The 243,793-nt window shown below is 38.1% G+C and overlaps 3 protein-coding genes and 1 long non-coding RNA gene across 7 annotated transcripts; 2 read left to right on the forward strand and 2 right to left on the reverse strand.

The window, feature by feature from the left end:
* Positions 1-8,007: 8,007 nt before the first annotated feature.
* On the reverse strand, positions 8,008-172,396 carry LOC134531895 (uncharacterized). The gene is made up of 5 exons (XM_063367916.1): positions 172,260-172,396; positions 171,987-172,082; positions 166,753-166,905; positions 57,095-57,273; positions 8,008-8,165 (listed from the first exon to the last, which is right to left on the reverse strand). Exons 3-5 carry the CDS (start codon positions 166,871-166,873, stop codon positions 8,127-8,129), a joined length of 339 nt encoding a protein of 112 aa, XP_063223986.1. The 5' UTR covers positions 166,874-166,905; positions 171,987-172,082; positions 172,260-172,396; the 3' UTR covers positions 8,008-8,126.
* Positions 172,397-175,361: 2,965 nt separating this feature from the next.
* LOC134531897 (uncharacterized) lies at positions 175,362-179,514 on the forward strand. The gene is made up of 2 exons (XR_010075094.1): positions 175,362-175,447; positions 178,861-179,514. It is a non-coding gene; the product is annotated as an uncharacterized LOC134531897 (long non-coding RNA).
* A 1,952-nt stretch (positions 179,515-181,466) lies between these two features.
* On the reverse strand, positions 181,467-207,704 carry LOC134531896 (probable tyrosyl-DNA phosphodiesterase). 3 transcript variants are annotated; one of them, XM_063367917.1, is made up of 11 exons: positions 207,442-207,704; positions 205,721-205,834; positions 202,429-202,557; positions 200,749-201,406; positions 198,935-199,057; positions 196,650-196,745; positions 193,867-194,037; positions 191,459-191,717; positions 187,116-187,231; positions 183,349-183,577; positions 181,467-181,857 (listed from the first exon to the last, which is right to left on the reverse strand). In XM_063367917.1, exons 1-11 carry the CDS (start codon positions 207,473-207,475, stop codon positions 181,723-181,725), a joined length of 2,064 nt encoding a protein of 687 aa, XP_063223987.1. In that variant the 5' UTR covers positions 207,476-207,704; the 3' UTR covers positions 181,467-181,722. The 3 variants fall into 3 exon arrangements, with proteins under 3 accessions (XP_063223987.1, XP_063223988.1, XP_063223990.1); XM_063367918.1 differs by having other exon boundaries at positions 181,497-181,857; positions 207,421-207,704; XM_063367920.1 differs by having other exon boundaries at positions 181,497-181,857; positions 207,597-207,698.
* Positions 207,705-207,817: 113 nt separating this feature from the next.
* Positions 207,818-240,281, forward strand: LOC134531900 (zinc finger protein ztf-16). 2 transcript variants are annotated; one of them, XM_063367921.1, is made up of 7 exons: positions 207,883-207,979; positions 208,362-209,056; positions 211,781-212,006; positions 215,446-215,790; positions 218,190-218,565; positions 239,469-239,695; positions 240,004-240,281. In XM_063367921.1, the coding sequence occupies exons 2-6, from the start codon at positions 208,389-208,391 to the stop codon at positions 239,507-239,509; spliced, it is 1,656 nt and encodes a 551-aa protein (XP_063223991.1). In that variant the 5' UTR covers positions 207,883-207,979; positions 208,362-208,388; the 3' UTR covers positions 239,510-239,695; positions 240,004-240,281. The 2 variants fall into 2 exon arrangements, with proteins under 2 accessions (XP_063223992.1, XP_063223991.1); XM_063367922.1 differs by lacking the exons at positions 239,469-239,695; positions 240,004-240,281 and having other exon boundaries at positions 207,818-207,979; positions 218,190-238,920.
* The last annotated feature ends 3,512 nt before the right edge of the window (positions 240,282-243,793 follow it).

Here is a 243,793-nt window from a genome sequence, read left to right on the forward strand (position 1 = left end):
TTGGACAAGAATTTCGTAAAGTTTTATTCTCTTACCAAAAACTAATTATACTTTAATTTTTTTAATTTTTATAAAATGTAACTGAATACATTTTTGTAATTGTATCACACTTATTATTGGTTGCACTGTTGTTTAAACATTTCGTTGAGAATTTATTTGTTGGTTTTTAAATATTTTATATGTTGAGATTTCTATGTTAATATGTATGAAAATTAAATTTTTCCTTTAATACGATAAGTAGGATATAGTTCTGACTTCTTATTCTTAAATCACTAGTTTTATCTAGTTTATTATTTAGGTTGGTTGAAACCTTCGTTCAATACCAGCAGAATTGATGTCTTCAAATAAAACATTAATTATTTTTTTATATCGGAATTGGAACATATAGAACTGAAAAACGGGGTTCTACGGGTTCTCTTACAAATATTGAATTGTAATTCATAGTTCAAAATCTCAATTAATAGAAAAATTAATCATCATAACAATTTTTTCGTGAATAACATTTAAATAAATGAAGTTTTTGGAGCGAAATTTATGTTTTAATTCAGTTAAAAAATATATTTTTTTTGTATGTATACACAAATTCTGATAAGTGGTTTAATCAAAAAAAAACTTTTACGGAAATTATAACATTGAGGTATTTAGTAACGATGAAGCGAAGTCAAATGTAAATGGAGCAGCAGCGGGATTATAGAGGGAAGAAAACGGAAGAACCCCGAGAATCGACTCCGTATCACCTTAGCAATGACCACTGGTTCGACTACACGACTACCAGGAACCCTGTCTTGTTGAAACATTTATACTGATTTTGCTAGTCCTGCAGTTAACTGTAAAACTTAACAGTCCTCGGATAAAGCGCCAGACACACTTTGTGTGAAGGTCCTCAGTCTGACAGGTCCTCTGATATGCTTGCTAAAGTAATAGTCCTCGGAAGCTACGTTAGTGTTTGTGTATTCCCGTCCTCTATTTAAGGGTAAAAAATGGGGTCCTCGAATAGGGGCCTAAACACGTATAGGTGTGTGTGTGTGTGTGTGTGTGTGTGTGTGTGTGTGTGTGTGTGTGTGTGTGTGTGTGTGTGTGTGTGTGTGTGTGTGTGTGTGTGTGTGTGTGTGTGTGTGTGTGTGTGTGTGTGTGTGCCCGGGCAGGCGGGGGACCTCTGGGATAGGCCGTCAGTCAGCCCCTGCGAGAGGGATTTTCACCTCGCCCCATCGATCCTACCATGTTCGCTGAGAAGAGATCCTCCAACCTTCAAGATGATACTGTTTTCGAGCACCGTCCAACCCCTGCCCCCTACCACGCCCCCCCCCCCCCCCACAAGCCGGGGGCATCGGCACTTCGGCACGGCCAAACCATCGAACCATCATCGACCTGCGACACTATTATTTATAAGTTGGAGATCTCTCTGCTTTATTAGGTTTTTTTTATAGTGTCCTATTGTAGATTGATTTAAGGGGGATAGACAGAGGAACAGCAATACGCCATATCTGTTTTAACAGTTCTTAGGCCTCAATTTGGCTTAGTTAAAATATCACTGCATAAATTAATGGAATAGCCAAAGTTTGATAGCTAGGAATAGTTTCCCTTGACAAGCACTTGACAGTTAGTACTCATTCATTTTATTTGTGAATGACTACAACTTAAGTAATACTGTTAGTATACATAACGTCGTGGTATTTTAAAATATCTTAATGTATGACCTCTACGTCAAAGAGAGCAAATTTTCAATATTAAAAGAATACAAATATGTTATAGCTTAAAAAAAAACCTTTTGAAATCAATATAGCATTTTTATGTCTCTGTTTCCGTAATAAATAAATAATACTCCGTCATTTCGTGACTTGACGTCTAAATCAGTAATAATTACGGAAAATCAGCAATACTTGTCAGCAAAGCTATCCTTCCCTCGTAAGAGGTATTTGGCCACGCCATTTTGGTTTTTTTAATACTAACCCACAGCTTGCAGCAAAGCTTGTGTATGATATTTTATGACCTGTCTTGTTCTAACAATAAGCTTTGGACGCTCGCTGATGTCAAAATTCTTAGGTCAGGTAAGTCGCTGCCGGAAATGTATCAATTATTCTTCCCTGGTGGTTTCACACTGTAACCTGTTAGACATAAGGCTATAACAATGTATGAAAGCTTGTAAATATATTTATTTATGACCTTATTTAAAATAATTTCTTGGACATATTCCATTGCTTTTTCAAGAAATTGTATTAAATCAATCTTTTTCATTGCAAAAATCATTCGGATAATGTATTTATGCCCTGGTCATGCCTGATATTTGGATAAGTAACTCGTGATTGTAATAGAAATAAAAATAAAATAATCTCAGATTACGAGTCGTTAAGAGAAATTATTACAATTTAAATCTCATAGTGACATACGGAGTCCTTTATCGGGTTTACTGACAATAGTGCACACTGATTAGCAGAAATTATCGTATGAGCGTTCGCTATAAATATAATTGGACAGAATAAATCATTGATCCATTCAAAATGGACACAAATTGGTGTCCATGAATATCGGCATGTTTTACCTATAAATGAAAATAAATTTAAAAAATGTTACATTCTGTGACCATGAACACATTATAGGTGGAGTCAGGCGTAAAGCTTTTTGCAAATAAATCGAAACTATTACTACACTCATTTTCTCACATAGCAGCCTGCATTAATACTCAGTCACAGGTTATCGCGACATTACCTGGGCACACATACGGTGTGCAGAGCTTCAGGAAAAACAACGCGATTTCAAAACTACTCAAGATATCCGAGTGGGGCCTATTTACGAATAGCATTTAAGAGTTCGCTGAGGGCCGAAAAGTACTTTTAATTTTGGATTAAGTTTTTAAACTGAATTTTTAGAAGCGTTAAAATGCCTAAAACGCGTGTTTTCATAGTAATTTTTAGGCATAAAACAATCAGTACAGATTCTTGAAAGCACTTAAGGGGCTTGCATAACACCTTTATCTTCATTTCTCCGCCATATAATGTTACGGTCACCGCTCAAAATTCACAGTTATCCTGTGGCGACGAGACGAATGCGCGCCAGTTCAGAGACTTGCGCTTAGAGGCTATACCGCGCTGGAAGCACCAGCGAGCGTCGCGCTTATCATCCCGCCTCACTAACACACACACACCCCTGACGAGGCGGGCCCCTTAACAGCTAAACATGCGTAAGTAAAAATTACTTTATACGATTTGTTACAGGTCTCCGAGTGAAGATCAACACGATCACAATGTCTAAAATGCCCCGTACTGTATATCGACAAAAAAAACCGAAAACACCACAGTGTTGAAAACGTTTACTTTAAATTTACGAGGAACATAAATCACAAATTATCGAGGTATATTCGTAAGTTTTCGGGTTCCAAGTTCAATTTTTTTTAGCATTAACTCACAACGATATTTTCTGAGCATTAAGAAAACACTTAAAAACCTGTAAATTCCATAGCAAACACTCTTTTCTACCTTCTGGGTGCGTGTTTACATTGTTTATAACGGAACATATAACTAGGAAGTAGGAATACGGCGTAGTTTTGGGAAGATACAGTTATCCGTAACTACGTAGAAAACCCTTCCTTCGTTTATTTGAAAGGCAATATTTGTTCAAAAGTCCGTAAATTTACTCTGATCTTACTTTTTCTAACAGTGGAGCTATAAAACTATGCCCAACAATACAGTAACAATTATACTTATAGATACGTTCATTACAATTTAAAGATAAAACAAAAAAAATAATTCCACTTACCTCAGAGTCCATCCGCGAAACGATTCGATAACCAATCATCTTCTGGACGAACACGGCGTCTCTTCTTCCACACAAACCAAATCAGAATTGCGAGCACCGACGTGTTTTCGGGAATATGCCTACATAAAAGGCAGCAGGGCGAAATTCCCAAGGATTCGCGGGGAATCTGCGGTCCGAGGAGGGGGGAGGGAGTAACCTACACAAGTCATCTCACTAGGCGGTCTTTGCCCGTATGCATGTACGCAATAAGCGGGAAACATATTATAACACTCCAAAAACCGTTTTCCTTAAAACACTGTTCTGATGTTATTGCGTCTATCATCCCCGTTTCACAGTTACGATTGCCTCCGCGGGGAAGGGTTTTCAAGGATTTTTTTTTTAAATTCAAGTGAGGGGGAGACCCCCAGGCACCTGAAACCCTATACCCTTCCCCATTTTTTTCCAATGGGATCTACCCCCATGGAATGCAGCAACACTCAAACGCCACTGCGGCTCGAACAAACACAACGCCTAGACGGTAAATACCTCCTGAAATCACGTCGCAACTAGTACCGCTTAACAACGCGTGTATCTCAGCCCTTTTCGTCACGCTTTGTCGATTTCTAAGGTAATTATTCTTGATTCTAACAAAAATGAAATTTCAAATATTTTATGTAGTAATACTATTAAGCTATAATTGTAATATTATATAGTTATTACATTATAATACATAAAAATATAGTAAAATTTATTTATTTCATAGCCATCAGGTATTATGTAACTAGAATGTACAACATGACACACCCATTCAAAGTTTGAAAACAGCAATGTATTATTGAGAGATAAACTGTCCACTTCAGTGTACGAATGGACTGAAAGTGTTAACAAACAAAATCTCAGAAAAACATCTCGTCCAATCTCATTCAACATTCGAAATCCATCTACATTAATCTGTATAGCATGGGTGTAAAGGAGGTGAAGATAGGTTTCCATGACGCACGGTTAAGAGAAGTAATGAGACGAGATCTCTCAGATTATAGAACCATGTAGAGCTCAGAACCTCATAGAGACCACACAGGAGCTCATTATTTAAGTAATATAATCCTATATGAGAAAATAGAATTGGAAAACTTTTCTTACACTTCTAAATGGCACTTGTCCTGTCAGAGATAAGATACGCGTCAGATAAAATATTAATACTCTGTTGTAACGGAAAAGGTAAGATTAAATTTTGTTCCTTATTTATCCTTACACTTTCATTCAATGAAGCATACATTATGCTACTTAGTTGGGGAAAAAACAATTATGTCTGCAAATAATCTTGAAGTTTTTGTTTTCTATAATAAAATCACACAAGTAGATTTTTTTTTCGATAAATTCAATACAAGTTCCAAAAAAAATGTTTGCGTGGTTGCGGTCAATATTAGCATAATGTTAAGAGTTAGGTGCCTGTTATAAGAAAAAAGCTGAAATAAAGTACGGTAGGTACATGCCAAAATCAGAAACACAAACCAAGTGCACAATCAAGACAAACGTAAGTTTTAATAGCCACGCCAATCTCAGCAATGCAAACGATGGAAATTCTCGACAAAATAAAACAGCATATTTAATTTATTCAGAGAATATCAACGTACTGACTACCAGACTACTCCAACAAACATACATCCTGCCAAGTCAAAACATCAGTTTATACAAGTCCTTGTCAGAATTGTAACGGGAGAGGAAAATAATTGATGGTCCGAAAAATGAAAATTAATTAAAAATAATAAAAATAATTATAGTAAAAGAAAAAACAAATTAAACACAGAGAGAGGAAAAAAACAATAGTTTAGGTTTGCGATTTAAAGTGATAAAAAGTATTTAAATACTAATTGAACTCTTATGAGGGTACTGATTGATTCGTTGTTAATATCACACGGGTGTTTTTTACTTGTATGGGAAAATTAAGAATGATAAGGCATCTAGTGCGTGGCAACAATGTTAATAGGCAAAAGGAAATAAACTTCTAGCGACTGCGGCATTGTCAACACACACTTCGTACGTGTACTGTATGTTGTATCTAACCCCCTCCAACGCATTTGATTCTAAATTGGACTTTTAGTAAGGATCCCTAATGGTATTGATAATATAATATAGCCCATAGCCTTCCTCGATAAATGTACTATCCAACACTGAAATAATTTTTCAAATCGGACCAGTGGTTCCTGAGATTAGCGCGTTCAAACAAACAAACAAACTCTTCAGCTTTATAATATTAAGTATGGATTAACCAGTATATTTTTTTGTTCTAATTGTCTTCCGTACAGCTTAACTACAGTCGTTAATAAAAGCATACCGCTAAACGTCCGCCATATTGGTATGTGAAAATCAGAAGAAAAAAAATTGTGGCAAGGAGGAAGACTTCACGTCTGACGGCGAATGGGCGCGCGTGGTCGTGTTAGTCGAAGCGCATGCCGGAGGGAGGACGAGAGGGGGGCAGGCGGGAAGACTGACCGCCGCGTCGACCACGGACTGGCGCCTGGAGCTCGCCGGCCGGCAACCCGCCAGCCACGCGGGCTTGGGCGGCCTCGGCGGAGGGACGTCGACGTCGACCTCGCCCGGCCTGGGGCTCGACGCCCTCGCGAAGGCGGTGGGCCGGCCGTCGTCCGGGAAGCTCGCCCTCTGGGGTCGGCACGCGAACATCGGCTGCGTCTGCGGGCGGCGGGTCCGGCACTTTTAGCCACAGGACTGCTCGCCGAGCGCGTATAACTAACACAACATTTAACGAAAACCCATATCCAAAGAAATAATGTTCGCAGGCTTTCACGGCCGTTGTCTTAAGTAGCTTGGCTTCTGGGTTGTAGCCGCGTCCTTGGCGAATAATTCACCGAAGTTTCGGTCGCCATCACCAGGGACCAGTTACCTACTGATGATGGCGACTGCGATGTCGACCGAAACGTCGGTGAATTATTCGCCAAGGACGCGGCTACAACCCAGAAGCCAAGCTACTATATAATTTATACAAGAAAATTAAAACAACTTACTAATACAATTCACCACTAGTAAGTGTAAATAATTATAAATTGGAACACAAAATATGAAACATTATTTAACATATAAAATATGAACATGAATTCAAAGAAAAAAAACTGTTATTGTTACAGATAAAATACATAATGGGGGAAAAGTTTTAGAAATCTACCTAAAGGTATAATTTTAATTACAATGAAATTTGTCCCATAACCTGTACATTTTTGTGGTACACTTTACGAAAAAAAAACTATTACACGTCCAGCTTTGAAATTTAAGACGATAATTTAAAGTCATGGTTGTATGTGTTATCTATCATAATTTTTGTATCTGTACACGGAGAAGATAGTGGTTGATTTCAGAAAACTGGATAAACTGAGCTTCTTCTAGATTACTCATTTTGATTGGTCTGACCATCGTCCGATCATGGCCGCCAAAAAAGGGACCAATTACAGCTCGACTGTTAATGACCCTTCACAAATAATGTGCCAGAACAGCAGACCTGACCTGGACGTACAGCAGAGTTTCGATGAACCGAGCTAATGTGGACCGTGGCCACCTAGGATAAGCTAAATCACGGATAACACGGATGGACTATAAAATAAAACTTTCTTGGTTTTCAGTTGGCCCGGTGGTTATCATTTATCGGGGTGATGTTTTTTCCAGCTTTTCTTCGGTCCACGTCACTCCAACCAGTAAATTACATATTTGAGAGTTTTTTTTTATGAGGGTTTCGACAACCGTTAGATGATTTTGTAAGTCGTGGACCAAATGTTTGAACGGTGTTTGCCGGGAATGGCACTTGAGTGGAAGCTCGGTTGATCGAGACTCTACTGGGACCAGTTGCCCCCGGGCACTCACCTGGTACTCGAGGCAGGGCGGCGGCGGCTCCCAGGCGTACTGCGGCACGGGGTGGGCCCAGGCGCGCGGCGGCGCGGCCAGCACCTCGGCCGGGGGCGGCGCGCTCGGGGACGGCGCGCCGCGGTGCTGCTCGATCACCACGTCCCAGCCGCCGGCCGACAGGGGCCGCGCCGCCCCCAGGCTCGTCTTGCGGCGGCGCGCCGGCGGCGAGGGCGACGGCCGCAGCCGCAGCAGGAAGGTCACCTCCTCCTCGTCGTCCTCCATCGCCGCGGCGTCAGAGGCAGTATCACCGTGCGCGCCGTCAGAGGCACTTGGTGTGGCGTCAGAGCACTGGAGGCGGCGTCAGAAGCACTCGGGGCGGATTAAAATGCACTGGAGGCGGCGTCAGAACAATTGGAGGCAGAGTCAAGTGCACTACAGGCTGCGTCAGAGTCAGAGGATGCGGAGGCAGCATCAGAGGTTTTGGAGGGAGGCGGACTCAGAGACGGCAAGAGCGGTGGCTGGAGCGGTGTTCGACAGGCACATCAGAGGCGAAGGGTGTCTTCAGAGAGCCGTCGGAATATCTGTAAATAGTGCCAATAGAAAAAGTAGTCGAAAGGTCTGCGAAAAGGTTTCGGAAGTTCTTCCGTCAAAGGTAGAAGAAACGGGTGTTCCAAAAAGTCGTTGCATGTAAAAAAAAGGGGGGGGGGGGGGGGGAGGATAATCACAAGTAGCTGTGATAACGGGAATACGTTATGAAAATGACTCCGAACACATGGAGGCATCGGACATGCGCGTTGCGGCGGCCAGCATCCACGAGACGAGTGTCAACGACCGTTGTCGGAGCAAACGTCGGCTTCGTCAGAAGGACGTCGCCGGCGGTGACTCACGCTCCGAGATTCGCTCCGAGAGCCTCGCCTCATCTTCTGGCACTGCGCCACCGGCCAGCCTCGACTCCTCTTCCTGGATCTTGTACACCCGCGACCACGCGCTCTTCACTTCGCATGGATCACAGATCACACCACGCATCCGTCGCAAGCCTGCACGCCGGGTCACCAACCTAGTCCCCGGTTCACACCGCGCGACAATCCCTTCAACATTCACACGCGCAATGATGAAATAACGAACCTAAGCTTCTCAATGTTTATTTGCACTGTATTTTCGCTAGATTCATGTTCAATCGAAACTTTGAACAACACTACAACTTTTATTTCCCTTTGAAGATGATTCGTCAGTAATTCATTATCTTCCATTGACGCTGGTGTTGGACAATAAATACTTTAAAAGAATAAAATTTGGTTTTTTTTTCAGTAGATAGCCGAGAAAAATACGGAAAATTATTAAAGTATTAGTAATCTCCGAACATTATTTTCATATTCCATGGTGGTGTTAAACTTCAAAAACTAAAAAAAAAATATCATACTATTGGCATATACTAAAAACACTTTAAGGCAAAATTTTATCAGGTATTCCAAAAAGTTCAACACAACGCGAAGACGTTGAAATGAAGAAACAGACAAGATGGAATTCCACTAACACTATCGCAACGAACTCGCCGCGTCGAGGAATAATTATTGTTGAACAGTCACCTTACGAACGCCTGAAGGAACCCATAAACTAATTTCGCATGAACTAAGCCTTACTAAGGCGGATCTGAAATGAAGAAGGCTTGGGCTGGAACCCCGACCTTTTTGGCTCGACTTCCGAAACAATTCAACCTAGTTTTTTTTTTCTTCTTATCGTGGCCCCTAACCCCAAAACTATCGATAACTGAAAAAAAAAAACACATATGTACAACTTTCCATGCAAATGTTACAGTATAACTGCCACAATTTTGCAAAACTTACTTCCAGGTTGATATATAAAATGCAGGGATGGGAATTCTCGGTCGAATACGTTAATACGAAAATGCGGAGAGTATAGAGATTTAGTAGATATAGAGGTTTCTCTGATAAATATTACCCCTGGATACAAAAAATTCTGGGGAAAACACATTTTCTGGGGGGGAAATGTTTCTGAACACAAGCACTCTCCATTACCCGAGCGCGTTTGGTTGTGCCAGTGAGGATATACAAAGGTGGGACATCGTCTCGCACGGTAATGCAGAGGAAAGTTTCAGACGACGTGGCTTCCAGATTAAGCGTGAGCCCCGAAACCACGTGCTTAGAGACTTGGTGGTTCATATATGTTAATATGCGAGTCGTGCAAGGAACCTTCCAAACGAACGTGATCGACGCCTTAACAACCACGACCTCTGTCACTCGCTCTTGCATCGACAACACAAGGTCAATAACCATTAACATTGACCAAGACTTTCTAACGTGAAACCTCGATTAGGTCAAGAGAGCAATATTTTTAGTTTGTGATTCCTTTAACTCATGACAACTCCAAACTATAGACCGAGAAATGGGCTCGAAGGGAAATGAAATTCCGAGGTCATTCGCGCTTTGTCGGTAACAAAGAGTTACATTAAACCCCACACACAGCAGTACCCCACGACAGCCCGGCAAGTTCAAGAAGTGTTGCTAAGTTTCAAAAAACCGAACCCTCCAAGACAATTCGAAAATACCTATAGACCTAAACAAAAACAAAATCCCGTCACAAATCACAAATTTACTTAAAACCTACCCAAAGTGTGAACGAAGTAATTATAAAGACAGAAAAAATCTTCAAGATCACTGCCAAACCAATTTACTTGAGTGAAATTTTCCAATAAGGCTCCATATTTTTTTATTTCTTTTTTACGTACAAGATTAGAAAATAAAGATCATTCTTCAAAAATCCCTAGTTTTTTTTAAATATTTTGTGCTAAAATACGTAGATACATTTTTGATTGAAAAATTCCCTAAACCAAGGGCTTTAATCCCTCAGACCGGCAACTGAGCGCTACTAGGCTCTAACCCAAGGCGTGGTGTTGGGGGGGGGGGGGGGGAGGGGGAAGCGAGAGAGAGAGAGCGAGAGAGAGAGAGAGAGAGAGAGCAATGACTCCATTCTCCGTGTAAGCCTTGTCGGTCCAAAATCCGGAAGAACTGAGGAGGGTTTGTGAGGAAGCATACACCTTCCCCCTCCCTCTTTTCCTACGTTAAATACCTCAGTGACCGAACAGGGTCCGCAGAAACAATGTGATTCAACTAAACGATTCTGGACTAAAAAGTCACACTTTGAACATGTTCTGGTTGCGTTCCTAAACATGTAATGGAAGTAACTGAAGTACCTAACTGAACGGAAATTTCCAAAGCATAACATGGTATCTCTCTTAACATTTTGAACAAAAAATTGTAACTATACAGATTAACAGAGGATATATCACTTGTTTACGAACATTCAAAAAATTGTATTACAGTACAACTAACCGATAAACACGAGAACAAGCAAGTGGCCGACCATCGTAACGTAACGTAACTAAAAACAGCAGCAATACAGTCTGTTTCATTTAACTTGTCAATGGTCTGCGTGCACCCTTCTGCCACTGTTGTTGTGTCAACAGTGTTCCCGTGGCTGCCACTGCTCGGGAACAAACATCACGTGTTGCTCTGCAGGTGACAGTTAGGGATCTGTGTACCACGGGGTAACACTTTCAAGAACTATCACATTGCAGACACGTTACGCCATGGCTAGGGTGAAGAATCAATCAGCGATCACGGACACACCGTCTCCGGTGAGAGATAGTTGGGCATGTTGTGGTCGGAGGAGGAAGAGGGAAGGGGGAAGTGGGAAAGAGTGAGAAAAAGAGATAGACATAGAGAGAGAATAAAGAGAAAGACAGAGAAAAACGAAAGAGAGAAAAGACAGTGAGACAAACATCAGAAAGAGAGAGAGGCATAGAAAAAGAGTGAAAGAGAGACATAAACAAATAGTGAAAAAGAGACGGATAAAGAGCAAGAGTGAAAGAGACAGACCGTGAGTGACAAAGGAGAGAGGAAAAGGCAGTCCGAGATACAGTGAACGAGAGCGAAGGAGATGAAAGAGAGATAGCGAGACAACACATACAGAGAGAAAGGTGTAGTGAAAGAGAGACATAGACAAATAGTAAGAGAGAGACGGAGCAGGAGTGAAAGAAAGACAATAGATAAGAAAAGAGGGACCGCAATACAGTGAAAGAGAGCGAAGAGACATGAAATAGAGAGAGAGAGAGCGAGACAAACACAGAGAGAGAGAAACACTTAAAGAAAGACCGAGAGACCGCATGAAGAGAGCGACAGAGAGTGAACGAGAGACAGGGAGAAACACACAGAGAGGGAGAGAGAGGGATAGGGAGAGAGACAGAGAGGGAGAGAGACAGAGAGTCAGGCGCCTCACCCGCGGCGACGATGACCGGGCTCCAGGCAGCAGTGTCGTGTGTCGTCAAGAGCCCGCCCGGCGAGCGAAACCCAATCGCCAGAAGACCGGTGCACACGATGCACACGCGGCGCGCGTGAAAATAGCCGGCTCTCGCGGCGACCGCGCTGAGAGTCTCTCGCTCCACAAACCCACGTCTCACTGACTCCCGAGTCGCACGCCCGAACACGCCGCGTTCGTTCGTGAATCTTCCTTTTAGTTTCCCCTGACGTATGTTGTGTACGTGGACCCTTTTCAGTCTCTCCGTCCACTGAAGTGGACGATTCATACCTCGATGATGCATGGAGTTTATCAAACCTTGAACGTGCGGGTTAAGGTGTACCGACATTCTAGTGGACATCACACTTTATGGCTATGAAACAAATAAATTTTATTTTGCTTTTATTAATTATTGTAAAATAATTATGCATCAATGTTATAATTACAGCGTAATATTATTACCACACCAAAATAATAGTTTAGTTAGAATAAAAAAATAAAAATTAGGTATATCTTAGGAATTGACAAAGTGTGACAAAGATTTAATAAAATTATCGCCTAAATTATTTATTCATTCCCTTCCCTTATTTTCCCCGGTGGGTAGGTCTTTCGCACGGCAAGGTGATATTGAACAAAATGAAAGTTTGTTAGGGTTACATCAGCGACATTTATGAACTAAAATGGTGTAAATTCATGAAAAATGTACGAAATGTCTCACTAACCGGGGTGGATTCTTTTTATTATTATTATTTTTCATCCGCAAAGTTACGCGAACGAGCTGCGAACTTCGGATACGTTCGGGATCTATCGGGGGTCAGTGAAATCTTTGGCTTCCCGAGCTCATCCGAGGCCAGGCTTTTGGCACTGGTCCGGGTGAGCCGGCGAGAATCGAAAGGAAGGGGGGGGGGGGGTGAGTATAAGAAGTTGGGGGGAAAATGGGGGGGGGGGGTTGAAAAGGGGGCGCGGATCAAGGACCACTTGGCCTGTACAGGCCGCGACTCATGCTGGGTTCACAATTGAAAAAATAACAGTAACAGTAACAGTAGGTCGTGTGCATAGGATATGAACGCCATGTTTCCTAACCTAACGATTCACAATAGCAGAAAGTTGGTCGTGTGCATGGGAGCGAGGTCGTGCGCATACGAGTGAAATGAATATATTTTATTTCGGTCGCGTACGCATGGCACAACAGCCAATGAGAGAAGAGCAGGGTGATTTTTTGGCGGGACTAGAAATATGTTTATATTTATTAACCATATTGTGGTAAGAAAATGTCGAGATAATAAAAGTATTAACGTTATTTTGAAAGTTAATATGTTTATTTACTAACACTGCTAACAGATGTCGCTTAGTTCGCGAAATTTCATTGGCTGAAATTAACAGTAAGAATTCAATTGTGAACCGATTTCGCAGTTCGCACAGGTCGTGTGCACAGGTCGTGTGCATGGCTTGCTATGCACTCGCTTAATTTTTTTAATTGTGAACCCAGCCTTAGAGCGCGTACACAGTCTAAGAATTCGAACGACAAACGTCAGCTGCTGGTTCATTACGACAAAAGAAGTTGAGAATCCCCATACGCTCATGGTCTAGAATGCTTCCCAACACTCTGGTATACGTCTGTGAAGTTGGAGCTGAACAAATTTTTATCGTAAAATAACGTAAATAATAAAATATTTAAGGTTGAACACTGAGCGTCTGGATTATGTTTAATTAAATAAAGTTATACAACCCCAGCAAATTTTGTCGCTGTCACAAAACTGATTCATTGAAATAAATGGGGCAGTATCACATCACTAAATTATGTGAAAAATATAGATGTTACCCCCAATTATTTACATGAATTAATTTTGTGACAGCATACAAATTCGCTGTGGTTGTAGAACTTAATTCAATTAAACATAATGTAGACGCTCTGTGGTCCATATTTATTATCAATATAAATAAAAAATGTAAATATTCGTTTAAAATATTAAATCAAAGAAAGTTTTTCGCCGATTGCTTTAAAATTTTGGCACAACGTTGCATTCGAATACGCGCGTGTTTTTATATACCTATGTCACACCTGTGACAGGTAAAAAGATAAGGTAAAAAAAATAGATAGTAAAAATATATAAATGAATGTTTGTGTGTTCGTTTTCTATTTTGTAAATACAAAGGAATAAATAGACATAGAGAAATAGAGGTATACAGATATTGAGAGAGGGAGTTACACAGGTATATAGAGAAATAGAGCCAGAAATATATATAAAGAGATATATATGTAAATATACTGAAATATAGATAGAAACATACATACATAAATATATAGAGAGTGATATAGAGAGTTAAAGACAGATATATATATATAAAAAGAGCGAAATATAGAGTTAGAAATATAGAGGGAATTATATATACATATAGTGAGAATCATAGAGGGACATATATAGAGCAATAGAGAGATAGAGAGATATGCTTTCTATCAGTGTATCTACTTGAAACAAATTACAAAAAAAATAAAAATTGAAAGAGGCATAGTAACGCATGCCTGACATTCGCTAGTTTACAATAAAAATGTTGTACAGTTCCAACATCAAAGACTTATATCAGTCTTCAGGAGCTCTTCAGACTATAAGTCTTGTATGCATGTTTTCAACTCATTTTGTCGTAATGAACCTGCAGTTTTGTTGGTCGAATTCAGATTCACGCTGTGTAGAGAAGTAAAGCGCAGAAGAGGCAGCGCAGTGCCGACTTTTCGTGTCCTACGTCTAATCGTGCATACAAAGACGCGACGCGATCGCTTGACCAATCAGCACCAAGGGTGTGTGCCGAAAAAAACAAACCGACGAGAAACTGGCTATTTTTTTTTGATAGGAGTACGTGTTATGAACCGTGATATATCACTTTGAAAAGTTTAGTGAAACGAAAATAGGATAGATTTTTAAAAGTTGTAAAATATAAACCGCGCCATTATAATCAGTTCCTGTATATTTACAGGTCACTAAGAGTAAATAGTCCAGATTCTCGAACGTTCGATTCCGGGCCATCAATCTACTGTTAGAGCAGATATTGGACACGCGCGTAAACAAGAATAAAATTAAGTTCATTCTGCGCATTAAAATAGTGAACTATTTAAAACACGTTTGGAAAGTTTTATATTACGAAGAATAGTGCGGAAAAAAATTACAATGTAGAGGCATATGGCGAATTCATACAATCGTAGTTGCAATAAATGATGATTGGAAGAAAAGTAATTACTGACCGGTGCCGAACGGACAAGTGTCTGCAGGAAGAGGAAGAAAGCTTAGATGGCGGAAGTCGCACTTCCCATTTATACGACGTATTCGCATTTTAAAATTTGCAGCCGTGTCCCGACACAGCTTGACCAATTTTTTTTTTAATGTAAACATGACCACCTGGACATTAATACAACTACCTTAACACGCAATATGCATATTTCGTATTATATTTTAATCTAATCACCAGGACACGGGGCATCAATAAAACAAGTTATACAAAACTAGAAAATAACTAAACTGGTCTTACTTTGACTTGCGATTCCCCACCACGACTAAACAAAATTAAAGGCATGTTACGCCTGCACAGTTGAGTTACACATATTTCGTCCCTGTATAGTGGCCACACCCGAGACGAGAAGACGTCGTAAGTCGCGAGACGTGATTCAAGATCTTGCAGAGGGAAAAGTCCCGTGTCTATACTCTCTGTCGGCACTTGGCAACAAAATTAAGTGCCGGTCTCTTCGCTCAAAGGGAGTAATTCACTTAGCGAGGGAGAACTACAACCCCCCCCCCCCCCCCAAATCCCTTTTACCATTTTCTAACTGTCACCTCAAACTATACCCGAGATGCCGTGCGGCGGCAGCAACCACTACCCCCCCCCCCCTCCCCCGTCACTCGGTGTGACGCCAATCTAATTTCGACGTCCGTCCAAGACTCGTCTCCACGTCTCGCCGGGCGCGCTGGCTTGTCTCGTCGTCTTCCCAGGCCAGCCCCTTGGTTCGCAGCGCGCGCAAGGGCAAGAAGTCGTAAATGGGTTACGCCCCTGGTTGTAACAGTGGGGAAATAAAAGCCGCCCCGAAGATGGTTAAGAGGGGGGGAATAGGGCGATGGAAATTTCATTTCGCGCTCTCGTGCCTGCAGAACACGCTGGAGCAAGCACGGGCGTAAAGAGGAGGTGGAAGAGGAAGGGAATAAGAGGGATATGGGAGGTAAACTGAATTCTTTTCCCACCGCCCGACTCCCGCTTTTGCGCTTTCACGGGTTCCCGATGTAAAAAAAAAAAATCCTGGAAGCATTCCATTCCCCCTCCCAGAGGGAAGGGGAAGCGTCCGGAGAACAAGCAAATAAAATAAAATAGGGCGTAAAAAAGGCGTGAACCATATCACATTCCACATCTGGCCAGAGACAGCAAAAATGTTTGGTTCGATAACGCCCAACCACTCGAGTGCTTTTTTCTGAATAGTAAGGACTGTCCGTTACCGATGCAGCCTTATGGATATGACCCATTCCAGGGCATTATTTTATTTTCACGTTCAACACAGCAAAACTTGTACCTTTTGAGTGGCAGAACTTCAACAATATTATATATATAGTGCATACGTTTTGCGTAATTAGCAGTAAAAGTAGCACTTTAAACATTTTAGTGCAGTATGGATAAGGAAAACCAAATGGAATATTAACTGAAAATATTTGGATTTAAAGACAATTCTGGTGGCTACTGCGTGGTATGGTTTAAAACTATTTCAGAAACAAATTAATTTTATTCAGCCTTTTAAAATCATAAAAATTCTAATGATTTTAAAAAGCCAGGTAAAAATTTAAAAAAAAATTGTTCTGAAAGAAAATTAACCATATCACATAGTAGCCAGTAAAATAGTCTTTACACCTTAGAAGTTCCAGTTTTATATTCCATTTCATTCTCCTTAATCGTACTACGCAAAAACGTTAAAAATGCAACTTTGCCAGCTAATTATGCAAAATATATGCGATTAATACATATTTTCATTTTGTGACAGTTCATCTACTTAAAAGGTTGGCAAGTTTAACCGTGTGGAACGTAAATATAAAATAATGACCAGGAACGGGACATACACCCTTAACCTGAGGATAATTTCATGTCAAGGGTGAATTCAGTGGAAAAAATATCCGTAAAATGATATCCTAAATCTTTCAAAGTTAACACAACCAGGTATCAACAGAGAAATACTATCTCGACAGTCATTTGTTTGCGTTCGCACATTTTTCACTCTCAGTCAATTTTCAATTTAACAAGTTCAAGTGAATCATCGTACAGTAATAGATAAACATAAAAGAGTTCAGACAGCTATTGGATGGCTAAGCAACAGACTATCGTTACATTTTTACTGAAAGATAACTCCGAAAGCTCTTTAAAGGACATAAGAATGCATGAAGGGATGCAACCGACTCGACCTTCATTGAAATTTTGAATCGGCTGTTCTGCAAGGATACCTTCAACTATTCGGAAGGCCAATAATAAAAATAGCTAACATCTTTATAAGACGCAATTCACAAAGGATCATTTAGGCTATAGGTTTCTTTAAGGAGATCCTAAAACAGTAAAAAAAAATGTCTAATGGCCTTATAAAGACAGAGACTGGGAATTCAAGGTATTATAAGGACTGTATGATTTATGTTCTCTCAAAACTTTAAATCTATTCCTATAAAACAGTGCCGTAACTGACTGACGAGCAGACAAAGGCACAGCTTGTACATGTGGACCAAGAGATTTGAAATTTTGGAGGAAATATTCCTGAGTACCCTAGGGGTGCACTAGAGGGATTTTTTGAAGTTCCGTCCTTAAAAGGATGAGAGAGAAATAGGGCAAGGGTAAAGTTTATAAGAAGAAACTTTTTTTTAGTTATAATGATGAAATTGTGTAAATTACCTCAACACGTGCTTCATTTTTTTGAAAATTCATCTACTCGGGGGCGATCAAAATTCCCGTTTTCCGGTCGAAAATCCCTACAGCAACAAATGTTGCATTGTTGATGCTTCCTTCGTTTCCAAGGCAACGGCTATTGCATTTTTGATGCACTCTCTTCGTCTCCGTTAAAATTTTGCGGGGGCGTTATAAATGAAAATGTCCAGTTTTTTATTTTAAATAAATATCATATAGATTATAAATTAAGCACGTGATGTTCCTTACATTACACAGCCATCAGCTGAGAAAGAGATTTTCCGGAAATCAGGGCGACGCCGGGTAACTTCCAGGCTGGTTTAAAGTAATTGACGTTTAAACGAGGAGCTAATGTGACAGAGAGCCTGCCTGGGGTTGCAAATCAATCGCCGTCCGCGCGCCAGAAGGTTTGCGGCGGGCTTTAATAAAGGTAGGGGATAAAATATCCAACGCTAACAACCCCCCCCCCCCCAGGGGCAGTTTCACGTCGTCATAAAGCCGTTCATTGGCAGCGCGCAGTCGAATCGCCACGGGATTAAGACCGAGCGTGGGAGTGAAAACAGCAACAAAAGGTAGCCGATGAATTTTGTGCCTGTGCTGCCACTTAAAAAACACCACAAATCACTTTCACAAACCAAGAGTAAGTTTACGCAACACAATCACGCGCTGAATGGTTCATTTTTACACACGCTGTTATAAATTACCGTGCATTAACTGACTTTAAAAACGCTGAAAGAAAAGAAAAAAAGGAGAATAATACACAGGACGTTAAATTCTAAATTCTAAATTCTAAATTCTAACCAAAACAACACACATAACCAGTTACACATATTGCACGAACCTACAACCCACCACATGATTCCGACTATATCAACACTCTACAGTGCATTTCAGTTCATATGCACACTTTCAAATTCTTGCTACTTGTTCACTAAAAATATTAATAGTTTTTGGCACCAAAAAATAATGATTCTAAATTATCCCATAAAATACTTATTACTAACCGAAAAATCTTGCCGTCACTGTAAAGTGCATGATTTTATTTAGACTACAAAATAATTTTTGTACAGCAAAAAAAAAAAATGTTAAGGTCTAAACTGACAAAAACATTATGTCACATCCGAAAAAAAAAATTCTTTCAATCAAAAATACGGTTATACATATGCAAAAATTTTCTATAAGACGCCGTCAGTTGGAGCAAGGAAGGAACGCTAGGATTGAGCAGGAATGACCGTCAGGCGTCGATTACAAAATGCTCAGCTTGCCTGGGCAACTATACAGATTGGGGCAAAAGGTATGTATAGGTTTTGAAGGGCTATTAAAAAAATCCCTTTCGGCACAGTTTTACAGGCGGAGGTAGATTTCGATGTAACTATTTATCGTGGAAATATTTTGTAAACTTCTAAAAACTAACAGAACATTTTTAAAAATCTTAATATACATAACATATTTATGTTACCCAATATTACAAAATGATCGATTAAATATTTGCATATTTTCCATACAGCGGAAACATTACAAATATATATTTTAACTCAATGTATTCAGCATTGCATAGATCACAACGCAGCACTGAATAGCTTAGAACGAATTTCATATTATATGCCAACAAAGGTCTTTATTTAATTTTTTTGACATTCAAACACTATTTTTCATCCTTTGCGCTAATAAGAGGTGGTATAAAAATTATCTTTCAACCACGATTTAAGATAAAATTAAGATGGTTTAAAATAATTTCAAACGAAATCGAAACAAAGAAAGTTATTTTTTTATATCTAAACACGTGTTTTTACTGAAATAATTCGTTTCATCAAAAACTGTCTCAGTCAAAGTTTTATATGACGTTTTGGATTCATACAATAAAATATAACGGATATAATAATACATCTATTTTAAAAGTTAATGATTTTTTTATACTTTCAAACCTTGTAATTTACATTCCTTACAATAATGGCTGGGTAAACAAAAATTATTTTAAGAATAGTTTTAATCAATATTTAGACAGTTAAACAAAAATAAAAATGGATTCGATAGTGTACCGGGTAGAGAAGTTCTATTTAGCTTCTCATTCCAACCCTGAGTTTTTTCAAACCCTTGCAATAATGGTTTGTATCATCAAAATTGTTTCAGACAAAAGTATTAGATAAAAATTATAAGATTTGCAAACAATTTGAACGGATTCGATAGTGTCCTTACTAAGGGAGTTAAATTATTTTTTCTTTACTTCCAACCCTTGTTTCTTCTACCACTTTCGGTTATGGTTGGTCGTATGGAAAATTATTTCAGCAGAAAGTTTTAGATAATACTTAATACGCTTTACAAACAGTTCGAACGGATTTAATAGTGTGCATATTAAAGGAGTTATGAGTATTTTTGTCTTTCAACCCCTGTTAATGGTACGTCATGTAAAAAATAATTTCGGATGAAAGTTGTAGATAACATTCTTAGATTGTACAATAAAAAGGAATGGATTTAATAGTGTAAAAAGAACAAATATTATGATTTTTTTTATTTCCACCCTAATTTTTAAAACCCTTGCAGCAATAGTTATTCTTATCAAAAATTGTTTAAACCTAAGTTTTAGATTAAAATTATAATATTTCCAAACAATTCCAACGGATTTGATAGAGTACGTAATAAGGATATATGATATTTTTTTTTTTAATTTTTCTCTCATTTTTCAACCCTTTCCGGCGATGGTTTGAGTGAACAAAAAATGTTTCAGACAAATGGTTTGGATTTAAATTATAAGATTAATACAAAATGTGTACCACTTCCATGTTGTGCCTACGAAGGGAGTTATGATTTTATTTTGTCCTCCAACCCTTGTTTATTCTACCCCTTTCAGTAATGGTTGGTCGTATTAAAAATTATTTCAAATGAAAGTTGTAGATACCAATTTAAGGTTTTACAATAAAACACGACGGATTTTACTGTGTACATGGTAAGTGAATTATATATATTAATTCTACGCCTTTATTTTTTCAACCCTCTGCAATAATGGTTCGTATTATCAAAAATTGTTTCACCCAAAAGTTTTAGATAAAAATGATAAGATTACTAAAAAATTTGCACGAATTCGATGTTGTTCCTATGAAGGGAGTTATGATTTTTTTTTGTCCGCCAATCTTTGTTTTTTTTCCAACCCCTTGCAGTTATAGATGGTCGTATAAAAAACTTATTGAGACAAAATATTTTGGTGTTACTCCTACAAGTTATAAAACGTTCAAACGGATGTAATATTTTCCATATTATGGGAGTTAAAGCAATTTTTCCGTTTTTCAAAAAACCTTCCCGTATTTAAAATCCGGTGAGCGCGCGGGTCACTCAGTGTGTTTGTGACTTTCGCTAGTGGGGTTACCGCAAGAAAAAGGTTTTCAAACATCGTCCTCACACCTTGGAAGAATGAAGATGCGAATTCAGGAGGAAATCACCGCTTTACCCCTAGAAATGTGAAAGCTGTCAAAGAGTTCCGAAGTCGCCTTCATCAATACATCGCTGTTGATGGTAACCATCTTCCTGGTGTGATTTTCACAACTTTATATTAAAAAAAATGGGGAAGTAAGTATACTGATTCCATTAAGATAAAAATCATTTCTCTAGGTTGCTCCGTTTTTTTTTAATAGCCTTTCAAAACAGATACATACCTTCTGCTCCATCCTGTATGCAATTTCTAAAGACAACCATAAACTCACGGATTAAAGTGGCACTTTGGTAAAGCAGTGAACTCGCATTCAAAATGAACTCCAAGATTCTAATAGCGGCTCTGGCCATATTAAGATCAAGTTTCACATTTTTGAAGTAATGCTTATTTAAGCGCGTTAAAAAAAAAAGAGATAGTGAATGTTTACAATGCGCGCGCACCAGCAACGAAATTTTCACAAAATGGAAAAAAAAGCTACATACAAAAAAATTTTTATATATTGCTTTCAAGTCATAATTTGGTGATTTATATTGAATACAGGTTCGTATAATGTAAAAAAATTATTGGTTACAATTATTGGTGAAATAAATTGTGTTTATATTATTTTCAAGTGTATTTATGTAAGTGAGGTTATTTTTCCGTATGTGTAATTTATTTGCAATACAAATTATTAATTATTACATTATTATTTAACAAATAAATAAAATTAATAAATTAGAAAAATATTCAGCATATTTATTGATTTTCATTACAAATTAAAATGTATCTCAATTATTTTACTAAACTAAATGATTAAATGTATACACATGTTTGTATTAATATTAAATAGTGAGTACTTATAATTTTTTAGTTTGATTGAATTAATACTTAACCAAACGTATTTATAATACCATTCGTCATTTTATTAATTTATTTCGATTAATCATTTGCATGCAAAATTAGAGTTAATTTTTTATTACGCCAAGTAAGTATAACTTCTAACGGGCGTGCATAAGTACACGCACCCATTTGTTTGCAGCGACGAGCTTTTGAACCAAATCAAATCTCACTCCTAGAAAACCACAACCGCGCGCCATACCACTACGCTACCGAGACTCACATTCTTTGGGGTGGAGACTAAGAGTTATCAATACTGTAAAACATTTTTAATGTGTATTATTTTAAAACTTGCAACTACTTCTTCCAACGATTATTTTAGTTTAGTTTACCGAATATATTGCACTGCAGTTTTACTATCAGAAAGTTTCATTCGGCATACCATTACATTTGTTACGTCCCCTGTGTTTACGAAACGGACTATGCAAGGGTTTATATTGCTACACTTTGGTACGCCATCTTGAAGACTTCCGATCGTGGGTAGAGAAGTAAAATAGAACACGTTCTGTTACGGTTTTGGCTAAGACTTCGGGTATGAAAACTGTTATGCCCAGAGTCAGATCCCTTGGAAGGACGCTGATATGTTTGTTACCTACACGAGAGCAGGCGAGCTAACAGAAAGCAGGTATGAAAACTGCCAAGGAAATGGTATCGTGTGGGGGGCGCCTCTATGAGACTTCAAAAGTTCACCCTATAATTTTATGCTGGAATATTAAGACGAAGGTTTCTAGCACTTTTCTACACCACTTACAATACAGTGTTTACAATTTTTCATGCCCAAAAACCGTACGCGAAAACACCCTTTTTAGTCTTTTTCCGCTGTTCAAAAAAAAAAAAAACTTTAAGAACGAGATCGTGAATCTAAACTTGTACAGACAAGTGCAATGGCTCTTAAATTGTATTCGTAACCAGACACTTTCAAGAAATCTAGAGCGGCTTGTAAACGGCGGGATCTCTGTAAGCCACCTTAAAGTTGCAACTGTTTAAAGTAAGAACAAAAAAATTAAATAAATAACTGTCCGGGGCCGGCAGTCACGCCCAGAGGAGAGGAGCAATCCGGACTGGATCCGACACACGGACGACGCTGTCCGTGGGCGCCGCATGCGCGCGTCCGGCTTCGTTTAGCCCCGAGTCGAGAGTCCATCCGCCCACCGGGGTCCATTAGGGAGGCGTACAGTCCGTGTCGCGTTAACTTGGCTCAGCTACGGCGGCGGTTCTCTAGCAACCAGTGCCACCCAAACCAATGCGCACAGCAATGTGCAAGCCCCCAACCCCCCGCATGGTAGACTCTTTTCTACTCTGTCCAACTCTTCTTCCGGAACCATCCTTCTGTTTCCTGTAATCAACCTGCTTGCCAATAATGCATAAAATTTTGCATTCCCTCGTGTAAGTGCCCAGGGTTTTACCTGTGTCTATGCAGGTTTTACCTGGGCCCAACTTATCTAGTTTATAGTCTAGAATAGTCAGTGAGGGGAGTTAGTCATGGCAACAATCGCTGTCATGGCTGGCCAATCCCCCTCCTAGCACATGATGCATGCTCCCTCTCCCGCATGGCTTAAACCCTGCATGATTAGAGCGTATAGGCTTCGGCCTGAGACGCACTTACGGTCTTTCCCTAACCCAGATCCCTCCCAAATACACTTAGTTTTAATTTAGGTTAGGAAAAAAAATCAGTTCTCTAGCTTGGTACCGGCGGGTACCCTTCTACCACAGCATCACACGACGTTCGTTTACAAACACTGTTGTCGGAACAAAGATGAGCAGACACCGTAGATACTACTTCCTGAAACTGTCAAATCTGGAGAGAATTTATATTACGCAGGCTATATTCTGCAGAGCCACCTCGTGTGTCGGCTCCACGGCTCGGGGAAAAAAATTGAGGGAGAAAACAAATAAACCCCCAACAGCCAACTATAAAACCTGCGTGATCTCTTCTTCGTTACGAGATTTTGTGTGGTGTGTGTGGTGTGTGAGGTGTGTGAGGTGTGTGTGGTGTGTGTGGTGTGTTGTGGTGTGTTGTGGTGTGTGTGGTGTGTTGTGGTGTTTTGTGGTGTGTGGTGGTGTGTGGTGGTGTGTGGTGTGTGTGGGTGTGTGTGGTGGTGTGTGTTGGTGTGTGGTGTTTTTGTGTGTGTTTTTGTGTGTGTTTTTTGTGTGTGTTTATGTGTGTGTGTGTGTGCGTGCGTGTTATTTTAATGATTTTTGCAATAATGAAGATTGATTTAAAACATTTTTATAGGCGCACGCCTTTGCTGGTTACACACACACAGAAAACAAGCTAAAAAAAACAAACATGTTACAAGTGCATAGATAGCACAGAGAATTTCGTGGAAGGATTAAGTCGGAAAACAATTCACAGCTCGGACGAGCACAGTGAGCTGACAAAGAAGAGACAGTTGCAACAACCAACAAGTACCTTAAATAAAGACCAAAACCGGACTTTAGGAACACAACGACGACAGCACATTCTAACAGTCCCAAGACAGAACGGTAGCGACGTTTCGGAAACAGACATATGTTGCCGTCATCACGTACAAACAGACTGATGTGTGTGTGAGATAGAATAAAATATACGAACATAATATTCTATCAGGACCCATCCCCCTTCTACCAAAAATTTTCTTTTCACACCCGCTCCGGTGCTTCGAGGAAATTACTCGGAGGAAGATAAAAGGAGGGGGGGAGGGGAAATTCAACAGGTCCGTGGCAAACTTCGCCGTCAACAAGTGGGCCATTTGAAACAGGTGGTTGTTGGGAGGGGGGTAGGGGGACAACCACTGACGAGGGAACCAGAAGAGGCATGAGCAACCGCGACCTCGCTTGGGACCAAAACGTTAAGCGACTCCAAGGGTTAAATTTGCAAAAGCGTGACTCAGGTTCCACTCACGGGTCAAAAAACGTACGCAAATGCAGTTTTTTTTTTCACGTGTTACGTTTTGGTTACAGGTTATTCCTAGACCTTTTTTTTCCGCAAATACCCTAAATCAACTTAGCTATCACGTTTCGTGACCCATGTGTATGTTCTGGTGGTAATCATTGCCAAAGTAGTAAGTAATAATTATTATTTGGTATGAATTATTTTATAAATTTTTCTTGAGGATTTACATACATATTTTCTGGTGAACAATTTTCAAAATGTAAACCGAATAATTATAGCGGGAAGGAGTGGGTAATAATAGTATAACTATGGCCGTAAAATCTTATATTTTTCTTGTTTTTTGTTTTTTTTTTTTGAATGATACGAAGGTCCAGAGGTGATACAATAAAAAATCTTATTTATACTGCTGGAAAAACTTAGCTAAAAGAATAAATTCCAAAAAATCCGAAACTCGTCACCCAAAATATGTTGATCATAATAAAATGCAAAATTAATTCACAATAATGTAAACGAGGTTAGGTGGGGGAGTCGATAGAAAATCCACTTGTTTTGTTTTAAGTATCCTTTAAAATAGCTAGGTTATTAAAACAACAACAGGTGAAACCTTACACGAAAATAAGACGTCAACACAACTTTCTACCCTAAGTTACTCAATGCCACAAAATAATATGAAGAAGAAAATAAAGGCTGACAACCCCCATGTTAATAATAATAGGGATATTGTTGGACATGCTCTCACAGGCATAAAATCTCTGTTATAAGAAATACCATTCGCCGATATGTTTTGCAGCTGTAAATAGTTTTAGGTATTCGACCAAAAATACATACATTTAAAAGTCTTTAATCCAGCATGTTCGCGACCACAACCACGCCGGATTAGAGCTTTCGACGGATTACAGAACGTCGACGTAGTTTTTACGAAATGTAACCCTGCTAGAAAACAGGAAAACGCTGAAACTGAAACGAAAACCGGAAGTAAAGATGGACTCTTGAGCGAATTATAAACGCCGGCAGCGCAGTCATGGCGGCCAAATTCAACGCCGAGAACACTCCGCGGGTGGCGCGATCGGTGTCGGATTACAGATTGTGCCGAACCACATAATGCCGAATTAAAGAACTTTCACCAGAATGTTCTAAAGAAAATTTTAATGGGCAGGGAGAATGTAAAATATGTTTTCGTCTTATTTTCACGCGAGGAATCATCCACCGGACGTGTCGGGGTTGTTTCTGAAAAAACCGGGATCACAAGTAACGTAATAGTGTTCGCAGGCTTTCACGGCCATTGTCTAAAGTAGCTTGGCTTCTGGGATGCAGCCGTGTTCTTGGCAAATAATTCACCGAATAATTCATTCACGCAGTTACTTACAAAGACGCGGCTACAACCCAGAAGCCGAGCTACTTTACAAGAAGTAACGTAATTACCGATTGTAGTAGCACACGTATTGCGTGTTAGCGTTGAACCAACGCTGTAAAAAGGTTACATACTGCTCCCTGATGATGGCGACTGCAATGTCGACCGAAACGTCGGTGAATTATTCAAGTAACGTAATTAACGATTGTAGTAGCACACGTATTGTATGTTAGCGTTGAACCAACGCTGTGAAAAAAAAAAGTCACCGACACTTCACAACACAAAAAAAAAGCACGGTCATCGCGATGGTCTTCACAGCAACCACGCCACTCGCAGGGGGCAACAGCTGACGGCGCGTGTCAGCCAATCAGCGCGAGCGGACAGGACGCCGCGCGACACCCGAAGGACGAACCCGCTCCGCCGGCGACGACGAGACCGCCACTGGACCGCGAAGAGCCGGCTGCTGCCGAGGACACTGCCTCCGTCCCCCTCGTGCGGGGAGAAGGGGGCACGCAAGAGGGAATGAAAAAGGGGGGGGGGGGGGGGAGTGCACAAAAACAATTATTACATCATCTGCCCTCTGTGCATCTGCCGTCTGGCGGCTCGCTGTGCCATCCCTGCTCGCCTGGAACCCGATGTTCGCTCACTACATCCACCACGAAGAAGACGGTACTTCACTACCAAAACAGGGTGGCTAGAAAACCTGCAATGAAAAAATTTCTCTGACTTTCCCAGGTTTGGGAAAAATTTATATTTTCTCCTGATCAATAAATTGTATTTACGCCAATAACTGTCGAAAATTCAAAATCGCAACTCGTATGGCATAACACGCATCAGGCGTTGCGACAGGCAACCATCAATTATTTTATCGTCGGACTATTGTCGATACACTGTTGAAAATATTTTTTACCTTAAAATTTGGTTACAAGTTAGTCCAGATATTATCGTAAATTGACGGGTACTGAGTTCACTCATGTTGAACATGAATACACAAAAATATTCTTGGTACATCAGCAAAACATTCAATAAACTAAAACTTTTGCAAAAAGAATTGTGCGCGTTGAGTCCACGCATGCACTTTTAAGGGATAGATACAGATAAATTATTTTCCTTTTCAATCAAACTATCCACATAAATATGAGTGATAATTATAAACCCAATTGCACAAATAAATAACTCATTTCCACATGAATAATTAAATTGTTGTTTCTTTAAATAAAATAAATATGGTAGCGTCAATCGTCAGCCGTTACGAAAACTGAGGAGTAGAAACTGCGTTATTTCTACCTCTCCCCTGCCGTCTCCCCTTCCGGCCGTTACAACTGGCATATAGCATGCTAAGCTACCTACGTATCCCCCACCCCCTCCTTTTGCCGTCTTCCCATTCGACCGCTAGTGCATACGTTGAAGTGGCTTCGCCGCTGACGCACTCTCCTGATCTAACGGTTCCCCCACCATGTACCTAACTATTCCCCTCATGCGATCGGAATTTTCGTTACGCTCAAAAATTGTAGCCTCCTCAGTAAAGACGTTTCACTTAAAAAAAGAAAACTCTGATTTATTTTACGCGTGTGTCTGCCTTAATAAACTGAATTAGGCAATCGAAATACGATGTAGTTTTTTTTTTTACAAAGATCCAGTTATCTGAAATAACAAAGAAATCATCGTCTATTTTGGGTGGATTATTCGTTGAAAATCCGTAAATTTAGTGTAATTTCTAGCAGTGTAACACTGAAGTCAATGCGCGTGGTCGAAGTGCTGATATACTTACGGCCCAAAACGAATCGAAGAAAAACATTATGTTGTAACAGATACGTATTGGAAAGGAGGAAGAAGGTATGCGTAAGTGGAAATTTTACAAATCAAAATAAATCTCCGCAATAACTTTAATTTTTCAGTAACCTCAAGATTAAAAAAAAAATCCCTGTATACCTAAGGAATTTCCCGATATTTCCCTGTTGCTGAAAATTCTCTGACTTTTTCAGGTTTTTCCTGTTGCTAGACACCTTGAAGAAGAGTTTAACATATTTTATTTTACTTTTCAGGAGACAGTAAAACATTATTTAAAAAATAACTTTAAAAAATACCTTTGCATCAATGTATGTTTCATTTTTATTTATTTTGGATTTATGCTTACACACAATTAATTTCCCCTGCCAGCAGAGCTTGGATTAAACACCTGAGAATGCTACAGCACACAGAACTATGCTACGAGTGCTCTTCCAAGGCTAAATCTGTGCATCATTAATAAATACGTCAAAGGTACTGCATTGCCAGAAGGGTCAGTAACATTTCATTACTTTTCAGGAAACAATAAAAAATTATTTTTAATAAAACTTTAAAAAATACCATTGCTCCAACGGATGTTTCATTTCTATTTATCTTAGAATTTGAAGTTTTAACAAAATTCGTTTCTTCTTTTGACAGAACATGAATTAAACACCACAAAAATGTCACAGTACACAGAACTCGGTTTAGCTTTAAAAAAAAGAAGAAAATACCAATGATGTCATTCAAGGTCATCTCAGAGGGAAGTAAGTACTCACAGGCCCAATCATCACTTTCGTATAAAGACAATCAAATCAAAAACTCATCATGTTGGTCAAACAGAATAAGAATTTACTTTGCCTCGAGGCACGATGGTGCAACCCGACTTAATGATTTAAGTCCGGAAAATTTTGGTAGACGATTTTGGGGAAGGGGCCACAGCATGTATTTTGACAAAGTACGTACGTATACATTATGTGAAAAAGAACGAATAGCTGATGCATGGGCAGATAAACGACCATGATTATTATGATAGTAAATACCAGAGGACTTAAGTTTAATCTCCAAGTACGGCATAGCAAACGCGAAGAAACCATTGCTAATTATTTATTCGTTGGTTAGCCAACATTTATTTGTTCTGTAGTATGACGATGAAAGGAGAGTAGACCGTCAACAAACACTCAGTCCAGGAACAGAAATGGAATGTTTGTCAAGTTTCAAAACCTCCCCGGCCCGGAATCGAAACTAGGACCAGACGTGAGACGTGAGACGTCATAACAAATAGAGCAACGGTCGAAATTTGTAAAGAAATTATATAAGTCCTCGGAGTCCTTCGATAAATTTATCTGTCTAATATTTTTGTGTCTTTGGGTCAATTTATCAATGGTCGTGTATTTACTATAAAAAATTACACATACGTATTCTTAAGAAAGGACGACCAATAAATTATATAAATCACTGGATAACCGTAACTGATAATTCCCATGTGAGTAAAAGGGCGAATCTAAGAATGTTCGATAATTTAATGTGGAAAAAAAATAATGATTTAATGAAGTCGAAACCGAGACGAGTGTCAGGTGTAGATACATGTAAATGTTAATACTATTGTAAAACACATGTCTCAGTCTATTCATCGCGATTTACTTTTTCATACAAGTGAACGCGACTTTGGAGGATTCGAGCACCTCGAGATGCCACATCTTCTTTAAGACCTCAACGTTCCCAAGGCTTTATGTGAAAGGCCTGGGGGGTCGCATTTCCCTCCACCAGTTACACTCCCCTCCTTTTAAACAGAGATCCCACTGTTATCTGCTGGCTTCATTAAGGGATGTAAAAGCATTTCCGCAGCCAACTTCGGACACAATGGCGCAAGTCTGGCATGCCAGGGGTGGTAGCACGGACGCCTGCCAGGAGTTCCCTTTTCACCACGTAGTTCCTCACTTCAACTAGACCCTGCCCTTCCTTTTCCCCCCTCTTCGTCTCCTCTTGGTACCGCCTCTCCCGTTCCTTCGTACCGAGGCCGAGGCTGGCTGGAATTGCGCCGTGACGTCATTCTCGAGCGAGGAAGGGGGGAAGGGGGGGGGGAGGCTGGCTCGAAACGCCCGGTCATAATTGAAAGTTCTCCCACCACCTTCCCAACCCAGCCTCCCCGTTGTTTTGCAGTGCCAACACCCCACCCGCCACGGCAGCTTCCAGACGAGCCCCAGTTCTCCAAGCACCTATCTCATCTTCCCCAGCGCTCGGGGCGAAAACTCCCTCCTCGCGCAGATGTCATCGTGCCGTGGTTGGGTCGGTGGACCGGCGCAGAAGAGGAGGGAGCGATCGATGATCCGTCGCCACTAGGCCATCGCCCCTTTCAGCCTCCCCTGCTGTTCCACCGACGAAATCTCTAAACCCCCGCTGCCTTTTGGAATACCCTTGTCCACAGCGGGGTGCCTCGCCTCACGGATGCAGGACAAATCGCTGAGCTGTTCCAACGCGAAGAAACATCCTCCCGAAAGACTGCACCTACATCACGACGCGGCTGCCTCCACGAAGAGATTGATATCCAAATTCCAACCGAACCAAACAGAACATGCATACATCCATAAACGTTACAGGACTATGTTCGGTCGCGCCTATACTTCATTATTAGCTTGTTTAGACGTGGGCCAAAATAGTCCCGCTAGATCCCACAGGCACACATTGTCCATTTCAGTGAGAACAAGCAAGGCGTTCAGAATGCCTGGTTGTTCGGCCAAAGGACCCGGATTCGATTTGTGGCTGTGTAACGGATATATTTTCCAAGTTAAAAAAAAGTTATCTCCTTCCGGGATTCCAGAGTGATTGGGTGTAAAACCAGGTTAATTTGCGGCATCATTGAACTTTTTTACTTTGGGGTATATTTCCTCCTCGAGTTCAAAACCGCGTGTTGCTCTAATACCTTCCCGATCAAACAATAGGGAGTGATCCCTAACAGTTCTGTTTCAATTATGCTCTGGAATGTAAATAAAATGAACTGGAAATGTCTCCCACCTTACCCTAATAGGGAGCATATGTGGGAGGGGAACTTGAGAATGCCGGCCGTAGGTCGGAACAATCTGCCTATACTGCAACGATCACCCATGGCCATCTCCCAACGACGGTGACTGGATATTACCAACCAAACATACTCTACGCTAATCGACACATAATCATTATTAATACCAGAGGAAAAATTACTTAAAAAATGAGTGGTTCCTGGCTAGCATTTCTCAATGTTTTTAATGATTTGGATAACTGTTCCACCGTTCCTCCAGCTGGAGTATGCTGCGAATTTAATTAAGGATGGGCATGCGATAAATTACTGTCAGCGGCTCTCATATTAAGTGGCAGTAAAACCACGCCGGATAGGTATTTTTTTAAAATCCGGGCGACGTTTTAACGACACCTCTGGGGGTACTAAACGATCCCCTTGCTGGTCGAAGGGAATCTCGACTGTCCGGGCGAGAAAGAGATGGAGAAGGAGCGACCGCGTCGTCCATTTTTTCGCGGGTGCTCGAACGCCCCGGTCATCGTTACGACAAACTAAGATGACCCGACATTTTGATGGCACACTAATAAAAATGAATTTTACCCATTGTATCTACGAGAATGGCACAGCAGCAAACGTTCCCCTACCTAAAATTTCAGGTCAAACTTAGTGTAAACGAGCAGTATAGCTAGCCTTGGTCTCACCCCTTCTACAAATAGCACACGCCAATAAGGTAAACAGTATTATGTCTCACAGTTACATGATCATCTAATATTTACAGTTAAGGAGGGTGGAAAACTTTGCACATTCCATCCATCTTGATACCAGATTCGACAGTTCTCTACAGCACTGAGCAGCCATGTTTGTTCCTTGACCATGACAACTAGTATTTATTTTGTAGCATATAATCTGGTCTTTTTTTTCTGCAACAGGTTCTGCTATTGGCTCAAAGCCCGCAGGCATAAGGGCGTGTCGGACCACCTCTGGTGGAATTGTTTTAAAATTGAAATGACCCCTCTTCGTACAGGATGATAAAAATATTTAACATCCTGAGATTTGTGTGGTTCATATCTTAACATAATAAATGTATTCATTAAAATAAAATAAAAAGTCGTTACATAATAGATGTATGAACTAAGATCAGCTAACTTTCTGTCTCACAGACACGAATTCGGTTTGATGGTACCTAAGGTAGTTGCGTCTCCCAAGTGTCGTTCGGATTTTTGATATGCAATATTTAAGATCCAAAAAAATCTACTAAAACGTTACGCAACCCAATATTATAACCAGCATTGTTGTGCAGGTGATTTCTCGATTAGGTGATGACCTTCAAACTTCATTTCACCAAATCCATTCGAAAAATAATTAAGAGGAATTTCGACAGTATGTCAAGAACTTTATTTAAATAGAACGGCAGATCAGGAAATACCATTTATTTCCAAGTCTTATTTGAAGTGTGGTGTAAAAAAAAAATTGAGCGAGTCCTTCAGTACTCGCCAGAAAATGTGTGCAAATTCACGTGTTCTCGTGTAGCAAATAAACTTATAATACGAAACTCGGACATGGAATTTAACTTTTTTTTTTTATATAATGTCCAGCGTTTTAAATATAAGCAAATTGTATTTTCAATTACATTTCGAAACGCGAATTACGCGTAGTTTCCGCATCCGCCGCTAGACTTCGTTGTCGAATCATTAAAGAAATTTCACACTATATAATGAACCGGCTCCGATAAAAGCGAAAAAGATTTGAAAAAAAAAATACTAAATCACGTCCTTCAAAAATTTTCGCTTGTAAAACTAGAGTTTAGCATGAAATTCATTTTTGTAAATGACTACCCTGTAACACTACTATTAAAAGACATGTTAAAGTCCTTAATAAAAATACTTTATTATGTTATATCTGCCCTAACAAAGACAAGTTTCCAATTATAAACGATAAAAATATTGTTACTAACAGAAAACTGTTGAAACTAATCATGCGTATTTCGTTTCCCCTCTTCCCCCTTTAAACAATAACAGTAGAAATAAAAAGCCAGTCAAAGTATTGGCAGCCGTGCAAATATTTCTTATGTTTTAAGGCGGAGATTTCTGTTTGGATTGGGGAATCAAAAAATTAAAAATTTTGTAGTCTACTTAAAACTCACGAGACAAGCAAAACGCTTATTTCATAGTACTTCAAGCACGGAGCACACACTTTAATACTTCCTCCTGGAAACTTTCCTTTCAGTCACTTTTAATATTAAAGTTTATTTGAATAATTATTTGGAAATTCCTTGAAAACTTAACGCTAAAAGAATAAAAAAACACGGGATTTCACGAGTAGCATTTTTATTACGTTACTAGCTTTATTATTTTTTTTTTAAGCTTCCAGAAACCCAAGATGCGTTTGTTTTATGAATACGTAGGAGAATTTAATAATTAAACATTAATATCGTCAACTCACACACGAACCTCATTTTTTTTAACAATAAAGTGCATACTTTCTTATACACCTCGAGTAGCGGCAAAACTGTTCCGTATGAATAGTTGACAAGTATGCTAGCTAGTTAATAAAGGGAGGTTCCATGTTTCACGTTCTTCGACAATTCTAACGGTACAAATAGAAAATTATTCATGTAGGCGATAAACGGTGTTAAAAAAAATTATATATTTTTTGGCTGTTGCATATTAATTCTAGCACCAATGATACATTAACTAGTGCTGTGTTTAGTTTCTACAATCTTTCTCGCACACTAGCTGAACCTGGAGTAAGTGTTCACTTCCTTGTACACCAATTATGTTCAATTTCGTGCACAGAAAGATTCCCGCGTGAACTGGTCTTGGAGAATAATTGCGAGTAATGTCGGTTAACTTCCTGCACTCATCATTTTGGAGAAATTACAAAACGATATCGCAATACCAATATATTAATGTGCTCTATGTATCTCTTAGCGGCTGCTACGTGGTATAAATTCGTATTTTTCGAAATATTTATGTTGTTTCATGGCAATTCTTCGATCTCAATATTTTTTTTTGTAAACTAACCATTTTTTTTAATCATTTTGATTTGCTCCATCACATACCAAATATAGAATACGTTGGTTATTTGATTGGTTACTAAGACATTAAACAAATTGTGTAGTATATTTAATACCTATTAATCCATTTACGTGTGTCTGGTCCCCATGTCGGTTTCAAGAATGAAAGAGTCGAGTCAAACACCACCAGGTTCATACGACCCTCAAGTCAGGCAAGATGGCGCGGGCAATGCGCACAATTCGCAAGCAAGTCACACGCGTGGGTGCTGCGGGGGAGGATAGAGGGAGGATTTAACACACGATCCGAACTCGCCCCACAAAATCCGAGTCCCTCCCACCCTCAGGCCTGCCATGGAGCGGCGGACAGATTTAGGCCGGCGCAGAGCCAATGTTTGCACGGCGTCATGACTCAACCGGCCGTCGCGGTGCTCGCAAAACGCGAATTTCCCAGCCCATACATTTCACAAGCGTCAAACACACCAGCCAATCTTACAAAAATGAATAAATAAAACCCTACGTAAACTCCCTGTTACTTACCCCAAAATAAATACTTTATATCAAATAAAATAAGTACTGCAAGCCTGACGAGTAAATAGAACTTCATCACATTACGTTCGCATGCACTACTGATACTATTTTTTTTTCTGCGATAAAAACTAACGAACACCGCTACAAATAATCATTCCTGCAACCACTTTCTCAGTGGATTGGAAAAAAAAACTCATTTGGAAATGGAAAATACATCAGAATACACAATGAGTTATTTATATTTAAACATAACTTAAATTTTTGTTTCAGTAACTAAGCGTTTGCGTACTTGGCAATGTGAATGGAACAATTACGAAATGTGAGGTTGTAACACTGACCGAATAAGTGGTTGTGTGGAAACGTTCTTTCCGGCCGAGAAAATACACCTGCTGCTGTCGAAAGTCCACCACGTTTTCAAAATGTGTGTGTGTGTGTGTATGTATATGTATATATATATATGTATGTGTGTGTGTGTGTGTGTGTGTGTGTATCCGGGTTTGATCCAGCCCTTGGTGGGAGGGCGAGAAATCTGACCAAACGACACCCCTGAATAAACAACCTCCCTCCTTTTTTTCCTCTCTCCAGCGATCGTAGTTCAACGCCTTAGATGCTGACTGCCCCATCTCCACCAGAGATACCATCCCTGGAAAAAAAAACATCGGGATTCCTTTTCTCAAATCACTTTTCACCCACAACGGGAAGATATCGGAGATGCTTCAGTCGCACACGTGACCAAACTCATGTCCACCTCCCCCTTCCACCTACTATGACCTGTCCTGTCTCATGTCACCTGTCTCCAATTCTACAGTTATAAACATAAGTACCAGCTCATGTTTCTCTCACTCTTACTCTAATCAATTTCCATCATTTCCGCCTTTTTTCCCTGCCCAATCAAACTATCTTGCAAGATAACATAAATAACATATTCAAATACAAAAACTCATCGAAACACTTTTAACCAAACTGACAGTAAAATACACAGTTTGCACTATTATCATTGTCATCCATGCTATGTAACCAACGCTTTCAGCCAGTACTATAAGTCCATTTTATTTTATCAACATTACGTTATTGATTGTGGCCATGTTAATGATTACCGAGAATTGGTGGTGGTTTAATGAATTAAGCTACACAAATGATTTATTGTTTTGTTCTCTTTTTTTGATGAAGAAAGCAGATGAGCAGATAACACAAAGTTTTAAGAAATTGAAGGAAAACACTTTCGTTGGAATTTTATTAATACAGTTCTTTCAAATTCCCTATTTTTTTTTTCCTGTCCGCGGGAGTTGTACCCATTTCCCAACTGTCAGTCGCGAGGCGTTGCATGATGTTACGCTCACAATCACCGACGACCACACAAACAGGTTTAACCTAAAACTGCTTTGACAGCACAGCGCACAGCAGTGTAAGGACACGTGAGACCGATGATGCTACTATCGAGAACTGTCAAATCTCAAGACAAGTCACGCGACACGGGCTGTGCCTTCCAGAGCAATCTCCCCTAGGGCATGGCCCGTGCGTCGGTCCAACGACTCGGAACACCTCCCCGTAGGGACCAACCTACTGTTGTGCCGGAGCTGCGTATGTGCCTAGCTGATGGAGGGGGGGAAGTATTCTTTTCCTCTCATCTCCTCTCTCTCTCTCTTTCGCCGCGCCTGTGGTCTTGTGCCGTACACACAGCAGCAAGATTCTTGCGAAAAGGAACGAAGAGGGGGGGAAGAGGGAGCAGGGAAAATTGGGCGGGGAGATATTGCTCCGCGGCAAACAAGCTCACCCTGGGGGTTGTTGGTTCAGCTGCCTTGTTGGGGCCTTATTCCGCCCTCCTCAGTTTTCCCCGGCAGCATCAACCCTCAGCCTCATGCCTCCTTCGCCCTTCTTCCTCCTCACGCATCCTTTGAACCCACTTCACCCAGCCACGTGTTAAATATTGCGTGTAAATATCCAGGCTCTCCCCCCATCGTCGCACCCCCTCCCCCTCAATACCCTCCACAGCTCTCTGCCGCCAAGGGCAAGCCGGCGTGTTGAAACCAAAACTTTCCCCGAAAAAAAAAGTCAAGAGCGCCGCAGAACAATTACCAAAACAAACCATGTCGGGTCCGTTCTGAGTTCAGTTTCGGCGGCAACTTTGAAACTTCAAAACATTCGCTTGTAATGTCATTCGTTTATTTTTTTCCCTCCTAATCAACATTGATAGCCAAAACACTGTTCGTTAATACGAGAATAAAGACCCTGACATGCATACAAATCAGATTTTATATAATTTTTTTAATTCAATCCATTTTACCTTTTTGCGAGTTCTTTTTTCCCTACACATAATAGCATCAGACACGTCACAATCAGTAATTTGTTTAAAAAAAAAAAAAAAAGTTCTATACAAATGGTACAAATAAGCACGGAATTACACAAGAAAATTTTGGCGAGGTTGAGAACTAGATGACTCGCACCTCCCTACAAGCCGATTTGGGTTCGATTAGGGGCGGGGGTTAATCCGGATCATTTCGAGTCAGGGTGTTTTCTCGGGGTACTCTCCGGTTTACCCCCACCTATTAATTCATACAATTTTCCATTTAAATTCTCATCGCCCCACGTCCCCTCTGGTTATTTCGATGTCACAAGCTCGGGGTTTAACTGGTCCCTCAAAAATTATATTGTACTTTTAAGTAATGAAATATTCCAATAATGTAAACGTAATGAATATGTGAAAGTTGTTATGTCTTCCCTATGAGTTAATATGTGAAATTTCTGACGCCCCAATTCTAACATATTCGCATGAACAATTTTGAAATCCAACTACAGAAAACTGAAATCTTCAGCAAGTAAGGAAAATTTATGTACTTTTTTTTTCAAAAGCAACGTTTGATTTTAGATATTTTGCGGCACGACAAATTAAGCTTAACATGGTACTTTCTAAAGTGCATATGCAAATCTTGCAAAAAAATGTTCAGCAAAATTCACGCGATGCTATATGCACAAAATACTACACTACAGGAAAACAAGTTGATACTTTTTACAAGGTAATTCCTTGGCAACTCAGTTGCCAACGATATCACTTGTATAGAACTGCAAGGCTGAGATTTGCATTTTTGCACCAAATTAAATGGCACAAATATCTGTCTTGCGGTTTTTACAAGTGATATTTATGGCAACTGAGTTTCCAAGCAAAGCATTTTCCCTTGTAAAAATACAATGTATTTTTAGTGATAAGACCTGGAAAGCGAGCTAACATCCATCCATGTACATGCTGTTATGTTGACAGCGAGATGGGTAAAGTACGTCCCATGTCTTGGCGCGTTATTGAACGTGAAATATTTGAATTGGCGGCCAATGATAGTTATTATTTTATCCTTAATACATTTATGTAAATCATAACCAAAATACCCTTGGTTACGATTGGAAAGTAAAAAAAAAAAATGTTATTTCAATAATTTTGTATTTTTTACATCGATACACATAGGCACATAACCTGCAAGAAGGAGCTAATGATTAGTTTATTTGAAATGGGGGACTTTTTACAAACAGCCACAAGTACATAAAATTGTTAACTTGTTTTATGTTTGTCTGACTCTGCTAAATGTTTGGACCTTAACTCTTAAAATTCACGCCAACTGCTTTAGAAAAATATTTTGAGTGAATTACAATGTTGATGTTCGATAGAAAATGAACTTTTTAAGACATGATCTGCAATAAAACAGAAGTCACGAGGGTTGGACTTAAAACGAAAATCTTCGTAGTAGGTGCATAATTATGAGATAAACATTTTTCAAGTTTTACGTGATAGACGCAAAACTGTATGACTTTCGACATAACGCGGAAGCCTGAACAATTACGCGGAAGCAAATCTTGAAAATGCTGGTTCATTTACACGCGAAACACATAATGTAGGCTTATGAGTTTTTTGTAACCCGTTCGAATTCATTCGTCACCGAACAGTTTCGAAACGAAGTAAATACCCTACCAAGGAATACTATGATTCTTAGTTATCTTAGTTTTACCTCAGTGCAACTTCGTGCATCTTCGTGTTTTCTTTCTATTTCAAATTTCAGAATGCTAATCTAGCCACAAAGTGGCAACACTAAAAATATCAACAATAACATAAATAGTGAGGTTTATTTTAAATAATAATTCAGTATTGTGGAATTAATCAGAATCTTTTAATCAGAATTTAAAAAGCTTTACGAGCAGTATTAATGTATGCTTATCAATATCGTAGTAACCTAAGAGAGAGATGTTTTATTCGAAAATCCTCGTGCATTACCTCTTGTCAACATTTTTCAGAAAAGTTATTGGCGATGCTATCATTTTTTACAAAAAGACCTATGTTTTATGGTCAATCAAATCTAAATATAATAGTCTTAAAAAAAATATTGATCGTTTTAGGATACGTTAAAGATGGAAACAGCAGGTTCGACCGTCGGTTAAATAACCAAACTTGGTCCAGATAAGAGTTTCCATAGCCATTTCAGTAATTTGAATGGCATTAAAAGTAATACTTACTAACAAAACACTACTAAATTTAAGGCGTTGAATATTGTTACAGATATGTACAATTAATTTTATATTTCTAATAGTTTTTTTTCTTTCAGGTTTTAAAATGTCTACACGTAAGCTGAAAAAGGGGGGGGGGAGGTAACGGGGAGGGGAGAGGCAGTGCCCATATCACTCACACTAGGACGTAAGTGAGACTCCGGTGGAAGTAGAAACATTCAGTTGAAGCCGTAAGGCTCTGTATCACATTTCACGTAGGTTGTTCCATTTTCTCGTCATTACATTTATGCAGGGGCTGTTTCTGCACAATTTATCAAACATTACTCTTGCAATTTCCGCCTTGTTTAAAATTTTGTCACCAAACACTGAATTTTAATTTCCAAGCTGTACAATTTTACGGAATTTAACATAATTATGAAAACTTGCATGACTTTATCCCACAATAAGCTACACATTTATATACTATCCTAAAAATTTGATTGTTTGTTTGTTCGAGTATCACGCATGAAATACTGGAACGATTTTGACGAAACTCTTTGCTAATGATTAGACTTAAAAACTGGTACATATTTTATCTCGTCACGATGACGGAAGATGGAGATGTAACAATAAAACACTTTTTTTTTCTTTCACAACCAAGTGTAACCAATATAAGGTGAGCGTCCATTTCAAGTTCATTCATCACTAGATACTACACGGCCGGAGCTTTAATATACCGTTAAGATTACAAGATTAAAAATTAAACAAAAAAAGATTACAAAGAATTCCTAAAATGTTTTTTGAGTTTCCGTTTCTTGTTTCTTATACAAATCGACAGTTTCACTCCGATCTCGATGCAATTTTGAACACCGCTGCCTGGGCGAGATTTAGAGAATCCACCCTTAAAGCAGAATCTAATTATTCTTCGTGAAATTTCGTACTTTCATTGTTGATGCCTTTTCTGCGTATCCATGGCAACGGCTTCTGCAGCGGCAGTGGCACGCCCACGAGGAGGGGCAGCGCGAGTGTGTTCCGAAACCAAGTGCGGGTACTGCGTCTTGTAGTAAATGTTTGGTGAAAACATTCGGAGCGACAATACGAGAGAGCTATCACGAATAATTTGCATTAATGGCCCTGCGTGAGGGACCCGAGCGGGTCGTTACCACAACGCCGAAATGCCATAACGCCGAATGTCAAAATTGACCACAACGCCGACAGCTAGAAAACTGATGTGTACCACAACGCCGAAATAACAACTGAATGAATTTGTGTGTGTTTCTTAAATGTACCTTAACGCCGAAATACCACAATCAAACCTAACCTTACCTAACCTAACCTAGCGTAATATAACCTAAAATAACATAACCTAAAATAACATAACCTAGCCTAGCCTATCCTATCCTATCCTATCCTAACCTAGCCTAACCTAGCCTAGCCTAACCTAACCTAACCTAACCTAGTCTAACCTTACCTATTCTAACCAAACCTAACCTTTGTGGCAGTCCTGCAATGAAATTTTTCGGCGTTAATGTATTTCGGCGTTGTGGTAATTCGGCGTTGTGGTACACAGCAGTTTTCTAGCTGTCGGCGTTGTGGTTAATTTGGCATTTCGGCGTTGTGGTATTTCGGCGTTGTGGTGCGTCCCCGACCCCAACCCGAGCCTTATGCGGTTATGTAAATTTCACAGTATTCTACCGTAGAATATATTTCTGTCGTATATTGTTTGGAACGGCGGTTGTCAAAATACTCGTTTTCCTCAATTTGATTGTCTGCCAGTGCATACAGGAAGGCGGAGTGATATTCGGCCAGTACATGATGTGGGTTATAAAAGCTGCTTGTACCAGTCATCTATCCGATTATTCACGGCGATTAGTTTCTGTGAAATGGTCTGTGGCGAAAAAAATAATGTTCCAGCTATTTTTTTCTCCCCACATCTCCCTCGGTTGTTCACATGACGTGACCAATTTGCGTAAGGGTACAGGAGGAGGGGGGGGTGAGATAAAAAAAAAGGGTGTGTGTGGCAAATGACGAGTTAATTCCATTACGTCAGGAACATAAATTCAGTTTCGAAGTTATTACCTGGTTCGTTACATATATTCCCCCCAAACCCACCACAAATAAGCTTGTTGACGACCCTAAGAGTCTTTTGACCTTCACCAAAAACATTGCTGTGTACAAATATAAGGGGATATTTGCACCAATCACGTGTGTTGATTCACAGCAACTCAAAAACTCAAATCCAAACAAGTTGACCTACTTGATAAAATTTGACTACAAAGTTTCCTTTTTTTTTTTTTTGGAGGTTAGTTAGTTTGTGTCTTATAGAAATCTACGATTTTACTCACATGTTGGTCACTGTCTAAATGAGATTTAGGAATTCCCCTTCCACAATTTCCCGTGCCTCTTAAAACGGAATTTCGGTACAACTTGAATATGAAATCTTGCTATTAGATTGTCGTGGTTTCCATCGTCTCCTGGTCAGGGCTATTACATTGTTGACGCTCGCATTTCGCTGATACTCCAGAGATTCGAATGCGCCATTCAATTTCAAGCGAGCGGAAATTCCCATCTTACTTGCATTCGCAGGGGCACTCACACTGCGTGGCAAACATTAACTTGGAAACGCCATGTTTTTTTTTTTTTTTCACACGGAACAACTGTACGTGGCTTTCTCGAGTGTCAGCACGCCAGGTGGTTAGTTGTGCTTTTTTTCGCTCGGGATAGACAATTGAAAAACATTGTGTACCCTCAAACTTTGCAGTATACGGTTATATATATACACACACACACATACACACATGAATATTTGTTTGGTTGTTTGTTTTTCTATCAAAATAAAATCTACTCTCTGCATGAGATATCGAAGAAAAAATAAACCATCTTTAAACTAAGAGATACCTCTTCAAGAAGCGTAAAAACCGTGCAACGCCGGGTACTTCAGCTAGCATCAAATAAATTTCAAAAGTAATCTTGAAATCATGTGTTCCGAGTGGGGTACCCCGGGGTATGTTCGTAGCTAACACGGCAAGAGGGCGAAAATCATTAAGCGCGAGATGGCATGGCGCAGCGTTAAGACAATGTACCTACTCTCACTCCGGAGGGGACTCGGGTCCGAATCCCGGTCAACGGGCAGTTCTGATTTAATTGCCACTGTGTTCTCTTCCCCTGCCCTCAAGGAAAATTATTGGACTGTTCCACACAATTCGACACTGCCGACTGCTTTCACGATATCAATGGTCTGCGCAGGGCTCTAATGTTGCGATGGCCAACTTCTCTCTTTCTGAAGGCCAGATATAATTCCTTAAACTAATCTGAGAGTGAAGAACACATGAATAACACTACATCATTTCTAAAATATATATATTGTATTGTTATGTAGAGTAATAAATTACATAAATTAATAAATACACAAAATACAAAAAGTAACAAATAAATAAACGGCATGTCAATAATCAAGAAGCAAAAACGAAAATGTATAATTTCAAACATAGTATTTACAAAAAAGTATTTTAAAAAAACTTCAAAGCTAAGAAATACTGAACGCACGATAATTATGGAGATAGTTGTGGTACGCGTACCATAGTGGTGGTACGAAATTAGATGAAATTATCGTATGAAGACGGTGCTTCGGGGAGAAATATTTCTGTGAGAACGCCATAACTTTATAACAGTGTGTGCTGTCCACTTATCTTACATATACGCACACAAATATGGCGAATACAGGAGAGTATACCTAAAGATATTTTATTGGAAGATTCTTTAGGCAGGTCGTGCAAAGCGATGTCGCGGCCCACCAATTGGCCATCACTGGCCCAATGAGCTGTCGACGAGAAGTTACTCACTAATGAAATAAAAAATAAATAAAACAAAGGACGAAAATCTTTTAGGTTTGTGTCACTGAACGCTAGGGCTGAAGAGAAAAAAAAAGTAACAGGGTTCTAAGATAGCAACAAGCTTTATTGCCCGGCCTTGGAAGGAAGGAGAGGGATGATGTATGTATAACGAACGGCCCGAGCTAAGCACATTTTATCCGGACAGCAGCGTACTGCTGCATGGAGAACGGAAGCAGCTGAAGAACGAAGCGCAGCAATATAACGTCGAAGAAGGGAAATGAAACATTCCTTCCAAGGATTCCTGGAACAGGAAGTCTTGAGATTCCGCAACAGCTTCTGCTCATCTGTTCATAAATTAAAAAAAAAAAAAAAACACCGACGCCTTGGCTACAACAGGGGAGAAAATTTTCGTGTCGTGGAAATGTCTAAAGAACATAATTAAATTAACTAAATACTGAAACAAAACTGGTATACTGTTCTACAAGTTCTACGTCTTTGGAGTAAAAAAAACAGGACATGCAGAAAAAACCCACAAACATAATTTTCCTGCTTTTTACCTGACTTCTAAAGGTCTCTTATAGTTTTCCCACTGATCAAAACATGTAATATATGCATCGTAAATACACCAGTATAAATTTTCGCGCTACTTCCTAAAAACTTCCAGTCACAAAAAACTCAAAGCGCCATTTACAAACCGCTCAAGATTTCTTAGAAGTTTCCGATTACTGACAGAATTTGAAAGCCATTCTACTTTGCTACATAAGTTTCGTCTTTGACGTGAAATTTTTGGGCAGTGAAAAGGCTACAAAGGATGTTTTGCGGACATATTTAGGTATGAATTAATTCCAAATCCAGTATTTTTGGCCATAAGGGGAAGTGAAAGCCACCATTATCTATAAATTTCCTCTATAAAATGATAGGGTCACCGCTACACGTCCCATGAAGGCGTGTTACCAAAGAGAATACTGCACGCCAGTTCGGTGTCTGGCGCGTAGAGGCGAAGAGACATGTGAAAAATGAGTTGGTATCGCCCTTAAGCGCCGTCACGCTTTTAAACTTCGTGCGACCAGCCGGATGGCCTCCTTAAAGATTCTTTAATGGTATGTAAAACAAAACCAAAAAAAAACTTTAACACAATCGCAAAAATCCTGGAACATATGCACAATTTAATGTTTATTGAGTCGCACACCCACACTGTTAGAAAACAGAGTAAATTTACCGCCTTTTCGGATAACTGTATATTCGTAAAAAACTATGCCATATTTCGATTTTCTAGTTCCGAGCTCCAATGTAAACAAGGCAAACAGGCAAGTTCAAGGAAGAAGGGTGGTAGACTAAACAAGTGTTTGAATGTTTTTGTTTGGTATACTAAGATTACCGTTGTGCATTCATGTTCAGTGCGAATGAAATCACTACCCGTAAACTTACGAAGATAAGATAACCGTGAAGATTAACGAAGATCCCTGGATAATTTGTTACCAGTGTTCTTTGTAAATTCAAGGTGAACCTTTTTAACAGTGCAGGTACCTCACAGATGGGACTCAATTTCATGTGCCAAAAAAAATACAACTTAAAAAATAATTCGCACACCAGCATTGCAACACAAATAATAGACCTAAAATACAATATGTATGACGGTTAATGTGTTGTGATACAGGATTAGCATCTGTCTGACGATTTCATTTAAATTCAATGTCCTAACACAGGCTATAGAATTCCAGGTTCATCCTGAAACTGGTGCTTGGCACCCTGGAAATCCACATCCTAACTTTAGAACTATCAGGAGTACTGAAAACATCGATTTAATACGCTCAAATTGACACGCGAACTATTGCCCGTGATTTAATCCTAACGTACTCCAAAAAATCCTACGATTATGAGTTTTGAAGTATAAGATTCTTACGCCTCTTTGTGGAGAACCTGTGTCCATAACCGCCGAGTCTTCTATGAACTGACATACAAGGACTTGTAAACCAAGCTAGTGCAAACTAGGGGCGGTCCTATTTTTCACTATCTTCCTCACACAACTCCAGTGGAAACAAACAAATAAATATCATTCTTAACAGCTTTAGACAATAAAACTTAACATTTGTTTATACGTGCACATTTATTCCAGTCCATTTCAGTACGTCATTAATGTATAAATTATATACCTATGTAAATACGCTTATCTCTGACCTACTGACTGACTCTGTCATGGTGTATGAATTCTGTTTTAATGCGCTTACAGTGTAACATTTTCATTGCTCTTTGCTAACCTGTTCCTCTTAACCGAGTCCGTGGCGCAAAGATATTATGCCTAAGGGCATAGCGTCACATTTTGACGAGGCCGATAGTTTCAGCATTTTTCAGTAATAAAGTAGCGAGCCGCGGCTTAGTTTGCCATGTTTTGGCCACGTATTATCTGTTTAATATAATTCAAGTTGTTGGCCTCCACTTGCAAATATGAATCTACCAACCACAGTTGTGACAATGTTCCAGCGCTAAAGATAGGATTAAACTGATCACGAATAGATGTTAAGGCACATTTGAATAGTAGCATGCAGGGCCGGTGCAAGGTAAATTGGCGCCCTAGGCGAAAAACCTTAATCCCCCCCCCCCCGGCCGACACCCCAAAAAAACATTTTCCTTGCCTCAAAATACATCACGTAAGCCTAATATTTTGTCAACAATCAAATGTAAGCAGGCTTGTGTTTTTTTTTCTATTTTACTTATTACAAATCATAAACAGGTCACCGTGGACTTTAAATAATTACTTATATCAATATAAACATTCCAAACTGTTACAAAAATCCATTTTCATCTAGTTTCAATAATCGTTAAACATATTATATGAGCTGTTGTGTGTCGTGCTGCGCCGCCCCCAGCTACTTGGTGCTCTAGGCGGTTGCCTAGTTCGCCTATATGGACGCGCCGTCCCTGGTAGCATGCTAATTTTGTTGCGAACTCTATTCAATTGACTACCTTCATATGAATCGCACTGCCAATATGGTTGCCATCCTGCTGTATGTTGAATCGAATCCACAGCAAGGAAGATCATTGAATGACCAGAGTTAATTAACACGCAATGTAGTTTTTCAAGAGGTCCATCATTAAAAACATTTTTTAATAATATTTTTTAACATTTCATATACATCTAAAATAATTTTCATTCGCGAAAAATATTAAAATAAATTGAATTTTTAATAAATATTTCGTGTGTATTAAATTTGTGTTATATTCATCATTTTTCAACGGACGCCTTAAGCGCATTACAACTGACTAGTATACCAATAAAAGCATCATTTTACTTTAGGACAAAAAATAAAGCACATAAAATTGTACCATGTGTATGGTCCACTATATTTCTTGAATTGTATAGCTAGAATTGTAATCAGTGTTCACATTTTTTGCGCCTTTTTATGATCACGTTAGTGCTCAAGAAAGAGGCTCGTGTGAACAAGGCTTAAAAAAACTGACGAAAACACGATCACTAGAACCAAATACCGAAATTCACGTGAAGATCAAAAACCTGGTACGTGAATAGTGGACAATTTTAAGAGATTCCGTAGATTCCCAAGTTAATATTCACGTCCCTGTAAAATTCTTTATTCTCTCAAAAAAAAAAAAGTTATTTAAAAAGTTTATGCCATACATTTTGATTAGCGAAAAAAACGGACTTAAGTTAGCAAGAGCGTATACAGCTAAAACAGGGAAAGGAGAGTGGTCCATGTTGCCAAATAATAATAATAGTAATAATAAATTACACAAAAACATAATTTACTAGAAAAAATATTTTTAACGTAAGTTTGTGAGGATTAATTAAAAAAAATTAAAAAAAAACAGCTCTTTACTCCTAGTTTACGAAAATCATTTTGACTGTGGCCTGTTTTCACCATCTTTTAATATATATCTTACTAGTATTAACGAAAGAAAGAACCAACAACCAAACCAACACAAAACTCTCCAACACTTTTTTTATTTGTTGTCCGTTAGTGGCTGTCTACCTGTCTACGTCTAAACATCGCCTTTTTTTTTTTTGTACTTGGTAATCCTTACTACATCGCAAAAAGCATTCACGTCACCGTAAAAGCTATAGGAAAGTATACACTTCAGGAAGAACGCATCTTTTTTTTCCCCCTGAGCACGAATAACGAAGTATCATTCACTCATAAATGGTTCCACGCACTCGTGCAAAGGAAAAAAAAAAGGGGGGGGGGGAGAGCGTTACAATGCAAGCGCCACTCAGTTGTTCGAAAAATGAAAGAAGAAAAAAAATTTCACATGCACAAGGTTGTAATACAAACTTCTGAGGATGGGAAGAATAAATATGTATGAACTGTTCCACCGGCGAACCACCGTCGAGGGAATAAATTTGCATTGAAAGTTTATCGCGCGCGAAGCAGATGGCGCGCGTGCCGTCGACTTGCAGCCGAAACAGCTCGTTTTACAGTCACGAATAAAGCTATGCGAGAGGGAAATACAGTTGGGGAGAGAGAGAGAGAGAGAGAGAGAGAGAGAGAGAGAGAGAGAGAGAGAGAGAGAGAGAGAGAGAGAGAGAGAGAGGAGGAAGAAAGGGAGAGAGTTGAGGGAGAGAGAAAGAGAGAAGTGGGTTATTGCTGCCCCAGAAAACATCTGCCGCCTGCATTTACGCCCGTAATTAAGACGCTCCTTATACTTGTTGCTTGCGCCCTCCGTAGAAGATGCCACAGGGGAAGAGGGAGAGAAAGTACAGAAATGTTGGCGAGAAAAAACAAAGAATAAAGGGGGGGGGGGGGGGAATGTACTAAAGTCTGTGCCAAGTAAATTTGTCTCGAACTGACACTTCTGAAAAAAAAAAAAAAAACTAAAACGTTTACAACAAATCAGCAAATAATGTAAATTTAACGTCATTGTAACGTTTTACAAACGATTAAAAATGGTTATAATTAGAATTTTGTTATTAAATCATGTGCAAAAACATTAAATAATAAAAGCACAATAATTAAGAAAACCACCCCCTTAAATGTCCTGCCAGTTGCGTCTGTCTGATGTGTCGGATATGATGGTGCCTATGCGGATACCACAATTGATTGGTTCACGTAACCTACGTCGTCAGGAGCCGACGATGCAGCTGCGCGGAGCTGACCGGAGCCGTAGAACTTAGAACTTGGAACTTGCGAGGTCAGGCACGTCATACAGCATCATGTGCATCTGACGTCATGAACAACAGTCGCCAACGAGAAGCACGATGAGTCCAAACTGTAAAATCGCGAGAAAATAATTATTCCGAAACAAAATTTTTAGCTGTGGGTTTATATCATTCCGTCTTGGGCACTACCTTTGGGTATTTGTTTTCCGTTAAGTTGCTTTGAAACTGATAACGAAGTATCTGAAAATTTAAATAAAAAAATAAGCGTTTGTGGGCAAGAAAATAACGGTTTGGCACAAATTAGTCCATTAGAGTTTTGCTTATTAAATAATTTCTACATTACTTCCTAGATTAAAATAATATGACTGTCTGTCCACTAGCTAATCACACTTCCATAAGCTCGGTTCGACAGTGGTTCTCCCCACTGCTCGTCTCTTACAGCGCACTTCGGTCCCAACGTACTGCTCATCACTACTCACGTTCCCCGCAACTCGTTAGACCTCAATACCGTCCCAGAATCTCGGGAAATTTTTTTCACACTAATCCCGTCTTTCGCCGCCCGCTATCGCTCGCAAAGGGGTCACAGACCCTCTTTATTTCCTTCTGATCGCAGGCCGACCTTGCCTTTTATACCTCTAGTTAGCCCCATGGAAAGGTTTCGTAGCCCTTAGCATAAAGCGTCCCACTCTTAGATTGCAGTGTGGAAGAAAATCAGCACTTTCTCTCTCTTACTAGTACATGCCGTTAAAAATGTCCTTGTTTCTGCGCGCTCTGTTGCCAAATATAATAAATATTTAAAATTTAAGTTATTTTAAATTATTTATTAATTTATAAAGTGCACATTACAATTTTCGTATGAATTCTTATCAATGAATGTGTGGAATTTTTTATTTTAAGTTAAAAAGAGGTGACTTATTAGATTTATGAGCGTGTTAGTATGTATAGGGCTAAAACATTATAAATTACTAAAATTGGTTCTTAAAATGGTTCTCATGCACTAAGAATGCCAAATGAAGTACATGCCCCTGAACTTCTTCGTAACGTGTTACTGTACGCGGCTTATGGCGCCGTGTACTGTTATTTAAGAGTGGACTGTCTATAGTGTCGCGTCATCAAAGCCTCCGACTTTAACACCCGAAGCTGCAAGAACAATGACGTCCTGGTTACGCCACTACACGTGACGATGATCTCAGAACCCGCAGAATGTTCCAGACAGCGAGGCGCCCCCAAGAGTCCGCAGGACGGGTGTGGTCGTCAGAAAGCAGCCCGCTAATGGAAGGTCCTTGTAGTTGTACAGCTGGAAGGGGAAGATACAGGCTCTATCTAACCTGCGTCGTGTCCCAAAATGAAGAATACTCGTAACACTGTACTAAACCCTTGGTAAAATAAATAAAAATATCGAAATTACGTTAATGCACATTTACATTAATCTCTATTGTGGATAGAACTCTTCAACAAAGTCAAGATAACTATTTATAGAAATCTACTATGGTGTCGTCTATGAATTGTAATGTGAATCAGATGCACCAGACAAATAAATGTGGTACGCTGGTACCGGACTCGTACCAGACGGCATGGTCGGTCTACTCGGTCAGGCAGGCGCAAATGTACGACTGTGGCAGAGCCACTGAACGACAAGCAGAGAGCTCCAGGCGTCAACGCTCCATTCCCAAACCGCTGGAGCTTTATTACGAATAGCTAGGGGCGGGCAGTCGTGTTCCGCGAGGGGAAAAAAAAACGTAATGCCCATTAGACTGCAATATGGCACACCCCGTGCCAGCTGTTCCTTCCTTGCACTTGGCGACCGTCTGCAGGAGAAGCCATCGCCTTTTTCAGGACGCGTTTGCTTCCGCACTGAATCAATGTGATTGGTGTTCTAGCAGAGGACAAGTAACTGAAATAAACTCCACCAATAACGAAACACAGACGATTTTCAACTTTAAGTTAGGCCTAGTATGGATATCTTTTTCGCGAAAAATACACGGCCCTACGAAAAGCTTTTAAGAGCCATTGCACTTGTCTACACAAGTTTCGTTCCATGGCTTCGTCTATAACGTGTTTTTTTTTTTTTTGACAGTCCAAACGACTGAAACGGATGTTTTCACGTAGCCTTTTGGTATGAAAAATATTACACGTAGTACTGTTAATGGTATAGGGAAGTGTAGGAGCCTCTACCTATAAATTCACACTATCACCGCTTTAAGTCCCATAGAAGCGCGTAACCGACGAAAAGACCGCACGCCAGTTCGGGTGCCTGGCGCATAGAGGCGTAGAGGCGTGTGATGCGCGAGCCAGTGTCGCCCTTAGCGCCCCCGCGCTTACAGAGCTCGTGCACTCAGCCAAGCGGCCATTTTACCGAAAGCACTTAAGAATAAGCCAAGGGCATATATCATTTTTAAACTGTACTTTATGGAGGTTGTGAAAATGACTAAAACGCGTGTTTCCAGAATACATATGACAAGAAACATTTGAAAACACTCAAAGACCCTACACCACGCCTTCATCTTCATTTCTCCGCCATATAATGTTATGGTTATTACTCATATCTCATATCTAGCCCATGCACGACAAGAAGCCTTGCGCGCCATTTCAGAGCCAATACCGCGCTAAATCACAAGCGAATTTCGCACTCTATCATCCCGCCTCATTAACACAGACCCCTGAATATGCGGGCATCTTTGGGCGTCTGTATCACCAAAAACATGCAGAGGTCCATTTACAAACCGCTCAAGATTTATTTATTATAGCATTTAAAAGCCTTTGAACTTGTCTATACAAGTTTCGTTATATGGTTTCGTCTATTGCGTGTATTTTTTTGGACGGTGGGAAAGACTAAGATGGGTGTTTTAACGGACGTTTTTAGTAAAAAAAAATCCATAAAGCAATACCCTGAACTTACGCGATAGGTGGGACCGAGAGATAACCTTGCAAGTCGAATTTGCGTGAGTCGGGGTACCATTTTGCATATAAATACATACACACAAATAATGTTTCGATGGGACCGAAAACTAAAGAAAACAACATATTTAAAAAAAAAAAATAAGATCTTAGATAGTAAAACAAAATATTATTCATATAATGAAATGCAAAATAGTAGAAGACTTCACAAAATCTAACATAGTTGTCTCACGGATCGAAGACTTTTTTCTTCTCACGCAAAATTTCTCCGCGTGAAACATGTACGGACATGTCGTAAGCTGAACATCAGTGTGGACGGGGTGGAGAATCAAGAGTCGCGAGACGTCAAAACAAAAGACGAACAATTCGACGAGAAGATTTTTAAAATCGCGGAACTCCGGATTCACGCATGACAAGGTAGGGTAAGTCGAGGTATTACTGTACACAGTGATGTTAATATCCCAACATAGAATTATAGGGTCACTGCTTATAAGTCTTAAAAGAGACGCGTTACAGATGCGAAGACTGCGCGCCAGTGCGATTATTAGAGCGTAGAGACGAAGAGGAATGTGGCGCGTGAGCCAGATGTAGTCCTTAGCGTACCAGTGACTACTGAGCTAATGCACCCTGCCATGCAGCCTAGTCAGGGGTGTATCTGTATTAGTGAGGCGGGATGACAAGCGCGACGCTCGCTGGTGCTTCTAGCGCGATACTGGCTCTGAACTGGCGCGCAGTCTTCTCGTCGTGCACAGGACAACTGTTAAATTTTGAGCGCGTGGCCGTAACATTTATATGGCGGAGAAACGAAGTCCCGTGAGCGCTTTCAAGAATCTGCACCGTTTGTTTCATGCCTAAAAATTACTCTGAAAACACGCATTTTGGCCATTATAGCTCGTATAAAAATACAGTTTTAAAACTTAATCCGGACAATCGTCGGCCTTCAGCGAATTCTTAAAATGCTTTTTCGTAAACAGACCCCACTCGGATTTCCAATAGCGTTGTTTTTTTTTTTTTTTTTCCTGAAGCTCTGCGCGCCGTGTGTGTGCCGGGGGTAGGCGGAGCCCTCGGAGGTGAAACAACTATGCGTGTTCACCCCGCGGCCACGACGCCGGGGGACTCGTATCCCGCAGTCCAGAGCGAGTCCTTGTTTCGCACCCCGCCCGCGTGACCCGGCACTCGGCGCCGGCGCGATAAGCGAGCTGAACAAACAAACATACAAACATGGCGGAGTCACTGTTCGGGCGACCGACGCGACGGCGACAATGCCGCAGCGCGCGCCCATCCCGCATTGTCCGCGTCCTTTCATTCGCCGGCGGTTTCGGTTTTGGATGACGTCCCCCCCCCCCCCCCCCCCGAGCCATCACCAACAACAACTCCCCCCAGCAATCATACATTTCCACACACCGCGCCGACCCAGGGATGTTTCTCCCTTCTCGTTATCACGTGGTCCTATGCGTGCCAGTCGTTCGTCCGCATCTCCCTTTTGAACGTCTCCTTCGGACCAGGAAAAGAGCTGCCCGCCCCCTCGCGTGGTCGTGGGGGGGGGGAGCTTCATTCCCTTCCCGGAAACGACGCCACCGGGCCGTTACAGTCGGCAATGAAGATCGTATCGCACAGCTGAAATTATTTCCATCGCTAATGGTCGGCAGCTTCAAAAAAAGTCCCCCCCCCCCTTCCCTCGTCAAAGGTTGAATTCAAGAGACATCCCCCCTCCCTCCCCACTCAATCGAGGCTCCAAGGCGTTCTGGTCCAGAAGGTAAACTCCTTCATTCGAAAAGTGGCGCGCCTATTCTCACAAAACTCCCTTCGGAGACAAGGGAAAAAAGTTTTCCCGCTATCGCGTTTTCGAGGGCACACTTCTCGAAACAATTATTATCTTGCTAATCACCATAAAAACCCCTCTCCCTGATAGCCGCTGCGAGCGCCGTTAACATCCAGTTATCTTCCTTCAGACTACACGCACAAGGGCCGGAACACAGAAGTTTCCCGCAGTCATACTCAAAGGTGAAATCTGCCTTACAAATTTATATTTTTAATGATTTGTAAACATACGGAAAAACATACCAATTATGGCCACAAGAGCTACCTCAAAAATGGTGTAAGCATTTCAAGTTGTAATTGAACTACTGGTTTATTGGCAATATTAAAAGTATTGAACATGTTAACACTAAACATCTGGATAGTGTTTAAATTAACAATGTTCTATAACCACCAGAAAACCTGTCACTGTCGTAAAACAATTTCAATGAAATAATTAGGGTTATCAACATGTAATAAGAGTATGGAAAAAAAAGGTTTTTGCCAATATTATTTCAATGAAATCGTTTTGCGATAGTAACAAGTTTTACGGTGGTTGTAGAACTGGTTTGAATTTATTATTCAGACGCTTAATGTTACACCTTAAACACTTCATTTATTATTTGCCGTAAACCAGTTTAGCTCAAACCTAAAATGCCCATCAAAGCCCTGGAAAGCACTTAGGACCGTAAGTCACGTATTATAAATTTTCAACCTTTTTTTTTTTTTTTTTTCGTGATAAACCTAAACCTGGCGTCGAAATTCGTCGGTCGAGTTCAGACGCAACCAAATTGAAGAAAATATAACAAGAAGAGGTCGCGAACTTTGGGGTCGCTTATTCTGATGTCACTTTGCGAGAGCAAAGTACTTTCCAATAGCAATCCATCCTGCACAGGAGGAAACCCAATTCTCAATAGTTCAATAACGGAACGAAAGACGAGGCAAAACTTATATTCTCCGTAACATTGCACTCAGAATCGTACAGAAGTGTGGGTCAGCGGTTAGATATACCAGTATGTTTAATTTACTTCATATTTTTAATACATTTTTTATTGATTACGTGAAAATTCACGTTTATGTAATGAAAAGACATAACAAAAAATAATAATTTACCACAGTACTGACCACAAAAATGAAATTTTACGCATTCTAATTTTTTCCTTGCACGTCATTTAAAACCAAAATTTCTCGATGTTCTCTGTGCGAAAAATTGATTATAAACATAGTTTATTGATTATTATACATAATAATACAAAACAATGTACAGTTATTTAAGTGGGCGTTGCCACAATCTACTTTTAACCCCCTCCCCCCAGGGCCCTCTCATCCAACACCTGTTTTGTCCCAACATTTTTATACCTCCTTTCCGAGAACATATGCTTTACTGTTTTACGTGTTTTTTATAATAATTATCACCCGCACGTGTGCACCAATATCTGTACAAAATGACAGCGATGTGTACATACTGTCACTCTATAGAAGGCGGGACCACTCAAACCAAAACCCAAGAAGTTGAAAGTTGGAAGAAGCTTGCGTTCATGCGTTTCGTGTAAATTTTTAAGTGAGTAATTGAAAACGTCGTTGCTTAATTTTTCGCGTCCTGCGTTTCTTGCGCAGTTCAGGCTTGTGTCATGCTGTGCGGTTGAATCGGAACGGTGGCCATATGCCACTCGCTGATACATGTTCCATTTCGATGAATTTGCTTGGGGCGTTCTTGAGAGACATGCAGTGTGCGCTCTGAGAAAAGCGGTCGAAAGAACTTTCGGCCAAAAATAAATTAATATAACTCTGCGAAAGTTTCAGCCGCAGCCCCGCAGCGGCAGAAACGCCAAGCGTGACGATTAGGCCAACGTCTCAAGGGCGCGGGGAAAAAAAAAAGAAAAAAAAAAGTGGTCCCGGCGCAGGTGCGAAGTGGATTGTCACAGGGAAGCATGCCCTATGCTAGTGGTCTTGCTTCGTTGTTGAGTCTTGTCAAAGGCTTAGATCTGGGAAGAGAAGGGAGGAGGGTTGCCTGGAATAAAAACAATCACTCTCGCTTGCACGTAAACAAAATCGTACGTATATTATAAAGTTTTCCGCTTCTTGCAATTCACGTGAATAACCTGTACATGGACATATTTTTTGCTCACATTTTTAGTCATCCATTAATAACTGCACAAACATATGCTGCCATGCTCTCTCTGCCTAGTAAACATTACTTACGTGGAAACTAAGTTAATTTTCAATATACAAGCATATATCCAGAAACGACTTGTGTCTGTTAAGGCCATTCACAAACTCCTTGGGCCACTTATTCCGCTCCTGTCTGTTCTAGTTCGTCTTTGCTTCGACAAAGCCCTTCAAACTTAAAATTAAAAGCTTAAATGGGTAGTAAAAAAACGCACTTACCTATTACAGCTTTTTCCTTTTCTTCATTTTGCGTCGAAAATACATGACATATGCGACAAAATCGTACACAAACTTATTTTTCTTGTTTCTTTTCCAGCACACTCGCTGGCCGTCACACTCATGAACTTATGAGCAATGAGTTGGTATCCAACTGGTTCGGAGGTACGTTCAGGACTACCAATTAATTCCTACGTGTACAATAGTTTTCCTACTATAACAAGAATGTCTGAACGGGAATACGAGATGAGAAAATAAAACAAAATGTATTATTTTTTTTATATACAGAAACGTGCCGATGTTTTGGCAGGTGTGCCATTATTTCGAATACCTCGTTCCACGATAGAACAGTAGTGACGATCTAATATTCCTGCACTTACCTAATGCCGGGTTGATAAATGACGCAAAGAACGCAACAACGCAACATACAAACAACACAAGAAAATTAAAGTAGTTTACTAAGAATGAGCGAGTGAATATATATTGGTAGATGTTAGTAAAATATTGTCCTTTTTCCTTCATTAAATTGAGATGTTTGATTTTTAATTAGGATAGAATGTAAAGCTTTTTAATACATAACACAGTGGAGACACAAGTCTGAGATTCTAACTATGCATGTCTACAACCTTATGTTGTAACATTATAAAAGTTTCATTGTCACAAGCGCAATAATTCTAAAATAAAATAATTAAAATGTAACCTACTGTTCAACACCAATGTGCAATCTTCAAGGGAAATAAACAAAATAATCCTAATGCTTCAAAAAATAAAATAGCCGGACCAAGACACAACAAATCATTAGGTATGTAGTAATTGAATTTCCAACATTTATGTCTGCGATGTCTGTAAATGCTGAACGATACGGAGTTAATTGCAAACCAATTTTCACTTCCGACGAGTGCGGGGTTCTGGAATATTGCTCTTTGTACAGAAAATCATTAAACACTCCTTTCTCAGGCGAGAGCATTTAAAGGCAGGAGAATCTCCAATAACCTCAGTAGTTATCTGCTACCGTGAATGCTACAGCACACCGACAAGCCTACAACAGCTCAGTCATCACGACACTTCATCGCGCCAATCAGTTTCCCTCCCCCGCCGACGACACGAAAACGTAACTTTTTTTTTTTAGCCATGACTATAGACCTGCAAAATTCGCGGATTCATTGACCTCTAGGATAGACTCCACAGTCCTTTAAATACTCGCGGAAATGACACCTGTTCACTGGGTACTGTCGCGTGAGACGTCTAAACTAGGCTGTCCGTAATTCGGCTCTTTCTTGGTTTAGTGTTTCCCATTGGCTCACAGTTCCTCGGATAAAATGTGGGCCAATCGCAGAAGCGGTACGAAGGTATAGTTGTTTTGATGCTAGCCTATCGCCAAATGAATCCGCGAATTTTGCACGTCTCTAGCCCATGACACTACAAACCAGCGCGCACACAGGCCCGCGTGTGCCGAACTTAGGCCAACAGAACACGCACGCTCCGTCCATTGATCCAGGTTATTCTACAATAATGTGGGGTGCATCTGAAGTACAACGCAATAAGCGAGTTATAATTAGAGACCCGGAAAATTCGCGGGTTTAATGACCTCCAGGATAGACTCCAATATCCTCTACACACTCGGACAAATGCCAACTGTTCATTGGTTGCTGACTTGTGAGTCGTCTCGACTGGGTGGCCTGTGATTCGACACTTCTATGAGTGAGGGTCTCTAATTGGCCCTCAGTCCTCCAGATTAACAGTGAACCAATGACAGAAGCAGCACCAAGGTATGATTATTTGAATTTTATCATAACACGAAATGAACCCGCGAGTTTTCCGGGTCTCTAGTTATAATATAATCTTTGGTTTCTGGCCTCGCACACAATGAATGCCCCGGATGGCAGTGTGACGTACCGGCGGCAATGTCGAACCGACACGCCCGTGGGATCGCAAATCCATCACAACACGAGCCCAGGACTCACCTGCTGGCTGATCCAGTGCTGGATGAGGGCGGCGGCGGCCTTGTCGGGCGGCGGCGGCAGGTCGGGCGACGCCTGCTTCAGCGCCGCCACCATCTTGTGCGCCGCCTCCGAGAGGGCGCGCTCGGCGGCGCTGGGCCCGCCGCAGGGGCTGATGTTCTCCGCCGGGTCGAACTTCGCGCCTGCGGACAATCCCAGCACCGCTCTGAGTCCCGCGGGACTGCAAGGGTGGGCTCGACAATTAGGAATTAGACTTTTTTTTTGGGGGGGTTCAATATTTTTGTGATGTCATCATTTGTGGTTTTTTTTTTTATCGTTCTATTCTGTTTTGGAAAACTATTGTGTTTGTTTCGTATTTCCGTTTTGTCGGGTTCTTGTCTCGTTTCAACCTTTGTGCTGATTTTTTTTGTTATAATTTTGAGTTATAATTTGTGGGTTTTTTTTCGTTCTCTTAGTACATTTTTCCTTTGTTTGTTGACCATATTCCTGTTATGGAATATTATGTGGTGTTTATATCCTGTTGATAACAACAATTTTTTGCTTAATTTGTGTTTTTTTTTTTTGTATTTTGGGTATTTTTTATTTATTTATTTTTAGTTTTAGTTTTCTTCTACAGAAAAAGTGCTTAGCAATGGCGTATGTCCAAAAACTTACATCCAGTCATGCACTCCCATTGCACAAATCTTTTTAATATAATTAGACGTGTGCCCGGGCACACACACGAGCAGAGCTTCCTGAAAAAAAACAATACGATTTGAAAACTACTCAAGCTATCCGTGTGTGATCTGCTAACGAAAAGCATTAAAGAATTCAGAAGAGTTACAATGGCTAAAAGGCGTGTTTTTCAGAGTAATTTATAGTCATATAGTTTCTTGAAAGCACTACGGGCACTTGCATCACACCTTTATCTTCATTTCTCCGCTATACAATATTACGGTCACGGCACAAATCCCATAGTTGCCCAATGCACGACGAGAAGACTTGCGCGCCAGTTCAGAGGAGACACCGCACTTAGCATCATGTCAAGAAACGATAAAATACTTTAAAGAAAATTTCACGAAATATTAAAAAAAATATTCCCAATTCACGATTCTATGTATTTTTAAAATACAGATTTTTTGTGTAGACTTGGATAGATCATATTAGAATTACTTGAAATATTATTTATGTACTATAGTTAAATATTTATAATTCCAATTTGTATACAAACTTTAGGTTAAGAGCTGAAATAATGCAAATTTTAAGTTCAATCGTTTCCATATGTCTAGTATTTCAAGTAGGCACATCACCATGTCACCATGGATAAAAATACTACATTGGACCAATTTTTATCAACCCGGCACGATTCCTAACCGAAATGCACGTCGAAATGCAGACGATACCTACAAATACAAAAATTCCGCTTACAATAACATGGCTGCACATTCGCCGATTTTCATTGGCTGGAATCAACTATCACTGATTGAATCATTAAAGAGAAAATCGCAGTATTACTTTATTCCGTGAGCTCATTGGCGTACAGGTTAAGTTTAACTTTAAGTTTTTTTTCAATCGTATAACCACCTTAACAACTGAAATCACAATAGCGCAACACTACTATTCAATGCATTTAATATTTAAAAACCAAGTACAGTCATTCAGCACACAGCTCAATGATTGTTTAACGTACTTGATTTGATGGTAACTACTCCTGTTAGGGCCGGATCACACCCTACACTATTTGCAATTACAGTAAATTTACGGGCATTTTATTGAAGAATTTACCTCAAACAAAAGAAGAGTTGTACGCAATTTCATATGATTGGAACATCGAAGGAACTACGCCAGAGTTCTGACTGTGTATAAACAGAGTAAACAACACATGTGAGGAAGAAATAATAGTGTTTTTGCAGTAGTCTTGACCAGTTTTAGAATGGTTGATTGTGTACCCAGATTATTCTGGTGGGTTCATGTCTAATGTAAGCGAGCTTAGTACCCGTAAATGTATGAATATCCCTGTCTAATTAATTAGTAACCAGCGTTCAACTGTTGTCGATTTTTTCCTGAATGGTTGTTAATTTATTTTCTCATCTTAACCATATACTTTTTGGTGGTCTATTCATTTTGAGATAGATATCTTTAACTTTACGTATTTACAAATTTCATCCAAAAAAAAATTTCAAATTTAGTACACTATATTTCAATCATAATATAATGTCGCACCTCCTGCGACAGTAAAGCCTGGTCCCCACACCGTCAGAACCAGATTCAGCTGGTGGAATGCACCCCTCGCCTAGCCCGCATGAGTAAAGTTCAAGACCACCCCTAAAAATAACTATAACATCTCTACAGATGAAGATGCTGAACAATGGCTGATCTACCAATGACAACAATGAGCAGTACTGTAGGAACAAAACACTCACCAGCGGTGGCTTTTGTAGGACCACAAGACTCACAATAGATGGCTACTGTGGTTCAACACTGTTATAAAATATCACCTTAATATTTATGAAGATCCCTGGCTAATTAGTAACCAGCGTTATTTGTAAATATTTTGGTGAAATTTTATAACAGTGTAGAACCACAGGCAAATAGATACGCCATTCCTAGGGACCGGAAAAATTCGCGGGTTCGATGACCTGTAGGATGAACTCCATAGTTCTACGTACACTCGGTCAAATGCCACCCACTCATTGGCAGCTGTCTTGTGAGACGTTCCAGCGTAGCAGCCTGTGATTCGATAAAGCTTTGGTTGGGTGTATCTCATTGGCCCAGAGTCGTCCAGGTGAGTTGTGAGCCAATAGCAGAGGCAGCACTGAGGTATAATGATTTGTATTTTAGCCTATCGCGAAATGAATTCGCGAATTTTTCCGGTCTCTAGCCATTCCGTGTCAATTCGGAGGTGTTTGAAGAGGATCTACAACGAGAGGCTGGGGCAACCCATCCCAGCATCACTGTCACACGCTCCCGCTTAACCCAATTAGGGCGATCCGTTGTTGACTCAAAGGACACCCCATCCCAAAGATCATCACAAGACGCTTAACCTTTTACCATTAAAACCAAGTACAGTGAAAGGTCAATTCTGTAATTCGGCACTAATCAAGCCGCTTGCGTTTAACTTTTTTTTTTAGACTGGATTACAGCTTCTAACTTGGCCGCCAAGTTGCATAACTGCGTTTCAGACGCTTTTGGTTCGCTCACAGTTAATAGTCTCTGTCACTTTTCATTCCGTTATAGCGTTTTTTGTTTACTAGCTAGCGCGACATATTTCACATCTTCACATTTTGGTATTACATTCAAAACTAACCTCCAACTAAAATCTCTAAACCGGCACCGCCATTATTTCAAACGTGCAAGATTCAAGACCTTGCGCAGCTGATGGCTTGGGCCATCTATTGACAAAGTTCAAAATAAAATTTTTATTCGCTTCGTTAGTTCGCTAGCCGCCGAGAGCTCCACTAAGCGGACGGGTCTCGCCAAGAAAAAGGATAGGAAGTTGCCAAACCTTACTATATGACCGTGTGGCGGACTTAGATAAATGACACAAACTCACTGTTTGCATGTCTATGACCTATGATTACATGAAAAAAAAACACACAAGCACACATTAACACTGTTTCCAAAAAGTCTCTGATATTACATCCGAGATTCAAATCCCAGCTTAAAGGATTATACACGAATTAAGCATTTTCTCGATCGGTGCAGAATTACATAATGTGCCGAACCGATGAGAGCTCAGGATTGAGAGCGCCAACTGTTTCCCGTTACTAAAGACACTCTATTTTGAACAGTATGGACAAATCAAAACAAACAAAACTAGATATAAAATAATGTTTGCCACTACATATACGATAGCAATCAAAGTTTACAATAAAAGTTATTTTTGTTAAATCATTATTAATATGAACATTTTTGAAAAACTTTATAAACGAATTTTAAATAAAATATCTCATATATACGCTAAATATAATTGTATTACCGATGCACCAGTCTGACCATCACTCGAAAACAAAATTCTGATGCTCATTTCAGTAACATTGCGTCCGCTGCGAGATGATAATAGAGGGGGAAAAAATTATTCCAATTGGAAAATTTATCGCGTCCGCGAATATTGTTGCACTTTACGTCACAGATATAACTTCCATGCATAACTATACGGGACAAGCATGAGATTAACTACGGTTAGGTTTCGAAAATTTAAAAGACTTCACTCTGAGCCTTAGACTTGAGTTTATATCATTTTTTATGTACCCTTGTTTTTTTTTTTCTATCTTTCATACTTTTGAAATGTAAAAGTACTCTGTAATGTTTAGTTTTTGTGATTGTACAGTATGTTTGTATATATGTATATATTTGTATTAATTGACTTGTTCTATATCCCGGAGTCCTTAACCTCCATATGGGATCTACAGATCAAAAACTGAATAAATAAATAATAGCAATGCTCCCACTAACTCTAATAAGAAAGTAGAAAATAACCGAAGGATAAAATCGGCTCGATCGATTAGCTTTTTTTTATTATTATTATTATTTCTCATCCCATCACGAGAAGCCGAGGACGCACCCTTCAACGCAAGGTCGGGTAATACGGATTACTTCCCGGCCAAACGCACACGTCCGCTTCCTGATACGTACGGCCCAACCGGAAAACACGGCGAATCATATAGCACCTTCGGTTCGATTTCCGGGCGGGGATGGTTATAGCGCTTGCCGCATGGGGGGCGAGATAGCATTACTGGAGTTTCCCGCACGCCCGCAATAGACGTTATAGATCATTGTTCACGGAGTTGGGACCCGCCTACACAGTTGAGAATTTTCATATCAAATTTACGAAGAACAGATTATCCAGGGAACATCGTAAATTTACGGTTATCTTCCGTCATTTTAATGGGTGCTGAGTTCACGTACTTGTAACATGAATCAACAATATAATTCATCATTACTAATACTATTATAAATGCGAAAGTGTGTTTGTCTGTTTGACCTTCTATCACGCATCAACGACAAGACTTTTTGCATATAGAGTTTATGGGCCGGAGAGTGTGACATAGACTACTTATGGGCGCGAAGGGAGTAAAATTTCAAGGCCGACTTTTAAGTGCTTTTTACGCTTTGATTTTACAAGGTAATTATTTGTCACATATTATAATTTGATTAACTAAATCACACACCGTAATACAATGAGTCCACGGGTGTGTAAATATGTTTAGTCCAACTAAGTATACGCTATTTTAAATAAGTTTACACATCCCGTGCGTAAAATAATAATTGTTTTAATTTTCACTTTTTTTGGCAATATGGTTATAATATAAAGAATTACTTTGAGGAAGGTCCGTGCCGTTTAGTTTTCACGTCGCGGAGCGGCGGACATTTTACTCTTTGTTCGTTCATTCATTCGACGGCAGAACATTATCAATGCCTAAGAATAAATTACTGTATGTCTGTGTAACCCATTGGCAAAATTTGTTGCACTAAAACTCAATGACAAGGTGGTATTTGCAGAGCAACAAAATCAGTCTAGAAAAATGCTCGATCACATCTAATCTATGCATAATACAAAATTAAATTAATAACTAATTTATTACAATCAATCCTAGCTTGGATATATATTACAAAAAAATTCTTAAGGTGTGATTATTCTAAGTGAGTAATATTTATTGTTAATTAATCATCATTGATTTATCAATAATTATTGACATACTGAGCAGTTAATTTGAAATGAGTAATAATTTTGTTAATTCGTGTTTATTTAGAAAAATTGTCTTTTTCTCTCACTGATGTTTTTCCCTTACGATATACTTACGAGTCGAGGTTTCAATTGCCAAAGAAGTTTCACTTTAATCACGTGTACTGAGTTACACGCGCTCTTTTTTTAATAATAATAATAATAATAATGCCGAGCGTGAAAAATATTTACTCAAATTGTATATACACACATACTCAAATTACTACCAGAGCAGCCGCATCGACTCTAGAATCATTGGATACCATACAGAAATCTTAACTATAGGAACGGCTCCGATAACAGCGAAAAACAGACTTGAAAAAAAAATACTAAACCCCCGGCTTCGGACCTGATTTTCGACAATAAACTTAATTAAAATGCTGACCATCTTGTCGAGGAATTCATTAAACTGTAAATACTATGAAGTTTCCCTTTGGCTTTGTAAACTTTGTTTCGCGCCATCCACAACAGACGGCAGCACCGTGATTACACATTTCCGTTCCATTCGCGAAATTACAAATGCAGTATGCTGAGAGCTAAGAAAAAAAAAACATTGACGCGGTAGATAATGGCGTGGTTGGAAAGCTACCAGATACTGTTGCAGTGTGTAAAAATTAAAATAAAAAAAAATGGACAGGGGAAATTCACTAGACAGAGAACTCCATAAACGAACTTTTCAGAAAGATAGGAAAAACTAACAAGAGTGTAAAAAGGGTGCGCAAACTTTGGCTGCTCGCTTTGGAAAATGGTTATCGCGGCGGAAGTGCCACCAGGGGTCTGTAACGATGTGGGTTTAGCTCGCGAATTGTGGCTTCCTCCCCAGAGTCACAGCGGCGGGTCCGCTTTAAGCTTAATTAGTATGTAAATTGGCTCCATTAACGCGAAACAGGCCGCTCCCCCGACGATAGAAGCCGGGGGGATGGAGGGGGAGAGAGGTTCGCTGGATGCCGAGCGCCGATGGACGCAGCTTCGGCGCAGGTACGCGTTAAGGCCCGTCCGTTCACAACAGTCCGAACCTTCCCGGCGGTCAGAGGTCTCCACCGTAATGTGAATGACGTCACACTGTCGCAAGGGGGGAAAAAAGAGCGCACGGGAGGGACAAAAGGGGAGTGAGTGCCACGAGAAAAACCGGGAAGCCTACGATTCACTCATCCTTCTGGACATACCCGAATACTCACGTTGGCAAGCCTTCTTTCAACAGAAGCGAGAGCCAAACGTCCGATCGTGCATCTTCGGTTTTTTTTGTTCATTGTAAATAAATATACAACTCATGATAACTTATGGTCAATTAGGTTAGGTTAGCTACATTATAAATACTTTAAAACATTGTGGACGGTTGATTTGGTTAGGATAGCTACATTAAAAATACTGTGAAATCATGTAAACGGTTTTCTAGCGCTGTATAACTACATTTTAAAAAGTTATTTGCTAAGCAACCATAAAATGATTTTACAGTATTTTTAATGTAGCTATACTTACCTAATATAACCAACCATTCACAATGTTTTAAAGTATTTATAATTACTTATTGCTAATTTTAAGAATGACATCTTATAAGTTAAACCCGTGCATTTGGAGAATAAATGCCCGCGAATTCCCCCCCCCCCCCCCCAAATAAATACACCTGTTGTGGTACGGAAAAAAAAGCGAGCATGAACTTGGGGAACATCGGGTTTGGCTCTTTCGTCTGTGAAAAGAAGGCTTGCCAACGTGAGTATTCTGGTATGTCCAGAAGGATCAGTGAATCGTAGGCTTCCCTCGAGATGACGGCCTGGTTTACACGATAGGCGCCCGACGGACGGATGGACGAGCAAACATCGCACTAGCGAGCAGCTCGCCAAGTTTTCAGTGCTGCGAAGCGCCGATTCCATTAGAGAAACAACACCTACCCCCATTCCAACCCACGATGTTCAGAGGGAGGGGGGAAGAGAGTGCAGGGCCCGCCCGATAACGCTTTGTTTCGCACGCAAAAGTTAAGTTCCCTGATGAGGACTTCCGGGATGTAAATGGCGCGTGAAGAGAGAACTTAACTATGCGAAAAGGGGGAAAGCGGGGTGAGTTTCCCGTGTGCGCTCGGCGTGGAATAATTTAAAAGCTTCCAAGTTCAAGCACTTAAAATGTATGTTTATATGTATACATAACAACTGAAAAACCGCCACTTCTAAGATACAGATTATTTATCCAAAAAAAAATACCAAACGTCAAAGATATGTTTTCCACTTCAAAAAAAGTTGTAACGAGTATTAATTAACTTTTTTTTGAATTTCTACTGCCGATATTATGATGAAACTATTTTTTTTAATTCGTTCATTGCAATTAACGCTTTCAATCACACTTTGTCGGTCCCTCAGATAGCAACTCGGTGAGAACGCAGCGGAAACTTCACAGCCGCACGTTGTTCGTGAGAATCAGCCAATTTTTTTTCGTGTCACGAGGCGCTAAAGACACACGCACACCCAGAACTGCCAGAGGAACCACACGCTTGTCGTTTTCGGGTGACGCCACTTGGCAGACTGACTCAGGAGAGGTCCTGCAGCAGCTCCCTGGCGGCGGAAACTGGTACTACGAGTAGTAGGTACATGATGTGTGCAACATTCCGTTTAGGTTTATTTTAGGGTCCACCTACGTATTCCGAAAACATCCAAACTCGAAATTTAATTAAGGATTAAGTTCCAATGGGCAAAAAAATTGGTTGTCTGTAAAGTCGGTTTACGGACGATAGTTTAACGTGACAACGTCATAACAAAACATTGATGAAATGATTGCATACTTTTATGAATAAAATTGAATCATTTTTATTTTAATAATAAAAGAATAAATACTTGAAATTGTACTAGTAATCAGATTTTTAAAATGCAATAATAATTAACCTTTATTGCCGAAATTATTGTTGTTGTAATAAGCAATGAAAACCACATTAACTTTTCACTTCACTTTTTAACCAGTCGACGAAACAGTTCACGTGTAGATGTAAGTTGTGTGCTGTCGCTGTCTTTTTCTTCTCCTCGGGACACTTTTTCGTGCGTGCAACCGGCGTTCATCGATTTGTTAGACGTTTTCACGTCAAAAACATTTTAATCTAATACCAAGAACACTTCAGTTTTTAAATGAAACCCATTTCCTTAGGCCATTCCCTTTCTGTGCGTCTCTCTATTAGCAGAGGCGTTGACCTATACAAGTTTCACAACGTCACGCTCGAGTAATCCACTTGTACTATTACACAAAATATTCACAACTCAATTGAACGAGAAAAAAAAAACTACAAGCAGTACACAAAAACATAGCCTACAATAAACCATCACGTCGTTTCCATCGTAACGAAAACTACATCATTGCATCGTCGTTTCACTCAAGCTTGCACGAGGGTGAGGAGTGGGGCGCTAAATACTGCCCACCTCTCCCTGTACAGCCATCAAGAACAGCACTACTGCAAGCTGCAACTTTCGTTACGTTCTCTCGTGAGTCATCACCTCGAGTTACCCTTACATTCGTAAAGTAGTTTCTCTTTAAAAAATTAAAAAATTAAAAACCGCAACAGGGAATATTAATTTAAAACCAACGAGGAGAACTCACTTGCCTCTCGCAGGAATTCCAACACTCTTCCCACCCCCCTTCGCAACTCTCTGGCACCGGCATCACAGCTGGGAGGTAAATCCATACATTCTTCCACCCCTTGCGAGGGGCTGGGGTGGGGGTGGAGGAAGAAGGAGGTTATAATATCTCGATAGCTAGGGGGGAAACGTTCCATCTGGCTGGGCGGTTCGCTAAAATACTCCACATAATGGAGCGGGTTCCCCGGGGTGAGTGAGGAGGGGGAGAGAGGGTGGCTTTTATTAAAAAAAAACCTCCGGATAAGAGAGACCTCGTGCCGGACTAAGAGCAACTCTAACTCTCCGGGCGATATTCGGCTACAACCGGCACATTCCGCATTCCTCGCCGTACCGTACCCGACGACGCTAAATAAAAACACGCGCTTTTTTGGATCAGTAAATATCTCAGCCCTCGGTATTTGGTGGGAGTAATTTCGTGAATGCGACGGAAGTCTGGGAACGGAAATGTGTAACGAAGCACGGTGCTGCCATCTGTGGCGGATGGCGCGAACCAATGTTCACAAAGCCAAAGGAAAACACTATGGTATTAACTATTTGATGAATTTTAACCAGATGGACAGTATTTTAATAAAATTCCTTGTAGAAAATCAGTTCCAAAGCCGAGGTTTACTATTTTTCCAAGTCTTTATAGCTTTTATCGTTTCATTATATAGTTTAAAATTTCGGTTTGCTAATTAAATGATTCAATAGTCGACGTAGCTGCTCCGTCGGGCGCTCGATAACAAACAAGGGTAGAAGTAGGGGGAATAACAACTGATGTAGAGAATGAGAAAACAGCGAAACACTTGTCCGGGTTTTCGCCACGTTCGTTACAATTGTGAAACACCTGAGTAAAAATACATTGTTTACTTTATTGTTTGGATTTATCATTCAAGTGAATTATTGAATATTTTGTTTTATCGCTTGACTGGATTATTGAAATGCTAATTTTCACTTTTAACGCGAGACGCGGTCACGCACCCATTTTATAACACCCCTGACTCTTCCCACAGACGGTTCAATACGTGTCATTCCTGGCCTAATTTATGTCTGTCAAAAAGTGGTGACGAGAATTGTCTGGAAACGGGAAATTCATAAAATCTAGAAAAAAGAAGATATTTTGTACTTAAAGAAAAATACTAGTTTCTGCCATACGGCGTACTAGGTATTTCAGTAACTTTTGCAACTTCTTAGAAGAAATATGTCAATAATGTATTCTAAATCCTGTTTAACATATACGATATGCAATACCCTTAAGTCATCTGACCGATAAAATGTAATCGTGATGTTTAATAACGTTTGTTTTGAGTGACTGAATGACTGAAATATGATAACAGCGACTGCAGGGAGGTCATACCCTACAGCACTCACTTGCCAAGACATCGACGAATCCTAGTCTGAGTCAAGTAACTTGTGTCAAAGTTGACACTTCCAAACAAAATATACGTAAGAATAATCTCCGTTATCTTACTGCCACTACTTTTTCTGTAAGCAGCGTTAGTAAACAGCTTCAAATGCTTGCCAATGTTCGCAAAACAAAATCATGCGAAACTTTGAAAATGACAAAATTGGGTGCCACTGGTAAAATTAAATCCATCACCAACGGCTGTTTAAATATTTTATAAATATTTCGCAAAATAAAATTAAAAACCTTCATGGCAGTGTTAATTTTTGTTAAATGTCACATTGATTGTTGAACGATTAACTACTTGTAATGGGTGTGTTCTATTTTTTGTATTTTTAAGTTACTAAATAAAGTAAATAGAATAAACACTTGCAACAGCCGTTAAATTAAGAACCAAAATGCAAATTTTTCCAAAAATACATTTTTTTTCTGTCAACTTAAGATAGCCCAAAGTAAAAACAAAAAGTTAACGAGAGTTTGATATACTATGAACTCTTTATCTAAGTCATGCAAAAACATGTTGTTTTTTTTTACATGTAGACACGAGAAATTACTTTTAAGGTATCTCTCTTTGGAAGAAGTCTAGTCTGTATTGATGGAACTGAAGTAGGTTTTCTTTATGTATTAATAACTTGCCGCCTTAATTTCATCCTTTAACAATGTTTCATTTGCCTTGCCTTCCAATCCACGTATAATAAAATAACTCATGCACAAGATTTCCATCATTCATTACTTGCGCAAGTTCTGACAAAATTCGTCCACTCAGTTTTCGAGACCTAGGTCACCATATTGGTTTAAACCGTTTTTTAATAATGATAATTTTTTCTAAGGTTTAATACTGACGTTTTGCCTTCGTTTAAGCAAAGATCACTCATTCGGATTTTATAAATACCATAACATAGAGGTTATTATTAGCGTTGTAGTCATTCCCAAAAAAAAATTTAATAGGTAAACGCTAATAACTTCAAAGGGGAAACTATTTGTCAAATCCAGTCACTATTTATTATTTTGAGGCAACCATTAATTTAAAAACTATACTTTAACGAAGCAAAATTTTGAAAATCGAACAACAGTAATTTTATATGGCCTAAATACAAATATGGTATCTTACGGCTCCTAATCCTCCCTCCCAAAACAATGTCGCCATGTATATACTTGAAATTATTTTTGTGGGCCGATTTTCAATGTTTTGTTAGCTCTCGAGATATTGCGCCTTTAGTACGTTTACTGATGATTCATACCATGGTTACTAACCTCGCGTTTGTGATACATTTTCCTCCCGGCTGACTAAGCTATTGTAGATTTATTGTACGTTTTCTTTTTAAAGCAAGTTTATACACACAATCTCAGCATGGTTAAAAACTACCATATAATTTTAGCTAAACGTTCACAAAACAGGATTAAAAACCTCTCAGTTTTTTTTCTTCCTCCTTCACAAAACCAATTAAAAAATTTTGCCCATAAATTCTCAAACGAAACCATTATTTGTGAGAGGGAGGGGGGAGAGACAGGAGGCAAGCAAGAGCGAAAATGCGGAAGCAAAGAAAATAAATTATAATTTCAACATAGTCCGCTGAACTCGAGGGTACGGCTGAGAATGAAAGTTCACTCACAATAAGAAGATCATAAACGAACTACCTGGAAAAATAACCATGGTACTGAAAACCTGAAACTAACTAAAAATGACACAGCACCCAATATAACTTTGAACAAATCTAATTTAATTTTTTACATTTTGATCAATCCAATTCGATCCACGTTTTATTAACATTCACTATCAAGTAGGCCAATTTCACAATAAAATTATTTTAAAAGTAATATATACCAAATTAACGAAATTACACAGAACTGTAGGCCCTATGTCACTTTGAATAGTCCTAATTTGATTTTTTTTTCTTTATTTTCACGTGGCAAAAAGGTTAGCAACAAACATTTGGCACGAACATGATTAATAAACACCTATATAGAACCCAGTTTGATTTGTAAGATCCCGTCGTAGAACCAAAATTAATAATAATCATGTTTTAAGTATTTTTTTTTTCCTTAACTGCTTGCTGTACTTCTGACAGATGACTCGTCGATGAAAACGGCGTGTCTGGCGATTCACAAATGAAGATGGCTGCAACAAGGCACGCCGAAACATCGGGCAAGCCCGTCGTTTTCAAGGACGCGGCCTCATCCCAGAAGTTAGTGACTCTGGCGCGAAACACAACGATCTTGTTTTGTGTTCTCTTGTTATGATTCGGACTCACTCTAAACACCGGACTGGCGTGCCTGACGTGAGTCAGGTTATTTTTGTTTTCGACGCAACCGGCGGAACTTTCAAGTTGCCGGTGATTATTTCCTGTCTATATCGGCCAACAGAGGTGATGGACAGGTGACACGATAGGATGGAGTATCGACGGAATGAATTTGATGGTTGGGGGAGGGACGAAAGTACTCCGAAGCTCATGGCAACGTCCGCCACGTTTCACCACTTGCGGAAGAATCTGGTTTGAATCCCCACGGAATCTCACCTCACGTAAGGCAACGCTGGACTGCATGGAATTTCAAATGGATTTGAAGTATAATTTATGCAACTGACCAATCCTGACTAAATCTTGATATTTAGTTAGGTACTAGTAACGCCTAGATGTTCAAAAAACTACTTAAAAAAATTAACAAAAAGAAAAAGAGGGGTACTTGTTTGATTCGAAGTAAGTGACTCTTACTTAGTTATATATAACCCCCCCCCCCCCCCGCCTTCTATGCGCTTTAGCCCAAAGGCTACGAACTGGTAAGTACTTAGTTCGTGCAGTGGTGAACAATGAGAGTTAGAAAAATAGATAAGAAGAAATATAGTGTTTTCAGACTGTAATTTAATACCCAAAAAAAATTATAAAAAACCTTTAACAGTCACTATCTAAAACATTTCATAACATATCATAAAACATATCATAACATTTTAAAGACGAAATACTTGAACGGAACTACAATTCTGATCTGAACAGGTGCTTGAATTATGTTAGTGCCGTCATTCTTGTTTTACTGGAGTTCCTACTGATATTGCTTTGTCATGGTTTGTTGCAAGTTTCGCCGCTGGTTAGGTAACACCTTGAAATATCTGCTGTTTGTAAAAAAAAATTCAAACTTATATTCATAATACAGCGAAGTATCTTTAACTCGGCATGAAATCTGTATCCTGTATGGTAAAAATTGTCTTGTATTTTAATTGATTTTCTATCATTATGGAGCTGGTTGCAGACCGAGTTGTGTTTCTTGTGCAGGAGTGTCACAACAATTTGTTTTCAAGAATGTAGGAAGAAATAAGGTAACGAAAATACGGTGTTAATCTGTCGCGGGGCAGAGTATTGTGTCGTGTCGCGTCGCGCCCCAGAAAGTTGCCCCAGTCTGGACGTGACGAACGAGTCGCTTGTAAGTTTAAAGTTGAATCGAATGGAGACGAATCCAACCCGAATGAAATGGACAGGGGTCGGAGTTGAAAGACGAAATCGAATGCGGTCGCCTCGTCTGGACTTGTTGAATCCTGTCCAATCACGTCGCGGCAACTTCCTCAGTCTTATTCTCTCAATCCTTGAGTGAACATCGCGCACAGCTCCGTTTCAAGTGATTGCGTCGAATTAAAATAAAGAAGTGGAGTGATGGAAAACGCTCTGAAGTTCATCGAAATGTGCCGCGCCCGCGGATATCGTTGTGGGAGTCGAGCGACAGTGCTCATAAAAAACCAAGTTAAAAGACACGATATGTTAACGGAAATCACAGTTTCACGTGGAATTAGTAAAGAGAAAGTGACCGCAAAATAAACAAATTAACAAATTCAAAAGAGCTGTTTCTTGAAGGAAATCCCTGTCAACCCTTTCGACTCGTCCACACTACAAAAAATTGCTTGGACGTAACGACGAATCGAACGAGTCGAACAAGAATGAGACGAACGACGACATTCGTCATAGCGTGGAGAGAACTGTTCGCGTGAGGGACAGAGCGGAAAGAGGAAGGCAGATTGATTCTCAGACTCGCCACTGCTCTGGGAGGGGAAAACTACATGTTCGGGGACGGCGCGACCTTTTAAGGGGCCCCGCCTCGTCAGGGGTGTATGTGTGTTAGTGAGGCAGGATGATAAGCGCGACGCTCGCTGGTATTTCTAGCGCGGTATCGCCTCTAAGCGCAAGGCTCTGAACTGGCGCGCAGTCTTCTCGTCGCCAATTGATAACTGTGAAATTTGTGCGGTGACCGTATTTTTATATTACGGAGAAATGAAGTTAAAGGTGTAATGCAAGTCCCTTAAGTGCTTTCAAGAATCTGTACCACTTGTTTTACACCTAAAAATTACTCTGAAAACATGCGTTTCAGCCATTTTAACTCTTCTAGAAATACAGTTTAAAAACATGATCCAAAATTAAAAGTACTTTTCGGGCCTCAGCGAACTCTTAAATGCTTTTTCGTAAACATACCCCACTCGGATATCTTGAGTAGTTTTGAAATCGCGTTGTTTTTCCTGAAGCTCTGCACACCGTGTGTGTGACCAGGTAGGCGGGCCCCTTAAGGCGGGCCGAAAATTGGCGCGCGGGCCACACACAGGCTGTTCATCACTGCCCTACATTCATCATCGGCAAGGGAAGTAGGCTGTCTTTGATGGGAAAATGCGCCGTACGGCCATCGAGGGCCGGAGTTGACGGTCGTGACCCGGCCAGTTGATTGATTATCGCCCCCGTCAGGCGGTGACGTGGTCAGGTGGACGAGCGACAGGAGGGGAAATTGCTTTCCCCTCTCGCGACGAGTACATCGCACCACCCGCACATGCCGCACACTTCGTGAGGATATTCAGGCCGCGACCGAATTCGCCCGAACTACGGAATGTCCCGGTTATAAGTTTTAATAGTATCAACTGTAAGCGTTGTACAGTTCTGGTTCAAGATCACAATTAAAGAGTAACTCAAACAGTTTTAGATAAAAGAATGCGCGAGTGCTGTTTTGTTTTTTTGTTTGATCACTTGCAGCACCACCTACGCAAAATGGCGACTCCTGAGCGTAATTAGTAGAGGGTGAACCTGTAAACTTTTTATTTGGCAACAGGATGGAGCGCCTTCCCCAGTGGAATCTCTTTGTTCGAGAGTGGTTGAACGTCGAAGTCCCTGACCAATGGGTTGGTTGACCGCTGGCCTCCACGTCCACTTGACACAACGCCATGTGATTTATTTCCTTTCGGGCTTTATAAAAGACCGTGTCTACGTTAATTTGTAGTCTTAAAAAATAAAAAATATATATATATTTTACAAAATTACATTAAAACTTATTATAATTAAATACGGTGCACCAAATAACTGTGATGTTATCAAGCCGGGTATAATCAATTTGGAAACAATGGTCGCCATTTACAGCGGGTTACATTTCACATTTGGTATCCCCGTCAAAACTATACCGACATTGATTAACTTGCGAAATCATTAATCCGCAATAGCCGTGCTCCCAAACGTAAAGCGTTAAAGGTCAATCAATCACCGTACTGATCCCCGGAAGGGACATCATGGCGGGGAAGGGGGGGGGGGGGGCTGTCCGAACTGGAAAATTAAGTACGCAAGTATGCGAGTGAACGAATGTGTGCTTTCCGCTTGCTTCGAGGTAAAGAAAAGTCACCATTTTGAAAAGCGTTTTTTTTGGCTTCCACCTATCTGGGAACACAAATGGTGTAAGGAGACTTGTATAACACCTTTATCTTAATTTCTCCGCTATTTAGTGTCATGGTTACTGCTCAAAATCTCAATGTTGTCCCGTGCGCGACGAGAAACCTGCGCCAGAAGCACTAGTGAGCGTCATAATTATCATCATGCTTCACTAACACAATTACACCCCTTACTAGGCGGGCCCTTTAATAGAACGAATTGGAATTTCAGTCGTTGAACACAGTCAGTGCCATAAAATACAGTCCGTTGAAACTTCCCACAATGTAAGCACTACACTTCACCCGATGTCCAGGAAAAAATGGCGTAGACTATCAGCTGAACAAAAAACTGTTTTACGCAGGGTCCGTGTACACTGTTAGAATTTACAGTACATTTACGGATTTTTAAACGAATAATTTACCTCAAATAAACAAAGTGTTCGTCATAATTTAAATAACTGAATCTTGGTAGTAACTACCCCCGTTTTTTGACTTCCGAGTTGTATATTTCGTTTTAACCAAAGACAAACACACGAATGGACAAAAGAAGTGTTTTAAATTTCGGTTTGAAATGGAATGATTCGATAGTCGACCAAGCTGCTCCGGCAGCGAATTCTAGCTGCGGGTGCAGAAACTACGTGCGATTCACGTCCAGAAATTTGGTTGTTGAAAAATATTCGCTCGGGAATTATTCTAAAGAATTCTACGTTAAATTGTGTGTCCGAGTTTTGTATTATAAGTGTACTTGCAACATGAGAACACATAAATTTGCAAGTACCGAGGTTACGTGTTACACATCACTGACAAGTTAAGACTCGCTCTTTTTTTTATTTTTTATGGTAGCAAAAATTCGCCTCTCCGCGTTTAGTCGGTCGGCCTCCAACGCCCGCTGCACGCGATGTAAATTAAAAAACTGTACATCGGATCCTGGCATTTTCTTTTATGTGCCCGCGCCGGAGATCGCATCGCGGCAAGGTTAAAGGAGGTAATTTTGCGCTGCCCAAAAATTAGATTCCCTGGACGCGGCAGGCGGCCACCGACCATTAAATGAGTCGCATAATTGGGAACGTAATGTGTGGAGAGGGGAGGAGGTGATGGTGGCTATGGGGGGGGGAGGAGCCCGTGGGAAGGGAGACGGGACGTGAAAATCACGGCTGGCAGCAGGGATCAAAGGGAAACGCAGTGAGGGAGCAGGGAATTCTGAGGGGGGAGCACGATGCAATTACGTGTCGAGACACGCGCGCGCACCCTGAACTCCGGCCTACGTCAGGACACGCGTCCACGCCCGACCCTAGGGCCGGCCGCACACTGGGGCGTAGCTGCGTAGTGCGGCGTAGCGCTTGAAAATACGTCAAACAGATCTAGACTGCGAGTCAGCAAGTGTAAAAAAAAAGCGGTCTGATAAGCCGAAATTTACAGAAAGATCAAAAAACTTTACACCAGACCCTAAAGAAATATTTGGAAATTTTCTCTAACAAACGTTAGATGACATTCATGAATCCTACACAGAGAAACTATTTTGCCTCAAATAAAATGTGACATTTCTATACGGAACAACATGCACTTACGTGACTGAAAAATGTAACGAACCATGTACGAGAATTGCCCTAGGATTAGCAGAACGAACCTGTGCACCTTGTATGCGTCGAATGGACAGAGATTCGTAATTAAATTCCAATTGAATTTTTTTTTAAATTTATTTAATATCTGCAAATGGCTTACTTCCAAGTTCGAATCTGAACACGACTCCGCTAAAGCTAATGGAAAATTTTAGTACATTTTATAACACTAAAGAAGTGCGTTGTCGTTTTTACTATTGTAGTCGTGCTTAAAATGCGATGCACTGCACTATTCAACGCCAATGGTTGAGCAGGCGATATATTTAAAACAATACTACAAATTTAGTGGTTTAGTAATGTTTTCAAAAACGTACGACGGCAAATTATTTTGGCCCGATAAGTTATAAATCCGGCACTTTTCATTTCTCCCGCTTAAATCGATCGTGACGGCACCAGCAGCTTCCATCCTGACTCGATGCCGCTTAAATCAGATTCGTGTAACGTGTCTCAAAACTGACAGCTCTCGAAACTAGTGAAATGAAACCCGCTATAGCGCGTCTCATTTTTAGACGGCAATGTGCATTTATATGGGCATTTATCATTTACAAATGCACACTATCCGCTATTTGCACTGTCCTTGTTTCGTAGAGCTCTCTTGCTCCGATATATACAGAGAGCGCATTAGTTTTATACAAACTTTATAATTAAAAAAAGGTTGTTTAATGTATTAAAGAAAAATGTTATTTTTACGAGTAAAATTTGGAGTGAGAATTTAGGAAATACAGTTTCTTGTATTTCATCAAGAGCATCATCTGATAGTATTGAATTTTCTCTTCTAAAAAAATGTATCAGAAATTCGCTATCTTAGTTCAACCATTTTTGCTATACATTTTTTTAAAAATATCTTTTACTAAATTTATGCTCTCATCGGTCATGAAATTAATTCATGGAATGCTTTGTTATTAATAGTGATAGACTGCGACAAGTAGTCTGCTTACATCCTTCCGTCACTGTCGCTATGTCCACACTGTTTGTAAACAACTCCATGGGACTGTCAGTGTACGTCCCTCAACGCCCTCAGATGTCATGGGAGAGGTATCTGGTGAGGTGGAAAGGCACACTCCGCGGGCAACGGTAGGTGGTCCGGAAACCTAGCCTTGGAAGGGTCAGACACTGCCGGGCCGTCAAGCCGTAGGGTCCCAAAGGCTTCGGTTCATCGTGAGGATCCAGAAAGCACGGCTTCTGCTCTGGAAGCTGCGCCCGAACATAAGACTGTGAGCTCCGAGACACCGTTGTTAGCTCAAAGGCCAGCAGTCAGTACAAGCCCGCAAGTGCAGCAGTGAGAGACGACCCGTGTTGATACTGGGACTCCATCTGCCGCGCTCTGGTAGCATGGTGAGGACTCGCACTAGCAATCGGTGGCTCTGATCGCTCATAGCAAGTCCAGAGGAGTCCCCGCTCCGTTGAAAGGCGGACCCAGTGCGCGGAGACACAGGCTCCGGCACCAGCCTGGACAGCTATTAGAAGATGGACGAACTTCGGCCAGATCACGGGCTTTCTGTTTTTTCTAAGGGGTTCCAGAGACGGGACAGACTTGGCTAAGCGCCTCGTGATACTCTCTGGATGGGGTTTTCCATAAGTCAACCAAAGGTTACCAGAATGAGTTAAGGGTGTTCGAGTGTCAAAGAATATGGGATGGATCGTCCCACAAGCTCTCACTGTAGCTGTTCCGAGCTGTGATGAAATGGCGTAACCATTTCCCGATCGATGGCTCTAGGGAGTCTTGTGTCGGTGGTATTAGTTTTGCCCTAACATGAGTGTATTATGCCGTCCATGTTCGTTCATTTTTCAATGAATACTCTGTCGGTGTTCGTTCGTCATCAAATATCATGTGATGCTCTGCATGTCACCGTTGGGAAATGGACACAACTGGTACTACTTTTTGAGATATGTAAAATTTGGGTCAAGTTTAAATGACACCGGATATAGAAGGGTCCCGGCAGCTCACTGGAAAAATTCGACTCTCAAAAATACTCGTTACGATTTCACACGATGACAAAAAAAAAACACATATGAATGCGAGTCCGTACTTACCATGCAAAAATCCCGAAATTTAATTTCCGGTGCGATTCAACAACGCAGCAAAGCGTAAATCACATAACGCCTTCGGAAGAGAGAGAGAAAAATGACGTAAGCCTTCCACACTAACCAGCTTATTTCCAGTATGGAAGACCACAAAACTGCCTGGGGTTGGTTTTGGTTAAAAGAAGCAAGAGCTTTTAAAGTCCCGACAGCAGAACAAAAGCTTTTTTCGGTCTGTAATTTTAATAACCGACTTTCTCCGCATTCCATTATACCCCGGAGTTGCTTTACTGCCGCAACTGCTGTTCCGATATCATTGTTCGGGGATTTTAGCAGACGCCGTCGTTTCCTCTTCCCCTTGCTTCCCCCTACGTACAAAAATCTTCAGCCGTCCACGCAACGGGAACTTTTCTCTTCCCCCACCTTCTTTTCGATGAATTCTCTCTTTTCATCTTCTGCGTCCAACTACATCCTGGGCGGAGAGCGGTGAAGATATTTTTTTTTTGTGGAACAGGGTTTCTCCTTTACGACGGCAGGACGTCTGCAAAATAAAAAAAATGATTCGCGGGAGGGGGTGGATGAAAGCGCAGATCCTAGAGCCACCGCGGCAGATGCCGTAATCGGCTATTTAATTTTTGCGGTGAGAGCGGGGACTGCTACCATCTTTACGACATGCCTTGGGCAGCAGAGGAGGATGGATCAAATATAAATCGTACAAGAGAACCTACAAGTGCGCAAGTGCACAAGCGTAAACGCGAGTGTACAGATATGAGAGTATAAGAAAGTGTGCAGTGTGTGTGCGCGCAAGTGTGCAAGAGCGCAAGTGTGCAAGTATGAAAAAGTACAAGTGTGCAAAAGTGCAAGTGTACAAGAGCACAAGTTTGCAAGTGCGCAAGAGCACAAGTATGCAAGTGCGCAAGATCACAAGTATGCAAGTGCGCAAAAGCACGAGTATACAAGTGCGCAAGAGCACAAATATGCAAGTGCGCAAGAGCACAAGTATGCAAGTGCGCAAGAGCACAAGTATGCAAGTGCGCAAGAGCACAAGTATGCAAGTGCGCAAGAGCACAAGTATGCAAGTGCGCAAGAGCACAAGTATTCAATGCGCAAGATCACAAGTATGCAAGTGCGCAAGAGCACAAGTATGCAATGTGCAAGAGCACAAGTATGCAAGCGCGCAAGTGTGATATGCATTATACAAACGTGCCATCGAGCGCTTCTGCTGCTGCCGCCGCTGCCATCTATGTTTTCGGCAAGTAACTTGGTAGCTAAACTATGGTACATGATTTCGCGTTTGTACTTCTCGTTACCATCTGATGGTGACCACCTTTCGTTACGCTCTTTTGACGTCATCGTCTCGACGTATCCTACAAGCTGTGAAGTTTCAATTCAAAAATTATGATGCCAAACGCAAAGTCATTTATTTCCCCCTGGTCACACCTGAAAAAAATTATAGGTTTCCTAATGATTATGTTTGGATGTAACCCATCCTAATTGTCCTGGGCCAAAGTCTTTATTTTCATTTTTCTTTTCTGTCGCTGTCACCACCACCACTGGACCAAATTCCTGTTCTATCTTTGCAAGTTTATTTATATTTACATAATTTATTTATTCCCTGGTTTGTATTGAAAAAAAAAAGACAAAACTGCCTTCTTTTTTTTTTCCCCCAGTATTTCCCGAAACAACTCTCTGAACTAAACTAAAGTTAATGCTTCAGCCCAAGGCACACGAGCCGATAAAATCGTATCCGTTTCCGATATTGGGGGTCAATGAATAGATGTGAATGGAAATCTCGTACCCTATTCGATAAATCGTACCCGGCAAGCTAGCCAATAGATTTTTCTGAACCTGCAAACAGACAGACTAATCAAACTGAAGTAAGGTTTATGTTTTTGGTAAGGAAACAATTTCCAGTGATATTTGAACAAGTCGAACCACGTTCGCCTACCTGGCAAGGATTGCTTCGGATTCCAATTGTAATACTCGTTTTCACAAGAATCATTTTAATGAATTTCGTACACAATCCATTAAAAATATTACAATAAAAAATTCCCTTTCCGCACAGCTTATAAGTAGGCGTACGTAGATCTCGAAGTACCTATTTATTCTGGAAATATTTTGGAAACTTCTATAAACTTTGAAATTTTTAAGAACCTAATGTACGTAAAATATTTATTTTCTCAAATATTACTAAATGAACGATTAAATATCTGCTCATTTTCCATGCAGCGAAAATATTACGAATATTTTTAACTCAGTGTATCCATTATAGAATAGTTTAGAACGCAGCACTGAATAGCTTAGAACGTATTTCATATTATATGCCACCTAAGGTAATTATTTAATTTTTTGGCCTTCATATACTATTTTTCATCCCTTAAACTTGTAAAGTGGTCGTATAAAAATTTTCTTTGCACCAATGTTTAAGATAATAAGATGGTTTAAAATAAATTCAAACAAATTCGATACTAAGAAAGTCTTGAGTTTCTTTATTTCAACCCATGTTTTTAAGGTAATAATTCGTTTCATCAAAAATTTAAACAAACCAAAATTTAGATGAAGTTTAGGTTTTATACAATAAATTATAACGATATGATGTATATAATCGTACATCTATTTAAAAAAAAGTTATTTTTTAATTTTACCCTTGTAATTTCCGCCTCCTTCAGTAATGTTTGAGTAAACAAAAATTATTTTAAGAATGTTTTAGTCAATACTTAGATAGTTAAACAAAATTAAGTATGTATTCGATAGTGTACCGGGTAGGGAAGTTTCATTTATTTTCTCATTTCAACCCCAGGTTTTTTCAACCCATTGCAATAATGGTTTGTATTATCAACAATTGTTTCAAACAAAAATTTTAGATGAAAATTATAAGATTTACAAACAATCTGAACGGATTCGATTGGGTCCTTACTAAGGCAGTTATATATTTTTCTTTAATTTCCAAGCCTTTTTTTTTCACCCCTTGCAGATATAGTTGAGTTATGACTTTTTTTAATTCTATGCCTCATTTTTTCAAACCCTTGCAGCATTGGTTCATGTAATCAAAAATTGTTTCAGATAAAAGTTTTAGATAAAAATTATAAGATTTACAAAATATCTTAACGAATTCGATGTTGCGCCTACGAAGAGAGTTATGATTTTTTTTTGTCCTTCAACCCTTGTTTATTCTACCCCTTGCAGTAATGGTTAGTCGTTTAAAAAATATTTCAGAAGAAAGTTGTAGATAATAATTTAAGGTTTTACTATAAAACATAACGAATTTAACTGTGTACATAGTACGTAAATTATGATTTTTTTATATTCTACACCTTTATTTTTTCAACCCCCTGAAACAAAAGGTTCGTCTAATCAAACATTGTTTCAGACAAAAGTTTTAGATAAAAATTATAATATTTATAAACAATCTGAACGGACTTAATAGTGTAACTACTAAAGGAGTTATGAATTTCTTTTTATTCTAATACTTATTTTTTCAACCCCTTGCAGCTATGGTTCATATACTCATAAATGGTTTTAGACAAAAGTTTTAGATAAAAATTATAAGAAGATATACAATTTGTACGAATACGATGTTGTGCCTACGAAGGGAGTTATAATTTTTTTTAGTCATCCAACCCTTGTTTTTTCAATCCCTTGCAGTTATGGTTGGTTGTATCAAAAACTTATTCATAAAAAATATTTTGGTACTACTACTACTACGATACTCCTCCTACGATTTATAAATACGTTCAACCGATGTGATATTTTCTATATTATGGGAGTTACCACGATTTTTATATTTTTCCTAAAAAAAAAACCTTCCCCATTTCTACCCCTTTGGTCGGATATTGCCCATTAACAAAATCGACCGTGATTTTTCACTACTAGGATTTATGTATCAGTTTGGAAGGGACAGTTATCGTTTCCACAAAATTGTGATTTTATATATATATATATATATATATATAACTTTTGAGTTGACAATGGTTTTGGGGTCTATGGATCTCCAAAAGAAAAACATATAAAAAAATTTCATAAGTCACCATGGTAACGGCTACAATATGTAGTATTAATTTGAAATCTACCTTTAAAAAAGCACAGAGAAAGGTGCCGTTCTGGTCTGCCATGTATATTTTTCGTGAAAACGTCGGGATATTTCATTTTCTTGTCGACGCTGCCGTAGCTCTCGCATCCGCTCGGCACTGGAATTAGGATTCCTTTCGACGCGAGCTTTCCCCTGATTTGTATTTTATATAATTCCGAGTATATTTACTAGTCATATGAGACGAAATCTTTAAATATTTTGTAATTTTCAATTTAATATCCATTTTCACTTATATTCCGTCAAATATTTTTACTGTCTCACTTTGAGCCCTAGTATTGCTCCGCAAGCTCATCACAATGACACCCGAGTCAGTGTTCCTCACTAAACGCTTTTCCACGCAATGCCAATTTATAACTTCACACAAAGCCAATTCGTAACAATCACGCGCATTCGCCTACACTGGTACGATGACGTCGCAGGCAAAACAAATACTGCGCGACAAACGCGTACACACATGAGCTATCCGCTGTGGGTTCAACAATTGTTGACGCATTATTGGTCTCTTAGTCATTAGTTCGACCAACTATTACTGTAACGAACAAATATACGTTTCCACGTTTAAAAAAACTTTTTTTGGGACTAAGTTTGAAATATGCGTTTTTACAGAAATCGGTTATTATAAAAACTAGCTCCTAACGATTCACTACCGCTATTTTACAACATTTTTCGAATATGGTAAACAATATTGCAGAAGATTTGCAGGCTTTTGCGTTCACTGTCTGATAAACTATCTTGGATTTCGAGGTTGAACAGTGTCGAAGTGGTAGAATGCATCGACGTTTCGCTCTGCATCGCATCAGGTATCTTCAGGGTTGAGAATCAACTGAGAGCTAGGAGATATGTAGGTGCTTGCCAGAGGTCTTCTTCCGGTAGCCAATCACGAGAGGCCTCCTCCAAATTGGTTCTAGTTCCAGCCGATCAGAGATGGGCTCTCCTGCCACTGGCTGCTGTATCGACCAATCAAATATGGCCTCGTTTCATACGCTGCTGTTGCTGGCCAATCCAGAGCGGAATATAGGCAGCCACGTTAAATTATTAAACCATGGCCACGAGCAGATTTATATTTTTAACAAAGCTACTTACGAAGACTTGCGCACTCTTTAACACACGTGATATTACCTCAAGTGAATATCTGTTAACAATATTTGTGACAGAAAAACAAATGCAAGGTAGATATCGAATTAAAATTGTAGAATTATACCATAAATAAAAGAAGTGACGTAAAAAAATCAACAAGGCGTGTGAGACCGGGACTTCAACAATTATTACTTTTTATCATCAAAATTGGAGACTGTGGGCGGAATTTCACCACCTGTACTCCCGGCAGAACCTAAGGGTTAAACGATGCCCTGTTTTGGTATTCGGCCCCGACCCTCCTTCTATCCTTGGGTCCGCCACTGATTCAACTGGCCATAAGTAGAGACCTGAAAAATTCGCGGATTCATTTCGTGTTATGCTAAAATTCAAATAATTATACCTTAGTGCTGCTTCTGTCATTGGTTCACTGTTAATCTGGAGGACTGGGGGCCAATTAGAAACCCTCACTCATAGAAGTTCCGAATCACAGGCCACCCAGTCGAGTCGACTCACAAGTCAGCAGCCAATGTACAGGTGGCATTTTCCCGAGTGTGTAGAGGATATTGGAGTCCATCCTGAAGGTCACTGAACCCGCGAATTTTTCCGCTCTCTAGCCATAAGATGATTCTTGTACGTTCGTATTCAAAGTAATTAAACTCAGTACCGGCAAATTTACACAAATATGCGTGAAATTACGAAGATATGCGTGAAATGACGAAGATCCCTGAATAAACTGTAACCAGTGTTCTTCTTAGGTTTAAGGTGGGAATTTTTTTTTTTAACGGTGTGCCCGAGCTTCAGTCGATGGAAGACATCGGGGGGCACAGTTGCCTCCCTGCCATATTGTCTTGCCCACTTATCCCGACGGGATGCCGCGGGAGGAGATCAAAGAAAGAGGCGAGGACTGAGGGTGGGTCGTTGGGGTCGGAGACCGGGGATGTCGAAACGAGTGTTTCGACATGAAAAGCGTGGGACGGGCGTATCGATATTCAATATCGGGTCTGGGAAGCCACTGGGTCGGGCAAGGCGGATAGAGAATGCGCGGAAGAATTTGGACAGAATGACATGCCCTCATTTCATTTATATATGTATGTATATTTATATACATATATATCGGGTGAATTTCCGGACCCCTTCTCCGCAGGAGCGTACGCAGAATTTCATCTCGGTGAGGTGGTAGAGTAGGGGGGAGGATAGAACCACTTTGCTTGCCCGCTGTAAGCTTTCAAATTCTTTTCTTAAGTTGGTGGGAATGCTAGATAGTTTAGGATTTATGTTCCCCCCCCCCCCCTTGCTTCTTGGAACCTTTAATTAACCTTTTTTTTTCGCAACGTTTTTGTATCATAGGTTCATTCTCATATTTAAAAAAAAAAAAAAAAAAAAAACTTTCCGTAATACGAAATATAGGCTATATACTATTAACTGTAATGTGCAGATTTTTACTTAAAAAGTTATAACCTTTACGAATATAATTTCCACGCGATTTCAAGTGGATAGTTTCTAGCTACGTATTTACTTTTAAAATGCGACTATAAAAATAATAATGCGGAAGTTAAACAATGGCCTGCTGGAAAACGAATACTTTCGTGACCGCAGTCATATATTCTGTTCCTTAACTTTTTGTTTGTGACATTTCGTGAGCTGCCGACAACCTGGCATAAATAATTCCATAAGCACATCATAAATAAGGGAAAACTCGCCCCTTGCGAACTTGAAAGACCGGATTCACAAAGGGCAATTTCACCCAGCCAGCAGATTGCCAGAGACTGGAATCGCACCCACAAGGACATGGGTTCGATCCCCTGTCCAAACCATCCTGACTTCCTTCCTGTCACCGAAGTCACAAATCACTCCAGGCAAAATCTGTCAAAGAAAACGTACAAGCCCGAATAAAATAGAAACATTAAAAAAAAAAAAAAATTCTCAGGTCATGTGTATGTCGAGAACAAAATACCGCATCTCCAAGCCCGACACGTGAAAAACATACATCATCGGCAATAAATTTTAAAGTTCGTGCCTAGAAGAACATATAGTTGGTTCATTTCACCAAGTATGTGTGTGTGTGCGTGTTTTTTTTATTAGTAGATTATCATTCGTACATCCCTCCTCACTTAAAGTTGTCAACAAGTAAACTAAACAATTGAAAACTTCGGTTGTAAATAGCGATAGCCATCATTCTTGTGAATTGTCGTCGCAATGAAGTTTGTGTTCAGGAACTTGTTTCAAGTAGGTACCCGAAATTCATACATCAATTTACAAATACCCTTTCACCTACATGGCTTGTTAAACATGGAATTATCTACCGGCGAAGCTAAAACATGTCTCACTTGTCTCGTTCACAAGGAAATATAAGTCATTCTTACTGCAAATCAAGTTTAGTTAAAGGCAATGTTAAATCTCTGTACTGTTATACATACGTATTTTAATTGTATTCTAATATATTAGAATATGTATTTATGGTGGGTTTTTCTTTTGTTTTCTCCGTACCAATTGTAAACCAGAAAATAGCTGAATTTTGGAAGTGAAGGAATAAATAAATTAAATAAACTAATTTTTACGAAGCTTCGTTCCTTGTATTTTTCCAATAACTTCTATGTCATAAACCTAAACTTCAGAAAATAGAAACACCTCGCGATCAACTGTATAAACGGCGAGGGTGGTTGTAATTTTCCGCGCAGCCGTCACTCCGGGGGCATATTCGAGTAGTACAGACGTCGGGCGAGTCCCCTCCGGCGTCAAAAAAAAAAAGCTGCGCCATCCGGCAAATCTCGGGGGGGGGGGGGGGGGGGGCCTCGGGGGGCGGAGACCCCAAGAGGAAGAGAGGCTGCCTCCCCGGGTATCGACCCGAACTCTCGACGTGCTCCGAGAGCGGAAGAGAGAAGGCTGGCGGTGGGCAACTCTCTCTCTCTCTCTCCCCCCCCCCCCCCCCCAATCAGGGAGGAAGCAGAGGGTGAGGAACTGCGCCGAAGGCATTGTTTACGTCAACTTGCCTTCTACCCCCCCCCCCCCCCTCCCCCTCCTGAGGGTTCACCACCCGTGGCGAAACCCACAAGCCCCCAAAGTGGACAGCTGACGGTCGAGGTAGAAAGGATAAAGGGAAGAGTATGGAGAAGGGAGGAGTTTTAATAAAGCCCCCCCCCCCCCCCTCCCTCGTTCGCTCCAGGAAATAATGAACTCGACCTGCCAGTACCAGAAGCACACTTCTCAGACGACACTGAGATTAAAATGAAATTCCCCCCCCCCCCTTTTCCGCCCTCAAAACTGAATCGGGGTCTCACCTCGGTACGTATCGGCGAGATCCTGAAGACCTCCGACGTCAGTACAAATGTCCAATCTAGCAGTACCATCGGTTGGTTGCTTTTCTTCGATAGGATGTCCAGCGAAACCCCACAAACAGAATTCCCTGAATTTGCACACACTTAGACAGGTATTCTACATTTTTGCGCTACTTCCTAACACTGACATGTATCGCAACGTACTCGCGGATAATGCGATGGCGTGACAAAAATGCTGACACAGTAACAAATACCGTATCCTTAAATGTTTTTTTTTTTTTCGTAAACAGACCACACTCCGATATCTTGAGCAGTTTTTAAATCGCGTGTTTTTTTTCCTTCTTTCTTTCAGAAGCTCTGCACACCGTAAGTTTACCCAAGTAGGCTGGACCCTTAAGTGAGAAAATTGCACTGATTTTCTAATTACTGCCACACATTTTTTCTGTGAACATGACACTAGCCACTGCTTGTAAGTGAAGTACACTGATTTGGCAACCAGCAAGAGCTTGTTAACTGAAGTTTCAACGAAAATAATTTCACTTATTTAGATTATTAAGGGGGTGCAACCCATCTCAGGTAAACATGGAGACTTTTTTAATAATTTAACTTTCACTAAGTTTAAGATAAATACATCGCACATATATTAACAAGGAAAGTTCTTGGAAACTCAGTTGCCAACGATAGCATTTGTAAAACTGCAAAGCTTTGTATAATTTGAAATTTTACAAAGCTCTGCCATGCAGTTTTACAATTGATATCATTCACAACTCAGTTTCCAAGAACTTTCCTTGTAAAAGTACAACAAAGAATTACAGTGTAAAGAGAATACTATTCTCTAATTATGCATATTCAGTGGTCATGAATTGAGCCCATTTCTAGTAAATGTTGCTTTAGATGGAAGACCTTTGCTCCTCCCTGATTCTCCATGACTACGCCCGTGTCTGAACGAAATACTTAATGGGGTATGTACCGCTCCAGGTCATTATTTCAGTTTTACGTTTAACATTGTTACACTCGTTGACTTTATAAGTTGTCAAATTCCAACATACTGAAATATATAGCCCATAAATTTTGCATAATTAGCTGGCAAAGTTGAGTTTTTAATATCTTAGTGCAGTATGAATAAGGAGAACTCAATGGAATTTAAAACTGAACATTTTTTAGTTTTAAAGGCAATGCTGGTGGTTACTGCGTGATGTGTTTCAAATTTCTTTCAGAAAAAAATTATTTTATTTTATTTAACCTGTGAAAATCATAACATTTTTGAGTATTTTGAAAGCCTAGCTAAAATGAAATAATTTTTACTGAAAGAAATTAAACTACATCAAACAGTAGCCACTAAAACTGACCTACAACCTAACAAATTTCAGTTGTATATACAATTTCATTCTCCTTATCCATATTGCACAAAATCATTTAAAATACGACTTTGTTAGTTACTTATACGAAAAGTATGGACTACATATTTTTTTTTTAATTCGGGTACTTTAAAGTCTACAAAACGTAAAATGAAAATAATTACGTGGAATGAGACACACGCCTTTAACAACTAGAAGATTGTATTGCACTTTTAAAGTGTGAAGTTATAATAGTATTAAACTGCTTGAATATTAAATTGTTGTAAGAGAGAAGATTAAAAATTAATATAATATTTTGTTATAGTCTTGATTTTTTTTCTTTTGCGTTTGGTATTACACTACTTCCTTGTACCGCGCCTGGCTGCAGATTTGCCGTTGCGAATGACTTAAGTCTTTTCTGGGCGAGTCCAACCTTGTAAGACATCAGTTTATAGTTGTTTACGTCCACTAGGTAATAATGACTTATTTTCATAATAGTGAGTTCAGGTGAAAATTCACTTCTGCAATTCACTTGTCCATGAGAGTAGAGTTTTTTTTATTTAATTGACACTCACTCATTGAATATTTAAAACAACAAAAAAACGTTTGAACTACCTGTGGAAGGACTTTACCAATGGCAGATGTTCGCGAGACGTGCTTTTCCTGAGATGAGGAATATGCAGCCAGCCAAATTAACGTAGTATGTCATATTGTGGTTCGGAGAGGTAAACGATAAGCCCGCAGATTTATCTCTTGTTGCGGGGGGGAGGGGGGTTCAAACGAGCTGGTGGCCGACTGTCTCAGACACAGTGACGACAGATAATACGACACTGCGCTCGCTCTGTGAAAATTCTGTGGAACTACTTGAAATCGCGTTTGCGGGCACCTAACCAGAAGAGTCCGAGCTGAACGGTCGGAACTGCCGTGTGTGCGCGCAAGGACGGTGGCCTGATCAGTCTGACCTGATGGCTTCCCATAATACGTCATTGTGGACTCGAGAGCCCTCAGTCCGAACTGCCGCTGCGTGCGGGGAGCAGCGTCCCGCCAGTCCAAACTGTCAGTACAAACAATCAGTCCATCAGCTGAGTGTCGTGGCAGACATCTTTGTTTACACTCTTTGTTTTTTTTTTTCCTACCTTTGTCCAACTAAAAGTGCAACTGCAACAGCAGCATTCAAAGTTCCTTCTATATTCTACGATGAAACGATACGTCCAACAGCAACAGTAACACCAAAAACCTTTGTGGGGAGGCTTCAGTTCAGTTTGAACTGTCAGTTTGTACTGTTCGGTCCGAACTGAGCACCTGGACTGGTCGTGTGAGCACAGAGCCTCAGTTAAATCCACACTGTCAGCTCGGGCGATTGACTGATAAGTGTTGAGGAAGGGGGGAGGGTCTTTGGGCGAGTCGCAAGGGCAACAAGCACCAAACTTTCTTCTCAAAAAACCTAGAGACCCCGAATCAAGTGTTGCGAGTCACCTGCGAATTCTACACAAGAATTCACCCAACTCCCGCCGCGTTATCGACTAAAATGTTGCACACGCTCTACCGTGCGACCGAAAATTATCTGATATTGCGGCGGTAGCTAAATTACTTCGCTTCGAGAGAGTAATGGCGGCGGGCGCAGATCTTTGTCTGGGGGAAACGCCTCTTACCCTGCAGTCTAAGGCCACGTTTAGGCAACTCTTTGAACTACTTTGGAATGTATTTTACTCCGCAACTGGTTACGTGTATTGATGTTCCCTTCTTCATTCAGAACCAAACATGTTTTGCAAGTATGTACTTCAAAAAAACATATATATATATATATATATATATATATATATATATATATATATATATATATATATATTGAATTCTTACCTGTGATTGGCAAGCAGAAAAATCAACGTTAAAATAAAATATTAGAATTTTTTTTTGGTCAGTAAATGGCAATATAGATTAACCGTGAGGTAAGATAACTTCAAGACTGCAACTGGAGATCCCTCCTAATTAACATATAACGATCGATTCAAGCTGTAAACGATCTATTCCCGCGCAACCTGACGAGTACTTTATTCTCAATGAAATGTGAAAATTAAGAAAATCGACGTGTATCCCGCCTGAGAAATGGGACTATCATAGGAGCCGGCTGCCCTACCCGAGATACAGACCTATCGTTCCGGACAACATGAAAAATGCGTGAGGTGTGATGAGATGGGGTGTGGGGCAGCGACGGAATGAATTGGTTGGGACAACGGGAGTACCCTGAGAAAAACTCACAGGTCACGGCAAAGTCCGCCATGGTCCTCATCTGCTAATAATTATGGTTCGACATCGCTGAAAATCGAACCCGGATCGCCACTTAATGAAAAAATGGGGTTGTCTGTAAAGACGGTTTACGGACGATAATACTACGTGATAAACATTGATGAAAACAAGGCATACTTTTTAATTTTAAAATATTATTTACAGTTTTTTTTTTCAAATAATTTTAAATAATTTGTTTAAATATAATCACGAACAATTAGTTAAAAAGCCCGCCTTAACCTGTTTGATATTATAGAAGATTTTCTCGCAAGGTGGTTGGCCGGTTCTTGCACGCTCGGCTCAGACGGAACGTAACAATGAGTCATGCTTTTTCGTGCGTGCAACCGGCGTTCATCGATTTATTAGACGTTGTCACGTCAAAAAAAATGTTTTCGAAATTGGCAGCCCAAAGATATTCACTTAAACAAGTTTAACGTGTGCCGTGTAACCACACTCCGAGTTTCCAAAATTATTACACTATTTAAATGTACATGTGTGGTGGCATGGCGTGGGTGTAGAAAATAGGCGGCGAAGGAAGTAAATGCCAGAGTGGGGGGGGGGGGGGGGGGGCTATCAACCAGGACAACTTCCAAACTTAAAAGTCGGAAGGAGCCTCGGTGGGTGTACTCAATAACGCATGTTACAAATACTTATCGAAACACATGTCAAATTTACAATAAAATATTTTTCCCGCATTAATTCCATCGTCGCCACGCAACCAACGCTGTCCGACAGTAATGCAACACCACTGATCAAACTTTGAAACAGTGCGGTACTGATTGTGTCCAGGTGAATTGCTATCGACATTGTATCGTGCTTATGGATAGTTTAATCAATTCACTGACTGTTTCCTTTGCTTTTAATTGATTACTAAACAGGGCTGTTATCTACACGAGAATCTGTGATTAAAATACAGACTGGGCTTAGTCATTAGAGGAATACACTAGTATTAAAAAAATTACTAATCAAGTTAGGTAAAAAATGTTTTGTCATTTTCCCTGTTTTTTTGTCAAGTTTAAAAAAAATTCACAGAGAACGTCGGTGTTTTTTTCAGAGTTCCTCTGCGGGAGCTACGAAAATGTACTTTATAGCAAGAAACTTAAAAAAAAACATGGTGGTTGTAAGGCGTAGCCTTATTAAGCAATCCCAGCTTCCGCGTCGGTCCACGGCGACAAACGAGCATCGGAGGGGGGGGGGGGGGGGCTTTATTGGGTCTTTGCCAGGGCTTTATTAAGGCGTGTGTGCAGGTAAAGTAGGTAAGCCAATTATTTATGGGGTTCGCTCTCGAGAAGAGAAGTGACGCGCGCGCCAGGGCTAAGTTCCCCGGCAGTCATTACGCGATGATGAATGGGCGACTGTTCGAGAGGGCGTGAAGGAAGTTCACCCTTCCCCTTTCCCTTTCCCATCCCCATCCCGCCCACCAAATGTTAGGTCGTTGTATGAATGATGGGGGAAGAGGGGGAACGAACATAATGCGAAAGGAAAACAACGGCAACGAAATACACACTCCAGAGAGTTCCCGTCGCAACAGCTAATATCGCCAAATTCTCATAGTGCAACGCTGGAATCACAACAGCACAAAAGACGCGATAGCAAAATATCCCATTATTGTGAACACGCGGTTTCTACGCCAGCGTGACAAAATAAAAATAAAAAGTGTAACATCTAACCTCCGGTAACGAGCGAATTCAAGTGTTCGCATGTTGCAAATACACTTATTAGTCCAGTCATCTTAGTAAGTTCACCTCGGAATTTGAGATACCTAGCTATAAACTCGTATAAACTTGATATTGCATGTTCTTGACCGGGACTACCGGTTGACCTTAAATTATGCTCTAACCGCGCGCTCTCCGCCCTCTATCTCGAAAACGATTCAACGTATAATATAATTTTTGAAACAAAAGTTGTAGGGAATTTAATCCTCTACAATATTGATGACAAATACAAATAGCGAAAAACCCATAGAAAACGAGATATTTGCAAAAGAAAATGTGCAAAAAATCGATTTTTGTGACCTTTGACCTTAGTTTTTAATAGTAGCGTACACCCGACCATATGTAGGTTTTGTTTAGGATGTCAAAATACAAGTTTATACGAGTTTAAAGCTGGGTATCTAAAATTCCGAGATACTAACCTAATTTTGACTAAGATGACTGGACTATATAGCAGTAAACTCGTAACGAAATTTAACGCAAAATTCTTTAAAATAATGCCGAGCATGATAAATATCCGGAAAATTATGTTTTTTTTTTTTTTTAACTATATTTCTCATCGTGAATCACACGCAGTTTCCGCACCCGCCGCTATAATTCGCTGCCGGAGCAGCTAGGTAAGACTATCGAATTATTCCAATTGTAGACAGAAATTTTAAACTACATATATAATGAAACGGCTCCGATGAAAGCGAAAAAGTCTTGAAAAAATAATAAACCCCGGCTTTGCACATGATTTTAGACAAGGAATTTTATTAAAATACCACCCATCTTGTTAAAAATGTATCAAACAGTTAATGCTATGCAGTTTCCCTTTGGTTTTGTGAACTTTGATTCGCGGCATCCGCCACAGGTGACAGAAACGTGGTTACACATTTCCGTTCCACGCGACTTCCGTTCCATTCACAAACGCCGTGTACCGAGAGCTAAGATGTTTACACAATCAAAAACACATCTCGGTTCGGTGTGGAGCAGTGCTGAGGTTTCATTCTGCGGTCGTGATCGCTAAGGGCATCAATCGACTCACGTGACAAGGGTCGTGGGTTCGATCCCAACTTTCCCCCCCCCCCCCCCCGGACCATTCTGTACACGATCACCTAGGCCGGTATTCCAAGAGATAAAATAAGGGTTTACATGATGAATATGCTACACCTGAACCCTAACCGTATTCCTAGTGCACGATAGGACACGGCCGGTCCCTTATTTTTTTTGGGAACGGAGTTTAATGCGTTATCCGTTGCCGATCTGTTGCCCAAATTCCGCGCACGCGCAGAGCTCACTTTTTCGTTGATTTCGTGGACCCACGTCTGGCGCCATTAACTCGTACATAATCATTTTTGTGGTCATCGGGGGACGTACCAAGCGTGTTGGTATGCCAAATGAAACTTCATGATGGCGAAACTACCCTGAAAAATATTATGTACACTTTAATCAAGGGCGCCCATACCCGGGGGCAGGGGGGGGCCGTGGCCCCCCCCTAGCTTTCAGGGAAGGAAAAAAAATATAGTGTAGTCAGGTGTTTTACTTTAAAGAAAATTATTTAAATTCGGTATTATGTAGAAGTGGTTCAACACGAAGATATTATTGTATATCGTTTTTTACATGTCTACTTCATTTTTTATGTTAGTTGAAGCATTAGTTTCTGCTGCTGCGATATAAGGTGTTGTGAACAGGGAGAAAACGCTGTTCAAGCGCAACGCCCGTGGCGAGTCATTCCCCTTCGTAATCCTGCCCAAGCTCACTCGATAACACAACGCAACAGATTTAGACAAGTCAGAGTTAGACGACGCGACAGTTGACATGTACTTGTAGACGGCGAAATGTTTTGCTACTTTTTCGTCATAATAATGTGTATGTTCACAAATAACATCTTAAAACAGATTTTTCAATAGTCTTTAGGTCTACAGTTTTATGCATCTGGTCTAGATTTAGTTTAGTGTATTCAGTCAGTAAAGATAACTTAAGTGTAAATAAATCAGTGAAAAGTGTAAAGATAAAAACCATTGTTATTATGTAGTGTTTCTTAGTTTTCCTCATTCGTCACATCCGCTCAGAATATTCACAAATTTTAAGGTAAGCTAACACCTTTAAAGTTACTCAAATAAGAATTATTGTTCAGAAAAGTCTACAACGTAAAATTTATGTTGGAATTTTGAATTTAGAGGAAAACCACTTTTTCCCCTTCAAAAGTGTTTAAAGGGATAAGGATTCCGCTACCTTCAGTAGACTCGGAAGCAATTTACACTGGAATCTCGATTTTACGTACGCTCACGGTCGCTTGGATTGCATTCGTAAAATCGTTATCTTCATAAAATTTTAAACACCCCACCCCGTGAAGATACATGTTATAATTTATTGAACGGAATATATATATAATATAAAATAGTAAAAACAATGACTGCCGTCTTCCCTCTACCCTCCCCTGCGTTCCCCTTATTTTTTTAGCATTCCACAACTTGCCTCATTGCACGAGTGATATAAAAGTGACATCACAGCGACTAAACACAGTTGCACCACGCATTGCATCATGTTAACTTTTGTGTGGTGACAGTAGGTTGTCCGACATGCCTTTCTTGGATATATTTCCTTTTCGTAAGACGCGTGCTACTAAAATAAATTTATATTTGAGTTTGCAAACTTGTCCACTCCTTGCCAGAGACGACTGAACACAGACGAGACTATCCAGGGTAGGGTTGATGAGCTGGAAGCATGGGCGCAAATCTGTAGGATTTCCAGGGGGGGCCCGTGAATTTAATTTAAGAATTTTGCGCTAGAGGTCAACCGAAACAAGTCTTCTCTGGATATTAAGCTCGTATGTTATACACTTTATTTTTACGTAAGTGATATTAACAATAAAGCAGAGCAACATATGTTTTAGTAATTATCAATTAATGACTATAGAAGTGATCTCTCAAACATGTTTGAATAATTTGCTAACCTAAATACATAAAATATCCATGAAAAAATCTATAAAAATAATATACGTGAATATAATGCAAATAGATAACACCCCACCCATACATTACCATTTTCCAAAAGTGTTTATTCTAATTTCAATTTAAAAATAAATGATTAAATTAAAATAAAACAAATATTTAAGGGGGGCTCCCATACAACAAACGTGAAAACAGAATAAAATTTCACAAATGATGTATTTCTGTTGCCGCTATAACACTGCGCCCTAAAAACCCAAAGCGCCACAGCTAATAAACGGATCAACATCAAATGAACGATCGAATCATATTAAAACTCTTAAAGACTATTTTATTTAGTAAAGGCATCAACCAGGTAAAAAAGAAAAAAAAAATTTAATGACACAAATGAAAAATCTCGGAGATAGAACTATGAAATTTATCCTACAGCTAATTGAACCACATACATTTCTCGGCTTATATTTAGTATAATCAGTATTTTGGCAGTGAATTATTTAGTTAAAATATGCCTCTTGATTAGTTATTAAAGAGACGCGTTTGCTTCCTTATTAACTTAAATACGGATGTGTAACGTTTAAATACTTCTTTCTCACTCTTACTTCTGTTTACTCGTGCAGTGTTGCAGTTATCAAATAACAAATGTTATAAAGTGATTATCGGCCATGAATTGTGAAAATTATCGTTTGATAATAAAAGGGGAGTGATTTTAAATTCCATATTGACGAGGAAAAAAATTATTCCATGTATATTCACATGTAACGTACAGAGCAGCTAGCCTTACAGAATGGAGATGAGCTAAAAAATTCCAGAAAATGGTATATAAGTTTCAGTTCGTAAATAAACTAAATTCTGCTATAATTACTGTTAAAGTATTAAGTTGTTTATTTACTGGAAAAAATAACGTTACATAATCACTTAAATAAAATATATATTACCTAAATAATAGTCACTACTTATAAAACAATCAAGCTTATCAGGTGAGAATCAGATTATGTTTTCCATTTCTTCCGCGTCACGAACTTATCCATGTTGATGTTTGCCAAGAAAGCAGAAGACTGGGGCAGGGATGTTAGACAGTAGCTCAACGAAGCTGGTACAGATGTCACTAAATGCTGGTATCTGAAAAAAAAAACTGGTACACTCCAAGATCTTACATACTTATATATATATATATATATATATATAAAATCTATAAACAAAATCTACAAGATCTTTGTCAGTGTAAGATCTTCGGCATAGCGCTGTGATGAATTTCTAGAGAACTAGCATCTGAAATTATAAGATGGCCATAAAAACGTTAGCACCTATTATGAATACTTTCAATTAAATTAGCACTTAAAAATTTCTCTTAAAATGCAGTTTTATTAATAGTGTACAGATGGAATTATTAAAACGCAACTATTCGAATTATTCGTCCACGCCTAAAGTTAATTGTTAATGCATGGCGCATCGCGCATGGTCGATGTTCAAAGTTGGTATTTCTGCATACCAGCACAATTTCTACTTGGTACATGGTACAAGACCCTGGAAAATGGTATGTGTACCAACAAGTTGGTACGTCTAACATCCCTGGACTGGGGCACACGAGAGCAAAACCACTTTAAAAACAGACTACCTGAAACCTATAATACTGTCGTTTCAGATGACAAGGTAGTGTGGGTAACAATAGGGAGGAAAAGCTAACGGAACCCTACCCTAGCTTCTTCCTTTGGAATGAACGTTTTCTGGGAATTAAGGGTTTCAAAGTTCTCACTGGAAAACTCCATACCATGGCTTTCGCAGAAGGGGTAGGGGAAAATAACTACGGAACTCGAAGGTAGGAATGCAAAGCATGTCAAAGTGTCTGTCGTCGTTGTAAATAATAATAATATATATAAATATATATAAATATATATAAAAATATATATAAATATATATATATAAATAATATATATATATGTTGTGTACACCATTAACTTTAAAATCACGAAGTGGGCCCCCCCAAGGAGGGGCCCATTAATTCCAGGGGGGGCCCGGGCCCCCCTGGCCCCCCCGGGATCTACGCCCATGGCTGGAAGAATTCCCTGCCTTGCATTTTTATGGACTTCACCTTATCATATTTATCAGTTAATCTTTAACAGATCGGCTTGAAAAATATTAATGAACGCACTTTTAGTAACATAATCGAGGAGAACAAGCACACAGTTCAGTGTACACCTGTATTGTTTCATAAAAGTGATCATAGGTAGGGATTGGAAAAATTCGCGGTTTCAATGACCACTAGGATATACTCCACGATTCTCTATGTACTCGGGCAAATATCACCTGGCTATTGGCTACCGACTCGGGACACCTGTTTATTGCGATTATTATGATTCGATACTTCTTTTGTTGAGTGTTTGCCATTGGCTCAGAGTCCTTCAGGTAAATTGCGGTCCAATCACTGACGCAGCATTAAGCTAAACGAGTTTGGATTCCAGCCTGTCTCGAAAGGAATCCACGAATATTTACGGTCTCTAATCATAGGCTTATTTGGTGAAGAAAAACGCTGCTCTGTAACGACAGACATCCATTAAAAACACAGTACATTTTAGTGCGAGAAGCCCTTGAATTTGTGATAGCCATAGGGAATTATTTGTTTGTATAGTAAGTTAAAAAAAGCTTAGTTAAAAACCCGCTCGTCACGTCTACTTGCTGCGTCACTTATACCATTTTTGAGCGTTTTTTACTGGGAAACCGATGCAGCGAAGGTAATGAATGCGACACATGTCAAGATAATGCCTAATGGCATGGGTTGCTGGATATTAGCGGAAAGGAGAGGAAGTAGCTAGGTACTCAATATCGTTTCTTTCTCTCACGCTTCACAAGGTTTCAAGCTCAGTTGCTATGCTCACGAGCTGGAAATGTTGGAATGGGTAAGGAATGTTGAGTATAGTTCATTTGCAGTAAAATTAATATTTTTACAGCCTTGACATAATTTTTCAATCGAAGAAATTTCGAACTTTGCGACAAATAGTGTACCTAGTCCATTTTTTTCTTTTCGATTTTGAGTTTGATGACGCAATAACGTATACAATATTCACTAACGGTAAATGGATGTAGTATTAGCTTAAAAATATGAATACGCTGTGCATTAAAATTAATATTTTTATATGTTTTCATAGTTTTTTTAAATTTTTTATTAAATATATTTTGGTGTCAAATTTTCCGAATTTTAGATGGTTCCTGAAAAATGTATTCGTAAAATCGCGGCTTCGTTGAGTCCGGGCTCCGTAAAATCGAGGTTCTAATGTACTCTTAATTCTGAAGTTAAGTACTGAACATGTTATTTAAGGGTTTATCAGGGCCGTATTTACGCGCAGGCTATCTAGGCTGTAGCCTATGGGCCCGCACCACAAATGGGGGCCCGCACCACACGACACGAAAAAAAAATTATACTGCGACGTGGATCTTCTTATATTCTTAAAATATGCGTCGACATAGTGTCCAGTTGTTTTGTGTGGATTAATTGCGCCGAACTAAACTCTTCTGTGGAAAGCTGATATATGAGTTATGTCAGCATTTAGAAATTTTCGATTATTTTCATTGGTTTTGGTGTCACTTAATTCCTTAACCTCTAAATACTGTTTGGTTAAATTGTCTAGTTAAATAATAAACTAATTTTTTCTGCGCTTTTCTATCACTAAATAAACTTATAGTCCTCGACTACTGAATCCATCTGTGCTAATTCTAAATGATAAGCAATTATGATTCATATCTAAACATAGTAATATACATTTAATTGTGAAACAATTTTTGACTATAATTATAAGCGTAGTTCAGGTGTTACATTTAAAAACAACTGTTTTCTGACTGTGATAACATATTTAAATCGCTTCTCTCCCAAAGTTGAATCTTTTGACCAACACTTTTTAAACTTTATAATTATTTTAATTTAATTTGTACGCGACATTTATTTATGGGTAAAGAGAGCAATTAGTTGAAGGACTGTATTCTTGATATCCGTGTACCCGAGACGCTGCAAAAGTATAAGGACTGTATTCCTGCATTTTTGTTGCTAAAAATTCATTTGTTTCAATAAAATAGTTAATAATTAATTAATAAAGTAGCCAATATAGATTTTTTATGGCGAATGAGTACTGTAGTCTAGTATTTTAGTAACAGGACAAAAAATTTTAATAGGGTCAGAACTGGAACTATTTTATGGCTAGTAACAAGCCGCAGTTGTCTTCCAAAATATTAAAAATACTTCATACCCCTAAGTCTGGCCCCCCCCTACAAATTATCATATGGGCGCCCTTGACTTTAATGGTTATAACAAGAAAAAAATCGCAACTTAAAAAGTACTTGAGAAAATTATAAAGGCGTTGCTCTTTTTGTTCGATGTTGCTGCTATTTCAAGTATTTTTGTCTAAACAATTGTATCGATGGTTCCGAAATGTCCGCTCGAATGCATAGGAACCAGTTTCTAGCCTCGCGAAGGGCACCGTTTGCTGAAACGGTTGCCGATCTGATTCCTTATTGGTATTCAGTTTTGGACACGTTCTGAAATACGGTCTACGATTTAGGTTACGGTTGTATCCCAACAAGGCAGTGCTTGTTCGTTACCTTACCCGAACGTCTTGGAATATCGCCCTTAGTGATTCGGCGCCCCACTCTTGTCTTAAGTAGGCCCAGTCATCTAAAGTCTGTGGGTAGAACCACACGGCGTGAAAAAACAACCGCCACGAATCCCGAATTTCAATTACACGCAGCATTTTCAGGGTTCCCGCACTTTTACTTCAGTTAATTTCCCCGAGTTGCCCTTGTTTTCGCCTGTCCCGCCTAGCATTTTTTGGTTCTCTCATCAACATACCTGGCAAGATAACAGGTATATTATAACACAAATTGCTACTACAAATACATTTCAACAATTATACATACAATGAAAAATTGACTATAAAATGTTATCATGCACAATTTAAAGTTTGCGTAGTTATCATTTCCATAAAAATTACATAACCAACTATACCAATCATAAGAATAAAACTAATATTTGTTAGATCAAACTTTAAAACGATACATATTTAAAGTGATCAAGCAAAATACAATATATAAGATTTTTTTTAATTAATACAAACTAGCTTATATCCCTTGCGTTTAATTATGATAGTAAATATTATTAACACAATTTTTTTTTGATTAAAATACATATCAGTCTTCATACATTAAGATACTAGGCCTACATAGAAAAAAAAATTGTAACTAAGATATAGTCAATTTTCGTGTTTTTTCCAGGTCTAAAACACACCTCTTCAATACTTTTTTCCCCCCTTTTTTTCCATACGTCTGCGGTAAGCCTGATTTTTATGCAAGTTCAAGACCAAAAATTAATTCACTATTTTAACGAAAAATAATTATTTTTGGTAGGTACCAATGCAAAAAAAAATCTTGTTTTTAAAGCTAAAGAAAATGCGAAAAGGTTCTCCAATTAACGAAGATGAAAGAAAAAAAAGAAAGCAGAAAAAAACGGGAAAGTTTCATTCCACGACAAGATCAAAGAAATGCTGCAAAAAAATATATATACGGGACCTGAAAGCACAGCACCAAATTTGGTTTTGAATACACCGCGGTACGCCCAAGGTTCTTATCACGCAATTACGCCGTTAATTGCTTTCGGGCCACGTGTGGACAATACGCGGGCGTTGATTAGGAAACTGGACGGGTAGCAAGCATCCTACTTCATGTCCCGTTGGCCAAACATTTCCACTCGGCGTCGCACGCGGGGGAACTACATCAGCTACGAATATCCCGACTCCGCACCTCTTCCAACACTTTGTAAACGTTATTCTACGGGGTAATCAGCACACGTCAATCTGCCTGCGACCTCACACAGAGACCGAGACGGTGATTCGAAAGGGCAGAGTCGCGGATTAAAACTTGGTCAGGCATAGAAACCCTGGAGCACGGTGAATAGAAATTGATCATTCATTAGAGACAACAGGAATAAAAAAAAGCCATCTTTGTTTCGACCGCTTGATTTCCAAAATTTAGCTTCGTTAAAGCAATTAGGTATATGATTTGATGATAGGCCTGGCGATAATAGTGACTAGCCGCTTCTAATAGTGTCCCCTGTGAAGTCATTGCATTTAATTTTTTTTTGGCGGGGGGGAAGAATGACTACAACTGTAATAATACTGCAAATAGTTACAATGTTATGGTATTTGAAAAAATCTCTTAATGCGTGGTCTATGCCTTAAAGTAGAAATTTATTTTCTGTAATTCTAATTTTGAACTACGTATCCCGATTTTTGGCATGTCAAGGCATAAATCATATCTACCAGCTATCTTTACCTGGTTGCGACCGCATATTTACGAACAGGCACTAGTATGCAAGCCCCGCGCGGAAGGAACTTATTACTTCAAGCTGGCGACTACAGCTGTCATAAAAATAACACCAGTTCACAAGTGTCAAATGCAACCAGTAGCCAAAGCTAAGTCATGTCGACGCTAAAAAATTTAGCAAGCAAGCGGTATCAAAATATTTGAAATTGTAAGAACGCGAGGCCCAATATACCTAAAAAAGGACAAATTTTCAATATTAAAATACAAAAAAATGTTATGGCATGTTGAAACCCATGTGGCATCTTTTGGATCCTATAGATACACGTTAAGAGGCCCGCCTCGTCAGGGGTGTATCTGTGTTAGTGAGGCGGGATGATAAGCGCGACGCTCGATGGTGCTTTCTAGCGCGGTATAGCCTCTAAGCGCAAGGCTATGAACTAGCGCGCAGTCTTCTCGTCGTCCATAGGACAAAAGTGAAATTCGAGCAGTGACCTTAACATTATATGGCATAGAAATTAAGTTAAATATGTAATGTATGTCCCTTAAGTGTTTTCAAGAATCCGTACAGATTGTTTTACGCCTAAAATTTACTCTGAAAACACGCCTGTCATTTCAACTCTTCTAATAATAAAGTTTAAAAACTTTAACCGAAATCAAAAGTACTTTTCGGCCCTCAGCGAATTCTTAAATGATTTTTGTAAACAGACCTCACGCGGATATCTTGAGTAGTTTTCAAATCGCGGTATTTTTTTTCTGAAGCTCTGCGCACCGTGTGTGTGCCAAGACAGACGCCAACTTCGAAAGGGCGAAATACCGGGATATTTTCACGCGGTCGGTCGGCCTCCCCCTCCCCCAACAAAAGTTGGCTTCGAAAAGTGCTAGATTTCTGCGAACCATTTCTTTCACCCGAAGGGCGGTCGGAGTGAAAAGACCAAAGTCGATTGCTGCAATAGCGGGCACTCCCCTCCCACCCACCGATCAACCGAGCAGGCGGTAGAAAGTTAGGAAGGTGGAGGGGGGGGAGTAGGCCTCGCATTACCGATCGAGTTCCAAGATTGGTCCTCCGGAGTCGTTATCGACAGCCGCGAGACTCTTTAGAGCCGAGACCGCAGAAGACGGGCTGGAGCGAAAACAGCTATGTCCATAAAAGAATGACCCAGTTATGAATTTTAATAGTACCAACTGTAAGCGTTGAAGTGTGTTGGTTCGAGGTTACAATTAAATAGCAACTCAGTTTCAGGTAAAAGCGTGCGCGAATACTGCTTTGTTTGTTTTCTCGCTTGTTGCGCGATAGAATGGCTATTTCACCTATTAGTAGAGGCTGAACCTGTAAACTTGATTTGGAAACAGAATGGAGCCATTGGAATCTCTCTGTACGAGAGTGAATAAACGTCGAAGTCTCTGACCGTTAGATTGGTCGTAAAAGTCGTGACGACACAGCTCTTTTCCACTGGCTCCACGTTCACCTTACTTAACGCCACGCTGCTACTTAATGATTTGCTAGAAATGAGACACAGAATTGAAGAGGCTATTGCTTCCATTACTCCGGACGTGTTAACCAAAGGGTGGGAAGAACTGGACTTTAGGTTGGATGGTTTGCCGTATAACTAAAGGTGCACACGTTGAAAATTGGTAAGAAAAACTAGGTTAGTTTACCTTCAATTTTATGTATGATTTGTTGTAAATAGTTTAAATTAAACTGTTATAATAGGTATATAATTTGGGACATTATTTTATGGACACCATATATTTAAGACGTGCTGTGGTTAAGTAGCCACGTCATTATGATTTTAAATGTTCACTGGATAATATTTTTAATTAATTTAAGTTAATAAAATTACGTATTTTTTATTTATTCATTTAGGTAGTCCATCTCTTGTATTGTTTTTTGCTCTCGCTATTTCAATTGTAAAAGGTAGCTCTATTCTCTTTCATTTTTAGATAATAATTTAAATAATAAGATCATTAAGTTTAAGTGTTAAATTTATAAAAATGTAATATAATAGGAAAGTTTAAGATCGACGCGGAGGTTTAAACTGTTTCATGGCATTGACAACGGAGTACGGGCGAGGCAAGTGACGTCAAGACCAGCTCACTGTCGATGGGTTGAGGAAGGAGTGCTTCGCGCGAATGCTGTACTATCTGTCACGCCCCTGCTAGTCTACAAACTTGGCCAGCAAGTCCGTCCTCTCTCGCTAGAGAAACAAAATCTAAAATAAAAATTTACTCGTTAATTAACTAAATACATACTAAAACGCCTGAGAACGTAAACTGGATATTAATAGCAGAGGCAAAACAAATTTAAAGGGGATAAAATTGGGCTTGAAACTTAAAAAAAAATTACTTTCATAAAATTATTAACATGTTTAATCATAAATTGGCTGTTACAATAAACGTCAAAAATTATTACCACGAAAACAAAGCAGGAACTTGGATATATTAACCTCACAGCAATTACCTAAAAGGTAATCCAATATAAACACGCCAAAATTAATACATTAAAATTTAACTTAAAACTAAAAGCCAGCCAGCAGTCCATAAGACACATATGAGATTTGGGCGATAACCATAACATTATATGGGGGAGAAGTGAAGATAAACAGTGCTTTCAAGAAAGTGCACCGGGTGTTTAACGACTTAAATTTATTCAGAAATTTTCACTTTCCTAAAAAAACAGTTTATAACCAAATAAGTAAACAAAATCGAGTGGTTTCTCATGAAGCTCTGCACACCGTATGTGTGCCCAGACAGGCAGGGCCCTTAAAAGGACCAAAGAAAAAATAATATACACTTCAACTGTATAGTATGTCCATAAAAGATTGTCGCAGTTATAAATTGTAATAGTATCAACTGTAAGATTGTAGAGTTTTGGTTCAAGGTCACAATTAAGAGTAACAGTTTTAGATAAGCGCGAGTACTGCTTTGTTGTATCTTCGGAAAGTTGAGGTGCATTATTTGTCTGTTGGACAAAAACACTTAAATTTAAATTTAAATTTAATTGTGTGATTTTTAGTTCATTCAACGATAAAAGAGGGTTATATATATATTTAGCTATAAGTTTATTTTAGAATAATTTTCAGTCATGAAACAGATTCTTTAACGTATTCAAAGAACTCGCATTACACCTGTATCTTCATTTCCCTGTCATATATATTGTTATGGTTAATACTCAAATCTCATTTTTGTCAATAGGTCTACACGACAAAATGACTGCGCCCATTCAATAGCCTTGTGCTTAGAGGCGATACCGTGCTAGAAACACCAGCAAGCGTAGCACTCATAATCTCGCCTCAATAACACAACACTCATAACAAGGCGGGTCTCGTTAAGACATAATCTGCAAAAAGACAAAATTCGCCCAATTGATCTTAGGCTCGTTTGACTCTGAAGTATATGTGCCATATATTTTAAAGGGTAGATTTCGAATTACAAATATATATGAAGTAAAATCATTAAAAACAATAGCAGCCTTTACAATAATACGCAACCATTAGCTCTCACTTTAATATTCATCAGAACCTTTCTCCAATTAGTATCTCATTAAATTGCGAACGGCCATTAAACTTCGTGCCGCTACGAACAGGAAGGACATAATTTGGGTTGGTGATGAAATAATAGGGAAGGTCAGAAAAAAAGTCGGGAATTTTCCCCGTAATAATTTTCAAACATTGAGAAAAATTTATCTACGCCTAGAGTTTAAAAAAAAAAAAAAAAAAAAAAAAAAAAAAAAAAAAAAAACTTTTCACCCCCTTAACACAGAAAAGAATATTAGATGCACTTGAATCTCCTAGATTCCTGAGAAACATTTAAGTGTGGAATGTTTAACTTTTGTTTTGTTTAAATAACTCAATACTAAACCTGTTCGCACTTTCATATTCTTGAAATATTCTTAAAACATAATTGGGGCTCAAGGAGTTGACAATATTCTAATGCGTTTATTCAGGATTAAGATAATACGCCATAATTAAACACTGTGCTTCAATTTGATTTGTAATTATTTGTTTATTGATTTATTACATTCCTACTTCTCGTTCACAACGACTTCATTAGAGATTAACACACAATACATCCTATACTAGACATGTGTTCCCCGCTGTTGTAGCGAAAGCGATACAGGACACTATTATTATATAACTAGTCGACCCGTGCGGAATTCCGCAGTGCGCACCAAATTTTTTTGTGTGGCATTCCATTTTTTAAAAATTTCGGAGGAATGACATTTTGAAGAATAGAAAAAAGTAAATGGGTGTTGGTACAAAAGAAGACATGTAATTGAACACATCAGTGCATACAGCTCGATTCGATATTTATCGAATCCGATTCGATACCTGTCGATAAATCGACGCATCCATTAAAGGACCTCTTCTTATGATCACTTTAAATCTCAAATTTAAGAGAAGCGGTACATTTTTAGACCGTGGGTCTATTTTTCGTCAGCCGGCACGATAAGCTTTAAAATGAGGGGTAAATCACGGAATTTTATACAGGAATAAGGAAGATCTCGCGGACCCACATAAAAACAGACTAGAGAAATAATATATAAGATTAAATCGAAATAGTGAATTGATGAATGTAATACACAGACGATAGAAGACTCGGCGTAATATCTATTTACCCATAAAGTAATGAATTGTCAAGAGATGGCATTGGCATGCTGTACCCGAATTTTAAGTCTTTTTCTACCTAACCACTGCAACACCCAAAACATTGCTTTGATGGTGGTTAATAAGCGCGAATTAGCATTTTCGTCCACAGACACAGTCATTCCCATGAAACACAATGCAAACACCACACGCTTCACTCAGTGTTTCGGGTGTCTCTCCAACATGGCCCCGAAACTATCAGCTGGACAGAAAGCGGCTTCCCGTGGTATCCGCGTAGTAAGTAATGAATGCCACCCCTAATTCCACACACGTACTTACCTATCACACATAAGAAATGAATTCCATTGAGAAGGTACTCACCAATCGGATTCCCGTCAACCTTAAAAATATATATACTTACTGTCGCGTCGCCAAGACATGGGGCTCACTTGGGCAACATGGGAATCTTTACGTCCGTATTACGGCCCGTCACATACACGTGAGTTGAACAGCGAGACAAGAAAACATCCCGAAACATGTGAGCGAGTATTTCAGTACTCGCCGGAGATGTGTTAACATCCAACCTCGGTAACGAGCAAATTCGTGTGTTCTCTTGTCGCAAACACACGCAGGTGTGATACGAAACACGGAATTGAAATTCAACCTAGAATTATTTTAAATAATGAAACATATATATATATATATACACACACACACAAATTGTGTTTTCAACTACATTTCTGGACGCGAAACACAAATATTTTCCGCACCAGCCACCAGAATTCGCTACCGGAGCAGCTACGTCGACTATTGAATCATTTGATTAGCAGACCGAAATTTTTGAACCACGTAATGAAACGGCTCCGATGACAGCGAAATAGCCTTGGGAAAAAAAAATACAAAGCCCCCGACTTTGGACCTGATTTTCGACAAAGGAATCTCGTTACAATTCACTAAAAAGTTAATAATATAAAGTTTCCGTTTGTCTTTCGAGAACTTTGGATCGCGCCATGCGCCACAGACGGCAGCAACGTGGTCGCTGAACATTTCCGTTCCTTTACTTCCGTCGCATTCACAAAATTACTCCCACTAAATGCCGCATACCGAGAGTTAAGATGTTACACAACAAAAACGTAACCACCTCCAAACCCCCCCCCCCCCCCCCCACTTTTTTTTCTCTGCAGCGTCAATTCAATTTAATTCATTAGGTTTTTATTGACACGCTTTTTGCACTTTACAGATCTTGTTATTGCAACATGGCATTCCAGCACTCAGTGCTCTTTTACCTAATTTAGTGGATATATATATATGATATGGTTATAGTAAAACAATATTTAAATTAAAGGAAATTTAAAAAAAAAAACCTTAAGCGATGTTTTTTGGAGCCTCTTTTGGCTCAATGTTTTTTTTGTTTTGAGTCTATACCTAGAACATAGCGAACGGACATCACATCCAACTTTATTATGATGACCGCGGACGATCAACCCGAAGGTTGGTTCCCCTTCTCGCCGCAGTCATCGCCACCGTGGCAAGAATTGGGAGTGCCGGGCGAGATGATTCCGCCATGGTCGATCCACGGCCTTCCGCGGCACGGAAGCGCAAGAGAAACCAACACACCACGCACAGTCCAGGGTCCGGGGAAGGAGACCTTCCCGCGAGCCTTAACGACCCAGCCGGGAATCGAATCCCGTAAATTAAGCGCACATAATTAAAGGACGAAGCCGAAGCGCGCGCATTCCGTTTGTTGCGCGGACCGAAACGTCGTCACAAGCGCGCAAGCTGTTACGTAATTTAGAGCCGTTCTCCATTATCCTGTCTTCAACACCAACACCGGCGAATAACCAAACGCCAGGACAAGCTCTAACTAATGGCCTGCAAACTGTCAGGCCTTCGGTGGTCTGTCTACGCGCACTCGGAAATACACTGCAATAACATTTTAAAATAAATTTTTAAAAATATATATAGGTAAAATCAGTGAAAAGGTTTTTATTTCCGCATTGTATGGTTTGGCATATTCTGAAAACCTGCACAAACGCTGCCGGTGTTTTTAGTTCGCTCAGAGTCTATCGTGACTGTTGGTTTTTCATTTGATTACAGGTTTTACTTTTTTTTAGCGAGTTACAGTTCTCATTTTCACAATTTTTATTCCCGATAAAACTATATTGACGTTCGGTAATACGTCTTTAAGGTAGGTTTCACATATATTTTATTAATGTTTATTAATTTTATTATTTAGAATTATATATAATATTTAATTAATATTAATGTTTATTAGATACCAGGCGACGACGGGCTCACGTAACACCGAATGCATGGGAATCTTTAACGGGTAAATACTGCTTGCTACGCCATATAAGACACACACCACAACTAAGCACAATCCATACTGGCTGCGAAAATTATTCTAATTTCATTTTTCTTCTTTTGGAGGGTTGTCCCCCCCCCCCCCCCCCCCCCCCCCCCCGCTTTAATACAATCTAGACCACGGGACACTTTCGAATGAGGCCCCTCCCCGTTCACCCCTCATTTTCCCATTTCCCTGGAAAGAGTTCAAATTACGAGCAAAACTTTCATTTCTGTGTAACATCCACTGGTACTGTCAACAGAAAATAATTATTGCATTCCTAATTGGAAAATATAGTAGGGTTTCTTGGGTAAAAATCTTCTAATCATTATATTAGAATGGGCACGATTAACAAAACTGAATTGCAAACGCCTTGTTAACAATATTTTAAAAAAAAAATATATGACCAAAATGTTATTCAGTTAATGTTTATAAGTAATGGAGCAGATCTCTATACTCGTCTATCCCGAGAGAGACATGCGTTTATGGTATCGTTTGTTGTGATGATTGTGGATTTTCCTTTCTCTTGTTTACGCGGTTTTATTTTTACACGCAAAAAAATTAACAAAAACTACAATTTAACAATTGACGACTCCTTGCTTTCAGCACGAATATCAGGACAACCACCAACACTCAAGGACAACGCAAAGAACTTGGGTGCACTTGGGAATGTTTAAAACCTGCGGAAACAAGGCACAATGTGTGCTAGGCCGTAAACATATTTTTGAGTACTTATGTTTCTGTAAGCCACATGATGAAAAAAATACACATAAAGAGAAGTGACTCTTAAGTATATTACAGTGCCCCTTTTTTTCTTTTTGTTGAATCATATTCTGCTTGGATCCCTTTATATTTTAATAGTTTTTTTAAAGTAAAAATTGGTACTGAAAATCGATGCCATAGTGTCGGAAATATAACATTTTTGTTCGCTACAGTTATGAATTCATATATCTTAAACATAACGAAAACAATTTTGTAGGAATAATCTTGCTCGTTTTCTTCGCACCATATATTTATTTTTAACTACAATACGATTCAAGTACATAACGGACGTTTTTATTTATTACTAGCTGTAGTACCCGGTACTTTGCATGAATAGATAAGAGATTTTTAACAAATCAAGATATCATTTTAAGAATCGCTAAAAAAAATTATATACAAATTATTATCCACAAACAATTTTTTTTTCGTATCTGGTCTTCAAATTCATATTTATACACCAAGAATTTGTCGATCTGATTGCAAAGATAATTACGGAAATACTACATTCAGATCTGATAATGATGTTCATTTGCGATACATATGTATAAGATATATATATACACAAAATAGCATATTTCGAACTAAACTGTGCACCAACGCACGCCTCCACAGCAATCAAAGCCGAGGGCAACCACATAAGCGTGCAGCGGCAAGTTCATGGAAATAGAGGAAAATATTTTTTAATACCTTTAGTTTCCATGTTACACGCAATTGCGATCATCGAGTGTAAACAATGGTACGATAATACATCAGTGTGTTTACCTCTGAATGAGTGAATTTTGCATTCGTCATTTTTTCAAAAGCTACATAAAAACTACTAATTATATTAGATAATTTTTTTTTCTCTCGAAATAATGACAGGGATAACCCCTGTGAGCAGCGGTAACTTCTCGTGAATCATTTCATAAGTAAGAACTGGACAAAAAAAATTCGCAGGTTCAGTGACCTTCAGGATAGACTGCACAGTCCTCCGCGTGCTTAGGGAACACCACCTGTTTCAATGTCTGATGAGTCTAGAGACCTGCAACATTCGCGGATTCATTTCGTGACATGCTACAATTCAAATAATTATACCTTAGCGCTGCTTCTGCAATTGGTTCACTGTTAATCTGGAGTAATGAGGGCAATTAGAGACCCTCGCTCAAAGAAGTGTCGAATCACAGGCCACACAGTCGAGACGACTCACAAGTCAGCAGCCAATGAACAGGTGGCATTTGCCCGAGTGTGTAGAGAGTAGTAGAGTCTATCCTGGAGGTCATTGAATCCGCGAATTTTGCAGGTCTCTACGTGATGACTAGCGAGGAGTCCTCGCCGGAGTACTGCAGACGACAGGCGAGCAGGACCGTCGAGAGAAACTAAGGGGCCCGGTTGCAAATAATTATGTTTAGCCCCCCCCCCCTCCTCAAACTTTTCAAAACTAATTTAAAAATAATAAAAATTAAAGGCTTTAAACATCATGGCCACAACTGTAAACGTAATCTGCACTCACCGCATTACTTGTACGTTTTCCCAAAAATTCGATTAGCAATTGACTTGTGAATTTTTGTCTTTAAACTTATGCATTAAAAAAATTCTTTAATGTTGCAACCCCCCCCCCCCTTTTCTCTTTTTCAGTACCAGCAGGGACGTAACTAGACTAGTTCCCACCCGGGGCAAGAACTGATCTTGGCGTTCCTCCCCCCCCCCCCCTCCTTTTTTTTCCAAACCAAACACACCAAAACTTTTCCCGACAACCCCTCGAATCGCTACTACATATCAATTCCATAATTCCATATACTTTTTATTCAACTTAGATGACAAACAAATAAATTGATTTGCAGTCATTTCATTTTTTAATACATCGCAAAGTTGGATAGTATGAGAAAAAAAAAACTGTTTTTAAAGATTTGACAATATACATGTATGTATCTTTCATTACAAATAATTCAATTCATCTGCCCTTCAAAATTCTTTGCCCCCCCCCCCCCCCCCCCCCCCCCGGTTTTTCTACTGTCCAACCTCTCCTAGGCCTTGCCTGTGAGCCAATAGCAGAAACAGTATAAATAATTGGTATTCTCACCAGCAGCGAAAGAAATCCGCTAATTTTTCCCATCTGTACCCAAAAGTTATCGACGAAGAAACAACACAAAAGCCGTTGATCACAGAACCACAAGAAACTATGCCCAAAAAATGTTCGTAGCATGAAATGCGCTACAAAAAAAAATACGCTAAACTAAAAAAAAATGCACACAAGTACTTACAAAAGCAGTTAAATTAAATTCCCGACTGAACAAAGCGAAAAAAAAAAAAAAATGGGGTGTGTCTGTGTCATGGACACGGCCGTGTGTTGTACGTGAAAACGTGTAAGTAACAGGTAATATTTTCAATACAAAATATAAAATATGCTATTTTATGTAAGATATAATCATGTTTGAAAATAAGAAGTCCTTTGGGTTTAGATGTTTTTGGTTATTTTTATATTTATTTTAACACCATATATATTCACTGTAACTATTTTACACTAATGTTTTATCTATGCAATAGAGAGATTTTGACGAGAGCTGACGACTGAAACTCAAACGAACGTCGAAGCTTCTCCGAGTCAAAAGTTATACTAAATGGAAATATCGAAACGCAGCTAAACGACCTCAAAATTGCGGCGCTTCCCCCTCCACCGCACGCGATACGTCACAGTCCTCACTTAGCGTAACGAATTCTTTGATCATTTAGCTATACAGTGGTGTAATTAAATTTTGGATGGAGATGATAGATATGTATCTGCAACACCAAACTGTATCCCCCGATTTTGTTATCATTCGTTTTTTAAATTGCATCCCACTATGGAAGAATTTTAAAGACGTATTCACGTCAAAAAAAATTACTCGCTGTCCACTGGGTTTCTGTGGTCATAGCTCCTGCCCGCACACAACAAAAATATTTACATCAAGAGGCTTCAATAAGCGCACAAAATCCTGCAGTGGGATCACGTGTAGAAACCGCGGTTGAGATTATAATCGAACATGCCGCTCTCCAAAGGCACAAAGGGGGAAAATTAATGACGTACCACCCTTTCTAAAGAGTAATGGACTGCGTATATTAGACCGAGGGAACTTTGGAACTTTATTGCCCAATAATGCTTTCACGGGCAGATTGCATTAAAAGGGCTAAAATTATTGCAAATTATATTTCATCCGCCAGATTTCATTAATCGCTTTACTCGTGAAACGGTTTCACAGTTCTCAAGGTTCGTTCATTCCAAGGACAGACGTGTTATACGTTACCAGTAGAACGGTCATATAGGCCAAAATCACATATGCTTTGAGCATTCGTTAATGTCGTTACCTTAATAAAACCTTTTTATTAATAATCAAACCAATTGTTCATTTTTTTAAACATAGCCTACGTGATTTTAATTCACGAGGCCTCATGCTGATTGAAGCCCGCGGCTGAATTCACAATCTAGACACCCCTCCCCCTTTTTTTTCCCAAAAAAAAAACCTTACAAGATAAAACTTTTCCTGCTTGCCGAGTTGTTTTAAAACGTTCATTTGGACATATGCCATTCCTCGCTCAGGGGGCGTCCATTATTACGTGAGGCGATTTTTGCGAGTTTTCGACCCACCATCCCCCCCCCCCCAACAACACATAGGTGAGATGTGAGATTTTGCTCGACCCCCTCCACCCCCTAATCAAACGTGAGATTTATCAAAATGCGTATTTTTAGTGTAAATACGTTAATATGTTGGATTTATTAAAAAAACATAATTTGGTTAATTATTTTTATTTAAGACTAGTATTTAAGACAGAACGTAGTCTAGAATCACTGTGAGAAAATCGAACAATAAAATACCCACAAATACGCCTCACGTATTTTTGGACACCCCCTTACACTGTATGCCACAGAGAAAACGAACAAGCAGTCTGCTTGAGCCCGATGACGGGAACATATCACAGTTCCCGATACGTCGCAACTGTTTTTTTTTTTGTCTTGGGAAGCCTGCTTTGTTCGTCTGTGCTGCTGTCGAAGTGTTGCCAGAATATCGGTTTACCTGCATCGTTGAGTTCGTATATTTGCTGCGTTGGCCATGTTTTGTTGTCTACCTGTATTTACTGTTATTGGCGTCGTTGTTAGCCCACTGTGTTCTTCCGTGCTGTTAATTTTTTCATGACTAAATTCCTTCCATAGAATTCTTGTGCTGTCTGATATTTTAAGTTTGAATATATTCGTCTGTGCTGTTATCGTAGTGTTGTCCATAATACCTGTTTAGGTTCATCGTTGAGTTTATCTGTTTGACATCAGCTGATTTAGGCTTGTTTTCTATAGATTAATGTTTCATTTTTAATTCTTAATATGTACTTATGAATTTTCCCCCGAGACAAACACCGGAAAACAGCAATGGCGTATGTCCAAGAAATTGTATTAAATCGAAATTCCACAATGAATGAATCTTTTAAAGAACGTAGGAATAATCTGCTTTTCCCCATCCCGGTGGTCGCACGCCCAAACCTGTTAGTAAACACTCAATCACAACAACGTTGAAACATTCAGTGAGATACCAACTATGCCATCATGCAAAGAATTGGCATGAATAATTCTAAATTGGGGCTACAGGCGACGGTAGATTTTGGAGATCAGAGTTCTGAGCGTGAGGAAAATATAAAAACTTTTGAGGGAAAAAAATAATAAAAAACGACTCAAAATTCCTCCAAATTTCCTTGTTTCGAGGGAAAAATTCCCGTTCTGAGGGAAAATGTCCCCATTTTATTCCTGAAAAACATCAACGACTTGCAAATTCCTTTAAGCTGCTTTAAGACTTCTAAAAGCAAGACGCACAAAGCCTCTGTTATCAGGACCTTGACATCTGCGGCAATATTGAAAATCCGTAATTTTATTATCAAAAAAACGGGGCAAAATTTTAATAAAAATAATCTTGCACCATTTTGAAATTCATCCGCCATATTGAAATTCCGAAATTTTTATCCGATTTCAATGGAGATAAATTTAAATTTTATAAAAAATTTACTTTCTTAAATTTTGATAGTAAAATTTATAAAAAAAAAGGGTACTGGCTTCACACCCGACGAGGATAAACGATTAAAAATTACAACGGAGCCTTCCTCTACAGAAGCCACCGGCAGACTGACCTTCCACCACTAATACCAAGGCAGATATTAGGTCACCCTGTATGACGTCATGGCGGCCATCTTGTTTTCATCTGCTTGAGGTCACTGCCGACATTTTGTTTTTGTCTGCTAGAGTGCACTGTCAACAGATTAGTTTAATTTTTACCCACTAGAGTGGAATATTAATTTATTACCAGGGCGCCCGTCATCTTGAAATTTATCCACCATCTTGGCAATATGTAATTTTTCAGCTATAAATTCGCAAGGAAAAAAATTGAAAATTCATCAAGAAATTTAGCAGATTATTTACTGGCTGTGGATCGATGACCTTGGTTCGTACCTTGACTGATGCAAAAAATATATAATTTAATTAAAAATTACCAAACAATTGACAGGTTCGAGATATAAAGCAACAAATTTAAAAATAAAATAATTATTACATAATTTCTACTCTACTACAGTAACACTTGCTAAAAGTCGAGTATGCATTACTTTTCAAATAAAGGACGTTAGTATTTTTTCAATTTTTTTAACTTCCCACATTTCTACTCTTATTCTGCAACAATTTTTGCAACGTTACAGTTTTTGTCTATAAAAATGTATTTATATATATCTAAATAAAATAACACAAAGTCGCTATCCGCGTCTGTCTGTTCGCTTACTTCTAAATTACACAATGGATTAAGATGCGGTTTTCACCATCATTTTGAGAATTTCTTCCGAAAAGTTTACGTATATACATTTATATTTAATTTAAAGATAGTAGAGAAATCTCGATAGTTTGTAATCAAGTAGTAAAAAGACGCTTTCAGGGAGCTTACATGACTTAACTATTAAATGTTACATCTAATTAATGTACGACAGAATTGTAGGTCTTAAAAAAAAAATGTATAGATTTGAGCGTTAAGTGCTTCCCACATGGACAGCTAACTATATATATATTAAGCCCTTTCGCTTGTGACTTTCAAACAAAATCAGTTTTTTTCTCTCTCATGAGTAAAAAAAAAAAATCTGTCAACATTGTTTACAAGAAATTATATCGTAATATTGGCCTCAAGTGTTAATGTGTGTATAATTTTTTGAAAATACCGGACACTTACGAGAACTTGATACTTTTACTTATTAAATCTAAATGACGCAACATTAGTAGATCGCATCCGTGTGAGAGAGAGAGAGAGAGAGAGAGAGAGAGAGAGAGAGAGAGTGAGGGAGGGAGAGAGATAAAGTGAGGGAGGGAGGGAGAGAGATAAAGTGAGGGAGGGATGGAGAGAGGGAGGGAGGGAGGGAGAGAGAGAAAGTGAGGGAGGGAGAGAGGGAGGGAGGGCGGGAGAGGGAGTGAGGGAGGGAGGGAGAGAGAGAAAGTGAAGGAGGGAGGGAGGGAGAGAGAGAAAGTGAGGGAGGGAGAGAAGGAGACTTTGGAAATGACGTTGGTTTTGTAGTCTCGGGACCATGAAACGAAAAATGAAGTACAAATTTCCCTTGGTTCGCACAACGATAACGACTGCAATGTGTACTTATGTAGTCTTCCTTCGAAGCGGAACATGCCTCCTCTTTCCCAGTCGTCGCTGGAACGAGCGGTTGACTTTCGCACGACGAGTTAGTGTGTGTCGTCGTCGTCGTCGTCGTCTTCGTCGTGTCGGCCGACTAACGACTAAGTTCGTTAGCGCAGACACGCGCTGCCGTAGCTCCGCACCGCCAAGGCGGTAAGCGCAGATGCATCAAGGTGGGAAATGTCTCGCTGAAGAGGCTCGCCTGTGTCGGTGAGGCGGGATGATGAGTGCGAAGCTCGCTGGTGCTTTTAGCGCGGTATCGCCTCTAAGAGCAAGGCTCTGAACTGGCAGGCAGTCTTCTCGTCGTGCATGGGGCAGCTATTTGGAATTTCAGTGGTTAACACAATATTACATAGCGGGGGTAAACAAAGATAAATGAGTGATACAAATCCCTCGAGAAAGCTTCCAAGAATCTCTACCAGATGTTTCGTTACAGGTAAAAGTCATTCTGAAAACACGCGTTTTAGCCTTTTTCACTCTCCTTAAAAAAAATTCAAAGCAGTCATGACGACTGCCGACAGAAGTAAAACTTTTTCGCAATTTTTACGAAAAAATATTATCACACAACAATTTTGTTTTATCACGTTAGTAAAATAACTTCTAAATTACTATAAAATACGCATTGCATAGTAATTGTAGGTATTAAAAAAATAATGTTATATTGCTACAAAGACTCCGTTTTCTTCGTTATTCAAACTATATACCTATCTATATGAGAATATTAATATATATATATATATATATATATATATATATATTATACTCACTTTTTACTGCACAGTAATCGTATCCTTAAGATTTAAAAGCGCAATAAGTTATACTAATATGAACAGATATAGTGTTATCGTTAACACGTCACGTGACCATGTCGATGACGACTTACATTAATTTACTCCCTATCCAAACCTTCCTATAGAAGTTTTTACTTAAAGAAAAGTTAAAAAAACTGAATAATATGGAAACGGAACTGCTCATCCGCCCTCAACATATTATTAAATGCTTTTCGTAAACAGACCCCACTCTTGTAGCGGGAGCAGTTTTCAAATCGCGTGGTTTTTCCAGAAGCTCAGTGACACGTCGGTAACTGAGCGCAGCGCAAATCTAAGGGTAGCAGTCACTAGGCCGAAGTAATTTGGCCGAAATTTCGGCCTGCTGCCTTTCGGCCAAGTGCCTGTCGGCCAACTGCCTTTCGGCCTAGTGCCTTTCGGCCTAGTGCCTTTCGGCCTAGTGCCTTTCGGCCTAGTGCCTTTCGGCCTAGTGCCTTTCGGCCTAGTGCCTTTCGGCCTAGTGCCTTTCGGCCTAGTGCCTGTCGGCCTAGTGCCTGTCGGCCTAGTGCCTGTCGGCCTAGTGCCTGTCGGTCTAGTGCCTGTTGCCAGAGTTAAGACATATTAACAGCGAGATAAATTTTCAATTTTTCGGCCTAGTGCCTTTCGGCCTAGTGCCGCGGCCCCAAATATAGATGCTAAACGGAAGTGTGTGTGTGTGTGTGTGATTGCGACAAAATACCCTCTAACGTTGGAATTACAATAGCGCTAAGGTTACGATGCGACAGCCAAGTATGGCCTTATTGAGATCATGCCGTTTTTAACCAGGCGATAAAATGAAACAAACAATTAATTGGAAGATAAAAAAAAAGTTCTTGCCATTGCATTTGCGCTACATGTTTTACAAGTTGGTTTAAAGGAAACGAAAAATCATTGCACGTACGCGTATTTAAAAGATTTCACACAGAATTTAATAAACAAACCCTTAAAAATACACTAAATACACTATGAACATGTACTTAGTTTGGATTTCTCTTATCTGTTAGTATATTTTCGTTTATAGTTTGCATGACGAAATTAATAAATAATACCGTCAGCGATAGCTACTTTCGGAATTGTATGCACCTTTAAAAAAAAATCACGTGTATGCCCCGCGAAATAAGATTTCGTTCCAAGACCGCACGGTCTCAAATTAAAATTCAAAATAAAAGTCGTCGTTAAAGTCTGAATATCGTAACTTTTTTTTTTTTTTTTCAAATTCGAACAGTTCTGAAAAGTAGTTAATTGTGCTACCCATTTCCCAACTGTCACTCGCAGAGCATCTTGTGATTTTTGTTCACCGACACGGACAGTCGTGAAGCTGTCCACAAACCACCAGTGTCGGAATAATGTGTGTCAGAAGGCTACGTTACACGGACACGGGCTGCAGGTTGGCGGGAGACGGAGGCAGTAAACCAAGAATGTTGTGCAGAGAGAGAGAAATAGAGAGAGAGCGAGAGAGATGCCTCTAGAAGCGCACACGGGCGCCTGGGGCGTAATGGGTATTTCGGCCCCTTGTATCTGATGGCATGCATCTCCCAGCGCTCGGAATTCTCACGGTGGGAGAGCTTCTGACGCGCAGAGAAGAGGCGGCTCTTAAAAGGGGTAGGCATGTAGGAAGGAGAAACAGAAAGAGGGAGGGGGTAAAGGAAGAGACTAGACGTCTCGTTAGGAAAGCGTGATTTCGCAATTAACCGGCGCCGTCGCGGCCTTATGTGGAAATGAGCTCGTGCGAAGGGGAAGTTTATATCCCTCCGCCCCCCCCCCCCTCCCCCTGAACAAACCGAAATGCGTGACAACGGTAGGAACGGGTTTCCGCGGCCATTTTTGTTTCTGTGCACTTTCACCCATCATGCTGTCATCTGAAAGATAAATTACGCGTGAAACTGTGTTAATTACGGACGCGTGCACCCTCGCATGCGCGCTTGTTAGCACTGGAAAACTCGGAAAGATGATGATGATGTTAACGCATCTAACTCGTTACACGTTGAGAATTATCCTTGCGTCTGGGGAAAGAACAAGAGTTGAGTCCAGAGGCCCCCTGGAACACGTGTGGAAAAGAATGAGTGGATGAGTAAATACCGTACAGTGTAACAATAATTTACCCAGAGGTGCTGGAAATGTTCACACATTACTAGAACTTCCTCTGTGGAAGTTCTTGTCACGCAGTACTGTATTTACTCAATCAATCATTATTTTCACGCATGCTCCACGGGGCCTCTTTTAAGTGACTTGCCCTCTTATGAGCCAGACCAGGGGTGGACAACACTAAAATAGTGAGGATCACTTAACAAATGTTTAAGAAATGAGGCCGGTTCCACAGCCAGTAGAGCCTTCAATATGTCTCAGTAAACCTGAAACATCCAAGAAGCAACGAAATACATCTAGAACGATCTTCGTTAATCCGCAAACTTTTAGGTACACCGGCGATAATCACACATTGTATGTGTTCCATTTCACAATCCTCACTTTAACTGCTGTGGTATCTACGTAATTTTAAACAGTTGAAAATAGTCTCTTATTATTCATTATGGCATCTATAATCCTCTAGTAAGCCGTGAAAAAAACATGTCCATATAAATATGGAGACATTAAACACGGTAACAAAATACAGCTCACTTTTTTTTTTACTTGCGTTGTATTTTTAACATCTACAAACACCTCTTCTTTTTCCTTTGATAAAAACGACTTTTTTTTAATGATAAAACGTTGTCACAAGCAACTGTAAGACATAACAAATATCATTTTACAAATTATAATTTACAAAAAGACGTTTTTCAAGCATGTGTTATATTTTTCGATTTAAATATATTTATCCGTCGAGTACCCTGCGTGGCGTGGTTTGGCCACCACTGATTCAACTATAAAACGATTTCAATGGTATCACACGGACACACATGATGATCCTTGATGCAGGTCATCTAAAAGAAAAAAGATACAAGAAAATTACCTCCTACTACTACTTCCAAAGTATGTCCAGATTAAATTTTATATAATTACTTAAGTAAGTGATTGGATGTGGGATGTGTGTTTGAACTGAAATAAACTTGATGTGATTTGCCACACAGCATGATTTATTAACTCTAATGACTAGCAACATTTGGCTGACCACAAGTACTCAAGTTAAATGCGAATTTATAGTAAAGTTGTAGACATGTTTGATTTTTAAGTATCCAAACTCATAATAAAATATCTACAAAAAAACCATTCATCGTGTTCCTAATGTACTTTGGAGTCACTCAAGCTCTAAATTACAAATGCTATGGAGTCACTAAAGTTAAATAATGTCAAATGTGGTGGAGTCAATAAAGTTTCAAATTCAAACTGTGGTAGAGTCAGGTTCTCAATTCCAAATATGATGACGTCACTCAAGTTCTAAAGACAATATGTGGTAGACTCACTCAATTTATAAAGTCAAAATGTGATAAAAGTAAATAAAGTTATAATTTCCATATGCGGTGAAGCCGCTCGAGTTATAAAAGTTGCATCTGCATATGTGAGAGGTATAACTTGCCGGAGTTCACTAATGAATTGAATTCCAAGAAGCAGGAGTCACGATACAGAACGTAGTTTTCGAGGTCAGTAAAATAAATATAAGCCTGACTTTTTCTGTTGAGGTCTAGACCTCAAAAGAAAGCCAAGGATATATATTTATTATATTATATCATATATTATATAATTCGCAACATTAGCTTTCTGAGTACATATAAATACCCTGTTGTAACATGCCGAACTTTCCGGCACCAATTTGTAAGTGTCCTCTCCTGATTGGGGTGGTTCTTGTTCTTATTCTTATTCTTATTCAGACACCACAAGTGTTAAACTGGACACAATATTGGGGGATGAAAGATGCAGGGTAGGGATACAGGGAGATGTGAGGGAGACAGAAAAGGCGCTGGATTCGCGAGTTTCGCACTTGTCGCCTGCCTACAATGTTACTCGGGAGTTAGTCATAGTTTCTGTCAAGTAATAATTCTCAGCATGCTCTTTCCAAGGACCTATCGTTTTAACTGTCGTACCCCGCGTGCTCAACCCTGTACAAGAAGGTTGACAGCTGCAGGCTCCACTCTGCCCGAGACTCGAACCTAGGACCTCACTCACTATAAAAACGCCGCACTGCGCACCGAGGTAATGCTAGTGGCGCCTTACAGCCCTTGTTCCAAGACTTAGTTGCGTGACTCATTTCTCTCTCTCTCTTAGTAGTACTGCCCAGTCCTGACATCGGCCCTCCAACACAACCATCTACCCGTAATGCCATTAACACCACCCTCGCACCCGCAACGCCGCAGAACGTGTCAGCTTCCCAGAGAACAACGCACCACAGAGCAAACGAAATGAGTGGGAAGCCTAAGATGCACATAAAGTTCTGCCATTTCCCGATTACACCCGAACAATTCACCTTCGGCCAACCTCGGGTTTATTTATATATATTTATATTTCTCTGTTTATTTTAATGTAGCTATACTAACCTTACTAACAGTCCATAGTGTTTTTAAAGTGTTTTAATGTAGCTAACCTAACCGACCACTTTTAATATTTGAATTCATTTTTCCTGCGCAAAAATAAAACAAATCCCGAATTTGGCCGAAGGTGAATTGTTCGGGTGTAATCGGGAATGGCAGAACTTTATGTGCATCTTAGGTTTCCCGAAATGCGTGGAGCGGCGGCGATCTGTGCGCGCAAGCAACGGACGGAGCTGCTGACGGTGACAGCTGCGCAACAATGGTACTTCCACGAAGGTCAAACTTAAACGATTACATCCCCTTACACAGTGATACAAAAAACGGTAAGCAAAATGTTTGGGAAAGCTCGTGTAAAATGATGGTGAGATTTGTTCGCCTGGTATTTGCAGACACTCTGTATAGGCCTGCTGCATGGCGATGCACACTCCGGCTTTCACAAAAAAAAAAAAAAAAGCTGTCGAGGGGCAGCTGTGGCACTCTTTGACGCCCGCCGAGCCGTGCAAATTCTCGCCCCTAAGTTCCCCCCTAACTTACGGACGAAGCCCCGTGCGAATAAAACATGCATGACTCGCTGGAACTAAAGGGGACCCGCTACCGTGCCAACTGAGAAACATGTTTTATCCTTGAAAAAAAAATATTACCAATGGGCGCTGCTTTCTGCATTTATATCCAAAAAAGGCTGTAATACACATTATTATTATTATTTTTAGGAAAATTCACCTGTAATCGAGCTTAATATATATTTATAAGTAATTATTAATACAGAATGTTAAGTTTTAAAATTTGTGCTGCTCGGGAAATGGAAGGATTAGTTCCACGAAGGAGCATTAATTGGATAAAACGAACAAAAGGGGAAGGGGAAAAGCTGCAGAAACGTACATTCGCGTGTAATCAATCTATCTCTCAATCCGCCGTACGCCCGTCTCTGCTTATCCTAGCTCCTGGTTCCAGCTGGTGTGCGCTGGTGTCTCTGAAGTTGTGTCATTCCGACGGAGAGTACCATCTGCGTTTTTACTTATTTATGTATTTATTTCTTCCGGTCAGACTGAACGCACTGGCGAATTATGAATTCTCGATGTGAAACTTCTTCAACCAAAACCTGCACCAGTTTCCGGAAGAACATTTCGTGGGCTTAGTGGAAAATGTCGGTAAGTCCAATTTCTGGAAAAAGACTGTTAGTTCACTTACTAAGTTTTGCTTGCCTATAATAGCGTTATAATTGACTTTCCGAAATAAAGCTAGAAAAAAAACGTCCACTATCATTCATTATTTGGACTTCCAAACGATTTATTGGCGAAGATATTGCCCTTACAATTTCATCTGCTGTAAAGTTAACTCATTTTCACAAAAAAGTGGACTTACCAACTTTTTCCACTAAGCCCACGATTTATATACTGTTCACGATAACTACCGTAATTTTGAATAAATTACTTTTACTTTGACACTTAAAGTATAGAGATGAGAAATCTCGGTCGTGGTTGTTTATGGGCAAAATTGGACAAAGGTTGTATAAATTGAGATTTTAAAAAAAACTTACAATACCTCTTATAATATAAAAAGAAATTGGATCCGTTTCCATAAACATTAAAAAATATTTTTTTTTTTAAAACCAACCATTTGCTCAATGGGATGGAAAAATAAGGGTTTATGAAAAAACAGTCTATGACTTCCTTATTAGGCACAGTTTCAAAAACGTTCACAATTATTGTAAACCTTTTAAATATTATCTCAAACCTTTGCCTGAAACAATTTTTGATACGACCAAGCATTATTCCAAGATGTGACCAAATTGAGGTCGTAGAACCAATCAATTCATTACTCCCTTAATAGACGCAAGATCGAGTCTGTTGAAAGTTTTTGGTAATCTTTTAAATATTAGCAACCATATAATTTGTTTCTCACTTTTTTTTATAATTGTAGTCCTAATCTCAAGGGACAAATAAATTTGTTTAGTTTGCTTAACTGATAGGAATAAATGTGTACCTATGACATTTTCATGGGATTTTTCACCATCGGCACAGTGTATGACCTATGCCTGAGTCGGGTCAATGTAAAGTTCATGGCCATGTCATGTAGAGAATATTCAAGAAGTTCTACCAAAATGAAATGAATTGATCACATTTGAAAATTTCTGGCTGCATGGAGTATGCGAAAATGTTCTCTGATCCTTTTGGAATATTTGAGAACGTATGGGTAGCTTCGTACATAAAGTTTACAGAATGTTCCAGACGCTTTTAGAATGTTCCCGGCTGCATTGCCGGTACATTAAATTTCCAGATTATTTTACATGGGCATATAATGCAGCATTCCTTTAATACAGAAATTTACCTGCGCACGTAGGCCGAGCCGAAAAGGGAATTTTTGATGTGTAAACATCATAGCTCTCGGTATACAGCATTTGGTAGGAGTAATTTCGGGAATGGAACGGAAGTCAATGAACGGAAATGCGTAACCATGAATTTGCGTCTGCGTATAAGTCTCAGAAATCTCAAAAAGATGGCGTGTGTATATACATACATACACATATATGTGGGTATATATACACACCAGCTATTGATAAAGTGAGTGATTATTGTTTTCGTGTCTCACGATTAATTTATAATTTATCATCAATGCGTGTTGAAGTGTTTTAGCTCGTGTGTTGCTACCGACGATGCCGTGTATATTACCAAGATGTACACGGTAACCTCCATTTAAACATATCATTCCTTTATTTTTGAGCCCATAGTAGACAATGACGCAGGGCTTGGGAGCTCGCTCGTCCTGCAGGTGAAAAATTGCAGAAAATTGCAGTTAGAGGGGCGGGGGTTGCACAGACAAAGATGGAAGGGCTAATCTTGTGTGTCCTTCGCTGGCTGACAGATGTGAGGGGTTCCTTTAGTATCGGACCCTTTTTTTATTACTTCCTTGTTCTTGGCCGATGAAATTTAATTTTACATTTTTTCGCAATTTTTTATGCAAGCATAGTTTTTTTAATGTAACACTGTTAGAGCATAGAACACGTATTACTAATTTTTTTTTCTAAGATGGCTAACATGTCTGTCTTGTGAGATGCCATCACAGATAAATTTTTACCCATATATCTAGGTGTCGTGTTTTACTGGTTTTTTTCCCTTATTTTATTTTTGAGAGGTTATTAAATTTGCCCAAGGGTGTGAAATGCAATGAAAAAAAAAAAATATTATTTAAGTTATTTTTATCACATACAAATATAAGTCTGTAAAACAGACACAAAATAATAAAAACAAAAAATCCCCCCCTTACGCAAATATTATCCATATATGAATATTAATGAGTTAGCCAAGAGACGCGAGTCTGGGATAAAAATATATCGAAATAAATATCGTAGGAAAAATTAATTGACGTAAAAAGGAATAAACTAATAAAGAGAACAATAATTTAATTCCTAATATTTTATTGTAGAACGCATCGGGTGCCTTAGTTGATGCTATGCCAGAGTCAACCCTTGAACTTCCAGTGGGAGAAATGGCTCCAGATTAGAGATGACGCTCCTGCATGTTTTGTTGAAGGCGCACATTCACTGATTATTGCACAGGAGAGCTATGGGTAAGGTGCGAGATGTGCTACCAATGGGCGCAGAGTTTATGTGCTGGGTGTCGTACATGTGTGATTTTTGTTTTATTTAAGTGGAATTTTCATTTTGTAGAAAAGTAGGTATTCATTTGTTTGTAAGCAATCCTATTTTGTTCATTATTAACCTCTACATGACTACTGTGCAACGAATTTGAGTTTCCATGGTCCGTGATGTCTTTAAGCAATTAAAATCTTATGTAGACAGTTATGGGGTCCCTATTACCAGCGTATATTGGTCAGTAGGTATTTTCGAAATTCGCGAAACAACAGACCATTTATGTGTTAAGGGGCCCGCCTCGTCAGGGGTGTATGTGTGTTAGTGAGGCGGGATGATAAGCGCGACGCTCGCTGGTGCTTCCAGCGCGGTATAGCCTCTAAGCGCAAGTCTCTGAACTGGCGCGCAGTCTTCTCGTCGGCACAGGATAACTGTGAAATTTGAGCGGTGACCGTAACATTATATGGCGGAGAAATGAAGATAAAGGTGTTATGCAAGCCCCTTAAGTGCTTTCAAGAATCTGTACGGATTGTTTTATGCCTAAAAATTTCTCTGAAAACACGCGTTTTAGGCATTTTAACGCTTCTAAAAATACAGTTTAAAAACTTAATCCGAAATTAAAAGTACTTTTCGGGCCTCAGCGAACTCTTAAATGCTATTCGTAAATAGGCCCCACTCAGATATCTTGAGTAGTTTTGAAATCGCGTTGTTTTTCCTGAAGCTCTGCACACCGTATGTGTGCCCGGGTAGGCGGGCCCCTTAAATTAAATTTCAATAAATGCAAGGAATGTGTGTGTTTTGAAATATTTTTTTTCCCTTTAAAAGTCTGCATTTTAGTGGGTTTTCTGAAAATTATTATTTTAAAAGTGAATTTGTTAGTAACAAGCCTATTGAAAACCTACCTGTTTAGTTATCAACACTTTTAGTTTTTTGAAAAGTAAATATTTATCTATTAATAGTATGAATTTGTAAGGGGTTAATTATAACAAAGCTGAACTCAACCTGTGTTTTGTACTTTAGTGTGCATCTGTAATTTACGTACGTACTTTGTATGTGTATTGAGAAAAAACAAAGTGGGTCATGGTGTATTTTTTTTTAACTGGGTTTGTCTTAAAAAAAAAGAAACCACCGCAACGATCGCGGGTAGGGTTCATGGCTGCCAACCTTGTAAAATATAGTAGCTGAAAATCCTGTGTTGGAGCGAGATTGCGCTTTCCGGGTGACCTGGGTTCGTAGCCCGGTCGGCCAAAAATTTTCCACGGCTTCCAGAATCACTACAGGCAAATGATGGAATGCTTCCCCAACTGTCCACAGACCATGGCCACTTCCTTCTCCTGCATCCGTGGTCACTCTGGGTTCACCGTCTTAAATGACAGAAAAACCTGTAGAAATCCATGCTCGAAACACCCCTTGAAATCAACCCGAATAACAAGCTAATACTATGCCCGGCAGATATCTTGGCGTCTGAGCTCCCTAGTCCTGTCTGGGGGGGAGGGGAGGGCGAAGAGGAAGCGATACCCTATTGTCAAGGTCAGCGGCCAGGTTTGTACTAGCAGAACAGAATACATTCGGCGCGTGACTTCCAACACTACGTAAGTCTGTATCCACGTCCGTGGGGGCCCCAGGGTGGTAAGGCCTTTTGGCTAAGAGCGCTGGGTTACCGAACCAAAAGTGGGAAATCCTATGAATTGTACTTGCATTACATAAGTGTAACATTGTGTAAATTGCAGTAGTTGTGCTCGAATATTTGTACTCATCTGTCAGGAAAAGTAACAAACTATTATCTAAACCTGCAACGTTTTACTTTGTCCCATTAAATATACTTACGGTGTCTGCTAATCATTATGCTAACCAAAATTAATTGAAATGTTAACTCAGTAACTAGCGAAAACCAGACACGATTTATTTTGGAAAAATAGGTCAATTAGTATGTAAAATAAATTTAAAACTATGCTTTTCAATTCATTTTGTTCTCAAAGTTAATTAAAACAAAAGTCTTACAAGAAAAAGCAAACGACCAAAACATTACGCAATTGTAGCTCTCTGCGCGAAAGCTATCTCACAGTTGATGACGCAGGAGCCAGTCTAGCCCTTATCGTTATCCGGTTTCCGTACCTAAAACGTTCCATTTAGCGCTGGATGTACATTTAAGTAAACATGGAGCTTGTTATGTTATATTTGCTGCTTTAACTTCATGTCAGTCGTTTAGGAAACACCTGACTACCAACGTTAATGGCATTTAAAAAATGCTGGTGTATGTGTGGCTTTATATTTTAATGCACCTATAATCGATTATTTATTATAAATGTAAATACAATTTGCATTGTACTTCCACTTTAGAATGCATATTATATAACCTTCAAAACCTCATATATATTATATGGTTTGTTTAATGTAAGTATGAAGTTCTCTTTCCATGATAATTGATTGTATTAGGTGACGAAAAACAAAATTAAGTTAAAATTAATTACTATTATTACTATTATTATTACTTTCTCTAGGTACTCCCGTTTTCCCCGTTCTGTCATTTCGTCAACGCTTCATACTCATTTCTCTACAATAGACTATTAAGACCTTACTTGTTAATAGCCGCCCAACTCACACACACCCTAACTGCCCAAATATTTTACTCCACTATACACTACGTAACAGTAACGTAGTAAAGATATATTTCCATTGTTTATTAAATACTTAAAATATCTGTTTTTTCCTGGCGTAGTCTGTGGGTCATGTGGTTGTTCTTTGCTGACTTTACGAATCCTGACTATGGACCGTTCACTCACACCCGTGTACTTCGCTGCTCTTGCCGTCTGTCTCTGTAAAGGCTCGAGCAGACATTTATTTTTCGCTTCTTCATCACAAAACTGCATCACGGTTTTTATTATTTCCCGCTCTCCGCTATGTATCACTTTACCGCGCCTCTGCGAGCTGCCACCTTCGCCTTCCATTTTCGGGTATACACTGAAGGGCGATATTTTCCTAACAGCCACTACACGGCTCTCGGCTACGTGTCGCCTGCTTACCCCCTCTTCTTTCTCCGGTCCCGCTGTCCCCGCACCCCCGCGCTGAGACACGCCAAGATAACTGCCGGCCACAGTACCAACATATACACACACGCACACACACAATGTACCATTTTCAAGCGTGAAAGATTCACGCGTCAAATATTTCCAAGAAATTAAAGTCGATATACACAACAATGCATTCTACTGATTAACATCAGCGATTCGGTTGTCCCGCGCATGCAGTTTCCAAAGATGTACTTAATCTCTCCGCTGATTGAAATTTTCGCTGTGTATACCATTTTCCACAGATCTGAATCACGTATCCGACATCAGATCGTGCAAATTGAAAACAACACAAAAGCGCTGCGGACGACAGCCGCGGATTTGTTCGCCGGTGAGAGATAGGGGGTGAAGGGAGGGGGCGAGGGAAATAAAAGCAGAGGACGAGTCGTAAAAACAGCCGATGGCCTACATGACAGCAACCGAGTCATGATGGATCGTTCGTTCACACGTGTTTCACATTAATAAGTACAGCAGCACATTTTTTTTTTTGGGGGGGGGGGGGGAAATTGGCGAAGAGAAAGTCTCGGATTTTCCTAGATCTGCCATTTCATAATGCTTTATACAAGGCAAAAAAAAACGGTGTGGCCATCACATACAGAGGGACAGAACATTTGTAGGGTTCACAACTACCGTGTGCCAAGTGTGCTAGAATTCAAGCGTACAGGCGTTCGTGCGGGTGTGCCAAGTTTATGAGAACGTTTGCTAAAGTGTACGAGTAAGCGAGTATACATACAAGTGAGCAAGTTTCGCAAACACGCCAACGAACGCTGCAGCTGTCATCTGTGTTTTCGGTCAAGTAATTTGATAGCTAATAAAGTTCACATTTAAGGTTCACACTGAAGGTTCGCAATTGCAACAGACATGGCAACGCTTTGAGCATTACGCAATCTCCCCCTCCACCTAGGTTGTGCTCTGATGAAGTCATTGTCACAACCTATCCTAACAGCAGTAAATAAGTTCCACTACCAAAAAAAAAAAAAGTTCAGAACAGAGCACGAAACAAGAGAACCCATAACTACAGACCTGAAAATTTCGCGTAATTTCCTGGTGTCAGTATGAACTTTACACAACTGTGCACGAATAAGCCGAATAATGTTGTCCACTGGCCGCTGCCACATTTTACCTTCCAGCAAAAATTGCTTGTGGTTGGGTCATTTTAATTTTATGATGTTATTGGTTTCTTGTCCAATGAGAATGCAGCTCAAGTCTATAATGGTATACACATTCCAAGCTGCCCCCAAAAAATGTAAACTAATTTTTCAGGACCGTACTCATAACGATAGCAGACGTAGCTGCTCCGGCGGCGAATTCTAGTGGCGGGTGCGGAAACTACGTGTGATAAGCGTTCATAAATATAGTTGAAAACACAATTTGCGTATATATTTATCACACCCGGCATTATTTTAAAGAATTCTACGTTGAATTTAGTGTCTGAGTTTCGTATTATAAGTGTGCCTGCGACATGAGAACACATTAATTTGCTCGTTACCGAGGTTAGATGTTACACATCTCTGGCGAGTACTTAAGAGACTCGATCACTTTTTTTTTCCTTCTTCTATGATCTTGAAGAGTTTCCCTCCCGGTAAAGAGAGCTTGGTGTTGAGTTGTCTCTGAAAAGGTCCGTGCTGCGTAAGGCAACTGGAAACCATTGCAGGATCATCCCCCAACCCGGTCTTTCCTCATGGGTGTGCGACTGACGTGGACGCTGATATCGTGGGTTACAAACGAAAACGCTTCCGTTATGCAAGATGGTCCTTGCCTCTGTTAAAGCACGCCGCCGGGTCGAGACGCCAAACGGCGAACAGAGCTTCAGATGTAGGGTCCATTCACAAACACTGGATGACGTAATATATTCCTTGACATTAGTGGTGGGATGGGAGGTCGGTCTGCCGGTTGCTTCCGTGGAAGGATCTGTTGCCATTTTTAATCGAATGACCTCAGCGGATTCGACCTATTGAAGCTGTCTGATTACGAACGGGCACTGAAATCTTTATATGGTGGTTTTGTTCCATAGTTTCACTTTTAACGTGCATTTTTGGACATGAAAAAAAGCTGAAACGGGTGTTTTCACATGCGTTTTCAGGTATGAAAAAATTTTATACACAGTATTGTACAGAATGTCCACACAAATATTTGATAAAATTTTCCTGGCTCTTGTCTGGTGGAGACAACAAAATTTTTAGTTAGTATCCAAGTTTAACTAACTTTTTTAATAATTTATCTGTATTTAATTTTTTTTTTAAAGAAATAAATATAAAAAAAACCTCCACAGTTCCCGTGGGTGGCCTAGTACTCTCGCAACTGTTTTTCAAACAGAACCTTGCATTCACCATATTGTAACGTGTAAGTTCTGTGCAATAAAACACCATCTGAAAATGTTTTCACAGTCTGATGATGGTAGACTGGAGAATGACATTTCCCCCTAAAATAATAATAATAAAAAAATCCATTGACTCTCCCTAACCAATTTAAACCTCCCCAAATTTTCCCTGACTTTCCAGAATGTGGACATAACTGTGTAAGTAGGATATGTACGTTCATGAAGCCTTTATATTTAATATTCCACCATAAAAAAAAATTAATGAATTCGCCAAGTACGTTGCAGACGAGAAAACTGCAAGCCAGCTCCAGGCCCAGGACGTTAGGGCTGTATGGGCGTGCGAGGCGTGAGCCAGTGTCGCTCTTAGCAACAACCCGCCGTTTTTATAGTGCTTGTGAGCCCGGCCAGGCTCGGCGTCATTAGCAATGCTGGTTCACCGCATTTTCACGCAATTATTACTTTATTTTTGTTTACGGGGCGTTACCAAACTAATCTGTCACTGTGTACGCATTTCATATCATGTTTTAGCACAGATTGTCTTCTTTTTTTATCTTTTTATTTTTTTTGCCTTAGTTTTGTCGCCAGATATTACTTAAAACGATTTCTGTGTTAAGCAAAAAAAAATTGTTATAAATGACGATTCATGCGAGAAGCACTAACTGTCATTAATTTTTTTTTATTTAATGCAATCTGCGCGCTCATTTGATAAGTGAAAAGCTTCTGTTCAACCCACGTCACAGATGTTCAATTGCGGTTCGCTGCGCTCGACGTCACATTCACCCGGCTCGCTTCTCGATACGTCAATAGAGAGAGAGAGGATGTCGCATTCAGCGACATTCTTCCATCATCTCATTACCAGACGAGATATCTACGCTTCGACGCATCAGTATGAACAGACAAAAGGCAAAGCGAGGTTTCATACCGATGATGATATCATTCTGCTTTTAAAAGAAAAAAAAACACTTTAAAAAAATATATCTAGGGGTGGGGATGGGGAAGGTAAAGAATATTTCTACTGTATTGGCAAAAACATACATAGGCCTATTTCTTTTAGACACGATATATGAAAACTAAATGGAGCAGGGTGGTGTAGCGATAGCACACTGGACTTGTGTTCTATAAGACCCAAATTCGAATAACAGTCAGGTCATCATGATTTTATGTTTTAAGTGTAATTCTATCTTCAATATTAGGCCACAAAACAGTATTAAAAGCCTACACTCGGGCTCCATAAGGCGTGCTGTCGATGAAAAATACTTTTGCTGTTTCCGAATACCCCCTTAAAAGACCTTTTAGCCTAAGCCTAATATTAAAAAAAAAATAAAAACTCAGTATTATAAAATTATTTAATTTACCAAAATAATCAAAACAGATTTAAATTAATAATGATACCAATCAATATTTTGAATGTTTATTCTCGTTTATTGATTTTAATTATTTATTAAATTTTAATGTAGTAATTTATAATGGAAATAAATTATACATACGAGAACATAACCTCACAAACACTCCCCGCCAGCTACAGTGAGAAGCTTAAAAGCAACCTGACATCGTTACACAAACGGAAAAATAACCTCAATTATTTAAATACATTAAAAAAGTTTATAAACACAATATATGTTAGTAGTATATAATAGGGGCGCCGAGCGCAGGTATCAGGTAGTGGATTGAAGATTGTCGGTCCGCCATCTTGGATTGTGACGTCACGGCGGCCATCTTGGATTGTGACGTCACGGCGGCCATCTTGGATAAGCGTAACGTGACACTTTTTCGTGCGTGCAGCCGCCGTAACGGGACACAGCGTAACGGGACATATCGTAACGGGACATAACATAACGGGACAAGTAGATCACAGCGGCCATCTTGGATGAGCGTAATGGGACACAGCGTAACGGGACACAGTGTAACGGGACACAGCGTAACGGGACATAGCATAACGGGACATAACGTAACGGGACACGTAGATCACAGTGGCCATTTTGGATCCGCCATCTTGGATGACGTCGTGGGTTTTCTCGAAAATTCCGGTGATGTGTTTTCCGCCATATTGGATGATGACGTCACCGTTGCAATTTTCGTTACGGTCGCCATCTTGAAAATCTTTAATTATTATCTGATTTTAATGAAAAAAATTCCAAAATTCATCAAAAAATTAACTTATTCGAATTCTGTTTGATTATATCGATGTACGTCCTTGGTTCGATTCCCGACGAGAGTAAACTGTCGATCCTTCCTCCATGAAAGCTACCTAGACTGATCTACCACCACCAGTACCAAGGTTCATATATCGTCAGCTGATATAACATCATGTCCGCCATCTTGTCTTCATCTGCAGGAGACCGCCATCTTGTTTTCGTCTGCTAGAGTGTGCCGATACCATGTAGTATAATTATCTGGTCACAATACTTTTGTCCTCAACTGTTGACCTTGACCTTGACCTTTGACCTTGACCTTGAAATTTGACCTTGACCTTTGACCTTGACCTTGACATATGACCTTGACCTTGACATTTGACCTTGACCTTGAAATTTGACCTTGACCTTGAAATTTGACCTTAACCTTGAAATTTGACCTTGACCTTTGACCTTGACCTTGAAATTTGACCTTGACCTTGAAATTTGACCTTGACCTTGAAATTTGACCTTGACCTTGAAATTTAACCTTGACCTTGAAATTTAACCTTGACCTTGAAATTTACCCTTGACCTTGAAATTTGACTTTGTCCTTGTCGTCCATCATGGATCTGACATTTTATGTTCAGTACATGCTACCAGGAGCTACCACCTGCTGGAGTACGCCATCTTGTGTGTGTACTTGTATTATAGAGTACATTTTTACAGTGCAGTAATCATTTATTACGGAGGTGCCCCCCGCCATCTTGAAAATCCATAATTATTTAGCTAGAAATTCGAGAAAAATTCCAAAATTCATTAAATAAATTTGTAATCTATATACTGCTCGATTAGGTCGACTAAGGTCCTTGGTACGATCTAGGACGATGCAAAAAAATTAAATATAACATCAATTTAACACAATAGTAACAGGTTCGAGGAATTAAACACCACAAGTTCTTTTACAAACATAATATTTATTACATAATTTCTATTCTACTACAGGATCATTTGCGAAAGCCAGCAATCTTATAATCATTTAGTTCCGCAGCGGTGTGAAATGACTAATTCTTAGCTCCAATCGGTTTATACTAGACAGAGTCCAGCCAGAACCTTTACAGACATAGTCCACCTCTTCTTGACAGAGTTTCTGGATACCGTTTTTAACAGTTTGCTTCACATCGTTAGAACTGTAAATTACTGCAGCCGATGTCTTGAATGCACACTTCTTCACTTTGTCATCGAACGGATATGGCTTTCCATATATACAGTCCAACCACAAGTTATATTTCAAAGGTCCGTTTGTTGCTACATCATCAGTAAGCTGATTGATTATCCTCTGTCTGATATCGTCAAGAAAATTACAAATGTCTTTCGACTCACCTAACGTATTTAAATAATAGTAGTCCTTCAATGTTCCACGAAATGCAGACTGCGCCAAGTAGAAGCCATTATCGTTCACTTGTAATGCGCCGAACACAGTCTTAGGTTTATTTTCCTGTTCAGACGTCATACCAATCGGTTGCTCCACATCGGTTTTCTTGCTTGTACGCTCACGAGCCTTCAACCTAAACCGAGGAGTCGAAATTTCTGCAGGTAGTTCAGCAGTAGGCACACGGACTTCACCTTTACAGTTTTTCGCATGTCGTCGCAAATTATCAATTCTAGTAAACCATTCATGACACTCATCACATCGAAACTTCATGCGAGATGGATTCTTCGTGCATTTGCTCAGCTCATGTCTTCGTGCATCATGAGCAAATGCGAACGACGTATCACAGTAGCTGCAAGGATACCGTGGTGATGAAGACGAACCTTTCAGACCCGATCCAGATACTGGCGTTGCCGCAGTTGCACCATCTCCAGGCATACTCTTATGAACATCAATGCATCGTTGTTGCGCCGAAACCTTTACTTTCTGCCGAACAGCAGGACCTTTGCATGCCTTCATGTGCGTTTTCATATTATCTTTTCTGGCAAACTGCTTATGACATTTCTCACAAACAAACATTTTACGATATAGGTTCTTGGCACATTCTCTATTCTCATGTCGTCGAGCATTGCTGTTATTTGAGAAAATCTTGTCGCAGTAACAGCACCGATGTTCGTTAGTTGTTGCCGATTCGGCATCCATTGAAGTCTCCATTGATGGCGAACCAGCGTTCACCGAGTTTCCCTGTGCAGCCAGCACTAGAGGCATTAAAGTCTCTTCTGCTGGTGGTATCACATCTGTTGAAATCTCCTCCAATGTTGACATCGTCGTCGTTGCCAACGGGATCTGCTCCACCATTGTCGTCGCTGTCGTCAAGGTTCCCGTAGACGATGATACAACGTCCATCGAGTACGACGTTAAAGTCGGTAAATATGCCATCGAGTTCTCAAGAACAGGTAATTACGCGACTTATTCACCAGATGAAATAATCTAGGTGATCCTTACACCGTCGACGACAGTAACAAACTGAGCGACCTGCTGTCTAGGACTCGCTTATATACATGCACCGGATGGAATAATACGCAAGTCAAATCAAGAACCACTTACTATAATACCAGAGTCAAAACAACATTAAAAATAGAAGGACCATCAACGAAAAGGCAGCACATTTGGAAGCACCGACAACGAAAAGGCAGCACCGACAACGAAAAGGCAGCACATTTGGAAGCACCGACAACGAAAAGGCAGCACCGACAACGAAAAGGCAGCACCGACAACGAAAAGGCAGCACATTTGGAAGCACCAACAACGAAAAGGCAGCACCGACAACGAAAAGGCAGCACATTTGGAAGCACCGACAACGAAAAGGCAGCAGTGACAACGAAAAGGCAGCACATTTGGAAGCACCGACAACGAAAAGGCAGCACCGACAACGAAAAGGCAGCACATTTGGAAGCACCGACAACGAAAAGGCAGCACCGACAACGAAAAGGCAGCACATTTGGTAGCACCGACAAAGAAAAGGCACCACCGCCAACGAAAAAAAGCACATTTGGAAGCACCGACAAAGAAAAGGCAGCACCGCCAACGAAAAGGAAGCACATTTGGAAGCACCGACAACGAAAAGGCAGCACCGCCAAAGAAAAGACAGCACATTTGGAAGCACCGACAACGAAAAGGAAGCACCATCAACGAAAAGGCCGCACCGCCAACGAAAAGGAAGCACATTTGGAAGCACCGGCAAAGAAAAGGCAGCACCGCCCACGAAAAGGAAGCACATTTGGAAGCACCGACAAAGAAAAGGCAGCACCGACAACGAAAAGGCAGCACATTTGGAAGCACCGACAACGAAAAGGCAGCACCGACAACGAAAAGGCAGCACATTTGGAAGCACCGACAACGAAAAGGCAGCACCGACAACGAAAAGGCAGCACATTTGGAAGCACCGACAAAGAAAAGGCAGCACCGCCAACGAAAAGGAAGCACATTTGGAAGCACCGACAAAGAAAAGGCAGCACCGCCAACGAAAAGGAAGCACATTTGGAAGCACCGACAACGAAAAGGAAGCACCATCAACGAAAAGGCCGCACCGCCAACGAAAAGGAAGCACATTTGGAAGCACCGGCAAAGAAAAGGCAGCACCGCCCACGAAAAGGAAGCACATTTGGAAGCACCGACAAAGAAAAGGCAGCACCGCCAACGAAAAGGAAGCACATTTGGAAGCACCGACAACGAAAAGGCAGCACCATCGACGAAAAGGAAGCACATTAATTTGTCATTGACTGCAATATTCATTGGTTCCAATATTCATTGGCTCCAATATTCATTGGCTCCAATATTCAATGGCTCCAATATTCATTGACTCCAATATTCATTGGCTCCATCAGTCATTGACACCTACAGTCTTTTGGTCCCAAAAGTCTTTTGGCTCCAAATATATTAGGCTAGAATTCTTCGAGTCTAAGAGACTATGAGACCACATGGTTACAGAACTACGTGACTACGAATCTTCAAGTTTACGAGACTGCGAGGCTACAGAGCTACGAAGCCTCTAGTACACAGGTTTACGTGACTGCGAGGATACAGGACTACCAGTCTGCATGAGTACTTGACTACGAAGCTACTCGTCTACAAGGCTACAATTACAGCATCTGTTTTCGTCAGAATTTTCTCTTTTGCTCCAACTGCACCACCAGCATTATGTTATAAGATTACAAGGCCGCCTGCTTACGTAGCTTCAAGTCTACGAGGATACTTGGATACGTAGCTTCAATTCTACGAGGTCCTAAGACTTCATGACTACGCGACTTCGAGCCATGAGGTTACGAGATTACGTGACTACGAATCTTCATGTTTACGAGACTGCGAGGCTACAGAGCTACGAAGCCTCTAGAAAACGAGTTTACGTGACTGCGTGGATACAGGAATACAAGTCTGCATGAGTTCTTGACTACGAAGCTACTCGTCTGCAAGGCTCCAATTGACACATCTGTCTTCGATGGAATTTTCTCTTTTGCTACATCTACGCCATCAGCATTATGTTATAAGATTACAAAGCTACTTGCTTACGTAGCTTCAAGTCTACGAGGCTCCAATACATCATGACTACGAGACTACGAACCATGAGGTTACGAGACTATGCGATTGCAAGTCTTCAAGGTTACGTCATCGCGAGGCTATAGGACTACGAAGCTTCCAGAACGCATGGTTACGAGAATGCATGACTAATTGGCCGCATGGCTACGAAACTTTATGTCTCTGACTGACTACAATAGCACTATTCAGTGGTGAGAGTTAATTTATTTCATGCAAAGGTACTTGCTGCAAGCAGTTCCGCTTTTCAACATCAGATGACGTCACGTTTTGCTTGCAGGTAAAATAATATTTATTTATTTTATGCGGGATGCGGGTTGTTCACTATCGGTCGCATAAGAAGAATGGCATCGATAGTCTTCAAGGAGAAGGAAGTTCGTCCTTCCTGCTAGTGCTTCTCAGATTTCTCACAGTCCGCCATCTTGGATTGCGACGTCACGGCTGCTATCTTGGATGGGTGTGACTTTGACCTTTGACCGAAACCGCAGGAATGATCGCAAGCACACGGATTAACCATCATAATATTGATAAGAATAATCAGGAGCACACGGAGAAAACCATCATAATATTGGCAAGCATAATCAGGAGCACACGGAGAAAAACGACACATGTTTTCTTTGATATCATAAAATTACAGAAAAAAAATATTTAAAAATAAAAATAAATTAATAAAAAAATTTAAAATAAAAACAAAAAATTACATAAACTGATTCTGCTAGCTTGTAAACTTATCATTGTTGAGCAAAGATAGAGTTCTAGTACAAGCCAGAATTTTATGTATTTTTTGTTTTTATTTTAAATTTTTTTATTAATTTATTTTTATTTTTAAATATTTTTTTTCTGTAATTTTATGATATCAAAGAAAACATGTGTCGTTTTTCTCCGTGTGCTCCTGATTATTCTTGCCAATATTATGATGGTTTTCTCCGTGTGCTCCTGATTATTCTTATCAATATTATGATGGTTAATCCGTGTGCTTGCGATCATTCCTGCGGTTTCGGTCAAAGGTCAAAGTCACACCCATCCAAGATAGCAGCCGTGACGTCGCAATCCAAGATGGCGGACTGTGAGAAATCTGAGAAGCACTAGCAGGAAGGACGAACTTCCTTCTCCTTGAAGACTATCGATGCCATTCTTCTTATGCGACCGATAGTGAACAACCCGCATCCCGCATAAAATAAATAAATATTATTTTACCTGCAAGCAAAACGTGACGTCATCTGATGTTGAAAAGCGGAACTGCTTGCAGCAAGTACCTTTGCATGAAATAAATTAACTCTCACCACTGAATAGTGCTATTGTAGTCAGTCAGAGACATAAAGTTTCGTAGCCATGCGGCCAATTAGTCATGCATTCTCGTAACCATGCGTTCTGGAAGCTTCGTAGTCCTATAGCCTCGCGATGACGTAACCTTGAAGACTTGCAATCGCATAGTCTCGTAACCTCATGGTTCGTAGTCTCGTAGTCATGATGTATTGGAGCCTCGTAGACTTGAAGCTACGTAAGCAAGTAGCTTTGTAATCTTATAACATAATGCTGATGGCGTAGATGTAGCAAAAGAGAAAATTCCATCGAAGACAGATGTGTCAATTGGAGCCTTGCAGACGAGTAGCTTCGTAGTCAAGAACTCATGCAGACTTGTATTCCTGTATCCACGCAGTCACGTAAACTCGTTTTCTAGAGGCTTCGTAGCTCTGTAGCCTCGCAGTCTCGTAAACATGAAGATTCGTAGTCACGTAATCTCGTAACCTCATGGCTCGAAGTCGCGTAGTCATGAAGTCTTAGGACCTCGTAGAATTGAAGCTACGTATCCAAGTATCCTCGTAGACTTGAAGCTACGTAAGCAGGCGGCCTTGTAATCTTATAACATAATGATGGTGGTGCAGTTGGAGCAAAAGAGAAAATTCTGACGAAAACAGATGCTGTAATTGTAGCCTTGTAGACGAGTAGCTTCGTAGTCAAGTACTCATGCAGACTGGTAGTCCTGTATCCTCGCAGTCACGTAAACCTGTGTACTAGAGGCTTCGTAGCTCTGTAGCCTCGCAGTCTCGTAAACTTGAAGATTCGTAGTCACGTAGTTCTGTAACCATGTGGTCTCATAGTCTCTTAGACTCGAAGAATTCTAGCCTAATATATTTGGAGCCAAAAGACTTTTGGGACCAAAAGACTGTAGGTGTCAATGACTGATGGAGCCAATGAATATTGGAGTCAATGAATATTGGAGCCATTGAATATTGGAGCCAATGAATATTGGAGCCAATGGATATTGGAACCAATGAATATTGCAGTCAATGACAAATTAATGTGCTTCCTTTTCGTCGATGGTGCTGCCTTTTCGTTGTCGGTGCTTCCAAATGTGCTTCCTTTTCGTTGGCGATGCTGCCTTTTCTTTGTCGGTGCTTCCAAATGTGCTTCCTTTTCGTGGGCGGTGCTGCCTTTTCTTTGCCGGTGCTTCCAAATGTGCTTCCTTTTCGTTGGCGGTGCGGCCTTTTCGTTGATGGTGCTTCCTTTTCGTTGTCGGTGCTTCCAAATGTGCTGTCTTTTCTTTGGCGGTGCTGCCTTTTCGTTGTCGGTGCTTCCAAATGTGCTTCCTTTTCGTTGGCGGTGCTGCCTTTTCTTTGTCGGTGCTTCCAAATGTGCTTCCTTTTCGTTGGCGGTGCTGCCTTTTCTTTGTCGGTGCTTCCAAATGTGCTGCCTTTTCGTTGTCGGTGCTGCCTTTTAGTTGTCGGTGCTTCCAAATGTGCTGCCTTTTCGTTGTCGGTGCTGCCTTTTCGTTGTCGGTGCTTCCAAATGTGCTGCCTTTTCGTTGTCGGTGCTGCCTTTTCTTTGTCGGTGCTTCCAAATGTGCTTCCTTTTCGTGGGCGGTGCTGCCTTTTCTTTGCCGGTGCTTCCAAATGTGCTTCCTTTTCGTTGGCGGTGCGGCCTTTTCGTTGATGGTGCTTCCTTTTCGTTGTCGGTGCTTCCAAATGTGCTGTCTTTTCTTTGGCGGTGCTGCCTTTTCGTTGTCGGTGCTTCCAAATGTGCTTCCTTTTCGTTGGCGGTGCTGCCTTTTCTTTGTCGGTGCTTCCAAATGTGCTTCCTTTTCTTTGGCGGTGCTGCCTTTTCGTTGTCGGTGCTTCCAAATGTGCTGCCTTTTCGTTGTCGGTGCTGCCTTTTCGTTGTCGGTGCTGCCTTTTCGTTGTCGGTGCTTCCAAATGTGCTGCCTTTTCGTTGTCGGTGCTGCCTTTTCGTTGTCGGTGCTTCCAAATGTGCTGCCTTTTCGTTGATGGTCCTTCTATTTTTAATGTTGTTTTGACTCTGGTATTATAGTAAGTGGTTCTTGATTTGACTTGCGTATTATTCCATCCGGTGCATGTATATAAGCGAGTCCTAGACAGCAGGTCGCTCAGTTTGTTACTGTCGTCGACGGTGTAAGGATCACCTAGATTATTTCATCTGGTGAATAAGTCGCGTAATTACCTGTTCTTGAGAACTCGATGGCATATTTACCGACTTTAACGTCGTACTCGATGGACGTTGTATCATCGTCTACGGGAACCTTGACGACAGCGACGACAATGGTGGAGCAGATCCCGTTGGCAACGACGACGATGTCAACATTGGAGGAGATTTCAACAGATGTGATACCACCAGCAGAAGAGACTTTAATGCCTCTAGTGCTGGCTGCACAGGGAAACTCGGTGAACGCTGGTTCGCCATCAATGGAGACTTCAATGGATGCCGAATCGGCAACAACTAACGAACATCGGTGCTGTTACTGCGACAAGATTTTCTCAAATAACAGCAATGCTCGACGACATGAGAATAGAGAATGTGCCAAGAACCTATATCGTAAAATGTTTGTTTGTGAGAAATGTCATAAGCAGTTTGCCAGAAAAGATAATATGAAAACGCACATGAAGGCATGCAAAGGTCCTGCTGTTCGGCAGAAAGTAAAGGTTTCGGCGCAACAACGATGCATTGGTGTTCATAAGAGTATGCCTGGAGATGGTGCAACTGCGGCAACGCCAGTATCTGGATCGGGTCTGAAAGGTTCGTCTTCATCACCACGGTATCCTTGCAGCTACTGTGATACGTCGTTCGCATTTGCTCATGATGCACGAAGACATGAGCTGAGCAAATGCACGAAGAATCCATCTCGCATGAAGTTTCGATGTGATGAGTGTCATGAATGGTTTACTAGAATTGATAATTTGCGACGACATGCGAAAAACTGTAAAGGTGAAGTCCGTGTGCCTACTGCTGAACTACCTGCAGAAATTTCGACTCCTCGGTTTAGGTTGAAGGCTCGTGAGCGTACAAGCAAGAAAACCGATGTGGAGCAACCGATTGGTATGACGTCTGAACAGGAAAATAAACCTAAGACTGTGTTCGGCGCATTACAAGTGAACGATAATGGCTTCTACTTGGCGCAGTCTGCATTTCGTGGAACATTGAAGGACTACTATTATTTAAATACGTTAGGTGAGTCGAAAGACATTTGTAATTTTCTTGACGATATCAGACAGAGGATAATCAATCAGCTTACTGATGATGTAGCAACAAACGGACCTTTGAAATATAACTTGTGGTTGGACTGTATATATGGAAAGCCATATCCGTTCGATGACAAAGTGAAGAAGTGTGCATTCAAGACATCGGCTGCAGTAATTTACAGTTCTAACGATGTGAAGCAAACTGTTAAAAACGGTATCCAGAAACTCTGTCAAGAAGAGGTGGACTATGTCTGTAAAGGTTCTGGCTGGACTCTGTCTAGTATAAACCGATTGGAGCTAAGAATTAGTCATTTCACACCGCTGCGGAACTAAATGATTATAAGATTGCTGGCTTTCGCAAATGATCCTGTAGTAGAATAGAAATTATGTAATAAATATTATGTTTGTAAAAGAACTTGTGGTGTTTAATTCCTCGAACCTGTTACTATTGTGTTAAATTGATGTTATATTTAATTTTTTTGCATCGTCCTAGATCGTACCAAGGACCTTAGTCGACCTAATCGAGCAGTATATAGATTACAAATTTATTTAATGAATTTTGGAATTTTTCTCGAATTTCTAGCTAAATAATTATGGATTTTCAAGATGGCGGGGGGCACCTCCGTAATAAATGATTACTGCACTGTAAAAATGTACTCTATAATACAAGTACACACACAAGATGGCGTACTCCAGCAGGTGGTAGCTCCTGGTAGCATGTACTGAACATAAAATGTCAGATCCATGATGGACGACAAGGACAAAGTCAAATTTCAAGGTCAAGGGTAAATTTCAAGGTCAAGGTTAAATTTCAAGGTCAAGGTCAAATTTCAAGGTCAAGGTCAAGGTCAAATTTCAAGGTCAAGGTCAAGGTCAAAGGTCAAGGTCAAGGTCAAAGGTCAAGGTCAAGTTTAAATTTCAAGGTCAAGGTCAAATTTCAAGGTCAAGGTCAAATTTCAAGGTCAAGGTCAAATTTCAAGGTCAAGGTCAAATTTCAAGGTCAAGGTCAAATTTCAAGGTCAAGGTCAAATTTCAAGGTCAAGGTCAAAGGTAAAGGTCAAATTTCAAGGTCAAGGTCAAAGGTCAAGGTCAACAGTTGAGGACAAAAGTATTGTGACCAGATAATTATACTACATGGTATCGGCACACTCTAGCAGACGAAAACAAGATGGCGGTCTCCTGCAGATGAAGACAAGATGGCGGACATGACGTTATATCAGCTGACGATATATGAACCTTGGTACTGGTGGTGGTAGATCAGTCTAGGTAGCTTTCATGGAGGAAGGATCGACTGTTTACTCTCGTCGGGAATCGAACCAAGGACGTACATCGATATAATCAAACAGAATTCGAATAAGTTAATTTTTTGATGAATTTTGGAATTTTTTTCATTAAAATCAGATAATAATTAAAGATTTTCAAGATGGCGACCGTAACAAAAATTGCAACGGTGACGTCATCATCCAATATGGCGGAAAACACATCACCGGAATTTTCGAGAAAACCCACGACGTCATCCAAGATGGCGGATCCAAGATGGCGGATCCAAAATGGCCGCCGTGATCTACGTGTCCCGTTACGTTATGTCCCGTTATGATATGTCCCGTTACGCTGTGTCCCGTTACACTGTGTCCTGTTACACTGTGTCCCATTACGCTCATCCAAGATGGCCGCTGTGATCTACTTGTCCCGTTACGTTATGTCCCGTTACGATATGTCCCGTTACGCTGTGTCCCGTTACGGCGGCTGCACGCACGAAAAAGTGTCACGTTACGCTTATCCAAGATGGCCGCCGTGACGTCACAATCCAAGATGGCCGCCGTGACGTCACAATCCAAGATGGCGGACCGACAATCTTCAATCCACTACCTGATACCTGCGCTCGGCGCCCCTATTATATACTACTTATGTTACTAATATTTGCAATAAACTAATGGTTTAATGATATGTACCAGTATTCAATATCAATCAATAAAGTATAAGATTTAAAAGCAAATGTATAATTTTTACTTGTACGCAGCTTTTTTTTTCATACTGTAAAACTTGGTTACATGGTACGCGCGCATCGCAAAAATTCACTCATCATTTTTTTTATAAAACGCGCTTAAAGAAGTATGGAAACTTCAAAGAAAAAGGCCATTAGGAACTTCAACACCCGCCGCAATCATGAAGACGGTGATTGTGCAAAGGAGGACTCCAGAAGGAGGGAAAAAGAGACTGGGAAAGCTAGAAGGTAAAACTACAAAACACACATCCTTCTGATTGCTATGCAAATTGAATTTTTTTTTCTTTTCCTTCTTCATTTCCTGCTCACTCCAGTGAGGTTCAACCTGGTCGTTTTTATTTGTTTCCTTCGCAGAATAACGGAAAACACTTTCTCAGTTGCACGCTACGGAACATGTCACGGCCGAGCAATTCGTTCCCAAAGTGTCTATATCAGCGGTTCCCAAACGGTGGGTCGCGCAAGTGTTACAGGTGGGTCGCTATTCGATCCTGAAACTATCAGAAACCATCGAATGAACCACCAGAAAATATAAGAAAAATCGAAACAAATCGAATTGTGTGCAAACACATATCTATTGTTAAATAAATATCTGTTCTGCTACAAAGTGCTTATATTTTGTCAACCATTTTCAAATCATAACACAAATTGTTTATCAGTAATCAATCGGTATCTTAACATAACAGATATATGTATACATATATTTGCAATATTTGATGGTAAATTATATATACATAAGGAAGGGATACGATACAAATAAGGTTTTTTACTCCACCATGGACCGTTAGACCGTGGAGGTATTCCTATAAGGAAAGGTGGGTCGCCAGCTGAACAAGTTTGGGAACCACTGGTCTAGATGATTCCGGCTGCTTGAATGTGTGTGCTCTCTTTCAGACCCATCAGCGGTTGTTGTCGCACTCGACAAGCTGTCAAGTACTCGCGGAGAGGGTCGCGGATTTAGTCGGTATCCAGGAGTCCACAACAGTAGGTAACATACGGGCTGGCTGACTTTCTATAAGATACATTTTCAATTATACAGAGCGAGTCTGAATACACACTTCGAAGCAAATTTAATCACCGCTAAGCTTTTGAAAATGTTTAATTGAACGATCGCCTTGTGTTGTTACACTTGTAGAGATTTCGAGTGGCCGATCTTCAACAAAAAAAAAAATATATATATATATGGATTTTGATATATATGACGTTGATGAACTCCGACGCCATGACGTTGGCATATCAAAGAGTTTTTTTTTCATTGAGAAGATTTTTTTTTCTATTCATTTCTTTGTAACTCTCCACTAGATGGCGCTGCATCGCATCAACTTCCATAACGTCCAAACGATCGCCGCGTGTAAATTCATTTTGACAACAGAAAAATCATAGGTCACGGACATACAGACGGTCATATAGTAAGGTTTGGAAAACTTCATATCCTTCTTCTTGACAATACCCGTCTGCTTAGTGGACTAACGGCGCTAATAACAGTAATGCGTTCCGTGCACGTTTCAGGTGCACGTCTCTTGTCGGTAAACGAATAACTGCTGTTCGTGGCGGAAGCAAACGTGTCCTGAATAGCCCAGCCAAATAAGGCGACGACTTATCTTGCCGACAGCCGCCAATTACGAGGAGGGAACCGCTGGCGTTATTGCAGTCTAATGAGCGTTGAGAATTTTTTTTTTCGCGAAAAATTTCTGCCTTTATCAAATTAGTAAGAAATCTCTCCCTAATAAAATCCAGAGATATTGATAAGCATTCATAATTATATATATATAGTTTAACTTATGAGGATGGGCTCCGAAGCTCCACTGACTTTCGAATCACAAAAATTCTACTTCTATTTGGTTATGCATAGTAGCTCTTTCCAAGACTGTAGTGGGCTCCGAAACACTTGTTAAACAAATTTACTTTTTTTTCCTAGCCTAAATTTAAAACTAAATGTTTTTGGGAGGGGTCTGGGTTAGGGAGAGACTAAGTGCGTCTCACGCCGAAGCCTATACGCTCTAATCACGTGGGTTTAAGCCAATCAGGAAAGGTAGCATGCATCATGTTTTAGAAGGGGATTGGCGAAACATGGCGGCAATTGGCGCCACGACCAACTCCTTTCACTTCTTAACTCTAGACTAAAAACTAGACAAGTTGGGGCCCAGGGAAAACCCTGGGCACTTTACATGCGGGATGCAAAAATTCCATGCATCAATTACAAGCAGGTTGTTTACGGGGAAACAAGAGGGATGGTTCTGGAAGAAGAGGTGGACAGAGTAGAAAGAGTCTACCATGCAGGGGGTTGGGCGCTTTCAGTGCCCGTCGAAGTCACGCCGGGGGAGTTGGGTTCGAACGCAACACCCCTCGCCAAATGAGCGCGACGCGCGTTATACATCACGACCCTCGACCCAACTGTGTCCCAAAAATTAAAAAAAAAAAAAAAGTATTTTTCCACGAGTTCTGATAAAGATTATGCAGATCCCGATCACACTTGGGGAAATTTCCTCTTCTTAGACTCTACAGAACTGGGTCGCTTCTACGTTTCCTCAAATCGAGGCCGGGTTTCGTGATTCGAAGACCGTTTGGACTACAAAAGCGACTCGATGGTCATGAATCATCGGTGTGTAAACACACACACACACAACACACATATCAGAAAGCTTCTCACGTCTGTGGGCTTTAGTAGGGAGAGATTGCTTAAGAATTAGTCGTGGCCTCATTGTTGGCGGCCGTCTGCAAGAGAAGCCATCGACTTTCTCGACCGGACCATTCAGGACGCGTTCGCTTCCGCACCGAATGGCCGACAGTAGACACGTACCCAAGAGAAACTCAAACAAATCACGGTACTCGAGACGATGCTGAAGGTTTTTTTTGACACACAGCTGGTCTCGAAATCTCTTCCGCTAATGTCCGTACTGAGCTTAAGTAACGAGTCCAGGTTATGAACATTTTCTGCTACCGAGGGGAATCTAAATCGTCACCTTCTCGATTACTGAGCGAGCGACTCAACCCGCAGGAGTGATTGATTTATTTAATCAGTGTCCACGCCCATCTGTAAAAAAAAATTGCCTTACTTTTCCATGACTTTCCAAAACTAAAATTACAAACTTCCCTGAGATTTGTTTTTTTTATTTTTAATAATAATTATTCAATTTTGCAATCCTGCCTTTTCCATCATGGCTGGCCTAGTTAAAAAACGGAATGTTACATACGCCATTTTATGGTGTACAAGACTCTGCACTAAAATACCACCTTGAAAGAATGATTTTACAGTCTGGTAATTGCAGACTGGAGCAGGGCACTTTCCCCTAAAATAACTATCAATGGGGTATTTTCATGACTTAACCGGGATTTCAAGTACTTTCCCTGACCAATTCATACTTTCTTGACTTTTCCTTGACTTCCCAGAACACGGCCGCCCCGTAAGTGACTGAGAGACGCTGAATATAAAATAAATAGTTTTTTGTTCATAACTATATTTAAACAGTATAAAACCAAGTCGCTATCCGCGCCTGCCTTACGCTTGCTTCTTCTAAACTACACGATGGATTTTGATAAGGATTTCACAATCGTTTAGAGTTACTTCCGGAAAGTTTGTGTTTATAATACAGTATATCAAATTTAAAGATGTCTTGTAATCAAATCACGTAGACACATTCAGGGCTCTTACGTGGCTTTCTCTGACATATGCATGACCGATCCACCAAATTCGTGCACGAGCACTGAAGAATTGTAGGTCTTAAAAATGGCCAACAGAAAAGTCCGCGATAGCATATGGCCATACTCTAAGGATGACTCACAGTTACCATTTGTATCTTTCAAAGCCGGTTAAAAAGTATATATATATATATAATATATGGTTATTTGCGAAGCTATTTTGAACGACATGGTTATTAATCCTTGTCCAATGAAATATGTTAAGTTAACTTAAACATTTGATATGCAACATATATAAGACACGAACGTCACATTAGTGGATCGCATCCGTGCGAAGCCGGGGAGGGTCGCTAGTAACTTATAAGATCAATTATTACGATAAAAAAAAAGTTAAATTTAAGTGCATGACACGTATTTGTTGGAAACCGGCCCTTGGTTTGATCGTACGCGGGTGGATAAGTAAATAAAAGAGTGGGGCATCGGCGGACTGAAACTGTGGAGGAATGCGCAGCGGGAACAGGCCCCTGAACGGAACGCGCGGAAACATGAGGTGAGGCGGGAGGTTGCCCCTACCTGAGAAGCACAGGAAGTTCTGACACATGGCCTTGACGAGCATCTCAGAGCGGCGGCGGCGGCTGGGGGCGGAGCCGGCGGCGGCGGCGGGGCGCACACCCCATGGCGGCGCGCACCACACTGCCGCCGCCCCGACAACCCCGCCGTCACGGGGGGGGGGGGGGGGGAGGCGCGGTGGGGGAGCGGTCGATGCAGCGCATGCGCACGACCCCGAACACAGTCCCGCCCCGAAGGGACGATACAGGATGGATCCAAAATTAAAAAAAATAATAATAATAAATAGCAGTAACACATAAAATGGGTATTGTACACATGATTTAAGGGTATATGTCCCCTTTCCCTATCATTTTATTTTTTACGTTTAACACGGTCAAACATGTAGTCTTTTTGAGTGACCGAACTTCAACAAAATGAAATAAATATAATGCATAATTTTTTTTAATAATCTGCTAGGAAAGTTGAATTTTTAACATTTTTGTGCAGTATGGACATGGAGAACCAAATGGAATAAAAAAAACTAAAACATTTTTAGTAAAGGCAATGCTGGTGGCTACTGCATAATATGTTGTTATTTTTTTTTTTTCAAAAAAAATTACTTTTTAATTATCATTTTAAATAATAAAATATTGAGGATTTTGAAAGGCTAGGTAATTTTTTTTTCTGGTTGAAACTAAACCTTATCACATAGTAAAATTGACTTCAAACCTAAGACTTTTCAATTTAGTATTCAGTTTTATTTTTCTTATACATACTGCACAAAAACGTTAAAAATGCAACTTCTCCAGCTAATTATGCAAAACGTATGCTATGTTTTTCCCTCCATTTTGTGAAAGTTCAGCTGTACAACTTAAATATAAAATAATGGCCGGGAATGGGACATACAGCCTTAAATGCCTTAAATGCCAAGATTTCGGACCAACACATACACACCTATGCATAGTAGGCACGGTCATGTGCATGGGAAGGAAATGAATATATATTTAATTGAAGTGAAACTTCTACACCAGCCGGAAGGGTGAACCGAGGCTACGATTCATCATAACCTAACTAAAAGTGTCATGATCGGAGTAGGGCGCTTAACGGATGCGCAGGAGAGAAATAGTGGTAATAACGAATAAAGTAAAAGAGTCAGGCAACTGTAAGACTCTTTGCACGTTTTTCGTGTCGCCATATTTGTTACAAGTGTATTTTATTGGTTTAAGTTTTATCGTACCTATATGTGAGTTACTACATATTTAGTTTTATCGTTCTAGTGGATTCTTCAAGTGCGAAGTTTCACTACTATCCCGTAACGGACGCACGGCACAACAGCCAATGAGAGTAAAATAGGGTAGCATTGGCGGAAGTTCAAAACTGTTCATATTTATTTATAAAATCGTGGCAATAAATCTTCGAAATATTACCTTTCTCGGGTAATTAAGGCTTTAAGAATTAATCTTAAGGATTATCTACTTAAGTGCATTGTAATAAATGCACATAAAAGGTACCAACAAATAATATTACTTTCCTTAAGTATTAGTTTATTAAAATTTTGAATAGCTAATGATAAACTAATATAATTAAAAAGTTTAAAAATAAAGTTCACTATCTGAAATGGATAATCATACTTAAAAATACTTACTTTACCAACGTTTTCCTCAGCACACATCTCACTTCTGTTCGCGATCGTCAAAAAATAATTTACCGTTTTCTTTGTACACGTCATTTTGAAGGCTCAGCTTCACAAAATCTGGATTTTCTTTTGTATTTTGCTAGTTGATGCTAGATTTTTTTTTTATAAAATAAATACTTTGAACATGGAAATGTATAAACTCAATCATATCACCACCCAGCAGTAGCCTACAAAAAATAAACTTTAATCAGTTTTTTTATTATGAACACATAGCTGACTTTTTACAAGCATAGGGTCGGCTTAGAATGAAAATCTCATTTCTCAACGTTGGTCAAGCACATAAATAATTACTAAAGAAATATATTTTTTTTGAAATGCATTCAATTATACAAAATTTGTTTAATTTTTTTTTCCCCCTTTCTGCTGCAAAGTTTGTTATTTCTGAGATACGAGGTGTCATTCTAAGCCGACGATAAGATAAAATGGAGCATACATATAGCTACAAAATTTGAAACGAAAATTATGTTAACTGTATGAATTGTCTTAAAACAATAATGACTTAAAAATCATGTAACTCGTTTGTGATCAGTGTTCAAAACACTTATACCTTAATATTCACACGAAACACTGCTCTAATTGTAGAATTCTTTATTTATTTTTAAGTGACGTAATTTTCATGAAATAAAAAATGTTTATGTTTATTATTTTTAGTACTTAGTTCTCTAAGGCAAAATTAAAATATTTTTTAGGACCCTTCGCAAAAGAAAACTGAAGGGACTATAGAATTGAAAACGTTTCAGATTGAAAGTTCAACGCCGGTTCTCAAACTTGTTGAGGATTTTCGACAGAAGAACGAAGTTAGTTAAATTTCTGTTGCGGGTGGCGCTCAGTGGCCGTAATCACAAACGCGTCTGTTCAAACCCAAAATCCATTCCATTTTTTTTTTTTTTGTGATATGTGCAGTATTTTTCCACTGTCATATGCTTGGTGTGTTTTGACTTGTTTGTGTTGACTTAATAGTTCGCGTACCGAGTTTTTTTTATTGTTTCTATAACGACTTGTCACGGTCGGCATTCATGTGCTTGAACTGTGCGTTTTGGGTTGGAATTTTAAATAAAATTATATTTTTAAAAACTAAAAAAAAAAAAAACACGCTTTTATTGTTAAGGAACTAAAAAAGTAAAAAATAATTTTTAAGTAATTTGTTCAACAGCAATATAATGATATAACGTAATTTTATAATAAGCTTAAATTAAGAATCAAGTAATAAAAACACAAGTTTAATGAGAAAAAAAGCGTGGGGGGCTTGATATCAGTAGTCACATTTTATATCGCTAATGAATATTAGGGAAGATAGTCATTATGAAAATGAAAGTAGAGAGCACCCCATGCCCTGGCCTCGTGGATAGACAAAAATCATGGTTATTTCCCATAGCTCGAAAGTAGTAATATTTTGCCCCTATAACCCTCCCATCTCTTTTTTTTTTTTCAGGTCATACTCATGAAATTATTATATAGACATATATTTGCAAAGTTTCAAATTGATACGACAATTATAAGTAGCTTAAAACCGACTTCCAATATTTTATTACATAGCTACAAATTAAACTATAAAAACGTGTTAAAAAATATCCCAGTTGAAAAAAAAAAACTATATATGACCCACTTGGGTTGGGCCTACAAATGAAACCTAAAATACCATTTGAGGACTGGATTTGAAAACTGCTCCAGATATCCGAGTTGTTTACGAAGAATATTTAAGAATGCGTTGAAGGCGGGAGGGTAGTTCTGTTCCCGTATTTCGTTTTCTCAACTGTAATTTTAGGAGAGTGAAAAGGGCCTAAAATGCGTGTATTCAGAATAATTTCTTAGACACTAAACGCTCGGTGAAGATCCTTGAAAGCATCCGAGGGCCTCGTCACTGCACCTTCATCTTCATCTTCATCTTCAATTCTCCGGCAGCTAATGTTATGGTTACTGGCCCAAACGCACGACGGGTTAAGGTACGCGCGCACTAGGGCGTCACGGCAAGGACAGACGGCCGTCACAGAAAAATACAAAAATTGTATAACGTGTAGCAGGGGCGCAACAACATGGGGGGGGGGCAAGGGTATTTTGCCACCCCCCCCCCCCCTTCTGAAACCTTGAAGTGGGGGCAAACGGGGGCAAAGAAAGTGCTGTGTAATCAATTTTTAGATAATAAAAATGCTTAAATAGCACCATTTTCCACCTTGAAATACAAATTTTCCCGGGGGAGGACCCCCGGCCCCCCCGCTTCAATGGGGGGGATCGATTATTCTTTATAAAAAAAGTATATTGCCCCCCCTTTGGAAATTTAGTTGTTGCGCCTCTGACGTGTAGAGTAATAGAAAAGCGCGCACCACGGCGGGACGGCCGGGAACGGACGATCGGTAGCTTCGGCCGTCCGACAGAAAGTTCACGAGAGGGAATTAAAAGACAGTGCGGTGCGTGCCGTACCGTCCGTCCCGATGAGTCATCGGTAGGGACAGGAAAAATTCGCGGGTTCAATGACCTGTAGGATAAACTCCATAGTTCTACGTACACTCGGTCAAATGTCACCCACTCATTGGCTGCTGTATTGTGAGACGTCCCAACGTAGCAGCCTGTGATTCATTAAAGCTTTGGTCGGGTGTTTCTCATTGGCCCAGAGTCATCCAGGTGAGTTGTGAGCCAATAGCAGAGGCAGCACTGAGGTATAACTATTTGTATTTTAGCCTATCGCGAAATGAACCCGCGAATTTTTCCTGTCTCTAGTCATCGGCAATTCTTAGCAGTCGCACGTGCAGGACAGGACAGGACAGCCGGTACCGCCATTTCAGTTGTTATACACATTGTGCGAAATGGATGTCTCAAAGTTAATAATGTTAGTTGAAAATTATGAAGAGCTATATAACATGCGGCATGCACAATATTTTAACATTACTAGGCGAGATAACTGCTGGGAAGAAATAGGTTCCATCATGAATGTTTATGTTATGGATCCAGAATTTACGCTTTCTTCGCCGTTTACGTTTCTCTTCCACCTCCATTAATATTGTACTAACAACTACAAGTTCTTCGTCACTTTCCATTGCAGTGGCTCGGGCGACACTGTACCGTCAAAAACAATTTCCGTCCGTCCTTGCCGTGACGCCCTAGTGCGCGCGTACCTTAAAGCCCCGCCTACCTGGGCACACATACTGTGTGCAGAGCTTCAGGAAAAACAACGCGATTTCAAAACTACTCAAGATATCCGAGTGGGGCCTATTTACGAATAGCATTTAAGAGTTCGCTGAGGGCCGAAAAGTACTTTTAATTTCGGATTAAGTTTTTAAACTGTATTTTTAGAAGCGTTAAAATGCCTAAAACGCGTGTTTTCAGAGTAATTTTTAGGCATAAAACAATCAGTACAGATTCTTGAAAGCACTTAAGGGGCTTGCATAACACCTTTATCTTCATTTCTCCGCCATATAATGTTACGGTCACCGCTCAAATTTCACAGTTATCCTGTGACGACGAGACGAATGCGCGCCAGTTCAGAGCCTTGCACTTAGAGGCGATACCGCGCTGGAAGCACCAGCGAGCGTCGCGCTTATCACCCAGTCTCACTAACACACATACACCCCTGACGTCCAGTGTTTCAGGGGCACTACGCAACCCGCGTTAACCTCATAAGATTCAATGCTATTTTCATTTTGCTTATAACTTATTAACTAATATAGATTTCGAAATGATGCTTGCTTGATATGTAAGACAACGATGCTCTTATCAAAGCCCCTTTCTTCAAAAACGTGCATAAATTATGGTTCAAACCTAGACAATACACTTATGCATATTAGTAAAGATTAGAATAAACCCATAATTTATGCACGTTTTTGAAGAAAGGGGCTTTGATAAGAGCACCGTTGTCTTACATATCAAGCAAGCATCATTTCGAAATCTATATTAGTTAATTAGTTATAAGCAAAATGAAAATAGCATTTAATCTTATTAAGTTAACGCGGGTTGCGTAGTGCCCCTGAAACACTGGAGTGGCCTCTTAAGACTGCACGCCGGTTCAGAGCCAATGCCGCGCTTGCATCAATCACCCCGCCCCGCTGTCGCCTTAAAGGAAGTTTTCGATTTCCGAAGTTCCGACGGGGAGGACCTCCATACCGCGGGCGGGCTGGCGGGAAAAACCCTGTGAAGCGGGACGAGCCGAGCCGACACGGGATTGCCGAAGACAAGGTGGAGGGAAACTTCCTTCCCCGCGGAAAGGAAGGTAGGAGTGAAAAAAAAAAACCTTCCTTTACACCCCCCCCCCCCCCCCCCTCCATCTACCCGAGACGATGCGGATGGAGAAACTTCGACGCGAGAGGATGCGAACGGACGACGGGTCCTACGCGACAAGGTAATCCCCGCTTACCCTCTCCCCAACGAGAACGCAGCCCGTCAAAGTTACAAGGAAAGGAGGGGGTTGAGAGTTAAGCTGGATTCACAGCCTACACGTTGCGTGCGTGCGTGCGTCTTAAAGTGTAAAAAAAAAAAAGAAAGAAAGAAAACGAAACATCGGCATCACATGCTGACATTCACATCCACAGGTTTTACAACCCGGGACCGCCGCGACAACACAACCTGTCTTACGTTCTCAACAAACATGCAAATCCCCCCAGCGGACGAAAACAAAAATCACACCACCATTTGGCGAACCAGGAAAAAACTAACTGCCAAATTTAAAGCTAGCGTCCAAGCTAACTAGTTACAGAACAAATAAAAAATTCTACCATAAATCCGACATTCAAAACAATTTATCAATCTAATGAAATTTTTTGCCACTACAGAAAAATTAAAATCAATCGCATTTAAAATGAGCATACCGAGAACAAACCTTGCAATGAAATTAGATGCTGAAGAAAAACTACTTATTGCTATGTAGGCCTTAACTCTTTACCAAAGGCGACCATCTCGCAAGCACTGCATCTCGACCGCTGATTAAGGAAGGGAATGCAAGAGCCATTCTCACAAGAATCTTTTGACATTTTCATCTTATAGCCAAAAGAGTATTCATTGGTTTTATATTTAGCTTCAAAATACTGCAAACACGGGTTAAACATGCACTTGGAATGAAAAATGAGTGTTTTTGCCCGCGACTTAAAAAGTTTTTGAAGGTAGTGTAATAATACTCCAAGGTAATTATGATCAAATTACAGTAAATTCAGTACCAAGCGCGGTAAACACCAAAAAAAAGGGGGGTGTAAGAGCGAAAGCCCCTACCGAGCCCCAGTTTTACTTTTACGTATTTTGGAAGGCATATTTATGTTCAATTAAATAATTTAATTCATTTGTTAAACGCTTCTTCCATCAAAAGTTGTATGAAAGTACTAAAGGGCAGTATTTGACACCATACATTTTATAATGTAGGTATTTCTGATTTATTTAACAAAGTATCCAAACAAATCCTAAATAAATTTGTTTCCTGACTAGGTATGTTTTAAAACTTTTTTTTCACTTTTCTGAACGAAAAAAGAAAATTATATCGCTAACATCCCCACAGCTTTACACTTTTTTTTTATATTAAACAAGAACTTGCTTGCGCCACTTTATAATATGAATGACAGTGTAACTAAACACCATCTGAAAAAAAAATGTTTTCGCAGTCTGAGTGATGGGATACTAGAGCAAGACATTTTACCCTCAAATTCCTAAAAATAATTATCACTGGGAAGTTACAATGTCTTCTCCGTAAATTCACTGACATTCCTTGATCAATTCTAACTTCCCTAACTTTCAACAATGTGTACACACTGGTTAATGTCATGATTTGCAACTACATCCAAAAATTCTCTCTAGAGCCAATTCTGCTCAGTACCCATAAATTTACGATGATCAACAACGTACATTCACAAAGTTTCCCTGTACTGTGTTTACTTTTTTTTTGTAAATGGAACAGAAATATAAAATTAAATTTTTTTAAAAATTTATGCATTTATATGAAAACATCTGTATCACTAAAAAATAGTTTTCGCAGTAATACTTGGTTCGTATTCTTACCCGAGCATTTACTTTCTTTGTCTTGTCCCAGCCCCTTCAATTGTTGAAGTTATTTGTAAACCGTTCCCTGAATAGCTTTCCAGTATTAACTGCGCGTATTAATAAGCATGATAAAACAAAATAAAGTCAAATTGTCGAATACCCGATTACCTTTTCTACGGTTTGAAAAAAATTTGTGTTGTACAGGAATCAGTCTAAAAAAACACGAAAAATTCCATATATTTTAATTAGTTGTTTGTGGCAAATAATTTAAAAATTTAACTGAATTTCTAAGCAGTTATTCCTAACACCGTAAAGTTTTTGTCATTACGAAAAAATAAAAATTTCAAAATAACTCTTAATAACTTTTTTTTTGATCATTATCGCATGTTGTAATTGCCGAAAAGTCCCTTTACCTAGGAGTGACTGGAAAAAAAACTATCATGCTAACCGCATTAGCTGCTTGATATAATTTATATTGAAATGCGAGATCTTTTTCCTTTCCTCGGACTGTACAAGCTTAAAACTAGCTGGTGACGTGCCATGCTGTGGTATTTACAGCTTAAAACACGAAGATCGCGCTGCTTTATCAGACTGAATCATCTTAACGTTATCACGTTGGCTGGTGAAAAAAACACACGCTAAAATGCATGCAACAATGCTGTTCGCACGCGATTTGAAAACTGCTTGCGATATCCGCATAGTTTCTGTTTACGATAAACATTTTAGAATACAATGAGGGCGGATGAGTAGTTCTGTTTCAGGTGTTCGTTTTTTAAACCTTATTTTTGGAAGAGCGAAAATGGCTAAAGTGCGTGTTTTTGGAAAATATTTTTTAAGGCATGAAACATCCGGTACAGATTTGTGAAAGCACTCAAAGGCATTGGCGTAGCTGAGTTCATAAAGTTGGGGAGGACAAAAAATGATTTTGATGTGATGTAAACCCATTCCCCTCCTACTAAGACGGGGGGTCCGGTGGTACTGCCCCGGAAATTTTGATTTTAAAAGTGCAAAATAGCGCTTTTTAAGCAGTTTTTGTATCTAACCAATGGATACATCGATGTTAAAATTATTATTGTTTCCTTAAGATAAAATTTGATTAGAGAAGAATTTACAAATAAAGTTGGGCTGAAGGCAGGGAGGGCACAAGCTCTCTTTTTTTTACTGGAATGGAATTAAATAGGTAGTATTATTTTACAATCATAATTATATTTTTATAAATTATTTTCTAGAAATAATTCATTTACGATATTTTCAATCTAAATTTAAAAAAAAAAACATGTACACTTGGAAACATTAAAAAAATGTTTATAATTCATTATCTTTGCCTTTAAAGTAAAGTTTGTTTTTGAATGTTATAATTTCGATGCTGGACATATTTCTTGCACATGAACCTTTGATACATGGTACTCGATTCGCTTAAAATTGCTTAGATTATTGATTTTTTCAAATAGCATAACAGAAATGCGGAATAATATTGTAAAATAAAAATATGACGGTCTAGAAAGTTGGGGGGGACAGTCCCCTCCACCCAAAAAGTTGAGGGGGGCACGTCCCCCCTGTCCCCCCCCCCCGGTTCCTACGCCCCTGCTCAAGGGACTTGCATTACAACTCTATCTTCATGTCACCGCTGTATAATGTTATGATTACAGCTTAAACCTATTATTTGTCCTATGCACGACGAGAAGACTGCGCGCCAGTTCAGAGGCTTGCACTTAGAGGCGACACCGCGCTAGCAGCACCAGCGAGCGTCGCACTAATCGTCCCGTCTCAGATTTACTATGCACTTGTACTGTTCTCGTCAATTTGACCCCAAAAAGTGTAGTACATAATCTTGTCATATACTGCCCATTTTACTAACCACATTCGTAACTTAATGGTTTTTATTAAAAAAAAAAAAAAAAAACTGGCAAAACAGTTCTCATCGGATTTACAATACATTTATTCTGTTCGGGTCAAGATTACGCTAATTTTTATTTTATGGTCTTCACCAAAAAATTCTAGTTTGAAGGACACTGTTTATTCATTTTTACCATACAAAAGATTTAAAAATATCAGCAAAAGTTAAGAATAACATATCAGGAAACTTTAAAAACAGAAATAGCCTCGGATGTCCATTATGAGATATGTCTGGCGACAATTTGCAAACATTGTTAGTTACTGTTTTTTTTTTCTTACGTCCGCCAGAACACTGGCATTCTGTATTTCATTCCTTGCCTTAGGGATAGTGGTAATTTACATAAATCTTACAGTTAAAACTTTTACAATTTGAACATGAGATGTCTGTTTTGTTTTCATTTGATAATGGACAAAATCTACATCGTGCACGTTTAAATGCGTGTTCACTAGTGGAAGGAACACTTTCTTTACCAAATGATTTTTCTTTTATCCACTTTACTACTCTGCATACTTTTCTGAATTCCTACGCAAGTTCTTCCTAGATTTTATCCAGGTCGTCACCAGAGATTTCCATAGCTCTTCCAAGAAAAATCTTCGTTTTGTTAGTTTATCTTTGTTCCAACTTGGATTTATTTCTTTCCACAACACAAATAATTTATATGCAGAAACATAAATTATACTGGAGAGAATTGTTATTGACAACCGATTTGTTTTCCTCTTGAATGTATATGTAGACACCCGTTGATCTTGATCGAGACAATCTACTGCTTCCTTTATTGCATTATAATAAGAATAATTTGTGGCTTCTTGTCAGATCGATCACTTATCTTGCTGTCTGTGTGCAGTGTGCTCGTGAGAATAACTTTCTTGTATTTTTCCTTTAGTTATACTTCTTAAGGCGCGATATGAAAAATATTATCAGTGAATTTTTACAATGTGCACGCACCATGCTTTTAAACCTTATACTTAAGTGACTGAATTATTTATTGTAAATATTAGTGATATAAATTGATTTTATAAACTTTTTCAAGTGTATTTATATAAGTGAGGTTATGTTATAATTCTTTAAGCGCATTAAGAAAAAATGACGAGATTGAATTTTTACGATGCGCTCCCATAATGGAGCAAAAATTGACAGGATAAAAAAACTACATACAAATAAAAATTATATACAAATAAAAATTATATACGTGCTTTTAAATCATATAATTTAGTGATTGAGACTGAATACTGATTCATATAATTAAAAACAATTATTTATTGTGAAAATTAGTAATATAAATTGTGTTTATAAACGTTTTCAAGTGTATATAAGGGAGGTTATGTTCCCGTTCGAATAATTTATACGAATACTTAATAAATATTTAGCATATTTATTATTTTAAGTTATTAATGAAAATTTATTTCATATTTTACTAAATTAAATATATAATTTTATACATGTGTTTAATAGTAATATTGAATACTAAGTATTTAATTATTTTTTTAATTTGATTGAATTTATTCTTTACCAACCGTATTTATAATATCACTCCAGATCTTTTATTAATTTATTTCCATTTATAATTTGCATGCAAAAGTGAAGTTAGTTTATTTACGTCAAGTAAGTATATATTTTAACGCCTGTACATACGTAGGCCTGCCTACACGCACACATTTTTGTAGGAATATTAAGTCACTACAATGGAACCTTCAACAAAGTAGAATTTAGATGAAAACACTTCTTAACCTTATCCTGGCTGTGAGAATTCAGGTTCGTTTTTTACCAGCAGTTCCTTATCAATGTCATGTTCCCTTTATTGTTAACTTTCCTAGCTGATACGAGGTAGAAATAAAAGTTTTTGCAAGTAACGTTACGGCCTTTCATCCCAAGTGTTCCTCTTACTGCATACATCCAGACCTAGATCCAGCCTTTTGACATGCCTTGGCACCCCACGGCGCAAACCCCTTCGGACCACACATTCCGCACGCCCATCAACCCGAGCGAATGGTACAGATTTCCGCCTTTTAACTGCTCTGTGATTTCTTTTTGTAAATGAAACAGAAATATTCATGTAAAATTACACATATTCATAAATTTGCACAGTTCACCTGAAAACAACTTTAACACTACAAAATTAAGTGTTCGCAATGATACTGGGGCTCAGATTCTTACCAGGGCATTTAAGCTTTTGTGTTGTCCCAGTACATACAATAGTTCCCTGAATAGCTTTCCAGTATTAACTGCGCACATAATAAGCACGATACAACAAAGTAAGGTCTAATTGCTGAATATTAAATTATCTTTTACATGGTTTAAAAAAAAATTGGTTGTCTGTAAAGTAAGTTTACGAACGATAGTTTAACGTTACAACGTCATAAAAAAACATTGATGAAATGATTGCATACTTTTATGAATAAAATTTAATAATTTTTATTGAATTATCACTATGTTGTATGGATACAAAGAAGGAGTGAAATGAAAGCTACAATTTAATTGATAAATTTTCTTTTATTTGCACTCATTAATTCAAATATGTTTATTACTTTAACGAAGAGATTATTTTAACAATAACGTTTATACATGTTTGCTATTTAACTTCTTCGAATCTGTGTTATTCTGTTAAGAGGAAAAGTAGGAAACGAATGGGAGTGTTTCAAGTTTAATGTGCCTCGAAAAAGTCAAATCGATGGTTGTTCCAATCGAGTGGAAGAGAGATAGATGCGGCGCAAGCGTACAATGAGCGTAACGGGACACTGCGTAACGGGACACTTTTTCGTGCGTGCAGCCGGCGTTCATCGATTTATTAAATGTTGTCACGTCAAAAAATGCTCTAACTTTCGTAAGAAATATTCAGTGTTATCTCGAGAAAAAAAAGTATTTCATACATGCAAAAATAACCACATCCATGTGTTGTAAAAAGTTTTAAAACATCTTTCTTGTAGTATTACAAATACAAACTATTTGGCAACTGGTATTCAAAAGAAACATATTGTAAAAGTACAAAAAGATTTATTTTATTCTGTGTAGCATATCATTCCCCAATCGAAACAGTATTTCAGGCATTATTAAACCGAGCAGGGCGGGAAAGCGGGCGTACACACAACAGGACTGGGAATGATTAAGTAGAGGGGGGAGGGTGGGGAACAACTGCGAAGCAACACGTGATAACCAGGCACACTCAACATCGTCATAGAGGTGTTGAAGAGGAGGGGGGGCGGGAGGAGATAACACAAGCAAACACGACGGTGACTGTTGCACAGGAGTTGATACACGCGCAAGAGTAGACAATGTGAAACGGAGGTGGGGGGAAGTTAGAAGGCGCAATGGCAGTCTCGTGTACGATAAACTGGGTCACTTCGCTTCTCGCTCGACGAGGACCGTTCTGCGATGCACGCCGACTGAAATACATATTTTTACGGGCATGGCCGTCACTCTTCAAACCGGCATTTATTCTGTAATCGAGCGGCTTGCGTTTTCGGATTTATTTAGGGTGGTTTCGGGCGTGAGAGATCAGCGACTATTTTTAACTCCCGACGCAAAGAGAGGAGTGTTATACGTTTGAAGCCTGTGTCTGTCTTTGGCATCGTAGCACCCAAACGGATGAACAGATTTCAATACGTTTTTTTATGAGTCAGCATCTTAGCTCTCGATACAGGTCATTTGGTAGATTTAACTTCATGACTGGAACGGAATAGTGTAAACAAGGTGCTGCAATTTGCGGAAGTCTCAAAAATCTCAAAAAGATAGCGGACACGCGTGATTCATCCGTATATATTGCTTTCGTAAACATCCGCAGAATTTACACCGTGCATAGGTATCAAACAACAACTTTATAATAGTACAACTATCTTTTAATACATTATGTTATAATTTATACCTAGTTATAAAAATAAATAATTTCAACTTAATAAAATCCGTTAGAATCCTGGCATTACCACCCCTAGTTAACACTTAAATGTAGATACAGCATAGCGTTCATCATACTGTAGACACACAACAAATAGTTGTCTACGCCCTGCATACAGAAAGTGGCAAAATGTGTGTAAAGGTTATGAAAGGCTATTAAAAAAAGGAGCAACTGACAGAAATGAGGTTTATTTTATTGGAATCAGTATACTACCCCATTTATTTTATTAAGTCCTAAAGATCACATCAGGAAGATGGTGGCCATCAGCAGCGATACATTGATGAAGGTGATTTCGGAACTCTTCGATTGATTTTCGCTCATTTTTAAGAGTGTAGCGGCAATTTTCTCCCTAATTTGCATCTTCACTTCTTCCAAGGTGTGAGGACGATGTTTTAAAACCTTTTCCTTGAGGTTATCCCACAGGTAGAAGTCACAAACGCTTAAATCCGGGGCCCGCGGGCTCACCGGATTTAAGCGTTTGTTTTTTCCTTCCTGTGGGGTAACCTCAAGGAAAAGGTTTTAAAACATCGCCCGCACACCTTGGAAGAAGTGAAGATGCAAATTCGGAAGGAAATCACCACCATACCCCTATGTGCCGAAAAGTTGTCGAAGAGTTCCGAAATCACCTAATGTATCACTGCTGATGGCCACCATCTTCCTGTGATCTTCAGAACTTGATAAAAAAAAATGGGGATGTAAACGTATTCCAATAAAATTAACTTAATTTCTGTAAGTTTCTCCGATTTTTTAATAGCCTTCCAAAACCGATACACACCTTTTGCCCTATCCTGTATAAACAATTAAATGTTTAATAAAAGAATTTCGTGATGAAATTTTTACTGTTAAACCTTAAATGTTGATTCATTTTGAGGTTTGTTTGTATGAAGTATTTGAAGACCGATTCCTGTCATTTAAGCATAAACATACTTAGTGTTATGTGTTTTAAAATGTTTCAGGTTAATTTTGTTTTACTCTACCTATTGGACTTCAACGTTTAGTTTGCAAAATGATTAACAAATAGCACCGCGTTCGTAGTGCTTTAGAGTACCAACAAAATGTTAAATATCTTTTGACGCCATGTTTGTTCCAACATAATTTTCCTGGCTAATAAATTATAGGTACTTTTTAAGTTGCTGACTATTTAAGTTTACAAAATATATTCCAGTATAGTTTCACTACCATAAAGCTTCCTTTAACACACCAATAAGCTTAGTATATCGCTCGATAATTTAAAAAAAAATTTAATATATACGGGTGCATGTTGCCATACGTGGGTCCGCCATCTTGACGACTTCGGCTCGTGACTATAGCAGTTTCTGCATGCATGTGCATTGGACTTTAATCTGTTCATTTTCCGTTGTTTAATTTGTGCTTAATTTATTGCATTTCTGGTGCAGTCTAATATTTCACCCTCAACATTCCTAAAGAAGTATAACCTCAAAAACACAGCAAACATAATTATTCCAGTTTATGGGGGAAATGTCACCGGTGCAGCGTTGGGGAACTTACATGCGACGCGTTCGGTACTCCTGTTGTTCGGCTAGTTCTGAGGAATCAATAGTACCATCTTGTTAAACAGAATAATTATTGATAAGTTTTAAAAATGGGAAAAATTTTTCATCATGTTTCTCTCAAATGAATATTTTTTGTATATTTACATGTCTGCACCATTTTTAAGATTTCTACATTAAATTTCATTTCAGAGTTTCGTATTACAATTTTATTTGCAACATTAGAACACATGAATTTGCTTTTAACCAAGGTTAGATTTTTACACATCACGAGTACTGAAAGACTTGCACACATTTATTTTTATTTTTTTAATTTGAACATTGGTTTAATCGGAATGGTATACAATTTATAAAATTTTGCATTATGTTTTTTTTTAACACACACAAGTAGAAATAAATATTTGAATACAAACATAATATTTGCTGCATAAACATTAAGATATCACAACTAAATAATATTCCTTGAGTTACTATCTAACGATGTGTGATTTTCAAGTTATTGGCAGCAGCAGTTTTTGAGTTAAATAATTTTGTGAAGACAAGGGATAGACAGAAGGAACAAAAGGTGATACAGTCTTTCAGTACTTGTCAGTGATTTGTAGACATCTAACCTCTGTAACAAGTAAATTCATGTATCATGTTTTTTTCTTGCTGCAAATAAACTTATAGTATGGGGCTCTTACACAAAATTCAACATATAATTCTTTAAAATAATGCCTAGCATGATAAACATACTGATAAATAAAATATCCGTTTTTTAAGTACAAAATATTTGCTAATCTTACACGTACTTCTGCACCCGCCGCTTATCTTAAAAATTTCTTGCCACCATCACCCGCTGATAGTAGCATGAAACACACTGAAATTTTCAACTATTAGAAAAATCTCCGATAAAAGCAAAAACGACTTGGAAAAATTCTAAACCCCGACCTTGTACCTGATTTTCAATAAGGAATTTTATTAACATACTGCCTAACTTGTTAAAATTAACTAAACAGTTAATACTATAAAGTTTCCACACACATTAGAAGGTATACTTCTATGGCATTACAATAATAATAACCTGAAACATTTTCAAACTCATATTATAACACTAAATACATGTTTATATATTTTTTTTTTTTTGCTTAAGCAACTGAAATAGTCAATAAATACTTTCTATAAACAAATGTTAACCTTATCAATCTGATTCAACCTCATTACATTATTGTTATTAAAAAAAATTTTTTTCTACTGACAAGGTTTGAACTACTTCAAAAATTTGCTATTAAGCTTCAAAAGCGTGCTTTCTACCGCTGTGCTATTGAGCCTATTGGGGATTGCAAAGAGAATACGTATTATAATCAATGTAATGCCAGTTTTCTTACATATTTTAAAATTTGTAATTACTTTTTATATGACTATTCTTAGTTTACCAAATTTATTCCAGGGTAGCTTCACTATCATAAAATTTCATTTGGCACACCATTAGATTTGGCATGTCTCCTAATTTTTAAAAAAGTGGCATTATATCTGAATATGATGCTACATGTGAGTCCGCCATGTTGACGACTTTGGCACTGTGGTTACACATTTCCATTCATTCAACTTATGTGCCATTCACGAAATTACTTCTACCAAATGCCATATACCGAGAGCTAAGTTGTTTATACATCCAACAAACTAATACACACACAGAAACCTGATTAAATGATTGTATAAAGGGGTATAAAAGGTGGTATGTATGTCTTTTAAGTTGGAGCTGAATAACATTTTAATGGAAATAAAATAGAGATAGTTTTTAAGATGGAATAATGAGAATCTAGATTATGTTTAATTAAATAAAGTTGTACAACTAACGTGCATTTGTTCGCTATGGTAAAATGAATTGAAATAATTCATGATAGTAACACATTACAAAAATATTTGGAAGATAAAAATCATCCTGAACTTCAGTGTTCTATCTTATACTTTCTCTAATATTTACATTAAATATTAATTTCAGCCCCATCTTCAAAGACATATAACAGGCTTGGGAAGCACTTTAAAGTGTGTCGTAAAGTCTATTAATATATATATTTGCAACTGATTTCTTTTCAAGTGCTCTGTTTACCGGATAATACTATGTACCTATTTGTACACCAGAGCACAGTCTCGAACTATCTATCACAAGTACTATTGACTGTACAGTCTGCCTTCAATCAATAACACCTTTTCTGTTTACTACCAAGTGTAGAAACTAATATCATAAAGATATTCTTTACACAGAGTGATATTCTTTAGAGCAGATCTCTACAAAGTTCAGTACAGAAACTTAAAAAAATAATAATAAAAACATTAATTTTTACATTTCTACAAGAAAGAACTTGCACTATTTATGTTTTATGTATGTTTCTTAAATAAAAAAATTTAAAAAACTTAGCTACCAAATTCCTTGCATATTTAATGTATAACAATTTGTACCTTAAATCATACATTTTAATTAGAAAAATAGTAACCGGAACACTTAATCAAACCAGACAGATCTCATGCATATGCCACGCATTCTCGTCAGTAGGGTCAAAGTTAGAAAGTTTAAGCACTGTGTGCATCACATGAGGAAGGAAAATGGGAGGGGGAACAGGGATATTACTTTACTCGTGCTAGTGTTCATATGCCTCTTCAAACAAGCTCTGTAGTGAACTGCACTTGAACAAACTTTTTTTTACATGACTACACCATACATGGTCCCCCCAGTTTTAATAGTCTCATATACTAATATCCTAGAAAACTAATATACAGGTTTCCAGAGTACATTTTCTCAAAATTCCAAAACATTGTAGCTATTCTTCATGAAAAACTAAAAGAGACAGAAAATCATTCAGATGCAGACCAAAATTTTAAAATTCATGAAATCTTACTTTTATAAATAAATAAAACTACGGGAAATTTATTTTTTGCCATAGACATCCAAATAAATTCAAAAGAAACAAAGCTAAACACTCTTATTACACTTGAGGTTGCAATAAACCACTTAACACACCAGAACTTAGTTTAAAATAGGGCTCTATCATATTGGTTGAATAATTTTTAACACTCTGCCATATAAAATAATGGAAAAGGACAAAATTTGTTAGGTATCAAACTACAATCAAAAATAAACTTTCATCTCATCCGTTCTACAATTTAAAAGAGTTTATAGAATATACTGCAAAAAAGGGAGCAACTACCACTTGAATGTGGATAAGTTGGCAAAGCAGGTATTAATACATGGTGATGGCGAGAAAGGTAATTATATCTTACTTGTTTTTAGTCCATGATGTACACATTCAATTAATGTTAACCATGAATATTTTTATAATAGATGTGGGTATCCTAAAATTAATATCTTAACTCTGAACAAACTGCATGTAAAGAATTCTGAAATGTGCATTTCAGTTTCTCAATGTCTCACTTTGATTTTAGTATGCTTTTGAATATGAAAACTGAAAATTATACAATGATTCATATACAAAGGTACTGTTCCATTGTTTTACGGTACCTACTATAATCAGATGATCAACAAAAATAAATAAATTTTAAATATATATATAAATATATATATATTAATCTTTGGCACGATAATTTAACTAATGATGAGATTTATTTAATACTAGCTGCAGTACCGGCATTGCCCGGGCTGAACACAGGGTGATATACTGTAGCGAGTTGAAGCAAAATGGATAGTGCTATATGACAGTGTGGTGAACATCCGAAACGACACACAATTACTGTTTGTATGTTTATTTTCTGTTTACCCATGGTGACTGGTTGAACAGAATAGAAGTTGATGTGCTGCAGCGCCATCTAGTGGCGAGTAATACAAAATGGATATCACAAAAAATATTTTCAGTGTTCAAATATCTATGTATACCAATTTTCATGGCGACCGGTTGAACAATATAGAAGTTGATGGGCTGCAGCGCCATCTAGTGGCAAATTACTAAAAAATGGATAGCATAAAAACTTTATCCACGAAAAAACCCTAAGTGCTAACTTTCAATCGGTCAAATGGTGTCCAAGCTTATCAACATCATACATAGGTACAACATCCATAATTTATATATATATATATATATATATATATATATATATATATATATATATATATATATAAATTATACTAACGTGGCGCTAGCACACTCTAGCAGACGAAAACAAGATGGCGGCCTCCAGCGGACGAAGACAAGGTGGCGGACATGACATCATACCAGTTGACGATATATACCTTGGTATATATGTATACCTCTATATATACACATATATATACACACACACACAAAAAATATATAAGTATGGTTTTCATTTGTCTGGTAGATTTAGTACATGAATTTTTCTTTGAATCATAATTAAAAATTTTATTAATGTAATACTTCAAAATTATATTCTTTTAATAGTTAAAAGTTTTTTTTTAACTTTTATTGTATTTTTATAATTTTTTCCATTGTAAGTTTTTTGATTTTTTGTAATTTAATTTTTTAATTTTTCATGTTATAGTTAAGAAACACTAATGTATGTAGTTTAAGCTATAAAAAAAAAGGTATCAATGCTTCAGAATTAAAAAAAAATCTTTTGTTGACAATTTGCCTTGCTTCCCTTAAATTAATATTACTTTCGCTGTTGGGTTCGCGAAATCAGTGAAGAGGTTATGTGCAACATGTTTGTAAATTCTACATGTACTTGTTTTTGTGGTCACAAGATTGCCACCACAATCACTGTGAAATTTCTACCAGTATTAATAAAAAATACGTTATTATGAGTTTGTGTCTACTAGAGAGTTTATTGCAGTAACATATCAACATCAGTAACAATTTCTTTGGAACTAACTTGATTTTTCAACGCCAACTTTATTAATGCCAGTGTTCATGATTGTTCACTTCAGACCAATTTTGAACTAGCCCGGGAGGTCTGGAGTGTGACAAATTCCACGTTAACTTTCGTGTCAAGAGTTTTGTATTATTCTCAAGATTTTTGTATTATAAGTGTATTTGCAACATGAATTTGCTTGTTACCGAAGTTACATTTTACACATCTCCTGCAAGTACTGAAATACTCGCTCACATTTTTATTTTAAACGTTGTCTTTGCAGTCACAATATTAAAGTCATTTGGTTACAGTATGTGTCGAAACAAATAGTCAGCGCTCTCTAATGTGGCATTTTTTGGTTTTTTTTACACTATTACTAGGGAAAAGATTTTATGGTTTTATTTTTAGGATAATTTCATTTTTAAAATAGGAGATTTCAGGCTTATTTTTTATATACTGTATCATATTTATTCTTTTAAAAATAAATGTATTATTAAACAAATATTAAACTAAAATATTTCTTAATACTTATTTCACCAAAATATTCTCATTTTGATTGACACCTACAGAATAAGCTTGTCTACAACAGAACTTCTCAGAAAAATAAAAATAAATTGGCAAAGTTTTGTGATTTGAAACATGTGCAATCATTATTGACATGCAAGATTAAAAATAGTATTAATTTTTTTCCACTTCATTTAGGTCATACATTCTAGTACAAAATTCATGCTAAATTAATTAAATTCAAAAAATGAAAGATTAATATTATTTATTTCAGTGTTAAGTTTTGTCAAATTGCTAATTGATATCAGTTTTTAGTTACATTTCGGTGTTACATGTTGTATTGACATTCTTTGCAGTGTTACATCGGTTCATCGCAATTCACCATATAATCTTGTCCCTAACTATTAAGTACCTACAATCTGAATCCAATCAAATTTTTTAGGGGGATAAATTATTTTTTTTCTCCAAAAATTCCAGTTCTAGGGCATGGAGGGTTACAGCATAAACTCACCGGAAATAATCCCATCCATTTGCTGCAGGGCAGCTTCCAACATCTTACTGGCTTCTGACTGGGGGCTTCTCAGGACGGTGTCGCTCTGGTCTTCAAAATGCTGTTTTTCAGCCTTTCCCATCTCTCATGGGCCTCTACCCGTATCAGTCAAATCTAAGGAGGGATAATAATAACACATAAACACTTATTGACCTCGAGGTCATAATCGTAAATGTCATTAGTGTGTCTCACTATTGGTTTGCAGTACAAAGTAAACAGCACGCACTATCACCAGGGTGATACTGATACTACACTGTGACATAGATTAGTTATGTTCCACTAATTAATACTATGGCTGGCTAATTTACACTAAAACTTTTATTTTGTTATGCGATCATCAAAAATATTAAGTTTTTTTAATTTTAAAAATTTTCAATCACTTTAACACTAAAAAAAATAGTGTCTATTGAATCAGAATCATTACCATTGTAATCATTCTGAAAACACTAATTTATTCAGTACAAAATGCCAATTATTTCACACAAAATACTATTAGAAGCAGCCTTTCACTATTAACTTCTGGCATTCCAAAAAATCATGTGCTATGCTTGAACCTAGACAAATTTTTAACATTAAATTAAGACAAAAAAAAAAGTCATTGGACAAGGCATTTTAATTGAGATGGCAATTATCCATTCTGTATCCTTAGAAGTAAAAATTTATATTATGCTTTAGATGTAAGACAACAAGAAGATATAATATTTCCCAAATTACCACTTCACTCCCCTTTACACCACCAACAATGCAGATTACTATTTTTATTTTTCAAAAATGTGTGCAATGGAAAGATAGAATGAAGGTCCATTACACTGCACACCGCAAACCACGGATGAGACACGCCATAGAACCGGTCACACACAGACACAATTCAAGGATATTGGGAGGAAGCAATCTGTCTTTGGCAACATTTGCCTGTAGTAATTAGGAGAAACCAAAATTCAGGGTTGGAAAAAAAAAACGTTTAAAACTTAAGTTTTTTTTGTTTAAATATTTTTTTTAGGTTTAATACAGCCTTTTTTTTAATTTAATTAATTATTTTCGTTCTAAACATGTTAAAATGAAGGCCATACAACATCCCACTTCCTGCCACTCATGTTGAACCAGAAAAGAACTTAAGTCCTGCATATCTGCACATCTGACTGGCACTTTCCCACTTAAAGGATATTTCCCCACAGGAGGAGGATTTTCAATAGAATGGGTGCTTCCCACAGAATGGAGATTTACATTATAGTTGGGGATTTCCCAAAGAATAAGAATTAACTAATTAATATTTTTATTTTATTTTAGGATAAATTATCTGGGTATAATTTACAACTTATTGAGATAATTTAAATGATAAGCTCTTGATTAGTTTGTAGCATTGCACAATGAGGATTTGTGATATACGTATATTTTTTTTGTGTCATAAGAATATTAAGAATCACTTTGATATGAAAGATAGTAATTATTTAACATGTAGATAAGGATAGTTCAGAGCTGTTAAGAATTGTTATTAATTACTTTGGTTAAATTTCATGGAAAGCCTTAAAATACTTATTTCCTTGAGATACTTAATTATTAATTTGAGGGTTAACTCCAGTTCATAATAATTAATTTTGATATTTGATAATTAATGTCAGTAATTGTTTTGTTTAAAGCAGTATAGATTATTTTACAGGACATCATTTTTAAACAAAAGTTTTTAATATGGTATGAATTTCAACTTTGTTTACTAAAATTTTGAACATTGTATTGGAATTTTTTGGGTAATTTTATATTCTATTGGATATTGCTAGTGTAATATTTTGAGAATAGTCTGGAAGGTACAGAAGGAAGAGCGGACAGGCGCGACACTCTGGCGCCAGAAAGTTATTTTTCACTTTGTAAATGCGTGTTTGGGATTTACGCGTCATGTTGTACGCACAGCCGTAGCAACCGTCTGGTAAGTTCTCTAGAGGCTAACACTAGCCAGCCAATCAGGGCGAGCCCTGGCGTCAAGAGATGTGCCCGTACAAATTTCCTTATATGGTCATGTTTTGGAATTATGTGCGCTGATTGGTCAGTTGGCCCACGGGGTTGCCTCCCTTGTTTTCATCTTTACAAGGGAAGGTAATCTCGTCGACCAAGTCACTTGTTGCTCGATCGTCGCCGAATTCGGTCGCGTCGTCGGCAAGTCGCAAGACAAATGGAAAATTACTAAGAGATAATTTAACGCCTAGGGGCTGGGGCCAGGCCGTATTTTTTTAACTTAAGTTCATTTTTTTCGGACAAATGTATTAGAAATTTAGGCCCTAGGCATCGGCATCGGCCCGACTTCGTGTGATTTCGGTCCGCGATCGACGGTACCTTGAGTTATGTAATTAACCAAGGGACATTACTAAGTTTTTTTTTTCTTTGGCGAGTGACAAGACTCCTCGACCATCAACGGCAAGATGTATGGTGCTGTGGTATGTATTTGGACCTCATCCTATCAAAATTTAAAGACATCGTTAAAATTTGTATAAGAAAAGACAAAAACTGTGCAAGTAACAAAGTTTTTCTAACAAAATTCATTTGTAAAATTGTCTACTGAGGCCATGTAACATTGAGAAAAAACATTTTTTTTAAAGAAATAAACAAAGATAATTTAATAAACTCTTTTATTTCCAAATAACGCAGAACCTCAGGAACATTGTTTGTTTTGTTTTGTTACGTTTCTCTGTGTGCTTAGCCGGGCAAAAACATACAACGTAACAAGTTTTTTTTTTCCTTCTGGTAAATCACAAGAAACATTAATGAGAAAACCTTTTGTTGTTATTAGAATAGAATTAAACCTTTCATTTTAAAAAATTAAGACAGTCCATTTGAAAATATATCTTTTAAGAAAAGCCATTTGGTTTATTTATGAAAACCACTTTGCTTAAACCATTGTGGTTTAAATCAGCCAACCCTGCCAAAATCATAAATGGCAAGGCAGAGATTTGAACCCAGTTCCTCTGGAATGATTGTCTTACTATAGTGCAAACTTGATATAAATACACCAAAACAATTAAAAGAGCATGATGTGCAAAATTATTTGTGAGAAACAACCATAATTGCTAAGTAGTGAAGGTAGTGACTCGAGTTATTAAAAAAAAGTTGACAAAACACACAACTAACAGAAACTGGCCAACAAGTATCAAGTTAAGATGTATCAATACTTTCCTCATAAAGAGAGAATGTGAGTATTTGTTTTATTTGTGAGGAATAAACTCGAAAAATACTGGACCAATTCCAAAAATTCAGATGGACATAGGCTACGATTTTGCATTTTTAAAGACTTTTGTTTTTGTCTGCTTACCAAACCAGCACGTGTGGCACACCCATACATTATAAACATGCTATCATAGACACACCCCCATACCAATGCACATATGCATGTGCCAACTCCCCCCCCCCCCCCCCCAACACACACACACGCACACATGTAATCTCTTAGTGTTAGTTTTTATTTCAGTATGTCTCCAAAAAGCTGTTAAAACCAAAATCAAATGTTATCAAATTAATCTTCAGATTACTGCTCATGTTTCAATGAAAAACAGTAATAATTACAAATATGGAGACATTTTATCATCTGTATCTCATAATTTGCATGCATTCCATATGCATATGTACACATCTGTGAGAGATGTGACAACAGTGAACGGGTCTAGTTCAAAATACAATACTGGCCATAGTATTATTCGGAAAAAAAGTACTGGAAATGTATGTCATAGAAGTTGACCAATGATAACAAATTGTACAGCTGAAAGAAGGAATATGTAGTGTATATTGGCCAGAACTAAATCCATACCAGCACAGTGGGTAAAAAAAAGAGAGTACATATGAATTTTGGAACGATCGTGGAATGAAGAGTGAATTAATTTGTAGAAGTAATGATCTTAATGAAGTGAATAAATAAGTACACAATAATTAATATGTAGGTATTAAGAAATTTATGGATATGTGTGGAAATAAGTTTAGTACTCATAAGAGAAGAGCAAGGTCTTGTTTATTATATTGAATTAATATAATGGTGTAGTGTACAGAAAGATGTGTGGTTGTGTGATTGTAGTAAACAGAAAAATGATGGTTAGTGTTTCACAATATAGAAAAAAATTAAATCGAGCAATGGAAAATTAATTTTGGCATCAATTTAATATCTACAAAATAAATTTTGACAGTAAATTATTATTGCCATAAAGCCAAGAAATATACGTGGTTTTTAAAGGCTGTTAAATATATGTGACTTGTAGTTGTGTTTTATGTGCATTTCTTTTTATGTGACAGATGAGTCATGTGTTGTAAGCGTTTTATTTGCGATATTAGGTAAAATAATTTATTTGGTTAGGTGAATCATAAAATTTAGCAGGTAATGTAAAACGGGCTCATTTTACTATAGGCTAGTTTTGCAATCGTTGAAGTGATAAAAACGAAGCGGATGTTTTGGTGAGCGTAGGTCAGCTAGTATAAAATATGCATATGTTTACATCGCAAAATCGTAGGGATATCAAAGTCATCAAAGAGGCTGAGCTGAAGTAATTACGACCTCTACATTCTTAAGGTATAGCACGGGAAAAGGTATTTTGGATTGGAAAGATTCAAATTCTTGGTTTGCATAAGATATTATTATTGAGAAAAGTAAATTAGTGTACGGAATATATTTTCGGTATTGTTTTCTATAATTAAATTATCAAACGTGGTATCGTAAAATATAATAAACTGGGTGGGATTGTACCTAGTATTACAATACTGTAGAAAATTTATATTTGATATTGTGTTCTATACTCAAATAGGTAGGGCTGAAATATAGAGAATGATACCATGGAAAACATTACTTCAGCATCGTGTCCTATACTAGAGTAGGTAGGACTGTAGTACAGAATACGATACCCTAAAGTTAGTTTAATAGATAAATGGGGTTTGTGCAAAACATGCGGTAAATATCGGTAAATATAGTAGGAATTTAATAACAGTGTTTTCAAGGTGAATACAGGAAGGTCTCTAGTGTTGCAAAAATTTAATTTTTTAATTTTATTTTTACTTTGCGGAAAAGCCATGACGTATTATTTTTACCCAAAAAATGTCTGTGAAAACAATCTAGTCCATAACAAACCTGGTTACGTCCATATCAGATAATCTCCAGTTAATCCTGGGACTAACAAAGGACTATGAATTCAAGACGCCCTTGGGGTCATAGCATTCAATGTAGCACGTACAAACATAGAGAACAGCATGCCGGCCGTAGCAGCAAAGTAGCAGCAGTCAACATCTCCGTTGCACGTAGAGAGCCGTCACCCTAAGTAGACCCAAGCCTACGAAAGTTATTATATTCGATTGCAATTGTGCTCACTCAGCCTAGCAATCAACACCTTAAAAAATTATTTCATGCATCATTAAAACTAGTCCTAAAACTAAATGACAAGTAAAAAAGGTTATCATGAAAGGTAGGGTCTAAAACGTCACTGAAAAATAAAAAATAAGATACTTACACTAAGGCAATAAAGGACTTGTCTTAATACGTACAAATATTAATAAATGCATGAAACAAATTTAAAACCAAAATAAAATTCATTCAACTTTAAACATATAAACAAAGTCCCAAAAAAAATATACAGAACAGAACCAGAAGTCATGACAAATAAAAACGTTTTTCATGTTAGCCAACAGAACTACAATTTATAATAGTAAACTGCAAAACACGAATTAAACAAAAAATTTCATATTTTATCTTAAAATTTATCTTTCAAAATATTATTTCAATTGTAATATTTTGTTTAAAATAGTTTAAAATAACATAATTAATATAATTATATAATATATATGCTATCAGTAAGTTCCACTTTTTAAATTCGAAATTGATGTATACTAGCGCTCTGGTTGTGCCACTAAATCTAAATCAGCTATTAATATTGAATTGCTATGGGAGAGACATTGCCGACACATATACCTAGATTTTTGAAGTTTTTATGGGCCCACCCGCAATAAAAGTAACTTTCATAATACATTACTAACATAGCTATACATTAATTATGTGAAGTAACGCTACCTCATTGTAACCCTTGATTCGATAATTAACACATTACTTCCCCATCTTGCTTCCATCAAGTCAAAATTCCATGCTAGGAGGGGGTGACTAGTTCCTGTCCTCTGTCCTACCTCAGATATCACGCTTCCCAACCACATGACAGATTACCGTACCCATGTCCTCAGTGGCGTGCCCAGGATTTTGCTCCGGGGGGGGGGGGGGGTCAGGCAGAAGGCTAGGGACTTTCCGGGGGGCCTGGGGGGTATGGAATACCCCCTAGCTAGGCGGTGGGTCCGGGGGTCCTCCCGGGAAAATTACGTGTTCAATATTGCTGATTTAGGCTTAATTTAATTAAACATTTATGCTTGTGTCATTGAATTTATTTTAATTTCATACTAATTTTTTTTTCATTTTATGAATTTAATATTAAAATATTTTTAGCCCTGGGGGGGGGGGCGGGGGTCCGGTCCCGCTCGTCGCCCCCCCCCCCCCCTAGGCAAGCGCCTGCATGTCCTCTCTCACCTTACCTATACATGTCCCAACTGAGCCTACTCCTCTCCCTACAACCTACGACCTATCACGAAAATTCTTACTTGTTCTCGCCTCCTTCTTGACATGACTGGGTTTCCTCACATCAAAGACACAATCCAAAAATCAACACTAAATTCCTTTACCAATGCTCCAAAAACCTCAATCTCTACATCTGACTAATTTTTGAACCTCCCCCACGACCCACCTATCGACTAGAAACAGAGCTAGTCTGGCGCCCACCCGGAAACACTACAGCGACAACAGCCATTCCCGCTAGGAGCCGCACCGGGACTCGAGCCCGAGACGCCGGACGACGGCATATTAAGTGTCATGTTTGTTGTTTTCTTTAAAAAAAAAAAAAAACATTAAGTAAATGTAGTGACGCGGTCCCCTCTACCTCCATTGATTTTTACGTGGTTTTTATACGGTTCAGGATCTCAGGGAAGGTTAGGCCTCGTGGCTAGAGGTAGGGGTTAATGCAGTAGGGCCCTCCGAGCTCTGTTATGGGCACTCGGGACGCCTGAAGAAGAACACAAAGTTACTGATTGATGCCTGATGAATTTATTATGGCACAGTCCTATACGTAGTGCTGCCCGTCCTGGCCGTAACGGTTGTCCCGAATTGAATAGTCACACGCGCAGCCACTTCCTCAGTGGCGGCTCACGATTTTACTACGCGTGGAGGACCTACTCTTGCACATGATGCGGTGGTTACAGAATAAACCCTAACATGACATATTATACCCTGACGAATAAAACACTTCACTATTACACTTGACGTATTACTCTGGGCTAATGACACGTAGGCCCGTAACTCCGGCGACTCTACCTGACTCTTAGACTTGTTCCAGATATTGACTCGTTAGTAAGTTTGGTGGCACGATACCGTGCGGCGGTTACAAAATAAACCCTAATATGACATATTATACCCTGACGAATAAAACACTTCACTATTACACTTTACGTATTACACTGGGCTAATGACACCTATGCCCGTGACTCCGGTGACTCTACCTGACTCTTAGACGTCCCAGATATTGACTCGTTAATAAGTTTGGTGGCACGTGTCGCCTACTGGCTGCCCCGTGCAGGCTGAAACTATTTAGCCGGTCGGCTTGGTTGTTGCGTGAAGCGCCGACGTAACTTCTCATAGACTCCCCACAGTACTTACGTATTATGCTGAACACTCGTCTTGGAGCACTGATTAATTTAAGTGAAATACCACATGGTAAATTGAGGCCGACCACGGAACTGTACGAAAAAGATTGAGAAAGATTACGACTATTGAAACTACATGTCGGTGAAAACAAAAGTTGCTGGTTCTGTGTTGCGCGGAAGCTGCCGGACTCTCCGAGCTCCTAAAGGACACTACCCCTCTCACCGCGCGCGACACCCCCTCGACCGCCAGCCCTCCCGTGGAACCGGCCAGGTTCGGGACAAGGCGCACAGTGAAACATAATTATTTTTGAGAGGGCTGAAATATTTAATGATGAAATAATGTCTAATAAAAACCTGTGGAAAAATATACATAGTTACATTTGTTGTAGTTCGGCGGAGGGATATGCCACACCCGGCCGGATCCTTCTACCGACGTAGCACTTGTTGCCTGGCGTTCGCCTCGTTGCACGAACTACACTTTGTTGCGCACACGAGCGCGTTCGGTGCACATGCTTTTACGAGACGTTGATGAGGCATAGCGATCTATGCGACATAGAGGAGCATTGGCGGTTGGCGTCAGTAGCTTTTAATAACTTAATCCCTTCAATTTTGTTCCACCTAAATATTAGCTGGCCGCTACAGACTCAGATTTGCCGAAGGCCAATTGGCAATATTATCTTTTATATTTAATATTTGATTAACTGAACTTTTATTAATTGCAGTGCATTTAGCTTTACTTTTAAATGTGATGAGGTGTTTGCACGTTTTGTGTATCTCTTAAATCGGCCACGGCGCGGTTTAGTTGGAATAACGGTACTGTCCGTTTTGGCGCGCAGCGCCCATTTTTTTCGCTCAGTCTCTTCAGTTGGACAGTTGCTCGTTGGTCTCTTCTCATCGCTACGCGCTACCCGAAATAGTACGTTTCCAGCACTCCGGGGACTTCAGCTTTGCTTCCGCTGATCTGGTAATTATGTTTGTGTTAATTTTAAATCCTAATCGCTTTCGTTCGTCCTTGGAGCCTACCTCGGGGGCTGTTTAATTAAATATATTAACCCCGTTTGCGGGACTTTAAATAAACGCAAATCTTAAATCCCGGCCACGTGGTGGCCGGCCCTCATCTAAACTACTCGCGTCGTAAGGCTTTTCAACAGCTTTCTTTCGTGAGTAGATGTAACGTGTTGTGCGAGCCCCCTGCTCCTACAGGGGCTAATAAACCACAAAAGCTCCGAACTCGTGTTGTCCTTTTAATTGACCACGTGTGTATCCTCATAGGCGGGCGTGTGGGACGCCCTAAGAGTCCACTGCCTAAGCATAGCGTGCCCGACGCTGAGAGCGGGCTGAGGTCAGGATATTCTATAAGCCGCGTGCGGGAGAAATGAGTCATGTCCTCACACGGGCGACGTCACGCCCCGAGTTAGGAGTCTCACCGGGTCCATGTGCCTCACCACGTGGTGGCGGCCACTAACACACCGCCTTAAAGCCGGCCGAACAACCCCCGGCCACGTCAGTGTAAAATATTAGATTCAATGAGATATCGGTTTCTGTTCGCTGCACAGTCGTGTTAACTTGCCAATTTAGCACTTATGGTTGTAAAATTCGGCAAGTATAAAGTGGTTTAAAATGAGAACATAATTTTCACACTATATAGACGTATCTCACCTTAACGTACACACTCTTAACTACTGTGTAGAATATTAGATTCAATGAAATATAGGTTTCTGTTTGCTGCACAGTCTTGTGAACTTGGCAATTTTGAACTCTCGCCTGTCAAAGCCGATCATGTTACAGTTTGATCAAAGTGTAAACTAAGGGAAAATTATACCTATAGGCATGGCCGTCGCAAGGATATAATTTTTGGGGGGGACTTCAATTGATTTAGTTGTTTGAGGAATATCCACCCCCTGGAAAAAAGCGGGGGGGTACAGGGGTCCTCCCCCGGGAAAATTTGGGGTTTGAAGGTGCAAAAACGTGGTTTTTAGGCATTTTTATTTCCTAAATATTCTAATAATAGTTGGTTGCAATATATCTTTATTTTTTATAAAAAATATTTTCAGAAAACAAATTTGTAAAAACACAGTTAACATATCTGCTGGTGCTATATCCACACAAAATAATTAATTTAAACATCAGGAGAAACTACGAAACTGAATATATTATTGGAGGGGACGAAATTGAAGACTTATTATGGGGGGGGACGTGTCCCCCCCGCCCTCCCCCTCCCCCCCGGTTGTAACACCCATGCCTATAGGCAGAAATTTCGAAGGGCATAAATATTAGAAACTAATACAAATTATTCTCTTGATAGTTGTGGACACCAGTTTAGTGGCTACACTATTATTTCCTGCAATTTTTTTAATATCCAGCTACTTTACAGCTTTCATTTATAATATTATGTATGTAAGCAGATCGAGACATGTTGTATAGCCACAACAGTTTATAACAGTTATGTACTTTCAGGTAGTTATCATGCAACACGAATCCTTAACAGATTACCAAAGTAAAGAAGTTTATGAAGGAGAAACGCTATTTTCAAAAATATCTAGATATTCATTTATACAATACAAGAAACTCCAATAAATTGAGAATAACAGGTCATAATACCAGTCAGTATGAAAAGGGCACAAATTACATAGGCATAAAAATTTACAACTTATTGCCACAAAATGTCACAAATATAACCGATTTACCTATATTCAAAAGAACAAGAAGTTCTGTTAGAACATCCTTCCTACTCTCTGATAGAATTTTTTGACCTAATAACAGATAAGAAAACTAAACTCTGGTAAATTTTATTTAAATACGTCACAAAACGAGGAGAAAAATATTGAGTTTTGTAATCTAACTCTTCACTCTGAGCTTTAGACTTATGTTTATACAATTTCTTATGTACCCATTTTTTTTTTTAAATTTCTCTTTCTTACTTTTGAAATGTAAAAGTACTCTGTAATATTTAGTTTTTGTGGTTGTATAGTTTGTTTATATATATGTGTATATTTGTATTAATTGACTTGTTCTATATCCCGGAGTTCTTACCTCCATATTGGATCTACAGAACAAAAATTGAATAAATAAATAAATGTAGTACTGTTTTTGCTAGTATCATAAAAATACTCTTCATACACATTTAGCATGATTAAGTATTGCCTTTTGATATTCTTGCATTATATTGTTCCAAGAAGCTGCACCACATCTGTTGAACTACGGGGGTTGGTACACACACACATAAGCGTCCCCAATTTAGCACCTTAAAAAAAGAAAAATTAAAACTGAAATGCATAAATTTTGATGTTTTATTATCCACGTGGATCAGTTTCAAATCTCTTTTGTAAAAGGGCACGGAGCGCAAGTAATTAGAATTACATACTTATGTAAATACTGAAAATAAATTTTCTTCGCAAAGCCTTTTTTATCTACAGTTCCTTTAAATAGCTATTGATATAGAAGGATTATGGAGCGGTGGCTTATCGGACTCAGTGGGGCGAAGGCCAAACTAGATCACATAGTAATTAATCATGTTATTTATGCAATTAATAACACATGCAACACTTCACAAATGGTTCCAACTAGGTGCATAGTTAAGAATCATTAAGTTATACAATTCCACTTATGAATTCACTCCTCGCACAACGACTATTATTACGCCCGAAAACTCACACAACACCAGCATTCGTCTTATTTTTTCACGGTGCTCTTTCGACTTTCGTGGTGCCAATATTACATAGGTACTATAATGCCAGTTCCGCCATTCAATTTGTTACCATTGATCAACGTCTATGACGTTATTCATTTACCCACCATTCGTTTTTAACCAATTAGGAAACTGGAATCGTAAAACTGACTAAACCCAAGCATGGTAATGCACTTAAAATATTTTCCCGTGGTTTTTGTTTTGGCGTTAAAACATTGAGTGGTATGGGGAGTTGTATTAATTGGAGGTACATTTATCTTTCTAAGAACAATACATATAACACCATTGTATCTCAAAAAATGGTAGATTTTTATCCTATCTTGCCAAATAGAATAATGGCACAGATGCATACTTCTAACCATCATCATTCCACCCGTGCTTAAGACCATTCATTCATTCATTCATTCATTCATTCAGTTATTTCCAATAAGCAGTTACCACTGCAGTAATTTACGTTTTAAGATTACATTTTCACAACTGTAGTACATATTACACATTATTTTTAGTTCTGATGCTTTTATGTTATATTGATATAAAACACTAATGCTTTGTGTATCATAATTTGTTTTGCATATTATGGACATGGTTTTACTAGCAAATGTAAGTTGTGTTCCTATTAATTATTAATAATGTGATCTTATTTGTCTTCCATATTTGACTTTTATTCGGAAAACATTTTGGTGTTTCAGGAAGAATGAAACGGACTGTAGGAGCCTGTGTAGCTGGCCACAATCTCCAAGTACTACACAAAGTTAAAAGGTTGATGCACTGTGGCCAGCTGCACAGGAATGTAGCCCTTTTGTTGGGGGTTAATGACATTGTGGTAGGGTAAGTCAAGTGTTTGCTTAGTAGATTTTTGTTACAGTAATTAAAGAATTTGGGAAATATTACCAATTAAGAACATTTTACTTTAACTTGCTCTCCATGTTTATTACATACTTTGATGATTTGCTAGCATAATAAGAGAACTTTCATGCCAAAGATTGATTTTTTCCCCTTTGTATGAAGTAAATTTCATAACCATAATTTTAAATTTAAAGCAATGAACTCCAAAGAAAATTTTTTTTTATAGACTCATGTATTGTTGGAAATTGATCAATTTCTCAAAGTCTAAAAAAGAAGTTTTCAAAATTACCGTGATAAAGATATTCTCCTCCTGTAGCCACTTCAAATTGTTATTGTGTTTACTGAATACATGATTTATGATTCCAGAAAGGGGAAACTATAAAATCCATGAAGCGGAAGCTGAAAAGCATTCTCCGCTTCATGGCTTTTCGCAGGAAGTGTGTTTTCCTGCTTACGGTACCCCCGTTCCGGAGAATCGTCCAAAATGAAAAGAAAAATGATTTGCTGGGGAAGTGGAATGGCCATCTACAGAGGTTGTACACACTGCTCAGAGCCGTGGTCGTAGGTAATGAATACTTTACTCCCTTATAACACCCCAACTTCGCTCCCCTTTGAAAAACCTTCAGTGAGAAAATGCTCATTTCACCCCCCCTTCTCCCGTAAAATTGGGCTATTATGAATGGGGTACTAAAGCGGCGAGGGAGGGGTCAAAATATGTTACTTTTGACACCAGAGTTCAGTCATCTCTGGCAAGGAATTTACAAGCTTTCAAACTTAAATATAAATGTATTTTAATAGCAAGGGTCCTATGAAAAGGAATATACCGAATAAAATCAAGCTGCTGTCATCAAACAAAGCATAAAACGGCCCAATGCGTGGTCGCTTCGTTATTGCTCGTGTGAGAGGTGAGACATGGAATGTTAGAAGAAAGATAAATGCAAGGGAGACAGATGGCAGCCAGTGTGGTTCCTGCGTGGGCAATAAGAGGCGTAGCCTTTTTTTTATGTTGGATGAAGCGACCTTTTTCTATCAACCCACGGGAAAAGATAATTGCTTGAGCTGTCAAAATAAATGGCGATGCGGCAGTTAAAACAAGTCGAGGCGGGCGTGCATCCAGTCGGTCGCTGTGTATTGTCAACCATTAGTAATCAAAATCAAGAGAAATCCAGCAGGTAGCTTTCTTTGCCTTAACTGCCTACCACACTAGACACTCGCAAAAAGCTAAACGTAAACACGTTGCCACTAAAACCTTTATCTGCACCCTGCCGGCAAAGAGACGTGGAATGGGGGTTGTTAAGCGCTGACAGCGGTCGACAGGAAGTGGTATCTATTTTTAGAAATGCGCTGCCTACGGCAGTACAGCACTCGGCAAGAGAAACGCAGTAACACACTACTCACCACAAGAAACTTATTTTCTGTCCGATTTTGTTAGGATTTTTGGCAATTTTTCACGGTTCCTCAAAATCGGGTTGTAATGGAGAGGTGGTCACAATAAATGGGGTCGCAACAAAAAGGTTTTACTGTATTCATATTGCGTTAAAATTCTGACATTTCGCAGATATTTCGTGAAATAACAAGAGTATCGCGAATAGTAATGAATTTTGTGGCATCACTAGTTATTTCGTGAAAACGAAATGCTGTAATATCAAAATAGGCATTTGGAAACACATTTGTAAGTGCTTACAATGTAGTTCCAAATTGTTAGTAAAATTTCGCGATTTCGTCATTAACGACCATGAGTCTGGACCACTATTCCTAAAGCAAACTAATACCATTGTGTTCACAATAAAATTACCTTCATTTTAGTATGTATTTCAATTAAAAAACATAGGTTTGAGGGTTAATTACAAACACATGTTTATACGTGGAAAGTTGGTACTGGGGCCCAGCAAAAGATATGCAACCCATTTTTGTTTTTAAATTTTATATCATCTTGAACTACAGATTGGTATGAACATTTCTGAAATAACGAATGTGGGGAGTGATGAAATAAATTAACAAAATTCTTTTTAACTAAGCATAGCATGGCCAAGATATGATTAGGCAACAAATGTGCAATTTATTTTGTATAAAAAATACCTCGCTCAAATTACAAGTGAGGCTAGTTCAATTACACTTGGGATCTTAGACTATACTATGTCTCAGTCCAGTGCTTGGTGGGAGTAATTTGTCTGTAAGAAGAAACAAAGTAAATTGAGGAATTAATGTGGTGAGGGGACCAGGAAAATTTAAAATTAGGTAGTCCCACCATTCCTAGTCCTACAAGATTAAGCACATGTCAAAGCCTGACACACCTAATAAAAATACAATTAAATAGCCAATAACCCAATGATATAATTAATGCTGGTTGCAAAATAAAGAAATTTAAAATAGTATGGTAGTGAAACAGATGTGAGCTTGATTTCACATTTTGCAAGCAAATTACAAAATGTATATTAAAATTTTTGTCACTAAAGTATGTACTTATCAAAACATTTATTTACATGCAAATGGTAAAATAAATACATTGCTAAAATATTCATCAAAATAATCATAAAATATTTTTACATGACATGCTCCTAGATAAATGTATATAAAAAATAATGAGCACAAATAGAGCTTACAATAAAATACTATTTACAGATCACAGAAGTTAAACTGGGTAACAACCATTATGATGTAACAACTGATTATTACAGGAAGACACTGATGCGACAATCTCCGTCTCATTCTGAAAGGTACTCCACGACCCAGGGTTTATCCCGTGGACCATACGGCAACAGAGGCAAGTCGTATGGCATTGGGAATGGAGGCACGGTGGTGCTCCTTTCTTCACCGAGATGGAAAACACTGTCATTTACCTGCAATGTATTTCAAAGAACATTAACATTTCATATAAAACACTGCTATACACTGAAAAATACTAACATGTATCATATTTACCCGCAGAAGGCTCGCTCCTAGTGTATGGTCGCATCTATAATTTTAAGGGGGTGGGGAACATTTTCGCTGTTAGGGACACCCTCCGTTACTGTTTAATAGCAAGACCGTAGTGGAAAAAAACAACTTTTATTACTTTTTGCATGTTTAAAACACCACTTATTGTTCCTGTTTTTTATTATTAAGTCCCATTTAACATCAAAAAAAGGGTATTTATATCACACAACTGAATTAATCTCACCAGTAAACATTGGTATATATGACAAACACCATGAGGTATAATACTATGTCAAGTATTCATAAGCAAACGAATATTAGTTTTTTTTTACATAGTAAAATTTTCCAAAATTTAATTTTTTAAATTACCTATAAAATATCATAACATGAAAACTAAGGAACAAATTTCATCAATAACTGAAATTTATAAAAAACGTGTGTGTTGATAGCTGCAATGGTTGAAAAGTATATATACCGTATTTACTCGCGTAAAGGCCCCTCTTTTTTCCCCAAATTTTGACTCCAAAAAAGGGGAGGGGGCCTATACGCGAATTTGGAGGAAAAAATAGATTTTTCTTTTCAAGTTGTGCGTCTTTGTTCGAATGAGGAAGGCGGGGGAGGAAGCGACGCGGCAGGAGGGAGAGAGAGGCAACGACTCCGCAGGGGGGAGAGGCAGTGCTATATCAGGGGGGGGGGGGGGAGAGGCAGAGGCAGCGCTGTGTCAGGAGGGGAGAGATGCAGAGGCGTGGCTTAACCTCCCTCCTGCCAGCTAGCCAGCCAACCAGACAAAGGAATGTTAGAATCATTGACCCACTTCCCTTCCTCCTTCACTTCCCCTCTTCTTCTCCGACAACACTGCACATCAACACAGCACGCGAGTCCAGCTTTCTTTATCTTTATGTCGTTTGAGATAGGACTAACTGCTTACGTCTGGCATGCCTCACGACGGTCCTACTGAGAACGGACAAACTATAATACCAGTCTCTGTATCACTGCCGCTTACAAAATCACCTCCCGCCGGTCACAATACATGGCTTGTTGTTTGATGCATGCCAAGCTGCCCTGCCCTCAGATAAACCCAGAAAAACACGTTTTTAAATTTTTTCTCAAAAATGTTTACAAAACAAGGAGGGGGGCTTATACGCGGGCGGGGCCTTTACGCGAGTAAATACGGTATATCACCAAATATTTGAGAACAGGAACAGTTTGTACAAATCTTGTAATGGTCCTAAACTATTGTCAGGTATTGTAATACCACTGTCAATATAAACTGTTATGATTTTTTTGGTAAAACTCTTAATCTCTGTCTTAACCAAGGAAAATTTTTAAACACTAAGCGATGGAAGAATTTTTTTTTCTGGCATGAAAAGGCTGCAACCAACATGCTTCATGGGGTTCTAGCATGACTGGCTCACCAGAAACTTGGGCAGGAACAGCACCCCGGCCTCGTAGGACATGACGTAGAGACCGGGATCGGCGGACACCTTCCCCTTGGCCTTGCTGAGGGACCCCCACGCCGCCTTGGACAGGTTGGCGCTCGACAGCACGAACCACGCCAGCTCCCCGCCGCACGGCGACACGCGGGCGTACGTCTTGATGTGGGGCATCGCCTCGGAGCGGTGCCGCCCCGCACTCTTCCACTCGCTGCCGGGAACAGCCCTCGGGCTAGGAGTCTCGTCGACAGCGAGATGTCACACAACACAGACCGTACATGGAGACAAGATTTCTTGGTTTTAAACTATGTCCAATTTCCTTTTAAAACAGAGGATTTCTGTGTTATTGCTTTCATTTTTATAAAAGCTGTTTCGTAATACTTACGCCACCAAAATAGGGGTAAAATTTACATGCTGCGTTTTTACGGTAAAATAATTTCTAACTATTTGGTCTAAAACAGATTAATTTAGAACGAAAAAAAATAAATTAGCGAGCATTTATAGTTGAAAATTGATTCAATAAGAGATCTACAATAAAACAAATTAAATTAATTTTTCCTATCCATGCACAATAACACAAATATTTGTCCGGAAGTAACGAATCCTTGAATTTAAAAAATAGTAAAAGATTACTCTTCTTCAGTAAGGAACCACACCAGCATTTGTCTGGAGTGGTTTTGTAAAACCATTGAAGAAACTGATTTCAGGAAGGCTGGTCCAGGATCTGAACCCGGGTCCTGTGGAATGCGAGCCCAGAGTCTTAACCGTACAAGCACGCTGTCAGGGTTCTACGCCCCAGTGTCTCGCACAGAGGCTTTAAGGATACAGTGTGCTCCTGAACTCACTTGGCTTCAGAGTCTGTCCTTGCCTAGCGACGAGAATGCAACAAGAACGTGATCACGTTCGCCAGGGCACCCGTAAAAAACTGTTCAGAAGTTTCTGAGAAATTAAATCTTATTTAGCTTCACTAACGTGGAAAACTTGAAGTTAATTAATCAAGATAAAAAAAATTGTGAGAGAGTCTTTCAGTACTAGTCAGATATGTGTAACAACTAACTTCGGTAACAAACAAATTCATGTGTTCTCATGTTGCAAATACACTTATACGTTATAATACGAAACTCTCAAATTTACACACACACGCGCACGCACACACATACACACACATGTCAGGAGAGTGTACTTAGGTACACATATTATGTTATACTTCTATGACATTACTCAAACATTTTAAACATTTTTAAACAAATATAACACTAAATATATGTATGTATATTTGTTGTTGCTTAAATGAGAAATCAGTCTGCAAATACTTCCTACAAACAAACTTTCACCAAAGTGAGATGATACAACATTTGAGATTTAACATAAAAATTTCACGCTGAAATCTTTTAATTTTCCATGACGAAGAATATTTGTAGGCTAACAATTTGTTCTCTCTCACCAGTATGATAAACACTGCACTATCTCAAAATTTCAATGTTAACCAAGGGTTGTCGAAATTGTAATGCCAGGATTATAAGATTATAATGCATTGTTAGGGACAGGTACTTTTCGCGATCGTGAATCACAGTCGTTATTTCACGAATTTGGCCTTTTTTTTTTTTTTTTTTTTTTTTACGAAAATGCGAATTTTGCGATTTTCCACTGTTTCGTCGCGAATTTGGTCAAAATGTCATTATTTGAAGCTTAAATTGCCACAAACACATATAATTTTGATATAATTCATCTTCCGTTCGTAACACCAGCGCACCAATAAAAAAGAAAACAATAAAACAATACATAAAAATACATTTCACCGTGCCGACAACATTACTAGGCAAAACTAGGTAAACAATTTATTTTCTCCAGCCATAACCACAAAAACCTCATTCTGTGGCAATAATATCACGGCGAGGTTAACGGCCACAGATGACGGTAATCCAGGACTGTTTATATTTTGCATTTTAACATAACAAGCTTCAACATTTGTTTCTCATGCCACGAAGTTATCAAAACAAAACGCGTTACTCAATAAACTTGTTACCAACGTAGCAGTACGAGAATGCGATAAAGAACACGAACGTTTACGAACAATCGATTGTTGTTCAATCATACGATCAATCGTGTACGGTAAATAAAAACGATACCGCATTCTCAACGCGTTAATTTTGTTATCAACAAAAATTACAAGTGTGTTTTTTCTTCATAATTTACTTAACCATAAAATACTTCAGGCAATTTTAAACTGCAACAAACAAATTGATGGATGTATGTAATTTTTTTTTTTTGGTTCTGTTAGGTTACTGCACATGTGTGCATTTATTATTGTTCAGTGGCTATTCATTGCGGTAACTGAACGAATATCGTGTTGACAGTTCTCTCGCTGCTTCGCGATGTCGAAGTATGACATAAAGGCACTAGATAGGGCCAAAGAATTTTCTTCTGATGGTCTCTATTCGACAGATGAGGCAGTTTTATTTTGTAAATACTGTAATTGCAGGGTCAGTTGGGATCGTAGAGACTCAATTGTTAAGCACATAAGCAGTGAAAAGCACAAAAAGTCACGCATTTCTTCCACTGCTACTGTAGCACTGCAGCATACTATTGGTGTTTGTGCGAAGCAAGCAAGCAAGCAAGCAAGCAAGAAGAAGAAAAAAAAAAAAAAAAAAACTGAAGCGCTTCGTTTTGCTATGGAGACCACTGAGGTGTTCCTCAAAGCGAAAATCCCACTTCATAAATTTCAGGACCCCACTATTTTAAGCTGAATGAATAATTATGTTGAAGGTTTGTATTTATGCCTAAGTTTCATCAATATCTGTAATCTTGGAGTGGCTTGAATTTAGAAGTTCTCAAAACCAAACCCAACTTAAGCTAGTTGGTAATGGGCATTTTAAAACTAACCTAAGCTAAACTTACCAAATATAAAATAAGACTTACCTAAACCAACCAAACCTAAAACTAAACAAACCTAACTTTTTTGGCCTAGCATACCACCTGAGTTAGGAATATATTTTATTGACAAACCTCTCTAAACCCAAAAGTTTTGACATTCTGGGTGAGTAGCTATTCTCCTTGTCTTTAAAGCTTTTGAGTTTGAAGAGTTTTTCACTTCTAAATGTTAGTTTTAAACATTTTGATCAATCTTAATCGAGTTCATTTAACTTTTTCTTAAAAAAGGTATGCTTAGATACATTTCGCCGCTTTTTTTTCCTCACCGCTTTTGGCATTTTTCCTCACCGCTTTTCACTAATTTTATTCACCGAAAAGTTCATGTCCCTATGCATTGTTTAAGTTGTCATTTATTTTTATGACTATAAATTATAAATTCAAGTATTAAAGGATAGTTGTAGTATTATTAAGTTTTATTTTTTAATAACTATGCAAGATGCAAATTCTGTGGTATTCACGAAAGCAATATCTATGGATCAATCATGTGGGTCAGCCATCTTTTTCAAGATTTCTGAGCCTTCCATAGATGGCAGCACCGTGTTTACAAATTTCTGTTCCATTAATGAAGTTACTCCTACCAAATGTCACGTACTGAGAACTAAGATGTTACACATCCAAAACTAGGAATCACTCCAAGCTGACAACTCCTTAAGGAGCATTTATGGTAGTAACACGTGCACTTCCGTAACAAACAAAAAAAAAGTCACAAGGAGGTGAAAAAAACTTGGATGCAGATTCAGTGCTCATCAACATGAAAAAAAAACAACCTAAATTCTTAAAAATTCTGTCATAATAATATTCATGTATTGCTGACTTACTGCAGAAATCGCGTGAACCATGTTTGTTTCTGATGTGTCTTCATTGAGTACGGAAGGCAACTACCTCCAAGAAGTCCGTCACAGCTGCTGGCAACATTACGAAAACTTGGGTAAATCTGTAACATTTTAACATTAAGAGTAAGACCTAGACCATGTATAGCACAATTAACACTGTACTATGATAAGCCTTAAGTTGGAAATGAAATTACATATTATTTATTTACATTTGTTGCATGCACACAGACAGTCAAAAGACTAGCAGGGTGTGCATGACATAAAAACACAAAACACGGGAACAGGACAAATACAATGGCCGATGGACAAGTGAACAAGTAAATGTATGAACACAACAACGCTTCTATGATTATTAATTAAAAATAACATAATAATTTAAGTACAGCATGATTCTTGACAGGATTAAAATTATATATTAAAAGTATGAAATAATAACAGTTACGTATATGTTAATAGAAGAAACAAATGGCAAGTGGTTTAAATATGGCAAATAGTTTACATGTTTGATACAGTAAACGGGTCTCTTGAATTTTTTTTTAAATTTTAATTAGTAACTAGATCAGTTTAAAAATTACTTATACTTTTTTTTTTTTTTTTTTAAGTTTTATCATATTTATTAAAATTTGATAACAGCATAAAAACAATTGTTTTTATTGAGTGTACACAAAATTGAGACAAGGTGATACCTCTAAGTCTTGTATTGCAAGAATATAATTACAATTTAATTTAGATCAATAACAATTTTTAATGAAGAGTAAATGATCTGCGGTCTGAAAGAGAAATTAAATTAGGTTAAGACAATTGTTTTGTGTTGTATGTACAAAATTTTGCCACAATCAGATGTATTTATATTATTATTTGCAACTACATTTCTAATTTAGATTTTATTAATGCTAAATAGAGTGAAATAATAGAATCTGAGTTAATAGCATAAAAAGTGATATATTTATTTAAAGCAGATTCAACTCATAGAACTCAAAACATTTTTGATAATATTTTTCTTCTCTATGCAGTGCTGCTATCAATGTGACGAATCTTTACACAACTATTCGTTATTACTTTCTACACATCTGACGGTTATTTCATAAATATATAATATACAAATTCATATTGCACATATGTGTGGGACGAACACATATTCAAAGACTGAATACTGAGATGTGCCAAATAAATCTCCCATGAAGCTCTGTTTAGCAGCTTCAGCAAAATTAAACTTCATAAGAAAATAAAATTATTAATTTTTAAATCCACCTATAGATATACACTAGAGTCCCGTTATAGCGAGGTGTCACGGTTCCGGGTTTGATCCTCGCTATAACCGTGTCCTCGCTATAACCGAATTGGACAGATTTTGGCCCCCAAAAAATAAAAATTTTCCGAAAATAGCAAAAAAATTGTGTTTAAACCTGTATAATTGGAAAATAACAGGTTATATTAACGAAATATTAATTTCTGTGAGCAGATGTGTGAATTCTCTTTAAAACGATACCCCATAAGTACGGATGCGATCACCGATTGCGTCAAAATAACCAGAATACCCTACCACGGCACGTAGGTATAGCATCTCAGCCCGCGGCCGACGCAGCATTGTCCTGCTATCTATTGTCGACGCGGGCTGTCTGCTGGCGGCCATGTTGGTTCGGGATGTAGCTAACAGGTGGTGCTAGTGTAGCGCGACGATTTAATTCCTTACAAAAAAGCAGGAGTGCAGCTGCGGCAACGCACGTACGCCTCAAATGACATAGTCGCTGGAAAACTATACTTTTTTCATTTAAAGAAACCTGTCAACTTTTTTAGAAAATAAATTTGGGATTAAACTCAAACCATCACCACCCCTTTCCCGGACAAATACCCCAACAGCTGCCCGAAACAAAAGTTACAAGAAAACTGCCCTAGCGATTCGGAAATAAATACGGTAATGCCCATAGGCGTGCGCAGGACTTCAGTAGTGGTGGTGCCAGATTACACAACAGCCCTGTCATTCACGGACCCGAGCCTAAAGCGGGGGGTCGGGGGGTCCTCCCCCGGAAAAATTTGGATTTGAAAGAGCAAAATGGTGCTATTTAAGGTGTTTCCGAACAAAAACATTAAATACACAGATGTAAAAATCTTAACATTTTTTATGACAAATTATGGCTTTGAACGTTATAATCACCAGGAAAACTACTAAACTATTTACAGTTTTAAGCTTTGTTGAGCCATAAAGTAAATTGCACAAATTGTTTGCATGGAATTCATGCTGGTGGCTTGAAAAAACCGTACTTAAATGTTTTCTGAAAATGCCAAATAAATGCTAGAAAAAAAAACATTCTCAAATGGTTAGTTTTAAAATCAACAAATCAAGGGAGTTTTTGTAACATACCTTAAATATGTAAAATATTAAAATAATAAAAACACACAAATAAGAGTGGGCAAAAGTTTTAACTTTTGGAATACAACAAAAATGACTGAATATAAGTCATCGAGTAAGCCTATCCTTTTAACTAACTAAACTCTCTCTCTTTTTTTAAATAAACCCTGGCGGACGGCGGCTATTATTCCGTGCGCCTGCCGAGTGGAGTGAACAGTGGACACCAAGCGCGCATTCTATGTAATTCGAGGAGAACTATGAGAAGTATTTACATTTCAGAAGTTTCGTAGCCGCGGCCCGCGTGTACAACACAAGTAATTGCAAATGGCTTGTTTTCGTGTGTATAGTTGGTTAGATTGATAATTGATATACTGATAGTGTTATGAGCACATATCTGTAACTCGACACGATTGAAAAACATATTTTTTTTTGGAAATAATACGGATTTTTGTAAGTATGTATTATTTATGCTTGTAAAAAACAAAATAACGTTAACCCTAATGGTGGTGCCAAGGCACCTGTGGCACCTACCATGCGCACGCCTATGGTAATGCCTACTAGAGGTGTAAAAGTAACGAAAAAATGTGTACCCGTATTTATTCGTTACTATAACAATTAGTACTCGTTACTATTGTTACGTTACTCGTTACTTCTGATACCGCATAATTTGCTATGTTATGTTGCAACAACGAATCCAGTCGTATTGCGTACGCGTACAGTATGACGTCGCGTAAATAATAATAAATAGAATATAAACAATTAACAATATTTGATAATTAAAAGTTTTTGTTAACCAAGAAAAAATTAAATCTCATTAGAGCGGCTTTTTAATATTATCTCTTAAGATAACAAAAAAAAAAACGTGAATATACTCGATTATAAAAACAAAAACATACATATTTCTAATTTGTAAAAAATACTTTCTTACGTTGTTTCTGTTCCAATCTCAAACTTTGTCTACACACGGCACAGATAACTAACGGAAGTTTGATAAAAGAAAGAAAGGATGTGATTCAATTTTTAAAGCCACGCACTTAGGTGGCGACTGCAAGGCTGAAAAATGTGACAGGCGTCAACGGCAAGATGTCTAGCGGCGAGCGAGAGGGGTGGAGATGAAGCAGACAAATAACAAAAGCGCGCTACAAGCGATCACGCCATAAATTCCTCAAAAATACCTCGTTATAGCCGTGTTCTCGCTATTACCGTGCTCGCTATAACGAGATTCTACTGTACTAAGTAAATACAAAAATAAGTAATTAAAAAAAAAAAGACAAAGACAAAGGTGACAATAGGCACTTTCAGGGCAGCAAAAAAAAAAGTTCAAATGTAAAATGTACACAGTGACTATTTTCGAAAGATGAAGTCCCACGTCTCTCCAGGATATGTACATTTCAGAGGCAACCAGATTAAGAGGAAGAGATAGGAACAATAAGAAGCTGTCTTGGATCCAATAGTTTTTAGTCAACAACAGTTACTATTGTTTAATTTACACAATCAGGCTTAGTTCAAGCATAATACTTATATAGCTTAATGGAATGTTTGAAGTTACAAGTGCCTGGCTTTAAAAATAGTTTACCCTGGGAAGTCATTGGCTTTCAGAATGAGTTTATTTTTGGGATAACTACGATCCTTATGAAACCAAAAAATTAGGATTTGACCCAGCCCAACTGAAGTATTGTCCACTCGGGTGTTGCAAAACTAAAATAAAAAGAATAAAAAGTTTTTTTTTTTTTGCTTATACAAAGAGTTACTGGTGTTATAATGTTCCTCACTATAATTTAGATTATCTCTACTAGTCCTAATGCTAATAAACTAATAGAAATAAAAATCACTTGCCAATGCTTTTTATTAATAATTACAGTTTTCCAAACTAAAGTTACCTGGCAGACAACAACAGGTTTTGAAAGTAATTGGCATGGCATGTTCTATTCTAAGTAACCCCCAAGAGAGAAAGGGACGCTGAAGACAGTGCACCGACCACTCTGAACTGGGGGGCCGACTGCAAGGCGAGGCTGGCCCCGGCCCGCTGCGCCATGCTGGCGCGCAGCTCCCCGCACGCCCAGGACTCCGGCTCGGGCCCCAGGCTGCCGACGGACGAGCACTGGGCGACGACGTCCCAGCGGCCGTCCGCGGCCCCCGCCACGTGCCTCCGGAGCAGGGCCCCCAGGCGACGGTGCCCCCACCTCTCCAGCTCCGCGCCGCGGTGCGTGCCGGGCACCGACGACACGAAGCACACCCTGGCGCAAGCACACGTCCCTCCGTCAGCACCGAGCTGGCCCGGTCCATTTCCTACAGGGGGTTTGTGAGTATTCATACTAGATTCAATATTCCAAATCAAATAGGTAATATATTAAAAATAATTAGTTACCAGAAGATAACCCAAGTAAGACTCATTCTCTCTCTCTCTCTCTCTCTCTCTCTCTCACACACACAGACACAAAAAAAAAAAAAAACACGAATAAAGTAAAGATGATCAAGACATTTGGATTTGTTTTCTGCAACATTATACATACCGGTACATTGTTTCTACATGTATCAAATAAATTGTTGGCAGGTATGTTACAAACCAATAAATAAATAAAACAAAATAAACAATACTGTATATTTATGTGAATAATCTGTGAGATCAAAATGTGTTTTTACACATATAATTTTACTTTTTAGAAATCCATTGCCATTTTTTTTTTAAATTTTCTTTTATCATACACCTCTATATTATGGTTGAATTAATTTTTCTTGGACTCATGTGATGTGTAAAAAATGTATGTTAATAATTGATTTGACAAATATTTTATATTTATGAATAATTTGATATTCAATTAAAAAATTTTATTAAAAAAAATGATTCACAGAAGCCTAATTTATTATGCTGTATTTTACAACTTTATTTACAGCCCACAATGCCAATCCATTTGAGCTCAAACATTTCACTCATAAATTAAATTATTCATTATAGTAAATATATTGTTTAGAATTTGAGGAAAAATAGTGTTAGCAGCCAAGTAATGGTTTTCCAAACAAAACTTTTACAGTTTTCATCCTAGGTCTGAAGGGCCAAGAGGAAGCACAGGAAAAAATTAGTGGATTTAATGGCCTCTTAGAATACACTCTACAGTCACTTGTATCTTTGGTAAAAGCCACCCAATCATTGGCAACTGTTTTTGAGACGTATTAAACTGGTAGCCTTTGAGTGACTGCTGGATATGTATTTCGTAGAAATTTTTTTACTGGCCAACAGTCCTCCAGATAAACTATGAGCCAACAGCAGCAGCAACCCAAAAATAAACAAGTATTTTTTTAACCTATCACAAAACAAAAACCTCCCATTTTTTTGGTGTCTCTGTGATTACAAAAAAGTCACTTGTAGAGCACCGCTACTCTGTGTAAATGCATTACAAAATCCATACTATGCACTAAATTCAATGGTGTTGCAAAACTAAAATAAAAAGAATAAAAAGTTTCTTTTTTGCTTATACAAAGAGTTACTGGTGTTATGTTTCTCACTATAATTTAGATTATCTCTACTAGTCCTAATGCTAATAAGCTAATAGAAATAAAAATCACTTGCCAATGCTTTTTATTAATAATTACAGTTTTCCAAACTAAAATTACCAGGCAGACAACAACAGGTTTTGAAAGTAATTGGCATGGCATGTTCTATTCCAAGTAAAAAATAAAATAAAATTCAAATGTCTAAAAACCAATGCTAACTGAAATTCCAACAACAAACTAGAATTTATTTGTTCCAATGTGAGAGTACAAAGTTCATTTGAACCAGTTACTTTAAGATTTTAGGTGCCAGTTGTAATTAGACCACTGGTGATTGTTCAAAATTCATTGTTGTTTGTGTTGAACATAATATTTTTTTAGGCTTTCAATTTTAGTGTACAGTTTAGCATATTCAAGTTGTAACATACATATTTAGAGCTGATCCAAACTACGAGTTATGCAGCCACGAAAAGCTATATGTATATGATTTGAAATTTGGTTCACATTAAAAGTGCCAACAACTTAACAATAATTTCCTTTTATTTATGACAGCTAACACTTACTACTCGGTCGTCCTTAATTTTGTTGAGACTTTTCTCTCTGCTATTGTTTGTTTTGGGCTCACGAGCTTGATTATTACGAGCAGCTATTATAAATGTGGCGAGCTAAGGTTAGTAATCAATTTTACATTGCAATGTTTTTGATGCCGCGTTTAAACCCGACTGCTCCTAGCAAGTCGTGGGGACTGTCGCTGCCCTTTGTCACACCGCAGGGGACAGTGACACCAGCAGTGGCGTGTGCCTGCATCGAAAGGATCATTCAAAGAACACGCAGTAGTTCCGCGACGGAACACGGAGGTCGGTAACGGCTGCGGCATCGGAAGGACCCCACGCTCACCTGACCGCAGAGAAGTCCGCCCGACGCGCCCTGCCCACCCACTCCTGCAGCTGGGGCAGGCGGTAGGCGGCCAGGTACCTGAGCAGGTCCGCCTTGAACTCCGTGGGGGAGTCCCCGGCGCCCGTGTCGCAGCCCCGGGGCAGCTCGGGGCACGCCGGGCTCACCCACAGCCTGCGAGACAGGCGGTCCGTCCAGTGGCGTGGAGAGCCCTCGTGGGTTGGGACAAGATCATGTGACGAATTGCGATCAAACCGAATAGCATGTCAATACCTACACTATATAACACCGAAATGCAAGTTAATATACCATTTATCATCGAAATGCAACTAAAATCATGAAATCAACCAATAATTTAACAACTAACTGAAGTTACAAAAATGTAAACTTTTATTATAGTAAATTCTATGCTTTTCCCCCCACCCATTCCCAAAAAAAAAACTAATTTAAATGCAAAAAAAATCAAAAAATCTCTTATTAAAAATTGTACATTAACGTTTCACATTTTTTAAATGCATAAAAATTTGCCCTTTTATTTTCACTGCAAAAGTACATCATGTTTCAGTGAAAAAGTTAATTTTTTGTCGAAGACAGTATTGAGAAATATTAATTTTAATATTTGTTAAATAATATACTATCTTCATAAAAAAGAAAAAGTATAAATATAAAAAACTTTTCAAAAATGAATTTGACCTAAAACTAAAACCATAAAATATTATCCCTATTCATGGGGAATATATGAATGAACGCAAGGTCATTAAATTTAACAATAAATAAAGTTTCCTTGGATAAAATTTTTCCATACATTTGGATATGTATATTTAATAGTAAAATAATTATTTAAAAAAATTGTTTTAGTTCTGAAGTGAAAAATGATTTACACAGCTAGGTAAATTAATTTTTTTTAAAAGAAATTCAAACTATTCATGAAGCAACCAGTAGCATAGCTTTTAAACTTAAATGGTTCAAGTTTTGTAATCAATTTAGTTCACCTTATTTTCATGTTCCAATGACATTAAAATTGTGATTTTGGCAGCGAATTTGGGAAAAATAGAAATAGAAGTCTGTAATAGTAATTCCCTTTCTTTCCATTTTACGATAGTTAAGACACTCACAATATAAAAAAGGGCAGGAAATGGAATGCACTCCCTTAAACGCCTCATTGACACCGGAAGAGTGTTGAGTTGCATTGGGCTCTCTTTGGTTTATACCAAACTACACAATAATTAGAATTTAAAACAATGACCTCACATGAAACCTACCCCCAACAAGCAACAGGCTAAACAGGAGCTGACAGGAGCACTAATTAAATAACTTAAGTGAATAATAAATTATGAAATTAATTTTCTACCAAAATGTGTGTATAACAAAAAACCTGGTGAGTACGCAAAACAAGATGTTTCTTAAATCACAGTCCAAGGCATCATTAGACACAGAATTTAGCCTCACTTGTAATGTGGATGTAGGAAATATAATAAAACTCTGCTAAAATACAATGCACAACAGAATTGCAACACAGGGAATAATGTACCCAAATACAATAGTGGAGATGCCTTTATGTCTTATTTGATCTAATTGCCCCAACATAAAATACATTTATTTCCCTGACTGATTTCTCAGTTTTTCTTTTTATTATGCTAGCCCTTTCAAAAACAGTCTTACTTCCATTTTGATTGAAAATTTGCAATAAACATACATGGTTAAATAAATACACATGCATCCATCAGCATAGCTCAGCCTAAAGCTAAGACTACCAATTTTGCAAAGTCTGAAAAGTATGGGGTCATCTTTAATTCATTAGCTAAAACTTTTTGACATAAAAGAGTTGGGTGTAAACAGAGACAAAAAAAGTCTCCTAAAAATTAATAATTTGTCACAACCCAGGATCTGCCCGGCCCACTTTGTAAATTGATTGATTGATTTTTAAAGTGTTTTGTCATTGGTAGTAATAGTAAGCTGCTCTGTGATTGGCTGTTCATGGCATCACAAGGGCATTTTTCCCCAGGGGTCAAGAAACTGGATTCGTAGGTGGCCATGTTAGTCGTTACTTGGACATCTGCGAGAGAGGTGTGTTGAGTGGCGGCTAGCTAAATCTAACAATCACATCTGTGGTCCGGCCTGTACTGTCCAACATTATTGTGGATATTATTTAAATTAGAATTTGATGACCACACGTGGTAGCAAAGGCTCCAAATTGGGGCTTTTTGAGTAAATTGATGGCCATGCCGAGCAGACAATGGTCTCTCGGCCATTTGTAGCATATGTCGCAAGCGACCACGGGATTTAGTCAACGAACTTGTATAATCAAATAGTGCCCAAGTGATTAAAAAATCGGTTTACAAAAGATTTTTGTGCTGCAAGTTTGTTTTTGTTTCTTGGTGTAAATGTTACTGAGTCTTAAAATTGCGGCTACATTCAGTGCCCACCCTTTATTTGCGAATTCTTTTATTTATGCAAGACATTCTTCACGGTAAACAACCTCAAAGAGTATATTTTCTGGAACTTAAATAATATTTCAACTTTAAATCAAAATTTATTCATGTGTTTTGTGTATGTGCATTCTAGACAAATTCTGAACAACCTGGAGCTCTGGATTGTCACGAAACCAGAAAACTGAATGTAAAATTTTTTGGGACAGATTTATAGAGATGACTGAAACTTGAGGTCACTGTTGATATGGGTAATATTAGCAGGAACCATTCATGTTTTTTTTTTTTTTCAAAGTATAATTAATTATTATTATTCAATCAAACAGAGGAAAATACAACATACATACACTTACTTACCCCTGCGTCCTGTTTTCCCAATCTGACTCAATGAGATTTGCTGTGCTCACTACAACACGCAGGCTTCCATCTGAATAGCGTAGCAAAGTCATTTTACTGTAACAAACATTATGAATTCAAAAAAACACCAAACTTGGAAAAATATGAAATATTACTAATTTTTTTTCCCATGAAATTTTGAAGTGAATCACAACAGTCGGTGAATGTAAAACACAATATATTACAACTAGTTTAAATTGTTTATTTAACTCCAAGTACCTTTAATAATAAAAAAAATCCTAAATATTTAATATTTATTATCTTTTTTTTAAACCAGTGTGTAGCTCCACATTAAAAAAAAACTGCCAGTTTCATCTGTTGTGCTATACCTCGTTCTTTGTTTTCTGTGAATTATTGCATAATCTCTATCTTCCTCAGGTAACTGGGACTGTGGGATGGCACAGCGATGGAAATGCAATAGTGCAGAAATGGAACAGCCACGAGAGAACCCACTGGCTCATGGCAACACGTCCCATTTCCCACCAAGGGAAAAAACAAGATTCCACCCTGTCAAGAATTAAACTTGGGTCCTTTGGTGCCTATTTAAAAACCAGTGAAACAAATATGGCATCTTTCTGTTCACATCTCTCTGCTGAGGCATGTTATACAGTTGCACACATCGATGAACTACACCTATGGCACCTTAAACTGTTATGTTTTGATTGAAAAAATGTACTTTGTTTACAGATGTGACGAGAATATTAAATATTTTCACGTGTATTCTATTTTATAGTTATAATAAATATTATTCCAAAGAAGTCCAAAAACATAATTTATATTATAAGTGAATTTGACGTGCGTTGAGGCATTTCATGCTGCAGTTAATGTTGTAGTGAAGGACCATTTTCGTAAAGGGTTTTGCTATACTGCTGGTACTGGTACCAACATTTTAGCTAAGGTTCTCGGTGCCGGTTAAAATGCTGAGAACCGTAGGAACCGAGAACCGAGAACCGGTACCGACCCATCCTTAGGAGAGCTCTGACCACTTGAACCACTGTGGTTCCTAAAGGTTCAACACATTCTTGTCAGACATTTCGGATGGATACTAGCTTTTGACCTTGGTTGCCAACGGGCTGATCAAGGACACACAATCTGCCCTACAAGACACGGTAAACATCACAGGTCACGGAGATTCTCTTAGGTAAGTGCTGCATGGTTACGAACACAACATTTTTCGTCAAACTCCGACCATTGATGACATTCTGACAATGTGTACCGTAACATTTTGAGTATGAACACAATTTTAGGACAGTATTTAGCACACCGGTGTTATGTTGGCGATGTAAGTTAACTATATTAAGTATTACAGTAAATAATGTGAAATTTTAGTGGATCAATTTTCCTTTTATCAAAGAGTCTCTGACTGTTAAGGAGCCAAACATATTTAAAATAAAGTTTAATGTAAACAATATTTGGGGTTCACAATAAGTATTGATTCTAGAAATTTAGTTTGTGAAACAACCATTTAAAGTGTACGCTGTTTCAACACCATGGTTAATATTTTAATTTACTGTGCATTATTTTATTTTTGACACTTGACACCTATATTTGGATTTGACAGGTATACCTAGTTTAAATACTCTTTGGGATTAAAGGGGTATGTCTCATTGCATGGTCAACATTTTATTTTTATGTTTAACATGGTTACACTTGTTGACCCTTTTAGTGGCCAAACTTTATGAAATGAAAAATAATTGTAGTGCATACTTTTTGCATAATCAGCTGCCAAAGTTGAATTTTTAACATTTTTGTGCAGTATGGATAAGGAGAACCAAATGGGATAAAAAAACTGTAACTTTTTGGGTTGAAGGACAATTTTTGTGGCCATTGTGTGATATAATTTTAATTCCTTCAGAAAAAAAAAATTAATTTTAATCAGCCTTTTAAAATCATAAAATTTTTGTTGATTTTTAAAGGCTAGCTAAAATGAAGTAATTTCTTCAGAAAGAAACCAAACCATATTACATAGCAACCAGCAAACAAAAAAAAAGTTATAATTTTATATTCCATTTCATTCTCCTTATCCATACTGCACAAAAATGTTAAAAATGCAACATTGCCAGCTGATTTTGCAACAAAAAACATCAGCACATTTAACCTTGTGGAATGTAACTATAAACAATAATGGCCTGGAACGGTACTATACCCTTAAAGACTTTTCACTGAAAAAAGTTAATATGCATTTATCAGTCAAGAAAATCATAAGTTTTTTTGTGAAAAATAAACACAATAATTTTAATACTTACGTGTGATGATGCCCAAATGGGTGAGGAGTTTTTATTCGAACTGCTTTTATGTGCATTGGCAACTTCTTGGGGTCTCTCAAATCATCAGTATCTTCCCCGTGGAGAATGAGCAGAGGCTTTTTACTGTAACATGTCACAGAGGAAATATCTCGTTGCAACTAAATACAATTTTAGTCACATTTATTTCAAAGTCTAAACCTGGGTGAGATTAATAATTCACTGTTTCATCATACATGAATACTGAAGTATCCAAGTTTCATTTAATCTTTAGGTTATAAGCACAATGTATAGTCATCACCGTCATTGCTTTTTGTTGTGTTCATAATGCGTGTAACTGAAACTGTGTTATGTTATCATGTAATAGTTTTGTTAACCACTGCCCTTATTTTGAGGGAATAAATATTGTACACACATGCATTGAAATTTACGATACTGGTCATTTGAAAGTATTTTCATATTAAAACATATACTTTTCATTCATATCCACGTACCAGAACATGGTTCCATTCCTGTGTTGATTAATCGTCTAAAGTATCCAACTCAGGCAGAATTTTTAACCTGATGGGTTGGGAGTAGACCCAGTACGTTACAAGATCATTGGGAACTTCGATGTGCACTGACTCTTGAGTCGATTCATAGCAATGATGTCATATCATCACAGCGCTACCAGTCATGGCTGGCATTTTCATAGACTTAACGCACGTTAATTCAATCAGATTTAAATATTAGTGTATTATTTACACAATCACAAATGTATCAAACCTCTTTTCATGTGAAATACAGATACATTTTAAATGTTTGAAATACGTGTTAATTTAGTTTAATGTTTTAATATTTTATTTTGTCATGATTACTTTCCATATTAAATAGAAGCAATTTTTTGTTCAAAACCTAGTAATATTTCTGACTGATTTGTTTGGTATTAATTTTTAATACCAGTATGTGTTATCAGTCGTTATTAAAATTCAAAAGATGAGGCAGCGACTGTATACCGTAACATGACATCTTGTGGCAATTGCATCAACCATTGGCTTGCTGTGTCACAAACAATTGTAGCGACTTTACATCTTTCCAGCCCACAAATAGAAATGTACATAACATTTCTTCAACACTGCTGCTGCCTGTCGCCACAGACTAGAAATGTACGAATTTAAGTTCACGCGAGAGACAATGGTGAAGTCCCAGTATGTGTTGGTGCAATGTTTAGAGTAATGAATGATCCTTAGATCATTCTTGGGCTAAGATCATTGGATCACAGGTCGAAGAGCAGAATGGTGCAGTTGGCCATTAGTTAATGTTCAAGTGGTTTGGAGCCCACTATAATCTTAGATGTCCCATTGCCTTAATGATCCACCTACTTGGGCACACACAAAATGTGCAGAGCTTCAGGAAAAAAACATGCAATTTCAAAACTGCTCACGATATCTGAGTGGTGTTCTATGCAGAAGGTGGATGAGTGGTTCTGTTTTTGTATTTAGTTTTTAAAATGTATTTTCAGAAGAAGGGAATTGCTAACAATGTTTTCAAAATATTTTTAGGCATGAAACACCTGGTACCGATTCTTAAAAGTACTCAACGGACTTAAAGTACACCTTTATTTTAATTTCTCGATCATATTATAATAGGGTCGCAGCTAAAATTTCAAAGTTGTCCTACGTACAACAAGAAGACTGCTTGCCAATCCAAAGCCTTGCGCTTGGAGGTGATATCACACCAGAAACACCAGCGAGTGTTGCACTTAACCTTTCTGCCTCATTAACACACAAACATCATTTGTGCAATGTTAAACCCCTATCAAATAAATACTAAATTACCTGTGGCCGTGTACGTAGTAGTTGGCCATCAACCAACCCAGATCGACCATGAAGTTGATCTGCAAGGACGACTCCAGGTCGCCCAGACTTGGGTGCAGCAGCTCGGAGAACGTCATCGACAGCGGCTCGGCGTGGGTCGGCACAGAGGCCTTCACGGTGGTGAGGAAGAGGCCGTACGGCTCGGCGGCTCTCAGCTTCGACGCGGGGTCGCCGAAGTTCGACGCCCCGGGCAGCAACTGCTTCAAGTCGTTGAGCCGCCTCCGGCGTTCCTCTTCCGACACCTGCTGGGGTGGCGGGGCAGTCCTCTTGTCCGCACACTGTTTACTATCACTTCCACTGTTGGAAACCCTGGTCACACTCGAGCTTTGACCAGGAACGGAGGAATTTGCCGGAGACAAAGGAGACACAGTTTTACTCGCCTCCTCATTTTTTCCTTTACCGTATTTTCTTTTAGGAGTAACATCTCCATCCGAATGAGAACTGGACGTCCTCGACACAGTTTGACTACCCATACCAGCTGCACTACCGTCTCCATTTCGTTTACCATCTCGCTTATCTGAAGATGTCTCTAAAGGCCTAGTGTTAGTTGTGTTACCACTCGAGACACTGCTTGCAGCAGGTGTAGAGTCGAAACATTTTTTCTTTGCCGAAGGAGAGTCTAAACAAAGGGAGAAAAAAGCATTATGTTACGATAACCAATGAATTCCTATTTTAATTTCAATGAGCAACTTTATGTGTGTTATATTATTCTGTTCCAATAAGTTTATAATAATACGTATGCATATTGATATCAAATACATAATTGAATGTGAGTGAGTAGGTAAATGTATAATTCAACCAAAATGACATGTATTCAACAGAATTTGTAAATCACAACTCCTTTTTGCTGAAAATACCACAAACACCTAAAATGTTTATAACACATCTAATTAATCACCAAGAAATATTACCAAGATATTGGCTCCGTTTAAAAGTGTAAATATTGGCTCTAAATATATATATTAAAATTAATATAGAATCACAAAAAAAAAAAAAAAAAAATTGTTCTCTAAAAGTGATCTTGAAAATCTGTGCATACAGGGCAAAACTTGAATGTGCATTTTTGGTTTAAATGTGAATTTTCACAAAAGCTGATATCTTAACATATATACAATTCTAATATATCCTTTGAAACCCTGTTATTTATTTCAAACTGCAATTGTTTTTCAATATTATCACCTAGATTTGATAATAGAGCTACTGTGCTCAAGTTCACAAGGAAAGAGGTAATTATATATTTTTGTCATTTATGCCATTAACTCATCACCAATATTCAATATTTTATGAATGTGTTTTTAGAATTTAGAATTTATGAATTTTTTAGTTGCAATTGTATATGTGTAATAGGAAATATTTAAACCCTCATTTATGTAGTATTTAACATACCTGATTAAATATAAATAAATTACCTATGGATATTTTTAAGGAAAAAAAAACTATATAAATTAATATGCTGTGTCTATATAGTATAGGAAATTTCATCCAAAAGATAAATTTTGTTATATGGGATAAAGTGCCTTGAGTTAGATACAGTTTTGACTTGGAGTTAGCAAACAGTTATACGAAGGTGTTTATAATAAAAATGTTCACTTAATAAAAGGAATTAAATGTAAATAAATTTAAAAAAAAAGTTGTACCAACCAGATGATTTAGCAAGGTCCTGTATCATCTGCAGCTGGATCAGAACGAGAGACGCATCAAGTTTAGTCTGAAAACCAGGTGGAATCTTCAAGGTGCTAGCGTCCATTTGATCTGCCAGCATGTCCTCCACTGCCGTAAGACAAAAACACAACGCAATAAAATTTGCAGCAGTTTTTTTCTTCCAGAATTTTTAATAATAGAGGGTCACCGATTTCAGCACCTCACTATCTGTGTGATGTCACCTATAACACGAGAATTACTGTGGTACGGATCTACGCCTAAAACTCTAGTATCAGGCAAGTTATTAATGACACACCTACAAATATATCATTGCTAGAGAAAAGAAAAAGTAATGGGTTCAGCCGATGTGGAGGACTCAAGGCCACCGTTAAGACTTTGAGGCTAGAGAAGTGTCGAATCACAGACTAACCAGTGGAAACGTGTCACAAATCAACTGACAATCAACAGATGATATTTCCTTCAGTATGGAGAGAACTGTGGATTCCATCCAAAGGTCACTCACTGAACCCGCAAGTTTTTCCAGTCCCTAACTATTGTGATGGGGGCCTGCAGAACCAGCAAGTCAATAGGGGCTGCGTGACATCTTAAAAGTCTGCTGTACGTGCCAGACTTTAAGAAAGAATAATAAACTCCGGTCCTAATATTATTTTTAGACTATATGATCGAAGGACCAATCCAGCTCAAAATGGAAGGGAGAGAATTTTTCTGAGTTTAACCTTTTTCATGGGAGGAAGTGGGTTTATGATGCCACACGATAATAAAAATAATAACAAAAGGAAGAACAATATTTTTTTTTTTAACTAAAGCTTCTTGGTTCTTGTTTTCTTGTTACGTTATATTAGTATCCATTCAAATTTATAGGTAACACATAAAACACACATCTAAAAATTAAAAAAAACTGTGAACCCATGATAAACACTTTCTTCTACGGCAGATTACAATGAAAACCGTTTTAGCTAACAGTTTTTTTTATTAACAGATTCAAACAATTATGTAGGCTAAGCATGCATATGTGTACAGCATCACTATTTCAGTTACTTACAAAGTAGCACCATTTCTTTTATATTTTAAATCATACACACACAGTAAAAAAAGGAAACTATAAATAGAAAAAGAAATTGACTCATAACAGAAAAAAAATTAGTGTGAATCGGGTTATGTAAACAGCTATCAGTATGGATTCCTGTACAAGTAATGAACACATAATTTGCACTACAGATATAGAACTAAATAAGGGATACTTATAAATAAGAAAAATTGTGTGGCCCAGGGGTGAACTGGCTACAGTAAGAGGACGGTGGGAAAGTGATGGGAGGGTTCCAAACAAGAAAAACAATCAGGGTGCTGTTAAGTTCTCCAGTAGAGGGCGCAACGGACATCTCCCGATGTCTGGTGGGTTAGTCCGCCCCTGGGCCCCACCTTTTCACGAGTTTCTGAACACGCAAATGCTTCTACTGTTGTCGAAAATATCTGCTCCAGCAGTTCACTTTGTATTTTTGCACCAGAGCCACAGCTGTGTCTAATGGTCAGCTGCACCATTAGAGCTCAGGCGCGATCTCAAGCCATAAGCTGGCTTGATCATCGTTGACCACATTTTCTGTTGCACCATTGTGTGGTCAGCAGTGAACAAAGATCACTGGGAACTTCGATGTGAACCGACTTTCATGATGTTTCATAGCAATGATCTCGGATTGACACAGCTTGGTAGGCTAATTTAATCAGACGTAAATATTTCAGTATTATTTACAAAATTTTAGATTATATGTAAGTATCAAAACATTTTTTATTTATTCTAGTGTTACAACCTCTTTTAATGTGAAAAAAAACCATATTTTAAATCTTTGAAATGCTTGATATTTTAGTCAAAACCTATTCATATTTCTGACTGGTTCATGCTGTATTAACTTTTGAATACCAGTATGTGTATTCAGTCGTTATTACAATTCAAAAGCAGAGGCAGCGACTATATGTGCTGCTGTCTTGAGCAATCACATCAACCATTTGCTCACCGTCTCACAATCAACTGTAGCGACTCCTGTCGTTCCAGCCCACCAATAGAAATGCACGTAACATTTCTTCGACTTTACTGCTGCCTGTTGCCGCAGATTGGAAATGTATGAACCATGGTTTATGCGAACGAAGATAGTGTAGTCCCAGCACATGTTGGCACAACCTTTGAATATATATACTGTATAGAAGTCGCGAGTGGATAGGATTTACTCTACGTTTTTCAGAAGCGTATGTGCCGTAACGCCCTGTATCGTCTTAGTTGTTATTTACACGTTAGAGAGCAGCACTGTTGCCTGCTGTCATTCCCCGCACCCCCCATCCATCATTCACTGCAGCTCAATGTCGTTTAACAGGAGGGGGAAGGGGTGTTTGAAGAGTTTGACACTTGTCCGCTAGGGACCACCACAAGTCAATGCCCTAGAGATAGTGGCGATTGCGGCGGTGAATTAACCAACTACCTCAAAACCGTATTAGAAATTTTAACCTGGGCTGGTGACTTCTATACAGTATATATATTCAAAGGCACAACGTTTAGAGGAATGATCCTTAGATCATTCTTGGGCTCAGATCATTGGATGCGGATCGAAGAGCAGAATGGTTCAACCAGCCCTAAGAGGGTGTCAGTGTGCCCAGCTAGCGACTTTGAAGCAACTCAAGGAAAGATCACTTATTGAGAACTATATCTCCTCCCCTCCACACCACAAGAAGACTGAAGGAAACTACAACTTTACCCAAAAATCACTCGTCATTCTTTGGACTCAACAGTATGATTAGTTGTAGGTATATTTTGGAGGGGGGGGAGAAAAAAAAAAGCAAGACTAGCTGTGTGTTAAAACATTGTAGCATCACCTGTGTTTTATGATTGGTTAAGTATTAGTCAGGAACAAGTGTACTTTTAATTCACAAATTCATTCATACGGAAGCAAACATGCCCTGGCCTGGCCAAACACAATGGCTTTTCTTGCAGATGACCGGCAATTATTAGGAAACAATTGCTAGCGCAAACATTGCAGTATAATGAGAGTTTGGATAATTTTACAAAAAATACCTGCCCCTAAATATTAGGTACCACCTGGCCTGAAAACATTGAACTTAGAACACTATAACACAATTATACAAATTAATAGATTTTCAGTCATTACTGTACTAGTTAGTTTATAACATACTTAAATATATTATTTTGAATTATATTACCTCAGAATTGTTTGTAAAACACTAAATAAAAAAAAATTCATACAAATTGTTTCTAATGATTACTTACGGTGTGGATGAGAGTAAATAACAAAATGATTTGGATTCTTCCTGTAGCAGTTTTCTCCATAGCTGCAGACCAAACGAGATTTGCGGAATGGCGAGCTAGCTGCAATTGGAATACCTATGAGGGAAAAAAATGCATCAATAGCAAACTTATTTTTAAGATCTACATATAATTAATATCTGAGCAATGATACATTTTTTCTGTCCCCACAAAATTTCCTTGAGCTATTGTAATCAGGAAGAAGGTTCTGCTAACAATAATGGCTACATAGAGTTAGTTTATCTATCGAGCAGTTATAAAAGATTTTGTAAAAAAAAAAAAGGGGGGGGGGGGTGTGTGTGTGTGTGGAAGGTTTTCTACCATTCAGTTATTATTTTTAAAAGGAAGTCTGAGTCACAAGGCTTGAGGAGAAAGCACTTCTGCAAGTATTTAATACATTCCCACTACTGCTAAATGCTATTGAGTGAAAGGTGGATCAGACACCTCCTCTCAGTGCCATCTAGAGAAACTAAGTGTCCAGGGTCAAAGAATTTTGGCGGGCCCCCTCCCCATTATCTACTATACAACTTTTAATACCTCAAAATTAAAAAAATATTAAAAATAATTAAAGACTGCAAACAATACCATGGCCATAAATGTAATTGTGCCCTGCGTTTAACCATAACTTATGCTTCTAATGAATTCTTATATCAATTGCTTTATAATTTTCATCCTATCAGGAAAACATTTCTAAGCTCAACCGAGCCCCTCTGATGCCCAGACCCCGGGGATTTTCCCCTCCCGCTTTACAGCCCTGTCACCAAGGCAATCAAACTCCCACCAAGGCAATTCGAGTTTGATTCTTGATGGGGTCACACCAATTTTTCAGAAGTGGGAAAAGTGGCAGACATTACTGTAAACCAGCAGGTTTTTCTCAGGGTACTCCCATTTCCTTCCCACCCATTCATTCTGAAAAATGCTCCATTGTCATCTCGTTACTTCTTCTCATATCCTACTGACTCCATGTCAACGAGACTTGAAGCCTTAATTAATCAATTAAATCAATACCAAGTCTTACAGAGTCCAAAGTATTCTTAGTATTTGGGACGGGTCAAGTCTCTGTGTTAAAATATAAAACGTAAAACCCTAATTTTCACCTCTGCCATTCAAGGTCCCTGCCTTTTGCTTTTTATTTTGATGCAAGGTGAAACAAATGTACGTGGAGTGGTTTATCATAGATAGTAAGTCCTAATGAGGTATCTGCAAGCAACTAACAGCTGCTTGTCATAAAATTACAATGGGCGGACGGTTGGAATGAGACTTAATGGGGAAAAAAAGTCATGAAGCGTCCAGGAGGGGACCACTACTTCAATCTTTCACACTTTAAAGTTTTATTCTTAGTTCCATTATCTCTCCCTTCCAAGGTAAATGTTGATTGAAGTCGTGGCTTATTAGAACCAAGTGGAATAAATTATTGAAATAAATTTTATCGGTATCCAGGCTTAATACCATTTTTTTTTCACAAGGGGGCATTGTCTTATGAAAATTAAAGGAAAATCGTAACTTAATTGTTGGCTTGGTTAAATCAGCTACATTAATAAAACATAAATTTCAATTTTAAGAAATATTTTACGTGTTATAAATGCAGTTGACCTAACCTAACCAACCTTTAGCTTAATAAAACCGTTAAAATCTACAACGGTGGGACGTGAAATAAAACTTACAAAATCTAGAAATGTTCTAACCTGCTTCTCTTTTTCCCGGCTGGAAATGTGTCATTTCAAAATAAGCAATATGTTTACTAATCGCAAGTTTTTTATTACTAACGTGAAGAGTTATGATATTTTTCAATCACTTTAACCTTAAGACTACACGAAAGCATTCATAAGTTATGACTTACAACAAAATTAATCTTTGTTTACTTTTCAATTTAAGGCAACAAGCTTCAAAAGCAAGTTATTTTATTTACTTATAACTTATTTTGATTTACAGGTACAGGTAAATAGTGGAAAGCGTTCGAATAAGAGCATTAAACTGATCCGAACACCAACTTTTCAACACAAAAGACCAACGTCTTGAAAATGTCAAATATAGCAAATATAGTGCAACGAAACTACCTCTACATCGTAGAAGCGAACACTCTTGCGCAATAAAAAAAAAGTTTCTGCTTCCGTTAGGTCACCGCATTAATGCGGTCAACAAAAATGAAGTCGGGAAGTAGGTGTTGTTTTTGAATGTAGTTGCAAATGTGGGAAATTACAAAGAACATATTAATGGGGATATGTGAGTATTCTTGTATGTTGCAGCTGACACATTATTGATGTCCATTTATTCCTACACTTAAGGTCCAAATTTCGTTGCATTTAAACAGCAAACTCTGTCATCTGTTAGTAACCTGGATTGAACTAATGACACATTTGTGATGTACAGGTAGTATAGTGTTGTCGGGTCATGCGCATGTTTTGTAATATAGTTAGAAATAGTTTAAAATCCATATACATGGTTTTTTCTGACGTCAAATGGAGAAGGAACATTGTAAAATCAAAAATTGCATAGCCTGTGTTGTAAAATAATTAAAAAAAATATTTTATTACATCGTGTTGATAAGAATCATTAGGGTTACCTGTTACAGAGGATTTATTATGTGTGCGTTTTTGTTTTGTAGGTAGTGGGCTAGTGGTGGCAGTGGAGGATGGCTGAGCCAGACAGGAGCTCCACCAATGGGACACCGGAAAACGATAATGAAGCTGACTCGGGGACTCCAAACGACTGTGGCAATAGTAATGAAGAAGGCTGCGATCAAGATAACGAAGCAGATCAATCTGGTGGCGGAATAAGTCCTGGGGCGCCAGATGGGTCCATAAACACAAACTACGATTCCAGCGACGGCGTTCTTGCTTTGCATCAGTGCGACAGGTGTGAAAATTTTGAGACACTTACCCACACTGCCTTGCTCGCTCACCTGGCCCAGTGCGTCGGTGGGGATGGTGATGCTACTGCGGATGGTCTCCGAAATCATGACCGTAAAATTTTCGAATGTGATGTTTGCAATATGAAGTTTTCGAATGGGGCAAACATGCGCCGGCACAAGATGCGTCACACAGGCGTGAAACCATACGAATGCAGAGTGTGCCAGAAACGTTTCTTTCGAAAAGATCATTTGGCGGAACATTTCACAACCCACACCAAAACGTTGCCTTACCATTGCCCTATTTGCAACAGGGGATTTCAGAGGCAGATTGCCATGAGGGCACATTTCCAAAATGAACATGTTGGACAGCATGACATGGTTAAGTCATGTCCTTTGTGTACCTACAGGGCCAATTCAATGAAGACTCTGAGAGTGCATTTCTTTAACAGGTATTTTGTTGTGGAGTATGTGTGCATGAAGTAATTGTTTGTGTTAGTGTTGGTGAATTAAAAAAAGTATTAACTGAATATGCTAAAATACTTACTAATTCTATGAATTTATTATCAGAAGCACTAATTGTCTAGAATAAGGACAATAAGAAATCAAGTTAATCGAGGTAATCTTGTATGAGACCAGCTTTCCCATGAAAAAGGAAAAAAATTCCAAAAATGGACTAGTAATACTAATGTTGCGTGATTAGCCCCCAAAGGGGCATCTATGAACCCCCACTATATTCTGAAATATTCAAGTGAGTAGGGAGGAAAATAAAGTTGAGGAAAATAGTGGGGTGAAAAGCATAAAAAAAAAAAAAAAAGGTAGCTAAAGTCAAATTGCTGTGAAATTTAAATTGCTGTGATATCAATAATTTTCCATCAAAAATCATAAATTGTTATTTAAAAAAAAATTATTTACCTGAACTTCCAGACTTTTCACAATGGCCTAGTTTTCCAAATTAAAACACTATTTTGCAAGAATGAATACCTTTTAAAGATTTTAGAGTATTTTAAATGTCAGTTATGTTTCTCATAGTTGTGCGAAAACCTACCTTATGGAGAAAAAAAAAAGATTTTCGAGAGAATTTTAATACTTTTATAATCATTTTAAGTATTATGTATATAACTGACATAACATATCCAGCTTTACTCTTCAGTTATGATCACACAGATATGTGAAAAACCTACAAAATACCTGCAAACTTAGGCACATGGGAGTTTTTGGCGTAGAAATCGAACTGGCTACTGGGGAAAATGTAAGTTATGAAATTTTCCCGAGTAATTAATTATTAAATTCTGTAAAACATGAAGCATCAAAGTCAACCCAGGATATCAAATTTCCCCTCTTTGTTACAATTTTCTTAATTATTTTTCATGGGGAATGTAAAGAATTCTTTAGTTTTTCAAAACCTTTTTGTTTGGTTTTTATATTGTGCTCAAGAATTGTCATTTCATCAGTATAGTTGTATTTCCTGTTTTCGCATCCCGACGTAGGTAGATAGTACCTGATTTGAATTATTGTTTGTTAAAATCACTAGAAGAGTAAGGAGTCCTCTGATGCAGTCTTAGCATAGTGATGGATATAGAGATTTGTAAAGTAAATATGAGATTTATGTGTAAGGAACTTCAAAATGTACCTAATAATTTGTTTACCATGGGTGTGAGATATTTAGGGTAATTGTACCCCTACAATTTTTTTTTAAATATGACTAAGTATGCATCATAATATAAATGTGTTTTTTAATTTTTTTTTAATTTTATGACATTCCCCAGACCTCTATCTGGTCCACAATTCTTGGTCTAGTGAAACTATTATGTTAACCTAAGTTGTTAATGTGAAAAAGCTTTGTGATTGTACTTCAGGTGGTGTCAAGTTTGATAGATGCCAAAAAAACTTGTAAGGGTCCTTATTCAAGTAAAGTCTTTTTTTAAGGCTATTAGGAGGCTTACGAATGCTGTATAAATATATTGTTCTGTATATTATTTTTCCTTGATTTTCTTGTTGACTATATTGACTTCCGATAATCAGGCAAAATTTCTATATAACTTGCTATGAAAAAACCAGAGAAAGGTGCGGTTTGGGTCAGCGCTGTAGAATTTCATGAAAAATTAGGGATAAAATCATAAGTGTTTTCTATTAATATGTAATTTAATAATCATGCGAATGTGCATACGCTGATACAATGATGTCACAGGCAAAACAAATACCTCGCGACAAACACATACAGATATGATCTGTCTGTTGTGGGCTCAACCATTGTTGACACATTATTAGTCTCGTAGTTTGTAGCGATTCAAATCTAATAGTATTTTGTCACACAAAGTCTGAACGATTATCACTGTAATGAGCAAATGGATGTTTTCACTTCAATAGAAAACACAATACCTACTGAAATGAAAACATACAGCAAACAAAAACGTTTGCAGCGCAGTAATGCGACCTCGAGGCCAAAGCCATTAGCCGTGATACACCCTAGAAAACACTAAACTCAAAAGATTCATATAGTGGCCAATCATAGAATTTTGCAGAACCATAGAATGTGTTAGTACAGGGACAAGGAGTGTCTTGTTTAATGTTTCTTGACCAAAAAAAAAAAAATCCACTTTGGAAAGTGGTCAGATTAGCTGGTATCAGCGATGGTGAAAATTCTCTCAAGGTGATTTGTTTACAACCTTTTTATTATAAAACAAAATTAAAGATCACATTGCATGCTCACTTTTAGTGATCAAAGTCACATGGAATTGATTGGTAGCAGGTAGTTTACATTCTTCGGTACAGACCCAGGGCTGTCGAGAGAAACTTTTTTAACCCCACAGTTAAAAAAAAAAGAAATCTAAAGACTGTAAACGTTGCTGTGGCTATTAACTGTAAATGAGATCTGTGTACATCATATAACTAAGCAAGATTTCTTGTGAATTCCGTTAACAATAGTCTTGTAATATCGGCGTAATCCCAAGAATTAAAAAAAACATTTTGAAACTCAAAAGGGTCACTGGGATTTTTCTCCTCTCCCTGCCCCTCCCTCTCAAAAGACCTAACGGACCTAGATTCTTAGTGATGTTTTACCGGCAAATGTTGTGTGTGTTACGTTCGAGCCAAGTTATGAAACATTTCTGAAGGTCTTTATTTTGCTCGCTCGACGGCTGGAAATTCACCGCGGCTGGTCGGTTGGTCCCCAGGCACGGCATAGACCTGGACAACCCCGGGCCGAGCTCGCAGGCGGTGTCGTCGGCGCTGCCGGGCGGCCACTGCTCGCCGCTCGAGGCCAACGTGTCGGCGGCGTACAGCGACAGCGGGGACTCGCTGGGCGCCCGCTCCGTCGACAACGCCACCCCGCCCATGCACTTCCTCACCCCTCACGTGGAGATATCCATGGCGGACGCCCCTGCGTCGTTCTCCGCGGCGGTAAGCCAGCAGGTCTCCAGGCGTGTTCTGTACGTCGCCTGCACCTCTGTGGTTTATCTGTTTGCACAATTTTTGTTTCCTTAAGTATGTGTAGTTTTTTTTTTTTGAACAGAATATCATCACCTGGTTCATGCTGAAAATTGTTTAAGTTATAGGCACTTCTAATGCGACTTCCAACAAGGTTGCTTTAAACGTTTAACGCTCCTGGGGAGGGGGAATAGAAAGAGAGAGCGAGAGTGAATGCTATTGTAAGGAACTAAGTAGAGAGTAAGAAAAAAATAAAGATCCTGACAGTTTGTAGTGTCGCCATATTTGCTTCAATTTTCAATACCCTTTTTGTATATTACAATTTAAATTGTAGAAAAAAAAAATGTTTCATAGACACACAAATAGTGAGTGTGTGTCATTTCTCTATGTCCACGAGGTCTCGCCGCGTCAATTTTCTCCTTGGGGCGAACCCGTCCACTTGATTAAATAAACAGCTTTTATCGTTGAATGATTTCATGATTTATTTCATGAAAATCTGCTCTCATAAAAAAGTTTGTTTTATAGACATTCAATAGGTCTCTCTCTCTGAAAATAAATCTATGAATCGTTACAAATTTATTTGCTTTATTTTTTTTTAGTTTGATTTGATACAATATGATTTCACTAAAAATCAATTTCTACTCCTTCCTATTTTCATTTCCACATTACGAAGTTTCACTTCTTCCGCGCAGAGGGACTCCACGCACTATTTTTGCATGCAATTAAAAACTAATTTTTTAATGATGCCAAAGAAGTAGGTAGGATAACTTCTTACGCGCGTACCTAAGTACACGCACCCATTTTTTTTTCATCAGTTCCATAAACTACTTAGTGGTTTTGAAATTGATTAGCAAAAACGGATACATACTTATATCTGCGCTTGCTTAAAGCACACTAAAATCTTCTCTTTCTATCTCTTTATCTTTCTGTTTTTATTTCTCTTGTTTCTGTTTTTCTTGATATTTGTGTGTCTCTGTATCTCTTTTTCTACCTCTCATTTTCTGTTACTCTTCTATCTTACTTTTTCTTTCTCCCCCCTCGCTTTTTTGCTATCTTTTTCTATGTTATCTTTTTCTTGTATCCTCTTTTAATTTCTCGCTTTCTTTTACACGTTATGGATGTGTTTCACAGAAATCACATTGGAGGTAATCACTGTCAACATGGGAAAGATGCATTTTTGAGCTAGATTCCTCTATTGCTGTGATTGCATGTGTATGATGTAGACACCTATCCCGACATTGTATGCACTCAACCTTTGACATGGCGGTTATTAGTCTGCACCTAAGTAGCTTAAGAGTTTTATCTAATACAGTAGAACCCTGTTATAATGTTTTTCAAGGGAGCACAAGAAAAAAACATTATAAGCAGGAAAACGTTATAAGCAGGAAATCTCAATTTAGAACTTAACAATGTTCGAGCTTTGTACCAATGGACTCACCAAGCTATGTAAACAACTTTAATGTTAAAACCAAAGATAGTATACTTGATACATGATTTTTCTGAAACAAGCAACAATTTTTCAACTTCATCTTGTTCCCTGGTTAAATTTTGTTTGTCTTTAAAGATACACTGCCACATTTTTTGTAAAATTATCTCATGATTCATGATAACAACATTAAGAGTGAGAACGTCTACTCCTTCGCCACCTGAAAATGTTTAATTTTGGGATTCCTACATATGAATGAGAAAAAAAATTATTTGTAGGCAATAGAAAACACTTTTAGTTATGCCCTCGCTCAATGGTTGGCAACTTAAATATCGTAGGACTATGTACGTGCATCTGAATACCCACTGGAATGGCAAGGAAGAGAAGAGTTGACTAAGGGTGCCAACTGACACGTAACTATGAACATTGTGTACCTTCAGTATATTGCATAAAATTGTATTTTAACAAACTTCATGTATTGTATGGCAGTGATTGTAAACATAAACATACATAAAGGAAACTTTTTATCGTAAGTGTTGGAATAATTTGGTTTTAAAACATTTTTTCCCCATTTATTGAGTGTTAGAAAGCAAACATTATAAGCAGGAAATTACACTATTTATGAACATTATATGCAGGAAATAAATACATTGTCCTTATGGGGGAAATATTGGGACTTTAAAAATATGACATTATAAGCAGGAAAACATTATATGCAGGAACATTATAACAGGGTTCTACTGTAATTCTCTTTGCTAAAGAGTTAGTGGGAGCAGAAGAATTTATTTGCTGCAGACAATTTAAATTTTTCTCAAGGTGAGAGGATCAGCAATAACTGGTGGTTTAAGATTATATTTGCCAAGTTTTTATTTAATTTTTGGTTAAAATAAGAATACCAAACTGGGTGTAGTAATGTTTGAGATGTTTCTTGTAGGAAAAATAAAGAACTACAAAATCTGAAACTCTTTACTCAATTGCGATGAAAATGTTTGCTTAAAACCTCATTGTGACGGATCAGTTTCTAAAGTTGTCGCGTAAGGGCAAAAGGGGGCGGCAGGGTTGCATATGTTGGCCACGGAGACAAAAGGTATGCTTAGAGAAGATGTGCAGTTGGAGCTTGTAGTCATCCTGATGGGTGCTGGATCATCCTGGACCGTCTCTGTGTGCATGACAGTGAAATATTTTAATTGCTATAAGCAAGATTGCATGCCTCCTTAATTACCTTTAAAAGTCCTTAATTTGATTTGTATTCCTTAAGGACCCTTAAATGTCGTTATATTTCACCATGGAACCTATAAAACTCCCTAATAAGCATTTTCTTCCAGTTGTATGAAAATTAAAAACAATTTAAAATACATTGTGTTGTGTGGATAATTTAATAGGTATTTTGTTTTGAACTCCATGGCAGAAAAGCAATGTTTCGTACATGCACTTTCTGGTGTTTCACAGTGGTATTTAGTTCCTTAAATAGTCTTTGTGCCTGCATTTTTTGTGTTAATAATGAAGCAGAGGAATTTTTTTTTGGGATTGAACTATATTAGTAAAAAATAAATCTATTTATATTCATCTATAGTTCATACTTAAATACCTAGTCAAATCATTAAAGAGCTTCTCAAAATCTCTTCAATTTTTATTAATGTGAAAAGGTATGAACTATGAATTATATATTGAAAAAAAAAAAAAAAAACATAAAAATGAAAGGCAAAAACACAAATTGCAATAAAATTCACTTGAAATTCCTAATTTTATTTTACAATGTAAAATTCAGTTTATAAATGATGAAAGATGCATTGATTGGTGGTGAGTGTTTTAAGTTCCCAGAGATAACCCACCAGCGCAATGTACGTTCGCACAGTTTTCTACGTGTGAAAAAATTGTGCTTCGTGTTGATTGTGGATCGTGTTGGAAGGATAGTGATCTGATGAATGAACTACCATGACCCCCTTAAGGAGCACAAACCCTATTGAATGTTTGGTTGTGGCCCAGTGCGACCCGGGGAGTGCGACGGCGCCCCAGTCGAGCTCCGGGGACCCGCCCCCGCAGCAGCCCCTGAACGGGGACTGCCCGAGCTCCCCGAACTCGGGCGACTCCAGCTCGAACGCTCCGTCCAGCAGCCTCGCCGCCGGCCGGCCCCTGCAAGCGGACCACGACGCCCCCGCCGTCGTCACCCCCTCCATATCCCTGATCCCCATCAAGCAGGAGCTGGTGCCGGAGGAGAGGCCCCGCTCCGGCGGGCCCGTCAACCTGTCGACCGGCCGCGGCTGTGCGGACGCTGCCGGCGGCATCCAGTTCCAGTCGGCCACCTCCAGCAGCCTGTCCACGCTCATCAAGGTACCGTCTGCGCACTTTCTGGGGTTTACGAGCGGGGTTGCTACAGCTGAAAGTCAAGGAAAACACAAAATAATTATGGAATTTTTTTCAGCAAAAATTAAATGGGAAATACAGCTTCCCCTGACATAAGGAATCCAAAAAAAAAAAAAAAAAAATGCTAAAACATTTTATACCAAAAAATTTGGTTGATTTTCTTTTTCATGGAAACCTGGACTTTTTACAGTAAACGTATTTACACTTGTTTGCATACAAGTTTGATTGCCTACATTTGAAAGTTTTAGGGTAAATCCACAGCAATTGTTTACAAACACGTGTATACAATTAAAACTGCGTTCATTTGCTAATGTGACATTTGAATGGCATGGACAACCTCTTTTCCCTCCAAAAAGCAACCACTAAGTGGACCTTGGAATTATTTGTGTCTGGAAGATCAAGGAAACGTGTCAATTTGGATCTGGAAAACCTTGAAAAGTGAGATGATTTTGGAATTCAGAGTTTGTAGCAACCGTGACAAGGCTCTGTTTGACCTTGGCGTCCTTCAGGAAGGGCTTTAAAAGGACAGCAGAGGTGGCTATGTTAGTTTTGGTTTGGGAAAACATTTGGCAAGTAAGTGTTGCTCTGAGGAATGTCAGTATACATAGTGTGTTGGGTTTCTTAATCTTTTTTTGTGCTTGGGTTTTGGTGAAGTTTAAATGGCAGTGTGATTACTTATTGAAGAACATTTGTACGTTAGAATCAACGCAGATGAGAGACTTGGTTGGCATAAACCTCCTTTTCAAATTAGTTTTCAAACAATGATATTAACTGTGGAACCTCATTACTAATTTGCACAATGTAAAGGACCTCTCATTTAAAAGTATATATGAGTCGTGTATTTCCAAAACTGGCCATTTCCTTTAGAACAGTTTTGCGAGAAATCGAGGAAAACTGTTTACTCAATTCCATGATGTGGCATTCAAGACGGTTTATTAAATGAATATGGCCGCTTTTGTATTCACTGTGGGTTACCATGGAATTTAATTTTCTAGAACAATACCATTTTTTCTTTTTTTTTATGGAGATGGCCGGTTTTGGAAATACACGACTCATATTTTTAGATCCCTTTAAGATGTTTTAATTTTTTTAAGAACTTTTTAAAATATAAAGTAGGTTTGTATTTTTTTTTTTCAGATTTTTTTTTTCATGTAATGAGGTTTCGCTGTAGTTTTTTGTTTTTATTGCCCTCAATGTTGTTTAGTAGTGTCAGCTCAATAGCATCTGGGAATTAATGTGCTGTGTTAATAACATTAACTAGATGATAAGGGCCAAAATTTTACGATGTTTTGCGATAAAACTGAAAAAAAAAGGAAAGCATGCAGATTCATCATGTACTATCACCTAATTTCAAGTTAATATACCATTTAGCACTAAAATTAAACTTAAATTATTGAATTAATCAGAATCTAACAAAATTAACTCAAATTACAAACATTAATATTTAAGTACCCATATTAAATTCAGTGGATGACATTTATTTAGAATGAATTGCATCAAAATAGTATCAATTTATTTGCTAGGGTTGATTTTTATTTTGGCGGCAGGCGTACTAGGCCTGTCAGGCCCCACCAGGCTGTTGGGGCTGTCACCTAGAGGCCCTCAGGTGAGCCTGTGTGGTCCAAGCAGTGCCTAGTCCGTGCCTGATGCCGTCTGATCGCGAGCCTTGCCGATGTCATCCATCTTCAGCTTCATGTCAGTTATGATGGGAGCCGCTACCCCTCCCACCATGATGGGTTCACAGCAGCATTTCCTCTACTGGGGGATTCAGAGAACGGGAAAAAGAGAGGCTGCCGAGGAAAATGGTGGCATGTAAAGTACCTACACAAAAAAAAAAATAACCCCAAATAATACAAAGGAGGAGGTGGGAAGATCAAATGATTAAAGGAGCGCTGGAGAGAGGTGAAGAATGAAACAAGAGTGAAGGATGAGGAATGGTGGAGTGTCAGAGGAAGATGGAGTCATTTTACTTTGCTCATCCGATCGCAGGCTGGAAGCAGTTGACTGACTGACTGTATCAAAATGTATTTTACTTTTGTTTGATCTTGTGTTAGTTATGAACTTATTTTTACATTACTGATGTTGAAATATTTTTTTCAAATACACGGAAATGCTTGAAATTGTTTTTATTGATAAACATGATTATTTAAAAAAAAAATTATTGTATATATGCATCATGTATAACAGTCAGAAATACACTGTTTTGGTTTAATGTGTATTGAGGAACATTTTTATATTACATATTTGTTGAGTACTAATTCACTATTTTCATTAACTCCGAAATATACTGTTTTAAAATTGAAATTTATATAAAAATTAATTTTTAAAATCTTGTTCCTAGTGATGAGGATGATCTGTGTGTCCAGGTGTCCCCTCTGAAGTCTCTGCTACGGGACGACCTGAAGCGCAAGATCACCCAGAACCACACGGTGACGTCCCGCGGCCGTCCCAGCTCCGGCTCGCCCCGGCCCGAGAGCTCGTTCAGCATCCAGCCCGTCGTCGCGACGACCACCAACGGCGCGATAACCTCGACGGGGCCCGAGCAGCCCCTCGACTCGACTGCGTGGCAGCCGCCCAAGAGGGTGGTCCCCTCGCTGCAGTGCGCCTTCTGCGGCATCGCGTTCCCCGACCAGACCCTCTACTTCCTGCACAAGGGCTGCCACTCCGACAGCAACCCCTGGAAGTGCAACATCTGCGGGGAGCAGTGCTCGAACGTTTACGAGTTCAACTCCCACCTGCTCAGTAAGACGCACCAGTAGCTTCGTCGCTCGTACCGTATTTATTTTGTTTACGTGTCTGAGATTTTAAGACTGCTATATTTAGCAAGTAATTTTTATAGATGTTTAATTTTATTTTTGTAGTTTTAAGTACATATTTTATTTATTTAAAGAAATGTTTAATTTTTTTAAAGGGGTGTATCTTCAGCTCAAGATCTGGTAATTCCCTTTACACAACTTACTATTAATACTTATTTCACTACACTTGTTACCAGAGGCATACCTAGTGGGAGAAATGGGAGGGGGGGGGGGGTAGAATACCTTAACCCAAAATCCGAAGAAATTCTAAAATATCATTCGCACCAACAAAAAAGAAAGAATTTGGAAGCAAATAGCAGGCAGAGGTTCAATACCCTTCCCCCTTCCCGCCATATGGAATTCTGCATAGGTTTTTGTATGTCATTCTTCATAATAAAAAAAAAATTGGCAATTAACATTTCTAATACAAACAGTTATGTTTTTGAATTTTTGGCTTTTAGCAGAAGTATTGAAACTGGTAAAAATCACAAACCACAGCAGAATTACCTATTTTGTTGTAGCATACCATTACATTTATTTATTCACATATGTGAAGTCATTTTGATATTTATAGCTGTCAGTAAATCTCTGACAATGTTGGAACAACGAGCAGGGTAAGGGGAACAGGGAAGGGCTTATAAAGTCCCCAGTTGTGGCCGCATGTGGCAAGGAAAGACGTGTGTGTGCTGCTTCATCTCCTGGCCCAACCCACTTCTTGTTTGCTTCGGTGAGAGCCACCCGGCTCCTGTTCCAAGTCAAGGAAAAGGCAAAAGGCATTTCTCGAGATTGTCAGGCGCACGTGGTTGCTAGATTAGTGGGTCAGCTGTCTCGCCGGCAAGCTATCAATATCATCTGTCTCGTGTTCGTGGCAAAGTTCTTTTGTTTTATTTCACGGGAAAGTGAACACTAGAGGTACTCTTTTAAAACAAAATAAATATTTATTTACCTTTGCGTAATCCCAGCACCTTATGTTTTGGGTGAAAAATGATTAAAACTGTAGCATGGGCAGTGTTAGTGAATGAGTGCAATCACGAGTACACCAATCCCTCACTTAGCACGACTAATTCGTTCCTAAAAATGTTCGTGTTAATCGAAATCGCGTATTCTGAAGCATTAGTCCCCATAAATATAAGGCTAAATTATTTAATGTGTTCCAAGATGTGTAGGGAAGTAATCTTTACATAATATAAATGCGTAGAATAATACTTGAAAATGCATATGTCATATCATTTATCTTTTTAAGCCTACCACCGAATACGTTAGATAAAGAAAACATGGCACAGTGTAACGGGAGATAAGTGGTAACATATTTACAGTCAGTCAGCAGATTGGCTTGCCCGCCCAGGCGTGACCTTCAACACGCGCGCGCGTCTGTCTGCCTGCTGTTGCAAGCAGCTGGATCCTTTGTTATTACGTTTAAAACTTAACAAAATTAAAACACTTTTATGAAATTAAGAACCGGTTTTATATAACTTTAAAAAACACAGCCATATGTAAACATTTAATTTGTTATGCACACCTCTTATAAAAGCGGCTATGTAAACAAATCAGTTAACAGATAAACAGTTAGATTTTCCCTAGAGCACAAACATAACATTAAAATACGGGTACACTCCCTATTTAACGCGGTTGTCGGGGGACATAACTTTTACCCGCGTTGTTGCATAACCGCGATGTTGTGTTCTAATAGGTCGGCAAGCACGCACAGTATAGACGGCCCGCCTTTGTGCGGACTTTGCATCCGCAGTTTCCACTAAACACGGGTGAAAAAATAAAAATAATAAATTTTAAAGATAAATATTAAATGTTGAATTGTTTTTATTTTTCCGCGTGCCGCGCACAGTTTGTCGCACGGCCTACGAGCGCGCCACACGCCGCCATACACATGTGCGGCACACAAGCTGCTGCTGCCAGTCTCGTGGTGTTAGCCACAGTATCTGCTTCGTCAGTGTCCGTAACAAAGTAAGTGCAGTGTGTGCGGTTACACACGATTCTGTGGTCAAAGTCTTCTAAAAAGAAAGGCCGTAGTGATACTTCAAACCGAATATGAATCGCAAAGTACCGAGTTTGATTGACAAAATAAAAATTCTAGATTTACTTACAGATAGCTTGTCTTTTGTAGAAGCAGGCCGCAGATACAGGAAAAAAACGATTCTAGCATTCGTACAATAAAAAATAAAGAATCGTCTATCGAGTCAAGTGGTTAAACTTTATTATCCATGCTTACATTAAATTATAAATGGTCACATGTGGGAAACAAAAATTGCGCCAATTTAATTTTAGCGCAATCAGTGACGCCGTATTAAAAACCGTGTTAAACTTTGTCTTTACTTATTTCACCAAACGCTGTGTCGAGTTGCTGAGTGTGTGTGGCTCGGATCGGCAAGTGTTATATTCACCAGCCTCTGTTTAAAGGTCGGGAGACCGCTACACATAAACATTTACGGGACTTGTTTACTACCTCACGGCAAAAGTGGTACAGGATGGTTCACGTAAATATTGGACCACTGGGAATTCCTGGGCAAAGATTAAAAATACGCTAGCCGATTTACTTTACTATTTAATGTTAAAACATTATACCAAAGTAAAAATATGAACTTGTATAATACAATGAATTACCCAATAATATTACGTCTGTAGGTTTAAGTTGTAACAAAACATTTATATACAGATGTCCAGTAAAGTACCAATTAAGATTCTGGAGTGGAATTTTAAACACCGGACTACCTGATTTTGCCTTGTACGCATCGACGCTGCTCAGTCAAGTGACTCATGCTCTGCCTGTGTGCTGCGTGAACACATTCCCTCCCCCACTCCCCCTCTAGTTTCTGCCCGCTCTAATCTCTACCTCTCTCCATGTTCTCGGCTAGCCTCTCCCTACCCAGCGCTTGCCGACAACCAAGTCTATCCAACATCAATCCCTAGCCGAGTCACGCTGGACAATGTCGCTGGATGGTGGGCTTTATCAGGTCCCCTGTCCGATGCTTCATTTGTGAGATAAAGCGACGTTAAGAACTAGTGTTTCAGAAAATATCACTGGGCTGGATTGGACCATAATTTGAAAACCCTACAAGATAGATGAATAATGTACGGAGATATCTTGTTTAAAATTTTACTGCGGACATTTTCTACGCCTAGGCTTTTTTCTGCCCGATGCTTAGTTTGTTAGTTACAACGCAAAATTATCCTAATCGGCTGTCAACCATTTATTCCATTATTATTATTAATTTCTGACTGGGGGACATGGTTTGACCCGCGATATACCCGATTCTGCGATATGTACATATACAAAACATAAAAGTTAGTTAAATATTTTCTGGGGTGAAATTAACACTATCATCTTGCTTTTTTTAAAAAAAACGTGTCCAATTTCATCTGCTTTGGTTTCTGTACGGTACGGCCTGGTCTGCAGCCGGGCATCAACGGTAGGGCCTGGTCTGCGGCCGGGCATCAACAGTACGGCCCGGTGTTTGTTTATCTGCGTGCGCATCTCTTTCCCCTCGCATTCCAAACCACTCTTCCCCCCTTGAATTCCATACCTGACGTTGTGTCGTTTCCGAGATTTTTTTTAGCCTGTGGCGATTTCGTGCTAACTGAAATTTACAGACGTGCTATTCGAGACTAGGGCAGTAAAATTTACATCGTGCTAACTGAATTCGCATTAGTTGAAGACGTGCTATGCGAGGGATTGGTGTACTGATTTTCTTTGCAATAATGCATGGTTCGCTGTCAGAAAAAGTGGTCTATAGCATTTTTTATTTTGCTATCACATACTCCAAAACTTAATAACTCCTTAATATATCTCTCTGGCCACAGAGGGATAGAAAAGCCTGAACAAACATAAAAAAAAATATATGTAAAAAAACATAAGCAAAAATGGAAATACTATAAATTCTTTCCCCTCCCACTCCTGTTCAAGGAAACATTATGTTATTTTAATTCTCTGGAATTTACTTCTTTCCTGGAGGATATGCCCCTGGAAAATACACCACTTGGCATGTTTGTACCACTAATGTCAATGTGGGATTCTAAATCTATTGTACTGTGAAAGCTCAATCAAGGTATATTTATTTTTGGTTTTGTTTCTTGTAATATTGTAACGAGGTTGTGAGTGAACATTCCAATAATTTATTTATATTATTTTTAATTCTGTGAGTGAATTGTCTTTCTTTTACTATAATTGTAGCAATGTTGAGTTTGGTGTGATACATCTATTATATCTTCACCAAATTCGAGTGATATACTTATAATTTCCTGCACATCATTAAACTGTATTCAGTTTCTGGTGGAACACAACTCGCATGTTTGAGGAAGGAAAAGTTTTTTTTTTTATGCCAATTGATTCTCTTTTTTATATGTTATAAACATTTTGCATATCTCTACATGCCTGTGAATTGAATTTTTTAGGAGCTCCCCTGCCTAGAGATTGTCATCGCTTTCGAGGCCCAGTAGCAAGATAGCTTTTATTGTGACACCAGTACGTGCACTGTAAATTCAATAGTCTCTGTGCAAGAGACTGAACCGGTACGTGGTACTGTCATTGTGCTGCATGTAGTTTTTGACTTCAGCGTTGGACCCAACGATTCTATACATGTGACCCCGGTAAAGAAGTTTGATATGCACTATGATACAGCGGAAGGATTTAATCCGACATGTTATGGTTTGGGACATCGTGCAATCCAACACAAATCCATCTGCAAATGTTAAGATTTTGACATGAATTTCTGACAGGAATATGAATGTCTTTAATCTCGGGTTGGGTGTCACTTTGGCTGAGGATTCGACGCAGGTTAATACTCGTAAACTATGAGAGCTACAGAGTTGAAGTAAATGTTTTATTAGTAGAGCAGACTTTGCTCGTGGTGGTTGTATCACTCACTCGATTAACATTTGCAGTGATGAGTTGAACTGAAGTCAGTGAGAGCTGTGACTCCGAAAGTAATAGATCAATTTGCGTGATTCAAACTTTAAGTTGCTCGTGAGTGAGCACTGAGTGGTGCTAGTAAAGTGGAATAACTATAAAGTTACTAACTTTGGTTTTGAAGCCATTGATTGCAAAATGCTTAAGTGAAAAATTGCTAAGTTGGAAAAAAGAAAGAAAACGAGTAAAAACGTCCAAGCAGAAGCAATTAAAAATGCAGAGAAGTATCGTAGGTATCGAATGAGGCAAAAAGTAGCTGAGAGAAATTAGCTTTTGGGACAAAACAAACCCCTGAATGAGGCACAAAATTTGCGCTGGAGCGAGCTTCAGCCGTCTACCTTGCGAGAAGCGACGGGGAATGCAGAAAATTGTTTGGTAATGAAGTAGATATGCTCTCTGATGATTTTGATGTTTAAATGGTCAGTTGAGCCAGTGGTTATGAACGATGGGCCTAGTTCATCGTGGTTTGGTGACAATTTTTCTGGTGTGGCCACCCGACCGTCAATTAAGACGTTCGTTGAATTCACGTCAAAAATATGGCAACATTAGTTTTGTTAAATAATTTCATTTATTTCATACTCAACATTCCAGTTCAGTACTATTTTTTTTGGGTGGGTTTCTCGGCTGTTCACCTTGGCCATCAGTTTGCATTACTGTGCTGCCGGCATTTTTAGTTCTTTACTGTCGGTTTTCATTTCAGTACAGCATTTCCTGTTGTCTATTAGGTTACATTTCACAATTCTTACTTGCAAATTTTGGCTTCTCGTTAAAACTTTTTTGACGTTAAATAATCATGCAAAAAAAAATTAACACGGTTTGGCTTTGTTCCTAAAATTCCTGTATTAAAGACTATTCACTGAGTTTAAGTGTTCTAGAAACTCAGTTTATTGAAAATAAGTTGTAGATACAATATCCAACGTAAACACACATTACAAATCTAATAACCATTTTGTTTACAGCAAAACAACAACAAAAAAAATTAACCGAAAAACATTAGGCTAACTATTTAACTGCGGTAAAGTCAGGAGCAACAAAAGTAGACTAAGCTTACAGTTGTCAATAGATACGTTTTCTTACATTGTGACGAATTGAGTGAAGGTCGGATAAACTGGACATTATTCTACTCACAAAATCACATTTAGGGCCTGGAAAAATTAGCATCTATTTATTACATAATTAGCATTTATGATGTTGAAAATTAGCATCTATTTTCCAGAAATTAGCATCTATTTTTGAGAAATTTGCATAAGATATTAAAGTTACATAACAATACAAGAAGTTGTAATAGTGTTTATACCCATTATGACGAATTTTAACACAAACCAAAATCATTAAACGGTATTTGTAAACAAACGTTTGACCACTAGTAATTTCAGATGGAAACAAACTGACGATTCGAGTTGACCAACTTCAGTACGCTAAATGTGCACCACAAAATGTATGATTTGTCCCTATGTAAAATATTGATCAGAAAAAAAATTTGAAGACTAAAGTGATTATCAACGAATGTAAAAAACCGCGTACTAAAATATTTGTAGTAGTTTTCAGCATTTAAAATATTTTCATTTTTATCTTTGCAAGTTCACTACGATCCCGTCAACGATCTAGATATTTTCTAGGTTGTTGGTTTCCGTGATGCGCTTCCCGGGAAATTTTGTTTTGTTAGGTTAGATACTCTTCATGAACAGGCAACACACGATGCAATGGCGAACGTAGGCGAACGTGATGTGATCTAACAAAACAAAATAACTGCGTCGATAAGTAGTGTGAACATTCTTTTCTAAACAACATTCAACGGTATCTTGAGTAAATCGTAAAGAATAAATTTACAAAATTACTTATTCTATACTATCATGCGTGATATTTGGTTAAGGAATGTTTTATAAATAAAGGTTAGGATTCGGATTTTATTCCTTCAACAAGCCTTGTCAGAAGCTATTGTTTACGGTAATTGTGTTATGGTGGCTATTTTCAAAAAAAATACTTTGAGGAATGTGTGTTCAAGCCATTTTGTTGCATTCTATAGTGGTTTTTCGCCCGATAATGGCAATTTTACCGCGATTTCGCAAATATAGCATTTATAACAACAATTAGTAAAAAATCGCATCTAACCTCAAAATTCGCAAAAAAATCGCATCTATCGCAAATTGCGAATTTTTCCGGCCCCTACACATTGCTAATGCGAAAGAAACATACACATATGTAGGCCTGCGTAACCATTCTTAAATGCTATCAAAGTGAGATTATATAGCTAAATGTTCAGTGGTTTTAAAATTGTGTGTACTTTCTTTAGCTCTATAAGCCCTTTCTTGCTTGAGGCAGACAAGTCCCTAATCTAAATAAAAGGAAAGCCATATCGCTTGCCTAAGTTGTGAGTAATCAGAGGAAGAGTAATCTGCATTAAATTGACATTAAAGGGCACACATGCACTTAAAACAAGTTTGACATATATATATATATATATATATATTAATATTCTTAAGATTTTTCCTTGCCTTGTTTCATATTTAATATTGATAATTAATTTCCTTGTAATTTTATGACCATATATGTATGCTTTATATTTTCGTAAAATAATGGTTATTTTATTTTGAAGAAAGGATGCATCTATGATACTGAGTATTTAATGTATGTATAGTATATACAGGTTGTCCTATAAAAAATGTACTTATGCCATATATATTTATATTTGTTTATCAACATAAGATTAATTTTTAGTTTTAATTGAACAGTACAGTAAATGAAAGTAAAAAAAAAGTGGAAACAAAACCACTGTAATTCCATCTGGATTTTTTTTCCACATTATGTATTGTCATTCCAAGTGTTAAGTACTTTTTTTTGGGACATTAAGTAGATTTAAATATTTGGTCCCTTTTCAATCTAAGTTAAATTTTATGTGCTAAACTTTGTTTTAATTGATTTTTTTCTTTTGTACAAGTTATTTTGCACAATGCCAGGTATTCCAAAACATTATTTTATTCAAGAAGAATTTGTTTTGGCTATGCATGTTTAAAGTAATGCTACCTTCAGAAATGTTTGTGGGAAGAACTACTGATCGTGATCACATTGCCACATCCATATTCAACAAAATATGCCTTTAAAGAGATTTAAAAAAAAAAATCAGGAGAGCTGAGATCACCAGTATGAAAATCATGTACAAATAAAGTTTGGAATTTTGGAAGTTAAACTTTAAGGTATGTGTTGAACTTTTAATTCTGTGAATTAGTAATTCAGATTGGTTCTTCTTTTTCACATTTATGTGAATCAGAACAATATATGTATGTAATATCGGGTTAGCAAAACTTTGTTAATCTGCATTGTGGTATAGTGGAGTCATAGTTGGCATTGGAAATGCAGGATAAGCAATTTTTAGAAAGTGTCTCTTGAAATATCCCCAAATATGTCAAAATGTGAAATGTCACCAAATGTGTTGAACAGAAATGGAAAAAGTCTTTGTGAGACAGCTATTATTTGTGGAATGTAGAACTGTGATCAGGATGTGCCTGCTTTATTTAAAAAATAAATTTTAATAGTTGAAACTATATTACTGTTCCATAACTTTGAAGAAAGGTACACATTTTTCTATGTATTGCATCATTTAATGATGCTTTACAATCATCACACATTCCATTCTTGCATTTAATGGGTATACTATGCCAAAAATATGTAATTTTTTTTTTTTTACATATATTTAAAGTGGATGAGAGTTTTCACATTTAACACATAGGATACATTTAGTGTAATAATTTGTGTGGGTTGTGGTAATCATTTTTTTTGTGATAGTGGATATGCAGCTTAAGTATAAAGTACATGTATTTATAAAATTAATTGTGTAAATAGATTTGTATTTTTGTTTATAACTTTATAGTGCTTACAGAAGCACACATTATTTATGTTGTAAATAACAATATTTTACACCAATTTGTTAATTATTTTTAGATTTTTTTTTTAAGTGCATGGTGAAATTTTTCTTGGATAAATTTCTGGCACACTGATGTATTTATTGGTAATATTAATATCACTAATATAATAATATTTTGTAGCTAAAGTTGTTTTACCAACTGTGCTTAGGCTACTAAAATAATGAAAGATAAAAACTGAAAGGTTTAGTTGAAGATAATGCTTTATTCTTCATTTTAGTCATTACTTTTCATAGATAAATAATTTCATTCATTTTTAAAATAGGAAAGTTTTTCATGGGAATTTTAGATCTGTGTTAATATTAAAACAAATTTGATACAAAGGTCAGATTGAAAACATGGAGTGGAATATAGTTGTCATTATGTGTGTACTATTTTGTAATAGGTGGACATAGACTTGAAACCCCCTATTCAAATCAAGTGAATAGCTTCAGATCGACTTAAAGCCCAGTTCATTGTTCTTGATGGGGTGAATCTTGGCAGTATTTTCTTAAAATTGGGTACAATTTTGATTCAAGATGTTTTTTTTTTGGGACATGTGCCATTGCTGGTTATGCTGTATGTCATCCTCATAAGACCTCGATAACGGACAGAAAAAATGAATTTACAAAAAATATGAACATGTAAACACACAGAAAAGAAGCTGAAATCACCCAATTTCAATTAAATTAAAAACAAAAACAGCACAGAAAATTCCTTGGAAGGCATTAGTCAGAAAAATTATAATAGCACAGACGGACACAGTGGGCAACGATGAGACAGTAGCAACAAGAACAGTAAATAAAGACAAGAAATGACATTGGAAAATACAGCTACAAACAAACGAAACCAACTTAAAAGGTTCTTAATACTTGTGATACTTAATAGATTATATGGGCAACACAAGGACAACACATACGCACAGGCGAAACCAGTGATGTGAAAAAACAGATATTCTGAACACCACAATGTTGAGATCACACACGAACACAGCAGGTGTCCTCTAAGACAACAGTTGTGAAGTTTTGGGAACCGAGATCTGTTTCCGTCCTCAGGCACAAACAGACTGTATATTCATGTTTTTTTGCCTGTTTTTGAGGGTTTTTTTTAATGACATATAGTGTAACAAGCAATGGCTTACATCCAAAATAACATCTGGAATCAATATTTCCTCCTTTGCAAGAACCATTTAAAGGAAATTTGTACATTTTGTCACGTACAACTATCTTGCAAACACTTTACATTTGAACTAAAGCTGTACCAATTCACAAAATTTTGCTGATACGCCGATACACTTGTTGCTGATTCACCGATTCTGAACCGATACAGAAGAAAACACATTTTGGTTAAAGTCTTTTAATAAATGTATTGCATCATTCTAAGAAAAGCATGCAATACAAATGAACATGTATTTTAGTTTATAAATGGATCATAACATCTTTTTTTTTAAACTCTTATTTTTAGCTTGTTTTCATTTGTTGATTGATGACCCGTAAGTTACTTATTGAATAAAGAATTTTCTTATGGCGGCTGCAAAATGTAATTATTTAATACTTAATCATATAAAATAAAATAATTTAATAGGTAACTATGAAAAGTATTGATTCACAAAATATGAAGTTTAAAAAAATGAATTTAAAATGTGCAAAATTGCGAGACTTTGAACATGTTTACAATTCAAGAACAGGAATTCCAATACCATCTAAACATGTGCGGCGGTGAAAATTTACTGTACCATACATTTTTATGGAAATACATTTTTATGGAAATACATTTCTAGTGGTCGCTTTGCACGGGAAACAGTATAAGTAATTTACGTTATGTGAAGTCCTATATTATTTGGTTATTATTTTTTTTATTCAATTCTAAAAACTATCATAAGTTAATTAAAAAAGTCTCAGTCACTGTATTACGAACATTTCTTTGCAGTGCAAGCATTTGGTATTTTCCGTTGTTTGTAGTGGTAGCCATGCATTAAATAAAGCAAGTTTTTGTTTTCTAACATTACCGTGCTGTTGATATATTTATTTACGATGTATTAGATTCAAGAACGTTATTAAAACAAAGGATGTTTAAGTTTGATATGTATGGCTGGCAAATGTAGCTAAGAAATGATGCTCAAAGTATTTAGTACCTAGTATTAAAAGTGAAAAGGGTGCTGGTCAATTTTTGGGTTATGACAGGCACTTTCATTTTTCAGTAATTTTGACCAAAAATTAATAAGCATATCGTGAATCAGCAGAAACGTAGATTCAACTAAATATAGGCAAAATTGACATCTGCCGATTCGTATTGGTACAGCTCTAGTTGAAACCTCGTGTTTACATTCTCACTATTTAAACAATTTTTTGAAGTACATTTTATATTTCATTATTACTTTGTCCAGAAAACGTATGTCTTGCTAGTGTTTACATTTAAAAACACTGGGATTAAGCCATTTTTGAATGAAAGTCTTGCAGTATACTGTATATTTGTAACAGAAAAAAAAGAATTGAAAATATCAATGTTCAGTACAAATTTAGCTCCACAAAAGTGTTGAATCTTTGATTATCTAGTCAAAATGCAGGATGGCTCTACTCTTGTTTATAAAAGATGCTAATATGTACTAGGCCTATGCAAATACTAGTTTCATGATGTAAAGCAAATATCAAATTGAATTTTAAAAATAAGTCGAATCATGAATATTCTTCTCCACTTATTTTATAAAATACAGGATTTAAGAAAAAAAAAATCATTTAAAATTTTAATGTTTGAATTCAAGTGTATTCAAGTAATTTTTGAATTGACTAACCAATTGGGCCCTATGCATAACATCATTCAATTAAAATTATAAAATAACCATGCATAATGTTAATATTGAGCATTCAATAAAGCAAAGAAGTGCCACCTTTTGATTTTTTTTTAAGTATACCAACTTTATTTATGTGAAACAAATGCAAATAAAACTAAATATTAAATATTTTTATAAGGCTTCCAATATTTGAAAGCTTTGCAACACATGTGAAGCTTCACATCAGATGTGAAACTTTGCATCACAACCTCACTCCAAATAAAATGAATAGCAAATTTCCTGGCGAAGTCAAATTAAATATAAAAAAGATATTTGAATAATTTGCTTAGCCAAAGCTTTGCACAGGCCTATTATGTATGGTCATGTGCTTTAATCCTTCATTATTCAGTTCGCCACATTCTTTTGTCTGGCAATGATCAAGTTGCTATTGTTTGGATTTTTCCAGGTGAATTCTGACATTCATTGTCCTTGATAGTGGAGATTTTTCTAAACAGTAACACATGTGTATTTCCTTTGTCGGAAGGTAGCTTATGAAACTTGTTAATATATCGTACTGTCTATGAACTTAAAATATTTAATATCATATTTATAATATTATTTTATGCAAGATAAAATAAAAAAAAATGTATTAGTAATTTTCTTCTTGCATTATTAATTATTTACCCGTAGTATTATAAAATAATCAATTTTAATACTCTACAATTTATTTCAAAAAGCCTTTGCAACTATTTGAGTTTGACTCCACTTTTAAGGACTTGACTAAAAAATAATCATGACTGGATTCGACTCAACACTTAAGGTATAATTACTGAATTTGGCTTTACTTGATTGAAAAATTTGCACTCTTGTCCATCTGAAACATTTTGATATACTTGTTAAGTATGCATCAAGGTGCGCCAGCAAACTTTGACACAAGGTTGTCCACATTCTGGAAAATCAGGGAATTTGAAAGTGTTCAGTGAAAGTCAGGTAAATTAGTTGAAATCCTGGAGAAGTTATGAAAATTCCCCCCCCCCCCCCACCCCCACCCCCCCACCCCCCTCCCGTGATAGAAATTTGAGGGGAAAATATCATGCACCAGTCTGGCATCACTCAGACTTTGAAAGCATTTTTTTTGACGGTGTTTTATTGCATAGTCATAAACACTGTAAAATTGCATATCTAAGGTTTTGTTTGAACTGGGGCAGCTATCTGGATTGTGGAGACAGGATTTTCTTTATAACTTTCAAAAGATTGCAAAATTGATAAAAAAATTTTTAAAAAAACCAGTCAGAAAATGGGGTAACTTTGGTCATGGAAAGTCAGAGAAATTTTATTCCTAATTTGTGCAGATAGCCTGCATGACATTTGAATATTTTTATAAAAGTAATAAAATAAATAAAGATGGGTTCATGAGTGACTATTTGGCTGCTATGTGAAGCTGCGTTGGTTTTGTTTATTAATTATTATATTGCAATAATCACAGTACCGTATCTTGAAAAGTGCTTTTAATAACTGGAATGATTGTTATGATTTTAATTTTTCAGTTCAAGTTTTTAACATAAAAGCTATGTAGTAGATGGACCTATCATCACTTTAAAATACCTTTGTCTTATCAGACCTTTCCTAGATTTTTGTAATAGAAAAAAAGGGCGTATGTGCTTATGTACATGCGTTAGAAGTAATTCTTCTATGGTCTTACTAAAATATTAACCTCAAAAATTTTAGAATGCATACTAGGACACTAATTATATGTTGGTATATTAGTATGTTTTTGCTTAAATGTCTTGGATCAGGTTGTAAATACTTTCTACAAGCAAACCTTAACCTTAATGATCTTTGAGCTTTAAAAATAAAAATTTCATCACCAAATACTTTCATTCAACATGGCGTTGAATAAATGTAACAATTAATTTATTGAGCCTCTACAGTATGATATATCTTGCTTTAGATGTAAGTAGTACAGGATTATCTTAATTTGAATGCCAGCATCTTATGTATTTTTTAAGTTACCATTATTTCTTGTTATAACTATAAATTATGACAAAGTATTACAGGTTAGTTTTACTATCCATTAGCTGTGTATGTCCTGCGATGTTCACAAAAGCAATATATATTGATGAATTATACCAATCTGCCATCTTTTCGAGATTTTTGCCTCTAAAGAAGTATGACTTTAAATAACTGGTATAAAGTACTTTCAGGCTTTTACAGCCATGTCGTGGTTAGTTACTTACTAAGTTGAGGGAAAGCCTATCTTAGTGCCTCAAAACTATTTGTAGTTTGTCGGCATCTTTTATAGTGGCGGAAATTGTGTTGTAGTTGACCAGTTAGTGTAGATTGACGCAACAGGATGAAAGGAAGTAAATTCTGTACCAACTTTGTTGTACTTAAAAATTTTATATTTGCTGTGCATTTGTGAAATTATATATTCATGTCAACTATATTTTCTTGAAAGTGATGATATAATTGCTGTGATTTTATTTTATGCTGATTCAGAGACTATATATGTATGTATTTCAGACTAAGGTTTATAGTGTAATGTTAAATTAAACTTTGCACATTCAGCATATATTGCAGAAGTTAAGAAGTACTTTTTCGTGTATAGGTGAAGAACGTGAACATATTTTAGTTTTTTGGTAAATGATCTGCTTTCCTTGTCTTAAACTTCCAAAATAAGTTGACCAACACTAAAAAAAGTAAAGTGTTTATTTTAAAATTCTTGTGATTTATTATAGGTTTTTAGCAAGTCTTTTTTTAATCACAAAACTAAGTCAAAGCTAAGATTACATGATGCAATGTTCATGCAAAAAGCATGCAAAATGCCAAACTCCCATGCTAGCTCTTAGAAAATATTTCAGAACTTCCCATACAAGGCTAAATCTTTTGAAAAATAGTATGTTGCACTATGTTTAGTCGCAAAGCCGTGCCTCTTACAATGAACAAGTGATCGTTTTGGTCCTTCTATCCTGGTCACGTGACAGGACACCTAAGATTCACACCAGTCCATTCTGATGCTGGGTTTGTGCATGTTCGCCTTTTTTTCTCCTTGGTTTTTTCCCCTCCCTCTGTTTAACTGATTACCTAAAATTAACACGTCATCGTTTTTAATTTTAAGTTGTAATGTGTAATGTAATAAGTAATGTGTTGTATTTAATTAGAAGGTTTATATCTCTTAAGTCTATGAAAGACATCAAAATCCTTCCAGCATATTTTTTATTTTACACGATGACAATAAAAGAGTGTCCCATTTTCAGTGGTAAATTATAACAGTTTAATTTAGACTATTAACAAAAAATCATACATCTAAATTGAAGGTAAGCTAACCTAGTTTTTTATACAAATGTTCAAATGTGCACCTTTATTTAGGTATATGGCACACATCCAACAAAGTCCAATTCTTCCCACACTTTGGTTAACTCGCCCAGAGTAATGGAAACAATAATAGCCTCTTCAATTCTGTGTCTCAACTCTGGCAAACCGTTAGGTAGCAGCGAACGTAGGCAGCTGGATACAATCTTTTATATAGCCCCAAAGGAAAAAGTCACATGTCGTGTCAGGTGAATCTGGAGGCCAGCGATAGAGAGCTCTGTCGTCGCGACCAGTACGACCAATCGAACGGTCAGGAACTTCGACGTTCAACCTCTCTCGTACAAAGAGATTACAATCTGGAGGGGCTCCATTCTGTTGCCAAATAAAGTATACATGTTCACCCTCTACTAATTGGGGAAAGAGCCATTCTTTCGTGCTGAAAGCGAGAAAACGACAAAGTAGTATTCGGGCATGCGCCGATCTAAAACATTTTGAGTTACTCTTTAATTGTGACCTTGAACCAACACACTGCATCCTTACAGTAGATATTATTAAAAGTTTAAAAGTTATATGGGGACATTCTTTTATGGACATTATTTAGGTGTTACCGAAGTTTCACGAGCGAGCGGTGAACTTCGGTAAACTTAGAAACTTGTCAGATTACATAATGGACAGGTGTGAACCTTAGGCTGCCCATCAGGTGACTGCCTTGCACACGAAACATAGAGGTAAGAATCGTGCATTCTGTATCTAGCAGTGCATTGAGAAATTTGGTGAAATTAAGATTCAGGTTCAAGATACAAAATGAAGTGGAGTTCATATATTAAGAACCAAATTTTTGAATGTGCGAAAGAAATTTTTTTTTCTTTTCCCCAATACATGTTGCATACTTAACATAATAAATAAAACTTAAAAAGAAATAATTAATTGGACACAAACATTTTTTATCACTTTGGATTTGAAGCAAACTCTGTTGACATTTTCGCAAATGGTAACTTGCTTGTGCAAATGTGTGCGTGTGTGTAGGCATGTGGGAAACTTCGACAAAGTCAATCAATCGAAGCTCTTTAATATTTGATTTGACTTTGCCAGGAAATTTGCTATTCGTTTTATTTGAAGCTTCGGTTGTAATTAAAAGTTTCGCATCTTATGTGAAGCTTCGCATTTGTTGCTTTTTGTATTTTGTATGTTTTACTTGTGTGAAGTTGGTTTCTTAAAAATATAAAAAGGGGGTTTTCTGTTTGCGTTTATGAATGCTCAATATTAATACTATGCATGGTTATTTTATAATTTTTATTGAATGATGTTATCTGTAGGGCCTAATTGGTTAATCACTAATCAGTTCAAACACTACGAATGTTAATGATTATTTTTTTTACTTCAATCCTGTATTTTATAAAATAAGTGTAATACAGCTTTACAGAGAACAATATTCCCAATTTGATTTCTTTGCAAATATTTGAAATGTTTAATTTGCTTCAAAAAACTAGTATTTGCATAGGCTTATGTGTATGCGATTGCATTCTGCTTGGGAATTGCGTGGAATTATTCCATGAGATCTGGCATTGCGCAATGTGGCCTTTTTGTACCTTGCATCATGTGAGGCCAACTAAAGTTTTTTTTTGTAATTTTTTGAGTATGGAATTATGAGTTCCAGGATACAATAGTTTTTCCCCTCTTATTTCATCATGAATATATAATGAGCAGAGCTATTTCTGTGTGTGATTAATAATTTTGCAGTAAACACTCCATTAGTTTTTATTTTTATGTTTAAATTTGTTTGATGTTTTATAAATAAAACTGTTCTGTGTGTTATCTATTTAAATAATTTAACAAAGGCTATTGCTAGTCTAATGTGATGACAATCCAGCTTACGAGATGAGTATACAAATCTTAATTTTCACGATGCCTAATGTATTTATATTATACTCAAATGTTGGTAGTTTTTGTTCCTTTCAATCACGTAGGAATGTGAGAAAAGTACTTTTTTACTGTTTCACTTTTAAGTGTTATTACTTAACCTTTTTTTGTGTAATAACTAAGACAGTTAAGAATGTTTTACTTACCTCATATGTTTGAGAAGAGGAGAGGCCTACCAATGAATGAGGTACAGACAATAGCTACATGATAAAAAAAAACCTCAATTTTCTGTCCTGTGGTGGCATTCGTTAGGAATAGATAAGAAACCATAAACAAACAACTTTGTTTTGAGTTTTGTGTATACTTTGTATTTACCCCTACAATCCCTGCCATCACGTACCCTTGTTTTCAAAGTTTGAATTAGTCTTCATTTAAAAATGGATACAGTCAAACCTCATTAATACAAACTAAAAGGGAAAAAAATTTTGTCACTTCGCATTAATGAGGTTTTCTACTAAACAAACTGTTACAAAATTTAATTACAATTTTTACATAATTTCTAAAAACTTTACAGTTAAAATTTGTAAACAATTTTGTACTACACTCAATTAATTTTTTTTAGGGATTGCATAGTATTATTTTAGGATGGTTATACCTATGGCTCAGAAAATGTTTTCTACTGTATTACACTTAAAAGGATTTAAGTTAGAAGAGGAAAGTAAAGGTGTAGAAATTACCTGCAAAAAGACATACATACTACAAAAATTTTAAAAGATTAAAATTTCCAAACTCCCCCCTCCCCGCCCACTAGCAATGAGTTATTGTTATTTTAGTTGAAACTTCACATTGTTTCTTTACATTATTCTGTAATATTGTATTAACCATACTTTTGTATTTAAGAAATTAACCAACACTGTAATTCCTATGTAATTTGTAGGAACAGTGAAAACACTTTGTATTGTATGAACAGCGTATTTATTAATGATGTTTCACTGTGATGTCTCCATTGAATTGACACCGCAGGTGTTGCAAGCTTTGCAATTATTCCAGCAAGGTTTCCCGGGAAGGTGGGTCAGCCAGCCCTTGATGTTAACATGATGTATGTGATCATCAAGCGGTTAGCTGGCACTGGAAGTGGGACAAAGAGCACTCATGCTGCGGAGAGTTGCGGGCGATGGTTAGCAAGTGCAGGGAAGTGTTCCAATATTTTCTCTCACCCTTGCCGCTGTAAATACTAAATTAAAAAAAAAATGTGTTCGTGGAGTCCACGTGATAGTAGTGAAACTTCTTGCTTATTATATTATTAGGTATAGGAAACACAATTCTCTTTGACTGAAGTTGCATATTTAAAAAAAAAAAAAAAAAAAGGGAAGTGTGCGAGTGCTAAATTGGATGGTGTTATGTAAAAATGGTTAAACTCACAAACATTTTCAACTGAGTAAATTGAGCTCAAAGTTGAACACACAACAACCGGTATTGTGGCAGTGCGTTGAATGTTTGGTCGCAAGATGGCATAGTAGCAAGGAATGTCGGTTAAAATTTTTTAGCTCAATTAAAAGTGTCATTTTACCTACACAGTTATTTCAAAAACTTTTTTTTTTTTCTTTTGTTGGTTAACTCATTTGTGCATAACACCATCCAATTATGCTATTGAACAAGTACGCATGTATGCAAGTGTGCAAGTATGCTGCGTCATTTCTACCTCTCCTCCCCTGCCGTCTCCTCCTCTACCGGTTCCCCCCACCACGTACCTAACTGTTCTCCTCGTGCAATCTGAATTTTCGTAACGATAGATAGAAAATTGTAGATACCTCAGCAAAGAAGTTTCACTTAAAAAAAAAAGTTTCGGCAGGAGTGTGTGAATTGACAGCTGGGTGATATCCGGCCCATCTTCCATCTACCATCGTCTGGTGTTTGTTGTGATGTTCTTTACTTGGTTACTCTGTGTAACATCATTATGGCAAGTGAAATTTAGAACACATTAATTTTAATTCAGTGTGTTTGCTTCTGTGTATCATATAAAACATTATCTATCCTTTTTTTTTTTAATTTTAGCGTATAATCACTGCACTCTTAAGTTTTTGGTCAATCATTTGGTCAAATTGTAGTAGGGATTATATGAGCAATCACAGCACTGCCCCTCTACTAATATAGGCCACCATGTGACCAAAAAATCAAAGTATTTTTTTTTTTTTGTTGGTTTATCATGTACTGTCTGTTCTAGTGTTAAATCATTCATACATTCTATACCTCATTGCATTGGTATTTCTTATCGAAAATAAGAGTAAGTAAAACATTCTTAGTTATATTGGTTATAACAAAATGTTAAGTACTAGTGCTGTATTAGACTTACTGAATAATACTTGTTCTCTGAACTTATTTTGGAAATAGTCCTAACAAAATATTTGCACACCTGTGGAAATATTGATATCGGCAACTGTAATTTACTAGCCTGTATGAATGTGGTAAAGTAATTAATATTTAGTTTCAAGAACAACTTAAAAAAAAATCACGTGTAAAGCTGAATTTTGAAACATTTTCAATGTTTAGTCGATATGTAGATGAACATGTGACTCGTGAAATTTTTTGCATGTGAGGAAATATTCTTTTTGTGTTAACCTGATGGTGAGTTGGAGTTATTTATAACATGTATTTCTGGTCATATGTGTGTGTTTTAGTGGTGTCTTAATTAATTTATTATTAATGATATGTTTATCACAAAGTGTGTGTTTCTTGTATTGTGCCTTTAAGGAAATCATCATATTCAAAAGTTGACGTTTTGTGGTGTTCCGTCCATCAAGTAAAAAATATATATATTATTTGTGTAGTGTTTCACCTGTTACTGTGGCTGTTCCCTCGTTCACCTGTCCCTCATAATTATGTGATTTTTAATCAGTGTAATTGGTCTGTGTCTCAGCTTCTTGTCACATTCGTGGACTGCCTAATAATAATTATGGCAAATTTTAGATTTTTTTTTTTTTGCAAAATTTATAAACTGCTCTATATTCAGTCAGTCATCTGTAGCCTCTTCTGGTATGTTGTGTTTATCAAGCTCTTATATTTTATCGTCTGCATAAATGTGTGTGCTGTGTTATATTCTCAAATGGTGACAGCATTATCAAATTCCATTACATATCTTAGCATGAATTATCAATTTCAAAATCTTCTTGACTCTTTGTACAAAATACAGCCTGTCTCAGTAAGTATTTTTTTTTTTTTGCTAATCTTGAACCACAACTTCTTTTTTTCTTCTGCACAGCAAGGAAGAAAATATATAAGTTTTGCAGAGGATCGTAGTTGTCCTTAAAACTTTTTTTTGTAGTAGTTTTCACTTATAATTAAGAGCAGTGTAAATAAGGGCAAGTATGCACATAATTTCTTTTTAAGCTTTGCATTTATGGTAGTGAACTTTTACATTCCATTGTTGTGAGATTAATATTAAAGTGACACAAGTTTGTGTATTTATTTTTTATGCAGAATTGTATTTTTGTAATTGTACTGTAAACAGTTTCACTGTAAATAAAATTGCATTCTATTGTGTATTGGTTTATTTTTTCCTGTAATAAATTACTATTGTTAACTACAAAATATTTTTCTATAGTTTGGTTGAGTCAAATTTTTATTTTGGGTTTATGTGGTAAAGTGACAGTATAGTATAATTTTAACAGGGTTTATACGTATCCGTTATTTCCTTTAAAAGTCTTTAATTTTGTTTTTGTGTGCTGAAGGGCCCTGAAATGATTTAATTTTTACTATGGATCCTGTAAAACTCCTAAATAAATGTTATTTGTGTTGCATAAAAACTAACGCTGTGTGAAATCTCGAAATTTGAGAGAAGTTTTAGGATCATGAAGGTTTTTTTCCTTGTTGGACAGGAAAAAATCATTAAAATCCTTAACGGACTCCTGAAAAACTTATTAAATATTTTTTATCTGTATAATGGTATGGACCATGTTTAAACTTTAGGCTGTATAATGGGATGACTGATGAAGAAGTTGTGTTTTATGTCCCACATTTATGAAGGTGATATAGTGGAATCCAAACCACTTCCATACTGCTATGCTTATAAATTTATTGACTTGTTCTAGGTATCTGGATCAAAATCTCAACCCTTGCTATGCAAGTATGATATAACAATGATCACTACCAACATTAATTAAATGCAACAAATAATTTTCACAGATGATCAATTATGCAAAATAATGGGAGTGCGTGAAAAAAAAGGTGTTTTGAAGTTGTCCTTGAGTTATTTTTAAGCAATATGCTTTAAAAATCACAAGAACAAATAAAAAAGAGTTTCATCTCAATATCTACTGTAAGTCAAGTTTTATCAAACATTCATTTTCATGACAGATTCACTGTGGTTTATATGAATAAGCAAAGTTAATTATGGTGAATAAAACTCATGCATTCAATCACTAAAATTGTCGTTTGACATTAATATTTGTTATAGCTATAATATTAAGTATTTTAATTGAAATGCATGTTTGCTTACTCATTTTTGACATTTTTTGATTTTTTTGTAAAGAATTTCATTTTTTATTTATGTAGTTGTAGACCACTGTTTTAGCTAGCAAACTTTTTTTTTACAATTTAATATTTGTGTTTAATTTCTTTTTCCAGCTAGAAGAGAGTATATCTCTACCAGGTTTAAGCGGATTAATAATATTTCAAGAATAAGCATTTGGATGTTGCCTGGAAAGGTAAATGTGTTAACACACACCACAGCAAGTACCTAAGTGTCCAAAATAAATGTACAAATCATCTTACTAGGATGTAGGTGATGTACCTCAGGAAACAAATGGGAGTGATTACAGAAAAGATAGTGCATGCATAAATTGAAACGTAATGGATTTTGTTATAAGACTCTTTTTGTCTGTATATTAAACTGGATTTTTTAATAATAGTAGCATCATCTTTATTTTTTTTTATTCAAACATGTCTTGCAATTACAAATAGTATTATAATGCTTCGCAGCATTTGGATACCTTTTTTCAGCTTTTGTGAACATATTTATGGTTTTATTTGAAATAGTCTCCCAGAATCATTTGAGGACATGTGATTCTGTTTTAGGGGGGTATTCTACAATGCTACTAATGCAACTAACACCATAGTGTATTGAAAATACAATTATTGTGACTTTCGTCTAGGAACTAAAAACAGTACATACATACAGTAGGCCTGTGCAAAGCTTTGACATGATGTGTAGTAAGGATGTGGAGGACAGAGTTACTTGGAACAATGTAATAAAGCAAGCATTTTTTATTTTTGAAATATTCACCAACTTAATGTTAGTAAATAAAAAATGTGTTGGTCAGAGATGGAATATCAAAGCACAATTTTTTCCCCTACATATTTTAATCAATCTTCATGCTAAATCCATTGAATTTAATATATTAGAAGATTAAATTTTTGTGATTTAAGTTTTGTTAATATGCTGATTATAGGTACGTACTCATTATTTTAGGTGTACATGCTGGTGTATGGTGTTTTTAACATTCTTTTCAGTTTTATTGCAATTCAACACAAAATATTGTCAGTAGTGATAAGATAAGTGAGAATGCCCCACATTGTAATATGTTGATCCCATTATTACTATAAAAAGCCTAATGGTACATACCTCTTTCCCCACCTAAACCATCTGTAATACTAAATATGCTCACACATACTCTGGTGATATTGTGCCACAAGCGCATAATATCTAACGTGCTGTATGCACATTGGATAATACACACATTGTGATGTAATGTAAAATGTTTATTGAGGTAAATGTAAAATTAATAAAACAACCTTTACATATTTTCTAAACATATGCTAGAAAACGGCTTTGTTGCAGAGTGTTAATATACTTACGCATGAACAGCATTAAAAAAAAGTTGTTTTTGTATAAAACATTTTCTCCTTCATCACTGTTGTAGTTCATCAATATTGATTCAGCTCTCAGTATCAGTTGGTCAGATCACTGAGTTTTGTACAGTTATTAAAAAAAAAACTGAATTTAACTATTATACTGGATAGGTTAGAATTTCACTGACAAACTTTGGCTGCAGGTTTGTTACGAAAAAAAAAAAATGAAATAAAGAAACGAACATGACTCATGGTCTGAAGAGCCTCCCAATGATGGTGCTGAATGACTGATTGAATGCAAGTAATAAAGAAAGTATTTAAAATAGAACATAGTGTATCTGGATAATTGCTTAATTAAACAAAATTTTACAACCACCGCAAAACTTGTTGCCTTCTTCTAACATAATTTCAGTGGACTAATTTTGGTTACCAAAAATTCTCTTATCTTCCTTAAATTTTGTGACGTGTTGCTATCTCAAATAATTTAAATGAAATAATTGTATGGAAAAATAAGTTTTGCAGTGGTCGTATAAATTTGTTCAATTAAACATTATCTAGATTCTTAGTTTTCCATCTTAAATACGTTCTTTGTTAAACGTTGTTAGGCTTTAACTTCAAAGGTATACATCAGCCTTAGTAAGCACTTAGATCATAGGTCGTATATGTTTTCAACTATTTCTTTCCTGGTGAACATGTTGACCATGTTCAATTAAAATTGTATAAACTGGTAGTGTTGGTGGCTGGCATCCACCCTTTGAAGTAATCCTGAAAGCAACAAGTTAAAAATTTTTCATAAAAAAATAATTTTATAAACCAGATTGATAATGTAGAAAAAACATAGTTTATTTTGAAAGTATGTTATTAGATACATTTCATATGATACAATCCATACTCAACAAACTTGAGAATCTAATAAATATAAAAAGGAAATTAAGTTACTCGAAACTCTTTATGAGTAACGTGAGTAATTTATTTTAATATTATATGCACATATTTACAAGATCTCAGAAACTGGGAAATACGCGTACAGTTACTTATTTGAGAATAAAATTAAGTACAAACTCTGTGAATCATAGTAGGCAACTACGGTGATATGACGACTTTCAGGGAAGTGTTACGTGTCTCTCTGAATTTTATGATTTTAAATTCAAAACATATTTACATACAATACATAATATATTTATGTATATTGCCCTATATAAGCGTATAGAAAAGTTAGATGAAGTAGCACTATACATTACAAGTTGTAAGTAGTATATACATTTTATTGAACATGTATTAATACTAATACTGTCTTTATACAAATAGTTTTGAAATGGCCCCTCCGAAAAATTTGGTCATGGTATTTATCTTTTAGGAGTTAAAATTTGCATAAATAAGATTTTTTTTGTATCAGTTAGATAAATCCAAAAAAGAGGTTTTAGGATAGATAATTTATGTTGGTAAAACTGTGGAAATTCAAAATATTTCTTTAAATTTTTAGGTCTTATAAACAAGTGTACAGTTTTTATTATACATCAAATATTTCTGTCTTTTAATCTTTGCTCTCGTCAATTTATAACCTCTTGCAGTCATTCCACACTCATTACATAGGTGTTAATATGGTTACTTACACTCACAAACACAACTTTCAAAGTGTTAAAAAGTTCTGGAGGAAACATGAAAAAAACAAGGTTACAAACACAGAAATTATTTTATCTAAGGAGTTGTGTAATAAAATGCAATACCATTTCAGGTCTCATGTGAAATTAACATATTGTGATATTCAGGGGTGCAACAACTAAATTTCCAAAGGGGGTGCAATATACCTATTTATAAAGAATCATCGATCCCCCCTATTGAAGCGGGGGGCCCGGGGGTCCTCCCCCGGTAAAATTTGTATTTCAAGGTGGAAAATGGTGCTATTTAAGCAGTTTTATTATCTAAAAATTGATTACACAGCACTTTCTTTGCCCCCGTTTGCCCCTACTTCAAGGTTTCAGAGAAGTGTTGGGGGGGGGGGGGGGGCAAAATACCCTTGCCCTCTCCCTGGTGTTGCGTCCCTGGTGATATTTTTTGACGACATAAGCAATACAAGTTTGGAGTAGCTCGGCTTCTGTGTTGTAGCCGCATCCAAGGCGACTGTAACATATTTATAGGTGATGTATTCTTCTCGGAGGTTACAACCCAGAAGCCAAGCTACTTCTGACAATGGCCGTGAAAACCTGCTATCTTTATTAACTACAAGTTTGGTCCAAGAATAATGATGTTAGTTTGTAATGCCTAATATTTTCTGCCCTTAAAATTATGAAAACATTTTACACTCATGCAAAATTGAGTAGGATTTTTGAATTCAAATTTTTAACACATTTACAATTTTATTTCATACTTTTTGTATTGGCCATGAAGAAACATTGAAACTGAAACAAATATTACCAAATGGTATTGCATCATACTCTTATTGTTTATTTGAAAAGTGTATATTTATACACAGTTTTCTCAATTTTTAGATGTAACCAGAACTCATGAACAATGGCAAATAAGTACATAAATCTTAAGTTGTATTAATTTTGCATACAAGTATTTT

This window comes from Bacillus rossius, chromosome 5, assembly GCF_032445375.1.
Source record: "Bacillus rossius redtenbacheri isolate Brsri chromosome 5, Brsri_v3, whole genome shotgun sequence".
NCBI classification, from domain to species: Eukaryota; Metazoa; Arthropoda; class Insecta; order Phasmatodea; family Bacillidae; genus Bacillus; species Bacillus rossius.

Coding starts and splice junctions, on each gene's coding strand:
- LOC134531895 (XM_063367916.1), bottom strand. CDS start 166,873: ATGGGAAAGGCTGAAAAACAGCATTTTGAAGACCAGAGCGACACCGTC. Junction 57,274..166,752: donor AATGGATGGGATTATTTCCG/GTGAGTTTATGC, acceptor GATTGTCCGCAG/GCGCGAAGTTCGACCCGGCG. Junction 8,166..57,094: donor AGCACTGGATCAGCCAGCAG/GTGAGTCCTGGG, acceptor CACTATTTACAG/ATATTCCGACGGCTCTCTGA.
- LOC134531896 (XM_063367917.1), bottom strand. CDS start 207,475: ATGACACATTTCCAGCCGGGAAAAAGAGAAGCAG. Junction 196,746..198,934: donor CCATTTGGGCATCATCACAC/GTAAGTATTAAA, acceptor TGTTTGTTACAG/TAAAATGACTTTGCTACGCT. Junction 187,232..191,458: donor CGGCCCCCCAGTTCAGAGTG/GTCGGTGCACTG, acceptor AAAATGTTACAG/ATTTACCCAAGTTTTCGTAA.
- LOC134531900 (XM_063367921.1), top strand. CDS start 208,389: ATGGCTGAGCCAGACAGGAGCTCCACCAATGGGACACCGGAAAACGAT. Junction 212,007..215,445: donor CTGCGTCGTTCTCCGCGGCG/GTAAGCCAGCAG, acceptor GTTGTGGCCCAG/TGCGACCCGGGGAGTGCGAC. Junction 218,566..239,468: donor GTTCAACTCCCACCTGCTCA/GTAAGACGCACC, acceptor GACTTGTTCTAG/GTATCTGGATCAAAATCTCA.